Source organism: Gorilla gorilla, chromosome 7 (genome assembly GCF_029281585.2).
Source record: "Gorilla gorilla gorilla isolate KB3781 chromosome 7, NHGRI_mGorGor1-v2.1_pri, whole genome shotgun sequence".
Taxonomy (NCBI): Eukaryota; Metazoa; Chordata; class Mammalia; order Primates; family Hominidae; genus Gorilla; species Gorilla gorilla.
Genome location: NC_073231.2, coordinates 72,812,948 through 73,075,940, shown reverse-complemented (window position 1 = coordinate 73,075,940; position 262,993 = coordinate 72,812,948). Strand labels below are relative to the sequence as shown.

The following is a 262,993-nucleotide window of genomic DNA, read 5'->3' as shown; positions in this document are numbered from 1 at the left end:
TCAGGAGATTGAGACCAGGCTGACCAACTTGGTGAAACCCTGTCTCTAATAAAAATCCAAAGAAAATTAGCTGGGGATGGTGGTGCATGCCTGTAATGTCAGCTACTTGGGGGGCCAAGGCAGGAGAATCTGTTGAACCTGGGAGGCAGAGGTTGCAGTGAGCCGAGGTCGTGCCACTGCACTGCAGCCTGGGCAAAAGAGCAAGACTCCATCGAAAGAAAGAAAGAGAGAAAGAGAGGGAGGGAGGGAGGAAGGGAAAGAAAGAGAGAGAAAGAAGGAAAGAAAGAAAGAAAAGAAAGAGAAAAGAGAGAAAGAAAAAGAAAAAGAAAGAGGGAGGGAGGGAGGGAAAGGAGGGAAAGGAAGGAAAGGAAAGAAAAAGGAAAGAAAGAGAAAGAATCAGCAAACTTGTATATAGGACAATTGAAATTATGCAGCCCGGGAAGCACAAAAGAAAAGAATGAAGAAAAGTGAACCAAGCCTAAGGGACCTGTGGGATATCATCAAGTAGATCAACGTATGCATAATGAGAGTCTCAGAAAGAGGAGACAAAGAGAAAGTAGCAGAAAGACTACCTAAATAAATAATAGGCCGGGCACAGTGGATCATGCCTGTAATCCCAGCACTTTGGGAGGCCAAGGTGGATGGATCACCTGAGGTCAGGAATTCAAGACCATCTCTACTAAAAATACAAAAATTAGCCAGGCATGGTGGTGGGCACCTGTAATCTCAGCTACTCGGGAGGCTGAGGCAGGAGAATCACTTGAACCTGGGAGGCGAAGGTTGCAGTGAGCTGAGATTGTGCCACTGCACTTCAGCCTGGGGGACAGTGAGACTCCATTTCAAAAAAAAAAAAAAGAAAGAATAGCCAAAATGTCCCATATTTTGTGAAATACATGAATCTACGCATCCAAGAAGTTCAACAACACCAAGTAGAACAAACTCAAAGAGATCCATACTAAGAAACACTATAGTCAAATTATTGAACACCAAACAAAAAGAGACAATCTGGAAAGCTGCAAGAGCAAAGTGACTCATCACATACAAGAGATCCTGAATAAAATTAATAATCAGTTTTTCATCAAAACCATGGTGGTCAGGAGACAGTGGGATAAAAGGAAAAAAGTCAACCAGGAATACTATATCCAGCAAAAATTGAGACATTAAGACATTTCCAGCTAAACAAAAACTGATGTATTTCACCAATAGACCTGCTCTAGAAATCCTAAAGGAAGTCTTCCAGGCTGAAACAAAAGGACATCAAACAGTAACTCAAAAACATGCAAAAATAAAGAACAATGGTAAATGTAGCTACATAGGTAAATATAAAAACACCCTTTGGTTTATAAGTTCCTTTTTCATTTTACTAAATAGTTTAAAAGACAAACCCCTGAAACAATAATTGTAAAGCTATGTTAACGGGCACACAATATATAAAGATGCAGTTTGTGATACTACAACATAAAGTGTGGGAAGAGGGGCACAACAGAGCTGTAAAGGAACAGAGTCTTTGTATGCTATGAAACTCAGTTGGTATTTAATTAAAACTTGGTTGTTATAAAGTTAATCGTTATTCCCCAGAGTAAACGCTAACACAAAAACTAAAAATACATACGGAAATGGAAATAAGGGAATCAAAGTGGTGTACTAGAAGATGGCTTCTGGTAGGTGAATGGATAAACTGTGGTACACCCAGCTTCTAGCCGTGAAAAGACACGGAGGAAACTTAAATTCATATTAGCAAAAGAAACACATCTGAAAAGGCTACCTACATGCTGTATGATTCCAACTCTGTGATATTCAAGAAAAGGGAAAACTATGGACACAGTGAAAAGATCACTGGTTGCTGGAGGTTGAGAGGGAAGGAGGGAGGGATGAGTAGGTAGAGCATAGGGAATTTTTAGGGCACTGAAATCAGTCTGTATGATACTATAATAGTAGATACATGTCATTATACATTTGTTTAAACTCACAGGATGTACAACACCAAGAGTGAACACTAATGTAAACTATGGATACTGGTTGATAACAGTGTGTTAATGTTGGTTCATGGATTGTAGAAAATGGCTGGCTCAGATTGTTGGTGGTGAAGGAGGGGGTGTGCATTGGGATGGGAGCAAGGAGACCTATGGGCATTCTACCTTTCACTAAATTTTTCTGTGAACATAAAACTGCTCTAAACATAAAGTCTGTTTTTTTAAAGGAGCAAAATATCAAGTAAACTGGAGATTTAAATAAAAAGAAAACCTGGTCTCTCCTAATAGAATGCAAATACTGTGAGGTTAAGAGCTGCAACACTATTTTTCTCTAGTATCTCTCACTCTTTTAGGCACATATTTTGCACTCAATAAGATTTTCTGAAATGAAGGGAATTTTGTGTATGACCTTAGGCAAGTCATTTCTCCCCTCCCTTTTTTTTTTTTCTGGAGATGGAGTCTCGCTCTGTGCCCAGGATGGAGTGCAGTGGCGCGATCTCGGTTCACTGCAACCTCCGCCTTCCCGGTTCAAGCAATTCTCCTGCCTCAGCCTCCCACGTAGCTGGGACTACAGGCACAGGCCACCACGCCTGGCTAACTTTTTGTACTTTAGTAGAGACGGGGTTTCACCGTGTTGCCCAGACTGGTCTCGAACTCCTGAGCTCAGGCAATCCACCTGCCTTGGCCTCCCAAAATGCTAGGATTACAGGTGTGAGCCACCGCACCCGGCCAAGTCATTTCCCCTATCTTTTATTTATTTATTTATTTACTTATTTATTTATTTATTTATTTTGAGACGGAGTAATTCTGTCACCCAGCCTGGAGTGCAATGGCACAGTCTCAGCTCACTGCAACCTCCACCTGCCAGGCTCAAGCGATTGTCCTGCCTCAGCCTCCTGAGTAGCTGGGACTACAGGCATGCACCAACACATCTGGCTAATTTTTGTATTTTTAGTAGAGACAGGGTTTCACCACATTGGCTGGGCTGATCTTGAACTCCTGACCTCGTGATCCACCCACATCCACCTCCCAAAGTGCTAAGGGGTGAACCACCGCACCTGGCCCATTTCCCCTTTCTTTACCATATATTCTTTACATAAAAAATAAGGGTAATAAGTGGCAGGAAATGGTATGGTAGAAAAAAATCAAACAAAAGAAGGCAATATTAGTTGAATTCAGGAACAAAAATAAAATGAAGCTTACAGGGGAAAAAAGCAAAATGATAGAAGTGCTTTTTAATTAGTAGAAATGCAGATGGTAAAAAATGTGTTGAAGTGGATTATATGATATCAAACAAAATAGACTTTAAGTCAAAACTTGTTACAGGAGACAAAGACATTATATGTAGATAAAATGGTCAATCTATCAAGAAGATAAATCAGTTTTACAGATATACATATCAAAAAAAAGTCCCAAAATACATGAAGGAAAATTTGACAGAGGTGAGGGAAGAAATAGTTTTATAATAATCGTTGGAGTTTAAATACCTCATTTTCAATATGAATAACAAAATAGAGTCCTTAAAGAACACTATACACCAACTAGACTTAATGGACATACATTGACTGTTTCACTCAGCAACAGCAGAATACACATTCTTCTGAATTGCAAATGGGACATTCTCTAGGACAGATAACATGTTAGGTCACAAACAAGTCTGACAGATTTAAAGGACTGAAATAAGACAAAGCATCTTCTCTGACTACAATCTTTCTCTGGCTAGAAATCAAAAATAGAAGGAAAACTCAGTTTTCACAAATAATGTGGAACTTACACAACATACAATGGGCAAAAGAAAAAATTACAGCTGAAATTAGAAAATGCTTTTTTGGGATAAATCAACACAAAAATAGAACATATCCAAACTTATGAGACATAGTGAAAATGGTGTTCGGAGGGAGATTTATAGCAATATATGCCTACATTTTAAAAAGAGAAAAAGGAACCTCCCAGATCAATCATTTTACACATTAGGGAACCAGAAAAAAAAAGAACAAGCTAAGTCCAAAGTTAGCAGAAGAAAGGATTAATAAAGATTACAGACAGAAAAAAAAAGACAGAAAACAGAAAAATAATACAATCAATAAAACCAAAATTTGGCTCTTTTAACAAGATTAACAAAAAATGACAAACATTCAACTAGATTTAACTAGACTGAGCAGAGAAAAAGAAGAGTCAGATTATGAAAACCAATAATAAACTAGGCCATTACTATAAACCTTATATAAATAAAAAATCATGAGAATAATATGATAAATTATACACCAACAAATTAAATAACCTAGATGAACAAATTCCTAGAAACAAACTACTAAAACTAACTCAAGAAGAAATGGAAAATCTGAGCAAATTTATAACGTTTTTGAATTAGTAATCAAACATTATTTCAACAAAAATAAGCTCAGGGCAAGATGGCTTCACTGGTGAATTATAACAAACATTTAAAGAAAAATTGGCTGGGCATGGTGGCTCACACCTGTAATCCCAGCACTTTGGGAGGCCAAGGCGGGCAGATCATTTGAGATCAGGAGTTCGAGACTAGCCTGACCAACATGGTGAAATCCCGTCTCTACTAAAAATACAAAAATTAGCCAGTCGTGGTGGCATGTGCCTATAATCCCAGCTACTTAGGAGGCTGAGGCAGGAGAATCACTTGAATCCAGGAGGCGTAGGTAGTGGTGAGCGGAGATCACACCACTGCACTCCAGCCTGGGCGACAGAGTGAGACTCCAGCTCAAAAAAAAAAAAAAAAAAAGAAAAAGAAAAATTAACATCAATCCTTCTCAAAGCTTCCCAAAAAGAAGAAGAGGAGGGAACATTTTCTGACTCATTCTATAAAGCCATATAAATATTACCTGATGCCAAGGCCAAATGAAGATATCATAAGAGAAGAAAATTTGCGAACTGGCCAGGCATGGTCGCTTGAGCCCAGGAGGTTGAGGCTGCAGTGAGCCGTGATCTTGCCACTGCACTCCAGCCTGGGTGACAGAGTGAGCCCCCCACTTTTTTTTTTTTTTTTTTGAGAGGGAGTCTCACTCTGTCAGCCAGGCTGGAGTGCAGTGGCATGATCTCTCCTCACTGCAACCTCCACCTCCTGGGTTCAAGTGATTCTCTTGCCTCAGTCTCCTGAATAGCTACTACAGGCTAATTTTTTGTATTTTTAGTAGAGATGGGGTTTCTCCATGTTGGCTGGCTGGCCTTGAACTCCTGACCTCAAGTGATCCACCCACCTTGGCCTCCCAAAGTGCTGGGATTACAGGCTTGAGCCACTGCCCCAGCCCAAGACCCCATCTTTAAAAAAAAAAAGAAAGAAAGAAAAGAAAAGAAAAAAGGAAAGAAAATTTGCAGAACAACATCCCTGTGAATATACAGAATGCAGAAATCCTCAAAAAAATAAAATAAAAACTAAGAACCTACCAAAGCTTAGTCCAACTACCTTTTACACAGATTATACATATCAACCATGTAGGATTTATTCCAGAAATACACGGCAAATTCTGCATACAAAAAACAGATCAGTCAATGCTACATTAATACAATGAAGGAAAAAAACCTATATGATTATCTCAATTAATGCAGAAAAAGCATTTGACAAAATCCAACACCATTTCTTGACAAAAACACTCAACAAAATAAGAATATAAGAGAATGTCATCAACAGAATAATTAGCACTTATGAAAAAGCCACAGCTAACATCATACTCAATAGGGAGAGACAAAAACTGTTTCTCTCTAAGATAAGAACAACAAGTGTACCTGCTTTCCACACACACCATATTAGAAATTCTAGCCAGAGCAATTAGGCAAGAAAAAGAAATCAATGGCAAACAAAATGGAAATGCAGAAGTAAAATTGTATCTGTTCCAGAGGACATTAAATTTATAGAAAACATTTTTTAATTCACAAAAATCTGTTAGAGCTAAATAAATAAAATTAGCAAAGATGCTGGGTACAAGATCAACGTGCAAATATCAGTTGTATTTTGGTACACTAGCAATGAACAATCTGAAAGAGAAATTAAAAAAAACATTTTACTCATGGTAGCATTGAAAAGAATAAAATACTTAGGAATAAATTTAACCAAAGACCTGAAACATTAAGTGTCTTATACACTGAAAATTACAAAATATTGTAATGAAATGTAAATAATTGGAAAGAAATCCCATGTCATGGACTGAAAGACTTAATATTGTTATGATGACAAAATTGCCCAAAGCAATCTACAGATTCAGTGCATTTCCTATCAAACTCAAAATGGTCCTTTTTGCAAAACTAGAAAAGCTGATTCTCAGGTTCATATATAATTGTAACAGATCTGAACCTCAACACAATCTTAGGGAAAAAAATAACAAACTTTGAGGGCCCACACTTTCCAATTTCAAAACTTACTACAAAATTATAGTAAACAACACAATATGGTGCTGCATAGACATATAGATCAATATAATAGAATTATGAGTCAAGAAATAAACCCATAAGACCATCCAATGAGGAAAGAATAGTCTCTTAAACAAATGCTGGGCCAGGTGTAGTGGCTCACGCCCATAAACCCAACACTTTGGGAGGCCGAGGCAGGTGGATCACATGAGGTCAGGTGTTTGAGACCAGCCTGACCAATGTGGTGAAACCCTGTCTCTACTAAAAATACATAAAAAAAAAAAAATTAGCCAGGAGTGGTGGCTCATGCCTGTAGTCCCAGCTACTCAGGAAGCTGAGGCAGGAGAATTGCTTGAACCCAGGAAGTGGAGGTTTCAGTGAGCCAAGATTGTGCCACTGCACTCCAGCCTGGGCGACAGAGCGAGACTCAGTCTCAAAAAAAAAAAAAAAAAAAAAATGCTGAAACAACAGGGCATATACAAACAAAAGATTTAATTTTGGCTCCTACACCACACCACATAGGAAAATTAACTGAAAGTGGATCAAAGATATAAATGTAAGGGCTAAAACCATCAAACTCTGAAGAAAACATAGGAGTAAATCTTCATGACCTTCATTTTGTTGATGGATTCTTAGTAATGACATGAAAAGCACAATCAACAAAAGAAAAAAATTGATAAATTGGACGTCATCAAAATTAAAATGTTTGTGCACCAAAGGACACCATAGAGTGAAAAGTGAAGCCAGTGAATGGGAGAAAATATTTGCAGACCATTTTCTGATAAATGTCTAGTATCCAGAATATATAAAGAACTCTTAGAACTCAACAACAAAAAGACAACCCAGTTACAAGATAGGCAAAGAACTTGAATAGCCTTTTCTCCAAAGAAGACATACAAATGGCCAACCAGAAATGAAAAGCGCTCAGATAAAATTGGAGGGTGTTCCAAGATGGCCGAATAGGAACGGCAGCGTGATTGACACAGAAGACAGGTGATTTCTGCATTTCCAACAGAGGTACGTGGTTCATCTCATTGGGACTGGTTAGACAGTGGGTACAGCCCACAGAGGGCAAGCTGAAGCAGGGCGGTGCGTTGCCTTACCCGGGAAGCACGAGGGGTTGGGGGATTTCCCTTTCCTAGCCAAGGGAAGCCATGACAGACTACCTGGAAAAATGGAGCACTCCCCGCCCAAATACTGGACTTTTCCTAAGGTCTTAGCAACCGGTGGACAAGGTGATTCTCTCCCGTGCCTGACTCAGCGGGTCTCATGCGCACAGAGCCTTGCTCACTGCTAGCACAGCAGTCTGAGAGGCGGCAGCCTGGCTGGGGGAGGGGCATCCACCATTGCTGAGGCTTGAGTAGGTAAACAAAGCTCAAACTGGGTGGGGCCCACCACAGCTCAACAAGGCCTACTGCCTCTAGACTCCACCTCTGTAGGCAGGGCATATCTGAATAAAACGCAGCAGACAACTTCTGCAGACTTAAATTCCCTGTCTGACAGCTCTGAAGAGAGCAGGGTTCTTTCAGCATGGTGTTTGAACTCAGAACAGACAGACTGCCTCTTCAAGTGGGTCCCTCAGCCCCGTGTAGCCTAACTGGGAGACACCTCCCAGTAGGGGCTGACAGGCACCTCATATAGGCAGCTGCCTCTCTGGGACAAAGCTTCCAGAGGAAGGATCAGGCAGCAATATTTGCTTTTCTGCAATCTTTGCTGTTCTGCAGCCTCCGTTGGTGGTACCCAGGCAAACAGGGTCTGGAATGGAACTCCAGCAAACTCCAACAGACCTGCAACTGAGAGATCTGAGTGTTAGAAGGAAAACTAACAAACAGAAAGGAATAGCATCAACATCAACAAAACGGTCATCTACACCAAAACCCCATCTGTAGGTCACCAACATCAAAGACCAAAGGTAGATAAAACTACAAAGATGGGGAGAAACCAGAGCAGAAAAGCTGAAAATTCTAAAAATCAGAATGCCCCTTCTCCTCCAAAGGATCACGGCTCCTCACCAGCAACAGAACAAAGCTGGATGGAGAATGACTTTGACGAGTTGACAGAAGTAGGCTTCAGAAGGTCCGTAATAACAAACTTCTCTGAGCTAAAGGAGGATGTTTGAACCCATCACAAGGAAACTAAAAACCTTGAAAAAAGATTAGATGAATGGCTAACTAGAATAAACAGTGTAGAGAAGACCTCAAATGACCTGATGGAGCTGAAAACCATGGCATGAGAACTATGTGATGCACATACAAGCTTCAATAGCTGATTCAATGAAGTGGAAGAAATGGTATCAGTGATTGAAGATCAAAGTAATGAAATAAAGCTAGAAAACAAGGTTAGAGAAAGAAGAGTAAAAAGAAATGAACAAAGTCTCCAAGAAATATGGGACTATGTGAAAAGGCGAAACCTACGTTTGATTGGTGTACCTGAAAGTGATGGGGAGAATGGAACCAAGTTGGAAAACACTCTTCAGGATATTATCCAGGAGAACTTCCCCAACCTAGCAGGACAGGCCAACATTCAAATTCAGGAAATACAGAGAACACTGCAAAGATACTCCTCAAGAAGAGCAACCCCAAGACACATAATTGTCACATTCACCAAGATTGAAATGAAGGAAAAAGTGTTAAGGGCAGCCAGAGAGAAAGGTCAGGTTACCCATAAAGGGAATCCCATCAGACTAACAGTGGATCTCTCCGCAGAAACCCTACAACCCAGACGAGAGTTGAGGCAAATTTTCATCATTCTTCAAGAAAAGAATTTTCAACCCAGAACTTCACATCCAGCCAAACTAAGCTTCATAAGTGAAGTAGAAATAAAATCCTTTACAGACAAGCAAATGCTGAGAGATTTTGTAACCACCAGTCCTGCCCTACAAGAGCTCCTGAAGGAAGCAGTAAACATGGAAATAAACAACTGGTAATAGCCACTCCAAAAACATGCCAAATTGTAAAGACCATCAGTGCTATGAAGAAACTGCATCAATTAGTGGGCAAAATAACCAGCGAACATCATAATGACAAGATCAAATTCACATATAACAATATTAACCTTAAATGTAAATGGGCTAAATGCCCCAATTAAAAGACACAGACTGGCAAATTGGATTAACAAATAGACCACTAGCAAGACTAATAAAGAAGAAAAGAGAGAAGAATCAAACAGATGCAATCAAAAATGATAAAGGGGGTATCACCACCAATCCCACAGAAATACAAATTACCATCAGAGAATATTATAAACACCTCTACACAAATAAACTAGAAAATCTAGAGGAAATGGATAAATTCCTGGACACATACACCTATGACTGGTGATGATGAGCTTTTTTTCATATGTTTGTTGGCCACATGAATGTCTTCTTTTGAGAAGTGTCTGTTCATATCCTTCACCCACTTTTTGATGGGGTTGTTTTTTTTTTTCTTGTAAAGTTGTTTAAGTTCTTTGTAGATTCTGGATATTAGCCCTTTGTCAGATGAGTAGATTGCAAAAATGTTCTCCCATTCTATAGGTTGCCTGTTCACTCTGATGATAGTTTCTTTTGCTGTGCAGAAGCTCTTTAGTTTAATTAGATCCCATTTGTCCATTTTGGCTTTTCTTGCCATTGCTTTTAGTGTTTTAGTCATGAAGTCATTTGCCCATGCCTACGTCCTGAATGGTATTGCCTAGGTTTTCTTCTAGGGTTTGTTTTTTGTTTGTTTGTTTTGTTTTGCTTTTTTGAGACAGAGTCTCACCCTGTCACCCAGGCTGGAGTGCAGTGGTGCAATCTTGGCTCATTGCAACCTCCGCCTCCCGGGTTCAAGTGATTCTCCTGCCTCAGCCTCCAGAGTAGTTGGGACTACAGGCCCGTGCCACCATGCCTGGATTTTTTTTGAATATTTAGTAGAGATGGGGTTTCACCATGTTAGCCAGGGTGTCTCAATCTCCTGATCTCGTGATCAGCCTGCCTCAGCCTCCCAAAGTGCTGGGATTACAGGCATGAGCCACTGCGCCCAGCCTAGGATTTTTATGGTTTTAAGGTCTTATGTTTAAGTCTTTAATCCATCTTGAGTTAATTTTTGTATAAGGTGTAAGGAAGGGGTCCAGTTTCAGTTTTCTGCATATGGCTAGCCAGTTTTCCTAACACCTTTATTAAATAGGGAATCCTTTCCCCATTGCTTGTTTCTGGCAGGTTTGTCAAAGATCAGATGGTTGTAGATATGTGGCATTATTTCTATGGCCTCTGTTCTATTCCATTTGTCTATATATCTGTTTTGGTACCAGTACCATGCTGATTTTGTTACTATAGCCTTGTAGTATAGTTTGAAGTCAGGTGGCATGATGCCTCCAGCTTTCTTCTTTTTGCTTAGGATTGTCTTGGTTATGTGGGCTCTTTTTTGGTTCCATATGAAATTTAAAGTAATTTTTTAATTCTGTGAAGAAAGTGAATGGTAGCTTGATGGGGATGGCACTGAATCTATTAATTACTTTGGGCGGTATGGCCATTTTCACAATATTGATTCTTCCTATGCATGAACATGGAATGTTTTTCCATTTGTGTCCTGTCTTATTTCCTTGAGCAGTGGTTTGTAGTTCTCCTTGAAGAGGTCCTTCACATCCCTTGTAAGTTGTATTCCTAGGGATTTTATTCTCTTTGTAGCAATTGTGAATGGGAGTTCACCCATGATTTGGATCTCTGTTTGTTTATTGTTGGTGTATAGGAATGCTTGTGATTTTTGCATATTGATTTTGTGTCCTGAGACTTTGCTGAAGTTGCAAAATTATCAGCCTTAGGAGATTTTGCACTGAGACAATGGGATTTTACAAATATACAATTATGTCGTCTGGAAACAGAGACAATTTGAATTCCTCTCTTCCTATTTAAATACCCTTTATTTCTTTCTCTTGCCTGATAGCCCTGGCCAGAACTTCCAATACTATGTTCAATAGGAGTGGTGAGAGAAGGCATCCTTGTCTTATGCCCGTTTTCAATGAGAATGCTTCCAGCTTTTGCCCATTCAGTATGATATTGGCTGTGGGTTTGTCATAAATTGTTCTTATTATTTTGAGATACTTTCCATCAATACCTAGTTTAGTGAGAGTTTTTAGCATGAAGTGGTGTTGAATTACATCAAAGGCCTTTTCTGCATCTATCTAGATAATCATGTGGCTTTTGTGTCATTGGTTCTGTTTATGTGATGGATTACATTTATTAATTTGTGTATGTTGAAATAGCCTTGCATCCCAGGGATGAAGCAGATTTGATCATGGTGGATAAGCTTTTTGATGTGCTGCCGGATTCGGTTTGCCAGTATTTTATTGAGGATTTTCACATCGATGTTCATCAGGGATATTGGCCTGAAATTTTCTTTTTTTGTTGTGTCTCTGCCATGTTTTGGTATCAGGATGATGCTGGCCTCATAAAATGAGTTAGGAAAGAGTCTCTCTTTTTCTGTTGTTTGAATTAGTTTCAGAAGGAATGGTACCAGCTTCTCTTTGTACCTCTGGTAGAATTCAGCCGTCAATCCATCTGGTTCTGTGCTTTTTTTGGCTGGTAGGCTATTAATTACTGCCTCAATTTCAGAACTTGTTATTGGTCTATTCAGGGATTCGACTTCTTCCTGGTTTAGTCTTTGGAAGGTGTATGTGTCCAGGAATTTATCCATTTCTTCTAGATTTTCTAGTTTATTTGCATAGAGGTGTTTATAGTATTCCCTAATGGTAGTTTGTATTTCTGGAAGATCAGTGGTGATATTCCCTTTATCATTTTTTATTGGCTAGTGGTCTATCTACTTTGTTAATCTTTTCAAAAAACCAGCTCCTGGATTCATTGATTTTTTTCGTTTGTTTTTAGACGGAGTCTTGCTCTGTCGCCCAGGCTGGAGTGCAGTGGTGTGATCTCAGCTCACTGCAGCCTCTGCCTCCCGGGTTCCAGCAATTCTCCTGCCTCAGCCTCCTGGGTAGCTGGTATTACAGGTGTGCACCACCATGCCTGGCTAATTTTTGTATTTTTAGTAGAGATGGGGTTTCACCATGTTGGCCAAGCTGGTCTCGAATTCCTGACCTCAGGTGATCTGCCCGCCTTGGCCTCCCAAAGTGCTGGGATTACAGGCATCAGCCACAGTGCCCGGCTGATTCATTGAATTTTTGAAGGGTTTTTTTCTGTCTCTATCTCCTTTTTTTCTGCTCTGATCTTAGTTATTTCTTGTCTTCTGCTAGCTTTTGAATTTGTTTGTTCTTGCTTCTCTAGTTCTTTTAACCATGATGTTAGGGTGTTGATTTTAGATCTTTTCCACTTTCTCCTGTGGGCATTTAGTGCTATAAATTTCCCTCTAAACATTGCTTTAGCTGTGTCCCAGAGATTCTGTTACGTTGTGTCTTTGTTCTCTTTGGTTTCAAAGAACTTACTTATTTCTGCCTTAATATCATTATTTACCCCGTAGTCATTCAGGAGCAGGTTATTCAATTTCCATGTAGTTGTGCAGTTTTGATTTTCTTTTTTTTTCTTTTTTCTTTTTTTTTTTGAGATGGAGTCTCACTCTGTCGCCCAGGCTGGAGTGCAGTGGCGTGATCTTGGCTTACTGCAAGTTCCACCTCCTGGGTTCACGCCATTCTCCTGTCTCAGCTTCCCAAGTAGCTGGGACTACAAGTGCCCACCACCATGCCATGCCTGGCTAATTTTTTGTATTTTTAGTAGAGACAGGGTTTTACCATGTTAGCCAGGATGGTCTCGATCTCCTGACCTCATGATCTGCCCACCTCAGCCTCCCAAAGTGCTGGGATTACAGGCATGAGCCTCCATGCCGGGCCTTGAGTGAGTTTCTTAATCCTGAGTTCTAATTTGATTGCACTGTGTGGTCTGAGAGATGGTTTGTTATGATTTCCATTATTTTGCATTTGCTGAGGAGTGTTTTACTTCCAATTATGTGGTCAATTTTAGAATAAGTGTGATGTGGTGCTGAAAAAAATGTATATTCTGTTGATTTGGGGTGGAGAGTTCTGTAGATGTCTATTAGGTCCACTTGGTCCAGAATTGAGTTCAAGTCCTGAATATCCTTGTTAACCTTCTGTCTCGTTGTTCTGTCTAATATTGACAGTGGGGTGTTAAAGTCTCCCACTATTATTGTGTGGGAGTCTAAGTCTCTTTGTAGGTCTCTAAGAACTTGCTTTATGAATGTGGGTACTCCTGTATTGGGTGCATATATATTCAGGAGAGTTAGCTCTTCTGGTTGCATTGATCACTTTGCCATTATGTAATGCCCTTCTTTGTCTTTGTTGATCTTTGTTGGCTTAAAGTCTGTTTTATCAAAGACTAGGATGGCAACCCCTGCTTTTTTTTTTTTTTTTTTTTTTTTTTTGCTTTCTGTTTGCTTGGTAAATATTCCTCCATCCCTTTATTTTGAGCCGATGTGTATCTCTGCATGTGAGATGGGTCTCCTGAATACAGCACACAGATGGGTCTTGACTCTATCCAATTTGCCAGTCTGTGTCTTTTAATTGGGGGTATTAATACTGTTATGTGTGAATTTGATCCTGTCATTATGATGTTTGCTTGTTATTTTGCCCACTAATTGATGCAGCTTCTTCATAGTGTCAATGGTCTTGACAATTTGGCATGTGTTTGCTGTGTCTGGTACCAGTTTTTCCTTTCCATATTTAGTGCTTCCTTCAGGAGCTCAAGCATAGGTTTGGTCTTCTTTTCACATAGTCCCCTATTTCTTGGAGGCGTTGTTCATTCCTTTTCATTCTTTTTTCTCTAAGCTTGTCTTCATGATCTATTTCATTAAGTTGATCTTCAATCTCTGATATCTTTTCTTCCACTTGATCAATTTGGCAATTGATAACTTGTGTATGCTTCACAAAGTTCTTGTGCTGTGTTTTTCAACTCCATCAGGTCATTTATGTTCTTCTCTAAACTGGTTTTTCTAGTTAGCAATTCCTCTAACATTTTTTTCAAGGTTCTTAGCTTCCTTGCATTGGGTTAGAACATGCTCCTTTAGCTTGGAGGAGTTTGTTATCACCCACCTTCTGAAGCCTACTTCTGTCAATTCATCAAATTCATTCTCCATCCAGTTTTGTTCCCTTGCTGGCAAGGAGTTGTGATCCTTTGGAGGAGAAGAGGCATTCTGGTTTTTGGAATTTTCAGCCTTTTTGTGCTGGATTTTCCTCATCTTCGTGGATTTATCTACCTTTGGTCTTTGATGTTGGTGACCTTTGGATGGGGTTTCTGTGTGGACGTCCTTTTTGTTGATGTTGATACTATTCCTTTCTATTTGTCAGTTTTCCTTCTAACAGTCAGGCCCCTCTGCTGCAGGTCTGCTGGAGTTTGCTGGAGGTCCACTCCAGACCCCGTTTGCCTGGGTATCACCAGCGGAGGCTGCAGAACAGCAAAGATTGCAGAACAACAAAGATTGCTGCTTGTTTCTTCCTCTGGAAGCTTCATCCCAGAGGGGCACCCACCAGATGCCAGCTGGAGCCCTCCTGTATGAGGTGTCTGCCCACCCCTGATGGGAGATATCTCCCAGTCAGAAGGCACAGGGGTCAGGGACCCACTTGAGGAGGCAGTCTGTCCCTTAGCAGAGCTCGAGCACTGTGCTGGGAGATCCGCTCTTCTCTTCAGAGCCGGCAGGCAGGAATGTTTAAGTAGGCTGAAGCTGAGCCCACAGCTGCCCCTTCCCCCAGGTACTCTGTCTCAGGGAGATGGAAGTTTTATCTATAAGCCCCTCACCAAGGCTGCTGCCTTTCTTTCAGAGATGCCCTGACCACATAGGAGGAATCTAGTGAGGCAGTCTGGCTACAGTGGCTTTGCTGAGCTGAGGTGGGCTCCGCCCAATCTGAACTTCCCAGTGTCTTTGTTTACACTGTGAGGGGAGAACCGCCTACTCAAGCCTCAGTAATGGCAGACTGCCTCCCCCATCAAGCTCAAGCACCGCAGGTTGACTTCAGACTGCTGTGCTGACAGTGACAATTTGAAGCCAGTGGATCTTAGCTTGCTGGGCTCTGTGGGTGTGGTATCTGCTGAGCAAGACCATTTGGCTCCCTGGCTTCAGCCCCCTTTCCAGGGGAGTGAACAGTTCTGTCTCCCTGGCATTCCAGCTGCCACTGGGGTATGAAAAAACTCCTGCAGCTAGCTCAGTGTCTGCCCAAACGGCCACTCAGTTTTGTGCTTGAAACACAGGGCCCTGGCAGCATAGGCACCCGAAGGAATCTCCTGGTCTGTGAAGACCATGAGAAAGGCGTAGTATCTGGGCTGGAATGCACTGTTCCTCACAGCATGGTCCCTCATGGCTTCCTTTGGATAGGGGAGGGAATTCCCTGACCCCTTGCACTTCCTGTGTGAGACAATGCCCCACTCTGCTTTGGCTTGCCCTCCATGGGCTGCACCCACTGTCTAATCAATCCCAATGAGAAGAACTAGGTACCTCAGTTGGAAATGTAGAAATCACCCACCTTCTGTGTTGATCTTACTGGGAGCTGCAGACTGGAGCTGTTCCTATTTGTCTATCTTGCCAGCCACCCAATAAAAGGTGTTTTTCAAGGATGTGGAGAAACTGGAGTCCTCACACATTATTGGTGTATACTGGGAATGTAAAATGGTGCAGTTGCTGTGGATAACAGTTTGGAAGAAGTTTCTCAAAAAGTTAAACATAGAATCACCATATGACCAACAAATTCTGCTACTGGTTATGTACCTCTGAAGAACTGAAAACAGGCATTCACACACCAATTTGTATATGAATGTTCATTATTCATAGTAGCCAAAAGGTGGAAACAACCTTTTGAACCCAACTGTCCAGCAACAGATGAATAAATAAAATGTGATGTATCAATAACATGGAATCTTATTCAGTCCTGAAAAGGAACATGTACTGATACATGTTACAACATGGATGAGCCTCAAAAACATTTGCCAAATGAAAAAAGCCAGACCCTAACAGGCACATGGTGTATGATTCTGTTTGTATAAACATCCAGAAGAGGCAAATCTATACAGACAATCTGCTTCTATAGAAGCAGATTTTGGCTGCCAGGACCTGATGGTGGGGAGTGCCTGCTTAATGGGGAGGGGTTTCCTTTGGCTGTATTGAAAATTAGAACTAGATAGAAATATTGTATGCCCAACACTGTGAAAGTACTAAATGCCACTGGATTATACACTTTAAAATTATTTATTTATTTACTTACTTATTTATTTATTTATTTATTTTTTGAGACAGAGTCTTGCTCTGACGCCCAAGCTGGAGTGCAATGGCACAATCTCGGCTCATTGCGACCTCTGCTTCCCAGGTTCAAGCTATTCTCCTGCCTTAGCCTTCTGAGTAGCTGGGATTACAGGCACCCACCACCACACTTGGCTAATATATATATATTTTTTTCAGTAGAGACGGGATTTCACCATGTTGGCCAGGCTGGTCTTGAACTCCTGACCTCAAGTGATCCGCCCACTTGGCCTCCCAAAGTGCTGGAATTACAGGCATGAGCCACTGCGCCCAGCCACTAAAATGATTTAAATGGAGAGTGATATGTTGTGAATTTTATCTCAATAAAAGGATAAATATAAATAAATACGTAGGAGACTTTATAATTCACCAATTAATGTAACGACAGGGAAAAAAGTCTTTAGGCAATACACAATCTACTTTTAAAAAGATATTTGGGGCCTGGCGTGGTGGCTTATGCCTGTAATCTCAGCACTTTAGGAAGCCGAGGCGGGCAGATCACCTGAGGTCAAGATCATCCTGGCCAACAGATGAAACTCCGTCTCTACTAAAAATACAAAATTAGCCGGGTGTGGTGGTGTACGCCTGTGATCCCAGCTACTTGAGGGGCTGAGGCAGGAGAATCGCTTGACCCTGGGAGGCAGAGGTTGCAGTGAGCCTAGATCTTCCCATTGCACTCCAGCCTGGGCAACAAGAGTGGAATGAACAAATAAATAAATAAACAAATAAATAAATAAATAAATAAATAAATAGGTCGGGCACGGTGGCTCACGCCTGTAATCCCAGCACTTTGGGAGGCCAAGGAGGGCAGATCATGAAGTCAGGAGTTCAAGACCAGCCTGACTAACATGGTGAAACACGGTCTCTACTAAAAATACAAAAATTAGCCGGGCGTGGTGGTGTGCGCCTGTAGTCCCCGCTACTCAGGAGGCTGAGACAGGAGAATCGCTTGAACCCAGGAGGCAGAGGTTGCCAAGAGCCGAGATTGTGCCACTGTGCTCCAGCCTGGGCAATAGAGTGAGCCTCTGTCTCAAAAAAAAAAAAAGAAAAAATAATAATGATAATAAAAAGATAGATGGAAGCTTTGCGTCATTGCCCTTTTTTTTTTTTTTTTTTTTTTTTTTTTTTTTTTTTTTTTTTTTTTTTTTTTTAGGTGGAGTTTTGCTCTTTTTGCCCAGGCTGGAGTGCAATGGCACGATCTCTGCTCACCGCAACCCACGCCTCCCGGGTTCAAGCGATTCTCCTGCCTCAGCCTCCGGAGTAGCTGGGATTACAGGCATGTGCCACCACGCCCGGCTAGTTTTATATTTTTTAGTAGAGACGGGGTTTCACCACACTGGCCAGACTGGTAACTCCTGAATTCAGGTGATCCACCCACCTCGGCCTCTGAAAGTGCTGGGATTACAGGCGTGAGCCACGGCGCCCAGCCTGGGTCATTGTTTAAATGGAAGCATTTTTCTTTCTTCGTGGCACATAAAGTCTGGGTGCATCTTAGATTCAGGCACATCTCAAATGAGCCGAAACGCAGTGCTCAATTGTAGACTCATTTAGTTGTGTGCGCCTCTTTGCTGTATGTGACTTTTACTGTGTGAATGCTGTAGGACTGTAGCCTTGCTAAAAAGCAAGCTCCTGTGTATTCGGTTTCATTTGGGGTAACAGGCAGTCCAAAATATCTGACTTAACAGGTCTAAAGGTTTTCTCTCTCATGTAAAACAAGTCCAGGGGTGGGCGGTCAGGTCTGCGCTGCCTGAGCCAGGAAACTGCGCATGGTTGCTCCCTTCCCCTGCAGAGAAGCCTGTGCCCCGACCCCTTGGGAAGGCTTCCTCCAAGTTGCACGTGAGGCCGGGAATTAGCGTTTTAGTCTGTTCTGCTAACAATCGGTGTTTCTCAGTGCCAACCAGTCACAGCACGCGCGGCGCCCAGCCCCTGGTTTCTAAACCCCATTCTGTCGTCCCGGGACCAATGTCTTGGGATGTCTGGCTGGGTCCAGGGCAAACATCCTGCAGTGACAAAACGTGTGAAAGTGAAGTTGAGCAACAAGAGGAACAGCATAGCAGCAGATTGTAACCCAACAGATAAAGACATTGTCTGAGTCAATGCGTACAGACCCATTATTCTCCGTGAGGGAAGTGCGCGTCTTCCCTAGCCGCTACTGTCCGCTTTCTGCGCCGCCGGGCTGGGCTCAGTCCGCAGTGACCAAGTCTCGTGTAGGTGGGACCAGCATCCTTCACCGGCCGAGGAGACGCCCCTGGACCACCTGCGTGGGCAGGATCCAGGCAGGCGACAGGGCTCAGGGCTGCAGCCAAGTCCCCCGGAAACAGTCCCCCTGGGACGGTGGCTTCACGCTGGCCTGAGAGGATTCAGACTGGCACGGCCACCCCAGACCAAGTCTTCTAAGGCAGTTCCTTGCAATGAACCTCCTACTGTGTGTGTGTGTGTGTGTCTGTGTGGTGTGTGTGTGATATGAGTGTGGGGTGTGTGTGGTGTGGTTTGATGTGTGTGGGGTAATTGTGTGTGGTGTGTATGATGCTGTGTGTGATGCTGTGTGGAGCCTGTGGTGTGTGTGTGGTGTATATGTGTGTGTCATGGTGTGTGGTGTGGTTGTGTGGTGTGTGCGTGATGGTGTGTGTGGTAGTGTGATGGGGTGTGTGGTGTGGTTGTGTGGTGTGATGGGGTGTGTGGTGTGGTGATGTGTGTGTGATGGGATGTGTGTGATGTGTGTGTGGTGTGTGTGTGATGGGGTGTGTGGTGTGGTTCTGTGTGGTGTGTGTGATGTGGCTGTGTGTGTTGGTGTGATGGGGTATGCCGTGTGTGATGGGATGTGGGTGGTGTGGTTGTGTTGTAATAGGATGTGTATGGTGTGTTTTCCCCGTTGCGTGTTATGTGGTTGTGTGTGGTGTGGTGTGTGTGGTGGCGTGAGGAAATGTGTGGTGTGGTTGTGTGTGTGATGGGGTGTGTGGTGTGGTTGTGGTGTGTGTGGTGATGGGGTGTGTGTGGTGTGGTTGCGTGTTGTGGTTGCGTTGTGTGGTGGTGTGATGGGGTGTATTGTGGGTGTGTGGTGTATGATGTGTGTGTGTAGTGTGAGGGTGTGTGTGGTGTGGTTGTGTGTGTTGTGTGATGGGGTGTGTTGTGATGGTCTGGCGTGCGTGGTTGTGTGTGGTGTATGATGGGGTGTGTAGTGTGTGTGTTGTGTGATGGGATGTGTGTGGTGTGTGTTGTGGTTGTGTGTGATGGGGTGTGTGGTGTGGTTGATGGCGTCTGATGTGTGTGTGGTTGTGCGTGTGGTGTGTGATGGGGTGTATTGTGGGTGTGTGTGGTGTATGATGGTGTGTGTGGTGTATGATGGTGTGTGTGTAGTTGTGTGTGTTGTGTGTGTGATGGGATGTGTTTGGCGTGGTTGTGTGGTGTGCGATGGGGTGTGTGGTGTGGTTGTGTAGCGTTTGTGTGGTGTGTGATGGGGTGTGTGTGGTGTGGTTGTGTGTGCCCCTCTCCCTTACCGCTGCCTGCTCTGGGCCTAGCCCCTGACGCTCTGCAGCGTTGAAAACGTTGTGTCTCGCCCTCCAGGCCGGGAGCTGGACCCCAAGCGGGCTGGACCCGATGCCTCCCTTCCCCAAGCGTGGAGAGCGGCTGGATCCGCGGCGGGAGGCGGTGCTGTGAGAAGGACCGGGGACCCCGCGCACAGAGGCGCCTTCCACACCATCAAGGGCGTGGCAGACACCTGCAAGCCCGGGAGACGCAGCAGCTTCTGAAGACCGAGCGGCGCCAAGTCCGTCTGGCCGTCTCTGGGGAAACTCCGTCCCCATCAGGTCCCTGGCGCTGGGGTTTTATTCAGTTTTCCCAAAACAAGAGGGGTGTGGGTCTGGGGCTCGCAACCCAGTGCTGCACCCTCAGGCTCTGGCGTCCCAGGTCGGCCGCAGGGGCTGGGTAGCAGCCAGGAGGAAAGGGCTCGCCCCTGCCCCCAGGGGCCCCTCTGATAAGCAGGGATGCAGGCAAGGAAGGAGGCCCCGGCGACAGGGCCGCCCACGCGGACTTTCTGCCCGCAGAGGAGGGGGCACACGGGACGGCGGCTCCCACGGGTCTCCTCTCATAGCTCCGCTTCCCACCTACCCGCACCCTCCCTCGGGTCTGTTCCCCTCGGGTGCACTCCCCTTAGCGCGGCCTAGGCACCAAGGAGCTGCTCTCAGCAGTGTTCATGAGATACAATGGATTGACCAGATCTATCATAATTGATGGCCGTTCCTTCAGAAGCTCATTCCAGTCGCCCCACTTCCCAGGTCTGCCTTTGGGTTCCCTCACCACTCCACTGGAGAGCCCAGGCCACTTGATCCTTTCAGTTTCTGTGGTCTCCAGGGACTTTGTACGTAAGGTTTCATTTTCTATCAATTTCACCAATTTTTTTTTCCTCCTTTGTCTCAGGTGAGCATAAATGCATTTATCATTAACTACTTTGTGTATCAGTAGAGTTCAAAGTGTTGCAGGAAGTCAGGGACCCTGAACAGAGGGACCGGCTGAAGCCACGGCAGAACATAAATTGTGATTTCATGGACATTTATCACTTCCCCAATCAATACTCTTATAATTTCCTATGCCTGTCTTTACTTTAATCTCTTAATCTCGTCATCTTTGTAAGCTGAGGATGTATGTCGCCTCAGGACCCTGTAATGACTGTGTTAACTCCACAAATTGTAAAACGTGTGTTTGAACAATATGAAATCTGGGCACCCTGAAAAAGAACAGGATAACAGCAATGTTCAGGGAACAAGGGAGATAACCATAAGGTCTGACTGCCTGTGGGGCTGGGCAGAACAGTCATATTTTTCTTATTGCAAAAAACGAGTAGGAAAAATATCGCTGAATTCTTTCCCCAGTGAGGAATAACCCTGGGAAGGGAATGCATTCCTAGGGGAGGCCTATGGACGGCCGCTCTGGGGGTGTCTGCCTTATGCAGTTGAAGATAGGGGATGAAATATGCCCTGGTCTCCTGCAGTGCCCTCAGGCTTGCTAGGATTAGGAAATTCCAGCCTGGAGAATTCTAGTCAGACCGGTTCTCTGCTCTTGAACCCTGTTTCCTGTTAAGATGTTTACCAATGACAATGCATGCACAGCAGGACATGGAACCTCACTGGTAATTCTAATTTCACCCTGGCCTTGTGACCTTGCTCTGCCCTTCTGCCCTTGTGATCTTTTATTGCCATTTGAAGCATGTGATCTCTGTAACCCACTCCCTATTCATACCCCCCTCCCCTTTTGAAATCCCTAATAAAAACTTGCTGGTTTTGCAGCTCAGGTGGGCATCACGGAACCTGCCGACATGTGATGTCACACCGGGAGGCCGAGCTGTAAAATTTCTCTTTTGTACTCTTTATTTCTCAGACCAGCCAACACTTAGGGAAAATAGAAAAGAACATATGTTGAAATATTGGGGGTGGGTTCCCCCAATACAGAGGACTTTTGTTTATTGTTATAAAGTTAATGTGTGGGCCGGGCGCGGTGGCTCAAACCTGTAATCTCAGCACTTTGGAAGGCCAAGGTGGGCAGACTGTTTGAGTCCAGGAGTTCGAGACCAGCCTGGGCAACATGGTGAAACCCCATCTCTACTAAAAATACAAAACATTAGCCAGGCATGGTGGCGTGAGCCTGTAGTCTCAGCTACTCAGGAGGCTGAAGTGGGAGAATCACCTGAGCCCAGAAGGTCAAGGCTGCAGTGAGCCATGATAGCACCACTGCACTCCAGCCTGGGCAACAGACTGAGACCCTGTCTCAAAAACAAACAACAGAAGAGGACACAAAAAAAGTGAAAGATATTACATGCTTATGGTCTTGAAGAATGAATATTGTTAAAATGACAATTCTGCCCCAAAGCAATTTACACATTCAATGCAATCCCTATCAAAATACCAATGACATTCTTCACAGAAATAGAAAAAAAAAAATCCTAAAATTTGTATGGAACTAAAAAAGACGCCGAATAGCCAAAGTAATCCTGAGCAAAAAGAACAAAGCTGGCATCACACAACCTTTCTTCAAAATTTATTACAAAGCTATAGTAACCAAAATAGCATGGAACTGGCATAAAAACACATAGATCAATGAGACAGAATAGAAAATCCAGATATAAATCCAAGCATTTATAACCAACTCATCTTCTACAAAGGCACCCAGAACTTACAATGGGGGAAACGACAGTTTTCAATAAATGGTGCTGGGAAAACTGGATATCCACATGCAGAATGTGGAGACCCCTAACTCTCACTTTACACAAAAATCACAGAAATGGATTAAAGACTTGAATCTAAGACCTGAAACTGTGAAACTACTACAAGAAAATGTTGGCTTGGAAACTCTCCAGGACATTGGTCTGGGCAAAAATGTTTTGCATAAGGCCTCAAAAGCGCATGCAACCGAAATGGACAGTTGGGATTACATCAAGCCGAAAAGTTGCACAGCAAAATAATCAACATAGTAAAAAACAACCCGCAGAATGGGAAAAAATATTTGCAAACTACCCATTTGATAATGGATTCATAACCTGAATACATAAGGAGCTCAAACAACTCAATAGCTAAGTTGTATCAATTCAAACTATATTCTTAGAAATTTAAGCTATTAATTATAATCACCAGGATAACCACTAAGATAAAACTTTAAAACATACAGAAAAGAAAATGAGGGAATTCAAATGGAATACTAGCAAAATCAATCAAATACAAAACACTATTGGAGGAATTTAGGGGAAAAAGATTGAAATTTATAGAAAACAAACAGCGAAGTGACAGAAGTTGTTCCTAATCAGAAATCATTTTGAATGTAAATGTATTTAATCCACCAACTGAAAGAGAGATTGGCAGAATGGATTTTAAAAACATGACCTAACTACATGCTATCTACAGGTGACTTAAATCCAAAGACACAACGAGATTTACAGTGAAAGGATGGAAAAATATTTTCCATGCATTAGTAACCAACAGAAAACTGGCATGGCCGAGATTGTGCCATTGCACTCCAGTCTGGGCAACAAGAGCAAAACTCTGTCTCAAAAAAAAAAAAAAAAAAAAAAGAAAGCTGGCATGACTACTAATAACAGAAAATGAGACTTTATAAGACTTTAAGTCAAAACTTGTTACAAGAGATAAAAAAAAGGGACGTTAGATATTGATAAAAGGTCAGTCCATCAAAAACACTGTAAGAATTATAAAGACACAAACGCCAAACAGCAAATCTCCAAAACATATGAAGCAAACATTGAACTGAAGGGAGAAGAGACAGATTGAAAATAATAGTTGGAGGTTGGGCATGGTGGCTCACGCCTGTAATCCAGGCACTTTGGGAGGTTGAGGTGGGTGGATCGCTTGAGGTCAGGATTTCGGGATTGGCCTGGCCAACATGGCAAAACCCCGTCTCTACTAAAAAAAATACAAATACAAATACAAAACTCAGCTGGGCATGGTGGCAGGTGCCTGTAGTCCCAGCTACTCGGGAGGCTGAGGCAGGGGAATTGCTTGAACCCGGGAGGCGGAGGTTGCAGTGAGCTGAGACCATGCCACTGCACTCCAGTCTGGGAGATGGAATGAGACTCCATCTCAAAAAAATTAAAATAAAATAATAGTTGGAGACCTCAATACCCCAGTGTCAATAATGGAACATCTAAACATAACAATAAGGAAATAGCAGACTTGAACAACACTATCAACCATCTAAACCTAAGGGACACAAATCAAATCTCAATCACTTGGGATCAGGAATTCAAGACCAGCCTGGCCAACATGGTGAAACCCTGTCTCTGCTAATAATACAAAAATGGCCAGGCGCGGTGGCTCATACCTGTAATCCCAGCACTTTGGGAGGCCGAGGCGGGTGGATCACCTGAGGTCAGCAGTTCGCGGCCAGCCTGGCCAACACGGTGAAACCCGGTCTCCACTAAAAATACAAAAATTAGCTGGGTGTAGTGGCAGGTGCTTGTAATCTCAGCTACTCAGGAGACTGAGGTAGGAGAATTGCTGGAAGCCAGGAGGCAAAGGTGGCAGTAAGCCAAGATCGCGCCATTGCACTCCAGCCCAGGGGACAACAGCAAGACTCTGTCTCGAAAAAATAAAAATAAAAATAAAATACAAAAACTAGCTGGGTGTGATGGTGGGTACCTGTAATCCCAGCTACTTGGGAGGCCAAAGCAGGAGAATCGCTTAAAACTGGGAGGTGGAGGTTGCAGTGAGCCGAGATCACGCCACTGCACTCTAGCCTTGGCAACAGAGAGAGACCCTGTCTCAAAAAAAAAAAAAAAAAAAGAAAGAAAAAAGAAAAAAAAAAAAGGGAAAAACAAAATCAACAAAACGAAGTTGGTTCTTTGAAGAGGCTAACAAAATTGACTCACCTTTACCTATAAAGCTAAAAATGATTAAGCTATATTAAGAAAAAAAACAAATAACTATCAGAAATGAACACAGGGACACTACCACTAACCTTACCGAAATAAATGCCAGTGCATTAGATAAACTGGATGAAATGGACAAATTCCTAGAAATACACAAATTACCAAAACTGACTCAAGAAAAAATAGAAAATGTGAACAGATCTATAACAAGCAGTGATTGAATCAGCGATGAAAAACCTCCAACAAAGACAAAACTAGCACCACATGCCTTCACTGTTGAATTCCACAAAACCTTTAAATAATTAATACCAAATCTTTCTCAAACTCTTCCAGTAAATATCAGAGGAAGGAAAACTTTCTAACCCATTTTATGAAGCCAACACTACCCTGATAACAAGGTCAGACAAAGGCACCACAAGAAAACTAGAGATTAATATCTCCTCTTGATGCAAAAATCCTCGACGAAATATTAGCAAACTAAAACCAACAATTATAAAGGATTATTCACCATGGCCAGGTAGAATTCATCCCAGCAAAGAAAGTGTGGTTCAATATACAAATATAAATCGATATAATACATGACATTTATAGAGTAAAGGAGAAAAACCACAGGTTCATTTTGATGCCAAAAAAAAAACCAAAAAACCATTTGGGAAAATTCACCATTTCATAATAAAAACACTTACCAAACTTAGAAGGAAATTCTTCAACATGATAAAGGGCATTTATGAAAACCCACAGCTGGCCAGGCGCAGTGGCTCACACCTGTAATCCCAGCACTTTGGGAGGCCGAAGCGGGTGGATCACGAGATGAGGAGATCAGGACCATCCTGGCCAACACCATGAAACCCCATCTCTACTAAAAATACAAAAAGTTAGCCCGTGTGGTGGTGCACGCCTGTATCCCAGCTACTCAGGAGGCTGAGGCAGGAGAATCGCTTGAACCCGGGAGGCGGAGGTTGCAGATCACTGCACTCCAGCCTAGGTGACAGAGCAAGACTCCGTCTCAAAAAAAAAAAAAAAAAGAAAAAAAAGAAAACCCACAGCTAACATCACCCTCAATGGTAAGAGATGAAAACTTTCTCCCTAAGACTAGGAACAAGAGAAGGATGCCCACTTTTACCACTGCTGCTCAGCATTGTGCTGAATGTTCTAGCCAGAACAATTAGGTAAGAAAAAAGAAAAGGTAGTCAAATTGGAAAAGAAATAAAACTATCTCTACGCACAGAAGACATCATCCTATATATAGAAAATCCGAAATACAAAAAATAAATACTAAAGCTATTAAGTTAATTCAGCAAAGTTGCAGGAAAAAAGACCAACACACAAAATAAGTATTTGTATACACTAGCAATGAATAATCTGGAAACAAAGTTAGGAAAAACAATTCCATTTACAACAATATCCAAAAGAACAAAATAGCTAGGTATACATTTAACCAAGGAAACAAAACATTAGAAATATTTAAAACTACTGAAAATTGCAAACCATTGTTGAAAGAAATTAAATAAGATATAAACAAGTGGAAATGCATTCTGTGCTCGTGGATTGAAATACAGTATTGTTAAGATGGCAATTACCCAAAGCAATCTGCAGATTCAATGCAATTCCTATCAAAGCCCAATGGCCTTTTCACTTTTTGAAAAGCTGATCCTTAATTTCTTTTTTTGAGACACTGTCTCAAAAATAAGTGTGTCGCCCAGGCTGGAGTGCAGTGGCATGATCCCTAAATTCTTTACTTTCATAAAATATTCAAAAGCAACTTCATGCAACTCCAGAGCTGTATTTTCATTTTAATACAGACAACATTCTGAAGCTCAAAGAATTTTTGGCAGGACAGGTGCAGTGGCTCACGCCTGTAATCCCAACACTTTGGGAGGCTGAGGCAGGCAGATCACCTGTCAGGAGTTTGAGACCAACCTGGCCAACATGGTGAAACCCCATCTCTACTAAAAACACAAAATACAAAATTTAAAGTACAAAAATTAGCCAGGCGTGGTGGTGCACGCCACTAGTCCCGGCTACTCGGGAGGCTGAGGCAGGAGAATCACTTGAACCTGGGAGGTGGAAGTTGCAGTGAGCTGAGAAAGCACCAATGCACTCCAGCCTGGGCAACAGTGAATCTCAAAAAAAAAAGTTACTGGTCATTAGTTAATAAACGGTGCTTTAAAAATTCTCATCAGTCAGTGAAATAATTTTTATGTACTTATTTTTTTGAGACAGAGTCTCGCTTTGTCGCCCAGGCTGGAGTGCAGTGGCGCCATCTCAGCTCACTGCAAGCTCCGCCTCCCTGGTTCATGCCATTCTCCCGCCTCCTGAGTAGCTAGGACTACAGGTGCCTGCCACCACGCCTGGCTAATTTTTTCTATTTTTAGTAGAGACGGGGTTTCACCGTGTTAGCCAGGATGGTCTTGATCTCCTGACCTCGTGATCCACCCGCCTCGGCCTCCCAAAGTGCTGGGATTATAGGCGTGAGCCACCGCGCCCAGCCAATAATTTATATTTCTTATAGTTCTTAAAAGTTGAATTCTTTACTAAATTATTCCTATGGCTTTGTTCTGTTGACTATCATGTGCCAGACTATTAGGTGCTGACAAGATAGTGATTAGGACACAGTACTTGTCCTAAAGGAGTTTATTATATACTTGGGTTTTTAGTCTGACAAAGTACTAAAATTAATATTCATAAGCATGGGATCATTCAAGTCTTCATTAAGCTTAAATCGGAAACTTCCTGGGTTATTTTGGGGTTGAAGAACAAATGTTTCACATACAACCTGAATATCAAAATCTGTTTATAATGTAAATATTACCATTCATATCATTCATATTTCCTTGTAATCAGTGTTAAGTGTTTTTTGTTTGGTTTCCAAATCAAATATTCTTATTCAGCAAGAATCACAAGTTAAAGTTCGAGCCCCAGTGATGATTCAGATGTGCAGTTCCTTCGTTGTGTAATGACCATTTAACATCTAGTGTAACTTTATGAATGTTTTCTGAATGCTGTACACAGCATGTTTCTTCTTACTGCATTCTTGTGAGCAATGATGAACTTTTTGAGCACACAGCTTTGAGACTGGAACCACACACAACCTGTAACAATCAACTTTTTTTTTTTTGAGACTGAGTTTTGCTCTTGTTGCCCAGGCTGGAGTGCAATGGCACGATCTTGGCTCACCGCAACCTCCGCCTCCTGGGTTCAAGCGATTCTCCTGCTTCAGCCTCCCGAGTAGCTGGGATTACAGGCATGCGCCACCACGCCTGGCTAATTTTGTACTTTTAGTGCAGATGGGGTTTCTCCATGTTGGTCAGGCTGGTCTCGAACTCCCGACCTCAGGTGATCCACCCGCCTCGGCCTCCTAAAGTGCTGGAATTACAGGCGTGAGCCGCCACACCTGGCTGTAACAATAAACTTTTATTGATATGAAAAGTAGTCATTAAAAAAACGGTTTCCCACAATGTAGGTGATCCATTTAATGAATGTAGCCCGAATTATCAGGACTCAAGCAAGAATTATAGCTAATTAGTTGTTACAGAAAACAATATATTATCAACTTACTCCAAAGTGGGCTTACTTTGGTCATTTTTGTGCAAAAATATTTACTAGATCATGTGCACCAGATTTTTCACACACACGATTACTTATTTTTCTTTACAGATGAAATTTGGTTCAATAGGTGTCATTTGTTGAGAAGATAAATTTGTTATTTTTAAAAATAGACATGGGATCTCACTATGTTGCCCACGTTGGTCTTTAACTCCTGGGCTCAAGGAGTTCAAGCCTTGGCCTCCCAACATGCTTGGATCACAAGTGTATGCCATTGTGCCTGGCCATAAATGTTTATTTTAAATGCCATAATGCATTTAACCCGCATTTATCAGAACAAACTAGGCAAGTAATATAATAAACTATTTTGTAAGATGAATATTTTGCTCTTGAAACTGCATAAAAGAGATACACACTACTTTTGGAAAAAAACTTTATTAAACACTCAAGAGTATACTTCTCAAAATCACAGAAGAGCCTCCAAATACAAGTGTTAGAAGGAAAAAAAAAACAACAAAAAGCTAAAAGCCAATCAGAAAGTTTGGGTGTGCAGAGGACTGGGCGGGGGGACAGGGACTGCACATGGGAAGGAGCCACTTTTGTATTCCATAATTTCATCTTGTTGTGCTAGAATGCATGCTTTTTTTCCTCCAAATGAGGAATTCATTTCAAATAGGAATTTCTTTTATTCTCCTGGAACTGAAATGCTTAGTACTATCCCTAACATCAACCATGGGATTTTTGAAGTTATCCCAAATTTGCAATGCAAAGCACTTTTATGTATCTTCCAGTTGTAGATTGGAATAGCAAAAGTGAATGCTATGACCAAAATTTTTGCCCTCCTAAATAAAGACGTTTCCTTCTAGAGAGCAAATCTATCATAAAATGTCAAAACTAGAAGAGAATAAAATGAAAGGAAAAAACCTAGAAAAATATCCTAAAATATCAAATGCAGTCATTTCTAAATATAAGCCATAATTATAGCTTTACCTATTGTTCTTATTGTTCCTATGCTGCTTCTACAATGTTACATTAACTATACTTAGCTTTACTCTCCCAAAATCTTGGTGATGAAGCCTTCTGAGTGTGCTTTCCAATGTGCCAGAACCAGAAGGGCATTCCAAGGCTTCCCCACATTTCCTCCGTTTATGGAGACAGCTGTTTCACTAACTTGCAGCACTTGTAAATGCTTTGAAAGCTGATCACATATTATATTCTTGACTTAATACTTTGGTAAGCCTGGATATATATCTTTCTATAAACCTCACCTAATCTTTGATGTTACTATAACCTTATCTTTGATTTAACCCATACACATTTACTCATCATAATCTTGATTTAAACTCATGCTACGAAACTGTAGCACAAAAGACATTTCTCTTTAGTGTTTCAGGAAAATCAGCTCATGGAATGCTGCCAACCAAAGTATAGTAGATTCTTTAAACAATGTAATGCTTTCTATCTGCAGACTCCCACAGACCTCACATCCAGGGCTCCCATCCTTCCCAGGTTCTGCCAAGGATGTTGGGGTCTGTTGCCTGGTCCATCAGGCACTTCACTTGAGTCTCTTCTGAAAGCCCACTCTCTGGTTCTCTGGCACGAATGTTGTGATCTTTGCTTCCTCGTGCCACAGCCACATAGTCTCTGAAGGCAGGGGCCTTCTCATGACCCAGGAGTAGCTCATCACTGGAAAAAGAACAAACACAGAAAACACAAAGCATGTGTCATTGTCCTTTGCTGCCTGCATCCCTAGTGATCCTATCCAAACACATTCCCCACGTCATCACTCACAGAGTATTTTCTGTGGCTTATAACCTTGAAGTCAAAGACTGGATTTGTAGGAAAACAGAACATGAATTATGCTGCTCAAGTTTTTGTGTGAATGTATGCCTTCACTTCTCCTGAGTGAATTCCTAGGATTCACCTAGGAGTGGCATTGATGGGTCCAATGGTAACTCTTACGTTTAACTTTGTGAAGAACTGCCACTTTCCCACAGCAGCTGCACCTTTTCCCACTCCCACCAGCAGAGTATGAGGAGTCCACCTTCTCTACATCCTCAACACCTGTTAGATTCCTTTTTTTTTTTTAATTAAAAAAAGAGAAAGTTTTAAAAATTTTTGGTAGAGACAGGGTCTTGCTATGTTGCCCAGGCTAGACTTGAACTCCCGGGCTCTAGTTATCCTCCTGCCTTGGCCTCCCAAAGTGCTGGGATTACAGGTGTGAGCCACTGCATTAGCCCCATTTTAAAATTATAGCCATCTGGCAAGGTGTGGTGGCTCGCCTGAGGTCAGGAGTTCAAGACCAGCCTGGCCAACATGGAGAAACCCCATTTCTACTAAAAATACAAAAATTACCAGGCGTGGTAGCATGCACCTATAATTCCAGCTACTCAGGAGGCTCGGACAGGAGGATCGCTTGAACCCAGGAGGTGGGGGTTGCAGTGAGTCCATATCGTGCCATTGCACTCCAGCCTGGGTGACAGAGCAAGACTTTGTCTCAAAAATAAATAAATAAATAAATAAATAAATAAATTAATTAATAGCCATCCTAGCAGGTGTGAGGTAGTAGTATCTCACTTGGATTTCCCTGATGACTAGTGACGTTGAGCATTTTTTCATGCCGCTTATTGGCCATTTGTATATTTTCATTAGAGAAATGTCAGTTCAAGTCTTTTGACCATTTTTTTTTTTTTTTTTTTTTTTTTGAGACAGGGTCTTGCTCTGTCACCCAGGCCGGAGTGCAATGGCGTGATCTCGGCTCACTGCAACCTCTGCCTCCTGGGTTCAAGTGATTCTCCTGCCTCAGCCTCCCTAGTAGCTGGGATTACAGGTGTGAACCACTGCGCCCAGCCCTGACCATTTTTAATTGGGTTATCTATCTATCTATTTATTATTAGGCAATAAGAGTTTTTTTAATGTATTCTAGATACAAGTCCCGTATCAGATACATGACTTGCAAATATTTTATCCCATTTGGAAGGCTGAAACACTTTCTTGATAGCACTCTGTGAAGCACAAAATTGTTTAATTTTGATGAATTCCAATGTATATATTTGTTTCTTGCTTGTGCTTTCAGTGTCATACCTAAAAAATGGCAAGTATCACAACAAAATCCAAGGTCAGGATGATTTACTCCTATTCCTTTTTTTTTTTTTTTCCTGAGGCAGAGTCTCACTTTGTCGCCTAGGCTGGAGTACAGTGGTGCCATCTTGGCTCACTGCAACCTCCGCCTCCCCAGGTTCAAGTCATTCTCCTCCCTCAGCCTCCCTAGCAGCTGGGATTACAGGTGCGCACCACCATGCCCAGCTAATTTTTGTATTTTTAGTAGAGACGGGGTTTCACCTTGATGGCCAGGGTGGTCTCAAACTCCTGACCTCAAGTGATCCACTAGCCTCGGCCTCCCAAAGTGTTGAGGCGTGAGCCACCACACCCAGCTGATTTACTCCTATTTCTAAGTGTTTTATAGTTTTAACTCTTACATTTAGCTCTTTGATCCATTCTGAATTGATTTTTCCACATGGTGTGAAACAAGGACCTAACTTCATTCTTTTGCCAGCGCTATTTGTTGGAAAGGTCACTGAATGGTCTTGGCACCCTTGTCAAAAATAAGTTGACAATAGATTGCCACTATTACTTAATTCTAAAGTCCAACTTTTTTCATTCCTATGAATCATCTCCATAAATTTCTATTTGCTTTAGACCTCAACAAGAGAAAACCTTAAGGCTAACCTAAAAGCCAACCCAAATTGAATTCTCATCTAACAAGCCCACACTGTGCTTTTCATACCTAGGTACTATATTCATCAGGGTCAAACGCCCTAAAAAGGACAAAAGCAAATTTAAAACCTAAGTCTCCTCATGCATGTAACAATATTCTGGCAACTGTCTAAGAGTGCACCTTCTGTTTCTCCAATTGGCGCCACTATTCCAGGGACTGAGTGCAAACCTGAAGACAGCGCAGGGGTCACATACGTCAGAGTTGCAGGCCTTGCCCTGGCTTTGGGGAAGTCAGCCTCTCTAAGCCCTGCTTTTCTCCTCAATGAAAGCAGAGAAGTCATGCTAACAGAGTATCAAGAGCTCAGCACTTTGTACATATGTTGGCTCCTCGAGAAACAGTAGCATGTTGGTAGTCTGTTAGTTTTTTCCACATATAAAAATCTTACCAAGTAATGACTGCTGGATTGGCACCTGCTAACTTTCTCTTAGCATAACATATTTTCTGTCGGGGGTACCAATTTTTTTCAGCAACATTTATTTCTTGAATCCATGACCCTCCTTTTTTCAGCATTTTCTGTTCAAAATTCTAGAAGAAAAGAACATGATTTTCCCGGCTGATCATAATGGTATATACAATCATGCCCAAACAGATTAAATCTAGTAATGACCTTAAAGTAAACAAACATCTATAACCAGGAGCAGCCTTGCTTTCTACAGCTACAAAGCTGTTCATACAGACTCCATGGCACACACATCACGAGACAAGGGGCCTTAGCAGTCCCCTTATTTCTCCAAATAAAGGTTTTGCCTGTTAACTTTTTTTTTTTTTTGAGGTGGAGTTTCACTCTTGTCGCCCAGGCTGGAGTGCAGTGGCGTGATCTCAGCTCACTGCAACCTCTGCCTCCTGGTTTCAAGCCATTCTCCTGCCTCAGCCTCCCAAGGAGCTGGGATTACAGGTGTGCGTTACCACGCCCAGCTAATTTCTGTATTTTTAGTAGAGACAGGGTTTTACCATGTTGGCCAGGCTGGTCTCCAACTCCTGACCTCAGGTGATCCTCCCGTCTCTGCCTCCCAAAGTTTTGGGATTATAGGTGTGAGCCACTGGGCCCGGCCTCTTAACTGGTTTTCAAGCAGACAATCCTAAACACTAACTTTGAGAAATGCTGTACAAAATAATGTAAATATTTTCATCAACATGACTCAATGCACTTCCATCATACACGAGAGATACCAGCTTGATCACGGGGACACTGTCACAAAAGTGAAAAGTGCACATGAAACAAAACCTACTTTCCAATCAAAGGAGGGCTCCTTGACAAACACATCCATGGTGTTGGTGAGCAGGCCAGGGTCTGAGCGGAAGGCCCGGAGTGCGTGTACCATGATGCTGTACATAAGGCCCGTTTCTTTCATTGGTAACATCAGATTGATAAACTGGCGAGTTAGCCGAAAAGGCATCAACTCAGGGACTGGCAGAAACTAAACAAGAAAAAAGGCAAGGAGCAGAATATGTAAGCCAGAACTCTCAAAGTACTGAGCACAAATGGCAGCATCCTCACATAGTTACTGTTCACCTTTAGTAAAAATACAGACTCTGCTTCCCTTGAAATCAGCTACACAGATGTGAGTTCCTATGCTCGAGAGTAACCACCTCGGCTTGAGTTATCCCTCAGTGCAAAACCCACGTGCACAGGACACAGGGCCGCAGAGATTGAGAAGGATGATCCAAAACATTCAGAGGTTAACCAGAGAAAAGATCTGTATCACATTTTTGACCAGACATTTTTATTATGGGGCTTCCTAAAACTTTCTTAGTCTTCCTTTGATCTGCGAACACATTTGATTACCGGCTCTGATGATATCACTGATCACCATGACTTCTGTGACCTGACTGAATGAGGCTGAACTAAGTGATTATCCCTTTCTGCATTCAATGACCATGACAAAACGAATCTAACTAATATGTTGTTTTTCCTTAAAAACTGTCTATTTCTGGAGGGTGTTGAAAGTCCTATGATGACTCTCGCCTCGCCCAGGATCACGAGAGCACAGCAAGCGCACCTGTGTAGCGGATCCAAACGCATGCCCAAAGTCGATCCCGATCACGCCGCCAGTCTCCATGGCCACCATAAAGTTGTTCAGATGTCTGTCTCCAATCCCGAGGATCCAGTGGCTGATGCATATCAGAGCGTGAGAGCTGGCAAAGTGGGAGCGGAGCGCCAGGAAAGCCTCAGGGCTTGTACTCATCCTCACGAAGGCCCGCCTACAAGAGAGACACAGTTGTGCGGCTGCTGTGATCCCACTAAGGGTGAGGGCAGAAGGGTACTTACTTTAAGAGATCAGCAGGCACTTTACTTTCTCGTTTTCTAAAAGACGTGACTGTTTCGGTACGATTAGCGCCCCTATGATTTAATAATAGAAACATCTAATTAGAAAAAATTTCTCTGACTTAAAATTTAAATTTTAAAACTTTGTTTATGTTGAGACTCAAATATCGAATAATCTTGATGATCTCTCTGAGGCAAAGCTTTCTAAGAATCAAAAGAAAACATGCAATTTGCAGAAGAATGAACTAACTAATACAAAGAAAAATCAAAACCAAACTTACTTATACATTAGCATGTAAGCTCCAACATCATGTTTTCCTGACATTTTTGTCAGCCAGTCTTTATATTCACACGGCGGTGCCTTGGGATCACTAATGAGTGAGAAAAGGGGAATTGGAATTAGGAAGATTTTAGCATTATGTGATTTCAAAGGCAAAGATCACCAAGAATTCATTGAAAAGTAGCAAAGAGGCAGGAAAAAATAATATGACTTTTAACCATATTCAATATTAACACTGAACCCACATTACTCTGGATCTTGAATTTCAATATACCATTATTCATTCTTAATTACTCCTAAAGAAATCCAAGCTATTGCCTATGAAAAATTCAGGTACAAAACCATCAGATCCAACAAATTTCCCACTGACATAGAGAGGAGTAAGATGAACTAAACATAACTGTTTACTAACCAGGCATGCAATTCTGAAACTTTGACCTAGAAAGAACCACAGCAAGAGGGCGACAGCACCACAGGCGGTTGCTGGAAGCCTCAGGCCATGTCACTACCACAGCCAAAAAGCCACACAGTTTTGCTAAAGATGGATTATGTCTGTTTTTATCTTTATTTAGACCACTTCCACATCTTTTTCTTTTGTTTTTTTGAGATGGGAGTCTAGCTCTGTCGCCAGGCTGGAGTGCAGTGGTGCGATCTTGGCCCACTGCAACCTCTGCCTCATGGATTCAAGTGATTCTCCTGCTTCAGCTTCCTGAGTAGCTGGGATTACAGGCAAATGCCACCACGCTCAGCTAATTTCTGTATTTTTAGTAGAGACGGGGTTTCACCACGTTGGCCAGGCTGGTCTCGAACGCCTGACCTCGTGATCCGCCCGCCTCGGCCTCCCAAAGTGCTGGGATTATAGGTGTGAGCCACCACGCCCAGCCTCTTTTTCTTTCGTTTTTTTTTTTTTGTTTTTTTTTTTTTGAGACAGAGTCTTACTCTGTCGCCCAGGCTGGAGTGCATTGGTGCAATCTCAGCTTGCTACAACCTCTACCTCCTGGGTTCAAGCAATTCTCATGCCTCAGCCTCCTAAGTGGCTGGGATTACAGGCGCCTGCCACTACACCCAGCTAATTTTTCTATTTTCAGTAGAGACAGGGTTTTGCCATGTTGACCAGACTGGTCTCGAATTCCTGACCTCAGGTGATCCGCCCACCTTGGCCTCCCAAAGTGCTGGGATTACAGGCGTGAGCTGCTGCGCCCAGCCAGTGCCACATCTTTCTTCATATTTCCAATAGGTAGATATACACACAATCCATAGTTAAGTATGAGAAAATATTTTGTTTTTCTTTTTTCTTCCAATAAGCCTTCTGCACTCCTATGAGAAAGTATTTTCTTAAATGACAATGGATGCTTAAGTGAACTTGAAAAGCTGTTTTCAGTGTTTCCTAGGTAAAAGGCAGTACCTGGGCAGTGGGAAACAATGTGATACACATATGTTTAAGTACTTTTGTGTGGAAAGCTTTAACAAGTTTTCCCGATAAAATCTAAAGACAGAACAGTTTCACGTGTGACTTAGCAATTCAATCACTTCAGGTGAAATCTTTTCTGAGTTGCTATTAAAGTTAGCTTTAAAAGTAGTCCACTCCATCTTAAAATTCTCTCCTCCTAGTTTAAACTGAGATGAAAATTCTTAGATTATAAAACTGTAGGCCGGGCGCAGTGGCTCAGGCCTGTAATCCCAGTACTTTAGGAGGCCAATGGGGGCGGATCACAAGGTCAAGAGATCAAGATCATCCTGGCCAACATGGTGAAATCCCACCCCTACTAAAAATACAAAAATTAGCTGGGCATGGTGGTGCACGCCTGTAATCTCAGCTACTCGGAAGGCTGAGGCAGGAGAATTGCTGGAACCCGGGAAGCAGAGACCACAGTGAGCCGAGATCACGCCACTGCACTCCAGCCTCGTGATAGAGAGAGACTCTGTCTCAAAAAAACAAAACACTGTAACATGCTGAATTAAGAAAAAAAAACAGCAAGGATTTAAATAATGGGTATTGGAAGTGCCCTGTAAAAAGGCAGTTGGAAATTATTTTCATAATTCCATTATGTAAGGTGCTTTCAACTCTCCTGGTACCTATGTTAACCCTGTGCGGTTCCACGCTACCATTCCATCCCACAAATGCAGGCAGGTACCACGGGAAAGGCGACACCTGCTTGGCACCTGCATTGTCAGGCAGAGGCCAGGGCCAGATCTGGAATTTGTGAGACTCCAGGAAGTGTGCTCATCAGTTGCCCTGTCTTCCAGGGAAAGTAGAAACAATTCTAAGCAAAGGACTCAAATGTCTGGAACTAAAAGTTGGTGAACACTGCCCTGTAGAGTAATTATCACCTGGGAATATGAGTTTGGTAAGAATATGTTTGATATTTTCAGAAATCTTTCCTGACTGAAGGGAACACTGCTCCTATTTAAAAACTTTTAAAAAAGAATCAGAGGACATCAAAGAGAAAGAAGCCCTGAAGCTGTTCCTTTATCCTACAGCTCGTCACCCAAACCTGTCAACTTTGGTTGTCAAAATCTGTCAACCCTCAAAATGTTTCTCATGTTGTCCTTATTTTTCTTTACAAAAACAAAAAGGAAATTAAAAAAACCTTGCGGTTAAAATGTACATGTTGATTGTAGAAAACTTGGAAAATAGAGAAAAGGATACAGAAAAATAAAAAAGCATCCATATCATGACCTAGAATTACTAGTAATCCCAGCTACCCCACTTTACAGGCTAAGTGACACAGGACAGGTTACTTGACCTTTCTGGGCCTCAGCTTCCTCATCTGTATAGCAGTGATAATAATACTTACCTTGCAGGTCGTTGGTGAGAAGTAAATTGGTTCATACACGTTAAAAATTGAGAACAGTACCTAGCCCACAGAAAATGTTTTACTACATGTTATCTGATAATTTTATTATTATTTATTTCCTTCAACAATTTTTCTTCCCCCCACCCAAAGTTAATAAATATTTTGTATTACGGTAAAATATCTGCAACTACTGGTTAGCAGCCAGCACTCCATTTGGTTTATTGACCCAGCCAGCAGACTGCGGGGCAGGCAGTGTGGGCTCTCGAGCGCGCCTGTCACGGCCCCGACCTGCCACTGGAGAAGTGAGGGGAGGCGACTGCTGGGGGAGCAGGGCGTGTGGCCGCCCTTACCTCAGGTAAGCCGCCTTCTCCTCTTGGGACATGGTGTTCAAAAGAAGGTCCTTCAAGGTAACAGTATTTTCAAGCCACTCAATTAATCCTAACCTGAAAGGGAGAATAAAAGGTTAACGAGTAAACCCAAACTGCTCTTTCTTCACTAGAAAAACAGTCCCGTGGACGCCAAGCAATATGCAGCAGCCTACTGGCTGGGAGCAGCCTGGCAGTTACCTGGAGGTCATGGGCACAACGCTATAGGTCCTCAGCTGCAGGGCCCTCTGGCTGCAGGCGGAGTCTTGGGCCAGGATCCCATTCATGACCTGGAAGAGCTGCTCCACGCGCTGGTCCTGCCGCAGGTCCTCGCCACCCTTCACCAGGAAAGGGTGTTCCCTCTCGTCGTGGCCACGGATGATGATGCGCTTGGGCCTTCGCAGAGACGCCATGACTGTCACCTTTAAAAATCAGAATGTCATCTCAGGGCACAGGCTAGCCACGTGTCAAACTCAGAGGGAAAAGCCAGAGTGGCTGTGAGCATTCCTCCGCGGGGCCGCCCTCTGAAGACAGTGCCAAAGAGCAGAGCGCCCAGGCCAGCAACGAATTTCTGCTACCTGCTTGTGCCTGACTGCTGTGCCCGCAGAAATGTTGTATTCCCGATTATAAATACTTGCTTATGAATGTGGATACCTTTAGCAAGCAGCAACAGCCAACATGCAAACTTTCTACAGTAGTAAGCTAATGCTACACATATTTTATAGTGGATACTCACACACAGCTTACTCTTTGAGTTTATGATATCTTAAATAGAACTGTTGTTCAAACACTGCAGACATAATATATTAAGAAACCCAGGGCCAGGAGCGGTGGCTTACGCCTGTAATCCCAGCACTTTGGGAGGATGGGGCAGGTAGATCACTTGAGCTCAGGAGTTCGAGACCAGTCTGGCCAACATGGTCAAACCTTGTCTCTACTAAAAATACAAAAATTAGCCAGGCATGGTGGCGCACACCTGTATCCCAGCTACTAGGGAGGCTGAGACATGGAGAATCGCCTGAACCCAGGGTGTGGAGGTTGCAATGAGCTGAGAATGCGCCACTGCACTCCAGCCTGGCTGACAGAATGAGACTCTTGTCTCAAAAAAAAAAAAAAGAAAAAAAAAAGCCCGGGCATAGTGGCTCACACCTGTAATCCCAGCACTTTGCGGAGGCGGAGGTGGATGGATCATGAGGTCAGGAGTTCAAGACCAGCCTAGCCAACATGGTAAAACCCTGTCTCTACTAAAAATTCAAAAAACAGAGTTGGGCGTGATGGCGTGCGCCTGTAATCCCAGCTACTTGGGGGGCTGAGGCAGGAGAATCGTTTGAACCCGGGAGGCAGAGGTTGCAGTGAGCCGAGACCGTGCCATTGCACTCCAGCCCAAGCAACAGGGCAAGACTCCGTCTCAAAAAAAAAAAAGAGGAATTCAGTAAATATGCTAAACTTGATATATCTGCGATCAACATGGGCCGTTGTCTCATATACTAAAGGCAAACAGATCATTCTCATATCTGAAGAACGTTCATCAGGACAGGGACTGGGTCACACACCCTCACACCTACCCGCTCATCAAACCCGGCGATTCGCACGTGGTACTCTGGCAATGGCTTTCCCCTACCGTCATACTGACCTAAAACAAACCAGAACCTTGCTTAGGAACAGCTTGTTAGACAACCGCCTGTATTTTAAAACATGCCTCTTGATCTACTTTTTAAAAAGCCAATCTAACATGATAAAACCTTTTACTGAAAAGTTTTCACTTAAAGGGAACTGACTTTAAAAAAAATGTTATTTCTCGGCCGGGCACAGTGGCTCATGCCTGTAATCCCAGCACTTTGGGAGGCCAAGGCGAGCAGATCATGAGGTCAGGAGACAGAGACCATCCTGGCTTACATGGTGAAACCCCGTCTCTACTAAAAATACAAAAAACTGGCTGGGTGTGGTGGTGGGTGCCTATAGTCCCAGCTACTCGGGAGGCTGAGGCAGGAGAATGGCGTGAACTCAGGAGGCAGAGCTTGCAGTGAGCCGAGACTGCGCCACTGCACTCCAGCCTGGGTGACACAGCAAGACTCCATCGCAAAAAAAAAAAAAAAGTTATTTCTCATTTTGACTGATTATGGAAGTTAGCACTGTATTCTAATAGCATGGACAAATCCTAAATAGAAAAAATGATGCATTGACTAGAACACTGCATATTCTCAAGGCCAATCAAGCTGCACATGACAAGGCTGACATTTAAATGTTTTTCTTGAAATGAACCATATGCAACTGCATAGTCATTATTAATAACAAAGAAAAGTGTTTCTCTAAATATGTTTTTTCTTATACCCACTGAAATGAGAATATGAACAACCAGATTAAAACTTTTCTTCCTCTGGCAAATTTGGGGTGAGGAAAATGGAATGTACACAGGTTTCCTCTGAAAAAGTCACGCCTTGAAATCTGGCCAATTTGCTGTGCATCTCTATCCTTAATATTATGATCTTTTTTCCTGCAGGTCAGTGACTTATCATTAACTTGTCACTTTTTTTTTTTTTTTAAAAAAACTTGTCACTTTAAATGGAACCGTGTACACATCCCAGGAAGTAATCTTTCTCTATACCTGTATTATATTTCTGAAGAAAAGTTATTCAGGAGCATAGCATGAATACATTCAGAGGAAATCTATGATTGCTGTTTACCATTATTACCAACTGAAAATCTGAACTTTTGTCAGAATCAGAAATATAAGAACTATAATCTCATTAAACATTTAGTAATGTGCGCTCATTCATAATTATGGATTTTCCTAATGATGAAAAATCCAGTGAATTTTAAAATTCTTTAAAAAAAAGAAATAACTGTCAATATCCCAGTATCACTATTCCAGAAACCACGAGTTCTTATTACAGTGCTGTGCTCCTGACAGTACAGTTTTGTCACCCCTGGAGGTTAACTCACCGGGAATCTCCAGCTCATTTCTCAGGAACTCCACTTTGAAGTCGCTCATCCAGGGTGAACATTCTTTCAGATTCCCAGGGGGCTTTGAGTCTTTGTTCATTTTTAAAAGTAGCATGTTGGTAATGTCGTTGAAGTCACTGAGCTTCATTCTCAGTAGTTTAGAACCTCCTTTCCCAAAATGTTTATCAAATTCTTTTCCAAAAGTCTGAAATTAGTAAGAATTTACTATAAAGACTGATGTTTAGTTTGGATTTTGGAAAAGGCTCTAAGCTTATAAGTGTAATGAATGGAGTGCTCAATGGTATGTTTCTTCTCTGCTTTTAAGATGTATAGTTTTGGTTGGGCATGGTGGCTCATGCCTGTAATCCCAGCACTTTGGGAGTCCAAGGTAGTAGGATTACTTGAGCCAAGGAGTTCGAGACCAACCCAGGCAACATAGCAAGACCCCATCTCTACAAAAAATAAAAACATTAGCTGGGTGTGATGGCACATGCCTGTAGTTCCATCTACTCAGGAGGCTGAAGTGGGAGGATCGCTATTGATCCCAGGAGTCTGAAGTGACAGTGAACTATGATGATGCCACTGCACTCCAGCCTGGGTATCCGAGTGAGACCTTGTCTCTAAAAAAAAAAAAATTATAGTTTTGCTTTCCTTGAATATTTCAATACTCTAAAACATCCAGAGTCTGCCTTTTGTTTCTTGTGTTCCATTATAAGTGACATGGTTAATGCCTGTAATCCCAGCACTTTGGGAGGCCGAGGCAGGTGGATCACTTGAGCTCAGGAGTTCGAGACGAGCCTGGCCAACATTGTGAAACCCTGTACCCACTTAAAATACAAAAAATTAGTCGGGTGTGGTGGCTCATGCCTGTAATCCCAGCTACTCGGGAGGCTGAGGCAGGAGCATCACTTGAACCCGGGAGGCGGAGGTTGCAGTGAGCCGAGATCCCGCCACTGCACTCCAGCCTGGGTGATAGAGTGAGACTCCGCCTCAAATAAATAAATAAATGACATGGTTGACCAGGCGCGGTGGCTCATGCCTGTAATCCCAGCACTTTGGGAGGCTGAGGTGGGTGGATCACGAGGTCAGGAGCTCAAGACCAGCCTGGCCAATATGGTGAAACCCCATCTCCACTAAAAATAAAAAAAATTAGCCAAGCGCGGTGGCACTCGCCTGTAGTCCCAGCTACTCAGGAGGCGGAGGCAGAATAATTGCTTGAATCCGGGAGGCGGAGGTTGCAGTGAGCCGAGATCATGCCACCGCACTCCAGCCTGGGCGACAGATCGAAACTCAGTCTCAAAAACAAAAAACAAAAACATGGTTAGTAGTGACTTTTAGTTATAAATCCTAACAAGGGCTTTAAAAACTTGGCGAAGTCATTTAACCTCTGTGCACTCATTGTCTAGTTAGTGGTCTACATCATTATGATGACACAAATAACTAGGAACAAAGTTAAAAACAACAAAATAAAAGAAGTAGTTCAATAGAAATAAATGGCTCATAATTTCTGATACCAGCTGAAGAGAAAAATTTAAGAATGCTACTTTCTTTATTAAGAGTCTTTCAAGCTATTATTTTGGGTAATAAACCAGAAAAAATATTATTTAATCTTTTTTTTTTTTTTTGAGACAGAGTCTTGCTCTGTCACCCAGGCTAGAGTGCGGTGGTGCGATCTCGGCTCACTGCAACCTCTGCCTCCTGGGTTCAAGTGATTCTCTTGCCTCACCCTTCTGAGTAGCTGGGACTACAGGTGCATACCACCGTGCCTGGCTAATTTTTGTATTTTTAGTAAAGATGGGTTTCACCATGTAGGCCAGACTGGTCTCGAACTCCTGACCCAGTGATCCGCCCGCCTCGCCCTCCCAAAGTGCTGGGATTACAGGCGTGAGCCACCATGCCCAGCAGATATGTTTATTTCTAAAAGCAATTATTATAAGTACTCTACCTTAGAATATAGTAATTATCTCTTTGCATTAGCTTCTACTCAGATATTTACTTGAATTATAAATCTGATATCAAATAAAAAATAAATCTCAAGAGCATTACTAGCAGTTACTCAACAGTTGTCAAGATTTACCTGATCATCTCTAATTAGAAATGTTTTTACCAAATTTGTAACTAATGTCACAACATAAATCTGGTGTAAATGAAACGTGCTCTATTTTAAGACAATCCACTATAGGAAAATTGACATATATAAAACAGATTTCTTCTTTGATCTGTAAGTGGATGAAAAATGTAGAAACAATTTTCAATTCTTAGAAAGATTAGCTATTTCCAAACATAATCAGCATCATCCTATCTGAAAGACATAATGCCCTTAAGGATCCTCTAAAGTGATATTTGAGGCACTTTGCTTTGGTAGATTATTCTTTGAACGAATGCAAGTTATTTTTGATTTGGTACAAGGTGGAAAGTTCTGGATAGATTTTCTAAGGTACTAGAAATAAAACTCCAAACACATCTCCTGCCTGAAAGGAACAAAGGAGGCCTTTCGGCACCCTGCAGGCTTGGGCAGGATCAGGTGCTGCTGCAGGGGTAAGAACTGTGCTCCCCATGGACAGCCCTGCAGGGAAGTCTCAGGGCTTCCAGCAACAAAGTGGCCATGAATTCCAAGACAACGTGCACACTGGCTGAGGTAGCAGTGTGCTGGGGGCAGGCTAGGCTGGAGGCTATGTGGAGGCCCTGCTGCTAATGGGTATGGGTTTCTTTTTTGTGGTGATGAAAATGTACTAAAATTGATATGGTGATGATTTCATGACTGTGAATATATGTAAAACTACTGCGTTGTATGCTTTAAATGGATGACTTAAGGGCCATGTGAATTATATAGTAACAAAGCAGTTATTTAAAAAGGATAAAGCTCTTCCTTTGCCCTATACATGGTGGAACTTGAGAACTCTCGCAACAAGAGTTCCAAGACTTATCTATCCCCTTAAATTTCTTGAGGTTTAATGAATAAAAGTAATTTTGACAAAAACTAGAAAGAAAAGTCAGTATGACCCATGCTAAACAGCGAGATTGTAAAGTAAGGTGTTTTAGGTGAGAGAGGAAGAACACTCGACTCTTCTGGAGATCACTGCGTGGGGAGGCTTGGGAAAGGCTCTAAAGGAGAAATGATGCTGACGCCAAGCCCAAGGGCAAGTCTCCAGATGGAGGATGGAGAGAAGGAGCCAAGCAGGCTGCAAAGGTGTAGCAACTGGGCTGACTGCAGTCTACTTGCTCCATCATTCTCATCAAATGATGGTGTGTTTCCCTTCCAACTCCAGCACCCTCTGAAAGATCTCACACTTACCACACTTGTCCTAGGCACAGCTCTTGGTGAGCAGTTTTGTCACATAACCCCTTTGTATTTGGGGACTGGATCTGTCTTCTCCATGTATCTCCTGAGCACCCAGAACTGTGCCCCGAACTAAGTGCTTGAAAATACTTATCAGCTTATTTAACACACAAATATTTTCTTGACCCAATATTCAAGCCATTTGAAGAATTGGAAATCCCAATCTATATGTAACTTTCAGATCTAAAAATCTGAGCATGAACAACGTGTAATGAAACTCTGAGGTTTTACCTACTGACTCACCTGCTACCAGCTGACCTAAAAATGTTATCAATGTGTCACGGAAAGCATGAAATCTGAAGCATTCAACAGACATTTTAAATGCAGAACTGTTAAATTAATGATTACATTTAATACAAATATTATTACATTTAATAATGTAACTATTGAGTGTCACAACGACTCTGCTATCAAAATAGCAGGCTGTGCCAGTCCATACCTGAATAAACTTCCTTCTAAAGGCCCCCAGGCCTGGAGCCTTTGGGTCACCCAAGGCTGCATACATTCTTTCATACATTTTTTCAATGTTTTTTTTATTTACAGGGGTTTTTGCTAGTTCAGCTCTTACATCATTGCTCCAATCCTGTCAGGGGAAAAAAAAGTAAGAAAAAAATCAAGCTAGATTGCAATTAAGTTTTACCCAACTTATATGTTTTATGTGCCAGAAGCCGTTCTATCATTACCTTAAAGAGCAGTTCAGGATTAGACAGCTGATCTAAGGCATTAATAAAATCTTGAATCACTCCTCCTTGATCCAACTTACTTTTAATCCTATTTAAAAAAATTTACAAAGTTTAGGCAATCAAATATCTTCCAAAAATCAATATATATTTTATATACTATACATATATAAGTTATATATTATACATATGTAAAATAATGTATATTATATATAACTAAGTATAATTTATACATATCATATATATACAACCAACTACATAGTAATTTAAAATTCCACCCAATGTTAAATGAAGCAAGAAGCATCTATTCTATCAAGAGATGAGGTTCTTAAAAAAGAATTAATACTGATCCTACTCAAACTATTCCAAAAAACAAGGGAGGAGGGAATACGTCCTAACTCATTCTACAAGGCCAGTATTATCCTGATACCAAAACCAGACAAAGACATATAAAATAAAAGGAAAACTACAAGCCAATATCCCTGATGAACATTAATGCAAAAATCCTCAACAAAATACTTGCAAACCAAATTCAACAGCACATTAAAAAGATTATTCATCATGACCAAGTGGGACCTATTCTAGAGATGCAAGGATAGATCAAATCAATCAAGGATAGATCAAATACACAAATCAATCGTATCTACACAACAGAATAAAGGACAAAAACCACTGATCATTTTAACAGATGTTGAAAAAGCATTTGATAAAATTCAACATCCCTTCATGATAAAAAAAGTCTCAAAAAATTAGGTATAGAAGGAACATATCTCAACACAATAAAAGCCATGTACAACACACTCACAGCTAGTGTCATACTGAACACTGAAAAACTGAAAACCTTTCTCTAAGATCTTGAACATGTTAAGGATGCCCACTGTTATTCCACATACTACTGGGAGTCTTAGCTAGAGCAAGCTGACAAGAGAAAGAAATAAAGGGTATCTATATTAGAAAGGAAGAAGTCAAATTATCCTTGCTTGCAGATGATACGATCTTATATTTGGAGGCACCTAAAGACTCCACCACAAAACCATCAGAACTGATAAATTCAGTAAAGCTGCAGATACAAAAATCAGTAGCATTTCTATATGCCAACAGTGAACAATCTGAAACAGAAATCATAGAAGTAATTCTATTTACAATAGCCACAAATAAAAGAAAATACTTAGGAATAAACTTCGCCAAAGAAGTGAAAGATCTCTACAATGAAAACTGTAAAACATGGATGAAAGAAATTGAAGAGGACTCAAAGAAATGCAAAGTTACTTCATGTTCATGGATGGGAAGAATCAATACTGTTAAATCTGTCCACACTACCCAAAACAATCTACAGAGTCAACACAATCCTTATCAAAACACCAATGACATTCTTCACAGACATAGGAAAAATAATCCTAAAATTTGTATGGAACCACAAAAGACCCAGAGCAAAAAGCCACATCCACCCTGAGCAAAAAGAATAAAACTGGCACAATCACATTATCTAACTTCAAATTATATTACAGAGCTATAGTAACCCAAACAGCATGACACTGGCATAAACACAGACACATAAGCCAATAGAACAGAATAGAGAACCCAGAAATAAATTCACACACCTGCAGTGAATCCATTTTTTCACAAATGTGCCAAGAACATACATCAGGAAAAGGACAGTCTCCAATAAATGGTCCTGGGAAAACTGGGTATCCATATGCAGAATAATGAAACTAGACCCCTATCTCTCACCACATACAAAAATCAAATCCAAATGGATTAAAGACTTAAACCTAAGATCTCAACCAATAAAACTACAAAAACAAAAACAAAAACAGGAAACTCTCCAGGACACTGGTCTGGGCACAAAGATTTCTTGAGTAATACCCCACAGGCACATGCAACCAAAGCAAAAATGGACAAACAGGAGGATCACATCAAGTCAAAAAGCTTCTGCACAGCAAAGGAAACAATAAAGTGAAGGGACAACCCACAGAATGGGAGAAAACATTTGCAAACTACCCATCTGACAAGGAATTAATAAGCAAAATATGGCCGGGCGCAGTGGCTCATGTCTGTAATCCCAGCACTATGGGAGGCCAAGGTGGGCAGATCACGAGGTCAGGCGTTCAAGACCAGCCTGGCCAACATGGTGAAACCCTGTCCCTACTAAAAATACAAAAATTAGCGGGGCATGGTGGCGCTTGCCTGTAATCCCAGCTACTCAGGAGGCTGAGGCAGGAGAATCGCTTGAACCCGGGAGGCACAGGTTGCAGTGAGCAGAGATTGCGCCACTGCACTCTACCCTGGGCAACAGAGCAATACACCGCCTCAAAAACAAACAAACAAAAAACAACCAAAATACATAACAAGCTCAAACAACTCAACAGGAAAAAAAAATCCAATCTCATTTTAAAATGGGGCAAAGGATCTGAATAGACATTTCTCAAAAGAAAACATACAAATGGCAAACAGGTATATAAAAACATGCTCAACATCAATGAACATCAGAGAAATGCAAATCAAAACCACAACGAGGTATCATCTCACCCCCAGCAATAACGAATGCTGGTAAGGATGTAGAGAGAGAAACCCTTGTATACTATTGGTGGGAATGTAAACTCATACAACCACTATGAAGAACACTATGGAGATTCCTAAAAAAACTACAAACTAGAAGTACCATATAATCCAGAAATCCCACTACTGGATATATACCCAAAAGAAAGGATATCAGTATGATATCTGCACTCCCATGTTTATTGCAGCACTACTCACAACGGCCAAAATTTGGAAGCAACCTAAGTGTCCATCAACAGACAAATGAATGAAGAAAATGCAGTACATACATGCAATAGAGTACTATTTAGCCATAAAAAAGAATGAGATCCTGTCACTTGAAACAACATGGATGGAACTGAAGGACATTATGTGAAATAAGTCAGGCACAGAAAAACTTCACATGTTCTTACTCATTTGTGGAAGCTAAAAATTAAAACAATTGAACTCATGGGGAGGGGAGGTGGAAAGCGGGGATGATTAATGGGCACAAAAATATAGTTAGGAAAAACAGGATCTAGTATTTAGTGGCACAACAGGGTGACCACAGTAAAATTTTTTTTTTTTTTGAGATGGAGTTTTGCTCTGTCACCCAGGCTGGAGTGCAGTGGCTTGATCTCCGCTCACCACAAGCTCCGCCTCCCGGGTTCATGCCATTCTCGTGCCTCAGCCTCCCAAGTAGCTGGGAGTATAGGCGCCCGCCACCATGCCCGGCTAATTTTTTGTATTTTTACTAGAGGTGGGGTTTCACCGCATTAGCCAGGATGGTCTCGATCTCCTGACCTCCTGATCCGCCCACTTCAGCCTCCCAAAGTGCTGGGATTACAGGCGTGAGCCACCGCGCCCGGCCTGACTACAGTAAATTTTTATTGTACATTTAAAAATAACTAAAAGAGTATAACTGGAATGTTTATAACACAAAGAAATGATAAATGCTTGAAGTGATGGATAACTCCACTTACCCTGATGTGATTGTTACACACTGTATGCCTGTATCAAAATATCCCATGTACCCCATAAACATAGACACCTACTATGTACCCATAAAAATTAAAAATTAAAATAAAAAAAGAGCTGCTCTTAGATAAAAGCAAATCTTGCAACTGATGTTGACGTTTTGACGTATATAACGCGATATATAGTTTCTGAAGTTACATTATGAAAGAAAAGGTCACTTTTTAAAAAACAGGGTCTCACTATGATGTCCAGGTTGGACTGCAGTGGCAACTCACAAGTTCAGTCATAGCTCACTGCAGCCTTGAATTCCTGGACTCAAGCAATTCTCCCACCTCAGCCTCCAAAGTAGTTGGAAGTACAGTCACGCACCACCATGCTTAGCTTATTTTTATTTTACTATTTTAGAGATGAGATCTCACTATGTTGCCAAGGCTGGTCATGAACTCTTGGCCGCAAGCGATTCTTCCACCTCGGCCTCCCAAGTAGTTGGTATTACAGGCACAGACCATCATGCCCAGCAAGGTCACTTTCTTGACACACTGTCTCTCGCATCTTTTTCTCTTCTTTCATTTTTCAAGACAATAGCTGTCTGTTCAGAGAAACAGTATGGTGGGCAGGGCCTCAGTAGGGCAGGGGTGTGTTCACAGATAAGCCACCCATTAACTGCAACAGAAGCTGGGCCTCAGCTGGGCATGGTGGCTCACGCCTGTAATCCTAGCACTTTGGGAGGCCAAGGTGGGCGGATCACCTGAGCTCACCTGAGGTCAGGAGTTCGAGACCAGCCTGACCAAGGTGGCAAAACCCTGTCGCTACTAAAAATACAAAAATTAGCTGGGCATGGTGGCACATGCTTGTAATCCCAGCTACTCAGGAGGCTGAGGCAGGGAGAACTGCTTAAACCTGGGAGGTGGAGGTTGCAGCTGAGATTGCACTGCACTAGGTGACAGCACAATACTCTGTCTCAAAAAAAAAAATAATAAAAAATAAAGAAATAAAAATAAAAATAAATTAATTTAAAAAAACTAAAAAAAAAAAAAAAGATGCCAGCACTTTTCTTCATCTTGTTGAAATCAATACATTCAAAATAATGAGGCAGATCTGCTCATAATTAAAAACAAACAAAAAACCCCAAAACCTCATGATGGAGAACGTCACTAAAACACTACACAGTTTGTGTACAAAGCATCCTTGAAACAGTTGCGCACTATTGCTCACTCATCATCGGTCTCAACTCATAAATCCGTTTAAGAGTGGACAGGATGACACTTGAGGCCATCTACTGAGTCCTAACTAAAAGGAAGAGTCGTTCTGTGTATTTTAAATTACAAGACAATTTCAGGAGCTGATTTCAAAAATCATCTCATCTAGTCTATCCCAAGCAATCATGACCATATGAGCAGAATGTTTTGTTAGCAGTGTAAGATGAAAGTATTTAAAGGAGATACATCCTATAACAAGTAACATACCCAGAATAGATATATTCAACAAAGCGACGGCTAAGATTATTCTTCAATGACAACTCTAATTAATTTGAAAACAAATGTAAGTGTCCACGTGTGTGCTTTAACCACGTTTTTATAACCTATAGTATTTGATCAACCTATTCCTTCTGTAATATTACCTACCTTGCCACAAACTCCTTATTCTTATGACCAGTAGAAGTATCCTTGAAGGAATAGCTTTCGCTGCTTATGATGAAGGGATAAACAATAGCCTGCGGGTAGTTATCAGTGATTTCTTCCACAGAGTGCTGAACAGCAACGGCTTGGTCTTTGTCCAGTAAGGCCACCATGTGGCTGATCCAGCCGATGAACTGCCAGCAGGGAACGGAAGAGATCTAAAACAGAGAGCTGAAACTTAATGCTGAGTAAAACATCTCACATCATCTGTTATAAAAGTAACATATGTCCAAAATAAAGAAAACTCAGAAGTATAAAAACACAAGTACAAAACAAGTCTTCCATCCCTAGCTCTCTTCTGCTGCGGCAACCACTGGACTCTCCCAGGCACTTTCTGTGCAGGAGAACAGTCTTTTGTTGCAAGAATGGAATCACACGAGACAGCTGCTGCTGGTTGTTCTTAGACAGATGTATAGAAAAATCTTCTACTTCATTCCTCCTGGCGGCTGTGTAGTATTCCATGTTGTTTACTGCTCTATAATGAATATTTCAATTTTTTATCACAGGTAATGTTGCAGGAGACATCCCTGTACACATAACTTTATTTATTTATTTATTTTTTTGAGATGGGGTCTCGCTCTGTCGCCAGGCTGGAGTGCAGTGGCATGATCTTGGCTCACTGCAACCTCCGCCTCCTGGGTTCAAGTGATTCTCCTGCCTCAGCCTCCCGAGTAGCTGGGACTACAGGCATGTGCCATCATGCCCAGCTAATTTTTGTATTTTTAGTAGAGACAGGGTTCCACTGTGTTAGCCAGGATGGTCTCAATCTCCTGACCTCATGATCTGCCCACCTCGGCCTCCCAAAGTGCTGGGATTACAGGCATGAGCCACGGTAAAGAATTTTTCAAATTTTCATTTCTGAAAGTATTAGACTGACTACTTTCTAAAGTCTTTACCAACACTGCACATAATCAACTTTTAAAATCACTGTCGAGCCGAGATCACGCCACTGCACTCCAGCCTGGGTGACAGCGAGACTCCGTCACCAAAAAAATAAAAAATAAATAAATAAATAAAAATAAAAAAATCACTGTCAATCTGAGAAGTGAAAAACACCTAATTTAAATTTTCAACTTACATTATTAGTGAGGCTGCATGTTCCATGTTTATTTGCCTTACATCCTTTAATCACGCATGCATTTCCTCTCACCATTTTCTACTGGTCTATTGTGACCATTTATTTTGTAGACTGCCGAAGTCAGCTTTTTGTTTCTTATGTGTGTTGCAAACGTTTTTCTTCATTTTTTTTTTGTTGTTGTTGTTGTTGTTTTTGAGACAGAGTCTTGCTCTGTCGTCTAGGCTAGAGTGCAGTGGCGCCACCTCGGCTCACTGCAACCTCCACCTCCTGGGTTCAAGTGATTCTCCTGCCTCAGCCTCCCGAGTAGCTGGGTTTACAGGTGCTCGCCACCACGCCTGGCTAATTTTTGTTTCTTTAGTAGGGTTTCACCGTGTTGGCCAGGCTGGTCTCGAACTGCTGACCTCGTGATCCGCCCGCCTCGGCCTCCCAAAGTGGTGAGATTACAGGCGTTGAGCCACTGCACCTGGCTTTTTATTTTTTTAACTTTGTATACGGTATTTTCTTTTTCTGTATAGAAGTCAAACTATTTTCCTTCATGGATTCTGGTTTTTGTCTCTTCATTCCAAGACCATTTAAGAAAATGTGTTCACATTTTCCTCTGATACTTTTAAGGTGTCTTTCTGAAGATAAAACCTGATGTGTCTGCAATGCTAGTGTGAGGCTTGAGTATGGGCAAGCTTCCTGAGTGCACGTGTGAGCTGAGGACAGCATGGCGTGTGAGGAAGGATCAGTCCACACAGCTCATGTAAGCTCACGAGAGAGGCTACCGGCTTCACTGCACGTGTCTACTGGGTGTTTTGACAACGTGGAGTGAATACTTCATGTCCTCACAAATTCAAATGCTGTTTTCATCACGTATAAATATTATATTATATTGGAAAAAAATAAAATCATAATGAAGTTATTTGCTCACTTATCTTGAAGAAAAACACATACATGTTGCATTTCTGAATTTACCTTAACCTGTTTAATACCTACTGAGAAAGTCTACTATTCAGAATGCAGAAAAAGGTGGAGGGAGTGGTTAGGGCCCTAAAACTCAAACTGGGTCCCCGCAGCCCAGAGATCAACATTATTTAAAAACTCACCATGCAAAGCTAATAGAGAACGAACCATGTAACCCTTTTTGAACTATTACATCTTCAACTCAAAGCTTGGCCCTATCTTCCAGTTACACGTCTATAAAAGTCAACTACGAAGCCTTTCAGAGGCCCTACACTTTGCACATGAAGTCAGTGGAACCCTCCTGCACACAGACAGAGCCCAAAGGACAGGAGTGCAGCTGGCAGTGCAGCCCTTGTTGGGCCAAGGGGCAGGTCACGTGGAAGGGTGCGGGTTCCTCCCATGTCCATACACTGACCCCTCACTCATGCTCCCAGACCCCTCTGGACACCGTGCTGCTGGCAGATGCTGTGCTCCTGGGAGGTGGGATGCAAGCTGAACCTTGCTCACTCCCTCTGGGCTAAATGACAGGTGAGCACTGGGCACAGCAAATGTGACTGGCCACAGCCTCATCTGCAGGGGCAACAAGTTTCCCACACAAGATCCCGTTACCATCCCACACACCCCGTCTCCATCTCTCTGGGTCCTTGTTCAGACACTGTGTTTTTATCAACACCCACAGAGGAAAATGGGTAAATGTGAAAACTCGTTTTTGCAGCTTTAAATTACCTATGTCCTCAGAATGTAGCAGAATTCACAGCTGGCTGGGAAAAGCTATAATACATGCACTGCACACACTAACGCGTTTGAATATAAATAAGCGTATCTTTAAGTTCTGTAAAGTTCCTTACCGCCAAGTAGAATAAAGACACCAACCTCTTTTGTCATGAGGCTCAAAGTCTCCTCTGGATACCGTTCTATAATCTGAAGTAATCTAGGAAATTTCAATCTGGCTTCATTGGAATTTAATTTTAAAGCTTTCAACATTTTCTCCACCACAAGTGCTGGATACGCCTGCAGTTCTGCAGAATCAATAACTATCAAGGACACCAAGGAAGAAAGCAATGGTCAATGTATCCCATTATCCATAAACTATGATGTTAAATGCTAACACTTTCTCTTTTTGGCTTGTATTTTGTAGTGTCATTGTTCTCTTCTTAACTACCAATTTACACCAACAAACACCAGGTACAGTTTTGTATCTATCCTGGAGCCAAATCCTTCCATTAGAGTGCCCATTCTGCATGAAGTACAGTTTGAATCCTGGGCTGGGAACATAAGGGGCAACTGGTGGTTATTGAATTTATTCCAGGAGCATGAAGCAGGCCACACGAGCCAGTAATATTGAAGCTGCAAGCAAAATATCAAAGTAGAAATTAAACAAATGGAAACAGAGGACCACTTGACTCCATTTAAATGTAGGTCATGTTGCTTAGAGAGGCCATTGTCTCTCTTTTTTTTTTTTGAGATGGAGTCTCGCTCTGTCACCCAGGCTGGTGTGCAGTAGTGGATATCGGCTCACTGCAACCTCTGCCTCCTGGGTTCAAGCAATTCTCCTGCCCCAGCCTCCTGAGTAGCTGGGACTACAGGCATGGGCCACCACGCCCAGCTAATTTTTTTGTATTGTTAGTAGAGCTGGGGTTTTACCACGTTGGCCAGGCTGGTCTTGAACTCCTGGCCTCAAGTGATCCACTGCGCCCGGCTGCCATTGTCTCTTAAAAAGACAGTAGGATGTTCAAAATATTTGTAATTTGAAAACAAACAAAGAGGAGACCAAAGGTATGTACAAAATTCATAAGACTTTATCCTGACATAATGGAACACTAGCTTTTTAATTTTCAATTCACCTGATGCATTCTCTTCCTCCTTGCGCAGCTGTTGGTCACAGAAATCTGCCAGCGTCATGTAAGCATCAATCACCCCAGCTGCAGGCCCACAGCTCCAGGAGGGAGGCTGGGCCTCCTCCTCAGCCGCCTGCACAGCCTCAGAGAGGTGCTGGAATGCTCTCTGGTACAGACCCGCGATCACCTGGAATTCACAGAGACCTAAACCCATGAGCATGACTGAAGCTTTCTCAAAGAACTCTGCTTTCCATTTGTGACTCATGACACATAAATGGATCAACAGCTCCAAAATAACACTGAAGCTATGGAACTGGAAAAACAAGAGTCCACTCTGGCTGTGAAGGAGCAAGCAATTCCAGCAAGATCCTCAGCAGGTAACAACTGGCCAAACAAAAATGCAAGCCCAGCGCGGGCCAGATGGTGCACAAGCAACACAGAGCTGGGTCTGGCCAGTGGAGTGCGTGGCTGTCGGGAATATAAGAGGGAGATGGAAGTCGGCTCCTGCACTCAGTGTCCTGCACAGATGCTAGTAGCATCATGGAAGGAGAAGACAAGGTCCCACAACTGAGGTGAGGCAGGACATAGTGAATGAGACGGAAGCAGGTAACTATTGAAAAAAACAAAATAATCGGCAAGAAGCTAAGCAAAGCAGGCACTAAATAAAAATGCAGAAAAGGCTGATTTGTTCCATAAGCTGGTGGGACGTCTGAATGGTGATGGGTGGGGAAATTTAATTAACAAAAGTCATGAAAGAACTGTCTACAGTTCTTTTAATTCAAAAAAATTTAAAATTCATGATTTTTAATATTAAAAAATTTGTGTCATTCAAATAAACAGGAAGCACAGAGTATGTCAATTTTCCACATAAGAAAATTGGCTGTGCATGCCATCCCATTACTGGGTATATACCCAAAGGACTATAAATCATGCTGCTATAAAGACACATGCACACGTATGTTTATTGCGGCACTATTCACAATAGCAAAGACTTGGAACCAACCCAAATGTCCAACAATGATAGACTGGATTAAGAAAATGTGGCACATATACACCATGGAATACTATGCAGCCATAAAAAATGATGAGTTCATGTCCTTTGTAGGGACGTGGATGAAACTGGAAATCATCATTCTTAGTAAACTATCGCAAGGACAAAAAACCAAACACCACATGTTCTCACTCATAGGTGGGAATTGAACAATGAGAACACATGGACACAGGAAGGGGAACATCACACTCTGGGGACTGTTGTGGGGTGGGGGGACGGGGGAGGGATAGCATTAGGAGATATACCTAATGCTAAATGACGAGTTAATGGGTGCAGCACACCAGCATGGCACATGTATACATATGTAACTAACCTGCACATTGTGCACATGTACCCTAAAACTTAAAGTATAATAATAATTAAAAAAATACATAAATAAAAATACATAAATAAAAAGAAAATTGGCTGTGCATAACTGTCAAATATATTTTAAAAACACAAAGCAACACCCTTATTATTACTTTCCTGTAGCCTGAACACTGCACATTGAAGACATACACAGCACACTAGCGTAAAACATTCCTCCAGTATTACCTTCTCTGAATCCTCTGAACTGGATCCAGAAAGCTCTAAGATTCTTCTAGCCTTGTCCTCCTCGATTTCAGCAAGGCAGGCTGGCTCACTGCTGAGAGCATTCGCTATGATCCTGTAAGTTGTACCCAAGAGAATGTTCTGGTCACGGAAAGCCAGAATATTTTTGCTTAAGTAGCTTGACACGTTGTTCTCATCTGTTGGGTTAAAAAAACAAACAAAACAAAAAAAAACATTTTGTATGTGTGTGTGGAATTAAAAAGAAGAAATTCATTGTCTATAAAAGTTTTCTTTTCTTTTGTTTTTGGGATAGGGTCTCGCTCTGTTACCCAGGCTGGAGTGCAACGACATGATTTTGTCTCACTGCAACCCCTGCCTACCAGGCTCAAGCGATCCTCCCACCTCAACCTCCCAATTAGCTGGGACTACAGGCTTGCACCACCATGCCCGGCTATTTTTTGTATTTTTGGTAGAGATGGGGTTTCGCCATGTTGCCCACGCTGGTCTCGATCTCCTGAGCTCTAGCAATCTGCCCACCTTGGCCTCCCAAAGCGCTGAGATTACAAGTGTGAGCCAACATGCTTGGCCTAAAAGTTGTTTTCTATTAAGAAATTAATAAAAATAAATGTTGAAAGTATAAGAAACTGACTTCAAATACTGACTAGGGAATTTCTTGAACTCACATATTAATGAAAAATGTTCTTTGTTAGAAGTAACTGTATCAAAGCCCACAGAGGCTAAGCAATTGAAACTTTATGAACGAACTTTTTATTCAAGCATCATCATTCTGCAATTTTTCAAAGCACCTAATTCTGTTATAAAGAATAGGAAATGGGTACTAATGTGTTTGTACATATATTAATAATCCAGAGTAGATCTTTAAATTGGCACTGTGGCCCATAGCTAATGAAGCAACAGGCACTGCTGCATTTAAAGTTCTAGTTCTGCTCTGACTGTGTGGTTCTGGGCAAGGAGCTGAACCACTGCTGGTTAAGTCTGCAGTGTCCAGAGGTGCGATAACAGTGTTGAAACTAGGAGGCCTGATCAACCACATGCCCTCCTTGCCCATGATCTGACAGTTCTCTGCCAAAGTTATCTCACATACAGGATCACAACTACTGGCCCTGCTTATCATGCAAGGCTGTTACGAACTACAACCATACTCTGTGTAATTACTATTATATGGGTATATGGATACTAATATTAACATCAGCAAACTCCTCCTCCTCCCCTCAAAAAAGCCCATATAATTATTTAGCAATCATAAGGATAATTTTCTTCTTCTTCTTCTTTTTTTAGAAACAGGGTCTCACTACGCTGCCCAGGCCAGAATACAGTGGCTACTCACACAGGCACAATCATGGCTCATTGCAGCCTCGAACTCCTGATCTCAAGCCATCCTCCCGCCTCAGGCTCCCCAGTAGCTGGGACTACGGGTGCGTGTCACCACATCCAACTAGGATGATCTTCTGCTCTTGGGATCAGTGTACAAAGAGTGCTTCTCCTCTAGACACCTTTATTGAGGCTGATGCTTAAGAGCTGGTCTGGGAACCAGCTGGATCATGCCTGATCAGAATGCTAGCACACACCCTCAGACACAGGGCAACAGAGCGGGGGACCAAACCCAAACCTGTACAAGAAAGCTTTCTTCCTTTAATGTAGTCTTAAAGACTAAACTATTTTGGGAGGAAATGGCTTTTTTTTTTTTTGAGACGGAGTTTTGCTGTTGTCATCCAGGCTGGAGTGCAGTGGCGCGATTTTGGCTCGCTGCAACCTCTGCCTCCCAGGTTCATTCTCCTGCCTCAGCCTCCAGAGCAGCTTCGAAGACAGGCGCCTGCCACCACGCCCGGCTAGTTTTTGTAATTTTTTTTTTTCTTTTTGAGATGGAGTCTTTCTCTGTCGTCCAGGGTGGAGTGCAGTGGCGTGATCTCAGTTCACTGCAAGCTCTACCTCCCGGGTTCACGCCATTCTCCTGCCTCAGCCTCCCGAGTAGCTGGGACTACAGGCGCCCGCCACCATGCCTGGTTAATTTTTTTGTATTTTCAGTGGAGACGGGGTTTCACTGTGTTAGCCAGGATGGTCTCGATCTCCTGACCTCGTGATCTGCCTGCCTCGGCCTCCCAAAATGCTGGGATTACAGGCGTGAGCCACCATGCCCAGCCTAGTTTTTGTATTTTTAGTAGAGATGGGGTTTCATCACGTTGGCCAGGATGTTCTCGATCTCCTGACCTCGTGATCCACCCACCTCGGTCGCCCAAATTGCTCGGATTACAGGTGTGAGCCACTGCGCCCAGGCTGAAATGGCTTTTCATGTTTGTTTACATCTTATATGCAAACACAAAGTTTTCAAAATAATTAAACTATCATTCTCTGGCTCACTTTGCTATATTCCCTAAAATTACTGCAAAGATTTACCTCCCAAATGTCAGATGATGCAGCACAAAGAAGAAGAAGATACATAAGACAATATAACACAGCCCTTTAAGATATAAGTGGATAAAAGCGGTCAACTTACCCAACAAAGAGACTGTTTTCAGCACAGTGAGCACCTGCTCAGAGCAGCCCTGGGACCGGCTCCGGCAGTGGCTCAGGCGGCAGTAGCTCTGCACCCAGCTCACCAGCCAATCGTCTCTGGTTTTTGACTCTTTATGCAGCTCCTTCAGTAGTTTCATGGCAAGTGAGAAATTGTTCTGTATGAATACAATAAAAAGAGAGAAGGTGGTATGATGATACACAAGTGACAGAAGCTTCTAATTGGCCTGCTTCCCCCTTTGCATGACACAATCCACCATAGAGTAGCGAATCCATTTCTTTAGCTTCAATTATGTCTCTAAATTTATCACTGGGATATAATTCATATTTAAAGAGTACAATTCAGGCCAGGTTTAGTGGCTCAGGCCTGTAATCCCAGCATTTTGGAAGGCCAAAGAGGGAGGATTACCTGAGTCTAGGAATTTGAAACCAGACTAGGCAACATGGTGAGACCCCGTCTCTAAAAAATTTAAAAAATTAGCCAGCACCATGGCACGTGCCTATAGTCCCAGCTACTCTGGACACTGAGGTAGTAGGATCACTTGAACCTGGGAGGTTGAGGCTGCAGTGAGCTGCTCTGTACTCCAGCCTGGGCAACAGAGCAAGTCTCAAAAAAAAAAAAAAAAAAAAAAATTCCAGGGGGTGGGGGTGCAGGGTGGGTACAATTCAGTATTTTTTAGTATATTTACAAAGCTGTACAACCACCACCCCTAATTCCAGAACATTTTCATTACCCCAAAAAGAAATTCACTGTCTGTTCAGAGTCACTACCCAGCCATTGGCAACCATAAATTCCCTTCCTGTCTCTATGGATTTGCCTACACCAGACATTCTGTAACAATGGTATCAGAAAATAAGTGGTGGTTTTGTGTCTCGCATCTTTTACTTAGCATGATGTTTTCTAGGTTCATGCATGTTGCAGCACCTGTCAGCACTTCTTTCCTCCTTATGGCTGAATACTCCTCCATTGCACGGACATGCCACCTTTTTTTTTTTTTTTGAGATGGAGTTTCACTCTTACTGCCCAGGCTGGAGTGCAATGGCACAATCTCGGCTCACTGCAACCTGTGCCTCCTGGGTTCAAACAATTCTCCTGCCTCAGTCTCCCAAGTACCTGGGATTACAAGTGTGTGCTACCACATCTGGCTAATTTTTGTATGTTTAGTAGAGACGGAGTTTCGCCATGTTGGCCAGACTGATCTCAAACTCCTGACGTCAAGTGATCCACCCGCCTTGGCCTCTCAAAGTGCTGGAATTACAGGCCTGAGCCACTGCACCCGGCTGGACATGCCACATCTTATTTGGGTTGTTTCCACCTTTCCAGCTATTTTGAATAATGCTCCTGTGAACATTTGTGTATGAATTTCCATGTGAGCTTAAGCTTTTGTTTCTCATGGGTCTGGGAGTGGAACTGTCGGGTCATATGGTACCTCTGTTCAACTGTTTTGTTTTGTTTTGTTTTTGAGGCAAAGTTTTGCTCTTGTCACCAGGCTGGAGCACAGTGGCACAATCTTGGCTCTCTGCAACCTCCACCTCCCAGGTTCAAGCGATTCTCCTGCCTCAGCCTCCCGAGTAGCTGGGATTACAGGCATGTGCCACTACGTCCGGCTAATTTTTGTATTTTTAGTAGAGACGGGGTTTCACCATGTTGGTCAGGCTGGTCTCCAACCCCTGACCTCAGGTGATCCACCTGTCTCGGCCTCCCAAAGTGCTGGGATTACAAGCGTGAGCCATCGCGCCCGGCCTCAACATTTTTTTTTTAAGTATAGTCAAGTGAAGCATCAGAAGTGGAGAATCAACAAAGAAATCTTAAATGTTTGTGATCAATTAGCTGTAAAAACCACTGCACTTGGACCAGCCTCTATGTTTAACTTTTTGAGGAAATGCCAGACTGTTTTCCACAGCAGATGCACCATTTTACATTCCCACCAGCAGTGCAGAAGGGTTCCAGTTTCCCCCATCTTCTCCAAGCTTTGTTATCTGTGTATTTGCTTCCAGCCATCCCAGTGGGTGTGAAGCGGTCTCTCCTTGTGGATTTGATTTGCATTTCCCTCAAGCCTAGGGATACTGAGCATCTTTGCATGAGCTGGTTGGCCATTTACCTATCTTCTTTGGAGAAATGTCTATTCAAACACTTCATGCCCATTTCTTAATTGGGTTGTTTGACTCTTTGTTGTTCAGTTGTGAAGCATTCTTTATGAATTCTGGATACTAGACCCTTATCAGATATGTGATCAGGAAATAGTTTCTCCCATTACATGAGTTGTCTTTATACATTCTTCAGCTTCTCAGGTAAGGCACGACAGTTTTAATTCTGAATACAATTGACCCATTTTTTATTTAGTTGCTTATATGGATGTCTTTTTAAATCTACACCTCTAATTCTCTCTCAAGCTTCAAAAGACATTTTCATCAGACTTTGGTCTTCCTAATTACTGCCCTTTCAACCACCCAGGCTAGAAATCCAAGTTGTTTCCAGCCAGACACTCTCATCACTCCTGTCACCTCGGGTTCTCCTGGATCTCCTTACAGAGCACCTCTCTTGCCCTGCTCACTCCCACCCCACTCCCCTAATGTGGAGCTTCCTGGTCTTTCTCTGCCTTTGCTTTCCCCAGAGCTGTCAATCTCCCACACAGCTTACAACTAGCCAGCATACATGGAACCTTCAATGGCCTCCTGATCCCGGCAAGGATGCAGTCTCCCGCCGTCTGCAAACCTAGTGCCATCCCATGTCCAAATCCTTCCATGCCCATAAAGCCTACCCTAAATCACATCCCCCTTCCCCAGACACCTCTCTGTCCAAGGCAGAAGCTCTTCTCTTCCCTGCGCCCTCCAGGCTTTGCTGACATCTCTCTTCTTTGCCCACCAGTGCTGTTGTCATCATGTGTGCAGCCCCCACTCTCACTAGACAGTAACAATGGCAGGGAACATGTCTTTCCCCTCATCATGCCAGACAGTTTCCTAACTACACTGGGTCCTCTCCCCAAGACCCCAACTCCCTCACCACTAAGTCCTTCAGTTCAGATCGCCCCTTCTGGCCACACCCTGCTTTTCTCTCATCCAGTTCCTGCTCTGCCTGCCTCTAATTGGATTTTCTGTTATTTGCAATATAAAAATTCTTACTTGATATTACACTCGTCCAAAGAAAAATCTATAAATGAGCATTTAAAGCTACAAAAAAGAAGTATTATTTCTACTAGAATATCATCCTTTGCCTTGCAATAGCAATTGATAGAGGGTCATTAACATAGCAAGCTTCTGTAGTATGTTTAAAGATTATATACATTTAAATAGATTACATGCAATTTTTAAGCAATGTATACTTAATATCAAGAAGGGGTCCTAGTATTAAATGATAATTCCTATAAAGTAAACCTAAAAATAATTTGTAACTAACTGGTAAGGATTCATTTTGTTAATGATCAAACTTGACATTAGGTTTATCTGCTTTTCAAATAACAGCTAACAATCATTTTGAAATGATTAACAGGAATATAATAAACTCTAGAGGCTTTCTGGAGAGTTTTGAATAAGTGCTCCTTCAAGTTTCCTTTTTCTCTGAGACAGGCTCTCATTCTGTTGCCCAAGCTGGTCTCTAATTTCTGGGCTCAAGCGCCTGCCTTGGCCTCTCAAAATGCTGAGATTACAGGTGTGAGCCACTGCACCCGGCCAAGTTTACTTATAAAGAGAGAAAAAAAAATAACACCTACCAATTATTTTAAGGTTCAGACTCTAAAGAAAAGCTAAAATTAGAGAAAAGCTAATTTAGCAAAATCCTGTGACACAGCAGGGAGGACAGACACGAGTACCCACCTGCTTCCGGGCACTGTCTATCATCTTCATTTTCATGGAAAACTTGCAACTCCTGATCAGGGAGCTGATATCTTCTTCCTGCTCTTGCACTTCCATCCTGTCACTGGGGTCTCCATCTTGATCCACATTCATACTATTATCTTCTGGAAGAGGGGTAAGCTTCTCCTCTATTTTGCTGAGAAAGAAACATCTACACAAAGAAAAATGAGACAATGTCACAGACTCAGGAATAGGAAGCCGCTGGATAGCAATTACAGGCAGAATTCTAAACCTTAGTAAATGTTTGTTCTTTTTTTTTTTGAGATGGAGTCTCACTCTGTTGCCCAGGCTGGAGTGCAGTGGCACCATCTAGACTCACGGCATGCTCTGCCTCCCGGGTTCACGTCATTCTCCTGCCTCAGCCTCCTGAGTAGCTGGGACTACAGGCGCCTGCCACCACACCCGGCTAATTTTTTGTATTTTTAGTAGAGACGGGGTTTCACTGTGTTAGCCAGGATGGTCTCGATCTCCTGATCTCGTTATCTGGCCACCTCGGCCTCCCAAAGTGCTAGGATTACAGGCGTGAGCCACTGCACCCGGCCTACTTATTTTTTTTTGAGATGGAGTCTCATTCTGTCGCCCAGGCTGGAGTGCAGTGGCACGATCTCGACTTACTGCAACCTCCACCTTCCAGGTTCAAGCGATTCTCCTGCCTCAGCCTCCTGAGTAGCTGGGACTACAGGCGTGCACTACCACACCCAGATAATTTTTGTATTTTTAGTAGAGACGGGGTTTCACCATGTTGGCCAGGCTGGTCTTGAACTCCTGACCCTCAGGTGATCCTTGGGTCACCTGCCTTGGCCTCCCAAAGTGCTGGGATTACAGGAGTGAGCTATCATGTCTGGCCTAAATTTTATCTTTTGATGAATGGGTAACATACCCTGTGTTGAGCTATTTTGCTCCTTATATGTCCCAACTTAAGGTGATAAATACATAACAGTAAACAGTTTATAATCACTGAAAATTTTCTTTTTTATTTTTTTGAGACAGGGTCTTGCTCTGTTGCCCATGTTGGAGTGTAGTGGTGCAATCACAGCTCACTGCAGCCTCGACCTCCTAAGCTCACACAATCCTCTTCCCTCAGCCTCCCAAATAGCCGGGGTTGGTTACAGGTGCGTGCTACCGCATCAAGCTAAGTTTTACATTTTTTTGTAGAAACGGAGGCTTGCTATGTTGCCAGGCTGGTCTCAAACTCCTGGGCTCAAGGAATCCTTCTAAAGGCTGGGATTACAGATATGAGCCACCATGCCCAGCCATGAAAATTTAAAAGATAAGTCTAGGTTGCTATTAAATTATTATTATTTTAGAGACAGGCCTCACTATATTGCCCAGCCTGTAGTGCAGTAGTTATTCACAGATGTAATCATAGCACACTACAGCCTTGAATTCCTGGGCTCAAGCAATCCTCCTGCCTCAGCCTCCCAAGAAGCTGAAACAATAGGCGTGTGCCACCATGCCCAACTTCAAAATTCTTTTTATTTGAATCATAATTTACCTGTATGATTCTGTCCAAGTAATTTTATTTCTATTAATATTACTAACACTGACAAAGGGCCCTAATATACAAAGCTCATCCCTGATCAACCATCAAGTAAATTTCTGTTGTTTTTCCAGGAACTCATTTCCAATTTCTTAGAAACAGTATGGCCAGGGAGTTCGAGAACACCCTGGGCAACATAGTGATACCTCATCTCAACAAAAAATGTAAAAATTAGCTGGGCATGGTGGCGTGAGCCTGTATTCCCAGCTACTCAGGAAGATCGCCTGAGCTCAGGAATTTGAGGCTGCAGTGAGCTATGACTGCACCACTGCACTCCAGCCTGGGTGGCACAGCAAGACCCTGTGCATGGAAGGAAAGAAAGAAAGGAAAGAAGAAAAGGAAAGGAAAAAGAGGAAAAAAGGAGAGGAAAGGAGAGGGGAGGGGAGTGCAGGGGAGTGGAGGGGAAGGGAGGGTATGGGAGGGAGGGGGAGGGGAGGGGAGGGGAGAAGGAAACACTGCAGGAAGATAAACCATCATGCTTCACATCTCTTTTTCCTTTTTCCTCTTTTTTTGTTACTCCCAAGATACAACCCTTGCTGGACATTTCCTGTTCTCACCATACTGCTCTGGGCTCCTCATCCCCACACCAACCACAGTGCTGGCTCATTCCCTAAAGCTGCCACTGATTTTAAGCTTTCACTGTTTTTAATCATAAAAATAAATACAAGTGGGTACTGGATTACATTTCAATAAATAATGAATGACTGGATCCATAAATGTCTCCTACCAGTGTGAATAAAGTGCCTGGGATCTCAGGAAAGGGAGGTGGGAACGTCCACAGAATGAGACAGACTTCCTTGGGCTGCGAAGGGTGCATGCAATTTTAGGAGTGGAGTTGACAAGGGAGTCCCAGACAGAGGGAACAAATTAAACAAAGGCAGAGAAGAGTTACACTGCGTGACATGTTCTCACATCAAATCAGGGAGAATAAACCAAGAAGAGAACCATCTTTTCTAAAAACAAGAGTCTGGATCCGGTATGGCACTGTGAGCCCCTTGTGGCCTATCCTCTGCTGACAACAACTAGAAACTGGATAAAATACAACTCCTCAAGAACTCTGAGTGAATAAAAGATGGCAGACTGTATGTATGCGCAGGGAAATCAAAACTGGGAAGGTCTGCTATTGGGATGAGCTTCCTGTTTCCTCCCTGTCTTACTCTCTTTTGCCCCTGTGGAGTGTGGTGGCAATGTGACTGAGATCCTTAAGACAAGCCTGCTGCATTCTACCCAGGGGAACAGGAAAAGGAGTCCAGGCAGACAGGGGCTACAGGGAGAATCCTGGATGGGAGAGAACCAGAGAAAAATCCTCTAGTTCTGCACATGAACCCACCAGGCTCAGGCTGCCCTGAAGTGTGCATGTGCAGACAGACTCAAAGCAGCACAGGTTTGGACAGGAACTGAGGTTTCAACCAACAAAAGGAAAGACAGAGCCTACTATCTAAACAGATCGCCAGCTACAGAATTATAAGCCAGCATCTACACAAGAGAATCCAGTAGTCCCCCTTATCTTACCTGCAGTTTTGCTTTCCCTGGCTTCAGTTACTGGAGATATAGTGCAATAAGATATTTTGAGAGAGACCACACTCACATAACTTTTATTATAGTATACTGTTTGAATTATTCTATTTTATTATTGTTATTGCTGGGTTACTCTTACTGTGCCTAATATACAAATTAAGCTTTATCATATGTGTGTATGTATAGGAAAAAACAGTATACATAAGGTTTGGTATTATCCATGGTTTCAGGATTCCACTGGGGATCTTTGAACTCCTACAGATAAGAAGGGACTACTATATTCACAAGTTACATTCAAAAATTAACTGATAAAAAGAATCAGGAGAATGTATCCATCTCAACAGAAAACAGATGCCAACTCTATGCTGACCCATATGCTGGAATGATCATACAAGGACCTTAAAGCAGCTATGTTAACTATGCTCCAGGAGGTCAAGAAAAAAACACATGCAATAAATGAAAAGGTGCGTATCTCAGCAGAAAAAGAGAAAATATTTTTTAATAAACCAAATGGAAAGTTTACAACTGGAAAATACAATACCTAAGATAAAACAGTCACTAGACAGACTTACTAGAAGAACAGGTAAGACAAAAGAAAATAACAGTAAGATTGAAGACAAATCAACAGAAATGATCTAATCTGATGAATAAACAACAAAAAAAGACTAAATAAAAATGAACAGAGTCAGGGACCTATGGAACAATGTCAAAAGGCATGATGTATGTGTAACTGCATTCCCACAAAGAGACCAAGAGAAATTTGGACAAAAAGCATTTGAAGAAACACATTGACTGAAAACTCCCCAAATCTGGTGACAAAAAGGTACAGATTCAAGAAGGTAAGTGAACTTCAGATGGGATAAATTCAAAGAGAACCAGGCCTAGACACATCATAATCAAACTGCTGATAACCAATGATAAAGAAAAAAAATCTTGAATGCAGCCAGAAAAATATGACACATTACATGTGGGCCACAACAATGGGAATAACGAGGACATTATCTTCAGAGACACAGCAGCCAAAAGATACTACAAGGGGCAGGGAGAATCTACCCAGATTATACGTTCTGAGAAAGTGTCCTTCAGGAATGACAGAGAAATAAAGATATCTTCAGAGAAGGAAAAAACTAACAAGAGTTCATCACAAGTAGACCTGCATTACAAGAACTGCTAAACGAAGATTTTTAGGCTAAAGGAAAATGACACAAGAGAAAAACTTGGGTCTTAGGAATAAATGATGAGTACAGTGTGGTAAGTATAATAAAGAACACATACTTATGTTCTAAAGAATATGTGAGGAAAACCACATATGTTCTTTAGAATATGTATGACTGTTGAAAGTACAGTGTTATCTAGTGGTGTTTTCATTATATGTTACTTCATAGATAAACACACATGAAATCCATCCACACACACATCAACATATCATTACTTCATAATGATAAAAGGAGTATTTTGGCAGGGCATGGTGGTTCACGCCTGTAATCCCAGCACTTTGGAAGGCCGAGGTGGGTGGATCACCTAAGGTCAGGAGTTTGAGACCAGCCTGACCAACATGGCGAAACCCTGTCTCTACTAAAAATACAAAATTAGCTGGGCGTGGTGGCACATGCCTGTAAACCCGGCTACTCGGGAGGCTGAGGCAGGAGAATGGCTTGAACCTGGGTGATGCAGGTTGCAGTGAGCCAAGATCATGCCACTGCACTCCAGCCTGGGCAACTAGAGCAAAATTCCATCACAAAAAAAAGTATTTCCACCATGGCATGTGTATACCTATGTAACAAACCTGCACATTCTGCACATGTATCCCAGAACTTAATGTATAATAAAAATAATTTCATTAGGAAGACAGCAGTTATCCATATGTATGTGCCTAATAACAGAATCAAAATACAGTACGTAAAAATACACAGAAGTAAAGGGAGAAACAGACAATTCTACAATCATAGGAGATTTTGACATCCTTTTCTCAGCAGTGATGGAACTACACAAACAAGCAGTAAAGACATGGAAGATCTGAAAAGTATCCCTGACTACCTTGATCTCATTGAAATTTATAAAACCTGATACCCAGGAACTGCAGAATATACAAAAATTTTCAAGTTTACATGGGTATTTACTAAAATAGACCATATGTTGGCACATAAAAGAAGTCTCAATAAAATTTAAAAGGATCAAAATACACAGAGGGTGTTTTCTGACCACAGTGGAATTTAGAAATCACTAAGATAGCCAGAAAACCCAGGTATTTGGAAATTAAAACACTTAAATATTTAATGGATCAAGTCACACGAGAGTTAGAAAAATATGTTGAACTGAATGACATACCAAAATTTGCAGAATGCAGCTAAAGCAGTACTTTACAGGGACACAAATAACTTTAAATGCTTATATTAGAAGGAAGAAAAGGTATAAAATCAACAGTTTCCACCTAAAGAAACTAGAAAAAGAAAAGCAAATATAAGGTAAGAGGAAAAGAAAAAAATAGTAAAGACGATACTAGAAATCAATTAAATAGAAAACAGACAGATAATAAAGAAAATTAACAAAGTCAAAAACTGATCCTTTGAAAAAGCAAAACTGACACAAACCTTTACCCAGATGAATCAAGTGTTAAAAAAGAGAACACAAATAACCAATATCTGGAATGAAAAAGGGGGTTCCCTCCACAGACACTACAAATAATAAAAAGGATGAGAATAATGTGAACATTATACCAATAATTTGATGACTTTGATGAAATGGACAAATTTACTTTAAAAAACAAATAAAGGCAGAAATTTAAAAAGAAAATGGACAAAGTGATTGAAAAATACAATTTAACAAAAATGACACAAAAATAGAATTTTATATTTATTTATTTACTTACTTACTTACTTACTTATTTATTTATTTTGAAACAGAATCTTGCTCTGTCTCCCAGGCTGGAATGCAATGGCACGATCTCTGCTCACCGCAACCTCCACCTCCTGGGTTCAAGTGATTCTCCTACCTCAGCCTCCTGAGTAGCTGGGACTACAGGTGCCCACCACCACATTCAGCTAATTTTTGTATTTTTAGTAGAGGCAGGGCTTCACCATATTGGCCAGGCTGGTCTCCAACTCCTGACCTCAGATGATCCACCCACCTCGGCCTCCTAAAGTGCTGGGATTACAGGCGTAAGCCACCATGCCCAGCCAGAAATAGAAAGTTTAAATTCTCTATCAGTATCGACTAAGGAAATTATATACATTATCAAAAATCTTCCCCAAGGGAAAACCCATGCCCAAATAGGATAGGTTTCACTGGTAAATCCTACCAAATATTCAAGTATGAAATAATGAGGATCTTATATAATTTTTTTTTTTCCTTTGGAGATGGAGTTTTGCTCTTGTTGCCCAGGCTGGAGTGCAATGGTACGATCTTGCCTCACTGCAACCTCTGCCTCCCGGGTTCAAGCGATTCTCCTGCCTCGGCCTCCGAGTAGCTAGGATTACAGGCATGCGCCACCATGCTCGGCTAATTTTATATTTTTAGTAGAGACAGGTTTTGTCCACGTTTGTCAGGCTGGTCTTGAACTCGTGACCTCAGGTGATCCGCCCACCTTGGCCTCCCAAAGTGCTGGAATTAGAGGCATGAGCCACCACGCCTGGCCATAAACTTTTTTTAAAATAGAGAAGGGAACATGCCTTACTCATCTTATGAGGCCATGATAACCCTAATACCAAAACCTGATGAAGATATTACAAAAAAGAAAATTACACACCAATATCCCACTTGGATGTAGATGCTAAAATCCTTAAGGGATCATCATGACCATATTGGGTTTACCCTAAGAATGCAAGATTGGCTTCATATTTAAAAAGCATCAAAGTAATACTTCATAAACACAATAAAGGAGAAAAACAATATGATTAAGCTGTTGCAGAAAAAGTGTTTGATAAAATTCGACATTCATTCATGATAAAACAAAACTCTCAGAAAACCCGGAATAGAAGGGAATTTCCTCAATCTGATAAAAGGCATTTACAAAAAAATTATTTTTTAAAGCTGAGTGAGTGAACTATCTTCTCTAACATCAGGAATAAAACGAAGATGCCCATTTTAGCACGTATATTCAAGATTGTACTTGAGGTCCTCATGGTTTTAACAAAGCAGGAAAATGAAATAAATGGCATGAAGTTCAGAAAGAAAGAAAAGTGGCTCTACTGGCAGATGATATGATAGAAAATCCCAGAGAATCTGCAAAACAAGAACTAAAACTACCATGTTAGCAAAGATACAAAGTTAATATATAAAAAGCAATTACATTAGCAGCAAATAATTGGAAAATAATACAATTTTAAAAATAAATCCATTTATAACAGTGCCAAAAAACATAAAATACTTAGGAATAAATCACAAAAGACATCCAAGATCTCCATACTGAAAAAATACAAATCACTGAAATTAAAGATATCTAAATTAACAGATATGCCATATTAATGAACTCGATAACTCTATATTGTTAAGATAGCAACTCCCCAAATTAAACTATAGTCAATATAGTCCCAATCAAAATCTCAGCAGTTTTTCTTTATACAAATTGACAAGCAGATTCTAAAATGTAAATAGAAATGCAAATCAACTAAAATAAAGTAGTTTTCATAAAGAAAGTTGAGCCAGGTGCCATGGTTCATGCCTGTAATCCCAGCACATTGGGAGGCTGAGGTGGGCGTGTTGCTTGAGCCCAGGAGTTACATACCATCCTGGGCAACAGAGTGAAACCCTGTCTCCACAAAAAAAGACAAAAAAATTAGCCAGGCATGGTGGCGCACGCCTGTGGTCCCAGCTACTTGAGAGGCTGAAGTGGGAGGACTGCTTAAACCTGGGAGGCTGAGACTGCAATGAGCCATTATCGGGTGACAGAGTAAGACCCTGTCTCAAAAAAAAGAAAAGTTCGAGAACTCATCCTGTCTGACTTCAAAACGTACTATAAAGTGATATAAATGAAGGCAGTTTGCTATTGTGAAAAAAACACAAAGCAAGGGCTACAATAGAGCATCCAGAAATAGACCCACACATACGTGGTCAATTGAGTTTCAAAAAAATTGCCAAGGTGACTCAATTATGAAAGACTTTTGAACAAATGCGGCTAGATAGATATCTATATGGAAAAAGTAAACACCTACCCCTATCTCACGCCATTTACAAAAATTTTCTTCCAGTGCATCAGAGACCTCAATGTAAGACCTAAAACCATAACATTTCTAAAAGAAAACAGGAGAAGACAGGTAAGATGAGCCTGATTTGTCAGCTTAAAGGGGAGCCTGTTGGCCAAATCTGAGATAATTGAACACAAAATAAATAAGGACAGTATAGGTTATATCCCACTAAATAAAATTTGAATCCCTGAGTCTTTATTGATAATCTTTAAAAAGTAAATAAGTAAGTAAACAGAAGGGAGGGTGCCTTACAATAAGATGTAGACTAATATAAATGAATGGTAGAGTTGGAAATTATTATTTTGCAACCATTATTGTCAACACTGGTTTGGGCCAGGAGTCTTCCACGAACGTGAAATACAGAGGGATAAGTCTTAGGAGAAGCAGGACATTTCTATGTCTCAAAGCAGCTCCCACATTTATTTGTTAGTTGCAAAAGAAAAACAAAAAAATGGCATTATACAGTGGAGACACCAAACAATCAAAATTATTATCACCAGGCTGGGCATGGTAGGTAATGCCTGTAATCCCATTACTCTGGGAGGCCAAGGCTCACTTGAGGATCACTTGAGGTCAGGAGTTCAAGACCAGCTTGGCCAACATGGTGAAACCCCATCTCTACTAAAAATACAAAATTTAGCCGGGCATGGTAGTGCGTGCCTGTAATCCCAGCTACTTGGGGGGTTGAGGCAGGAGAATCGCTTGAACCCAGGAGGCGGAGGTTGCAGTGAGCTGAGATTGTGCCACCGCACTCCAGCCTGGGCAAAAAGACTGCATCAAAAAAAAAAAAAAAAAATTATCACCAGTAAAAGGCAGATGGACACTGTGCCCCACGTGTGATTTGCTAGCCTGAGATGTATTCTGGCCAGAGACAGATCACCTGAGTCCCACCATGAGGAAACGTAAGACAAACCCAAACAGAGGAACATTCCTCAAAAGTGGCAGTATTAGGATACACAAAGCCTTTCAGGAGACTAAAAAGACACATCAGATAAATGCAGTCCATCATTCTGTACTGATCTTGTCGTAGAGGTAGAGAAAATGCCACAAAGGACATTACTGGGACAATTGACAAAACTGAAATTGGGCTGTAGAGGAAAAATGAAAGCACCGAGGTTCATCACTGAACAGTAGTTACATAAAAAAAATTCTTTTTCTTAAGAAATGAACACTGATCTATAACGAGGCAAAGGGATGTATCCAGCTTATGCTCACAACCGGTTCAGAAAATAAATAATAGTAGGGTCTGGTAGAAAAGAAAAAAATACAAATACTAACATGGAAAAATGTTTAAAATGTTATTTAAAAAATCAGTGAATCTGGGTTAAAGCACCCAGGAGAGTACTACTTTTCTTGCAACTTTTCCACAAGAACTCATCTCAAAATAAAAAGTTACAAAAAAAAAAAAAAAGTAGTAGTGGAGGAAATAATGGGAGACCATGACACTTGGGATCAGAGTCCTTAAATCCTATTTCCTACGCACATTTGTGTGCAATAAACCTCTCTGATTTTATTACATGGTTAGTACCTGCCCTATGGATTCCACAGGGTAGTTACAGGATGGAGAAGATGAGGACATGAAAATGACCTGAGACCTGGGAAAGTGACACATGACTGTGTAATGGAGTTGGGAGGTAGGAGGCAAGAATGTCAAAAATCCTAGTTATAAAAAATAGGATAATAAAAATCATTATGTAGTCATCTTCTTTGTTGTCATCTAACTACTTAACATTCCGTTGTGAGAGAAGCAAATGCACACTGACCCTGTCTCCCTTCCTGGAGGTGCAGGTTCAGGATCAGCCACCAGCACCTCCCGACAGCAGCGTCCCCACAGGGCAAGCGGGAAAGAAGACACTGCAGACACAGAGAGCTCTATCGGAACTACTTACATGGGAAACAGGAAGGATGGAAAACAGCTGTGCTAGGCTCAAATCCCACATTTCTCTAAACCATGGTTTGGAAGAAAAACCATTCCAACAATTTCAAAAAACAATCCACATTTGACTGAAAGGGACCACGTCTTACCGATTTGTGATGATGTCATCCCAGATGTTCATTGGGTCCATTTTAGCATCTGGATATCTGTTTGTCCAGGTGTTCAGAAGTCTCTTAAGGGGAACTTGAGATGATAAATTGCCTAAAAATAGTATTAGAGGATGACTATACACACAGCTCAATTATAAGATCAAATGACAAAGGTCATTATCAGTAAATAGAAAATTCAAACTTCCTGCCCAAATTACAAAAAAGTCCTTTCTTTCACCAAAGGAACACAAAGTTACCATACTAAATTTAATATATTCTGACATTTAAACTCAATTGCTTAAGGACAGAGAATAAAGATGGAGAAATAAACATGCACAAATTCTTTTTACATTTATTACAGGTCTACAGTCCATCTGTAATATCAAAATCTAAAAAGCATTGATAACTAAAAAGATTTTCATGGGGTTGCAGCAAATTTTCTTGGCAAAAAAAATCTGATCTTCATTGGTATAGGGCTACTTAGTCTTTGTTTATGGCATCAATGTGAATATTCATAACTTAAGCTGTAGAGTTACAGAATACTGCCCTAGCCCCTGGCATGTACACAGGTAATATTTCTAGTGTCCAAAACATTCTGGCCTCAAAGGTCTCAGCAAAGAGATTCATAATAATCTTCACAAAACTTGAAAATTCACATTGTTAATGTGTTTTTCTTTGTTGGGGGAAAACAGCAGTCAGGAACACAAGCTTAGATGAGACAGTCCTGGGTTCAAAATTAAAATCTTTTACTTATTAGCTTAGGCAAGTCATTCAATCTCTATAAGCCTCTAAAAAATGAGGAGAAAAAAATCCATCTCATAAAGTTGTTATAAAGACTAGGTAATATTGGCCAGGCACGGTGGCTCATGCCTGTACCCCAGCACTTTGGGAGGCCGAGGCGGGCGGATCACGAGGTCAGGAGATCGAGACCATCCTGGCTAACATGGTGAAACCCCATCTCTACTAAAAATACAAAAAATTAGCCAGGCATGGTGGCGGGCGCCTATAGTCCCAGCTACTCGGGAGGCTGAGGCAGGAGAATGGCATGAACCCGGGAGGTGGAGCTTGCAGTGAGCCGAGATCCCACCACTGCACTCCAGCCTGCGAAACAGAGTGAGACTCCGTCTCAAAAAAAAAAAAAAAAAAAGACTAGGTAATATTGATAAAGAGATTAACACAGCTCCTGAAAGTAGAATGCACTTAATAAATGATACGTCATTAATGATTAATATGTACTTGGAAAATAATTTTCCAAAATTAAAATAGAAAATAACTAGGTAGATATAAATATCAGTTTTTATCAGTATTCTGAAAGCATCTTTTGTAATTATTTTTAATTATTTAGGACAAAAATGAAATTCAGATTAACAAAACATTTTACCTTTGCAAAGATGTACTCTTCCCCTTAGACTCTTGGGTGGCCTCCCATAGGCACTGGGATAAAACCCACTCATCAGCGATACAAAGGCCTTCCTGAAGTGGGCCCTGCTGCCCGCAGCCTTCCTGCCCTCCCTTCAAGCCAGGGCACCCAGAGCCCTCAGCGTGCACCTCAGGGGCACCACAGCTTTCTGTCTGCAAGCCCCTGCCTCTTCCCCACTGCTCAGGACCCTCCTCCAGGAGTCCTGCACCCTCTCAGGCCAGGGTGGGCCCCACCATCCTTGTGGGCAGGTATCCTCTGGAGTCACCCCGCTACTCCAAAAGCTTCATTAAGGTAAGCAACATGTTTTCTTTCACTTTGCAGCCCTGATGCCTAGAACTCTGCCTGACCATTTTAAACATTTATTTCAATGATCTGAAAATAGGTATTTGTAGAGGAAATTCGATGGAGTTTCCAACCCATACATTAAGAAACATGCACTTTCACTAAGCAGAAAATAATTTAGATGCTAAAACTCTTCCACAATTAGAAATGAAAAAAAAATGACAGATGAAAAAAATTACCTTGTTTGCTTATAAAGCCGATGAACTCCTGAATTTCTGTTAAAGCCTGTACAGACTGCAATTTGGTGAGTCTACTTTGGTGTAAGAGGACATCAATACTAGAATAATTCTAAAAACAAAGAGGGGCATTTACAAATGCCATGTTATAAATCAATCAAGCTGTGACTTTAAGTTTTTAACAGTACTCTAAATTATGAAATGTAGCAATTATTCTATAAATATGCCTCAGAATGGTTAATAATTAGATCACAGACACAGTTAACAAATAGTTTAAATTTAAAAAAAAATTTAAGGTTTCAATAACATTTTGGCTCAATGAAATCAATAAAACTGACATCACCAGGCTATCACTGCCTCGACTTGCCACCAAGTTTTAACAATCCTAACATCCTATAATGTAAAACTGCTGACGACAGAAGCCAATTCTTTTTTTGATAAACTTCCTCAAGAGTGCTAATCAATTTCAACACATTAAATAAAAATGAAAACAATGAATATGCTTCTATGCTAAATGTCACTAACCTATACTAAATGTTATTAATAAACTTTATACAAGACATTCACTTACAAACAAACAACTGTCAGGAAAAGATTCGCAGAAAAGCAAAAAGGAAAGAAAGAGTGGCAGCAAATAATCAGGAAAGATCAACCCCTGCTCTTCTCTACAAAGCAACCAAACTTCCATTCCACTACCCCAAATAGAAAAGTCTACTCTTGGCCAGGAGCGTTGGCTCATGTCTGTAATCCCAGCACTTTGGGAGACTGAGGCAGGTGAATCACCTGACGTCAGGAGTTCAAGACCAGCCTGGCCAACATGGTTAAACCTCGTCTCTACTAAAAATGCTAAAATTAGCCGAGGGCCTGTAATCCCAGCTACCCGGGAGGCTGAGGCAGGAGAATCCCTTGAACCAGATTGCGCCATTGCACTCCACTGTCTAGGCGACAAAAGAGAAACTTGGTCTCAAAAAACAAACAAACAAACAAACAAAAAAACACCCTACTCTCAAGTGTTCTTTAAGAGTATGAGAAAGGTAACAAAAAGGAAAAAAAATGAAATCTTTCTAAAATAGAAAACAAAGATTTAAAAAGGCATTAAGATAAAGGACAGAATGAACAGCATTATTGGAAGAACAGAAAGAAGGAAATAGGTGGTATGAAAATAGTACTTGAAAATTTTTGTTGATTTTTTTCATGAGTTTACTGTTTTAAAAATATCCTAAAAATAGTATATTTCAGATAGATCCACATTATAATATATATATACACTATATATATACAAGCATATATATATAATATATAGTATTACCTGCATAAAACTCTGAATGCCATTTTGAATATAATATTTGGCTCTGTCAACATCATCTTGCAGGAGGTAAAGCAGACTCAGCTCTTGACTGTAATGAAGCTCTAGAATCGCCTTCTGGAGCTCCCCGTGCATAGCTCTGTCAATAAATGTCAGCAGGGACTGGTCAGCCTCTCCCTGGAGCAGCAGCTTCAGCTTGCTGCGGATCATGTAAGGTAGATATGTTTCCTAAGGAACATAAAAATATACTTGTAACTACAGAAAGCCAATTTGAGTATGTCTAATTATTTTATTTCTATTATATTCTTTGCTATACTTTCACAGGTCAAGATTTAAAAGTCAAAGCGATGAATGTTTGATGTCTGAAACAGTAACCTCCAATTTTTAAAACAAATTCATCTAAAATAGCTTGTTTTGTAACCACAAAATATATAGGAACACCTTCTACAAAAAATGGGAAATACTTTTGGCTGGAAGATGATTTGGATGTTACGTACAAACTGAGGAATTTACAAGCACAGTCAGGATAGGTATGGTGTGGAGAAAAGGAAGAGCCTCTTGTCACAGGAGCTGGCAGGCCTGTGTTTAGCCAGTGATCCGGGGCGACTTCTTGTAATATAAGAGACAACAGGAAATATGCTCCTATGTAGTCATACTAGGAATGTTAATATTTATTTTAAAATGCATTGCATTCATTTTGAAAAGATGATTAGCTAAAAGTGATAAGAGATTTAACAATACTATGGGGTTTGTAGTGGACTCAGGTCATGCAATTCCCTAGTGCTTCACAAGTACTACCTGTTTTTGAAACGTTTTAAACAATTTTGTTAAGTAGAAAACACCTATCTAAAATAATTATTTCAATCACTTAAAAATAATTTTACCCACCTGATAAAATGGTTCACTCCAGATTTTATTTAGGTCTGGGGGGTTCTCACTGTCTACACTGGCTGTAGAACAGTATTCAAGTGATTTCCACTCAGCAAGGTGGTTGTAACAGTCAAGGGATGCAAGTTCCCAAAAATCCTTCTCGGCTTCTGTGGGCTCACCATCTACCCAGTCTTGTTTATTGAGAGCCTAGTGGAGAAAAGTTAATAAAATTATTTTACAAAGTTGGAAAGAATACCAATGAGAACACGTAAAAAGGAGGAATGTAACAATCACACTAAAAACAATCCTTTTCAGATTTACGGAAAGGAGAGAGAAAAGAGAAGCTATTCAGAGTAACACTGAATGGAAGAAAAACCAAAAGGAATCCTACAGTACTAAATGAATAGAAAAACCCAGCTGGGCACGCTGGCTCACGCCTGTGATCCCACCACTGTGGGAAGCTAACGCACATGGATCACCTGAGCCCAGGAGTTTGAGACCAGCCTAGGCAACATGGCCTACAAAAAACACAAAAACTCTCTACAAAAAACACAAAAACTCTCTACAAAAAACACAAAAACTAGCTAGGTACGATGGCAAGCACCTGCAGTCCCAGCTACTTGGGAGGCTGAGGTGAGAAGATCACTTGGGCCCAGGAGGTTGAGGCTGCAGTAAGCTGAGATTGTGTCACTGCACTGCAGCCTGGGTGACCCTGTTTTAAGAGAGAAAAAAAAAAAAAAGCCACAAAAATCCTAACTAGGAGGAAGCCATTTCTCTGAGAAACTTACCAATGAAACCAATTACTAAGACTGAAGACTTTTAATCACAATAACTTGATTTACATCTCTACTGGGGGTTATTTACCACGTAACAAGTTCTTAGAGTAAAATTAGAATACAGGACATTTGTAGAAAATTGCAGAGGATTTAAAAACCTGGGCTGCTCGGCTGGGAGCGGTGGCTCAAGCCTGTAATCCCAGCACTTTGGGAGGCCGAGGCGGGCGGATCACGAGGTCAGGAGATCGAGACCATCCTGGCTAACACGGTGAAACCCCATCTCTACTAAAAATACAAAAAATTAGCCGGGCGTGGTGGCGGGCACCTGTAGTCCCAGCTACTCGGGAGGTTGAGGCAGGAGAATGGCGTGAACCTGGAAGGTGGAGCTTGCAGTGAGCCGAGACTGCGCCACTGCACTCCAGCGTGGGCGACAGAGTGAGACTCTCAAAAACAAACAAACAAACAAAACCTGGACTGCTCATTGAAGAGTCTCACAGGTCACAGACCCTGAATTTCAACACCTACACTTGAATAGCCACTGACAAAATGTACAAAACTGAACTTATATTCATCTTCCCAAATTCTTCTTTACCTCTGATGTAATTTGAATATGTGTCCCCACCTAAACCTCATGTTGAAATGTAATCCTCAATGTCAGAGGTGGGGCCTGGTGAGAGGTGTTTGGATCAATGGGGGGCAGATCCCTCATGAATGAAGTGGGCCATTCCCTTGGTGATGAGTGATCCTAGCACTTTGGGAGGCCCAGGCATGATGGCTTGAGCTCAGGAGTTCCCAACCAGCCTGGGCAACATAGTGACACCTCATCTCTACAAAAAAATTTCAAAAATTAGCCAGGCATGTTGGTGCATGCCTGAAGTCCCAGCTACTCAGGTGGCTGAGGTGGGAGGACCACCGGAGCCTGGGAGCCATGATAGTGCCACTGCACTCCAGCCTGGGTGACAGAATGAGACTCTGTCTCTAAATAAATAAAAGTATATGGCACCCCCTCCCCAACTGTCTCTCTTTTGCTACTGCCTTTCACCATGTGAAATGCCTACTCCTGCTTCGCCTTCTACCAATGCATAAAAGCTTCCCAAGGCCCCCCCTGAAGCCAAGCAGAAGGCAGCACCATACTTCCTGTGCAGCCCGTGGAACCGTGAACCAATTAAACCTCTTTTCTTTATAAATTACCCAGTGTCAGGTATTTCTCTACAGAAATGCAAGAACAGCCTAATACAACTTCTTTATAATTTTTTTTTTTAACTAACTGAAAGAAAACAACCTATTCAAATAGAAACTGTGTAAGAGCAGACAGAGAAATAATATACAGTTTCACAGTATGGTAGGCCCTAACTTAAGTGAACAACCTATAAGGAAACCAATTTTCTTCCTCATCAACATTGTAACGAAAAGACATTGAACCAACAAGGATCTGCTGTACCTCGTTTTGCTTAAAGTCATAGTTCAGCAGAAAACAAAAGTGTTGAAGCAAATGTCATATTTTGCCAGAGATCAATTTTACCTCATCATACTGCTTAGCAGCTTCAGAATAATCACTTCTGGCTTCTGCTAATAATGCACTCTGAGTGATTTGCTTTGTTCCTATCTCACTGGTAAAAATCCCACGGAGGACGTCGTATTCTCCAATTGATCTATACAGCCTACAAAACAAATCAAAAAGGCCAAATCAATGAACACTCCAGTATTTTAAAAGTATTTATTCTAATGAAATGATAGTAAATCAAGTTGCCACACATTATATTAACAAAAGAAGAGACATAAAGTGTTACTTTAATTTTGCTAAAAATATAAAATTTAAGAAACTATGAAGTTACCCTTATGTTTTATAACTTTAATCATACATAAGGCAGAAATTATTCAGATGTGCATTTAAAGTGGAATCTGGGATGGGCGTGGTGGCTCACCTGAGGTCAGGGGTTCAGATCAGCCTGGCCAACATGGTGAAATCCCATCTCTACTAAAAATACAAAAAATTAGCTGGGCATGGTGGCGCGTGCCTGTAGTCCCAGCTACTTGGGAGGCTGAGGCAGAGAACTGCTTGAACCCAGGAGGTGGAGGTTGCAGTGAACCAATCGCCCTACTGCACTCCAGCCTGGGAAACAGAGCAAGACTCCGCCTCAAAAAAAAAAAAAAAAAAAGGTGGAATCTGAAAATATCAAAGGTTCACAGTGTATAAGATGTGTCATTACATAAGGTTCTCCAGTATTAATCCATTATAATATCTACAGGCGAACCATTTGGAATCCTTGTCTAGCCCCAAAAAACCCAGAAGCAAAAGAAAAAATAATCCTGACTACTGATGCCATGTTTAATCCATGTTCTATGGACCATCTCAGTTTGTTGGAGCATTCATTCATCTCTTTACCTTAACAAAATTCTGGCTTGACCCTTTCAATCAAGCTTCCCAGTCCATGATATTCTCAAAGTGTTTATGGGGTTTGTTCCCTTCCTCCAGCAAATTTCTTTCCACCTTGCAGTCTCAACCCAAATGTTATTTCTTCCTAAACCAGCCAGCCAAGGACTGCTCCCTCCTTAGTTCTCCTGCTGTTCAGTTCCCTTCTGGGTACTAAGCCTCTTGCATTTACATCAAAAGAGCCCTACAGGTTCTCTCTTAGAGCTTATGAATTCTGAATTCAATAAAATCTAGTAGATGCGGCTCTCTTATTGCCCTGATTACACAATGTTAGGGGTAATAAATCAGCAGTAAAGGTGGGTGGGTAGGTAGGTGATGGAGCAGCAGCTCATGGCCCCAGAGTCAGGGAAGAGGGAGAGCTACATTCTGCACAGACTCAGGAAAGAGATCACCTACATACCCCTATACTGGTTCCATGGTCCCTGGATTATGTTCACTATAACATGGTTAGAACAATGGCCATGACATATCAAAAAAAAAGGCTAAGCTCGGGTGTGGTGGCTCACGGCTGCAATCCCAGCACTTTGGGAGGCTGGGGCGGGCGGATCACGAGGTCAGGAAATCAAGACCATCCTGGCTAACACGGTGAAACCCCATCTCTACTAAAAATACAAAAATTAGCCGGGCGTGGTGGCAGGTGCCTGTAATCCCAGCTACTTGGGAGGCTGAGGCAGGAGAATCGCTTGAACCCAGGAGGTGGAGGTTGCAGTGAGCCAAGATTGTGCCACTGCACTCCAACTGGAGACAGAGCAAGACTGTCTCAAAAAAAAAAAAAAAAAAAGCTAAACTATGTTCACAATGCTCTGCAAGGAATGCAAAAATATCACAAAAGTATGAGAATGTACTTAATACAGTTAGAAAAAAATGTTTAAAGTTTAGGCCCTTAAAAGTTGTTTGCTTCACTTACTTCGCAAATACACATTATGTATGTTTACCACTCCTGGAAATAGTAAACATACAAGGTGTCACTTCCTGTTCACTTACACATCTGAAGCAACAGGAGAAAATGGTTCCTAGGTAAAATCAGCATAGCTCAGAGGCCCTCTCTGAATGGCCCTGGCATTTTATCTTGTCTCTCTCAGTGCTCACCACCTCCTACTTCAATTATGATTTATTTATGTGTAAAGTATATACATTTCCTACTAGATTGCTAGTTTTGTGAGTCTGTGATCAATGTCTAATCCAATTTCATGTCTCTTTGGTGCCTGGCACAGCACTTGTACACTCAGTGCTCAATCAGGACAGACATGAATTAACTACAAAACAGCATGAAGCACAAGGATCCCCTCCCTTACTTTTACTATCTTTTCTCTTAAAACCTAAAGCTCTAAAAATCTGCACTACAAAATGAAGTTCAAGTTAAATTTCAATCTTAACCTAACAACCTCCTCAGAATGAGGCTTTCATATGATGAGATCACAGAGAAGGGAAGAATCAGACATAATGGAAAATGGTATAACTAGAAAATGGAATCTGTTTATCCCAAATAAACTAACCGATTTAACCTCTTTCTAAAATCTTGAGTCCTGCTGAAAATACTAAATATTCCTCCATTCAGTGTAGTGAAGCAGGAAATAACATAAAATATTAGGAACTATGATTCACAGCTACACTTTACAAGAAACTAAACTTGGTGAATAATACTGAGTCCAAAAAATCATATACTGAAAGAAATCAGCAGGTTTAAATAACATTCTCTTTCCTTGAGCAAGACATTACTTGTTGTGGCAACTGTTCTTGCCTTTGAGAATGGTACTCAGCCTGAAAGACTTTTCTTTTAAATTTCACATTAGTGTTACTATCAACTTTATTAGCTCATTTTCTGCCAAATGAAGCCAAGTGTTTTGCGTATTGCTTTGGTCAAATCCAGTGTGCTCCCAAGAGCACCTGACCTCACACTTACTTAGCAAGCTCCACCCATCTGAGGACATCAGGAGGGAGGCGGGCCTTCCCACGGACTCGCTTGGCAGGCAGCTCGGCAGGCAGCAGGCGGAGCAGAGCCTCCTCTAGCAGGCGGATGCCCACGGGCTGCTGTAGGCTGGCCAGGCAACCAGCGCTAACAGCCGCTGGGTCGAGGCTCAGCAGGGCTGCGTGCTGACAGCTAATGTCCTGTGAAACCACACATACAACCAGCTGTTTAGCTTGTGGTACTTGGACCATGTCTTCACAAGGAGTAACATACTTTACTAAACATAAAAGGTACCCATGTGGGTAGTGATATCACCAGAAGTTTCTCTGTGTAATGCTATTAACACATTTTCCAACAATATTCAATTTGCTCAAAGGAGGAAATGACCTTTTAATTTTACGCTTCCATTCCAGGGATCAATTTAAAGCAAGAAAAGCACTATCAAAATATGAAGATCTCTCTCATACACACACACACGCACACACACACACGTAAATTAGAAACCAATAAAAAACGGAGCTAATGTATAAAGAAATTTATACTGACAGTTTCTCATTCCATCAAAAAGAATAAAACAAAAAAACTAAGTATTTCATTTCAGAAAAGTATTACCCAATTCGTTTGTAAACCAATACTACCGATAAACAATATTGAAGAACATAAATTAGTAATTATTTCAGAAAAGGTCACTAGATACAAAAATACTAAAATGAATCAAAAAGATTTTCTACTAGGGAATTTTATATAATCCATACTTTGAATGGCACAGAAAACATTTCTTACATGAAAAATAATCTTCTGACAAACATATTTAAGTAGTAACTGAATATTAAATTAGATTTTCTGCTTAGGCTGTGTTGCCTTGGAAAGGACTTCTCTGACCACTGCATCTAGGCAAACACACCCTACCCCATCAAGAGGCACCTGCTTACCTGCTTCATTACTATCTTACACTGCTTTAATACTTCCCTATTACTCAAGTACTATGACACTTAACTACTACCTAATGTCCCTTTCTACATCTCCCTGTGGGTTGCCTATTACCCATCTATTAATGGGAATGTAAGGTCGGGAGGAAAGGAATTTTTGCCTCTTCATCAATGTGGCCCAGCCACCTAGAATAAAGCCAGGCGGGTACTCAGTCAACATCTTTTGACAGTAGTCAGGAAGCAGAAAGAATGTGGTGAAATACTACATAAGGAAAGACAACTAAATAAATGAAGGGTTTCATCAAAAACACTGAAGGGACTGGCTTACTACAAAATAAAACATAACATGTTTGATTTCTGGTTATTCTGTCACATATCGGTTTTTCTGGGGGGAAAAAATAAATTACATCTACTCATTTGGGAAGTGGTAACCCAAATAGTACATCTTACTCTGTTAAACACCAGGTTATCAAGAGTCTCAACACGGGAAACATAGTGATGATGGAAAGGCCATGTGAAGCCACAGCAAACAATGTATATTTGATGAAGTGTGTGCAGACTTTACCTGAATACAAGAGACAAAAGGTGGAAAGAAAGAGAAGGTGGTATTAAGAAAATGATTGAAGTCTTGAAGCAACTTTTGAGTGATGTTATTTTTTTCAGACAGTGTCTTAAATTTATCCATCTCTTTCAAAATTCCAGAAAACAAGCTGCTAAAGAGCTGTTTTGCAATTATTGGGTCTCTCTGTAAAAAATTCAAAACAAAGACAAATTAGGATCTGAAGCAAAAATGCTATAAATCACCAATACTATCAGAGCTTGGAAAATACAAACTGTTGCAAACATATCTATTGTACCTCTCAATTCTATTTGGAAAGATTTAGCAGGCATTGACAAGGGGAGCATTTGGAATTTAACCAAATATATTTGTTTGATATATGTTATGGAAACATGGACTTTTGGCCCAGAGAGATAAATTTAAAAGCTGGCTTAATCAATACATAATGACATAGCTTCTCTCCTGAGTTGAGTCTGGGTCTCCAATCTTTAAATGGGGGCTACCAGAACACTTCACATTGGGCTGCGGGGAAGATTAGCCCAGATGATGTGCGGCCAGTGCTTAGTGCAGCACTTCATAAAATCTCAGAGAAAGATTAAATGTTTAGGTATTTTCCTCCTATCAGCACCATGGTAAAGCTTAAAATAACTGATGAGCTTAAATAAAATGCCAGTGTTAATTTTCAAGGTCCCACCACCTGACCACTTTAAACTATTGAAACCATCAAAGGCTTCTTCTGAGCATCAGCTCCCGCAAACAGCACACTACCTAATCATTTACAGCCCTAACCCTCGCACACTTCATAGCCACAGTATACTCCCTTTATTTATTCATGCTGTGACATCAGTACCAACAACAGTTCCTGGCATATAGTGTCTATTTTTGCTAAATGGAGGCATGAAAGCATGATAAATAAAGTTTAAAAATTACTTTGTGTAATCTTCTAGGGATCTTCCCTGTTAATAAGTTTTCTATCATATTATAATTGACAGGTCAATTCTGTTAATATCTTTTTGTTAATTTTGCTACACGTTTGCCTCTGAAGGAGGTGAGACTTGTGCTGCTTTTTGGGATCATGTTCTTTTTTCATGTCTAAGACCTATTTTAATTATGTTTACAATATAATGATAATCCATTTTTGATGTTTTATGGACAAATTACATGATTAAATGAATGTTCTTAAATCAAGTGTGATTTTTGCATATTGTTGAAAAGAACATTAAAAGCAATGGTTTACACTTAAGTTACTATAGCCAAAAATTAAATACTTGAAAAGTTTACTGTGAAATTCTACTGATTTAAGATTATACTTAATATTTAAAAAATAGATCTAATTATCAAATGCAAAAAATTACTTTGATAAAACTATGTATGACTAAAACATACAAATTTGATTTATTCCTTACTGTTTAAGTAATATATTTATCTTGTTATAAGAAGTTCTAGTGATTACTATATAAAATTTTAGAAAATATGGCTAAATCAAAAGCACAATCCCGTTTACAACAGCCACAGAAAGAATAAAATACCTAGGAATACACTTAACCAAGAAGGTGAAAGATCTTTACAAGGAGAACTAAAACACACTGCTGAAAGAAATCATAAAAGAATGACACAAATAAAGGGAAACACATTCCATATTCACGGATTAGAAGCATCCATATCGTTAAAATGGCCATTCTGCTCAAGGCAATCTACAGAATCAATGCTAATTCTATCAAACTACCAACATCATTTATCACAGAACTAGAAAAAACTATTCTAAAATTCATATGGAACCAAAAAAGAGCCCGTATAGCCAAAGCAATCCTAAGCAAAAAGAACAAAACTAGAGCACCGCACTACCCAACTTCAAACAATACTATAAGGCTGCAGTAACCAAAAAGCATGGTACTGGTACAAAAACAGACACACAGACCAATGGAACAGAATAGAGCACCCAGAAAATGTGGTTTAGGAAAAAAGAAAATAAGTATCGCCCATAATTATACCATAAAGAGATAAGTCACTGGCACGTGTCTTTTACTGGTGTGTACACTTTTACACCTGTTTGGTAACCTGCTGTTTTTATGTAACGTGGTAGACAGGTTTCCATGTCTACAATCCACTGATTCCTGAGTGCTAGGTACAAATTCCTTCATTTATGTTCCCTTTGTTCAGACAAATGCAGTGGTAATCCTGATAAATAACGATAAATAACGCCTTCAGCACTGATGATCTCAGAGTCTCCGCATGTGTAAAGAAGTCATGGAACTAGGAAATGGCAGAGCCAGGACTTGGAGCAAGGTCTTTATACCAAGTCCACTGTTGAGGACAAACCAACACCTCATCTATGTTGCAGGACAGCCTCAGCCATGTTTCCTCACATAGGCAAACCCCTAAACTGGAAACAGATTTTAACCTGTCAACAGAAAACGCAGCGGCAAAAACTGACCTGGGCCACGGCCTGTAACGGGGTGATGAGGCTGCTGTGCTTGATCTGAATGTCAGGAAGGTCTCCGTGCCGGTAGCTTCTGTACAGAACGACCTGGGCATCCTGCTTCATTTTTAACTCACTCTTGATTTCCTATAAGCACCAGAACCAAAGAAGAAGATGAGCATTCTCACTGAAGGAAACTAGTCGTGCATGAGCTATGAGGCTGCCAGGATCCCCTGAACCATAAGGGCGAAGCGGTGGGAACTGATGCTCGCAGAGGCTCAGTCGCTGTACTTTACCGTCTAGGGCAAACACTGCATCCAAAATAAAATCACTACACAACAAGCAGTGGAAAGGCTTTAAACATTCCCTATAATCAGAATATTTATAAAATCGGAAAATTTGATTTAGAAGTATTTAAAAACCGGCTGGAGGGCTGTATCTCTGGAAAGTCTCACTGAGAACGAGGCCGGCAGCCGGTCCCCACTTCCGCCCCAAGGTCCTGCCCTCCGGCTGCCTCTGCTCCCAGGCAGCTGCAGAGCCCAAAGCTCCCCTCCGAGGGGGCAAAACAGTGCCCCAGGGGCGCAGCCCGGGAGGCCTCAGGCTCCACAAGCATGGCTGGGCGGCAGGGCTTGGGGAGGGGGCCGGCACAGCGCCCCACTTCCAGGGATTCACACCCAGATGTGGATGGAGCCGCTCCCGTGGCGGCGGCGGCTGGCGCTGAACTGGAGCACCGCGAGGGATTTTTCTTAATGATCCGTCCTACTCCCTTCTTACAAATGCATCCTAATGACCCATTTCTAGGCGGAATGGACGCCGCGGCTACGGAGTCTCCACGCCACGGGAAGGCCCTCCTGGCCACCTGTCCTCGGGGCCCCGTGGGTCCCAGCCCCCAGCTGCCCTCCAGCCGCATTGGTCCCTGAAGCGAGGGCCAGTGAAGTCCTGCCAGGGCGCGGGCCTTGAGGCAGGCCTGGGATCAGCCGGCTGATCCCAGGCCGGCCACACTTCCACCCGCGGAGAGAACTGGGCGCACTCCTGGACCCCCACCAGAGCGCCATGGGGGCTGCATCCCTGTGGGGGAGCCCCAGGAGGCTGGTTTGGAGCAGTCCCGCCACCTGGTTTGCAGGTGACATTGGAGGCAGTGTCTGGCAGGAAGCTTCTTCACTTCGTCTGTATCCTGTGACAGAAACTGCATCGTTCTGATCAAATTCTTGACAAGATACAAACCTTCTCTCGTTTTTGCTCAGCAATGCCTTTTCTGGCATACATCAAACTGAGCTTCTCCTGGTCCCTCATAAACCGTCTGCGCAGTCGCAGTAGGTCCGTCCGTCCGGCCGCACCTGGAGAGGGAAAGCAGGCCCAGTTACTCCCCGCCGCCCAGACACTTGGCTCTGCTGGTTCATTTTCACCTCGGGTTTCCTCAAAGACAAAACCTACAGGTGCCGCAGAGGCAGCGACCGGGAGCAGGAGTGCAGGGGCCACAGCTGCAACTGGAACTGCTCAGCAGTGGATTCAGCAGGCATGAGCGCTGAACGGGCCAGGCCCCTACAGAGGGAGGCCCAGGGAGGGCACGCAGCCACCTTCTGAACCCCCGCCCAACTCGCCTGGCAGTGCTTTGCCTCTGGCTAACTGAACAAGAGAGGAGCTGCCTCGGAGGCTTCAACACCTGGTGCAGACCAGCCTCCCTCGGGACTGTGGCAACCTGACCAGGGACAGGTGACTGCAACACTCCTAACCCGTATGATTCCAAACGCCTGTTTAGTACCCCGCCAGGAGACACCAGCCTTAACCTCCAAATCATGACAGGTTCCAAGGAAAGCTTCAAATATGAACAACAGAAGCCAAAGTAAGCAACAAGGAAAGAGCAACTGTTAAAAGCAGATCATGCAGGAAAAAATTTCAAAACATGATCATTTATCAGAAAGAGAAGAGTAGGAACTGAAGAAATGTTCAGAGCATGAAAAAAAGCTCATGGAAACTGAAACGTGTCATAACTTAAAAGCACAGGTTGAAAGATAAGGTTGAAGGGATTTCCCAGAAAAGAGGAAAAGGAAAAAATATGACACCTCAGAAGGACACTCACGCAGGTGTGATATCTAAGCACTAGGACTCCAAAAAGAGAAAACAGCAAACTGAGATGAAGAACTCAACAAAATCACCTGTGATGATGCTCCAGAACTGGAAGGTGAGAGTCAGCGGCCTGGAAGCTCCCGCCATATGCCCAGAAAAACAGACTGAAACGGATCTACGCCCAAGGACACTTGTGTGCAATGTCAGAACGCTGGTTTAAAAGAGAAGATCCCGAGAGCATCCACAGAGAAAAGACCCACGTTCTCACAAAGCATCCCCAAGGAGGATGGCACCAGGCCTGGCGCCCGCAGCCCTGCAAAGCAGGGAGTCCGGGGGCCCCACATATGGAGCTCCACAGCAGCACTCCCGCCAGACCACCAAGCCATCAGATCCCAGAGAAAGCTCCCTGCTGCTGACCCCATTCTCAGCACCCAGGTGGCTCCACCTGAACAACCGCCACCAGCACTCCTTCAACTCACAGCACATGCCAAAAGGTGGGCCACACTGACCTCTCCAGGTTCCATTTAGAGAACTGTGTGTGGGCCACAGGTTTGTGACTGAAAAGTACGAGAGAGTGGTGGAGTAAAGCAAGTTTTGTTGCCTGTGTTTCAGTTCCTACGATTAGATAAGAAGGCAGGGAGCTTTGCTTCTAAGTTCTTCTAAGTTTACTTCCACAGAGCTGAGCTTCCCTGCTGGCGCTCCCCCAGGGTTCTGTCATGGGCCCTTTCCTCTCTGCACATGTCCTTCCTCTGGGCCCTTGTTCCCTCCCAGAGCCACACTTCTTTCTCACAAAAAGCTGCTTCCAGCCTCTCGGCACCCGTCTAGCTCTGGTCATCTGTTAGCCAAGACCAGGTCCTGGTGCCTGTGGCCCCTGCCTCCAGTCCCCATCACTCCACTTCTGCCCCACACAAACCTCAGAGAAGGGCATTCAGTCCCCGTGCCTTCCTCTGCTCGGTGTGTTACAAGGCTACTTCCTAAAGCTGAAGCTCGACACACAACCCCACACCCACAAGCCTGTCCTCACAGCACCCTTTGCCGTTACTCTAGCATGCCCCGAAGCGTCCCTTCACCTGGACTGCGGAATCGATCTGAGCCTACCCACCCTGACACTTCTCCATCCCTGTCCTTTTCATCCTCTCCCTTCCCGCACCCCCAGCTCCAAGGCTCCTCTCAAATGCTCTTCCTCCACCCAGTCTTTTTGGACGCTCTCCCCATTCTCCACCTGTATTAAGCCCTCTAGCCCTAGACCATGCTTGCTAATTCCACCTCTTGTTACAATCACCCCTTTATAAATGCCTCACCCACTCCTACTGCTCCAGAAGATCACTCAACAATCGATCGAGTATAACTTACTGAAGGATTCTTCTGGAACTCCCAGAAAACAATTTCTTCAGCATGGTGAGTGCCTAGGCAACATTAACTGAATTTTAAGGGGCTTGATTACGAATGAGAAGGAAACATGGATACAGTCAGAAATGTCCCCAGACCTGAGCTCTGCAGTAATTTAGTGAGGAAGCTATTTTAAGCACAGTCAGCAACCCAGCTTACCTTTCACTTTGTTATCCACCTCGTCCCCTGGAAGGCCCAGCCTTTTTTTCCCAAAATCAGGCCCCACTGACTTCAAGGGTGCTCTCTGTAACCTTTCACTCCTCTTGTGGGCAAACAGCAAGGAGTCAGATGAGGGACTGGTGTGGTCGACCAGTGGGTCAGTGCTGCTCCCGGTCAGCCAATCAAATGAGCTTCTTCCATCTGCGACATGCAATCAGAGAGGTCAGGCACTCAGCATCACCCAGCTCTGTGCACGGGGCAGGACCACCTGCCAGGACACACCTGGTGGCACCCTAGGCCTCCGTGCTCAACTCCAACCCTGGGCAGAGGCTCTGTCAGGTCCCAGGGTATGCCCCAAGGAAAACCAGGTACGTGGGCCTCAGTGCCCCTGGACCGCAGTGTCCCCATTTGTAAAGTAAGAAACACGCCACTTGCTCCCACCACAGGAATAACACTTTGTTATCTACTGAAAGGTGCTAAGAGCCCCTGACTTCTAATATTAGTGTCACAGAATTTCAATTGTGATTATTCATATTAGTCCCACTTCCAGAACCAACAAAATGTGCAAAAAAATTACACAAAGGAGAAACGTTAAAGAGTTTATATAAAAGGATTAAGATATGTTACTCTACAATTTGTACTTTGCTCATCAAAGGAAGCAGTTAAACCATCTGAGAAAGAACAGTTTAATAACTATAAATCTAGTAAATGAATTTGGTTTACCTCTACTCTGCTTTGGTGATAAGATGTCTTAAATTTGCTACACTATGTTTTTCTGTACCAAACCAAAACCAAAACATACATATACTGAAACTTTCCCTGATCTTTCCGGTCAGAAATAATCCATTTCTTTTTTAGAAAAATTGTAGCAAAACAGGCTGGGTGTGGTGGCTCACAAGGTCAGGATATCAAGACCATCTGGCCAATGTGGTGAAATCCCATCTCTACTAAAATACAAAAATTTAGCCAGGCGAGGTGGTGCGCGCCTGTAGTTCCAGCTACTCAGGAGGCTGAGACAGAGGAATCGCTTGAACCCAGGAGGCAGAGGTTGCAGTGAGCCAAGATCATGCCACTGCACTCCAGCTCCAGCCTGGTGACAGAGCAAGACTCCGTCTTGAAAAAAAAAAAAAAAAAAGGAAAATATACATAAAATTTACCATTTAAATCATTCTTAGGTGCACAGTTCAATGGCATTAAGGACATTTACGCTGCTGTACTACCATCAACATCTTCCATGTCCAGAGTTGCTTTTTGGCTTTTTTTTTTGAGACAGGGCCTTGCTCTTTTGCCCAAGGTAGGGTGCAGTGGCGTGATCACAGATCACTGCAGCCTTGAACTTCTGGGCTCGAGCCATTCCCCGCCTCAGCTTCCCCAGTAGCTGGGACTAACTACAGGCGTGCGCCACCATGCCCAGCTAATTTGTAAAATTGTTTTGTAGAGATGGAGTCTTTCCATGTTGCCCAGGCTGGTGCGGAACTCCTGGGCTCAACTGATCCTCCTGCCCCAGCTGGAATAACAGGAATGAGTCACTGCACCCTGCCTCCACAGCACTTTTCCTCTTGCAAAACTGAAATTCTGTACCCATTAAACTATAAATCCCCATCCCTCCTCCCCAGACCCTGGCACCTGGCACTCTACTTTCTGTTTCCATGAGTTTGACTGTTATAGGAACCCCCTCTTTTGAATGACATCTTCCTTGGGTTCTTAACGCTTTTTGCTATTATCCCTTACTTCTCTCACAAAAGCCCAACACTGTTGTGACAGAAGCTGCCCACAGAGGTCAGGGTGCTGTATACATGGCCAGCGGGCAGGGTCACTGTTACCTGCAGTCTGTGTCAGTGTGAAGTCATGCTGCTGCTGGGTGGCCCTTATCTGCCCTGCCACTGGCCAGCGAGCTGAGAGGGACCCTTCCTGGGTACGGGTCTGGAGAGTGCCCTGGGAGGCCTGGGTCTCCACAAACATCGGAGTGAGAACAGTACTTCGGAAACGCCAATCAGAATCAATGGTATATTCCTGTACATAAGAAAGTTTCAAATGAAATAAAGTTTCAAATGAAATAATGCTCCTTTTTTAGGAACACTGATATATTTCTATTTAAAATCTAATGGTACCATCAGCATATTTGTACCATAACTTCATATGCAGCTGAAGAAGAACCTTCTCTAATTTAAAAGTTTTAACTAAGTGATTTGCCAACTAGAAAAACTAGTTAACTATCAAGCGAGAAAACCCAGCTTTCTTAATGTTTGCATAAAAAGGTTTGATATCATGCTCAGCACCACAACCCAAATGCAATGAGTCAAGCGACCCAGCTTGTCCACATACACACGTGCCACTGGGACAGATCCTGAGCTTGTGAGCGGGACAGGAGAGGCCCTACCCCAGGAGCTCCCTGCAACTTGCCCATCATCCCCACTGTTTAGGCTGCTGCGAGACAGGACAAGCTCAGCATCCACTGTGCACTGGGAGGAATGAGGGGAGGGAAAGCAATGGCGATCCTGACAAGGGAAATCTAGTGGAGGCCAAGAGGGTGAGGCCAGTGGACCTCCAGGTAGCTGAAGCAGAGGCACGAGCCTTCCCTTTCCTTTTCAGAAAGGAATGTGTGAGTATTCTGAGAAGGCAAAGAGCCAATCAAACCTATTAAAAATGTTCATGAACAGGAAAAGCCTATAATATTCACTACTATGAGAGAGAAGACCACATTACCTGAAATTCGCATTCTGACAGAGGATGCTCGAACATGGGGTTTGGATAATCTGGGCTCATGCTGGTCATTTCGAGCAGAAAATTTGTGGCTAAACTTAAAAAGTGCACTTCTATCTTAGGAGAATATAAGGAATTTAGTGCCAGCAACCGGTCCAAGGTATTTGAAGGTAACCTAGTTTCATGGCTCCAGAAATTTCGAATAATTAATCTGAAAAGCAAAGAGAAAAAAGTATATTGCTTAGACAATGGCAAATGGGAAAGAATGTGCTGTACAGGGTGTCCTGTGGAGAAGGCACAGCTCTTCACCCACATGAAGCTTAACACAGAGGGAAACCACCTTCAACTATATCAAAAATATAGTCTGAGTTACGAAACATATCCACTGAAGGAAGAGAATATTACAAAAAATGTAGCATATTTTTTATGCCACAGAGGGGAGGGGAGAAACTGGGTGATTTTATTCTCTTATCTCTATTCTCTGGGAAGTTTTCAACGATGAGTACATAATATTAACTATTTGAAACAAAAAAAAAAATTTTAAGAAATTACACAAAATCCTTCACTGCCTTGCCAAAACAATCCATTATAAAAATTACTGCCATAAAATACTCAAAACATATATTAATTAAATACCAAATTAGGGGTCAGGTGCAGTGGCTCAGGTGTGTAATCCCAGCACTTTGGGAGGCTGAGGTGGGTGGATCACCTGACTTCAGGAGTTCAAGACCAGCCTGACCAACATGGTGAAACCCCGTCTCTACTAAAAATACAAAAATTAGCTGGGCGTGGTGGTGCCCACCTGTAGTCCCAGCTACTCGGGAGGCTGAGGCAGGAGAATCGCTTGAACCTAGGAGGCGGAGGTTGCAATGAGCTGAAATCGTGCTACTGCACTCCAGCCTGGGTGACAGAGTGAGACTCCATCTCAAAAAAATAAAATAAAATAAATGTATGTATGTAGTTGGTGCACATACATACATACATACCAAATTAGGTCTTATAATTTATGAATGCATATGAAATCCAAATACAATTTTAAGAAGCTCAATGAATTTAAAATTATAGCAGAATGGAAAAATAAGTAATATACAGAAACATATAAAGAGTATATGGCTTCTTATATTGAGGCTGGGTGCAGTGCTCACACTTAAAATCCCAGCACTTTGGCAAACCAAGTCAGGAGGATTGAGGCCAGGCATTGAAGCCTAACTTGGGTAACACAGCAAGACCCTATCTTTACAAAAAAATAAAAAATCAGCCAAGCCTGTTGGCGTTATGCCTGTAGTCCCAGCTACTCAGGAGGCTGAGGGAGGAGGATCATCTGAACCCAGGAGTCAGAGGCTACAGTGAGCTACAGGTACACTACTGCACTCCAGCCTGGGTGCCAGAGCAAGACCTCATCTCTAAAAAACATAATAATAATAAAAAGTTTACCCCTCTTCTTATATAATCAGTATTTGGTAAGAAACACATATAACTGACTTACTCAGGACAGGCATTTTAGAGGGTAACAATCATCATTCACACTTTCATATATAACTAGTATTACAGTTTCCTCTCATTTCTAAAGTTTCAAACACTTTATTTTCAACAGTAATACTTACAGCATGATCTCAACTATGTGTGTTAAATGGGAAACAGAAGAATTGTCATTACAGACTTTCTTTTCATTTTGAAACACTTTAACTCACTGCCCTAGCATACAGCATTTGGTCCATACGACTTTTTCAAGAGTGTTATTTTTAAGTTGTCAGGATTGTAAAGCCTTACTCTTCATAATGTGCTTTAAAATACTCTTACTAAATATTGTGAAATGCAGAAAGCAGAGAAAATGCTAATACTGCAAATACATTTCTAAAACTCCTGAAAAATACTCTATGCTACCTTTGAAAGCAATACCCTTAACATTTAATTGTCCCAGCCCAGTTATTCACGTACTGAAGTCCAGGGTTCTCATCGATCAATCCTTGAATCAGCACATCTTTTGCCAACTTAAATATTTCCTGGGAGTCATTATCTGTCTCACTTTCTGGATCTCTGCTTGAGAAAACAGCAAAATGTCACAACATTAATGCTCTCTTCTGGACCTTTTGTTCAACTACAGTAACACCATCTAGAATTCAATTTTAAAAGGCTGGTTTTCCCATTAGACTTTAGATCTCCAAATCACAGCTTGCCCCACTCATGGGTGTGTGCACAAGCCTTGAGAACCCATCCTTGCTCCCAGCAGGAGCTGAGTGGAACAGGAGGATGGGCCCACAGGAGGCCCAGCGGTCCTGTGACGCTCAGCTGTGGTGGTGTGGTAGTGTCCGGTGGTCCTGGCAGAGTTCATCTCCTTAGTCTTTGCAAGATCTTAAAAGGACAACTATGAAAATAGGTTTTATAAGCACAACACCACACTTTTTCACTCTGATTTTTTCACACACATATGTGAAATGAGTTTTTAAAAGGATACAGTTAGATATACCAAAATACATGTTTTAATTATTAATCATATGGTAAAAAAAAAATGTGTTATTATGTTCCAGATTGCTAAGGGGACCCAAATGATCCCTAAAATGTTAATGTTGCCCAGGCAACAAGGCGAAACCCCGTCTCCACAAAAAATAAACAAAATTAGCCAGGTATGGTGGTGCACACCCATAGACCCAGCTACGCAGGAGGCTGAGATGGAAGGATCAACTGACCCCAGGAGGTTGAGACTGCAGTGACCTGTGTTTGTGCCCCTGTACTCCAGCCTCGTCGACAGAGCAAGACCTTATCTCAAAAAAATAACAAAATAAAATAGTCAATGTATAGCTTACCTGTAATTATCATGAATCCACATGAGAATATTATACATTTGTTCCCTACATGTTGTAGAAGGATGGGAAACGAATTCCACAACGGGGTTCAGAAGTTCTCGGAGTTCTACTGGTTTTAACTTTGGCATCATCTTATAAATTATGTCCAAACATACTTTTTGTCTTTCATCATCTCTATGGGAGAGATTTTAAAAACACACACATTTAGCTATTTTTATTATTGTACTTTCAAAGTATGACAGGCAACTTTTTCTTCTTTGTTTCAAAATTAGTTATAATAGATAACGCTACACTTATATAAAACTTATATTCTTAAAATGATCATGGACTAGATTATTAAATATAAGACAAATTACTTCATGTGCTACCCTACACTGGATCCTGAAATAGAAAAAGGATATTAGAAGGAAATTGGTGAAATGGAAGTAAAGTCTAGTTTGGTAAATAGTAATGTTCTAATGTTAATTTCTTACTTTTGACAAACGTACCAAGATTATGTAAGAGGGGAAAGTTGGGTAAAGGGTGTATATGGAAATTATGTGTACTATCTTTCAACTTTTCTGTAAATACAAAATTACTTCAATATAAAAAGTTTATTTTTAGAAAAACCTAATAATGGCAAAGTATTTTTTAAAAGGACTTCAAGAGCTACCTGGCATGGTGTATAGTGAAGTGCAGTCTGAGCTCTAAATGAGGCAAATATCTATTTCCTTATTTTGACTCCTTATAGCACCCAGCTGAATGCTTCATACAATAGATACTGAGTGAATGTAAGGATATTAGGACAGTGACATACATTTTTTGTTACTGACACAATGCATGTTTATTGCTGTGTAAAAATATTTACATAGGAGGGGGACAAGATGGCTGAATAGACATAGCCAGGAGGGCCTCTCCCACCAAAACAGAGCAAAATGGGTAAACCAACATGCTTCGAAGACATCTTTGGAAAGAAAGCACAGAGCATCAATAGAGAGGAAACACAGACACTGAGGCTGAAGAGGGAGGAAGCTGGGAAGCCTGCACAGAGTCTCCGGGTGCCAGGACCTGCTTCTGGCCCTAATCAGGTCCTAAGGAAGGGGTGAGTGGAGTGACTATGGGGCAAATCCACGCTCGCCGTGGAGCTCTGGGATACTAGCCACAATAGATCCCACAACCCCAAAGACATCTGAATTGGTAGGGAACTGTCAGAGAGAAGGCACAGGCAGAGCACCAGCCTATGTGGAGCCCAGCAGGTCTCACTCAGTGTGGAGTAGCTCCAGCAAAATGCAACCCCAGGCACCCATGCCCCCAGGTTCTCACCTTGCTCTGAGGCACTCTATCCCCTGCTGAATGCTGGGCTGGGAAAGAGCAGGGCTGTCCTTCCTGTGGGTCTGGGGAGAGGCTGATCTACATGCCTATCTGTCAACTTCCCAGGCACTCCCAACCCCAGCTGCTCCCACAAGAGCATACACACAGCATAGCCTCCATTACCCAGCCTGAGTGCTTTGCCAGTGGCCTTGGAGCACTTCGGCAACCCCAGCACAGTGCTTGATTCCAAGGGGACAGAGGACAAAGCTGTGGGCCTGGTCTCAGCCCCCCAGGGTCTAAGCACATCGTTCAGGAATACAGAGCTGAGATCTGTGGCCAGAACTTAAGCTCTGCTTAGAACACTGAGTAGAGTGAGACGTGGGTTTGTGTTCCAGCATGAGTGCTGGGTAAGTCCCCTTCCACAAGGCTGGTCTGGGAAGGGTGAGGCCTGTTTGCCAGCTTTGCATCTGCCTGAGGGACCCTGTGGCCTGAAACACCTAACAGCCCAGTGATCTGGGCGCAGAAAGCATGGCATAAAACTGGCTGGTCAGGCTAGCTACAAGGGCAGACACCAGCAGACTTGGTCAAGGGAACGTGAACTGGGCAGTCCCCACAACTGTCTGCTGGGCAAAAAACCCCAGGCTGTGGGCACCTCACCAGCTGCACAACCACGACAACATCACCCTGCCCTGAGATCCCCCACCCTTGACCTACTATACCAACAGACCACCCAGAGACATACTCCACAACCCTCTCTGACTTTGCCAAGCACAGAGGACCAGTGGGCCTCTGGAATGCTGCAGGTCTCCTGGTGACCTAACCTTCAGCTCAGGCTACTGCTAAGGGATGGGGAGCGCAGCCCACCAGGGCCCCCCTTGGGGTTCAGGAAATGTGAGTATGGTGCCAGTGATTGGAAGGGGCTCCTCTAAGGCCTGGGAATGAACTTGGTGAGGGGGTCATATCCCTTCCCCTACCCCCAGCACAGAGCACTGTGCTGAACGCACTGTAATCTAAGAGTCTATCTGCTAGCCCTTATCCTTAAGCACCATATACTGGATCATAGTCTGAATTATATCACTAAAAAAAATTCTTCTAGTATCCATCACCTGTGAAACCCAATGCAGGAACCTAGAGAGATCCTATACAGAGCCTCAGGAGAGCCTATACAGAGCCTCAGCCCGCTGAGAACACCCAGAAAGGGAGCCAGTTGACTATACTCAGCATACACCACAGTCAAACCCTCAAGGAAAATGATGAATAAGAAAACAAAAGGTCCCATCCAAGCAGAAGCAACTCCAAAAAGATAAAGGAACACCAGCCCTCTCAGATGAGAAAGAATTTGTGCAAACACTCTGGCAATTCAAAGTATCTTCTCACCTCCAAACAACTGTCCTAACCTCTCAGCAATGGTTTTCAGACAGATTGAAATGGCTGAAATGACAGAAATAGAATTCAGAATCCGGATGGCGAGAAAGCTCAAGATCCAGGAGAAGGCTGAAATTCAATCCAAGAAATCCAGTAAAATGATTCAAGAGTCAAAAGGCAACATAGCCATTTTAAGAATGAACAAGCCAGGCGTGGTGGATCACACCTGTAATCCCCACCACTTTGGGAAGCTGAGGCAGGTAGATTGCTTCAGTTGGGGAGTTTGAGACCAGCCTGGGCAACATGATGAAACCCCATCTCTGCAAAAATATAAATCATTAGCTGGGCATGGTGGTGCATGCCTGTGGTCCCAGCTCCTCAGGAGACTGAGATGGGAGGATCACCTGAGCTTGAGAGGTCGAGGCTGCAGCAGTAAGTCATGGCCACAACCACTGCACTTCGGCCTGGGTTACACAGCAAGACCCTGTCGAAAACAAAACAAAACAAAGGAAAAGAAAAGAAAAGGAACCAAACTGAACTTCTGGATTTGAAAGATTCACTACAGGAATTTCAAATACAGTTGGAAACATTAACAAAAGAATAGACCAAGCTAAGGAAAGAATCTCAGAGCTTGAAGACCAGTCCTTCAAATCAACCCAGTCAGAAAAAAATAAAGAAAAAAGAATTTTTAAATAAAATCTCTAAAAAATAATGGATTATGTAAAAATCCATTATATGTAAAAAAGAACCAAACCTATGACTTATTGGAATTCCTGAAAGAGACAACTTGGAAAATATATTTGAGGATATAGTCCATGAAAATGTTCCCTATCTCACTAGAGATAGGTGGGCATGCAAATTCAAGAAATTCAGAGAACCCCTGTGACATACTATACAAGACCATCCCCAAGACACATAGTCATCAGATTTTCCAAGGTCGATGTGAAAGAAAAAATTTTAAAGGCAGCTAGAAATAAGGGTCAGCTCACGTACTGAGAGAACCCCATCAGGCTACCAGCGGGCCTCTCAGCAGAAACCTTAAAAACCAGAAGAGACTGGGGCCTATTTTCAGCATCCTTGAAGAAAACAAATTCCAACCAAGAATTTAATATCCTGCCAAACTAAGTTTCATAAGGAAAGAAAAAATAAAGTCCTTTTCAGACAAGGAAACATTAAGGGAATTTGTTACTATTAGACCTGTCTTGTAAGAGGTCCTTAAGGGAGTGCTAAACATGAAACAGAAGAACAATACCTGCTACCACAAAAACATACTTAAGTACATAGCCCACAGATACTATAAAGCAACTACACAGTTAAGTCTACAAAACAACCAGGTAACAACACGACAGCAGGATCAAAACCTCACATATCAATATAAACCTTGAATGTAAATGGTCTAAAGGCCCCTCTTAAAAGCCACGCAGTGGCAAGTTGGATTTAAAAAAATAAAACTCAACTATCTTCTCTCTTCAAGAGACCCATCTCACATGTAACAACACCCACAGGCTCAAAGTAAAAGGATGGAGAAAGATCTATCACAAAAACAGAAAATGAAAAAGTGCAGCAGTCACTATTCTTTTATCAGATAAAATAACTTTAAACCAACAATAGTTAAAAAGGACAAAAAAGGGCATTACATAATGCCAAAGGGTTCAATTCAATAAGAAGACTTAACGATACTACATATATAAGTACCTAACTTTGGAGCACCCAGATTCATAAAATAAGTTCTTTTAGATCTATGAAGAGACTTACACAGGCACTCAATAATAGTGGGAAACTAACACTCTACTGACAGTGTTAGACAGATCGGGAAGGCAGAAAACTAACAAATTCTGGACTTAAACTCAACACTTGAACAATCGGACCCAATACATCTACAGCATACTCCACCTAATATACCAGAATATACATTCTTCTCATCTGCACATGGAACATACTCTAAGATCAACCACATGCTCAGCCATAAAGCAAGCCTCAATAAATTAAAAAAAAAAATTCAAAATCATGCCAAGCACACACTCAGACCACAGTACAATAAAAATAGAAATCAATACCAAGACCTCTCAAAACCATACAATTACATAAAAATTAAACAACCTACTCCTAAATGACTATTGAGAAAACAACAAAATTAAGGCAAGAATCAAAAAATTTTTTTCAATTAAGGAATACAGGGACACTAAATGCCTACATCAAAATGCTAGAAAGACCTCAAATCAATAATCAAACATCGCATATAAACTAGAAAAATAAGAACAAACCAAGTCCGGGTGCAGAGGCTGACGCCTGTACCCACTTTGGGAGGTTGAGGCAGGAGGATCATTTGAGGTCAGGAGTTTGAGACCAGCCTGACCAACATAGTGAAACCCTGTCTCTACTAAAAATACAAAAAAATTAGCCAGGCGTGGTGGTGTGCACCTCTAGTCCCAGCTACTCAGGAAAGAGGCTGAGGCAAAAGAATAGCTTGAACCCGGGAGGTGGAGGTTGCAGTGAGCCGAGATTGCTACCACTGCACTCCAGCCTGGGCAACACGGTGAGACTCCACCTTAAAACCAACCAAAACAAAACAAACCAACCCTAAAGACAGCAGAAGAAAAGAAATAACCAAAATCCAGAGTGCAATTGAATGAAAATTGTGATCCAAAAATCTACACAAAGATTCAACAAAACCAAAAGTTGATTATTTGAAAGAATAAACGAGATAGACCACAAGCTAGATCAATAGAGGGAGACAGAGACAGACAGAAGATCTAAATAAGCACAATAAGAAATGACAAAGATAACATCATACCTGATCCCACAGCAATACAAAAGATCCTCAGAGACTACTGTGAACACCTCTACGTAAGCAAATTAGGAAATCTAGAGGAAATAGATACATTCCTGGAAACATACAACCTCCCAAGATTGAACCAGAAATTAAAACAACAACAACAACAACAAAAAAAAAACCTGAACAGACCAATCAGGAGCTCCTAAATTAAATCAATAACGAAAAAAACTTACCAAGCAAAAACAAAAAAGCAGAAAACAAAAAACCCAGGGCAGATGGATTCACAGCTGAATTCTACCAGACATACAAAGAACTGGTACGAATCCTACTGAAACTATTTCACAAAACCAAGGAGGAAGGACTCCCTGACTCATTCTACGAAGCCAGCATCATCCTGATACCAAAATCTGGCAGGACACAATGAAAAAAGAAAACGTCAGGCCAAATCCCTGATGAACACAGATGAAAAAATCCTCAACGAAATACTAGCAAATTGAATCCAACAACACAACTAAAAGTCAATGCGTGACAATCAAGTGTGCTTTATTCCTAGAATGCGAGGTTGGTTCAACATACACAAATCAATAATGTGATTCACCACATAAACAGAATTAAAAACAAAAGCCATATTATCATTTCAATAAATGGAGAAAAAGCTTTCAATAAAATCCGACATTCTGGGCCAGGCGCAGTGGCTCACGCCTATAATCCTAGCACTTTGGGAAGCCAAGACGGATGGATCATTTGAGGTCAGGAGTTCGAGACCAGCCTGGTCAACATGATAAAACCCTGTCTCTACTAAAAATACAAAAATTAGCCAGGCATGGTGGCATGTGCCTGTAATCTCACTTACTCAGGAGGCTGAGGCAGGAGAATCGCTTAAACCTGGGAGGCAGAGGTTGCAGTGAGCTGAGGTCACGCCACTGCACTCCAGCCTGGGTAACAGAGGGAGACTCTGCCTCAAAAAAAAAAAAAAAAAAAAGAAAAAGAAAAAGAAAAAAATCCAACATCCTTGCATGATAAAAACCCTCAACAAACCAGGCATCAAAGGAATATTCCTCAAAATAATAACAATCATCTATGACAAACCCACAGCCCACATGATACTGAATGATGGTAAAAACTGGAAGCATTCCCCTTGAAAACTGGAAAAGACAAGGATGCCCACTCTCATCACTCCTATTCAACACAGTACTCAAAGTCCTACACAGAACAATCAAGCAAGAGAAAGAAATAAAACATATTCAAATAGGAAAAGAATAAATCAAACTATTCCTCTTCTCTGATGGTATGATTCTAAACCCAGAAAACCCTAAAGACTCTGACAAAACGTTCCTAGAACTGATAAATGACTTGAGTAAAGTTCTAGGATACAAAATCAATGTACAAAAATCAGTAACATTTCTATACACCAATAACATTACAGCTGAGATCCAAATCAAGAATGTAAGCCTATTTACAATAGCAAAGAAAAGAATAAAATACCTAAGAATACAGCTAACCAAGGAGGTGAAAGATCTCTACAAGGAGGACTATAAAACACTGCTGAAAGAAATCAGAGATGATACAAATAAATGAAAAAACGGATTAGAAGAATCAATATTGTTAGAATAGCCATTCTGCCCAAAGCAATCTACAGATTCAATGCTATTCCTATCAAACTACCTATGTCACTTTTCACAGAATTGGAAAAAGCTATTCTAAAATTCATATGAAACCAAAAAAGAGCCCGAATAGCCAAAACAATTCTAAGCAAAAAGAACAAAGCCAGAACATCATATTACCCAACTTCACTATACTACAGGGATACAATAATCAAAACAGCATGGTACTGGTCGGGGGAAAAAACAAAATACAAAAAAACACAGACACACAGACCAATAGAACAGAATGGAGAACCCAGAAATAAAGCCGAACCATCTGATCTTTGACAAAGTCAACAAAAATAAGCTGTGGGGAAAAGATGCCTCATTCAGTAAATGGTGCTAACTGGCTAACCATATGCAAAAGAATGAAACTAGAGCCCTGCCTATCACCACATAAAAAAATTAAGATGGATTACAGACTTCAATGTAAGACCTCAAATTACAAAAATACTAGAAGAAAATCTAGGAAATACCCTTCTCAATATCAGCCTTAGCAAAGAATTTATGACTAAGTTCTAAAAAGAAACTGCAACAAAAACAAAAATTGACCAGCAGGACCTAGTTAAATTAAAGAGATTCTGTGCAGCAAGAGATACTATCAAGAGGGTAAACAGACAACCTATAGAATGGGAGAAAATATTCAAAATATTCACAAACTATGCACCTAACGAAGGTCTAATATCCAGAATCCATAAAAAACTTAATTCAACAAGTAAAAAGTGACCCCATTAAAAAATGAGCAAAAGACATGGATACTTCTCAAAAGACATAAAAGCGGCCAACAAATATATATATATAAAAGTCATCATCACAAATCATCAGAGAAATGCAAATGAGATACCATCTCACACCAGTCAGAATGGTTTTCTTAAAAAGTTAAAAATCTGGCAGATATTGGCAAGGCTGCAGAGAAAAAGGAACACTTATACATGGTTGGTGGGAATGTAAATTAGTTCAGCCACTGTGGAAAGCAGTTTGGAGACTTCTCAAGGAAGTGAGAGTTGAACTATCATTTGACCCAGCAATCCCATTACTGGGTATATACGCAAAGGAAAATAAATCTTTCTACCAAAAAGACACATGCACCCATATGTTCACTACAGCACCATTTACAACAGCAAAGACATGGAATCAACCCAGGTGCTCATCAATGGTGGACTGGATAAAGAAAATGGTACATATATACCATGGAATATTAGGCAGCCATAAAAAAAATGAAATGTCCTTTGCAGCAACATGGATGCAGCTGGAGGCCACTGTCCTAAGTGAACTAGTGCAGAAACAGAAAAGCAAATACTGCATGTACTTACTCATATGTGGGAGCTAAACACTGAGTACACATAGCCATAAAGTCAGGAACAACAGACACTGGGGAACAGAAGAAGGGGAAGGGAGGATATGAGGCAAGAGTTGAAAAACTAACTACTAGGTGCTATGGTCACTACCTGAGTGACAGATTCATCTGTACACCAAACCTCAGCATTACGCAATATACCTTCGTAACAAACCTGCACTTGTACCTCCTTATTCAAAAATAAAAGTTGAAAAAAATGAAAAAAAAAAAAGGTATATGGACTAATAGACTAAGACTGGAAAAGAGTACAGGGACAGGGAAATAATATAATGTAAGTGATCAGCAGCTTTCTCTTTTAACATATACTTTTATGTTATGTTGCAATTTTGAAAATAAATGAACAATTTAAACACATTAACAGAAGCGTCTCACCTGGCAAATAGGTACAGAACTCAAAAGCATACATTTTAAATCTGAAGAGAGCCAAGGTAACCCCATAGGCCACCTCCTTCATTTATGGATGAAAAACACGCCCTGGGATGTGGCTCCCCAAGATGCCAGGCCAAGGGAGCAGAGAGCAGGCCCACCTCAGCAGATATCCTATTCTTATGGTGCCTTCACCTTTTCTTCAGAGATTCCAACTTCACAAATGTGCATATCATGGAAACGCACAGGTTCTTCTTGAGTTGGAGACGTCTTAACAAATTAACACTTTATGAGCCAGTGGGACCCAAGAGCAGGGCTAGTGTTCACTCACCTATGTCTCATGACTTGAACGAAGTCCTTGCTCTTTAACTGGAAGTACAGCTCTGTCATTCCCTCCACACGACAAAGTACCACCTCCAGACAGAGTGTTTTCAACACTCCATGAAATTTTGGCAGCAGAAAGAACACAGCATTCATAAACCTGGCGGGGAAGGGAACTGGTGAGAGGAGGGCCGAGGACCCTCCTGCCCCGACAGGATCCCTGGACAGCCCATACCTGTCTGCAAGAGGAGGGAAGCTCTTGGTCACTTTGTTCAAGCACACAATAAACTTGTCCTCCATAGTATTCTGATGTTGCTTCAATTGTTTTGCAACCAGTTCACACAGAGACTCCTCCAGTATCTGCAAAATTAAGTTTATTTTCAAATACACAAAAGTGGAAATGTAGGTTAAGCACTGAAAGCAAAGTTTATCTTGAGTATTTAAGTGAGCCCAACAAAGGTGCTCAATGTTGTCACCTACAAGGTAGATGATGGGACAGTAGGTGCTGGGGATGTCTGCTGGTCTACACTGACCATCGCACACCCTTAGGCTCTGGATCCTTGAGTTCCTACACCTCGGTGAGCCAGTCCACATCACTGTGCTCTGTGCTGAGCACCCAGGTGTCTGGCTCGTGTAGATGTCAGATCAATGAAGATCAGTGTTTCCTACTGACACCAAAACACTTGGTAGGACCAGTAAGTCCTTTGAGAAGCTAAGGTAAATGGCTAAATATTGTTTCAGACATATTTTATGGTGTTCAGATTTCTGATAAAAAATATTCACATGGACTAGAATTTTCAAGCAATTCTATTCACACAGCAGTCCCCATCACTGTACTGTCTGCTCACGTCCTGCCTCTTTTCACCAAGTGTTGCTACCCGTTATATATTCATCTGTGTACCATCTGTCTCCCCTCCCCACATGCCAGCTCCCCAAGGGCAGGGACATGACCTGTCCTGTTCCCTACTGCATCCCTAGAACCAGAAAGTCCTCAAATGTCCTCCACACAGAGAAGCACTCAGTAGAGTCCACTGGAAGGAAGCAACGGAAAACACTCCTGTCCTTCCTGGCTCACCTCCTTCCTCACAAACATCAGAAAGAGGGGTAGGCAACGTTTCAAAGGCACAAAGACAGAACAGTTTTTCAATGCAAACTCAACACAGACTGAGCGCCTCAAATCTGAAAATCCAGAATCCTCCAAAATGCAAAACGTTTTGAGCCTCAGCATGACACTCAACAAAACGTTCACTGGAGCATTTGAATTTTGAATTTTTGAATTAGGGATGCTCAAACAGAAACTATCATGAAAATATTGCAAAACCAGAAAATGGAAACACTCCTGGTCCCAAGCATTTTGGAATAGAGATACCAAATCTGTAGTATGAGGCTATTTTTAAATTATCTTAAGGAAAACCCTTAACACAAAACCACAAATTTCAACGGCATGAACCCCATATAGAATACACATAGTATTACACTACCAATTAATCAGATGTCTTTTTATTAAAAGTATTTAATACGACAACACAATGAAATGATCACAATCTAGCAAGTAAAGAAAGCAAGTTATAAAACAGTATGAATAACAGAGACCAAGGACAGTGGAGCTGTGTGCCACAGGTGCTGAGGGACATTGCGTGGGAAGAGTGCGAGCCTCTCTTACTGACTTCTTTTTATTTTTTTTGAGATGGAGTCTCACTCTGTCGCCCAGGCTGGAGTGCAGTGGTGTGATCTCAGCTCACTCCAACCTCTGCCTCTCAGGTTCAAGGGATTCTCCTGCTTCAGCCTCCCGAGTAGCTGGCATTATGGGCGTGTGCCACCATGCCCAGCTAATTTTTGTATTTTTTGTGGAGGCAGGGTTACACTATGTTGGCCAGGCTGGTCTTGAACTCCTGACCTCAAGTGATCCGCCTGCCTTGGCCTCCCAAAGTGCTGGGATTATAGGCATAAGCCACAGCACCTGGCCTCTTACCAACTTCTTTATGTTTACTCTGCTTTCCAAATTTCTACAATAAATCTGTATCACTTTTATATTCAGAAAAAAATACGTAAAACAGAAGTGCTTTTTATTCTTAAGTTGAAATTTAAGTCATGAGAGATTAAACCTGGGGATCTGCTGTAACCTGCTCCATTTATGGTGGAAATGAAGCATATTATGTAGATTTAAACCTCATATTTAGGGATGTTAGAATCATCTTGTAAAAAAGTCGTACTGAATTTTAAAAATCTGTTTATTTACAAAAATAGCTGATAATCCCTAAAATGAATTACAAGTAATATTTGATCTTCCCAAAGGGGTCATCTTAATTTTATTTTAAATCCAAACAAATCCTTACTTGGTGACATGGACAAGGGTCCAATCACAGCACTGGGCCCACTGGTGCCTGCTCAGGACCACCTGGCTTCTCCTGAGCCTCTCTTCATCCAGCCTGACAGTGACTATAGCCTGGACTCTACTCTGTCCTTTCTTTCAGGAGAGTAACTGAGCTGGGGGTGCAAACTTGAGAATCATGAACATAAAGGCAGTCTACATAAAGCCATGAGGCTGGACGAGGCAGGCAGGGGAGCAGTGAGTGAGGCCAAAGCCGAGCTGTGGAGGTGTTCAGGGAAATGCAGCTGAGGAAAGGGAGAGGGGGCTGACACAGGAGGAGGACGGGAGCCAAGAGTGTCCTCAGGGTGTGACCAGCTGGGCCACCCAGACAGGTTCTGCAGCAGCAAGATCCCCAGGGATCCACAGAGCACCTTATCCCAGTGATGACCCTGAAACCCACCACCCTGCTTGGGCAACATGGCGAAACCTTGTTTCTACAAAAAATACAAAAATTAGCCAAGCATGGTGGCATACGCCTGTAGTCCCAGCTACTCGGGAGGCTAAGGTGGGAGGATGGCTTGAGCCCAGGAGTGCAAGGCTGCGGTGAACTATGATTATACCACTGCACTCCAGCCCAGGTGACAGAGCAAGACCCCAGCTCTAAAAAGACTTTAAAACAATAAAGAACATGTTACTTCTTCATTCAGTCCTCTTATCTGAACAGCGCACTGCACTTAAACGTTCAGTTAGGCTCATCTCACAGTCCTGTCCAGTGGGCAAGGCAGCAGTACTGAGAGGGTCGCCTGGGAGGTCCCTGCCCCTGTTCAACAGCTACACCAAAAACTGCAAGGGGAGGAATGGACTGGGAGAGGACAGCAGCTATCTACCAGGACAATTTCCTCCACAAGGAAATCCTGAGACCAAGTTCATAGTAATAAAAGCTGGTTAAATACTCTCATCCTGATTTTACATTACCAAGTCGGTTGCTGATCTCTCCACGTTCACCAAGTTTCCAAGGTGTTTAAAAATCATGTGCCCTCTCTAAAAAACTGAGTATTATATTTGCTATATTATAGTAAGAAACAGTAAAATTTTAATAAATGCAGATGCCCATTTTGTTTCTAACACCATACAAGAAATAAACATATAAGTATCAAGGGTCATAACAAATCAAAATAGAGTAAGAGGTATTTATTGAAAATTGTGTAGCACACTCACGTTTTTTCTCTCCATAACATATCGAAGTATAAGTCCTAGAACTTCTGCTGCAGCGGCATACACTTCTTTATATCTTACAAAGGACATATTATTCACCAAAGCCTGGAAGTATCTACAATAAACCCAGAAAAGACATATGCATCAAATAAACCATTCTGTTGTTCCACAAATATAAATGACAATTTTCCTTCTCATGTCATATTGACAGCCTAAGTTGAGGAAATCTAAATATAGAATGTGATGCAAATTCCATGCACAAATGCACACATCAGCATGTACATAAGGGTGCCCGAGGTCATAACCAGAAAAGCATAGGGCAGTCTGCTGTCCCATCATGCAGAACCGCTGCAGCTGGACCACCCCACAAGGCTGAACAGACAGAAAGGTGCAGTGACAGAAAGAGCTACTATCCAAGATCACGGGACACTGACTCCCTTTCAAAACCCACCTACTATAGCAGGACAAGGACAATAAAATGAGAAAGAGCATACTCCCAGTGCCGTCTGTGTGAGGAGGCTTCCCAGGGAGCCACCCATTCACTGTCAGCACTTAGGGGACTCTGCAAGGTTATCCTAGTGTAGAAGCCAAAGCCCCAGCCAGTGACTGTCTAAAAGGAGCCGAGTTCCCACTGAGGCTGCTGCGAAGCTGGCTGCCTCAGCCCTGAGGTCATGTGTCATCTCTGGCAACAGTAACTGGTCCGACGGTGCTGGGGGGCCAACACGGAGGACCAAACAGAGAGAGTGATTTGGCAGGGCAGGTGAAAACCCAGGGAGTGACCAGGAATCAACACTGACTTCACAACCCTCAGGAGCAGGACAAAGATGTCCTGCTCCTTTTATGATGTCCCGGAACCATCTTTCTGAGGCCTCTTGTCTTGACATGTCACACCCAGCTGCCCTAGCTCCCAGGCGGGATGGTGCAGCCCAGCGTCTACCAGCCCTCACCGTCAGAGAGCCCAGAACAAAGCCTTCCGAGGGGCCTGCATTACTTTTGGGGATAAATGTTCAGAATATCAGTTTAGAAAATAAGAAACACTTAACACCTCTCACCTGCCAGCATGGATATGAAAAAATTACACTGTTTTAAACACCTACATTTCTCATTTGCCCCAAACATTTCTTCCAAAAAAATCTAAATCCATCTTCCTAAATTTAGGTAGACAAGAATTTTTTTGGTATAGATGCGGTCTTGCTATGCTGTCCAGGCTGGTCTCGAACTCCTGGACTCAAGCAATCCTCCTGCCTTGGCCTCTCAAACGTGTTAGAATTACAGGCATGAGCCACCGTGCCTGGCCCAGAAACATTTGTAGCATGGGTCTGGTCCTTAAAATGATCAAAACTGCACCATACTGAAGTCTGTCAATCCAGTTTGGGTAGACGTGACCTAAAAAATAATCAAGCAAACACGTACTCGCTACTCTGGATGCCACACTGTGGGTCATAGGGAGGCAGGTCATTGGCCATCACGATGCCTAGCAATTGAATCCCTACTGAGTTGTCTTTAGAATTAGGATCTTTACCGGAAAACTTTTCAAATATTAACCTGAAACATAAGCACAAAGGAGAAAATTGAGACTGTTGCATAATCAAATAAGAAGCAGGAAGACAAACACAGAATTTTATTTTTTTGAGACAGAGTCTCACTCTCGCCCAGGCTGGAGTGCAGTGGCGTGACTGAGACGGAGTCTTGGAGTCTCGCTTTGTCGCCCAGGCTGGAGTGCAGTTGGCGTGATCTCGGCTTGCTGCAAGCTCTGCCCCCTGGGTTCACGCCATTCTCCTGCCTCAGCCTCCCAAGCAGCTGGGACTACAGGCGCCCGCCACCACACCTGGCTAATTTTTTGTATTTTTTTAGTAGAGACGGGGTTTCACTGTGTTAGCCAGGATGGTCTCGATCTCCTGACCTCGTAATCCGCCCGCCTCGGCCTCCCAAAGAGCTGGGATTACAGGCGTGAGCCACCGTGCCCGGCCAAATACAGAATGTTCTAAAGCTAATCTTCAGGGTAAGAAATGCTTTTTCTTTATTTCTGTTTCTTCCCCAGGTCTAGCTTTGACTTTACAGAAATGCTTTCTTTTTCTTTTCCCATATCCAATATCCCTGCTTGCTAACACCTCCTGTTCACATCCAGGTTCCTCCAGCTTTGTAACACTGGCAATTTTATCACCCTCATATTTTAATTATTTGCCTAAATTCTCCCTTAGTTGATAGCAAAACTTTTTGAAAGTTTTAGCTTGCCTCAGGCTACAAAAAAAGGAATTACACACAAATCCTACCTACCTCCCACCACCCTCTACCCCATGGGCCAATGGAAGGTAGTACCTGCCCCTCCCCAGCGTGGGGACATCAGAGGCAAGCCGAGGCGGAGGGCAGGGCCACTGGAGGGTGCGAGACACGCATCTGGTGCCACACTCTGGAGGCTGTGGTTTTATTAGTAACAATAAATTATTTTCTTCCTCCTATCATTTCATGTAATTAAATTTCACTCTAATCATCATTTACGACACACTACATTTTAACCTAAATTTCTGAACAATACTGCAAAAACCAGTAAACATACCTATAAGGGATGGATAAACAATCCTTCCAGCACTCGACAAGGGTCTTTATAATTTCAAGGTTGTGTCTAAACACAGCTCTTTTTGGATGAAAGACATGTTTCATTAGGAAATTAAGCAATCGATTTGCTAACACTTCATCTTTAGGGACCCCCTGAAAAGGTACAGAAATTCTGTATTAATATGCGGCATTCCATTCTGGAAAGCATTTTTTAACTCAAGTTCATTTATAAAAGAAATCTGGCATTTTACAGGAGTCCGGCTCCTGTTGAAAGCCCTGTGATTTTTCAGAAACAGGTAACAACAAAGGCTGACCTGGCAAGAGGACCAGGCACCGCCGGCGCTGCAATCTCAGAGTTGCCGTCCAGGGTGCAGGCTGCTAGCCGCCATGCCCCATGCATGCACCTCTGCCTTCCTCCCTGGAGCCTCCATGCCTAGGACCCTTTATCTGAGGCCCTGGACAGGGGTCGCCTGCAGGGCAGGGGAGCAGCATGAAGGCGCTTTCCCCACTCCGACGCAGTATCCAGTGCTTTCTGACTCAGCTCTTCCCCATAAAACTACAGAGCCTCCTGTTCAGGGCCTCTCAATGGTGAGACGGACCTTGTCTGTGCTAATCCATCTGGCTGCTGAGCAGTGCACCACTCTAGGGGCAAACAGAACAAGGGGAGTCTCCCTCCAGTGTTAGCCTCTCACTCCCATGACTCCAGAGTGAGTAAAAGCTTCATGGCAACCTTTCTGTTGCTTTATTCAGCTACCCCGAGCCCGGCAGTTCCACTCTCTTGAGTTCAGCTGAGCCGCTGACAGCTACATCAATCTCTTTCAATGGACCCTTGTTAAACTGAACCCCTCTTAATTTTTTCATTTTATTAAGCAGAAAACAAAGTATTTCATTAACACTAAGACAAAGAAATCTAAATTTGGTTAACTGTGAAACAAATGAGATAGGTACATCCAGAGACAAGTGTATGAGAAAGCTCCATGTATTTTTTTGTGGGGGGGGGGGGGGGGGGGTGGTGGTGGAGCTGGGGGAACGTAGTCTCACTCTGTCGCCCAGGCTGGAGCACAGTAGTGCCATTTCAGCTCACCACAACCTCCGCCTCCCGGGTTTAAGCAATTCTCCTGCCTCAGCCTCCCGAATAGCTAGGATTATAGACATGCGGCACCACGTCCAGTTAATTTTTGCATTTTTTTAGTACAGATAAGGTTTCACCATGTTGGCCAGGCTGGTCTCAAACTCCTGACCTTAAGTGATCTGCCTGCCTTGGTCTCCCGAAGTGCTGGGATTACAGGTGTGAGCCATCATGCCTGGCCCCGCATGTGTATATTATATTTAATACAGACTGTTCTTACCATCTCCTCACATGAAAACGTTTGTATGCTGTCAGTGTCCACAGTTTTAAATGAGTAGGCAAAGCACCAACACACACACGCACGTCTACACTGGTGGGTACTGCATTTGCCTCAACATAACATGGTGTTATCATCTGGCAGCTACTGCTTTAGCCCTAATCTTGCCATTACTGGTATTAGTCAATACTCTGGGAGTAGAGAAGCTGGCACAAATGCCAAAATCCAGGGACTTCAGGGCAGAAGTCCTCAGAGCCTCCCATTCAGGGTTGGTTGACATTCAGTTTACACATAGTTTTAATAAATTTGCAATCTCATTTCTAAGGCAAGTAAAGGCAGCAAACAAAACAAAACAAACACCTGACAGCTTCATAATAAAAGCAAGGTCAGACGAATTACCAAAGGCAAAGGAAACAAAACAAAACCAAAGCAGGCTGAGGCCACTTGGTTTAGGAGCACACCAGCAATGTAGCAACAAATGCTGAAAACCATAGCACAGTCAGTGAGAGGGACCTGAATTATGTGTCATAGGCTCTATAGGCTATTGGCAAAGGATAATATATTAACATAAAAGATGCATCAATCCTTACTGTTGGAGTGGCCAAGCCTGTCCATGAAAGAATAGTGGCCACTATCTCAACCACCATGTAGTGAATTCCTTCTCCTCCATTGTTTTCAGAAGCAGCCAGCTGCAGCAAGGGGCTAAGCCAGTGCTTCGCGTAAGGGCGAAAGACCTACAAGAGGATGTAAAAGTCAAACATCAAAGAATGGTCTTAAATTGCCAAAATATTAATACAAGACTGTATCTTCCATCAGCTAAAATTTTATACTATGACTGGACCTAAAGCCAAAAGCGAGGTAAGCACGTTAAAGTCAACGCATTAGTGTGGGCCCTAATCAAATATGACTGGTGTCCTTATTAAAAGAGGAAATCAGGACACAGAGACAGATACAAGGGGGAAGATGAGGTGAAGACACAGGGAGAATGCCTCTGACACACCACATAGTGCTTGAGGCTGCCGGATGCTGGGAGTAGCCTGGACCAGGCTCTCTCATAGCTCTCGAAGGAACCAACCCTGCCAGCAGCTTGATCTCAGGCCACGGCTGTCTGAGTCCCCCCAGTATGGCACCCTGAGACCATGTGCCCAGGGTGTGAAGAATCAAGTGAGCCCCGAGGAAAGAAGGTGCTGCTGCAGCCCTAGAGCAGCCTGTCAGGGACCTCCTGACAGACTCGCCATGTCTGCAGAGCTGCCCAGAATGACCTCCTACGGAGCCAAGTGGATGGTGTCACCCCACCACTTAGTGCCCTTAGTGGTTCCCTGGTGCTCAATGAATGAGCCCAACCCTCTGCATAGCTCTGGATGGCCTGGCCTGGCTCTGGTCCAGACCACACTCCCACAGCCCAGGCAGTCAGTGCAGACCTGCTTGGCTCACCCAGGGACCACCCATGCTATGCTACTCCTTCCCTGCCTAGTGCAAACTCTCACTGCACTTCACCACGTCTAGCTCAAAGGCCTTTCCAAAATGGACTCCAAGATGCTCCTACCTCACAAACTCAGCAATTGCCTAAGAGTCAGCTGTTTTTCATATAGAGTTAACAGGAATATTTTCTCCCCCGCTCCACCCCCCGCTTTTTTTTTTCTACTATAAGGAAAGAACGTTGGCAGCCGTAAGAAAGCAGCTACATGTACTTTATACAAAGACCACTTCCAACTCACGAGAGGTGAATTTACATATGTTAAAAACGATAAAAGAATGGTGATGAACAAGTAGATAAATATTGGGTGGCTAATCAGAGAACAAAAATGTCATGCTCTGCCCCTTTATAGTTTCCTTTTTTGTGTGTGTTTTTAAGTATATTCATAGAATTGCAATTGATTCATTCATAGAATTGAATAAACAGACTTACAGAATCTATTCAAAGAATAAAGAAATAATCAATTACTTACCTCTTCTGTATTAATAACAAGCTTGGCTAAGAAGAGACGGATATTTAATGGTACTATTGGATTTCCCAGTTTGCCATGGAGGAATTTCATCCAAGAAGGAAGATCTCTTGGCACTGAATCCTAAAATAAAACATTCAAAATTACCTTAAAACGTGGAATAAAATAATGATACATTTTGATATTATGGGAAAACAAGGACAAAGTAAGACATGAACAAAAAAAAAAAATCACATTTATTTGATAAGCAGTTTGGTTTTGTTTTCAATATTAAATGTTCATTCTCAATATGACACCAATGAATATAGTATTAACAGGTAAGATGAGTGGGAAAAGCACCTCTTCTCCTTGAGGCAGGCCCAGGCTTCTGTGCATGTGCTTCACCAGGGCCGTCAGGGGCGCCATGCACTCATGCCGATTGAGCTCGTCCATCTCCAGCTCCAGCACATCATCATGCACCGTGGGGTCCCGCTGCTCCTGAAAAAGGGAGGGCCCAGGAGAGCAGAGGGTACAGTTAACATTCAGTGGACAAGGCAGTGGATGTGGGAGGCTCTTTCTGGGGCAACAGCATATAACAAACACTTAGGTAATACTGATAATCTGGTACTAATATCAAATACACTCACTGTACAATTAACAGATAAGAAGGATTTCATGTCTTCCTTGCATCCCAAGTACATAGTCCCCCTGTCCCGTCTGCCCAGTCATTCCACAGGGTGGCTCCTGAGGTCAGATGTCTCTGTTACACTGACCCCTGACCCCCATCTATGGTCACTCCTCAGGGTGGCTCCTCAGGTCAGATGTCTCTGCTATGTGACCCCCTGAACCGTCTGTATGGTGACTCCCCGGGAGTGCACCTCAGGTCAGAGCATCTTTGCTATGTTGACCCCTGACCTCCTACTGTGCTGATGATATCTGACTGCTGAGTCTACAGAATAAAAGGCTAGGAATTAGATCTTGGAAAATTCTCCAAATTAACTCTATACTCCGAGGGTTGTCAATGGACAGAGAACTGGCTTCCTGTAGTAACAGCAAGGCATAGCTGTGACCCCCTTTCTTCACAAACATTGACAATATTCTTTTAGTATGTGAAATGTGATCACCCGTCTCCGAAAACGACCAGTGGCAGGTCTAGGGTCTTGGGAGCTGTATGAATAGCTCTGAACTCCGGTTGAGAAATCAAATTGACTCATTTCCTCACTCAGGGTACTGTCTGCCAAATATGACAGGGAAGACATATAGGAAGGACCATCTGAAATATAAAAAAGGAGAAAATTACATGTATTCAAACATAATTAGTAAGAAATGTATTTCTCTAAATTCAAATGATATGAAAATTAAAGCATATTTTAATCTAAGGTTTTCATCAAGCCAGTGATTATTAACATATTATCCAGATTAAGAAAGCAAAAAAGAAATGGGGAAAAGACCTCATTTTCTTTTTGTTGTTATCAAGCAGTTATTCTGTCATAGACAAGGAAATTGTTACACTGGTCCAATTTTGCATATGATTAACAAATTTTCTTTGCATTTAAAATTTTGATGATGTACATTTTGCCCATTAAGTCTAACAAAAATGTGGGAAGAAATACCACTGAAAAGTAGCTAATCCAAAACACCTAAGAGATTTAGAAAACTGGTCCAAATTTTATTCTCATATCAAGAAATGATGATAAAGCTATCAGGAAAAATTAAGCAAAAAACAAAAACAAGGAGCATATAGAGGGATAGTGGACTAATTTTAAATAGGGAGGCCAGGAAGAGTCTACTTCAGGGGTTGACATTAAACAAAATGTCATGAGGTATGCTGATACCTGGGGTTGAGGGTATTAGAGGAAACTGCAAGTGCACACGACCTAGGGCAAAAGCAGGCCTGGCGCCTACAAGGCACAGGCAAGAGCCATATGCTGGAGTGAGCAGTAAGAAGGGCTGCAGGGGAGGGAGTCGGCAGGTCAGGGGCCTTGAGCAGCTCTGTCCTGCCGGAGATGGGAACCCACAGTGAGGTTGGGCACAGAAGAGTGGCTGGAAAGGACTTGTATTCTAATGTAGACTTCTGAATGTATCTAAACAACATACAAACACAATCCATATGCAAACAATAAGACACCAAGCTAATTTTGTATTTTTAAAAAAGTGTAACATATCTGAGCCCTGTCTGGCCACTCTGAGACCTTTCTATGCAGCTAAGTTTAGCTAAGTACATTTCTTTCAAAATATAATTCCATTTGCCACTTAAAATACTTTTTCAAAGTCAATTTCAATGTTTTAGGGTACTTAAAGTATTTTCTATTTACATAAAAAATACTTTACTCCTCTATTTGTCTTAGAACAAAACAAAACAAAATAACCCATCGATTTGAATCCTTTCTCATGATTTTGAAAACATCCTACCTGAATCCCCATTTGCTGCTTCTCTGGCTTCTTTCCTAATTTCAATGTACTTTTTCTTTCTTTCCATAGGAACCTATTGGGAAGAACAAATAAACAATGTAAAACATTTTATAATAACAGTGATACTTTTTCTGTTTTAGTAGCAATCTGGCAAAATAAAAATTATAAATTTTTAAACAAAACAAAACAAATTTAAAAGCACTCAAAAATAACCTCAAAAAGAGACTAGTGAGTGTCCCTTAAGGAAAGCCCTTCCTGCAGATTCCCACAGAACTCGGCCCAGGCACTTAACCTCCATCTCAGCTCTGGTACAGCTCACTGCGTACAGTGTGTACCAAGCTCTTATGCCTGGACTGCCGATAAATTCTATTTATCTCTGAACCTCAATTTATTCAAATCTAGTTATGATATATCATAGTGCCTGTAATTGTTGTAAAATATAGAAGTAACATACAGCATGTGTCTACACGCTTAATACACTGGTGCTAATTTTGTTGTTTTTTAGTTCTTTGAACATACGCCTAGAAAACAATCCTAGTCTTGTTCAGAAGAAGTACAAGGCAGGATCAGCATTCACATGTAGTGGTGAAGCACTAAGACATGGTGGAGGTCAGCAGCTGTGTGGGGAAAGTGCACGCCATGGTGGATGAGCTCAGCTCTCTGCCCACCTTCCCATTTCCAATGGGTGCTGAAGGCAGCAACCACCACATTCTCACCAACTGCCCAACTGCTGAGGCTGGCATGTCAATCTGAGCTTGGCTAAAACAAACCTTGTCCCATCTGCCAGGGCAAGTCTTCCAGTTAACCCATGACTTTTCCATGATCCTGCCACGTTGCCCAAGCAAGGCCACAGTAAGGATCTCAACTTCTTTGACTGGAGCAATTCACTCAGAAAACAACTTCTGGGATATGTCCTAACACTTCCTTTTACTGGCACCGTCTTTCCTACACATGTCAAGAGATGAAATCAAGTTCTGACAAATTTTGTAGTTGCCTGAGATTGTATCTGAAGCTACAATTGCCAGATTTTATAGAAACCACATGAAACCACCAGTTTTTGTTGAAAGCCGACTTGAATATTGGCAACTTAACGTGTTTGACATAATATGGTTTTCTTTGTGAGCACTTGATAAGTTTTTTTTTAACTTAGAACATTGAAAATTTCACTCACCTCAACTTCTACAGGAAAATTATAGCGGCGCTTCAGGTCGATCAGATTTTCAAAAATAAGCAAGTTCTGTGAATACAAAGAATCATATAAAAATAGCTGAATGGTGAAGATCCTCATAATCGATGTTACTTTAGAATTAATGCTATGTAATAGCTCATGGAAAAGCACTCCAGCTTTAAATATACCTATGCAGAATTAAACGAACCACATCTTTACTATAAGATGGTACAAATTATAAGTTTAACTGATATAATCTAACTTTTGAACTCCTACAATAACAATAGTGCACACCTTAGGAGTGGCCTACCTTTTCTGGTTTTTCACTAAACAGAAAACCTTGGTAAAATTTTAACTCATTGAAGACACAGCAGATGACAGATATGGCGCAGTTGTATGCTGCACAATGGTAAAGTCTTCTCCTCTCCAGCAGCTGATTCTCTCCTGCCATGTTCTCTGTAAATGCATCGTAGCACAATCTGCAGGGAGATCCATGTGACAAATCAATTCACACAACATGGCAATCACTGCTCAAGCCCAACAATGCCAGACAACAGGACCTAATGCCATTCAGCCTTTCTCGAGGGTCAGGCTTGTGCCAGGCAGAGTATTGGGCACTGGGAATATGAAAAGGAACATGTCACCCATCTCACAGCAAGGGCAGCATATATACATGGATCTTGCAACACAGTGGTCAGTGACGCAACGGCATCAAGTGCAATAAGAGAGGGAAGGAAGCAAGGAGGACAGACAACAGCCTAGTCATGACTGAACGGTGACATCATTCACTGATGAGGTAAGACAGCACCAAGTAAGAGGAGGATAATAATGAATTTGTTTGGTGATGCAAAATGTGATACGGCAAAAGTCTGTGTTCAATATTTACTAGGAGGAGAACTCCATTAAAAGACGTTTTAGAGAAAATACATTTGATTACTTTTGTATTGTTTAGAATGCCTGTTAAAAAATATTTACTATGCCTTTAATTTCAAATCTCAGAAAAAATAAAATACTCTAAATCTTTTGTTACTGAAAATCACAGCACTAAAAATATATCAAGCTATTCAAGGGGAAAAACAGTAGGAAAAGAACAGTAAGAGGAAAAGGTTTTATTATTTGTAAAATATTAGTACAAGATAAAACAACTGTTATCCAATACACCCTAAATTAACACCCTAATTAAAGTTCACCTAAGTGGTTTATAAGAAGAAAACTATAAAAGCTCAGTATCTAAATAAAATATTTATTCACACTATATACATACATAAAAATGTATGTACCCAAAGCATTGATAAACAAAATAGAATCCAAAATTAAGTAAAATCTTACTTAATCAGTGTCTTTGTAAGTTCATTTCCTTCTGTAATACACGAGCCATGGAAAACTTGATTAATTTTTGATTCCTTGGCATGAACATCATCTTTGGGAAGGCGAGAATACATCACGTCTAGAATCTTATAGTAGCCCATCTTCTTGGTGATTTGAGTATCAAAGGTAGATTCATTTAGCTTCAAAAAGGTAACAAATAATTATCTTTGGTCTTATTAAACATGAAATATATCTTATAGAATATATCAAATTTAATACTTAATATCCTTTAGACAGACAGAATTTTAACAGTCAAAAATGCTAAATCACTTCAATAAGAAAGCATGCAATTGTCCAGGTCTAGAACACGAATATAAGCATTGATATGTTACACTGGTGAAGCAGGAAATAATGTGTGACATCCAAATAGTGAGCCAAGGGTAGAAAATGTTTGCACAAAATCTTACTGAAGACATGGGAACAACAGGTGAAAATCCAAAATTCTCAGCTATTTTGAAGTCTGCATTAACAATGCGGCATCTGGGTATTCATAGTATTTCCCAACAGGATTCTGAGGGAGGCTGAGTGATACATCCTGCCCTCGCCCCACAAAAAGTATCCAAAAGATGCCCTCATCCCTGAAACCTACCTCCTCATGTGGCAAAAAAGGACTTTGTAGACAAAATTTAGTTAAGGGCCTTGTGATGAGGAGATTATTTTGGATTGTACAGGTGGGTAGGCCATAAATGAAATCACAGGCAACCTTGTAAGAAGGATGCATAGGGAGATTAGATAGACAGGAAATGGAAATGTGACCAGGGAGGAAGAGACCAGGGTGAAACCAGCACAAGCCAAGCAATGCTGGCAGCCCCCAGGACTGCCAGGAACAGCTCTTCCCTGAGTTCCCAGAGTGAGCGTGGCCCTGACAACACTGTGATGTCAGCCCAGTGAAACTGATTCTGGACTTCTGGCCTCCAGAAGTGTAAGAGAATATTCAAATTTGCGTTAAGTTGTTACAGAAGCCACAGGAAATAAAGGCAGATCCCATGTAGCCACAGACTGTTATGTGGCACACTCCTTGAACAGCAGAGGCCATGTGACTGAGCACACAGCAGTGTCTAAGCACACCAGTCAAGTAGGCTGCTCACTTCTTATTACTGATTTAAGGCGTAGGATACCTTTGTAAATCTGGACTTCAACACATCAATGGCATCCACCACAATTGTGCTGAAGAATTCTCTCAAAGCATCCAGGCTACAGTGCCACAGCAGAGTGAGGAGGGAGCGGTCCACAAAGGACTGGCGTGTGAAACTTAGGCGGGGGTCATCCTTCCTGAACATTTCATACACGCTTTCCAGAAGGCCTACTTGTGTGACACATGAACCCCTAAGAAAACAAGATAAAATTATATGAACATCCCTGCTTTGAAGAGGAACTTTATGAGTGCCTACTACATAACAGGCAAAGTAAACACCAGTGATTACAAATTACAAAAATAACTTTAAGGACTATATATAAGCAAAATCCACAAAACACAAAAAGCATTTGCACATGAACCATACTACTTTTATCCACTCCCCAAAATCTTCAAATCAAACATGGGCATTAAAAAGAAGAATGTTTCATTTACTTTCAAATCTGGTCTTGCTTAAAGAACATCTGGAAGGCTCTGGAAGAATCTCAAGCCTAAAAATAGACACATTTCTAGGATATAAAACTCAGAAGTTGGCTGGGCGTGGTGGCTCACGCCTGTAATCCCAGCACTTTGGGAGGCCGAGGCTGGCAGATCACGAGGTCAGGAGATCGAGACCACCCTGGCCAGTATGGTGAAACCCTGTATGGTGAATACAAAAATTAGCTGGGCGTGGTGGTGTGCGCCTCTAGTCCCAGCTACTCTGGAGGCTGAGGCAGGAGAAACGCTTGAACACGGGAGGCGGAGGGTGCAGTGAGCCGTCGCACCACTGCACTCCAGCCTGGCAACAGAGTGAGACTCCGTCTCAAAAAAAAAAAAAAAAAAAATTCAGAAGTTATGATTTTAAAATTCTAGTTTCTCCCTACCAGTGAACCACCATTGCTATTTCCCAAACAGAAATATACCTGTCTATCTGGTCCTTTATTTTCTCACCTGAAAATAATATATTTGAATAATCATCTATAAAGTTTTGTCTATAAATCTATAAATTAAGAATGCAGAGTTAGTATCTTCATCTGTAAAAATAAGAGGGTTAAGACTAAATGGCCATTAAAATTCTGATGCCATGAAGTTAGATAACCAGGTCAAAAATACTAGATTCAGAAAGTAACTCAGTCATAAAAAGACTATAGGACACTACTAGATGCCACACAGGATTTGCAAAGTTTATTTGGGTACTATAATGGACTGAATGTTTAAGACTCCCCAAATTCCTATGTTGAAATCCTGATCCCCAGTGTGATTGTATTAGGAGGTAAGGCTGTTGGGAGGTGATCAGTGCCCTTATATAAGAGGTCCCAGAGGCCGGGTGCAGTGGCTCATGCCTGTAATCCCAGCACTTTGGGAGGCCGAGGCGGGTGGATCACCTGAGATCAGGAGTCGGAGCGTGTGGATCACCTGAGGTCAGGAGTTTGAGACCAGCCTGGCCAACATGGCGAAACCCCGTCTCTACTAAAAATACAAAAATTAGCCAGGCATGGTGGCAAATGCCTGTAAACCCAGCTACTCAGGAGGCTGAGGCAGGAGAATTGCTTGAACTCAGGAGGCAGAGGTTGCAGTGAGCTGAGATCGCACCATTGTACTCCTGCCTGGGCAACAATAGAGAAACTCCGTCACCAAAAAAAAAAAAAAAAAGAGGCCCTAGAGAGTTCTTTGCCTCTTCTACCATGGATGACTCAGAGAGAAGGTGCTGCCTATAAAGCAGGCAAGCAGGCTATCATTAGACACTCCATCAACTGGCAGCACGTTCTTGGACTTCCCAGCCTCCAGAACCATGAGAAATACATTTCTGTTGTTTTATAGGCCACCCACTCTGTGCTATTCTGCTATAGCAGCCTGAAAGGAATAACACAGGCACCATCCTAGGCTCATTTTCTCTTGAGGAGCTTTCCACTAGCAAGCACAGTAGAGATGCACATAAAACATCTGACTCTTACCTAAAAAGCTAAGACAGTAAGGAGAAGCAAAATAAAAAGAGCAAAGACCTAATGTTAAAAATGGGCCCACAGATGATTCACTGAAAAATGCAAATTAAATATATAAAAATATGCCTGACTTTACTCATAATAAAAGAAAAATTAAGGTAACAAAGGGAAACCCTTTCTCACCTATAAATTGGAAAAAATCTGAATGTTTCACAATGTTGGCCAGACAGTGGTGAAACAGATACACTAGTATATTACAAATAAGGGAGGAATGCAAATAATACAGCCCCAAAAGAAGCAATACAGAGATACCTGGCAAAATTACAAATGTACTTACCTTTTCATCTGCATTTAGGAATCTACCCCAAAGATACACAGGCAAATACAAGATGATATAAACACAAGGCTATTCACAACAGCATTATTATTATTATTTTAAAATATTTTTTGTAATGATGGGGTTCTGCTACATTGCTCAGGCTGGTCTCAAACTCCTGGGCTCAAGTGATCCTCCTGCCTCAGCCTCCCAAAGCACTGGGATTACAGGTGTAAGCCACTGCATCTGGCTTCCCTGTGGCATTATGTTTAACAGCAAAAGACTGAACCCAGAAGTCTATTGGCAAAGGGCTACTTTAAAATACTATGATACTTCTTTGCAATGAAGAATTAAACACTAATTTTTTAAGACAAAGAATGAGGAAGATTTCTATATGCTGATAGGGCGAGATCTGTACAAGACACAAGTGGAAGAGATAGGAAGGTGATGGGGCAAAAGAGGAACAAGAGAAGGGCCCGAGATGGAAGGAAGATCCTCTGAATTGCAGCTCATTATATAGCTTTGATTTTAGTCATGTAAATATCGTACATGTTCAAAATGAAAATTGAGTCAAAAGAAAAAACAAAATTTCTAAAATTTGAAAATTAAATAAGCACTACTAATTGGTGTAATAACCACACATCAAGAAAAAACTACATCAAATGATTTTGGAACACAAAATTTGACTGTATATCCTTAGATGGCATGTACTAAGAAAATTATAGCTAAAATGAAAAATTTAAACTTCATCTAGCTGTCATTATTCTATGTAATAATACTGGTATTGTTATTTTTGAAAGTATTTTGTGCATATTGTAAAGCCATTGAGTAATTATAGACTATCACTGGAAACATTAGAAAGGAAAAGAGAACAAGATGCACAGCGTAAAGGAATAAGAAGTTACATTAAAATCCTGTAAAACAGAAAAAAGAATAAGAAAAAAATTTTAATAGTAAAAAATTTAGTTGCCTTTTATTTATTTTTGTTTATTTTTTCAGGCTCTCTGGCCTTGTTCCCAATCTCAGGAGGAAGCATGCACTCCTTCACTATTACATATTTTGTTGGCTATTGGTTTTTCATAGACAGCCTTTGTCAGTTTTATCACAAATGGATGTTGTAGTTTGTCAAAAGTCTTCCTGCATCTACTGAAATTATAATGAGTTTTCTTCCTTTATTCTATTATATGGTATCTAAGACTAACTGATTCCCAGATAGAAAAGCAACCTTTCATTCTTACAATAAACACCAATAGGTTATGGCGTATAATGTTTTGTGGGTGTTGCTGAATAGCTTAATGTATCTTTAAAAATTTTTGTGTTTATATTCATGAAGGATACTTACTGGTCTATAGTTTTCTTGTGCTGTCTTTCTCTTATGTTGGTCTTGTTACTCGCCTCACAAAAGGAGTTGGGAAGTATTCCTTCCTCCTCTATAGCCTGAAGGGTTTATGAACTACTGGTACAATTTCTTTTTAAATATTTTAATTCCGGGTACGGCGGCTCACACTTGTAATCCCAGCAATTTGGAGGCTGAGAAAGAAGGATCATCTGAGCTTAGGAGCTCAAGATCAGCCCAGGCAATTTAGGAAGAACCTCTCTACGTTTAAAAAAAAAAAAAAGAAAGAAAGAAAAAAAAAGGCTGGGCGTGATAGCATGCCTGTAGTTCCAGCTACTAGGCAGGCTGAAGGAAGACCACTTGAGCCCAGAAGTCAAGGCTGCAGTGAGCCATGATCATGCCACTGCCCTCCAGTATGGGCAATAGAGCAAGACCCTATCTCAAAAATAATAAATGAATGAATGAATGATAAAATTCAATGGAAGGGAATAGGAACAGCTCCGGTCTACAGCTCCCAGCGTGAGCGACGCAGAAGACGGGTGATTTCTGCATTTCCATCTGAGGTACCGGGTTCATCTCACTAGGGAGTGCCAGACAGTGGGCTCAAGCCAGTGGGTGCGCGCACCGTGCGCGAGCCGAAGCAGGGCGAGGCATTGCCTCACCTGGGAAGCGCAAGGGGTCAGGGAGTTCCCTTTCCTAGTCAAAGAAAGGGGTGACGGACGCATCTGCAAAATCGGGTCACTCCCACCCGAATATTGCGCTTTTCAGACCGGCTTAAAAAACGGCGCACCACGAGACTATATCCCACACCTGGCTCGGAGGGTCCTACGCCCACGGAATCTCGCTGATTGCTAGCGCAGCAGTCTGAGATCAAACTGCAAGGCGGCAGCGAGGCTGGGGGAGGGGCACCCGCCATTGCCCAGGCTTGCTTAGGTAAACAAAGCAGCCCGGAAGCTCGAACTGGGTGGAGCCCACCACAGCTCAAGGAGGCTTGCCTGCCTCTGTAGGCTCCACCTCTGGGGGCAGGGCACAGACAAACAAAAAGACAGCAGTAACCTCTGCAGACTTAAATGTCCCTGTCTGACAGCTTTGAAGAGAGCAGTGGTTCTCCCAGCACGCAGCTGGAGATCTGAGAACGGGCAGACTGCCTCCTCAAGTGGGTCCCTGACCCCTGACCCCCGAGCAGCCTAACTGGGAGGCACCCCCCAGCAGGGGCACACTGACACCTCACACCGCAGGGTATTCCAACAGACCTGCAGCTGAGGGTCCTGTCTGTTAGAAGGAAAACTAACAAACAGAAAGGACATCCACACCGAAAACCCATCTGTACATCACCATCATCAAAGACCAAAAGTAGATAAAACCACAAAGATGGGGAAAAAACAGAACAGAAAAACTGGAAACTCTAAAACGCAGAGCACCTCTCCTCCTCCAAAGGAACGCAGTTCCTCACCAGCAACGGAACAAAGCTGGATGGAGAATGATTTTGACGAGCTGAGAGAAGAAGGCTTCAGACGATCAAATTACTCTGAGCTACGGGAGGACATTCAAACCAAAGGCAAAGAAGTTGAAAACTTTGAAAAAAATTTAGAAGAATGTATAACTACAATAACCAATACAGAGAAGTGCTTAAAGGATCTGATGGAGCTGAAAACCAAGGCTCGAGAACTACGTGAAGAATGCAGAAGCCTCAGGAGCCGATGCAATCAACTGGAAGAAAGGGTATCAGCAATGGAAGATGAAATGAATGAAATGAAGCGAGAAGGGAAGTCTAGAGAAAAAAGAATAAAAAGAAATGAGCAAAGCCTCCAAGAAATATGGGACTATGTGAAAAGACCAAATCTACGTCTGATTGGTGTACCTGAAAGTGATGCGGAGAATGGAACCAAGTTGGAAAACACTCTGCAGGACATTATCCAGGAGAACTTCCCCAATCTAGCAAGGCAGGCCAACATTCAGATTCAGGAAATACAGAGAACGCCACAAAGATACTCCTCGAGAAGAGCAACTCCAAGACACATAATTGTCAGATTCACCAAAGTTGAAATGAAGGAAAAAATGTTAAGGGCAGCCAGAGAGAAAGGTCGGGTTACCCTCAAAGGGAAGCCCATCAGACTAACAGCGGATTTCTCGGCAGAAACCCTACAAGCCAGAAGAGAGGGGGGGCCAATATTCAACATTCTTAAAGAAAAGTATTTTCAACCCAGAATTTCATATCCAGCCAAACTAAGCTTCATAAGTGAAGGAGGAATAAAATACTTTACAGACAAGCAAATGCTGAGAGATTTTGTCACCACCAGGCCTGCCTTACAAGAGCTCCTGAAGGAAGCGCTAAACATGGAAAGGAACAACCGGTACCAGCCACTGCAAAATCATGCCAAAATGTAAAGACCATCGAGACTAGGAAGAAACTGCATCAACTAATGAGCAAAATCACCAGCTAACATCATAATGACAGGATCAAATTCACACATAACAATATTAACTTTAAATGTAAATGGACTAAATTCTCCAATTAAAAGACACAGCCTGGCAAGTTGGATAAAGAGTCAAGACCCATCAGTGTGCTGTATTCAGGAAACCCATCTCATGTGCAGAGACACACATAGGCTCAAAATAAAAGGATGGAGGAAGATCTACCAAGCAAATGGAAAACAAAAAAAGGCAGGGGTTGTAATCCTAGTCTCTGATAAAACAGACTTTAAACCAACAAAGATCAAAAGAGACAAAGAAGGCCATTACATAATGGTAAAGGGATCAATTCAACAAGAGGAGCTAACTATCCTAAATATATATGCACCCAATACAGGAGCACCCAGATTCATAAAGCAAGTCCTGAGTGACCTACAAAGAGACTTAGACTCCCACACATTAATAATGGGAGACTTTAACACCCCACTGTCAACATTAGACAGATCAACGAGACAGAAAGTCAACAAGGATACCCAGGAATTGAACTCAGCTCTGCACCAAGCAGACCTAATAGACATCTACAGAACTCTCCACCCCAAATCAACAGAATATACATTCTTTTCAGCACCACACCACACCTATTCCAAAATTGACCACATAGTTGGAAGTAAAGCTCTCCTCAGCAAATGTAAAAGAACAGAAATTATAACAAACTATCTCTCAGACCACAGTGCAATCAAACTAGAACTCAGGATTAAAAATCTCACTCAAAGACGCTCAACTACATGGAAACTGAACAACCTGCTCCTGAATGACTACTGGGTACATAATGAAATGAAGGCAGAAATAAAGATGTTCTTTGAAACCAATGAGAACAAAGACACAACATACCAGAATCTCTGGGATGCATTCAAAGCAGTGTGTAGAGGGAAATTTATAGCACTAAATGCCCACAAGAGAAAGCAGGAAAGATCTAAAATTGACACCCTAACATCACAATTAAAAGAACTAGAAAAGCAAGAGCAAACACATTCAAAAGCTAGCAGAAGGCAAGAAATAACTAAAATCAGAGCAGAACTGAAGGAAATAGAGACACAAAAAACCCTTCAAAAAATCAATGAATCCAGGAGCTGGTTTTTTGAAAGGATCAACAAAATTGATAGACCGCTAGCAAGACTAATAAAGAAAAAAAGAGAGAAGAATCAAATAGACACAATAAAAAATGATAAAGGGGATATCACCACCGATCCCACAGAAATACAAACTACCATCAGAGAATACTACAAACACCTCTACGCAAATAAACTAGAAAATCTAGAAGAAATGGATACATTCCTCGACACATACACTCTCCCAAGACTAAACCAGGAAGAAGTTGAATCTCTGAATAGACCAATAACAGGAGCTGAAATTGTGGCAATAATCAATAGTTTACCAACCAAAAAGAGTCCAGGACCAGATGGATTCACAGCCGAATTCTACCAGAGGTACAAGGAGGAACTGGTACCATTCCTTCTGAAACTATTCCAGTCAATAGAAAAAGAGGGAATCCTCCCTAACTCATTTTATGAGGCCAGCATCATTCTGATACCAAAGCCGGGCAGAGACACAACAAAAAAAGAGAATTTTAGACCAATATCCTTGATGAACATTGATGCAAAAATCCTCAATAAAATACTGGCAAACAGAATCCAGCAGCACATCAAAAAGCTTATCCACCATGATCAAGTGGGCTTCATCCCTGGGATGCAAGGCTGGTTCAATATACGCAAATCAATAAATGTAATCCAGCATATAAACAGAGCCAAAGACAAAAACCACATGATTATCTCAATAGATGCAGAAAAAGCCTTTGACAAAATTCAACAACCCTTCATGCTAAAAACTCTCAATAAATTAGGTATTGATGGGACGTATTTCAAAATAATAAGAGCTATCTATGACAAACCCACAGCCAATATCATACTGAATGGGCAAAAACTGGAAGCATTCCCTTTGAAAACTGGCACAAGACAGGGATGCCCTCTCTCACCGCTCCTATTCAACATAGTGTTGGAAGTTCTGGCCAGGGCAATCAGGCAGGAGATGGAAATAAAGGGTATTCAATTAGGAAAAGAGGAAGTCAAATTGTCCCTGTTTGCAGATGACATGATTGTTTATCTAGAAAACCCCATTGTCTCAGCCCAAAATCTCCTTAAGCTGATAAGCAACTTCAGCAAAGTCTCAGGATACAAAATCAATGTACAAAAATCACAAGCATTCTTATACACCAACAACAGACAAACAGAGAGCCAAATCATGAGTGAACTCCCATTCACAATTGTTTCAAAGAAAATAAAATACCTAGGAATCCAACTTACAAGGGATGTGAAGGACCTCTTCAAGGAGAACTACAAACCACTGCTCAAGGAAATAAAAGAGGATACAAACAAATGGAAGAACATTCCATGCTCATGGGTAGGAAGAATCACTATCGTGAAAATGGCCATACTGCCCAAGGTCATTTACAGATTCAATGCCATCCCCATCAAGCTACCAATGACTTTCTTCACAGAATTGGAAAAAACTACTTTAAAGTTCATATGGAACCAAAAAAGAGTCCGCATCGCCAAGTCAATCCTAAGCCAAAAGAACAAAGCTGGAGGCATCACACTACCTGACTTCAAACTATACTACAAGGCTACAGTAACCAAAACAGCATGGTACTGGTACCAAAACAGAGATATAGATCAATGGAACAGAACAGAGCCCTCAGAAATAACGCCGCATACCTACAACTATCTGATCTTTGACAAACCTGAGAAAAACAAGCAATGGGGAAAGGATTCCCTATTTAATAAATGGTGTTGGGAAAACTGGCTAGCCATATATAGAAAGCTGAAACTGGATGCCTTCCTTACACCTTATACAAAAATCAATTCAAGATGGATTAAAGATTTAAACGTTAGACCTAAAACCATAAAAACCCTAGAAGAAAACCTAGGCATTACCATTCAGGACATAGGCATGGGCAAGGACTTCATGTCCAAAACACCAAAAGCAATGGCAACAAAAGCCAAAATTGACAAATGGGATCTAATTAAACTAAAGAGCTTCTGCACAGCAAAAGAAACTACCATCAGAGTGAACAGGCAACCTACAACATGGGAGAAAATTTTCGCAACCTACTCATCTGACAAAGGGCTAATATCCAGAATCTACAACGAACTCAAACAAATTTACAAGAAAAAAACAAACAACCCCATCAAAAAGTGGGCGAAGGACATGAACAGACACTTCTCAAAAGAAGACATTTATGCCGCCAAAAAACACATGAAAAAATGCTCATCATCACTGGCCATCAGAGAAATGCAAATCAAAACCACTATGAGATATCATCTCACACCAGTTAGAATGGCAATCATTAAAAAGTCAGGAAACAACAGGTGCTGGAGAAGATGTGGAGAAATAGGAACACTTTTACACTGTTGGTGGGACTGTAAACTAGTTCAACCATTGTGGAAGTCAGTGTGGCGATTCCTCAGGGATCTAGAACTAGAAATACCATTTGACCCAGCCATCCCATTACTGGGTATATACCCAAAGGACTATAAATCATGCTGCTATAAAGACACATGCACACGTATGTTTATTGCGGCATTATTCACAATAGCAAAGACTTGGAACCAACCCAAATGTCCAACAATGATACACTGGATTAAGAAAATGTGGCACATATACACCATGGAATACTATGCAGCCATAAAAAATGATGAGTTCATGTCCTTTGTAGGGACATGGATGAAATTGGAAACCGTCATTCTCAGTAAACTATCGCAAGAACAAAAAACCAAACACCGCATATTCTCACTCATAGGTGGGAATTGAACAACGAGATCACATGGACACAGGAAGGGGAATATCACACTCTGGGGACTGTTGTGGGGTGGGGGGAGGGGGGAGGGATAGCATTGGGAGATATACCTAATGCTAGATGACGAGTTAGTGGGTGCAGCGCACCAGAATGGCACATGTATACATATGTAACTAACCTGCACAATGTGCACATGTACCCTAAAACTTAAAGTATAATAAAAAAGAAAAAAAAGAAAAAAAAAAGAAAAAAAAAAATTCAATGGAAGGAGTGGACCAAGAAGGCTAAATAGAAGCCTCCAGTGAGTGTCTCCCCTGCAGAATGCCAAAATGAACAACTATCTGTATAAAAAAGCACTTTCATAAGAACCAAAAATCAGGTGAGTGATCACTGTACCTGGTTTTAACTTCATATTAAGGAAAGAGGCACTGAAGAAACTAAGAAAGATAGTCTTCAATCAGCTACACCACTCCTTCCTCATCCCCCAGCAGCAGTTGCACGCAGGACACAGAAGCTGTGCACTTGGGGGAGGAAAAGCACAGTGACGGCACACTTTGCATTGGAACTCAGTGATGTCCTGTCACAGCAGAAACCAACCCAGGGCAGAATTTAGCCAGCACTCACTGGGAGAACATTTAGACCAGCCCTAATCAGAAGCAAACAGTCCATCCCAGTGGTCAGAAACTACATTCTGGCAAGCCCTGCCACCATGGGCTAAAGTGCCTTGGGGTCCCAAACAAACTTGAAAGGCAACTAAGATGACAACAATTGCAATTCTTGGGCAAGTCCTCGTGCTGGGCTGGGCTCAGAACAAGTGGACTTGGGGGGCACATGACCTGAGATACCAGCTGTGGCCACTATGGGAGTGCTTGGCCATGCCTTCCCAAACCCAAGTAGTACAGCTTGCAGTAATAAAAGTGATTCCTTTCTTCTGCTTGAGGACAGGAGGGGGAGAGTAAAGAGGACTTTGTCTTGCAACTGGGATACCAGCTCAGCCACAGCAGAACAGGGCACCAGGGAGAATCCTGAGTCCCTCACTCCAGGTCCTGGCTCCCAGACGACATTTTTAGACACACTCTGGGCCAGAAGGGAACCTGCTGCCTTGAAGGGAAGGGCTCAGTCTGATGGGATTCATCATCTACTGACTAAAGAGCCTTTGGGTGACGAATTATCAGTGCTAACCAGGTAGTACTTGCCGTGGGCCTTGGTTAAGACCCAGGGCCACGCTGGCTTCGAGTGTGACCCAGCACATTCCCAGTTGTGGTGGCCACAGGGAGAAACCATTTCTGCTTGAGAGATGGAGAAGGAAGAGTAAAGGAGACTTGCATTACGTTTCATGCCTTGCAACATGGGCACCAGCTTGGCCACAGAGGAGCAACATCCCAAGCAGGCTTCTGAGGTCCCCAGTTCTAGGCCTTGGCTCTTAGGATTTCTGGACCTGCCCTGGGCCAGAGGGGAGCCCACTACCCTGAAGGGAGAAACTCAGGACTGGCAGCATTCACCACAAGCTGACTACAGAGCCCTTGAGCCTTGAGTGAAAATCAGCAGTAGCCAGGCAGTCCTCACTGCAGGCCTGGGGCAACGGTGACCACAGGCAGAGACTTCTTTATTTTAGGAAAGGAGACGGAAGAATGAAAAGGACTTTGTTTTGCAGCTTGGCTGCCAGCTCAACTGCAGTGGAATAGAGCACCAGGTAAATTCCTACAGTTCCCAACTCTAGGCCTGGCTCATAAATGGCATCTCTTGACCCACCTGGAGCCAGGGAGAAATCACTGTCTTGAAGGAAAGAACACAAGACTGGCCAGATTTGCCTCCTGCTGATTGTACAGCCACTGGGCCTTGAATGAACACAGGCAGTAGCCAGGCAGTGGTCACTGAAGGCCTTCAGTGAGACCCAGTGCTGTGCTGTGCTGTGCTTCAGGTCTGACCCCATGCAGTCCCAATGGTGGTGGCTACAGAGGTGCTCATATTACCGTTCCCCCAGCTACAGGTAATCAGCACAGACAGAGAGACTCCATTTGTTTGAGAAAAGTAAGTAAAGGAAACAAGAGTCTCTGCCTGGTAATCCAGGGAATTTTCCAAGATTGTACCAAGACCACTAAGGTGGTACCTCTATAAGTCTGTAAGAACCACAGTGCTACTGGGTTTGGGGTGCCTCCTACAGCAGATTAGGACTTAGGGTGGCCCCTAAAGCAGACATGGCTTCAGTGACCAAAGACTTAGATCATACCCCCAAGTACCTACAAATACCTGGAAAGTCTTCCCAAGAAGGATGTATATAAACAAGCCCAGAAGACTACAATAAATACCTAAAATCTTTAATGCCCTGATATCAATGAACATCCACAACCATCAAAACCAGCCAAGAAAACATGACTTCACCAAATCAACTAAATAACGCACCAACACCAATCCAAGAGAGACAGAGATATGTCACCTTTCAGACAGAGAATTCAAAATAGCTGTTTTGAGGAAGGCCAACAAAATTCAAGATAATACAGAAAAGGAATCCAGAATCTTATCAGATAAATTAAACAAAGAGATTGAAAAAATTAAAAAGAATCAAGCAGAAATTATCAATCTGAAAAATGCAGATGACATACTGAAGAATGCACTGGAGTCTCTTAAAAGCAGGACTGATTAAGCAGAAGAAAGAATTAATGAACATGAAGGCAGGCTATTTGAAAATACACACAGGGGACAAAAGAAAACAGAATAAAAAACAATGAAGCATACCTACAAGATCTAGAAAAGAGCCTCAAAAGGGCAAATCAAAGACTTACTGGTCTTAAAGAAAAGGTAGCGGGAGACAGGGGTAGAAAGTTTTTTCAAAGGGATAATAACAGAGAACTTTCCAAACCTATTGAGAAAGATAGCAATATTCAAGTATAAGAAGGTTACAGAGCACCAAGCAGATTTAACCCAAATAAAACTACCTCAAGGCATTTAACAAGCAATCACCCAGATGTCAAGAATAAAGAAAGGATCCCAAGAGAAGCAAGGGGAAAGAAACAAGTAACATACAAAGCAGTGCCAATACATCTGGCAGCAGACTTATGGGTGGAAACTTTACAGGCGAAGACAGAGTGGTATGACATATTGAAGATGTTGAAGGAAAAACATTTTTTCCTACAACTGTATATCCAATAAAAACATCCTTCAAGCATGAAGACTTTCCCAGAAAACATAAGCTAAAGGATTTTATTAATACCACAAGATAAATGCTACAAGAAACGATAAAAGGAGTTTTTTGTTTTGTTTTGTTTTTTTTGTTTTTTTAAGACGGAGTTTCGCTCTTCTTGCCCAGGCTGGAGTGCAGTGGCACGATCTTAGCTCACTGCGACCTCCACCTCCAGGGTTCAAGCGATTCTCCTGCCTCAGCCTTCTGAGTAGCTGAGATTACAGGCACCCACCACCACGCCTGGCTTATTTTTAGTAGAGACAGGGTTTCATCATGTTGACCAGGTTGGTCTCAAACTCCTGACCTCAGGAGATCCACCAGCCTCGGCCTCCCAAAGTGCTGGGATTACAGGCGTGAGCCACCACGCCTGGCCAGGAGTTCTTTAATATGAAAGAAAAGGACATTAATGAGCAATAAGAAATCACCTGAAGTATAAAACTCACTAATAAGTACAAAGAAAACCATAGAATATTGTAACACTGTAATTGTGGTATGTAAACTACTTATATTTTGAGTAGAAAGACTAAAAAGATAAATTTATCAAAAATAATAACTTTTCCAGATATAGACAGTGTAATAAGGTATAACTTGAAACAGCAAAACGTTTAAAAAGCGGAAGATGAGATTAAAGTGTATAATTTTTATTAGTTTTTTCTCTTGCTCATGTGTTTGTTTATCCAATCAGTGTTCAGCTGTCAGCAGTTTAAAATAATGAGTTATAAGATATCATTTGCAAGCCTCATGGTAACCTCAAGTCAAAAATAACATACAACAAACACACAAAAATAAAAAGCAAGAAATTAAAACATATGACCCGAGAAAGTCACCTTCACTAAAAGGAAGACAGGAAGGGAAGCAAGGAGGAAAGACCACAAAATGACCAGAAAACAAATAACAAATGGTAGAAGTCCACACTTATCAACAACATTCAATGTAAATGGATTAAACTGTCCAATAAAAATAAAGTGGCTAAATTGATTTAAAAAAGTAAAAAAAAAAAAAAATGATCTGTTGCCTGCAAGAAACACACTTCACCTATAAAGATCCACACAGATTGAAAATAAAGGGATGAAAAAAGATATTTCATGCCAATGGAAACCAAAACAGAGCAGGAGTAGCTGTACTTACATCAGACAAAATAGATTTCAACACAAAAAGTATAAAAAGGGATTTTTGAAGTCATTATATAATGATTAAGGGGTCAATTCAGCAAGAGGATATAACAATTGTAAATACATATGCACCGGTCACTGCAGCACTCAGATATATAAATCAAATATTAGAGCTAAAGGGATGAGACAGACCATAATGCAACAACAGCTGAAGACTTCAACACCCCGCCTTCAGGATTGGACAGATCTTCCAAACAGAAAATCAGTCAACAAAGAAACATCACACTCAATCAGCACTACAGACTAAATGAACCTTATAGATGTTTACAGAACATCTGACTCAATGGCTGCAGAAAACACATTACCCTTATAGGCACATGGATCATTCTCAAGGATAGAGCATATGTTAGGCCACAAAACAAGTCTTAATACATTCCAAAAAACTGAAATAATGTGGACAAAGGATATAAATTGTACAGCCAGTATGGAGAACAGCATGGAGGTTGCTGAAAAAACTAAAAATAGAACTTCCATATGATCCAGCAATCTCACTGTTAGGTATACACACAGCCTGGGTGACACAGCAAGACTCCATCTCAAAAAAAATAAAAAAAAAATAGGCCAAGCGAGTTGGCTCAAGCCTGTAATCCCAGCACTTTGGGAGGCCAAAGCGGGTGGATCACCTGAGGTCTGGAGTTCAAGATAAGCCTGGCCAACATGGTGAAAACCCATCTCTACTGAAAATACAAAAAAAATGAGCTGGGCAAGGTGGCGCTCGTCTGTAACCCCAGCTACTCGGGAGGGAAGCTGAGACAGAAGAATTACTTGCACCTGGGAGGCAGAGGTTGCAGTGAGCCGAGATCATGCCACTGCACTCCAGCCTGGGTGAAGAAAGGAAATCAGTATATCGAAGAGGTACTTGCACTCCCATGTTTACTGCAGCACTGTTCACAACAGCCAAAACTTGGAAGCAACGTATGTGTCCATCAACAGACAAATGGATAAAGAAAATATACACAGTGGAGTACTATTCAGCCATCAAAAAGGAATGAGATACTGTCATTTGGAAAAACGTGAATGGAACTGGAAATCAGTATGTTATGTGAAATAAGTAAGGCACAGAAAGACAATCTTTGCGCGTTCTCACTTACTTGTGGGATCTAAAAATCATTAAAACAATTGAACTCATGGAGATAGAGAATAGAAAGATGGTTACCAGAGGCTGGAAAGGGTAAGAGGGAGGGGGAAATGGGGATAGTTAGTGGGTACAAAAACATGGTTAGATAGAATAAATAAGATCTAGTATTCGATGGCAGAATAGGGTGATTACAGTCAATGGTATTTTCCTTTTTTTTTTTTTTTTTTTGAGACAGAGTCTCGCTCAGTCACCTGCCTCCTGGGTTCACGCCATTCTCCTGCCTCAGCCTCCCGGGTAGCTGGGACTACAGGCGCCCACCACCACGCCCGGCTAATTTTTTTTTTTGTATTTTTAGTAGAGACAGGGTTTCACCTTGTTAGCCAGGATGGTCTCGATCTCCTGACCTTATGATCTGCCCGCCTTGGCCTCCCAAAGTGCTGGGATTACAGGCATGAGCCACTGCGCCTAGCCAATATTTTACATTTTTAAATAATTAAGAGTATAACTGGATTATTTCTAATGCAAAGAAGGGATAAATGAGGTGATGAATACTTCAGTCACCCTGACCTGATCACACATTATACACCTGTATCGAAGTGTAATTATTACACACTATACACCTGTATCAAAATATCTCATGTACCCCATAAATATATGCACCTATGTACCAACAAAAACAAAAATATATTATATATCTGGGCCGAGCACTGTGGCTCACGCCTGTAATCCTAACACTTTGGGCGGCTGAGGCGGGAGGATTGCCTGAGCTCAGGACTTTGAGCCCAGCCTGGGCAACATGGCGAAACCCTGTGTCTACTAAAAATACAAAGAATTACCCAAGTGTGGTGGTGTGTGCCTGTAGTCTCAGCTACTCAGCAGGCTGAGGCACAAGAATCACTTGAACTCGGGAGGCAGAGACTGCTGTGAGCCACTGCACTACAGCCTGGGAGACAAAGTGAGACTCTTTTGACAAAATTCACTAGTAGCTATCTGGAGGCCAGGCACAGTGGCTCATGACTGTAATCCCAGCACTTTGGAAGGCCGAGGCAGGCAGATCGCTTGAGCCCAGGAGTTCAAGACCAGCCTGGGCAATATGGCAAAACCCTGTGTGTATATAAAAAATACAAAACTAGCCGGGTGTGGTGGTACATGCCTGTAGTCCCAGCTACTCACGAGGCTGAAGTGGGAGGATTGCCTGAACCCAGGAGGAGGTCAAGGCTGCAGAGCCTTGACCACTGCACTCCAGCCTGGATAACAGAGTGTGACCTTGCATCCAAAAAAACAAAACAAAAAAGCTATGTAGGTCTGGGATTTCCTTCACAGAAAGATTTTTAATTATTAATTCAATTTAATTACTTATTGGGGGTGTATTCATACATTTTATTTCTTCTTGAGTCAGTTTTGGTAATTTACGACTTTCTATGAATTTGCCCATTTTGCTTAAGTTGCTGAATTTGCTGGCCTAATATTTTTCGTAATATTCGCTTATAATCTTCTTACAGTTTCTGAGAGGTCAGTGGTAACATCCACCTCTTTTCATTCTTAGTTTTGACAAACTGTGGTTCTTCCTTTATTTTTGGCTAGCCTAGCTAATGGTCTGTCAACTCCTTTAGCTTTGATTGTGAAAACAAATACTGATTTTTCTCCACCATTTTTCTGTTTCCTATTCCCTTCCTTTGTATTACCTTGGTTTAGTTTTTTTCTTTTTCTAGATTTTAAGGTAGAAAGTTCAGATTACCAATTTAAATCTTTCCTATTTTCAAACACAGGAATTAAAAGATACAAATTTCCCTCTGAGCACCTATTTAGTTGCATCACATTTGGATAAGCTTTATTCTTATTTTATTCAGATCAAAATGCTATCTGACTTCCTTTGTAATTTCTTATTTCACCCAAGGGCTATTTAGAAATATATTATTTACAAACATTTTCAGATTCCCAAAATTTCCTTGTGTTGTTGAATTCTAATTTAACTTCGCTTTGGACAGAGAACATGCTTTGTATGATTTCAATCTTTTAAAATTTATCAAGACTTGTTTTTATGGTCTAGTATATAGTCTGTCCTAAAGAATGCTGCAGGTATGCTCCAAAAGAATGTGTTCTGCTGCCGTGCAGAATTCTGTTTTATAGTTGGTTAATTATGATATTTTTAAAAATATCAGTAGAAAGGAATGAACTATGTCATGGATGAACATCAAAAATATTACGCTGAACAAAGAAGCCAGGAATAAGAGATCACATATTGTATGATTCCACTTATGTAAAATGTCCAGAGAAGGCAGATTTATAAAGACAGAAAGTAGATTAGTGTTTGCGTGCAGCTAGGATCAGCAATGGCAGTCAACTGTAAATGGTCCTGTGGGGTCTTACTGGGGAATAAAAATGTTATATGGTGCTGGTTGCATACTCAATAAACTACCTAAAAATCATGGAACTATATACTTACAGTGGGTGAAGTTTATGATCTGTAAAATACAACTCAAGACAAATTTACATGGATATTTACAAATTCAATATAGATAAATGCCAATTTAAAAAATTCATTGGAAGTTTACTATGAGGAGTAGCCATGGCATCAAACCCTTACTTCAAAAATCAATAATCGGGGCCAGGCGGGATGGCTCACATCTGTAATCCCAGCACTTAGGGAGGCCGAGGCAAGCAGATCATTTGAGGTCAGGAGTTCGGGACCAGCCTGGCCAACATGGTGAGACCCCGTCTCTACTAAAAATACAAAAATTAGCCAGTGTGTTGGCGTGTGCCTGTAATCCCAGCTACTCGGGAGGCTGACGCAGGAGAATCATTTGAACCCAGAAGACAGAGGCTGCAATGAGCCAAGATCATGCCACCGCACTCCAGCCTGGGTTACAGAACCAGACTCTGTCTCAAAAAAAAAAAAAAAAAAATCAACAATCAAATATGTCCTATCTTTCCCACTGTATTTTTGCTAAAATACTAAATTGCATTTTTGGTAACCAAACAATCCGAGTGATGAGACCTTCATTACACTGTAATTCCAGGCACTAAATTTAGAAGGAATAAAAGAATCAGAAAAATGGCCATTTGCAACTCTTAATGAAATAAGTGATTCAGGGCAATCATCATAAATAGAGCTAAACCATGAGGAAAATAGAATCATGCACATGGCTAGTCAATCCTAGCATCACTAAAAGCAGGATCACCAGACATTATGCACCTCCTAATGCCGTGAATAAGAAGTATAAAGTATCAACTATTAGTCTTGCCAAAATTTCAACCTGAATCTAACTGTGCTTTTAGACATAACTTTCCATTTACAGAAAATCCAAGGGCTAGAGGAAGAAGTTAAATGAAAGCAAAAGAATCAGATAAATCCAGAATATAAGACATTATACAGGACAAGTGTCCAAGTATCTCCAAAAAACAAAATAAATAATAGAGGAGACTGTTTTAAATGCAGACTGAAGAGACATAACAGTGAAATGCCATGTATGAACCTTGTTTGGACCAAATTTCAAATAAGCCAACACTGTCAGCTTGTTTGAGACTACTGAGGAAATCTGACTATGGAATTACTGATAATTTCGTTCAGTTGATAATGGTACTATGGCTATTCAAGAAAACTGCTTTAAGAGACATATACAGAAGGATTTAAGAGGTGAAACGACATGGTGTCACAGATTTGCTTTAAATTACAATAGCAGTAGCAAAAAAGAAAAATGATAAAAGGCCAAGATGAAGCTTGGAAAATGCTGAACTTTGTTCAATCTGGGGCCTTATTTATACTCTTCCTCTAGCTTTGTGTATGTTTGAAAAATATAATAATAAAAGTTTTATTTTAAAGACAAAAAACTAAAATAAAGTTTAGTAGCAAGAATGTAATTGCCACTCAGCTTTTTTTTGGAACAGAGAGGATAATTTCCCACAAAACTGAAATGCGTATGGTTCCTGAGATCCCAGGCCAGAATGACTTACCTTCTGGCAATCCTCTTGAAACTAGATTGAAATAATTCTTCCATGACATGCTGCTGTTCCCGACAAAGAACTTCTGTCATCAATTCCAACAACATAGGGCTTTGAGATAATTCCAATGCATCTAGAAACTAGAAAAAATACATCAACATCATTAAAATTTTGTTGGGTTTTACTTTTGCTTCAATAGTTAAATTATATACTAAAAATATAAAAAGTTTCTTATATAATAAAAAATATAACATACAGAAAAATACACCAGAATTTCACAGACTTAACAAATACCAGTATTTCTGTCATTTTTACAGATATTGTTGAGTGGCTGGTATATATCAATGTTCACTATATACTGAGCCTAGATTCTTTCTAGGCTTTTTTTTTTTTTTTGGAGACACAGTCTCGCTCTGTTGCCCAGGCTGGAGTGCAGTGACACGATCTCGGCTCACTGCAAGCTCCGCCTCCCAGGTTTCACGCCATTATCCTGCCTCAGCCTCCCGAGTAGCTGGGACTACAGGCGCCCGCCACCACGCCTGGCTGATTGTTTGTATTTTTAGTAGAGACGGGGTTTCACCGTGTTAGCCAGGATGGTCTCGATCTCCTGACCTGGTGATCTGCCCTCCTCGGCCACCCAAAGTGCTGGGATTACAGGCGTGAGCCACTGTACCTGGCCCCTATTCTTTTTAGGTTTTGCAGATGCTACTCTTCTCTGCATCTCAGGTTCTGAGAGTACATGGAGACGTGCCTTCAACAGGCCCCCCTCCTTCACCATGCCAGGGACTCTCGCCCTTACTCTGATTCTGGTAATGTGCATCTTTTCCACACCGTCCTCGCTACAGAGGGGATATCCCAGGCCGCTCCCGCGATGTTCTCATCTTGACTCTCCCCTTCTCCATCTCAGTTTCTGTTCTACTTTCTAGGAGATACCCTTAATTTTATCTTCAGAATAGAACAAGTATGTTTCATTTAAATTTTGCTTCTGCATATTTAATTTCCAAGGATCATTATCCTATCTCATGGACATAATACCTTCTTTCATCTCTGAAACTGTTGTGTGCAGTTTCCACTGCACTTCAGCCTAGACGACAGAGCAAGACTCTATCTCAAAACAAAAGAAAACAAAACAAAAAACACCAATGTATTTCATGTCTATGTCCAGACTTGAGTCCTATCCCCGGGATATCTCATGTATACACAAACATTCCAAAATCCGAAACACTTCTGGTTCCAAGCATTTCAGATAAGGGATGCTCAACCTATCATATTAGGGATAATCACAAAATGCTTCTCAAATAATCGCTACTCTATTAAATTTTAGAAACTGGAAATTATTGGTAATATTCTATTTCTTAGCTTCTTTTGGTATTACTGTTCATAACTTACATATACTTTATACATTCCATTTTACGCATAAAATATTTCACAATTAAAAATGGGAGAAAAAAACAAATTCCAGTGGATTCACATATACTCCTGTCACTGCTTTCCAAGTGAATTAAATGAATTCTCAGGCCACACACACATAAATAAATGGGACATGGTGCTGATTCAGTATGTGCTTCCTCTTCTACAAATAATGACCCTAGTAAAAATGTACTGTACAAGCTTTGTGTAGAAAGAACATTTTGAATAACCTATTGGGTGGTTTACAACTTCTCTGATTGTGGATATTTCACTCACCTCTTTTCATCAAGATATGTAACAAGAAAAAAAATCAGTGTTTTAATTTTACTTGATACTACTAGAAACTAACCTTTTTCATGCAGTCCACATAATTATTGAACCGCGGAGTTCCTGGGGGAAATTCCCTGGACTGCATGGGGAAGTGAGCAACGATGAGCTGCTCCAGAACACGTCTAAGTTCCTCCAGACTGCCTCCAGTGAGGCTGGTGAAGAATGGAAGAAGAGTGACAGCTTGGCCCTGTGGAGCAAGACAGACATAAGAAACTGCACGAATTATGGCTTATATATCCTATAGAATAAATAAAATTACTGTAAGACATTGCAAATAAAGCACTATGTGGAATCAATGAATGACTTCACCATAATTTCTAAATTATATTAAAAACCAACATGAATACAATTCTATACCTCAGGTTTTTTTTTTTTTTTTTTTTTTTTTGAGACAGAGTCTCACTCTGTCACCCAGGCTGGAGAGCAGTGGCATGATCTTAGTAGGCTTACTGCAACCTCCGCCTCCTGGGTTCAAGTGATTCTCCCTGCCTCAGCCTCCAGAGTAGCTGGGATTACAGGCGCCTGCCACTATGCCTGGCTAATTCTTTTCATATTTTTCATAGAGATGGGGTTTTGCCATGTTGGCCAGGCTGGTCTCAAACTCCTGACCTCAGAAGATTCACCCGCCTTGGCCTCCCAAAATGTTGCGATTACAGGCGTGAGCCACCGCACCCAGCCTATACCTCAGCTTTGACTCTTACCCAGGCTAGTTGGTTGACGCCAGCTATGGACACATAAATAAATGGGACATGGTGCTGATTTGGTATGTGCTTCCTCTTCTACAAATAATGAACCTAGTAAAAATGTACTGTACAAGCTTTGTGTAGAAAGAACATTTTGAATAACCTAAGGAGGAGTTTACAACTACACATTGCAGAACTACAGAAGAACTTCATACTGAGCTTAACAAGAACTAGGAGTTGACTCCTGTTCTCCCTCGCATGGCAGAAAATTCCAAGACTGTCTATGGAGAAATGGGAAACCTGATTAATCACACAGCAGAAAATTCCAAAGAATTATCCCCTTTATCCAGTAAAAAGGTCCCTTGAATTAAGGCCACTTTTCAATAGGGTTTAAAATCTAATTGTTCTAGGACTTTAAAATTAGTAACCCTTAAAATGACAGTATTTATTAATTTTTGACCCTAAAAATCACCAAAAATTTTTATATTATTTTAATAGAAAAATGACTGAGTAATAAAGTCATTATAGCACAAAAAGCCAATTTAAATAATATGTATGCAAACACAAATGTTAATTCATCCAAATATGATAATCTTATACTTTAAAAGAAATGTTCTAGGCCAGGTGTGGTGGCTCACACCTGTAACCCCAGCACTTTGGGAGGCCGAGGCAGGCAGATCACTTGAAGTCAGGAGTTTGAGACCAGCCTGGCCACTATGGTGAAATATACTAAAAATAAAAACATTAGCCAGGCCTGGTGGCGCACACCTGTGATTCCAGCTACTCGGGAGGCTGAGGCACAAGAATCACTTGAACCCAAGAGGCGGAGGTTGCAGTGAGCCATGATTGCGCCACTGTACTTCAGCCTGGGCGACAGAGCGAGACTGTCTAAAAAAAAAAAAAAAAAAAGCAAGCAAGCAAGCAAGCAAGAAATGTTCTTATGTCTTGGAGAGGCACACTGAACTGAAGCAGATACAGGTCAGATAACACGCCCAGCCTGCTTGGCCTTCCTTGCCTGCTGACGGGTGGGTTGACCACACAGGTGAAACAAACACACCCACACAGGATGGTTATCGAGACTGGCTAATAAGTATGGGGGATTACTGTGCCAGTCTCCCTACATTTGAACACGTTTGAAATTTTCCATAATAAAAAATAAAAAACATCACAAATAAAAAATACGAAAACAGAAGAGAATGTAATCCAAAAAAATAAATATTTCACTGTTTACCTTTAAATGTAGATCCAGCTTTGTGTCAGCAAGTAGACTAATATATGTTGTAAAGACTTCAGGGAATGAACCATGACTTGTATTAAAAGATACAGATGAATCAATCTAAAGGAAGGAAAAGAAAAACAGGACACATTTGTATATTACATCTCTATTTCCTTTAGCCCATTGCTCAAATGTTTAAATTCCAGAAATGAACTGTAAATTTAATTTTGGGCTTCAATAATATTTTCACAATCTTATTGTAAAACACTGTAATACTATCTGTTAGGACAATATATGCAAAGGTACTTTAAAAAGATATAGCATAAGAAATATTAAGTCTAATAAATAATGGAAAAAGTTTAAAAAGGTAAATATAAGCAACCATCCTGTCAAAATATTTTCTTATTTGTCAAACCAATGAGCTTTTGGAGCAACCTCCACCAAATTTTAAAGACACAAGTTACAGAGTTCAGAAGAATAAACATGACTGCTTTCTAAAGGAATATCAAAATACCTGTAAAATTTTTGCCAGTAAGGCCAGCACTGCCATTTTAGTTTCGAGAGGGGAATCTTTGGCCCACCATGAATCACACTTCTTCCAGTGTTGCAGAATTGTAGTCGCAAGTTTCAGTCCTTGGTGTTTCTGGCTTGCTCGCTCCCTGAAGCTCTGGTCTAACATGCCGTTCAAAACGGCACTCACCTGAGACAATTTCGTTGTGAGTGAAGAAAAATTCTTAATTTTGAGAATGACAGAAAACAAAATTTACCTTTATTTCAAAGCTATTCTTGGAAAATAAATAAGCTATTTCTATAATAGATGTTTATCTACTTCAAAACTCCTCGAGTTTGATTTGAGGTACACTTTAACCATAGTTTTTCCACAGAAAGTACAGGGTGGCCTTAGCTATGTCATCAGGCTCATCCAGCTTCTCCTGGCTTTCCTAGTCTGTGCAGTCTAGGAAAAAGGAGTCAGCTATCTTCTGTCACCACCACCACCACTGTACATACATGCACAAGCACACACAGGTGTACACACACAAGCACACAAATATGCACATATGCACACTTCCTGTCCCACCACCACTGTACATGCATGCACAAGCACATAGATGTACACACATAAGCAAACATGCACCCAAGCACATACTTCCGGTCCCACCACCACCATACAGGCACACACTAGCACACACAGGTGTACACACTCAAGCAAACATGCACACATGCAAACACACACTTCTTGTTCAACTACCATCATACATGCACACCCACATTTCCTGTCTCACCACCACTCCTGCAACAGAGTGACAGGCTAATTTTGGTCAGATTAACATTCACTATTCTTGTCATTCTGACTATGCAAACATTTTTCACAGATGTTCCAAGTAGAAACAATGCTTTTCCCTTTTTGCACATTTTGTACTCTCTGAAGCTAACCTTGTTTGCTTTCATTGCTCTTTTCAATGTGTCTGTCATTAATTCGTCATCAAACTCTCCCAAGTTATGAAATTGCTGCAAGTCCTCTAAGCCTATCAGGTCTATCTGCCCCATTTCTGTGGCAACTCAGCTCTTGATCTGCAATGCTGGTGCTGGACCTGGTGCTGGGCCATCCACGCCTCTGTGCGGGGCCAACATACTGTATCCAGCACCTTCCCCTGTCTTGGCTCACTGCCTGATCACTCTCTACCCAGCAGCATCGTGATGAGAGTGCACAGGGACCTCTTGGGGATCTGGCATGTCTAAAACATCTGTATTCCACTGTCACATAATGGATAATCCAGCTGGATTCAGAACTCTAGGCTGAAGATTTCTCTTATGAACTATGGAAGAAATCTGGTTCAAGTCTTGCAATGTCCACACTGCCGCTGAGAAGACATATGTCATTCAATTTCTAGATCCTTTCACACATAACTGCTTTTTCTCCAGTGGAAACCTGAGAATCTTTTATTGTAGTGAAACCCCACGGTTCTGAATTCTCAAGAAATGTGCTCCACGTGGAGCTGTTTCTGTGCACCATGCTGGACACTCCATGGCCCTCTTCTACCTGGAAACTCAAAGCCTTTGCTTCTGGGCTCCTCTGGAGCTGTGTCCTCAGCAAATGTCACTCCTGACCCCTGCCCTCCGGAGCCAAGGCCCTGCTGCTCAACCTCATGCATGAATCCCTAGTCTCCTCCTCTTTTCTCTCGTGTTTTCTGTTTTGTCTTTCACTCTACTCTCTGTGAGAGTTACTCAAGTTTACCTTCCAAACTCATTTCATTTTTAATTTCTGATGCCTATGCTTAATTCCCAAGAGACCTTTTTTGTTCTCTGATGTTCATTCTCCATAGCAATTCTTATTTCACAGTTTTGTCTCTCATCTTTCAGTTTTTCTCCACCTTACATTTCCATCTCACTGAACAGGCCTTGCCACAGTTGCCTGTGTCCTGCTACGCCCTCTGGCGTCCCTTTCCTCAGGTGCCTGGGCCCCTGGGCTGCCGGCTCACAGGTATCACCCGCCTGGAAGCGCTGTGCAGCGTGCAGGGCTCGCTGGTGGGGAGGATCACTGTCGCTGACCCAGCTGGCTATGATGCCTGCATCTTTATTTTCTCTTAGGGCTTGTCAGGATATTCTGGTGCCCTGCCAAGGGCAGACGCTGAACTGAAAGTATTCAGAGGGAAAGGGCAGACAGCCTGAAAGTCTAGAATTTAGGTAGGTTAGTACTTAACTTTCCTCTTTTCCTGATGGTATCCACATATTCAGCCATGCCAGAGCCCCCCAGTCTGGAGGTCTCTATCCTCTCCAGGGAGTCACTGCCTCCTGCCTTCTCCTCAAGTGGGGAGGATCAGACCCCCAGCAGCAGAGACAGGAGGCTGCCCTGCAGGGGAGAGCTGGCCTTTGCCCAACCCTCTCTTCTCAGCCTCTGCTCACCCCTGCTCCCATGTCTGCCCTGCTGGGGCTCAGCACGTGTGGACCCCAACTTCCGAAGGCTGCATCACCTCGCAGCTATCTCAAACTCTGCATGCAGTCTGCCACACCTGTCCTTTTGATTTACAACTCTTGTCGCTCTTGGAAGTCCTTTTCTCTGTGTCCTTTGAGATTGTAGAGGTGTTTTAAAAATCTCATTCTGTTACTTTAGAGGAATTTAGGGAAGGAATAGGGGTCAAAGGCGTATGTTTTTTCTATCATTTCCATCAGAGGTCATAGTTTACGAAATCAGAATGTTAAATCTGAGTGTCATCTACTACCATTTTATTTCTAATTTTAAAGAATACAAATTCCTACTGCAATCTACCACAAAAGATTCCCCTACAACAGACAAGCACTGTTTGCAATAAAAGCTCAACTTAGGAAATCATGTACTCTCCCTTAAAATGGTCGTATCAACAGTTAACAGTTTCTGTCCACAGAACAAGTTAAATTTCAAAATCCCAGAGGTTTAGCAAACGAAAGTCAACTATATATTAAATACTGATCTCCAGAGAGTCAATGTGAGGGAGAAAGGGGGACACAGCAGGAACATGCCAGAAATGATAACTCAGCATCGAGGCCACGAGAGAACTCTGAGAACAGAGAGGTCTACCGGGGTGCAGAGACCTGCCTGCAGCTGGTATGAATGCAAAGCCAGCTCTGGGCCCCAGGACGGGTTTGTAAGCTCCAAAGCCACATCTTGGCAAATGTCAATATCCTGCATAGCTGTGCCTTATAATATTTAGGCTTAGAAATTTGCAAAGCATAAGGGAATAGAAAAAACAATCAATGTTTTAACATCCAATAACACTCATTAGCTATTTCTTACTTTTTTGAGACAGAGTCTCGCTTCATTACTCAGGCTGCGGTACAGTGGGCATGATCTCAGCTCACTGCAACCTCTGCCTCTCAGGTTCAAGCAATTCTCCTGCCTCAGCCTCCTGAGTAGCTGGGATTACAGGCGCACACCACCATGCCTGGCTAATTTTTTGTATTTTTAGTAGAGACAAGGTTTTGCCATGTTCGCCAGGCTGGGCTCGAATTCCTGACCTCTGGTGATCCGCTCACCTTCACCTCCCAAAGTGCTGGGATTACAGGCATGAGCCACCATGCCTGGCCCAACATTCATTAACTATTGATAAGGGGTATGTTTTGGGTTTTTCTGAGTTTGTTAAAAGCAAGAGCTTTCAACCTTATAGGAAAAAGTCTTGTCATACTTTAATGAAATATTTCAGGAATATGGCAACCCTTTTATAAGGATTATATAAGAAAATATTGACCGGGTGCAGTGGCTCACGCCTGTAATCCCAGCACTTCGGGAGGCCAAAGTGGGCGGATCACGAGGTCAGGAGTTCAAGACCAGCCTGGCCAACATAGTGAAACTCCGTCTCTACTAAAAATACAAAAAATTAGCTAGGTGTGGTGGCGGGTGCCTGTAATCCCAGCTACTCGGGAGGCTGAGGCAGGAGAATCGCTTCAATCTGGCATGCAGAGGTTGCAGTCAGCAGAGATCGTGCCACTGCACTCCAGCCTGGGCGACAGTGCAAGACTCTGTCTCAAACAAAAAAAAAAAAAAACAAAAAAAAAACAACAAAAAAAAAACCAGTTTATTTAAAGGGAAATTTTGTTACCATTTTGGGATTATCCACTGATGACTGCATGAGCTCCAATACAGCAAGATCCAGATTTTTCAATAATTCCGTGTTGATCGTTTCTGAGAACAAGCTATAGAAATACTCCCCATGGGAGAAGCGGATGACGCTGCCCTGTGAGCTGCCCAAAGACGCTGTGGACAGCACCGCTGGGTTCAGGAGAAGACTCACAAGGCGCTCACACTGGGAAAAAGAAAGGAGAAGTACCATAACTGAGGCACATCTTTGCATGGCACAGAAAGACCCTTGGGCAACTGATAACTTTGAAATTGGAAAATGACACAGGTCTAAAAAGAGCCTGATATGTGAAGCCTGGATTCAAGCTGAAATTGTATATATTTCAACTAGCCTCCATTTTCCAGGTTTCATTTTGGGAAAGAAATCTTCCTTGACCCATATTTCTTCCAAATGTCCAAAAGTCTTGTTGTTGTGTTTTATTTTTTGAGACAGGGTCTCGCTCTGTTGCCCAGGCTGGAGTACAGTGGCGCGATCTCGGCTCACTGCAAACCTCCACCTCCTAGGTTCAAGCAATTCTCCGGCCTCAGCACCCCCGAGTATCTGGAATTACAAGTGCGTTCTACCACACCTGGCTAATTTTTGTATTTTTAGTAGAGACAGCATTTCACCATGTAGTTCAGGCTGGTCTCGAACTCCTGACCTCAAGCAATTCACCCACCTTGGCCTCTCAAAGTGCTAGGATTACAGGCAATAAATAAGCCACCCTGCCCGGCCTTGTTGTTTTTTTAAAGACAGGGTGTCACTCTGTTGCCCAGGCTGGAGTGCAGTGGCATGATCATGACTCACTACAGCCTTGACTTCCTGGGCTCAAGCGATCTTCCCACCTCAGCCTCCTGAGTAGCTGGGACTACAAGCATGTGCCACCACACCTGGCTAATTTTTAAAATTTTTTTGTAGAAACAGGGTCTCGCTATGTTATCCAGGATGGTCTCAAACTCCTGGGCTCAAGCCATCTGCCTACCCTAGTGTTGCTGCTTTGAGAATAGTCTATTAAGGGTGAGTATTTTTAGACAATTTAAATATGTAATTGTTTACATTAATTGGACAAAGGGGTGAAAAAGGGGTTTCTGCTACAAAAGAAAGAAAGTTGGGATGGAGTGAACAGAGAGGGCTGGCTGCAGATTTCAGCTACAGCAGGGACTATTTAAGGCCAGCCCTGCATGGTTCAAAGAGCCACGAGAAGATTTTTTTGGAGACTCTGGTTCCTCTGGGAGTATCCTTCAGAGGCCCTCCCAATCATCCATGTGAAGGACCACCAAGGAGAGGAGAAGAGGCCACATGTCAACATGACTCAGCTTCATAGTCACAAAACGTTCTCTAGCTAATTCCTTTTGGAAACAAAGTGGGATAGACAAAACCTCTATTTAAAAAGAATGTTGCTCTATTCTGTTTTTTTTTTTTTAAACTATTGAGAAAATAATCTTTTAGAAAGTTGGCTTATGCAAATCATACAATACTTGTCCAGCTAAAACCTTACTACCCAAATTCCACAGTTTCTAGAGACACCTGCAAGTGACATATGTATTTCTATTATTAGGGGAGTGCAGCATGCAGAGGCTTTTTTCCTACCAGTCCTCCAAAAGCAAAGGCTAACTCCAGAAGTCCGCTGGCCAGCTGCTTACAACTGAGGTCTAGAGAAGGCAGACACTGTCTCTCATCTCCAGGGGCAATGCCTTTATAAACCAGGGAAAGAAGTTCTGTGCCAACAGAATGATGCAAATCTGTGGACTAAAAGGAAGCCAACACTGAAATGCCTAGCAAAAAGATATTTCTTAGAAAAAAACTTCACTCCTCTCATTAAATAAAAAACCCACTTCAGATAGCACTGACAATTACCTTCCAATATTCAGAAAAATTTTAATTCAACTTTGCTTTTGTTGTTCTTGCTATTGTGAGACAGGGTCTTGCTCTGTCGCCCAGGCTGGAGTGCAGTGACACAATCGTGGCTCACTGCAGTCTCAAGCTTCCAAGCTCAAGCAATCCTCCCACCTCAGCCTCCTGAGTAGCTGGGACTACGGGTTCGCGGCACCCACTCCTGGACAATGTTTTTTTTTTGTTGTTGTTGTTTTTTAATTGTTTGTAGAGATGAATTCCTGCCATGTTGCCTGGGTCGGTCTCAAACTTCTGGCCTCAAGCAATCCTCCTATCTGAGCCTCCCAAAGTGCTGGGATTACAAGTATGAGCCACTGTATCTGGCTCAACCTTGCTTTCTATGCTAGATTCTTCATTTGTGTTGTCTTGCCACAAAGGCACAACAGCAGTTCCTAAAGTTTTTCAGAAAGCTGCTCTGTAAATACCTAAATGTCCTTTATTTTACTTTCATTTTATATTTATAAATTTTTACATTTGCTTTCATATTTATATTGATATATCATAGATATACAGACACATAATATCTACATGTCTAGAGCAAGTATTTCTATAATTCCCATTTCAGCATGCTCAATACATAAAGGACTTTTAAGAAATAATGTAAATAAATACACTAATTATCATACTAAAGCTAAAATAAATGTAAAAACAATAAGTTATAGTTACCTGAGACGGTAATATACTATGCAGAAGCCCAGCTCTGTGAAGCTGTTTACAGGCAGACACAACAGCAGCCAGCCTGCTCCTGTCCACTTGCGCATCAGGGCCATACAAGTTGACGGCACAAAGCTCCTCAATGCTGGCCATGTGACAAAACAGTAAATTAGGCGAGCTCTGATCTCGTTAAATTATCAAGATACACTGAAAAAAATGTTTGCACTGTTATGAAGCAAACAGAGGCAACATCTAACAGGATCCACATGCACTAAGCCAGCATGGAGATCAAACATGGCGCTAACCATGTCTGAAGTTTGCTTAAGTTTGGTACAGGGAAGGCACTGATTAAATGTGATTTCTAAACAACTATTGAGGTCACTGGCAGCAAACATCCCACTGATATAAGCCTTCCCTGGGGAAGCAGGAGCAGCTGCAGGAGCACGGCAACATACTAGGGCCTGAAATTCCAGGACAACATGTCCCCGATTGTGACCCAAGTACCCACCTCTGTGCTGTTATTTTCTCTCTCAGATGGGTCTCTAGGATATCTTTGTATGGGGACATCTTTAGAGCTTTCATCAGATTCACACAAACATCAGGAAGATGAGCCATAACCTGGACGTCTCCGATGTTGAAACCTATGCTTGCGGGCTCACACAGCGTCTGCACCAGGACTCTCATCAGGTGTGTATTACACAAGTCCTTCTTCAGGAGCTATAACAGATTGTTTGATAAAAACACTTCGTCAGCCAGCATTTCTATTTTCACCAAAGTGCAGGGCCCATGAGGTTGGGAACTTCTGCCTGACTAAGGGAGAGGTGGGCAGAGTTTCTCTGTAAAACGGGGGCACAGTAAACACTTGAGGTTTGTGGGCTAGACGGTCTCTGCTGCAACTCCTTACGCGTCTGATAAGAAAGCAGCACAGACAACAGGTGGACAGAGGCGCACAGCCATGCTCCTATGTAGCTTTATCTACGGAGCAGGCAGCAGGTGAAGTTGTGTCCATGGACAGGGTTTCCCCGCCCCTGACTCAGGACACTGCTGCATCCCAGGGCCTGGCGTGCCACAGGCACCTGGCAGAGATTCCCTGAATGAACTGACTGGAGTTTGTTTACACAATAAGCCTCATGGATACATCTATAAATATTTGCGAGTGTGTGTTTCCTAAGGTAGATGTTTGATCATAGCATAAAATACAGCATCCAATAAAACAATTAGAAAAAACTATTTTGTATTTTATTCACACAGTGAAACTCTGAAGGACATGCAGTTTCTTGATTTTCAATAGATCATTCATCATGATGACTGCAGTTAATAACGATGCATTGTAATTTTGCAAATTGCTAAGAAAATAGATTGAAAAGTTCCCATCACAAAAAATGTTACATATATGAGGTAACAGATACGTTAATTAGCTTGATTTAGCCATACCACAAGGCAGAGCATATCAAAACATCATGCTGTATACCATAAATACAGTTTTTGTCAACTAAAATAAACTGACAAATTGATTTTGACATATAACTCTTCTGACAATGCAAAGTTTTAGAAAAGCCAAAACCTAGCCTTCTCTTCCTGGTTCTTCCCGAAGTCAGGAAAAGCTGGGTTGAGAGGATGAAATATAATAATAATAATAATGATAAATTTTTATTAAAAGCCAAAACCCCTTCTAACAGAAACCTTTGAAGTAGTTTTCCAGTACCAAAAACTGACCTCAAATTAACAGAGCAGCCTACCTTCCATCCTTCTGGGGAGGTGTTTAGCAGAGTCGTGGTAAACTCCATAATCCGGACCACAACGGTGCATTTGCTGTAGTTGTACCTTTCTCCCTCTTGTGGGCTTGTTCTGTTACCTGCTGCCCCAGTGCCAAAGCACTTTTCTGCTGCTATAATGTCATGCATGGCAATGCTTTCTAAAAAGAAAGCCACTGCTTTCAAAAGTGAAGACTGGGCTTCAGTACCTAGAAGCAATTATATTAAAGTATTAATATATGCTTCCTTTCAACTCCACTAAGATTAACATAAAATTGCTTCTCTAAGTATAGGCATGATATACATTCAGCAAAAATTCAAAATTTTTCAAAAGAAACAAACAGCTTAATAATAGCTGAATAAAGTGGCATTTATTTTTTCTCATATCAAAAGGACACATTGATGGAAGGTCGGGTCTTTATTCCCAAACATTACATGTGAGAAGATAAATTAATATGCTCATTTTAAAGGGCAATTTGGCAATTCGTACCAAGTTTCTAAAAATATGCATGCCAATTTCTACCAAATGTTTAAAAACTCATTATGCTTTGATCCAGCACTGAAATTTTAACCTAATGAAATGACTGCAGAATTGCAGAGATGTGGTTGTAAGAATGTTCTTTTTAGCACTGTTATCAATAATGAATGTTATTAATAATGAAAAAATAAAAAATCCTGTCCTTCAAAGGACAGAGACAAATTATGGAGCAGTCTTCAAGCAGGTGTGGACAGGCACCAGTCATCTTATGGAATCAACTTTCAGATCAATCCTCAAACAGGCTTTGTCACAAAACTCGTTTGTCTGAAAACACCCTGGAGCTGGTTCTCCTTTCCCATCTCAGGCTGTTCATCAGGACTCTCCTGCTTAATGAAAGACAGACCCACCCTCACCTCTCTCCAGTCTAACTGTAGTTTATTACTCCAAGGTGCACAGCCCTTTAGAGTGCCAAGGGACAATTTAAAATACTGGTACACTGTTGAAAGAGTAAAGGCAACAATTGAGTAGGAAAGCCTTTTTGTAAGTCTCATGGTTTCCAATTCTTTGTTTCCAACATAATTTAAGGAAAGTCAATCCACACTGTCAACTGATCTCATTAAAAATAATTTTGATATATTCCAAGAACTGAGACAACTTATATTAAGAATTATTCTCAGCCGGGCGCAGTGGCTCACACCTGTAATCCCAGCACTTTGGGAGGCCAAGGCGGGTGGATCACGAGGTCAGGAGATCGAGACCATCCTGGCTAACACAGTGAAACCCCGTCTCTACTAAAAATACAAAAAATTAGCTGGGCGTGGTGGCGGGCACCTGTAGTCCCAGCTACTAGAGAGGCTGAGGCGGGAGAATGGCATGATCCCGGGAGGATGAGCTTGCAGTGAGCCAAGATCACGCCACTGCACTCCAGCCTGGGCGACGGAGACTCCATTTCAAAAAAGAAAAAAACTAATTATTCTCAAAAACCAAATATCCTTGAATCCAATAGAATATTGGATTGTAAGACACACTGCAACCATGGATCTGTTAAATATGGGAAAATGTACATTTTAGAATAAACCAAATATGGCACTTATTTATGTGAACAAGTTTCTTTTGTTTTGGTTTTATTTTCTGAGACGGTGTCACCCAGGCTGGAGTGCTCTGGTGCGATCTCAGCTCACTGCAACCTCCGCCTCCGGGGTTCAAACGATTCTTGTGCCTCAGCCTCCCAAGTAGCTGGGATTAACAGGGACCTGCCACCATGCCTGACTAATTTTTGTATTTTTGGTAGATACGGGATTTCGCCATGTTGGCCAGACTGGTTTCGAACTCCTCACCTCAGGTGATGTGCCCACCTCGGCCTCCCAAAGTGCTGGGATTACAGGTGTGAGCCACCGCGTCCAGCCATGAACAAGTTTTTTTAATACTAAAATCTATACGTACAAAAAATAAAATTCCAACCGCATAATTTTACATTTTATGTGTAATAATTACCAAAATTTTTATTATATTTGTTGTTGTGGCAGTAAAAAATGTAATGTGCACTAATAACAAATGTAATAGTAACACAGAAGAAAATTTTTTTTGAGACAGGGTCTCACTCTATCGCCCAGGCTAGAGTACAGTGGCACAATCATGGCTCACTGTAGCCTCAACCTTCCAGGCTCAAGCGACCCTCCCACCTCAGACTCCCCAGTAGCTGGGATCACAGGTGTGCATCACCACGCCTGACAAACTTTAGTATTTTTTGTACAGATAGTATCTCGCCGTGTTGCCCAGGCTGGTCTCAACCTCCTGGGCTCAAGTGATCCTCCTGCCTCGGCTTCCCAAAGTGCTGGGATTACAGGAGAGAGCCACTGCGCCCAGCCAAGGAATCTTTAAATATGTACATCTTTTCATTAAAAAGACGTAGATAGGGATATAGTAAAATCTTAAGCAAAAAAAACTTAATACTTTAGGATAAAATCATTTGAAGGGTAGGAAATGAGAATATGAATTCAGGGACTCTGCAAAATTTCCAATAAAGCAGCTATATTTTAAAGCCAATGATGCTGTACATAAAACTGCTACAGTATTCATTGTTCATGGAATACTTTTTTTTAAGTAATATTAACAGTTTCGTGTATTTAAAATGTCAACATTTACAATACACCAGAAAGTGTAACTTTTTCAATTATATAAAGCTATGAGAACACTGTATTTGTCAACTTTGAAGTGTGAAGAAAGGAACCCTTGCAGAGAAGTGACATGAAAGCACGGGCAAGGTGGTGCACAGCACCTACCATCATGTCGCTGGGATTCTGATCTGGCAGAGCCACTGCCCAGGGTGACTCTGGCAGCATGACACACACCAGAATAAGGCAAGGGTGACCTACCTAGGACCTGGAGCGCTCCTACAGTTCTCTCGCCAATGAACGTGTTGTAGCACTCCAGCGCGGCCAGGAGCAGGTCCAGCCAGCATAGCGTGGCCTGCAGGCTGAATGGCCCCCGAAGGTACAAGAGCGTGGGCTGGGCCAGGATGCCCGAGGGCTGGCCACAGCCACCCCCTTCAAAGGTGTTGATGAGAAAAGAGACACCTTCTTCCTTGAGAACATCTTTCAGCCACAAATTAGGGGATCTGTTGCCTTTAAAAAGAAACAAAATTAAAATGCACACATATACCTACATTTCTTTAATCTAATCTTTGTACCTAAAATTTCAAAATGTTATGGGACAATCTTCTTTCATTTTACTATGCATTCAACTTGTTTCACTGTAATTACTTCCAAGAAGGTATTTCCACCACAGCCATTCTCTTCAGGTTCCTCAAACATTATAAAAATAGTTGGACACTATTTGGAGTAGCTGCATACTAATACTCTTTCCCCTGCCTTTTTATTTAAAAATTATTATTCCTTTAAGTCACAAAACAGCATTTGCAAATGAGAACAATAATATCTACCTCTGGGTCTGTTACAAAAATTAGCTGAATTAAAGTAGTTAATATTTGAACATGTGCTTAGAATAACGTCTACCACACAGTAAGTGCAGTGTTTGTTAAATAAGAGAATCGAATGAGCCGTTTTTTCCAGGAAATTTTCTTTTAAATATTAAACTTCTTCTAAATTAAAAAGATAAATACATAAAACTGCATTTTGTATGCTCTGAAATCAGTAGCACTGAAAATAAAATGTCAAATCATTCTGACTCTAATGAAGAATTCAAAACATGTATCTCTGATGTATTAAAAACAGAACATTCAGCCGGGGGTGGTGGCTCAGGTCTGTAATCCCAGCACTTTGGGGGGCTGAGATGGGCGGATCACTTGAGGTCAAGAGTTCATGACCAGCCTGGCCAACATGGTGAAACCCCATCTCTACTAAAAATACAAAAATCAGCCAGGCGTGGTGGTGCGCGCCTGTGGTCTCAGCTACTCAGGAGGCTGAGGCAGGAGAATCACTTAAACGAGGGGGAGGTTGCAGTGAGCCAAGATCACGCCACTGCATTACATCCTCAGCTACAGAGTGAGACTCGGTATAAAAAAAAAAAAAGAGAGAACATTTTGTGTATTAAGAGGAGGAATATTCTGTAATGTTCTGTTACTTTCACTAAGAAGAGACAAAGAAATGTATAATAATGAGCAAAAAATAAATAGTAAGATATTTAAATTCTACATCAAGAGTGACAGAAGAAAAATGATAGAAAGAAAGGACACAAAAAGGCAGATCGAGAGAGAGCAGACAAGGGTACATCACAAGAAGACAGAGAAGCTGAAGACGCAGACAAGCACGCTTGGGGTTGGGGAGCCTGCCCAGCCCTACTTCTTCCTTGGTCTCCACCGAGGACCTGCTGTCTGTTTCTGGGCCTGGACCACGCTGAGTCTCAGTATTCAGAAGCCGCCAGGAGCTGTCTCTCTTGGACACATGTCAGAGGGACAACCCTGCACCTGTCGTCAAGTCCTACTGATCTGGGTGTTCCTGTACCCAGGACTGCTGCTACACAGTGAGCTAAAGAGACACCTGACACAGACACTTAAAAACCACTGAAGGAAGCTAGATGCAATGGCTCGTACCTGTAATTCCAGCACTTTGGGAAGCCAAGGCAGGAGGACTGCTTGGGGTCAGGACTCAAGACTAGCCTGGGCAACATATTAATACCAAGACCCTATCTCTACAAAAAAACTTAAAAATGAACCAGGTCTGGTAGCACATGCCTGTGTTCCCACCTACTCATGAGGCTGGGGCAGGAGGATCACTTAAGCTCAGTTTATGGCTGCAGTGAACTGTAATCATGTCACTGCAACCTACCTAGCCTGGGCAACAGAGTGAGAACCTGTCTCTTAAAAACAAACAGGTGCTGCACACCTGCAGTCCCAGCTACTAAGGAGGTTGAGGCAAGAGGATCACATGAGCCTAGGAGTTCGTGTCCAGCCTGGACAACATAGTGAGACTTTGTCTCTAAAACTGAAAAGGAAAAAAATAAAAGAAAACAAAAATACCCACTGGGGGATAAAGATACCAAAGGAGAAAGGTGGCTACACCCTGCAAGGCCACAGAAGAGATAAATCAAGGAAGGTTCCTTAATGTTAAACAAATTACCTGTTGGAAGAAGGGCAAGGCTCACCTACTACCTAGCAGCCTTTGTCCAACAAAACACAATGCTGAGAGGTGGAACTCTATTTAGTTCAGAATACATGAGGTCCGTATCATAGGCAACTGAGAAGAGAATAGCGCTAGAAATGCCTGAGATCAGTACAGCTGAGGTCACAAGAAATCCTATGTGCTACCAGAGTCACAGACTCAATGTGAGATAGTGGTCTGCCCATAAGCAGCTCTACCAACATGCTATCAGGGTCTCGGTTTCTACTAAATATAGGAAAAATGCTGCCCACTGCCCTCCAGCTCTTCCTCAGCCACTGGTCCACTCTTCAATGACTAATTTCACAAGGTTGCTGTGAGAATGACTTAACATATAAAAAAAAAAGTTGTTAGCTAAACACATTAAGCAAACTGAAAATGCTAGGCCAGGCGTGGTAGCTCACACCTGCAATCCCAGCACTTTGGGAGGCAGAGGCTGGCAGATTACGAGGTCAGGAGTTTGAGACCAGACTGGCCAACATGGTGAAACCCCGTCTCTACTAAAAATACAAAAATTAGCCGGGCTTGGTAGCACATGCCTGTAATCCCAGCTACTCTGGAGGATGAGGCAGGAGAACTGCTTGAACCCAGGGCGCAGAGGCTGCAGTGAGCCAAGATCGTGCCATTGCACTCTAGCCCAGGCGACAGAGCAAGACTCTGTCTCGGGGGAAAAAAATTTTTTTTAAATGCTAATGTTTTTTAAACAATTATCTAAATTAAAACAGATATACATTTCTATTATACATGTAAAATGATACAGTACAGTAAATTTATACTTTATTATTTATATAGCATATATAAAATAATCGAATTCAGTTAGAGTATGTATTTATACATACTCTATCGCATATAATATGTAGTATATAACATTATAATATATCCTATAGTATAACAAAATGTAAAGTCCTTTTTAGTTTTAGAAGCCTGGAAATATATAATGTAACTTTTTTCCTCTTGTTCCATGAAGAAAAAGCCCAGACAGAACTCCACCCCAGGCCAGGTGCAGTGGCTGACGCCTGTAATCCCAGCACTTTGGGAGGCCAAGGCGGGTGGATCACGAGGTCAGCAGATCGAGACCATCCTGGCTAACACGGTGAAACCCCGTCTCTACTAAAAATACAAAAAATTAGCCGGACGCGGTGGCAGGTGCCTGTAGTCCCAGCTACTTGGGAGGATGAGGCAAGAGAACGGCGTGAACCCAGGAGGTGGAGCTTGCAGTGAGCTGAGATAGCGCCACTGCAGTCCAGCCTGGGAAAAAGAGCGAGACTCCGTCTCAAAAAAAAAAAAAAAAAACAAAAAAAACTCCACCCCAACTTTTGCCAAGGAACCAGCACACCCATCTCACCTGAGGCGCTCTCCACACATGGCACAGGGCTGTGACAGCCCACAATCGGGGAAGGCAGGGCTTGATCTGTCCTGAGCACAGCTTCCCCACTCCCAAGCTATCAAACCTAGGTTTGGACTTAATGGACAAAACTGAGCAATACATTTATTCCTGAGAAACTTGTCATTATTTCAGTCCATAAGCAGTTTAATGGTTTAGTAATTACTGAAAAGCACAGGTTCACTGCTTTCCTTTAATATGATTTGAGATCATTCAGACTTAGGATGCTGGCAATTTCTTATTAATCACATGCTGAAACAGAACTGCATTACCTCATCAACTGTTAATATTCTGAATCTTAACTGAATACCATGTTAACTGCAATGATCACCCAATTACTCAATTCTTCTTTACTTCTTTTAAATGGGATAATAAAGCAAACCGTGGTGAAATTAAAGATATACAGATTACCATACCTGGCAATAAAGGAACGAATTTATAAAAGAGTTCAATGGATTTGTGTCGACATTCTGTCTGGGGCCTCCCACAATGAGCTAAAAGCCACTTGACCAGATCCGATAAACACAATGACGCGGAAGGTGGAAATCCTCTGCACAGAGACAGCATACTGTCATTAGTCCCTCTCCAACATGCAACATTCAGCTACCAAGTCTCTAGAAATCATAAACTCATCTTTATCACACAGATATATGTAGAAATCTCACTAAAAGGCATTCGACTTATTTTTAATGTATTATAATTAGATGCAATCAAAATAACATAAGTGAAATGGGTCCTAAATGCTGCTCATGTTCATTTTTTCACGTGGGGAAAAATTTAAAAGTTCTCCTTAAAAGAACAGCACTAAGTATTTTCATGTTTCCTTTGCAATATACCTTGTAAAGCAGTGCTTCTCAAAGTGTGGTCCCTGGACAGCTGTTCCAACATTACCTGTGCACTTGTTATAAATCCAAATTATCTGGCCCTACCCCAGGCGTACACAGAAATTGAGGGTGGGGCCAGCCCAGCAATCTGTGTTTTAACTAGATCTCCAGGCAATTCTAATGTATGCTAAAGTTAGAACCAATGAACTAAACTGATATCGTAAGTTAATAGTAGAATCTGGAAGAATCAACTTTTAAAACAACTGAGAAAATATTAATAATCCAGTCCACAGGGGACTGTGCTTCTCCAGAGTGGCGGTCACTAGCATGGATAACAGATGTCCCCAGATACCCTGCAGAGATCTGGAGGGGCTTATGGAGGGCACTCACCCTACTGGAGAAGGCAACACCACTAGGATGGAATAAGGGCAAAAACTGGAAACCACTGGCCAACATCCCAGCCTTGGTTGGCTCTAAGCAGTTTCATTTCCTAATTTTATAATTCCATGTCTGTCAAAATGTTACTATTTGAACATTCAGTTCATACACTTCAAAATTTACGGAATAATAGTTCATGCATATTCTAGTCAAATCATCCACATCAAAACATGTTCAAAATTAGTGCATATTAAATAAAACGTCTGTTACAAAACTAATTTTCAATTTGTATGTACTATCTCAACCCAGATCAAATACCTTATACCTTATCCCTTAAACCAAGTATTTTCAAACACAAAGCTTTTTAACGTTTTTGGAAAACGAACTCTTCATACTTCCACACATTCCTTGTTTAGGAAGTAATTCCTTATACTTCCACAGATCCATCCCAGGTTGTCCTTCATTAGCTGTGAATTAGTTTTATGTTGTGGGAAAAGACAGAAAAGGAAGCAAGATCACCTACCGCGGCAAACGTCGTTTCTTTGCTTTATTTAAAGAAACATGCTTCTTTTCAATGATGCGGCATAGGTGATCAATGGCATCACAACACTGTTGAATTGTACCTGTTCTCAAGTACAGAGACATATTTCCAAAGAAGGCATATATAGCTGATTATTATTAAATTTGTATTATAAATGTGTTGGCCTAATTTTTAACTGAAAAGGTAATTTTACTATAGATTTAATATGTTTTCATCCCTAAGAATAATAAAATTAGACAAATGATTCACACTGCATATTCAAAAATGAACACAAAACCCATATTTAAGACTGCAGGATAGCATGGTGCGTGCACGCACAAACACACGCACACACTCAGAGCAATGCCATACCTAACTAGAAACTGTACCACCAACACCTCGGCCACCCAAAGTACAGCCTCTCCTAATGGACCTGAGATGGAAGAGACTTTGCAGGTATTACAAAACCCACATACCAGGCCAGAGCCTGTGGACTTCAATGTGGCTATTTTAAAGGGGTGTAAATCCCTTGACCTCCCTTCCTATGCAGGATAAACTATGGTATCATTTGGTAATACAGCCTCTGGAGAAGTACAACAGAGGTAAGATGGTGAAGTCACTCACAGAAGTCTGGAATTATTTAGGAAAGGAGCCTTATACATCTTATTTTGACCTGTGTCACCAAGAAAAAGTTTTCTATGTTTTTTAAATATGTCCGTGATCACAAAAAAAGTTTCACTCGTTGAAAAAATTCACCCATATGGGAAATCAAGATAAACAAAGCAAATTTAAGCTATTTGACAATGAGGACTAAATTTTACACATTTTTGCCCACAGTAGACTATCAACATGAAGGATAACAGAGCTCAGTCTGTCTTTTTAAAAAATAAACAAAGTTGCCGGGCGCAGTGGGCTCATGCCTGTAATCCCAGCATTTTGGGAGGCTGAGGCAGGTGGATCACGTAAGGTCAGGAGTTATAGACCAGCCAGGCTAACATGGAGAAACATCTCTACTAAAAATACAAAAATTAGCCGGGCATGGTGGCAGGTCCCTGTAGTCTCAGCTACTCGGGAGGCTGAGGCAGGAGAATTGCTTGAACCCAGGAGGCGGAGGCTGCAGTGAGCCGAGATCGCGCCACTGCACTCCAGCCTGGGTGACAAGAGCAAAACCCCACCACAAAAAATAAACAAATAAAATAAAATAAGTCAAGACCCGTATCAGTGATAAAGTCCTGCCACAGCTGTGTGGCCGTCTCAGTCAATGACACGCCTCAGCCTCTGTGCCCCAACTACATCATGTGCTGGGACCAACGGGGAGTTAAGAAGTCTTCTAGCTCAACAACTCTATGTAGTTCCTAATAGCTTCTTGCATAGAATTTAATTGTAATCATTTATTACTCTCTTAGCTATTTTAGCCTACTTCTGACTTAATATCTTTATAATATTCCTTCATCATGGATGAAACAACTTTATCACAGTCCTGTAATGAGACCCACTTTCTACTTTCTAAATGATCACGAGTGAGTGCAGAGGCACTGACCACATCTCAGTGGTTACTACATCCAGTTTCTTCAGCACCATATCTGCACATTTTCATGTTCTGTCATCATAGCATCATAGTGTCTGACTGGCTTCGTTGTCGCCCCTGCCCTGGGCAGGATCTGCAACCAACCAGGGTCAACCTCAATGGCCACCAGGAGTACATGGTGAGTCAAAGAGAATGAGGGCATGAAAAAATTATTAACAAGCTGGATTTGAGGCACTGAAGGGGCTTCTCTTCTCTTCACATTTATTAATTTATAGAACTCTTGGGAAAAAAAAAAACCTTATAAGAGAATCACATGAGCCTTAACTCCTCATTGGGGAAACTCTTCAGACCTGTAACGCACACAGAACACTGAAGCAAAACGTACCTAAGGACTTCTCATCTGCATGTGCTAAGGCCAGACTCTCCATGTATGTCACCAAGGCTTCAAACACAAACTGTTCCACCAGAGACTCTTCTTCCCTGTAAAATAAAGAATAGGAAACCTCACCTAAGAAAACAATAAAGCAGAAAGGACAAAGAAAAGAAGGAATGGAATTAAAGAAGGCACACGTTAATTAAATTTGTTTTTTGTGGCCGGGTGCGGTGGCTCACGCCTGTAATCCCAGCACTTTGGGAGGCCGAGGCGGGTGGATCACGAGGGTCAGGAGATCGAGACCACAGTGAAACCCCGTCTCTACTAAAAATACAAAAATTAGCCATGCGTAGTGGCGGGCGCCTGTAATCCCACCTACTTGGAAGACTGAGGCAGGCAAATCACTTGAACCTGGGAAGCAGAGGTTGCAGTGAGCCAAGATCGCGCCACTGCACTCCAGCCTGGGTGACAGAGCAAGACTCCGTCTCCAAAAACAAAAACAAAAAAAAAATAAAAAAGAAAAACCATGAAACAACCTAAAACACTTCTCAAAGATACTTCCTCAAGAGCAGACTAGAGGAAAGCTACATGAACCAAAGAGGCAGCACACGCTCTGTTTCCACACAAGTGCCTCTGTCCCTTGCGTCTGCAGAACTGCTCATTTGTCTATGTGGCTGATTATTATCTATGTGTCCTTCTGAAATGTAACCCTCACGAAGGGCTGTATCGTTATACCTCCAACATAGACACAGGTCTGGCACATCATTTTTTTTTTCTTCATCTTTTAAGTTCAGGGGTACATGTGCAGGATGTGAGGTTACACAGGTAAATGTGGTACACAATATTCCTAATAAGGAATGCTGGATGAATGAATGAACACCACTACCTTAGGTCAGTGACCACTTGTCTTTTACCTTGGACCTCTGAAATGGCCTGTTCACTGGTGTCCCAGTCTTCAGTCTACTCAGACCCACTCTCTACACAGCTACCAGCAAGTGGATTTTAGGAGGAAATCTAAATGCATCTCTCCCTGCACCCACTACTCCACAGATCCTCTGTCACTAGCGGCGACCTACGCTCCTTACTACAGCAAGCAGAGCCCTCCTCGCCAGCCTCACGACACCTGCCTCCAAACCTCAAAGGACTTTATCGCCTCAGACACCTTCCTATTTCTTATCTCTACCCCCCCACCACCCACTAACTTTGATCTAAAATGCCTTGGCTGACTTCCATTTACCCTTCAAGTCTCATCTCCAATATAAACCCTAGCAAGAGGCCACAGCAAACCTGCTCACCCTGGATCAGCTACTCCTCCTCTGTGCACCCAAAGCCCCTGTATATGTGTCTTTTGTTGCATTTCCAAAATGGCTGAGACAGTGTTTACATGCATTTCTCAGCAGTTTCCAAGCTTCTGGAGTGCAAACTGAATTTTAATTCACTTTTTAATTTCCAGAAGACAGCACAGCATCCAGCACATAATTACTTACTAAATGCAGGAAATATGACACACAGATACACAGAGTGAAACTCCAAGTCACTTTTCAAAACCACAAGTTTCTCTTCTCTGTTGTGTAGCTTACAAACCTGAATTCCCTGTAGATATTATTAAAGGCAAGTGATGCTCCCAGCCTCTTGAAAGCATTGGGGTGAAGTGCAAGGCTATAAAGTCGCTTGAAAAGCGATTTGGTGTTTACTGGACTCTTCTCCTGCTGCTGTGGTGTTATTTGCTTAATGGACCATTTAAGGAATTCTCGAATACACCGACCACAAAAATCTCTTAAAGTACTGTCAACAGGGTCCACAATTCCATCCTGAAACAAAACAAAGAGACCTTGATTGTACTAATTTTTATAACCACTGACAACTGAATACCCTTGGTCTATCTCTGAGCATAACTAAAGTATGTTAAAAATTAATTTATAGCACTAGTCAAGAAAAAAATAAACATTAGTAAAACCAATCTCCATAGTGTATCCAGAATCTAGGCTTGAATAACTATTTCCTTCTGATATAATGAAAACATTTTCTTTTAAACAAATTAATAAACTGAAAAGCCATGAAGAGGGGAGAGAAAACTTTAATTATAACAAAACAATCTTTCCCTTCCCTGAAAAAAAAGAAAATGGCTATATCCTAAGAATTCCAGAGGAATTCTGATTGTTGATTTTACCCCATAACAGCTTTTGAGACACTTTGCATATTGAAGTCAAAGAGAATAAGACCCTTGGAAGTTCCAAAGAAACTGTACTGCTCCATAAAGGAAAATCCTATGGAGGCATGAAGAGCAGACCCCATAAAGGCCCTGCCGAAAACAGCTATGGACATTTGACCAATGACCACACAGAGATGTATTCTACTTTATGCTTTGTTGCCTTCTAGTCATGACGCTGTCTCAGATCTACAAAGGAAAAGTTTAACTTGAAAACGTACACTCAACAATGAATTAAGAGAGTTCTGCCTAACACTTCCAGTTATCTGCTACATATAAAATCCTTTCTTGCAGAGGTAATTAGAATCCAAAAAGGTAACACAAGCCATGGTAATGGGAGGAGAGGGTGCTTCCTGCTTTTCAGAGCAGAGGTCACCAGCGCCATGTGGTGATGCAGGGAACAGCAGCTCTCACCAGGAAACCCACGGCCCTCCTTCACTTGAGTGCTGTGCTACCGAGTTCATGCTGCTTCTTTACCTTTTCTTTCCTCAACTATCTCGTTTTACTTATCAGATTTCTTTCTGAAGCTCTTACTTAATCTACCTTCAAGGATCAAAAGGGAGAAAAGAAACAGAAAACAACTAAAATAAAAACTTTTTAACAGAAACATTATAATGAAAACATCTGAATGTAAATAAGCCATAAATTAACTTTAACTGTATTTATTATAGGTAGGATTCACTGGTAGACACTGCAGGGAATTAAACTACAGGTTTAATTATGTCACCACCCTAACGAATGTTCAGTCACTCTCCCCTACCCGTAACATGACTAAGAAAGATCACACTCAGAGTACACTGCCAGCAGCATAACCAGGGCTGTGCAGGAGACATAAACTTATTTGCACAGGTTCAAAATTTATAGTAAAATAAGCATCAAAAAAAACTACAATTTAGCTGGCCTCACTGCCTCTGCCCTCAGTGAGCTGGCGACCAAATTCTAAGACGCTGCTTCTCCGTGTCAGGAGAGTTCTGTGTAAAAGGTGAACTGCTGTTTCCAGGGCCCTTTAGTTATTGAATCTGAGTATAGGAGAAAATTGGATATACTCAGAAATTCTTCTTATTCTTTGTTTTTGAGACAGAGTCTCACTCTGTCGCCCAGACTGGAGTGCAGTAGCGCAATCTCAGCTCACTGCAACCTTTGTCTCCCAGGTTGAAGCAATTCTCATGCCTAAGCCACCTGGCGAGCTGGCACTACAGGTGTGTAACACCACGCCAGCTAATTTTTCTATTTTTAGTAGAGACAGGGTTTCTCCATGTTGGCCTGGTTGGTTTCCAACTCCTGGGCTCATGCAATCTGCATGCCTCGGCCTCCCAAAGTGTTGGATTACAGGCGTGAGCCACTGTGCCTGGCTCACCGCCAAGGTGGGCGGATCACTTGAGGTCAGCCAACCAAAGTGACCAGCCTGGCCAACAAAGTGAAACGCTGTCTCTGCTTGAAATACAAAAAATTAGGCAGGCATGGTGGTGTGCACCTGTAGTCCCAGCTATTCAGGAGGCTGAGACAGGAGAATTGCTTGATCCTGGGAGGCGCAGGTTGCAGTGAGCCAAGATCATGCCACTGCATTCCAGCCTGGGCGACGGAGCAAGACTCTGTCTCGAAAACATAAATAAATAAACAAACATCAAATACAACTAATCGATGGGAGTAAGAGGAAAAGAATCAACTATTACTTACCAATATAGCTTCTAGTAAGGCGACAGTATCCTGACTTTCAAATTTCTTGTTGTTAGTGAACCAGTGAATCAGCTGCATAACTAGTGGCTCATACAGTTGCCTTGTCACCTGAAGAAAGAATATTATTAAAGTTAATTCCCTTCATGTTAAAGAAATGTTACGCTGTAAAGGGTTCCATTTAAATGCCATTTGCAGTATAAAATTAAGTAATACTACTACCATGGTTGTATTAGTTTCCTTTTTTAGTTCAGGCTCAAGTGGTCCCCTCCCACCTCAGCCTCCAGAATAGCTAGGACTACAGGCATGTACCACCACACCCAGTTAACTTAAAATTTTTTTTTGTAGAGACAGGGTTCCACTATGTTGCCTAGGTTGGCCTTGAACTCCTGGCCTCAAGTGATCCTCCTGCCTCAGCCTCCCAACGTGCAGGGATTACAGGTATGAGCCACCATCCCCAGCCCCATTAGTTTCCTTTTCCAGTTAAATTCCATGATGAAGAGTCCAGCAAAGAAAAATATGCAACGAAAGCTCATTGCTCCTCTGATTGGGAGGGCAATTTAGGATACATATTGTTGGCTTTGTAATACTCATCTTTATTCATTTGATCTTGAACGTGCACACAAGATATCCTGGATTACAGACAATCTAGTCGCTATTCAACTATTGTACAAAGCAAATAACAACCCTGTGGTTCCCCACAGCCTAACTGTCTCCCCTTGTGGTGACAAAATGAAACCCAATCAATGTCCTATATACACAAATTCAAAGCCTGTACCACAGGGGAGGAACATAGAAAAACAGATTTAATCTGTTTATATACAGGACAAAGAGGAAGCTGCCTCTCCCACTGCTGCCAAAAGGAGGGAGGAAAACCTCTATGGAGATGGGATGAAAAGGATCCTAGGTCTAATCTTCTGGAACATAAATAAAGCCTCTCCAGGGGCCAGGTAGCCCCGTGCTCCCTGGCTTTGTAAAATCCAAGATGTCTCCAGGTCTGGGCTCCTCCCTTATGACAAGTAAATCCATACCCAAGAAGGCAGAGCTCCTGTCTTCCTGGAGGCTTGGAAGTGTAACCTAGTGGCCTGGTGGAGGTGTGACCATGTGGCCATCTTGGAGCAACAAGAGAAGTGGAATCAGAGCAATTAGCTAGACAAACTGCTACAGATCTAACCCTCATTATACATGAGAGTAAAATGCTGGCCAGGCGCAGTGGTTCATGCCCATAATCCCAGCATTTTGAGAGGCCAAGTCGGGAGGGTCTTTTGAAGCCAGTTCAAGACCATCCTGGGCAACATAGGAAGACCTTGTCTCTTAAAAAATTATTTTTTAACTAGCTAGGCACAGTGGTGCATGCCTGTAGTCCCAGCTACTCAGGAAGCTGAGATGGGTGGATGGCTTGGGCCCAGGAGGTGGAGGCTTTAGGGAACTATGACTGAACTACTGCACTCCAGCATGAGTGACAGAGGGACACCGTGTCTAAAAAAAATTAAAATGGCCAGGCACGATGTAATCCCAGCACTTTGGGAGGCTGAGGAGGGCGGATCACTTGAGATCAGGAGTTTGTGACCACTCCAGCCAAAACAGTGAAACCTCTTCACTAATAAAAATCCAAAAATTAGCCGGGTGTGGTGGTGGTCGCCTGTAACCCCAGCTACTTGGGAGGCTAAAGCAGGAAAATCGCTTGAACTGGGAGGTGGAGGTTGCAGTGAGCCGAGATCGTGCCACTGCACTCCAGACACAGTGAGATTCCGTCAAAAAAAAAAAAAGTAAAATGCTTGTGGTGGAAGTTAAGGTGAACACTCCCTACACTGATATCCTGTACATTTCTGCCTCAGAGGCCAGGGCTTTTATAGGAGTACTGAGCCATCCAGGAGATCTTTATTCCCCACAGTTATTCAGCTCAACAATTAAGTACTTTGATATTAGAGGTCCATACTGTAGTTAATATCACCTCAAAAATGATGCAAAATGTCCCAGGGCTCAGACTAAACAACACAGAGACTCTTCCAAACAGTCTTCCCAGTCTTTGAAGCTATTTTTTTCCCCTAATACCTTCACTGGCCTCTATGAAGCAATTTTTAAAATTAATCAGTATAAAAGGGTCTTAACTTTCAGTTTGAAAGTTTAACCTGGTCTTAAAGCATCACTTTTTTTTCCACAAAAGAATCATACTGGTGTTTTTTTTTTTGAGACGGAGTCTCGCTCTGTCGCCCAGGCTGGAGTGCAGTGGCGCGCGGTCTCTGCTCACTGCAAGCTCTGCCTTCCAGGTCCACGCCATTCTCCTGCCTCAGCCTCCCGAGTAGCTGGGACTACAGGCGCCCGCCACCACGCCCGGCTAATTTTCTGTACCTTTAGTAGAGACAGGGTTTCACCGTGTTAGCCAGGATGGTCTTGATCTCCTGACCTTGTGATCCACCCACCTCGGCCTCCCAAAGTGCTCGGATTACAGGCGTGAGCCACCGCGCCTGGCCAAGAATCATATTGTTTTATTCTTAGTACATAAGTTTTTTAATACATGTATACATAGCTAGATATATATATATACACACACACACATACACAATATAGACATACCCCTTTATAGAAAACCGTCCCTCTACAATCCTACATCCCAAAGGTAGCCACTGTCAACTTTCAAAATATTTTATTTATATACCTTTTTTTTTTTTTTTTTTTTTTGAGACAGAGTCTTACTCTGTCACCCAGGCTAGAGCGCAGTGGTGAAATCTGGGCTCACTGCGACCTCTGACTCCCGGGTTCAAGTGATTCTCCTGTCTCAGCCTCCCAAGTAGCTGGGATTACAGGCGTCCACCACCACGCCCAGCTAATTTTTGTATTTTTAGTAGCAACAGGGTTTCACCGTGTTGGCCGGGCTGGTCTCAAACTCCTGACCCCCGGCCAATTTATATACATTTAAATATGTGTATATACACGTGTAAAAATAAAAATAAATCTGCCAAGGAGGCAGAGCTCCTGTCTTCCTGGAAGAAACCAGTAACTGGTTTCTTCTTAGAGTACTTTCCACGTAAACATATGCACTCTACCAGTGTTTTCAGTAGCCGCCCAGTACCTCAACTATGGACCACAACCAAGCTACCAGAACCCTACGGCTAGAAATGCAAGTATTTCTAAATTATGACTACCATACAGAGTGGAGAGTCCTGAGCACACTGTTTAAGCAGCTCTCTTGTAAGGAAGCTGCTAGGCCAGGACTGTGGTCACTCAATCCGAGCCCAGCTGCAGAGCACTGTGCCTGTGTCGCCCCACCAACCATGACGCGCAGGGTCCTTTCCTTGTGCCCTTGGCAACACCAAACATTGTTCATCTTTTAAATATTTGACAGTAGCCAATATCATTTTAATTTGAAGTTCCTTGTTTACAAAACGGTTGACTATTTTAAGATACATTCCATCGGCCATTTACATTTCTTCTTTTATGAGCTGCCTATTTTTTTCTTTATACATTTGTCCATTTTAAAATCTGATTTCTTCAGTAGTATGTTGCACATTATGCATATGTTACAATGTTGGTTTTGTGCCATTCAGTAGTCTTAAACATTTATAAGGTCAAAACTATCAATACATTAACACTTTTATGTGTCTCCCTATCTGTACAAACTGTATAGAAAGACACAGAAGGATGCCGATTATAGAAAAGTAATGAAATCCATCCAAGGAGCAGAAATCACACTGCACACAGAAGAAAACGTTTTGAAATGCTACGAGTATACTTTTTGTTAACAAAACATCTATGCACATGTCAAGATGTGTTATTATAAAGACATTCTCCAGACTTTACAGAGGATCTAACATCTTTTCCCAGGGAACAAGCATGTGAAAGAGGTGACGTGAAGGTTCATTTTTATCTTTGAACATTTTTATATTATAAACTGATGTGTTATCAACAAAAAAGACCTAAAGATATACACAGACAGATATGCTATGTGGTCATTACATTTTTCTGTAATTTATTTATAGTTCGTTTTTCCTTCTAAATCTTATTGATTTACAGTTAGTTTCTTCACTTGTGACAAAGCCCCTCTTCCTTACCCTAACTCTAGTCAGGCTCCTCTGAACTCTTCTCAACTAGGCCTTGACTTCTGGGCTTCCATGTTCATCTCTATTAGTCCAGTTTCACCAAGAACTCCGCTGAGTCAGTTCAGTGAAAACTCCTCCCCTTGATATATAATCTAATTCCTCATCTCCCCCCAGCCTCCAGGCAGTGTCTGGTCACCCTGGCCCATCTTCAGCCGTAACACTCTTAGGATTGGTTTAGCCACAATCCTCTTTATGCCTGATGTTTCTTCTGTTGTGGGAAGTCAGGGACCCCACACGGAGGGACCGGCTGGAGCCGAGGCAGAAGAACGTAAATTGTGAAGATTTCATGGACATTTATCAGTTCCCAAAATTAATACTTTTATAATTTCTTACACCTCTCTTTACTGCAGTCTCTGAACATAAATTGTGAAGATTTCATGGACATTCATCACTTCCCCAATCAATACTCTTATAATTTCTTATGCCTGTCTTTAATCTCTTAATCCTGTTATCTTCGTAAGCTGAGAATGTACATCACCTCAGGACCACTACCGTACAAATTGATTGTAAAATATGTGTGCTTGAACAATATGAAATCAGTGCACACTGAAGAAGAACAGAATAACAGCGATTTTCAGGGAACAAGCGAGTGAAGATAACCATAAGGTCTGACTGCCTACAGGGTCAGGCAGAACACAGCCACAGTTTTCTTCTCATAGAAAGCCTATAGACGGATGTGCAAGTAGGAGAAATATCGCTGGATTCTTTTCCCAGCAAGGAATGACCCTGGGGAAGGAAAGCATTCCTAGGGGTAGGTCTATAGACAGCTGCTCTGGGAGTGTCTGTCTTATGCAGTTGAGATAAGGACTGAAATACGGCCTGGTCTCCTGCAGTACCCTCAGGCTTACCAGGATTGGGAAATTCCAGCCTGGTAAATTCTAGTCAGATTGGTTGTCTGCCCTCGAACCCTGTTTCCTGTTAAGATGTTTATCAAGACAATCCACAGTGGGACATAGGCCCTCATCAGTAATTCTAATTTTGCCTTGCCTTGTGACCTTTATTGCCCTCTGAAGCACGTGATCTTTGTGACCTACTCCCAGTTCATATACCCCCTCCTCTTTTAAAATCCCTAATAAAAATCTGCTGGTTTTGCGGCTCGGGGTTGTCATCACGGTCCCGGGTGTAACATTTCTCTTTGTACTCTTTCTCTTTATTTCTCAGACTGGCCGACACTTAGGGAAAATAGAAAAGAACCTACGTTGAAATACTGCGGGCTGGTTCCCCCAATATTCCTCTTAGTTATTTTCCATCCACTGACCCTGACCCTGCTCCTTGGCTATCAATCCCCCTGGTCAATAAGTATTTGGAGTAGAGCCCAATCCCTCTACAGCAGTGTAAAAGCCCACTGTAGTAGCCTCCCCTTTAATAGTTTTCCTTAACATCTTAACAAATGTCATGAATAACTTTTTCTTTAACATGTTAGTCATTTGACCTAACACCATTTATTAAATGACCCATTTCCCACTTAAATGACCCCCTACCATAGACACAATTTTCATATACACACAAGGGGCCACTTCCCAGCACCTAGCTCTCCCACTGAGCCATCTGTGCGCTGGTTCAGCCTCTTATACTCCATAAGGCCACTTTTCAACATCTACTACACAAGACTCCCTCCAGCGTGCAACCCTTTCAAAATGTGTCTTGCTTATTAGGCTCAAGCAATTACTCCTTCAGATTATTCTTTTAAGTTCAAAAATAAAATTAATTCTGGATTTTTTACTGGAATTACACCAGAGTTATCAATTGATTTGGGGAATCTTGACTTTTTTTTCAATAATGACTTCTACCTCAGGTACATAAGCTATTCATCTTCTATAGTCATAAAATATGTTTGCCTGGCACATTGAAGTTTATTCCTAGACATTTTTTTTTTATGCTGTTATGAATAAGATGTTTATAGACATATTTTCCAAGTGGTCAATACTAATATATGAAATATATGAGAATAATATATGAAAAAAGATATATTGAGAATTATGTGTTTATAATTCATCAGCTTTTTCCTTTATTAATTCTTAGAGTGTATCAGCTGATATGCTTACTCTTGGGCCTTCCAGATTTTGAAAACAATTATAATCTTTTCTCCTTCTTAATAGTCCTTCTATGATTTTCTTATCTTACAGTATTGAATAGAATCTCCCAAATAGTTAGTGGGGCTGATATCCTAGCCTTACTGGCCCGCTGACAAGTGTCTTTTGATTGCCAAGTGCCAAGTGCTGGGGTAGATGCTGGAGAGGGAGCAAGGAACACGAGGCTCTGTCCATGCAGAGTTTAACTAACTCCAAGTAAAGCACTGACCACTCCCAGAAACAGGCCATGCTCCCATGCTGGGTGGAAGCACAAGGGAGTGTCAGTGCTTCACACAGAGGATGACCTGGCTGCAAGATTCAGGCAGACATTCTATCACATTAAACATCATGTGAAACTACTCCTAGTTTATTAGGAGCTGCCAAATGCCTTCCAGGCTTCCATGGAGAGGTTCGTTGCTACGTTAAATCTACTTCTGTGGTAAGTTTCCAGTTTTCACTATGAGCTCTATTTAATCACAGTGCATCTGAACATACTGCTGGACTATATCCACTCATGTATACTGCAGAATTTTCCAGCTGCATTATGAATGAGTTTTGCATTTCATTCTTTTTTAAGTGTGTACCCTGATATTCAGGTCATGCTAGATTCATAAAATGAACTGAGAAGATTTCTTACCTTTTTCTGCTTCATGGCAGCAGTGAAGGATTTGTCCATAAAGTCATAGTATAGGCCACTTGCCAGCCATAGTTATTTTTTATTTATTTATTTATTTATTTTTTTGAGAATGAGTCTCACTCTGTCTCCCAAACTAGAGTGCAGTGGCGTGATCTTAGAGCACTGCAATCTCCACCTCCTGGGTTCAAGTGATTCTCATGCCTCAGCCTCTCGAGTAGCTGGGATTACAGATGCGCACCACCACGCCTAGGTAAGTTTTGTATTTTTAGTAGAGACGGGGGTTTTATCATGTTGGCCAGGCTGGTCTTCAACTCCTGACCTCAGGTGATCCGCCTACCTCAGCCTCCCAAAGTGCTGGGATTACAGATGTGAGCCACCACGCCCGGCCCATGGTTATTTCTCTCTTCTTCCCTCTGTGAAAGACTATGTTTGTCCATGAGAGGGGTGACAGCTAATTCACCTTTAGATGCCTGGACTCTCAGTAACTTTTAACTACAACAGCAATTCCCAAACTCCGAGACACACTGAAAGTGGAGGGGAGAGCTTTCAGAAGTCCTGGTGCCCAGGTCATGCCCATGACCAATTAAACCAGAGCACCTGGGGTAGCAGTCAGGGAGCAGTATCGTTCCTAACCATCTCCAGGTAATTCCACTGCTCTGCTGACCACTGAATTAGACAAACCAAACTTTTAGAAGTTTTACAACTATTTCAGATTCAAAGCCCTTACCTGATCAACATCACACGCAAGTCGAAGCAGCACAGGAAACGTCCGCTTATAGAGCTGGTACATGGGTGGGGCTCCCTGTCCCCCTTCTGGCATCTGCGTGGCTTTGCCCAACATAAACATAACCATGCTATGTAAAAGTTCACAGGCTGCAACCTAAAACAGACCAGGAGGTCAGCAATGTTTAAGTTATCACGTTGATGACAAGAGAATATTTGAAACGTCACTCAATTTAGCCTTTAAGAAGAAAAATTTCATTGCACCTATCATGTAACCCAAATATAAATTAACTGGAATTAACATTTCTTGTTGTATAAAACTAATGATTCTGTTCACTTTGTTTTTTTTACCCAAGAACAAAGAATTAAAATGTAAAAGCTTTAGAAACTGGGAAGTATATTTCACTGTTGCCATATTAAAGAACTATATAACTTTGCTTCATCTGTTAGCACATTTTCAACTATCACTTTAAGTAAAAATATTTTTTGAAGCACTATAGAAAATTTACAAATTAATACACGCATACCTCATTTTATGGAGCTTTGGACACAATGTGTTTTTTAACAAATTGAAGGTCTGTGGCAACCCTGCATTGAGAAATTCTATTGGCTCAATTCTTCCAACAGCATGTGCTCACTTTGTTAGCATTTTTAAGCAATAAAGCATTTTAAAGTATGTATATAAAGTTGTAATGCTATTGCACACTAAATAGACCACAGTATAGTGTAAACATAACTTTTACATGTGCTGAAAAACCAAAAAACTAGTGTGATTTGCTACACTGAGATATTAACTTTATTGCTTTGGTCTGGAGCTGAACCTGCAGTATCACCAAGGTATGCTATGCCTGTATGAAAATTTGAGATTGTCTGTTTCTAATCTCCCAGAGTTAAGGGGATAACCAAGCATAGCCCGAATATCACTCTCAAATGCCCTTTATGTTCCATTTTATATAATGAAGAGCTTTTGGTAAATTAACGTTTTGAAAGGCATTTTTTTTTTTTTTTTTTTGAGACGGAGTCTCGCTCTGTCTCCCAGGCTGGAATGCAGTGGCATAATCTCAGCTTGCCGCAACCACTGCCTCCCAGGTTCAAACGATTCTCCTGCCTCAGCCTACCGAGTAGCTGAGACTACACTCGCATGCCAGCACACCTAATTTTTGTATTTTTAGTAAAGATCAGGTTTTACCATGTTGGCCAGGCTGGTCTCAAACTCCTGACCTCAAGTGATCTGCCTGCCTCGGCCTCCCAAAGTGCTGGGATTACAGGCACGAGCCACCATGCCCAGCCCAATTACCTATTAAGATGATTTATACTTAACTTACATTTATCAATGACACTGACTCCTAATAAGTAAGTAGTTTTCTAATTACTATATTACAGAAAATACAAAATTACTAATATTGGAATGGCTGAAACGTGTTCTCTATATCCTAAGCAATATGTATTTTTAAAGCAATAGGCTCTAAATAATGGGTGAAATGAAAAATAGAAGTACTTTAGTTTGTCTGTCACTGGCTGTGAGCGCTAACTCTGTGACTCGAGGCAGGAACACGTCCAGGAAAATGACAGGTTTCATCTCTCTAAAGGGCACTGCAAAGCTCAGCCGCTTCTCTCTGTCCCAGGCCACATAGCTCTTCATCATCTCATCTGAGGACGTGACTATTAGAAAAGATTTAAGAAGAATGAAACACTTTTTTTCTTTTTATTAGTATCAGAATTATTCACAAATCAAAACATTTCTAATGCCAGCTGTTCTACATTCTATTAAAGTGAAGCACTTCATTCATCTTTCCCTTTTCTTTTGCCTCAGATATGTAATTACAACATCAGAAATCACTCGATTTAATTTAAAGTAAAATTACTTTTAAACAAGCCTAATAGTCTCAAATGTTTAATATCCAAATTCAGTAAGAGTTACTTAAAGTATTTTGTAGAAGAAAGTCAATGAACAAAATTTTTACTTAAAAAAAAAATCTCTTTAAAACACTTTCCAAATACAGGCTCTAACTCCCTAAATAACCAAAAGTCACTGGTATATTTAACACCAAATTTCAAAAGTAAAAATACAGAGGAATTTTTACTAATCAAAAATGTAGACTTTTGGCCAGGCACAGTGGGGCATGGTAGCTCACACCAGTGATCCCAGCACTTTGGGAGGCCGAGGCTGGTGGATCACCTGAGGTCAGGAGTTGAAGACCAGCCTGGCCAACATGGTGAAACCCCATCTCTACTAAAAATACAAAAAATTAGCCAGGCACGGTGGCGTCTGTCTGTAATCCCAGCTATTCAGGAGCCTGGGGCAGGAGAATCGCTTGAACCTGGGAGGCGGAGGTTGCAGTGAGCCAAGATTGTGCCACTGCATTCCAGCTTGGGCAACAGAGCGAGGGGAAAAAAAAAAAAGCGGATTCTTTTAAATTAAAATAATAGAGACAGCTTCTTGCCATGTTGTTGCCCAAGCTAGTCTCAAACTCCTGAGCACAGGCAATCTTCCCACCTCAGCCTCCCAAAGTGCTGGAATTACAGGCGTGAGCCACCACACGCAGCCTACTAATCAAAAATGGTAATTCTCATTTGGAAAAATTTCTAAAAATATCAAAATATTAACAATATTGGATCTCAAAGAGATTAACTTGGAATTCCCGACACTAATATGGAAAAGAGTATCAAATTACATTGTTTCAAACTGGATAACATGCTTAACAAGTCAAGCTAGAACATATGTTCTACCAGTATACTGAATTATTCCAATTTTACGGATACAGTCAAACCATTAGGCAAGATATTATTCTTTATAATCTTATTTAGAAATATATAAATCACATTTAGGAGCAAATATTCAGAATATATTATTACCTGGATACATCCAAATAAAAGCACAAATGTATCTACAGAGGTTATTTATTTTAAAAGAAGTTTACCTGTCAGAAGATTTTTGTTTATTTGTCCTCCTAGAGATCCAAGCATTTGTACTACTCTAATTCTTATTTCTTCTAAGGATATTGCTTCGTTCTGTAAATTTGAACAATTGTATATATGTGATTACAAATGGGTTAAAGATTAAATAGAAGACATAGGAAAAAACTCTTTGCCACCCACGTGGATGTCCATTTCCTAGAACTGCAGTTCCAAACTTTTTGGCAGGATCCTTTCCACTCTTAAGAAATATCAAGGACCCCCAAAGAGCTGTTTTATGTAGGTCCTGTTTATCAGTATTAATGACATTAGAAATTGAAACACAGAAACTATGTAAATAGTTAAACTACTAAACCCATTACATGTTATAAAAAGTAACTATATTTTTCAAACAAATGAAAACTCTGGGCAAAGTGGCCATTCCACAGTAGTGCAGATCCGTTTACAGTGCAGCTCACTGGGAGACAGTTTGGTCCTCACACCGATATTGCAGTTGGAAAACCAGGCAAGAAATTTTAAATAGTCTTTTTAGCTAACTGTAGTTATTCTTCTTTGATATTACACCAAAACTGAACCAGCGGTAGTTTCTTAAAGGTTGGTTACAATGTCCAATCTGAATTCTTATCATGAACTCTACGTACTCTACTATGTTAAAATCCAGTGGCTGATCTTGCACTTTGAGTGGATTTTTCATCCATGTATAATTTGGAAACATCATGTATTCCTCATCTGAAAATACTGGTTCATTGGATTGTGCAGATATTCCAAATGTTGACACATTTCATTATATATGCAAAAAATCACATAAGCAAATATCACCACCAATCTTATTAGAAAAAAATCTTAGGCTGGGCACAGTGGCTCACACCTGTATCCCAGCATTTTAGGAGGCCAAGGTGGGCAGATCACGAGGTCAGGAGTTCGAGACCAGCCTTTCACCAACATGGTGAAAGCCCGTCTCTACTAAAAATAAAACAATTAGCCAGGCGTGGTGGCACGCACCTGTAATCCCAGCTCCTCAGAAGGCTGAGGCAGGAGAATCGCTTGAACCCAGGAGGTGGAGGTTGCAGTGAGCACTCCAGCCTGGGCAACGTAGCGAGACTCCATCTCAAAATAAAAAAAAAAAATCTTTAAGTAATGAGAAGCTATCAAACTTACTGCAATAGTTACAAGTTCTCCAAAATTTTACAGTTCACTTAAAAGCTTAAATTTTATCATTGGCAACAGATTTTCAGAAGTTTTCCTCAAAGTGGCAGGCTTGGTTCATTTTAGAGAAAATGTCTACATATATCCACCTATGAATAACCTCAGTGTGCCTTTCAGTTGTCATTTCAATAAAAATTGTGTCCACAAAGCAGTGGCTACTTCAGCTCCCAGTTCAAAGCACCACACAGTGCTTTTTCTCCAGATAGCTGTCACACTTTTCTACGCAGGCCTGCTTCAGGTGCACCTCCTGCCTCACACACAGAGTATTTTTAAAAATCTGTGCTCAGAGTCAACGCTAGAGAATCAACAGTGTTCTCCATCATAATACCGTGGTGCAAATTAACGGAGTAAAAATAGCTTTGGCCTTGCACCCTGGATCCCCCAGGGGTCACAGTTAGAGAACCATAGTGCTAAGGAACAGGCATTGTGTATCTGTACAAAAATTTTGGCAAAGCACAGTGGCACACGTCTGTAATCCCAGCATTTGAGAGGCTGAGGTGGGCGGATTGCTTAACCCCAGGAGTTCAAGACCAGCCTGGGCAACAATGCAAAACCCATCTCTACGAAAAATACAAAAATTAGCTGGGCATAGTGGCACATGCCTGTGGTCCCAGCTACTCGGGTGGCTGAGGCGGGAGGATCACTTGAGCCTGGGAGGTTGAAGCTGCAGTGAGCTGAGATCACACCAATGCACTCCACCCTGGGTGACAACATGAGATCCTGCCTCAAAAATAAATTAAATCGATAAGAAAAAAAGAAATTTTATTTGTAAAACCAGAGATATATTTATTTTATCCTGCTGTGCCATAAAATTATAAAAACTTTTATGCCGCCATTTCTAGTTTCATTCTAGTCTCTCAATCAAAAGATGCCCAAAATAATGAGGTGAGAAGAACTGACCCTAGAGTTTGCATTATCAGTTTTAGATGTTAAAAGTTTTTCAAATGTTAATTCTTACTTCATTCCAAAAATAGCTATTTTCCCTATTCTAACTCAATTTTCTCTATTTACGTCATATTTTACTATCACATCATATGGCTCATCTCGAGAAAACTTGCCCCAAGGAATTATCACCAAAAAGCCATAAAAGAACAAAAAAGAAAACTGGAACAAACTGAACCCGATAATATGACATATTTAAGATCTAAGCATAAATGAAAGTCTTACATATCCCTGGTATCAGTATTCTGACTTATTTAATATGAACCAGTTTACCTTTTATTATCCACTAAATACATTTGAGGGCAGGGATGAACAGAAAAACAAGACCAAAAAAATAAACAAAACAGTTAATATAGTTTATATTTTCATAGCTAAAAATATATTAATTTTTTTTTAGTCAGGCCACTCCCATTGCCCAGGCTGGAGTGCAGTGGTGTGATCTTGCTCACTACAGCCTCAACTTCCTGGGCACAGGTGATTCTCCCACCTCAGCCTCCCAAGTAGCTGGGGCCACAGGCATGCGCCACCACACCCAGCTAATTTTTTGTATTTTCAAATAGAGACAGGGTCTTCCTATGTTGCCCAGGCTGAGCTCAAGCGATCCACCCACCTCACCCTCCTAAAGTGCTGGGATTACAGGTGTGCGCCACCATGCCTGGCCAATATATTAAAATTATTTTTATATTGTACTCTACTTTGTATACAAAAACAACTAACATTTTAAATGAAGATTTTTACTTTTCACAAGTGTTAGAATCTGATCTCTGCATTATGTAAGGTACAGAAAATACAAAGGACTTCTTACTGATGAAAGGTTCTTTGTCTTCTTCAGATGCTTTAACACCACTTTATTAAATCCTTTCTGGGCAGCCCGAGAAAGAGCTGACACTTCCCAGTTATTCTTGGTCTCATCTATCAATAGTAAACGAAAATAAATTTAAAATAGCATTCATTCATTCAATGTACATTAGAGACAACAAACTATATTGTCAAATAGAAACATTAAAATCCTAAATTACAATCTAAAAAAATTAAGTTTCTAAAACAAAAAATATAAATGGTGGTTGCTTTTAAACATCACTGTCTGCCAAAAGGAACATGGCTCCTTGGGAAGTGTCTGACTCCAGGGTCGAGAAGAGCATGAATCATCTCGTGGAGCAGGAGTGGCTCCCACGCATCACACTCGGGCCAAATCTGGGACAATGTGGGCTTCAAAACCAATCATGATGGCAAAAGATTAGACCCACTGAAAAAATAAGAATCCACAAATCTTACTAATACAGATAAATAAATAACGGGGAAAATTGTTTCTTGCAGTAGAACATCAACTAGGATGACAGAAATGATGGGGGTAGAAAAATCACCATTTTGCAACCATCAAAGTAATACCTGATTCAGAAGAATAGTCAGTGGATACTAAAACTATTATGGTGAGCTTGATGAGGAACAAGACTATTTACAGTGTTGAAGTACCCCGAATAAATTCCTTTTTTTTTTTAAGCAATCATAAACTTACAGAGGATGGAGAGTATATAACTTCTTTCCTGAAGCACTGAGTGTAAGTGACCGACTCAACACACCACTGCCCTGAATGCTTCAATGTGTGTTTTCCACAAGGACAGTCTCCCACACAACTGCCACACAAAAACCAGATTACCAACATTCACTCCTCAGCACCACTCTGAGTTCAGCATTCACCTAAGAATGTTTTTAATTCAGGACAGCATATTGCACTTAGTTGACCTATCTCTTTAGTCTCTTTTAGACTGAAGCTGTTCTTCAGTATTACCTTGCATTTCATAATTTAGACATTTAAAAAATCATATGCCAGTAATTTCATACGTGGTCTCTCCATATGCATTTATCTAATGTTTTCTCATGATTAGACTCAGGTTATGGGAACCAGTTGTAACATTTTACTATTTCCTTTATTAACTGCTGAATTAAACTTTGACACATGTTCATTTTCTCTCTGCAGAGTCATAGTTCTACAACTATAAAGTCATTTCCAAAAGTTCTGAGATGTCCAGTGCATTCACTGACACGGCCAGGTGAGCTGCGCCGCGGGAGGCCACCTCCTGGTGGTTTAACTCCAGCAAGTCTTCTCTTGGTTCCAGAATGAATCCCTGGCAGTGGGATCTTAGCTCTGCTCTCTCTAGCTAGTTCTTTTCCTTTCTATAAGATGTTAAAGAGTTCTACTCTCTGATGGGCCAGAGATGATAAGAGAATCCAGTTTTTAGTGGTTTTTTTTTTTTGAGCTCCAATAAGTTAAGAATTTTTAGTTCACTGGAAAAAACAGATCTTTGATATCTGGACTATTCAGCATTTTCTATGTCTGTTGGGAACAGGCCCCCAAATCTGGCCATTAACAAAATCTCTGCAGCACTGTGACATGTTCGTGATGGCCATGATGTCCACGCTGAAAGTTGTGGGTTTATTAGAATGAGGGCAAGGAACACCTGACCCACCCAGGGCAGAAAATAACTTAAGGTGTTCCTGAACCACAAACAATAGCATGAGCCATCTGTGCCTTAAGGACATGCTCCTGCTACAGATAACTAGCCAGAGCCCATCCCTTTGTTTCAGCCCATCCCTTTGTTTCCCGTTTTAGTTAATCTATAATCTATAGAAACGACGCTTATCACTGGCTTGCTGTCAATAAATATGTGGGTAAATCTCTGTTCCTGGCTCTCAGCTCTGAAGGCTGTCAGCCCCCTGATTCACCACTCCACACTCTATATTTCTGTGTGTGTGTCTTTAATTCCTCTAGCGCTGCTGGGTTAGGGACTCCATGACCGAGCTGGTCTCGGCAATGTCTGTATCTCCTGGTTTTTGGCTCAAATTACAGAACTGAAACTATTTACTAAGCTCTCTATGTGTCTTTGCAAGTATGTGTCTATAATTAACAAAGGCCTATATCTAATTTTGTGTATAATGTTCTCCTGTATTTGGGGGCTATTGATAAATTAGATTATAAAGTCTCTTAAAGGAGCTCTGTCCTGATTTATACAGATATGTAAATTGAGTATTCCTAAAATTCTCCAAAAATAAGGAAGTTGAACTAACAGTGTTTTAAATGTGCTAGATTTTAAAAATCGTACAGAAAACAATTTGGGATCATTTAGGAATATTCACATAATTAAGGCACATCTGTGGTAAAGAGACAAGTTTAATATTTTGGTTTAAATAAATGTATTTTATCTATCAGTATTAAATATAATACGAACATGCACTTTATTCTACTTGTGTTTGTTTTCCCTATAGTTATTCCAGCTAATAAGCTAACATTACTTCTCATAACGTTTTTTAAAACTGTGGTGTAATATACATAACATGAAATGTACTGTTTTAACCATTTTTAGGTATATAATTGAGTGGCATTAATTACATTCACAATGTTGTGCAACCATCACCACATCCACCTCCATCTCCAGAAATTTTTCAACATCTGAAACAGTCCCATACAACTTTTAAGATTATGAAAAATGTGGCTGGGCACGGGTGGCTCACGCCTGTAATCCCAGCACTTTGGGAGGCCAAGGGGGGCGGATCACGAGGTCAGGAGATCTAGACCATCCTGGATAGCATGGTGAAACCCCCATCTCTACTAAAAATACAAAAAAATTAGCCAGGCATGGTGGTGGGCACCTGTATTCCCAGCTACTCGGGAGGCTGCGGCAGGAGAATGGCGTGAACCCAGGAGGTGGAGCTTGCAGTGAGCCAAGATCACGCCACTGCGCTCCAGCCTGGGCGACAGAGCGAGACTCCATCTCAAAAAAAAAAAGAAAAATGTAATAAGTTTATGTCCAACTAAACTGAATCATTATCTGGGTAAACTTTTTATTTCCCAAGTAATTACGTTGTGCAGCATGCCAACTGGAAGATAATCTCTATTATCTTTAGGCAATTTGCAACCTTGGACTGACTGAGTTAATGGATACTTTGGATGGTTGGGTACTTTGATAATTTCTAAGGAAAATATTAATAGAATACTGAAATACTGATGAAAAGGCACAATTTTTGTGTTTATGTGCTTTTCCTTTTTGCTTTTATAGGCCGTTGAAGGTAGGAGCCTTGGGTCATGCTAACAGGCACGTGCATGCTGTCTCTTGGGGGGCTGCAGACAGTGGTATCTGTGAGCTCCATGAGTCTGACATACTGCTAGTGTGTAAGGCAATTCTCAATTTTCCACTCCAGTTTTCTACGTGAAACATGAGTTTAGTAATTATATAATTAACAAGTGGTTGTGTGGCTATATTAGAAGAATAGTACAGAAATACAATTGCATGCATGCTTTTGATTTTCTTTTTGAGACAGAGTCTTGCTCTGTCACCCAGGCTGGAGTGCAGTGGCACAATCTCCACTCACTGCAACCTCCACCTCCTGGGTTCAAACAATTCTGCCTCAGCCTCCCGAGTAGCTGGGATTACAGGTGTGTGCCACCACACCCAGATAATTTTTGTATTTTTAGTAGAGCCAGGGTTTTGCCATGTTGGCCAGGTTGGTCTCGAACTCATGACTTCACGTGATCTGCCTACCTCGGCCTCCCTAAGTGCTGGGATTACAGGTGTAAGCCACTGCACCCAGCCTGATTTTTCATTTTTCTTGGATTACAGGTGTGAGCCACAGCACCCAGCCTGATTTTTCTTTTTTCTTTCTTCAGAAGGGTCTCACTCTGTCACCCAGGCTATGGTGCAGTGGTGCAATCATGACTTATTGCAGCCTTGACCTCCCAGGCTTGAGTAATCCTCCCACCTCAGCCTCCCAAGTAGCTGAAACCACAGGCGTATACCACCACATCCAGCTAATTTTTAAAATTTTTGTAACGAAATTAGCCAGGTGCAGTGGTGCGCACCTGTAATCCCAGCCACTTGGGAAGCTGAGGCAGGAGAACTGCTTGAACCCGGGAGGCAGAGGTTGCAGTGAGCCAAGATCACGCAACTGCACTCCAGCCTGGGTAACAGAGCGATATTTCGTCTCAAAAAAAAAAAAAAATTGTAAAGATAAGGTCTCCTTATGTTGCCCAGACTGGTCTCGAACTCCTGGCCTTAAGTGATCCTCATCCCTCGGTCAGTCAAAATGGTACGTGGGATTACAGGTGTGAGCCACTGCACCCAGCCTGCTTTTCATTTTTAAGTAAGGAGGGTAGTTCCTCATAAAACAGCGAATCTCAGACATTTTCATGTCTGGATCTCTTTCCAGAATTAGGACTGACCCCATAAATCTTTGTTTTGTGGGTTAGAACTAGTGGCAGTTACTATATTGGAAACAGAAATAATGTTTTAAAGACTTATTGATTAATTTGGAGGTCATGTTAACATGCATAACATCTCTGTATTTCAATGAGAAGAGTTCTGATCTCCCAGACACCCTGGGAACTGGTGTTTGAAAGTTGTGTCAATTGGTTTCAGAATATGAAAGGACATTAACACAGGACAAATCTCGGAAAGCGACTATCTGAGCCTAAAAAGATAGTATGAGATGAGTTAAATTTTTAGCAAAGGTCACTTAATCTTGAAAAGTTTGCTTCTTTGGTTTACTGATCAAGGACTTTGCCTATACCATGAGAAGTCATTCTTTTTTTTTTTTTTTTGAGATGAAGTCTCGCTCTGTCGCCCAGGCTGGAGTGCAATGGCGCGATCTCGGCTCACTGCAACCTCTGCCTCCCGGGTTCAAGTGATTCTCTGGTCTCAGCCTCCCAAGTAGCTGGGATTACAGGTGTGCGCCATCATGCCCGGCTAATTTTTTTTCTTTTTAGTAGAGACACGGTTTCACCATGTTTGCCAGGCTGGTCTCAAACTCCTGACCTCAGGTGATCCACCCAAGTTATGGGATTACAGGCGCGAGCCACTGTGCACAGCCAAGAAATCATTCTATGTAATCTGCCAAGACAGCAAAGATTCACTGTCTTACCAGAAAAATTTTCTGAGCTTTACACTGACTTCACTGTCTGAAAAAGGAGATTCAGGCCATGTGTCTTTGACAGAAGAGGCCCAGAGTGGCACTGAGTTCCCCTCAGCAAGTCACATCAGGATGCACGTGTGGCCCACAAGTCCTACTGCTAGTCAGTGGGCAAAGAAGGGCTCTACCAGGTGTCTATGCTGTAAAATCACTATTTTCACTCTCAATCATTAGTACGTGTTTGGGTGAGGTACTTTAAAACCATGGTACTTCAAAAAGTGCCATGCTGGCTGTGAAGGTGTAGGGGCCACCTAGGAGGACACTCAGAGGCCTCCAGGAATTGAGAATCATGCTCCAGCCGTCAGTCAGCAAGGAGACAGCAACCTTGGTCCTCCAATCACATGGAACTGAATCCTGCCAACAACCTAGATGGGCAGTGAACAAGCCTGGACTAGCCAACACCTTGAATTCAGTCATATGACTTAACAGAGAACCCAGCTGAGCCCATTTGGACTTGTGTCCTACAAATCTATGAAATAATCAATGGGTGCTAATTTAAGCTAAGTTTATAAGAACTTATTACACACCAAACAATCAAACAAAAAAAAACCACTAGGAAACTTTAACTTACTCATTTTACTTATTTACATCTGTACATGCTCACTGCTTCCTATTTGATTACCTGGGTTATAACGTTTCTAAAGTTATTTTGATGCTCAAGTCATCACTACTTTTGCCTGTGACATTTCCCCCATCATGCTTTGAACAGGTCCTTACTTTCTGGATGTTCTATAAAATACAGTATTCTAAGTTCATAATATATTTTCCCGGCCCCAGGTTGGAACCAAGGAGTCCTGGTTCCATTAATGGAAAATGAGGTGTGGGTCTGGGCATGGTAGCTCATGCCTGTAACCCCAGCACTTTGGAAGGCCGAGGTGGGCAGATGACTTGAGGTCAGGAGTTCGAGACCAGTCTGGTCAACATAGTGAGACCCCCATCTCTACTAAAAATACAAAAATTAGCTGGGCATGGTGGTGCATGCCTGTAGTCTCAACTACTTGGGAGGCTGAGGTGGAAGGACCACTTGAACCCAGCAGGCAGAGGTTTCAGTGAGCCAAGATTGCACCACTGCTCTCCCGCCTGGGAAACAGAGTGAGACTCTGTCTCAAAATAATAATAATAATAAAAATATAAAAAGAAAATGAGATTTGGAGGCCACGACCTGGGTGCCAGGTTTGCTTGTTACTATTCAGATACCACACTCCTAGAGGTCCCTTCAGTGGCCAGAGTACATGTAACACACAAACACACACTCTCTCTCTCTCAGTTCTGTTTTCACATTTATTTAGATGCATCCATAAGTGAATGCACATATATAACTGGGGAGAGGCAGAGGGAGACGGAGGACCATGGGTTCACACTGATATACCCACTTCCAATGCAACTCCACAGTGTCCATTCCAGTTTCCTGTCTTTCTGTATTTGTAGCTCACTTCAACATGAGAAACCTAGTTTCCCTTATTCTCAATGAATTTATGTATTTGTTCAATCTCCTGTATGTAACCAAACTACTACCTCCATCGCCCTTCTCACCCTGCCTGCACCCCAACATCCCAGACAGCTGTCCCAACACTTGGGTGCCTCATCTGGCTTGGGTAAACCCCATGCCAGGCCACCCCATGGGGGATGACCTCCTCACACCCTTGGGAGCACCTGGGACCTCCCCCTGCCCAGCATCTACCTTCCTCTGTACCACCTAAAGGCCTCAGGACTGATCACTCCAGGAAGTGGAGCATGGAATGCCTCAAATTACTAACTCACACAGAGAGAAAAACAGTAACCTGACAACCACAAAAAGATGATGCAAACACTGACCAAATGGTTAGAGTGGAAACAACCAGCAAAGGCACCAAGTGTCCTGAAGAGAACCCAGCGTCTGTTAAAAAGGCACAGCCTAAAACTCATCAAGAGGAAACATCAGACAAACCCACACAGAAGGACACTGTACAAAATAACTGGCCTGCAGCCTTCAAAATGTCAAGTCATGAGAACTAAGAAAGGTTGAAGAACTATCCCACATTAAAGAAAGCTAAAGAGTTACAACTAAAAGTAACACATGATCCTACACTGAATTCTAAACCAGGAAAAATGCAGCTAAAAAAAGAAATTAATAGGGCAAGTGAAAAATGTGCCTATTGACTATTACTTGGAAGAATATGTCTCCATGTTATTTTTCCGGATTTTGATAATAATACTGTAGTTACGTAAAAGAATGCCCTCACTCTTAAGAAATATACAATGAAGTCTTCAAGATCTATGACACCTTCGGCTTATTCACAAACGGTTCCAAAAAAAATGTCCCATGTAAATATAAAAACATGCACAAACACACAATAGAGAAAGTACATGCAACAACATAAATGGTACAAAATCTTAATAACTGGTGAATCTAGATAAAACACATGGAGTTCTTTTTACTGTTCCTGCAATTGTTCTGGAAGTTTGATACATCAAAAAAAGTTATTAAAACACTAACTTCTGTCTCTAACATGATAGATTTTGTTTTGTCACCTAATTTTGCTTACTTTCTGCTTTTCTCAATTATCGAATCATCTAGATAGGGTACATGTTTAACAGGCAAATCCTTTAAAACAATCACAGTAACTTCCTTTACTAATCTAAAACTTTTCAATGAGTTAACAGAACTCAAAAAAGAAAATTAAATACTATAAAGATATATGCTATCAGATATATTCATTTTACTAAGTGATGTATTTGTCATGAATACTCAAATAATGGCACTCCTTATATAAATGTGAATTTTAAAAGCTATAAAGGTTAACTAGTTTGTAATTTTGGTCTCTAAAATATGCTTGTTATTACAATCTGTAAAAAAATTGTGACTCTTTCTTCATGAACTCTGCATATGTACTGAGGATGTCAGAAAAAGCAGACACAGTGCATGAAATCTGTCACACAACTTTCACTTAATGTTTCCAAGCCAATAAGATTTAACAATAAAATAATGATTTACACAGGTAAAACCTCACAATTTTTTTTCTGTATTTCTTTTTTTGGCCTCATGAAGAAAAAAACCTTATAAATTAATACTTGACTTCTACTTTGAAGATAGTAAAGCTTAAATTCTTACAAATACTTCAGTCTTTCTCCCAACAGAATCTTTTTGCTTGCATTGGATGACAATGTCTCTTTTCATTCCAGTTTAATTAAGTCTGTGCCCCACCCCAACTCTGAAGTCCTACTTTTTCTTTTCTTGACTAGTAATATTTTGACCTGGGCAGATAATTTTTTTTCTTTGACTCTTTTCCCAAACCTATTTTTTCTATGATGACATTTTTTTCGCAATTCTTAGCTACCATTAGTGTGCTTCACCAGTTATGTTTTAAAAAGCAATAAAAATCTAGTGGAAGTAAAAATACAAAATTACTGTTGAATTTTCTGAAGTTTTTAATTCCTGACTGATTTATTCAACAAGTTTTTTTTGCAAAGCAGTGTATTAGGAGCCATAAAAATTTCAAGGTATTGAAGACAGACTTGTCTTTGAAGATTTTATAAATCTTAGTAAGCTATAAGTGAGTAAATGAAAAATATTTTTAATACCTCAACTATATTTCTTTATCACAATTAGAGTCAGATAAATTAGGGAAATTACAAAAATAGCAATCAAACATATTTTGAACACGCTGGGTTTAAATTTCAGAAGTTACAAAAATACAGTCCTACCTATTATAGTTACTCCATTTCCATTTTAATTACAATACACATCACAATTCTTCTAAACCTTACCTGACAAGGCTGAAGTCTTCAGGTATCCATCCAGGCAGGGGAGAATGTCTTTGTAATAAGGCTGCATCACATGTCTATCAATATAAATTGACCATTCTTCTAGAGCATTCAGGCCTACTTCTGCCAAGGGGGTATAGCTCAGGCCCAGTTTGAAAGCCATCTGTATGTTAATACAAACAAGTTAAACTGAAACGCAGGAAATATAAGATTTAAAAGAAAAAAACATCAAGTAATTGTGGTTTCTAATTAATACTCCTTTTAATTGCTGGATGCCCGACACCGCTGGAGAGTGCAGTCCAGGTAATTAGGAGGAAAGCAAGCAGCTGTCTCTGTGGCTGTGGTACACCGCAGCCTTTCAAGGCACACAGGTTTAACTCTCACATCGACCTCCAAGTGCAGTTCAGAGTCACCAAGGGTCTAAGTCCCAAAGCCAGCAAGTGGCAGAAGCAGACCCTGACCCGGGCACGCCTGTGAGGAAATGCCTGCTGGGACTGCCAGGGCAAGAGGATGGTGTTTCCATGTGCTCTGGGACTCACAACAACGATGAAGAGATGGCTCTGTTCAAGACAATGCCTACCTGCAGTGCAGGAACGTAGGCTCTAACATCGAGTTCAATGATGTTGTGTGGCAAGGACAGAAGAAAGGTCAAACAAGAGGCCAAAAGTTCATCTTTGTACTGCTTCATTTTAACTGCCACCTTAACAAGAAAGAAGACAGTAATGTATATCTGAATAGAGCCTACATTTGAAAATCAACTAAAAAGTATTTGCCCTATTCTCAAATACAAAAATTGGCACGTAGCCTTTATTGACATGACCACATTCACTTACAAATTACACACTAACCTCCAGGAAAGTTAATTTGTTGAAATGCTTAATACCTACTACATGGAAAAACAAGAATCTATTTCATCTTGAGTTGTCATCACTCGACTGAATTATGTTAAGAGAGCTCGAGGGACTTTTTTTTTTTTTTTTGTAAGATAGAGTCGTGCTGTCAGCCAGGCTGGAGTGCATGGTGCAATCTTGGCTCACTGCAACCTCTGCCATCCTTCAAGCGATTCTCCTGCCTCGGCATCCCAAGTAGCTGGGATTACAGGCACACACAACCACACCTGGCTAATTTTTTGTATTTTTAGTACAGATGGGATTTCGCCATGTTGGCCATGCTGGTCTTGAACTCCTGCCCTCAAGTGATCCACCCACCTTGGCCTCCCAAAGTGCTAGGATTACAGGCATGAACCAAAGTGCCTGGCTGAGGGACTTCTGAAGCACAATAACTTCCTCTATTCGTTTTTTTAGGACCTTACTCCCGCTCTAGATTTAGCAAACACATTTTTATTTTTATTTATTTATTTATTTATTTATTTTTTTTTTTTTTTGAGACACAGTCTTGCTCTGTTCCCCAGGCTGGAGTGCAGTGGCACTATCTCAGCTCACTGCAACCTCCATCTCCCAGGTTCAAGCGATTCTCCTCCCCCAGCATCCTGACCTGACACAATTCTTTTTTTTTGAGACAGAGTCTCGCTGTGTCACCCAGGCTGGAGTACAGTAGTGCAATCTCAGCTCACTGCAACCTCTGCCTCCAGGGTTCAAGCAGTTCTCCTGCCTCAGCCTCACAGCCTACTGAGGAGCTGGGATTACAGGCGTGCACCACCACGCCTGGCTAATTTTTGTATTTTTAGTAGAGACGCGGTTTCACTACATTGGTCAGGCTGGTCTCGAACTCCTGACCTTGTGATCCTCCCACCTCGGCCTCCCAAAGTGCTGGGATTAAGGGCATGAGCCACCGCACCCAGCCCCAATTCTTAAAATAATTATTTATGATCACTAGGATTTTTTCAATAGATATTCATTTAAAAACAGTTCATGATAACACTAAGATAAATCATTTAAAAATTACCTCTTTGCCAAATTTCACAAATAAAGCAAAGCAAGAATACTTTTCTGGGTCTTCAGGAGAGTGTTTCAGACTCTCTGGACTAACTCCCTGTCAAATAAAACAGCAAGTTAGTACACTGAACAAGAATCGGGAGACTGTATCCCAATCCAGTAGTTCCTAGCCTGTCTTCAGAGGGGTGAATCCATTTCAAGTTACCAACATCTAATGAAGACAGGAGGCAGAATCAGCTCTGCAGACATTTCAAGGCACAGGCCAGTCAGAACAAGAGGAGGGAAGGTGGCAGCTAGTGAGAAGCCATGCACACAGCTAAGTCCATTCCCTCTTCCTCATCTCACCCTGTAATTACCCAGGTGGGCTCCTCATGTGACTGACTGGAGCGTCGAGAATGCTAATCCAGTTGTTCTCAAACTTCACTGGGTGCCAGAATCACCTGGTGGCTCGTAGCACAGGCAGCAGAGCCCTACCCCCCAAGGTTTGTGATGTAGAAAGCAATGCTCAAGGCTGCTGGTCCTGGGACCATACTTTGAGAGGCCTTGTTAATCTTACATAATTAGCCAGGTGTTTGAGCATCAGGGCAAAAAATGCTGCTAGCTTTTTAGAGTGCTATCCAACTGCCATTCACATATCAATTTTTTTAAACACATAGAATAAAATTAGTAGACTTTAAAACTGCATAGGCCACAATCACATATTTTATGATACATTTATATATACTCATGACCTAAAAAACGCAAGATTCAACGTCCTGCAAGAAAGACTCACCTCGAAATATTTTATTTTCTTGGCATTTCTTACTGTAATAGAAAGCAATTTGTAGAAACCACTGATGAGGGGCAACCTTGTAGATTGCAAAATTAATTCATACGAAAATGAGTACACCCATGGTTCAAAAAATTCTGCTTGTTTCTCAGGGAGAATCTCTCTGTAAAAACAAATTAGAAATTGAAGGTAGAAATTTGTATCATTCTGATCTTAAAATTGTAAGGGACATAATCGAACAACTAAGCTACAAACCCATCACGTAACATTTTGAGGTATCCTAAAATGTTTAGTTATATCTATAATCCATTTTTCTCTACCTGAGGATCTTTTAAATATAAAAAATAATGAAAACTGTAACCTAGTACACTTAGATATATTTTAAAGACCTATATAATCGATTATAGATTTTGTCTTTCATTATTTTTTATTTATTTATTTTTTGAGACGGAGTCTCGCTCCGTTGCTCAGGCTGGAGTGCAGTGGCGCAGTCTCGGCTCACTGCAAGCTCCACCTCCCGGGTTCATGCCATTCTCCTGCCTCAGCCTCCTGAGTAGCTGGGACTACAGGCACCTGACACTATGCCCGGCGAATTTTTTGTATCTTTAGTAGAGATGGGGTTTCACCATGTTAGCCAGGATGGTCTTGATCTCCTGACCTCGTGATCCACCTGCCTCGGCCTCCCAAAGTGCTGGGATTACAGGCGTGAGCCACCGAACCCGGCCTATTATTTCATTTCTTACATCTATATAAGGAATTTCCTATATTACAGCCAATAACTAACAATCATTTTCATTCTTAAATAATTAGAATTTTACAAAATACCTGCAAAATTCCACCAGGTTAATGAAAGCCGAAAAATCTTTAGGTTTAGCTGGATGCAAGTTAGCCGCTGGATCTGAAGTCGGGATCATCCAAACACCAGGCGCCTCATCTCCATTCTTAAAGAGTAATTGTAGCAAAGAAACATTGTACCATTCAATCACGAATCACTCAACAAATAACTTTCCAACTGACTTCATGGTCAAGGCCTGATGCTATGAAGAAAGATTGCAACAGCGAGAAAGACCAAGATGGGTGCTCAAGACCTATGGTCTGATAAGAAGGGCAGGACTTGCAGAAAGCGTTAACCAAAAGGACTCACAGGAAGTGATGAGAGAACGGGACAAATAGGAAAATGCCAGAGGTGGGCAGCACTTCTTGAGGGAGCTAGCAATAATGCCTTGACAGAGATAGAATTTTAATAGGTGACCTAGAGATTTCAAGTGAAGAAAAAGAGAAATAGAGAAATTATTAACAGTAGTAAGAAAGATAAATGAAAAATGTGGTATTTTGGAAGTGCATGAAGATCAGTTTTAAACACCCTAAGTTTGTGTCACCAAATTTGTGTTACCAAACACAACTGTGTATTCAAATTAAAATGTTGCACAAGTAGTTAGAAATACAGAGCAGGAACCAACAAGGGAGGAGGAGGCTGGAGACCAAGTATATCTGGGAAGTGCTACCAGGTGGTCATTGATCTGTTGGAATGAAGCTGGAAGGGCAGGGAACAGAGGAGAAAGGGAAGCCACTGAAGACAGCAATGAACACATGTGTTCTAAAATGCAGGTCTGTCAGCTGACACAGTTCCAGGAAGTCCCTTTGGGCAAGTTTTTTTTTTTTTTTTAAATAAAATTATTTTAGACATTTGCAAAGCACAGAGAGCAATAAAGCACACATCAGTGTTGCTACCTATCATCCCGCATGAAAAACAGAATACTCCAAGTGCAATAAAGCTGATGTGACCACGGGCTTGTACTGTTTCCCTTCATGTTTCCTCTGCACATCCTCCCCATTGCCTCTTGTCTAACTTCTCAGGACTGCAGTGGAGGTACTGATGCATGAACTCGAATCAGCACCATCTGGTCTGAAACAATCACTGCAGTCGAAAGCAAGCGAGACACCTTCCCAGGATCTCAGTTCTTTCTCACCAGCCAAATTACCATGGAGTCCAGTTACCACCAATGCCTCGGACCAGAGCAGGGCAGCTCCAGACTTAAGCCATGACTTATCCTTTTGTTTTTTTGAGATGGAGTCTCACTCTGTCACCCAGGCTGGAGTGCAGTGGCGCAATCTCAGCTCACTGCAAGCTCCGCCTCCCGGGTTCACGCCATTCTCCTGCCTCTGCCTCCTGAGTAGCTGGGGTTACAGGTGCCCGCCACCACGCCCGGCTCATTTTTTTTGTATTTTGCTTGTTTGTTTGTTTGTTTGTTTGTTTGTTTGTTTTGAGACAGAGTCTCACTCTGTCGCCCAGGCTGGAGTGCAGTGGCGCAATCTCGGCTCACTGCAACCTCCGCCTCCCAGGTTCATGCCATTCTCCTGCCTCAGCCTCCCGAGCAGCTGGGACTACAGGCGCCCGCCACCATGCCTGGCTAATTTTTTGTATTTTTAGTAGAGACGGGGTTTCACCGTGTTAGCCAGGATGGTCTCGATCTCCTGACCTTGTGATCCGCCTGCCTCGGCCTCCCAAAGTGCTGGGATTACAGGCATGAGCCACCGCGCCCGGCCTTTTTTTGTATTTTTTAGTAGAGACGGGGTTTCACCATGTTAGCCAGGATGGTCTCAATCTCCTGACCTCGTGATCTGCCTGCCTTGGCCTCCCAAAGTTCTGGAATTACAGGTTTCAGCTACCGCGCCAGGCCTAAGCCATGACTTATCTTTAACTCAGGCTAGGAAAATTGGGTGCGAAAAAAAGGGAGGGCATTTTCTTATTTCTCTTCCTATTATCTATATTTTCCTATATCAGGAACACATTTAACACCTTGTACCACAATTTGGAGTTTCCTTAACTATAAACAAGAGCAACCCCAGGTTTCCCTATCCCACACAAAGTCATTTCTACATAAAATAAGATTTCTGTCACTCTTTACTATTGCTAAGGAATAAGAAACAAATGAACCTAGTAAATAATTTTTTCAAAAAAAAATTAACATATATAAATTACTTTTTGAACCATCTAGTAACAACATTTTCTATACAATAGGTTACATCCAACAGAAATGCATCAGTGGCACATAATAATCCTGAAGAACCAAATTTTCTCCAGTTCTCCTCTACAAATGTGCTATTATCCCCTAAATATTTATATGCAAAGACAGCTGATACAAAAATAATGAAAAATTACTACTGATAAAAATTTCTAACCTCTTGTTCCCCAACAGTCTGTATTTCAAGTGTAAGATCCAATTTCTCAACAATCTTCAAAACGGATTTTACAAATTCATCATAAAGTAAATGATTCAGACTTTCACTGGAGGAATTCACAGAGAAAAATGCTTCATCCGCTAAAATAGAATCCTTTAAATAAAGAAAAACAATAAACTTCAAAATCTTGTGCAAAAAAGTGTTAGTATTTTATAAGCATTAAGACACATATACAGATGTACGTGCCGGTTTGGGTATTATGGAAACAGTGATGATAAACTGTAGCAGATTTACCTGGAAGTTTTCAAGTTGCAAGATACCTTCCTAAATTATTATAACAGCATCATTTCAGTCAGATGTCATTTATCCAGTCATGTAACAAATACTTACTCTGTATACAGCAGTAAGTGAGAAGATTTAGGCCAATCCTTGTCAAAGCATTTACCCCAATTAATCTGTGGATGTGTATGTATAAACACAAATATGTGTAATATGCATATATAGACACTATATCTTTTATGTCTGTGTACATGTAAGTACATGCACATATACTTATGTGCATACATAACTAAATATGCACATGTATATAAACATACACATATATACATACGTACAAATACATATATATCCATCCCCAGGCTGGACCTGTTAGGAAGAACAGCTTAGCATGAGCTATACCATCCTGCTATTTAAAGCTAAAATGAGGACTCAGCTACAGTAACTAATGTTAAAGGAGTTCTATGTCTGTGTTTCTTTCAATTCATTTATTTCCACTCTCATTCTAACTTCCTGATTCATATGGTTTTAATTTTTTATTTTTGAAGTACACTGTTTTAAACTTTTGAAAGTTAGTAAAATATAATTCTGAAATAAGTCTTATGTCTAAACTATGGAGACTAATAGAGGAAGTAAGGTACATTTATGGCTTTCAATGGTAAACGTTACCATCATCTGGTCAGAGCTCAGGAGATGTCTGAAGAGATCCACGTAGTCTTTGTAAGTGGGCACCTTCCATTTGCCAGTTCTGACTTCCCCTGAAGCACGGTGGTCTTCAGATTCAGACTCAGGGCCCTGGCCAGAAAGACAGCATGACAATATGTAGTGATGGATTCTCAGAAGCAGCACTGCTGCCAGAACATGCTGGTTTTCAGAATTTTCTAAATTAAACTGCCACCCACAGGAGACCATATGATTAAGGAAGACATCGTATTAAAAAAGCATAATTTAAAAAGCTGAGGCCAGGTGCGGTGGCTCACACCTGTAATCCCAGCACTCTGGGAGGCCAAGGTGGGCGGATCACCTGAGGTCAAGAGTTCGAAACCAGCCTGGCCAACATGGCAAAATGTCTCTACTCTAAACACAAAAATTGGCTGGGCAAGGTGGCGGTCGCCTGTAATACCAGCTACTTAGGAGGCTAAGACAGGAGAATTGCTTGAACCTTGGAGGGGAAGGTTGCAGTGAGCCAAGATCGCACCACTGCACTCCAGCCTGGGTGACAGAGCGAGACTCTGTCTCAAAAAATAAATAAATAAATAGATAACGGAAAAATATGTGATTCTTCTGTGACTAAAACTGTGATACACCAACAAGTATTTCAATACAATATCCACTGAATGTGCTATCATCATTTATCTTGCTTTCGTACATAGTTCAATCTTTCATCTCATCATATGTCCTGTAATTTCTGGGAACTAAGATATGCCTCCCTTAGCAATTTGTCCTACAGTTTCAAGAGAGAAAACGTTTCTGATTTACAAAAATGTATAAAACCTAAAGTTATGCTTCAAGATGTTTCATACCTTAGAAGTGTATTCACCTAACAAAATATAGAGGTATTATGTCCTACACTTTTTAAAATGTAAGGCATTGCTAATAACTAAGAAAAGAACGGCCACTTTTGCAAAATTATATTCGAAAACCTCAGCAACATTCCTAGCTTTCAGTGATAACAGATTAATTTTCTAAACATTAAATTCAGAATTTACCTTCGGAAGGACCACTGGTTTAGAACATATTCTGATTAAACCCTGATGCACTGAAAAAAGAAAAAGAAAACAAAGATGAAGGAAACACTGAAAAACAGAATCAAAACAAAACAAAAAAAAAAACAAACAGTCATTATATTTTGGAACCCAACTTTACCTCTCAATTTATTTTCTAAGTTCATTCACGGCTTTAATTTTAAAACTTAAAACTATTGGCCAGGCGCGGTGGCTCATGCCTGTAACCCCAGCACTTTGGGAGGCTGAGGCAGGTGGATCAAAAAGTCAGGAGTTCGAGACCAGCCTAGCCAATACGGTGAAACCCTGTCTCTACTAAAACTACAAAAATTAGCCAGGCATGGTGGCGGGCGCCTGTAGTCCCAGCTACTCTGGAAGCTGAGGCAAGAGAATCGCTTGAACCCAGGAGGCAGCGGTTGCAGTGAGCCAAGATCGTGCCACTGCACTCCAGCCTGGGGGACAGAGCGAGACTCTTGTCACCAAAAAAAAAAAAGAAAAAAAACTATTAAAATTAATAGTTCTATTAATAGAACTATTAAAATTCAGAGGTAATAGGATGAAAAAAGGAAAAGATTTTGGTCTACCAAAATTTAGGAGTTCAAAAGTTGTGTCAAAGATACAAAAGAATTTGGTAACCAGATTCTCTTTACCTATATCAAATAATGTGTTAATTATCCATCATTACTCATAAATACAATGAATTGCAAACTTACCCACAGTACTAATGCAATTCCTGAGAACTGGCCCTTTTGCTGCCAAAGCTAGGAACACCTTCACTATGGCTCTGCAACACACCAACTGCATTTTTGGACTGTACTGTGGGAAACTGTCTATCTGCATCACCACGAGGTGCTCCAGAACTGGAGTATACACCTCAGGAACCTACCGGAAATAATCAGCAAACCGTGAGTTAGAGGAGGTAATCAATGAATACAGGAATAATACAAATATTCAAAGTAATTACAACTGAATTAGATACTTATTAAAAGAAAAACATGGTTTGTCATCTAACCTGCTGCTTAACATGTATTACTGTGATTGCCTTAAAAAAAACACACACACACAGAGTAAAAATTGTCTTGAGGTGCAATTCTATCCCAAGCAACAATTCCAAATCTTTCAGAAAGATGGAAAGAGAAACAAATATTTTTTTCCTGTTCTGGATAACAAAAAATCAAGTTTCATGACAATAATTCTATTGCCACAAAATACTAACTAAAACTGTCACGTTGTTCCCAACAGTGCCTACACTAAATGTATTGTATGACTCCATCAAATTATTTGAAGAAATGAAGATTAAATACTTAAAATTGTGCTCAGTTTAGTTCACTTACTGTGTCAAGGTACAGCAAGACGCTTGCAACAGACTGGAGGAAGCTTGGCATCTGATAAACACGGTCGTCACCAGTGTCTGTCTGGGTGAGGAACATCTGCTTGCAGCGCTGAATGAGCTCAACGTACATGAAGTCAACATCTTTTGCGTTTATAACCTTGCAGGGCTTTAGAAAAGGTAAAACAGAAGTCTTCATCAATCTTATCAAGATCAAAATAATATTTAAGGTGTCATGTTAAGCCATGTGATTATAAAGACAAGTTTAACAAGGCTTTTTTTTTTTTTTTTGAGACGAAGTTTCGCTCTTGTCCAGGCTAGAGTGCAATGGCGTGATCTCAGCTCACCACAACCTCCAACTCCCAGGTTCAAGTGATTCTCCCGCTTCAGCCTCCCGAGTAGCTGGGATTACAGGCATGTGCCACCACGCCTGGCTATTTTTTTTTTTTTTTTGTATTAAGCAGAGACAGGGTTTCTCCGTGTTGGTCAGGCTGGTCTCAAACTCCCGACCTCAGGTGATCTGCCCACCTCAGCCTCCCAAAGTGCTGGGATTACAGGCGGGAGCCACTGTGCCCAGCCACAAGCTTTTTAATTAAGAAGAAATACAGATATAAAATACAGTATCTGGCCGGGTGCGGCGGCCCATGCCTGTAATGCCAGCACTTTGGGAGGCCGAGGCAGGCAGATCACTTGAGGTCACGAGTTTGAGACCAGCCTGACCACCATGGTGAAACCCCGTCTCTACTTAAAAAAAAAAAAAAAATTGGCCAGGCATGGTGACACACAACTGTAATCCCAGCTACTCAAGAGGCTGAGGCAGGAGAATCGCTTGAATCCAGGAAGCGGAGGTTGCGGTGAGCTGAGATCGCGCCACTGCACTCCAGCCTGGGCAACAGTGAGGTTCCGCCTCAAAAAATAAATAAATAAATAAAATATATCTCATTATAAAAATGCTTTGTATAATAATCTGTAACCACATTTTAAATATTTATTCACACAGGAAGCATTTATTGGTTGTCAGCTATGTTCTAGGCACTGTTTAGACAGTGGGTACTGAGGACAAATGAGAGGCAGTCCCTGCCCCAAGGCTGTCCACCTACAGGAGAGGCCAGGAGTCCATACATGACTGGAAGATGCTCCATGTCACACACCCTACCACACCAGAGCCATTTTTTCAGACTCACAAATGTGCTAATGTAATTGCTCAATTTCAGACTTTTCCAAGGCTTCTTTTCTAGGACTTCTGAATCCAGTCCAGACTCCCTGAGGATCTGATGGTGCACCTCTTCAGATCCATTTCCCCTCTCCTGCCTATCATGCTCTAGCCACAGGGACAAGCTCAAGTGGGTGGGGATAGATCACTGTGTAAAGGGAAAATCTCATGCAATCTTTTAGCTCAGAGCCTTCTGCCATTCTGTTTCTTCTGCCCTAAGCATATTTAAAGTAGCCAACAGAGACAAATGGAGATGAAGATTAAGAAAAAGGGAAAGGCCGGGCACTGTGGCTTACAGCTATAAGTCCAGTGCTTTGGGGACTGAGGCGGGAGGTTTGCTTGAAGCCAGGAGTTCATGAGCAGTCTGTGTAACGAAATGAGATATCGTCTCTATGAAAGATTAAAAAATTTGCTGGGCATGGTGGCTCATGCCTGTGGTCCCAGTTACTCGGGAAGTTAAGGCAGCAGGATTGCTTAGCCCTAGAGGTCAGGGCTGCAGTGAGTTATGATTGTACCACTACACTCCAGCCTGAGAGGCAAAAAAGAAAAAGAAAGGAAAAAGGGAGAGGCCAGGAGAGGTGGCTCACGCCTGTAATCCCAGCATTTTGGGAGGCCAAGGTGGGCGGATCACCTGAGGTCGGGAGTTCGGGACCAGCCTGACCAACATGGAGAAACCCCGTCTCTACTAAAAATACAAAAAAAAAAAAAAATACCCAGGCGTGGTGGAGCATGCCTGTAATCCCAGCACTTGGGAGGCTGAGGCAGGAGAATTGCTTGAACCCGGGAGGTGGAGGTTGTGGTGAGCCGAGGTCATGCCATCGCACTCCAGCCTGGGCAACAAAAGCGAAACTCCAACTCAAAAATTAAAAAAAAAATAAAAAAGAAAGAAGAAAAAAAGGAAGAGATTGTAGGAAGAAAAAAGAAATCAGTTGTTTTTTCTACAAAGCAGAAGTCACAGAATTCCACTAAGAGGAAATAACTAGGGTTATTCTTAATATTTTTTCTTTAAAAAAATTTTTTTAAGAGATAGTGTCTCTGTTGCCCAGATTAGAGTGCAGTGGCTCGATCACAGCTCACTGCCACCTCTGCCTCCTGAGTTTAAGAGATTCTCCTGCCTCAGCCTCCCAAGCAGTTGGGATTACAGGTATGTGCTACCATGCCCAGCTAATTTTTGTATTTTTAGTAGAGACAGGGTTTTACCACCTTGGCCAGGCTGGTCTCAAACCCCTGACCTCAGGCAATCTGCCCGCCTCGGCCTCCCAAAGCGGTGAGATGGTGAGATTACAGGTGTGGGCCACCACACCTAGCTAATATTCTTAAATATATCTCTTTCTGTCATATAAACTTTTTTTTTAACTTCTCTTCCTAAAACTGTGAAATCAACTACAATTTTACTTTAGGAATAAGGAGCAGCATAGCACAGAGGGGAAACATGGTGTTTCTATTCTTCACACTTGGACTTATGCCTTGGTTCTGTCAATTCTGAGTCTCTTGAAAGTTTCCTAATTTCTCTGCATCTCAGTTTGCTAATTGCAAAACAGAGTAATACTGAGCTCCTAAGGGTTAGGAGAATTTGAGATACCACATGTAAAGAATTCTAGTAGCAGACACTGAAGAAATCTTAACTGTTAATAAACAATACTAATACAGTGACCCTCAGTATATGCGGGAGGGATTGGTTCCAGGCCTCCTCAGTATACCTAAATCCATGCATACTCAAGTCCCACAGTCACCCTGTGGAAGCCTCATATACAAAAGGTCAGCCCTCTATATAAGTTTCACATCCAGCACACACTGTATTTTTGATCCGTATGGTAGAAAAACATCTGCATGTAAGTGAGCCTGTGCAGTTCACGCCCATGTTATTCAAGGGTCTACTGTATTGTTACAAGTATTAGACACTATTCAAAATGCAATGAATTAGATTCCTTTAAACAATCACGTGAAACCAAGACAAAATAGAGTAAGTTAATGAGACATACTCCTGCAAAAAGTCCATATCCACGGATAGCAATAGATAACTCCTTGTTGTTCGAATCCACATTTCTGATGATTCCATAAAACTGCTCCATAAAGTACTGCAGTTTATTTTTATGCATTTCTGCATTTTTCGCCACCATATTAGAAACCTGCAAATACATAATATTTATTTTTTTGGAAATCTTTAATAGCAATGGAATCTATACAAACATGGAAAAACTAGAACTGTTTAGATGCTACTAATGTACTGTTATAGTTACACGCAATTGCTTTTAATCATAAAGACCCTTTGCTTCCATTTTGCTTAGTCTCTATCAGGTTCAGAAAAGTGTCTTAAATAAGGCTATGTGATACATTTTTCCTAGAGAAGGGACTAAGAGACCAAGGATACGCATAAGTCTGAAAAAAAAAAAAAAAACCAAAAACAGGTTTTGAATTAAGGCTCTCTGAGGAAGCAAAGAGCAGTCTTTAGAGCTCACCTGTCACCCACAGGGTGAAAGAGAGCTGTCAGGGGACCAGTGACTTCAGACATCGTCAATAAACAGAGTTCAGAACAATCTCACCTGTCACCCACAGGGTGAAAGAGAGCTGTCAGGGGACCAGTGACTTCAGACGTCATCAATAAATAGAGTTCAGAACAATCAGAAAGACAAGGCATCTCAGTTTTCAAAAAAATAAGCTACAAACTATAAAGCTTAAATTAAGTGATGCAAGGGGAAAATGTCTGAGAAGCAAATAGATCATTATTTACCAAACCAAGAGACAAGAGCCTAAATGCAAGAACTAATACAGGTATTCAAAGAGCATTCCCCATTTCAGCACAAAGACTGCCCAGAATAAGAATGGAAGAAACCTATCTAGACAATTATCAAAGGCAGAAAAAAAAATCCACCTTCAATTGCCAACTTATCCATACACTTCCCAATCCCCCTAAAACCACTAGGTCTTAGCGCCTGACCTTCGGGGAACTTTGCTCCTTATTTGTTTTAGAAGAATGAAACATTGTATATACTGTTTCATAATTTCCTTCTTCACAAAACATATCATAAATGTTTCTCAAGAAGTAAACAAACAACAGCATTTTACTTAATTACAGAATAGCAAATATTATATACTATAATGCTAATTTTCTATTATTGTATTCCCAGTAAGCATGTTTTTAACGCATCTTTATTCAACTATTTCCTGGATATAGTATTAAAGACTTGAAAATAATTATTCAACAGTAGCAGACAGAGGACAGATTAAAACACTATGACTCATAAATATCATATATTACACTGCCACTGAAAATTAATCACACAGATATTGGCCGGGCACAGTAGCTCACGCCTGTCATCCCAGCCCTTTGGGAGGCCAAGAAGGGTGGATGACCTGAGGTCAGCCTGGCCAACATGGTGAAACCCTGTCTCTAACAAAAATACAAAAATTATCCAGGCACGGTGGGAGGTGCCTATAATCCCAACTATTTGGGAGGCTGAGGCACGAGAATTGCTTAAACGCAGGAGGCAGAGGTTGCAGTAACCCAAGCTCGCACTACTGCACTCCAGCCTGGGTGACAGAGCAAAACTCCATCTCAAAAAAAAACAAAAACAAAAAAACAGCAACAAAAAAAACACGTCATATAGATGTCACTGTGAGGAAAATATATTCAACATAGTGGAAAAATGGCCAAAAAATTATGTATCCTTTATGTAAAGTCCTCTTTCCCTCTTTCTTCCTCTCTCCTCACTCCCTATTCTGAAGAAGGAGGGAAAGAGGGTGCCTCTCCTTGCCTGGGGCCTCAGGTCACAAGGGATGATCTAATAATGGGACTCAGGGTGGAGCTGACCACACCTGGTAACAATGTGACTCGGAATGGGAGCTTTGGGTCACACAGCATCCCTGGAAGCCGAGACCCAACAACCCACTATGCCTACAGGGTGGGGCCCCAAGGGAAACCCCAAACACAGAGGTTTGGGGGAGCACCCAGTCAATGCTCCACACATGGATGCTGGGAAAGGAATGCTGCCCTGACTCTGTGGGGAGAGGACCGGGGAAGATCCACATTTGGTACTTTCTTCATCTCTGCACTGTGTGCCGCTTCCTTTGATTGATTTTTATCTGGGCCCTTTAGCTATAATAAACCATAGATGTGAGTATCAAATTTGAGGGTATATTGGAAACTCCCAAACTTGCAACAGGCATCAGCCCTGAGGGCAGCATTGACGATAGTTCTCTTGAACTTCTCCCCTGACTAAGCTCAAATAACTTTCTCACGAGGTAGAGATTAGCAGGTAGAATATATTTCCTCAATGAAACTCTAAAATCTATTCAATGTAGTTTTCGTTAAGAATTGGAGTGAGGGACTGAAAAGTCTCTGGCAAGGATGTGAAACAGAGATGTCTGCGTGGCTCATTAAAGACAACCAGCGCAGTGGAGGGAGGGCTGGCGGGCTTCCCTGCAGGCCCACGCCCCACCCAGCCCTGCGCTAGGAAAGGCAGGCATCGCTAGGGAACAAGGCACCCGGGGTGCCACCAGGGATGATCCCTCTGCACACATTCCGGACACTCCTCCTTGCTAACAAAGCATGAAATTCTCTCTGTCAAGATGTTTATTACAGTAAATGTTTACTGAGATCCAAACATATTCATATGAATCAGTAAAAAATAATTCCTCTGATTTTTATTTCCCTTAGCAAGTGAGGCCAGCCAAGTTCAGCGGAACAGGAGTTTTATGAGGAGGACCAAGGTAACCTCAAGCCAAGAGTGACTTCAGGGAGAACACAAGTCTGACGGGAAGGCCAAGTACAGCAGGGAGACTAAGGAGGCGAGAGGGACAGGCGGCAGAGGCAGAGGCCAAAGATGAGGCCCATCGGCTCAGTTTTTTGGAAGGCAGGCCCAGACATGAAAAAAGGATGCCAGTGCTCTCTCTTCTCCTTCCACACATCCCGGCTGTGACTCTCAGGCTAACACAACTGCCACACTGTTCACACAGGTTTGCATGGATACCCTGTGAATGCAGCTACTGTTTACCCATGTACAGCAGGGCCCCTAAGAAAACATTTGTCGTGAATCTCCAGTCCTTTCCCTCAGAGCAACCCCAGAAGTCCACTTCCTTAGTGGCCAGGCCCCTGCAGCCACCTCTGGACACCCAGGACATCCTGGAGACCAGTGCTCAGAATGACAAGCACGGTCTCCTCAGCCGACCAGACAAGCTTCCACATACGCAGGTGCAGATTCTGTAACCACCTCCTATCCAGGTGGAAAATCCACAATGGCAAAGAGGCACCCCTTGTTTTCAAGTTGACACACAAGCATCTATCCCCTGGAGACAGCTAGCCCTCCTCTTCCAGGAGAGATGGGGCTCCCCTCAGCCCTCCACCCACTCTCCAGCCCTGACCTCCCAGCCCTTCCGGCCACCTCCTCACCACGTCTTTGCTCCATTACACTTGTCTCAATCTAGGCTCTGAGGCCCTAATCAAATCTGGCATCTCCCTAGCTCTCTTTCAGTCTGGCTGCCTCCCATATGGCTGGCTGATCAACATCTTTCTGCTTTAAATACTACAGAAGCTACAGATCAACTTGTATTTATTTTCAAACATGCATGCATGCAATGGGAATTTAATTCTGTGTGTGAAAGAAATATTGTTAAATGACAGTTGAATTTGTGGTACCTGTTTCAGAAAGGATTCCAGGGCTGAAAGTGCAGCTTTTTTCAATTCTACATTTGTGTGGGCACACCACTTTAACAAGACTTCAAATAGAGACACGTAGTTGTCCAGAAGGCAGGTGCTAAACTGAGATGCATGCAGGGCAAATAGGCGCAAGCCAGCTGCAAATGCAAATGCCATTATATTTAAAATCAGACGACATAACACAGAACAGAAAACCAACAAACCTGCAGGGATATGTCAAAGTCAAGACTGTGCTCAGGAAGATCTAGTACCATTACACTACAGTAACCCAGGGATTCCTGTCAGAGCTCTAACACTGCCAATCAACAGGCCCATAACTTGGCTGACAAATCCCAAAACAAGGGTCAGAAGTGGAATCAGGATTCATTGAGGCAAAGTCAGAATCAAACAGCCTGGATCCCCTGAAAGACACCCTAAAATAAAGTGCTTTCAACCATGTAACCTGAGTATCAGCATTTCAACCAGAGCTTACTAAGTCACTGAAAGCCTCCCTGTAAATAACTGTGTGTGAAACATCACAGATGTTATCACATTTGCTCTCATTCAAAGTTTAAGCAAAAGCTTACTTGAGATGTTAATTTAGTAATCTAAAATATTATACCTCATTATAAACAGAATCCTACCTGAGGGCACAGCATATCTCTTCAGATCAATCTATTTTAGAAAAGAAAAATTCACCATCAGTATTTGAAAGTCTGCACTGTAAAGGCATTAGAATAATATTAATAGTAATATTAATCCTACCTGAGGACGAATTGCCTTTAGTACAAAATTAAAAATCTCCCTTGAAGTCTGGGGATCTAGGGAAACACCAAGAAGCCTCTGTTACAAATCGTAATAACAGTATCACATAACACACTTTACAGACAGCTTGACACCTATATTAACCCCATTAATCTCTTGTGAATTCAGGAGAAACATCTTTCATCATTCCATCCAGCTAAAGTTGCAAGTTATTACTGCTGCACGGTTATGACTGCGAGAAAACAGAAAGAAAATCTGGAATAACAAAGACATGGTTTAAGCACCAACCTATCACTTATAAGCTCTGAGAGATTTAAACACCAACTCATCACTTAAAAGCTCTGTTAGATAATCTCTCAGAGCCTCAATTTTCTTATTTGCAATAGGGACAGTATATACCTTTTAGGATAGTTTGGAGGATTAAATAAAATAACTTACTCATGGCCAAACATACCATTCTCCCCAATACACCCAGGCATTTATTCAACACCTAGTACATGTAAGAAAAAAATTAAAAAAAAAAAAAACAGAAAAAAAAACATAGTACATGCCAAGATATTATGACAATTACAAATACAAATAAATTATGATCTTTGACCTCAGCATACTTATTAACTAAAACGGAAAATAAAACAGGCACACAACTATAACATGAGGCTCTAATCCTGGCCTGACTGACATCACAATTATTTGCATAACTGTCGCCCACCACATTATTCATTGTAGCTATAGAGTCATGCTTTATTCATCACTAATTTCTCTACCCTTCTAACAGTGACTTGTAATCAGCAGAGACTCAAGAACTGTTTGCTTTTCATTGCAAGGACTGACATATTTGAGACAGAGCCCTGACGATGATGTGATAGGAGCTGGAGAGAGAATGTGGTCAGAGAGGCCTTAAAGCAGAGAAACATCTGTATGGTTGCAGGATGGTGGCATAAATGAGATACAAAAAAAGCTACTTTGGAATTCATGACAAGCAGATTTCTTCTGACTATGAGTATTCTATAAAGGCTTTCCAGATATGGTAGCATTTGTTCTAAGACTGAAAAAATAGGTACTAGTTGGGGAAAAGGTCATTCAAATAGAAAATAGTCATGTTAATAAACGTAAGTGTGCAGACACAAGGACACCCACAGTACACAGTGGGTTTAGGGTGGGGACTTAGCAAGGACAGACTTCTCCAGGCTCTGCCCTCCACAGTCCACTCTCCTGCAGCCCCTCCCTCTAGTGGCCCACTCCCTGTAGAAGCATGGTCTTGTATCTGTTTTTTTTCAATGTGGTAAAACAGACATATTTATCATTTAAACAATGTGTACAGATACAATTCATTGGCACTAAATATATTCACACTGTTGTGTAACCATCACTATTGTCTATAGCCAAAATGTTTTCACCATCAATAACAGAAGGGTGCCCATCAAACACTAACTCCCATTTCCCCTCCCCCAGCCCCAGTAACCTCTATTTTACTTTGTCTCTGTGAATCTGACTACTCTAAGTACCTCGTGTGAGTGAAACCACACATTGTTTGCCTTTCGTGGCTGGCTTATTCCACTTAGCATCCTGTCTGCAAGGTTCATCCATGCTGCAGCATGTGTCAGACTTTCCTGCCTTTTTAAGTCTAAGTAATGTTCCATTGTGTCTACGTGCCATATTTTGTTTATCCATTCATCCCTGGATGAACACTTGGGTGGTTCTGGCCCTTTGGCTCACTATGGATTTGCTGCTAGGAACATAGGTGTGAAAATTCTATCCTTTTTTTTTGAGACCAAGTTTCACTCTATCACCCAGGCTGGAGTGCAGTGGCACGATCTCAGCTCACCACAACCTCCACTTCCTGGGTTCAAGCTATTCTCCTGTCTCAGCATCCCGAGTAGCTGGGATTACAGGCGCCTGCCACCACGCCCGGCTAATTGTTTTGTATTTTTAGTACAGATGGGGTTTCACTATCTTGGCCAAGCTGGTCTTGAACTCCTGACCTCGTGATACACCTGCCTCAGCCTCCCAAAGTGCCGGGATTACAGGTGTGAGCCACCACGCCCGGCCTACTTCTACTTTTTAAACCCTCTCTTGGCCAGGTGCGGTGGCTCACACCTGTAATCCCAGCACTTTGGGAGGCCGAGGTGGGCAGATCACCTGAGGTCAGGAGTTCGAGACCAGCCTGGCCAACACAGTGAAACCCCGTCTCTACTAAAAATAGGAAAAATTAGCTGGGTGTGGTGGCGCACACCTGTAATCCCAGCTACTTGGTAGGCTGAGGCATGAGAATTGCTTGAACTCGGGAGGCAGAGGCTGCAGTGAGCCAAGATCGTGCCACTGCACTCCAACAAGACTCTGCCTCAAAAAAAAACCCCTCTTACCCCCACATCTCCCATCAGCCACAGCCCATTTCTTTGCTCTCTTCCATTACAAGATTTGTCTAGCGTGTTTTCTACAAATGGCCTCCACTTCCTCCCGCTCTTCACTCTAGAGGTCCCATTTCTCCAATGTTCAATGGATGTGGTTCTCGTGGAGCTGAACCCACCACTTACTGCCAGTTCCTCCTCCTCCCCAAACTCCACCGGATGCGAGGCAGCCCTGCACTGCCTCCTCAGCACTCTCCTGAGACCCTCCGCCTGGTCTCTGCACTCTCACCCCCTCCTCATCTTGCTTACACTCCTAACTTTAAATACTACCTACGTGATGAAGACCTCCAAATGTACAGCCTGAAGTCTGATTTCTGCTGCAAGATCCCATGTTACACGCACAACTGCACACCTGATATCTAAGCCTGGATGCTTCCTAAGTGTCTCTAGTTAAACACATCCAACACAAAAGGCCAGGTTTCTACAAAAAACCCGGTCTCTCCCATCCCATTCAGCTTAGGAGTCACTGCACAGCCCTCAGTCCCTCACTCACAGTCTCTCAATCCTACACTAACTCACATCCCACACCCAACAGCAGTCAGGCAGACCCCTGTGAAATATCTCTTGGCCCACATCCACTCCTTTTTGAAAAGCTCTGGCTCCCATTCCATCTGGAATGAGACCCCAGCTCAGAAAACCATCAAACACCAACCCTGTGTCCTTCCCATCTCACCCTGGCCCACTTTGTGTACCTCCACACTCTTGACACACCAGCTTTTGTGGACCCTCGGACCACTGCACGCAGGCTAAGCACAGGGCTAGAGACTGGCCGAGCATGGGGCCAGGTGCTGGGCAGCTGCTGCCTGGAATGACTGCTCTTCCCAGCACTTCCCCAGCTGTCTCCCTCTCCTCCTTCTGATCACGACTTCTGCGTTACATCCTCAGAAAGTACCCGTGGGTCGTGTGCTCCACCTCTCCAAATTCTGGCATTCCTCTTCACTACACCCCACCTCTGGGCACTGCTGAACCCCAAAATCAGCAGAGCTGCTTTATTTGTTCATCTGTCTCCTCCACTAGACTGAGCTCATGATGGTAGGAACTTGGTGATTTCAATCACTGGTTTAACACCAAGTTCATCACTCTTTAGATAGATGGCACCCATGGCCAGGCACAGTGCCTCAAGCCTGTAATCTGAGCACCTTTGGGAGGGTAAGGCGGGTGGATTGCTTCAGCTCAGGAGTTCAAGACAAGCCTGACCGACATGGTGAAACCCCATCTCTACAAAAAATACAAAAATTAGTTGGGGCCAGGTACAGTGGCTTACGCCTGTAATCCCGGCACTTTGGAGGCCAAGGCAGGTGGATTGCTTGAGCCCAGGAGTTCAAGACCAGCCTGGGCAACATGCTGAAACCCCGTCTCTACTAAAAACACAAAAATTAGCTGGACATGGCATTGCGCACCTATAATCCCAGCTACTTGGGAGGCTCAGGCACAAGAATCACTTGAACGTGGGAGGCAGAGGTTACAGTGAGCCAAGATCGCGCCACTGCACTCCAGTCTAGGTGACAGGGTAAAACTCAAGTCTCAAAAAGAAAAATAAAATAAAAATTAGCAGGACATGGTGATATGCACCTATAGTCCCCAGCTACTTGGGGAGGACCACGGTGGGAGCATCATTTGAGCCCAGGAGGTTGAGGATGCAGTGAGCCCGTATCACGCACTGCACTACAGCCTGGATAACAAAGTGAGACCCTGTCTCAAAAAATATATATTTACATACACACACGCGCGCGTGTTTTTATATATATATATATAAATTTTTTTTGAGATGGAGTCTTGCTCTGTTGCCAGGCTGGAGGGCAGTGGCGCGATCTCAGGTCACTGCAGCCTCTGCCTCCTGGGTTCAAGATTACAGGCATGTGCCACCATGCCCAGCTAATTTTTGTATTTTTAGTAGAGACGGGATTTCACCACGTTGGCCAGGATGGTCTTGATCTCTTGACCTTGTGATCTGCCCACCTCAGCCTCCCAAAGTGCTGGGATTACAGGCGGGAGCCACCTTGCCTGGCCTTACAATTATTTTTATAAGTCATTCATACGGTCTGTATTTCCTGGGTGCCTTGTTTTTTTTTTTTTTGAGACAGAGTTTCGTTCTTGTCGCCCAGGCTGGAGTGCAATGGCGTGATCTCAGCTCACTGCAACCTCCGCCTCCCGGGTTCAAGTGATTCTCCTGCCTCAGCCTCCTGAGTAGCTGGGATTACAGGCATGCGCCACCACGCCCAGCTAATTTTTTGTATTTTTTAGTAGAGACGGGGTTTCTCCATGTTGGTCAGGCTGGTCTCGAACTCCCAGCCTCAGGTGATCCGCCCACCTCAGCCTCCCAAACTGCTGGGATTACAGGCGTGAGCCACCGCGCCCGGCCCTGGGTGCCTTATATATATGTACGCATGAATTAGTATTTAGTGCTTGAAGTCACATGATCATGGCATCACAAAAAAAGTATAAATTTTAGCCTCAGACCAAGGCTTAAATCCCAGACTTGCCATTTGTTAGCTATATTAGTTTCCTAGTGTTGCCATAACAACCTGCCACAAACTTAATAGTTTAAAACAATACAGATTTATTACCTATAGTTCTAAAGGTGCGAAGTCTGAAATGATTCTCATATTGAGCTAAATTTAAGGCATCAGCAGGGCTGTGCTCCTTCCAAGAGGCTCTAGGGTAGAACCCTTTTCTCACTTCTCCAACCTCCAGAGGCACCCCCATGCCTTGGCTCCTGCCGCCTTCCAGATCCCCTTCCTCTGACCTCCTCTGTGCCTCCCTCTTCCACATTTAAGGACCCTGTGATCACACCGAGCCCATGGGGATGATCCAGGATCACCTCTTCAGTTCAAGGTCAGCTGATTAGCAACCTTAATTCCGCTATGCCATGCAGCATAACAGGGATTAGGATGGGACACCCTGGTGGCCATTATTCTCCTAACCACGCAAGTCACTGTGTAACTTGGGGCAAGTTACTTAACCTGTCTGAGTGGCAGTTTACTAATCTATACAACAGAGACATTTTACCTGCCATGAAGAGTCATTACAGGAACTTGCCTTGCAACACGTCTAGAATAGTCCTTAACACACAATAAATGAGCACTAAGTGCTACCATTTTCCTTCCACTATATATGTTCACTGAGTGCCGATTTATAAGCCAAGTAAACATAAAGACAAATAAGCAACATCACCTGCCAACAGGGTCAAAGGAGAGAATTAAACATATGACCTAACAAACTTAAAATATGACCGTAAGTGCTGTCACAGAGGGGAGTACAGAGGCCAGAGGAAGTGCACACCTCAGGGGAATCATAAATGCTTCCTAAGAGGGGTGACAGTTGAAAAGAAGCTGAGAAAGTGGGAGCCACAAGATACAGGAGAGAGGAGAGAGAAGACACGAAGGAAAATTACACAGGGCTACTCTAACAATCTTGATAAGCAAGGAAGAAGGCATGGGTAGAAACATTAGCTTAAAATGAAACTGCTGCCTACATAGGTTAAAAAAAATCATTGGATATAAGTAATTTTGTAAGTTTCAACCTAATGGAAGAAAAACAAAGTAGGTCCAAACATTTGGTAATTACTTGAAGATAAAGTGATAAGGAGGCCAGGGGTGGTGGCTCATGCCTTGTAATCCCAGCACTTTGGGAGGCCGAGGCAGGTGGATCACCTGAGGTCAGGAGTTGGAGACCAGCCTGGCCAACATGGTGAAACCCCATCTCTACTAAAAACACAAAAATCAGCTGAGCATGGTGGCACACGCCTGTAATCCCAGCTACTCGGGAGGCTGAGGCAGGAGAAAGGCTTGAACCCAGGAGGCAGAGGTTGCAGTGAGCCAAGATCGCGCCATTGCACTCCAGGCTGGGTGACAAGAGTGAAACTCTGTCTCAAAAAAAAAAAAAAAAAAAAGTGATAAGGAAGAGCAAAGGAGCTTTTTCCCTCCCCTTAAGATTATTTTAGGATCGGCCAGGCGCAGTGGTTCACACCTGTAATCCCAGCACTTTGGGAGGCCGAGGCGGGCAGATCACGAGGTGAGGAGAATGAGACCATCCTGGCTAACACGGTGAAACCCCGTCTCTACTAAAAATACAAAAAACAAAATTAGCTGGGCGTGGTGGCGGGTGCCTGTAGTCCCAGCTACTCAGGAGGCTTAGGCGGGAGAATGGCGTGAACCCGGAAGGGGGAGCTTGCAGTGAGCCAAGATCACGCCACTGCACTCCAGCCTGGGCGACAGAGCAAGACTCCGGAAAAAAAAAAAAAAAAAAAAATTATTTCAGGATAAAAAGTTATATTTGTCTTTTCAAAAAAAGAAAAGAATTTCATTGGCCAGGCGTGGTAGGTCATGCCTATAATCCCAATGCTTTGGAGACTGAGGTGGGAGGATCACTTGATGGGAGGAGTTCAATACCAGCCTGGGCAACACAGCGAGACTCCATCTCTGCAAAATATAAAAGGAGCCAGGCATGGTGGTGCCTATAGTCTCAGCTATTTTTGATGCTGAGGTGGGAGAACTGCTTGAGTCAGGAGTTCAAGACTGCAGTGAGCCATGACTGCATCTGTGAGTAGCCACTGTACTTTTGCCTGGGGAGACCCCATCTCTTAAAAAAATAAAAAAAATAAAAAAACTGAACTTCAGCAAAATAAGGGATTTTTGTGTACCAAAGGACATAATCAACACAGTGAAAAGGCAACTCAAAAAAATGAGAGAAGGGCCAGGTGCAGCGGCTCACACCTGTAATCCCAGCACTGTGGGAGGCCAAGGTGGGCAGATCTCTTGGTTGGAGACCAGCCTGGGCAACATGGGGAAACCATGTCTCTTCAAAAAGTTCAAAAATTACCCATCTGTGGTGGCACATGCCTGTGGTCCCAGCTACTTGGGAGGCGGAGGTAGGAGGATCACTTGAGCCCAGGAGGTGGAGGCAGGCAGAGAGCCATGCTAGCATCACTGCACTCCAGCCTGGGCAACAGAGTGAGACCCTGTCTCAGAAAAAAAAAAGAAAAGAAAAAGGGAGACAGAAAATATTTGCAACTCATGTATCATGTATCTGTTAAGAAACTGGTATCTGGCTAGGCACAGTGGCTCACACCTGCAACCCTAGTACTCTGGGGAGCCAAGGCAGGAGGATCACTTGAGCCCAAGAGCTAGAAACCAGCCTGGGCAACAAGGCAAGACCCTGTCTCTACAAAACATTTTTTAATATCAGGTATACACCTGTGGTCCTAGCTACTTGGGAGGCTAATGTGGGAGGTTCCCTTGAGCCCAAGAAGTTGAGGGTGCAGTGAGCCATGTTTGAGCCACTGCACTCCAGCCTGGGTGACAGAGCAAGACCCTGTCTCCAAAAAAAAAAAAAAGGAAAGAAAGAAAGAAAAGAAAGAAAGAAAATGATATCTACAACTCAACAAAAAGTCAAACAAACCAATTAACCTAAAAAATGGGCAAAAGATCTGAATAGACATTTCTCTAAAGGCACACAAATGGTGAGTACATGAAAAGATGCACAACCAACATCACTCATCATCAGGGAAACGCAAATCAAAACCACGAGATATCCCTTCGCAACCATTAGGCATTAGGATGTCTGCTACCAAAAACACAGAAAATGACAAGTTAGTAAGGATGTGGAGAAGCTGCAACCCTTGTGCACTGTTGGTGGGAATGTAAAATGCTGCAGCTACTGTGAAAAACAGTATGACGATTCCTCAGAAAATTAAAACTAAGGTTACCATACAACCCAACAATCACAATTCTAAGTATATATCCAAAAGAATCAACAGCAGGGACTGCCAACAGATTTCTGTACAACAAAGATCATGGCAATACTACTGAGAATAACCAGTAAGTAGAGGCAAACCAAGTGCCCATACATGGATGAATGAATCAACAAAATGCAGAAAATACACACAGGAATATGATTCAGCCTTCAAAAAAAAAGACAATGCTGACATATCAGGATATGGACGAACCTGAAAGACACTATGCTAAGTGAAATAAGCCACACAGGAAAAGCTACATACCATGAGTTCATCTGTGTAACTTTTTGAAATGACGAAACCACAGATGGAGACAGATGAACGGTTATTAGGTGGCCAAGACGGGGGAAGAGATTAACTATGGCTCTAAGTCAGTAGCACATTGGGACCCTTGTGCTAATCAATCTGTTCAATACCTTGATTACAATGGTACATACACGTGACAGAATTACACAAAACTCGCTGCGTGTGGTGTCTCATGCCTATAATCCCAGCACTTTGGGAGATCAAGGTGGACAGATTACTTGAGCCCAGGAGTTCAAGACCAGCCTGGGCAACATAATGATACCCTGTCTCAATTATAAAAAGAAAAAAAAAGAATTAAAAAGGGCCAGGTGCAATGGCTCACGCCTGTAATCCCAGAACTTTCGGAAGCTGAGGCAGGCGGATCACCAGAGCCCATGAGTTTGAGAACAGCCTGGCCAACATGGTGAAACCCCATCTCTACTAAAAATACAAAAATTAGGCCAGGTGCGGTGGCTCACGCCTGTAATCCTAGAACTTTGGGAGGCCAAGGCAGGCAGATCACTTGAGGTTAGGAGTTCGAAACCAGCCTGGCCAACATGGTGAAACCCCATCTCTACTAAAAATACAAAAAAAATTTGCCATTTAGTGGCGAGTGCCTGTAATCCCAGGTACTCGGGAGGCTGAGGCAGGAAAATCACTTGAACCAGGGAGGCAGAGGCTGCAGTGACCTGAGATCAAGCCACTGCACTCCACCCTGGGCTATGGAGCGAGACTCCGTTTCAAAAAAAAAAAGGAAGAAATTTGCCAGGTGTGGTGGTGCGTGCCTATAGTCCCAGCTATTCAGGAGGCTGAAGTGAAGAACTGCTTGAACCTGGGAAGCAGAGGTTGCAGTGAGCCAAGAAAGTACCACTGCACTCCAGCCTGGGCGACAGAGCAAGATTCTGTCTCAAAAAAAATAAAATTTTAAACAACTGCACAGAACAAAATACACATACACAAATGTGTGCACGTTAAACTGGTGAGATCTGACAAAGCTCAGTGGACAACATCAATGTTAATGCCCACCTTGCTGTTGTGCTGTAGTTGGGAAAGATGTCATCATCAGGGGAACTCGGGAGGGCCCACAGGTCCCTCTAGATTATTTCTCACTACTGTATGTAAATTCAGGATTGGTTAAGAGTTCAAAGAAATAATCAGGCATTGCTGGTTAGACTTACAGTTTTTGAATAAAGAAAATCAAGTGAAGCCAAGCAATACCTTCTTCCATGGACTTAGTGAAGTTGCACAGAAGTGAGGACAACCCCTTCAGACATCCTGCCAGAACAGGTAGTTTGGGCTCTCTTACTGCTGATGTCATCTAAAAGAAAAGATTTAAGATGTCATTACAAGAGAAAAACACAACCACATCTATGGAAGCAGAATGTCATAAAGTTCATCATACCTGGGTCTTAAGTTCACCCAGAAAAGCGCGGAACAGGTTTTCTGCATTATTTATCATCTCACTAGGATGAACTTCACCCAATAATCCTAGGAGCTCATATACTTTTTCTAAAACTGAAAAGAAAATTTTAGACAAGTGAAGGCCTCAAACTACATTTAAATAAGTTAAACTAACCAAAATGTATGAAGAAAATAAAATAAAATAAAGTTCAAAATTGATTTTACAGTAAGAGATATAAAATATAAAGCTTTTAGGACTGCATTCTTTCCTAAGTTTTATGCAACTGTATTAATCATATTTGTCATATCTTGTGAGTTTTCTATTTACAGGAATAATTTTGTAAAAATTAACATTTTTATGAAGGGAAGTCTTCACATGTTGTTTTTGTTTGGTTCCATTTCGGTTTATTTTCAGCAAAAAGGATTCGACTGTAAAATAAGACCTTGGTAGAGAAAACCTAAGTCTTACGCTAATAATTTGTTAATATTAATTTGCTAAACTATTTGAAAATACATGTAAATGCATCTCACCTGTATCTGGTATTTTTTTCTTCAATGCAAGTTCTCCATAGAATTTACTAAATAATTCTCCAATTTTAAATTCATCCATGAGTCTAGAACTTCTAAAAGTCTGAAGTAACTAAAAGAATACAAATTAGTACATCAATGTAGTGCGGGAATCAAGAAAAAAAAAACAATACAAATTAGCATTCTCTCTAAAGAGGGAAATAACGGGATTCCTCTATCTCAGTGCATCTGTCCACAGCAAAGGTTCAGAATTAAGTGTGTCTCAAGGATTTACACTTGGTCTCACAGGATTCACATCCACCCAGCTTATCTGGGAATTAGAGGTTGAGATGGGTATGGTGGAAGAACATCAGGGGAAGAATGCTCTAGGTGTGTTACCTTCCCAAGAAACCAACAACATGACTAGAACCTTTCTCCCAGAAGCCTACAAAACCAAGGACCAACCAGAAACAAAGGAATTCTAAAATACAAATACAAAAAAAACAGAACCAGGTCACAGTGACCCCAACAACCACTTAACTGCAACGTATCAACTGATTCCCGCCAGACACAGTGGCTCACGCCTGTAATCCCAGCACTTTAGGAGGCCCAAGCAGGCGGATTACGAGGTCAGGAGTTCGAGACCAGCGTGACCAACATAGTGAAACCCCGTCTCTACTAAAAATACAAAAATTAGCCAGGCATGGTGGCACATGCCTGTAATCCCAGCTACTCAGGAGGCTGAGGCAGGAGAATCGCTTGAACCTGGGAGACAGAAGTTGCAGTGAGCCGAGATTGCGCCACTGCACTCCAGCCTGAATGACAGAACAAGACTCTGTCTCAAAAAAAGAAAGAAAAGAAAACATATGAACTCTTTCCCATTGCTAAGGTTTTAGGAAAAACCTCAAGAGATACAAGGTGATCTTTCAGCAATTCCTAATAGCATTAGGTTTTGCCAAAGCCAGTAAGGGTGATAAATAAAAGAGCAATAAATTCCTTAGTCATTTTCCTCCTTCATTCTCCTCACAACTCAGAATTCTTCTTTTACTACCCAGAAGAGTCTGAAAACAAAAAGCCAATGGTTGGAAAATGTGCATCTTACCCATACATCAATGTGATTAGATCCTATCCTTCCCCAAACACATCACCCAAAACACAACTCAAAACTCTGACTTTCTTTTAAAAGTTATATGTTTAATGTAAATACGTGTACTTAGAAACATAATTACCTTAATAAGAAGGTCCAGGGCTGGAATTTTACATTTAGCAGCTCTATCTTTTGTATAAACACTGGTACAAGTATTCTAGGTTTAAAAAAAAAAATAACCAAAATCATCAATAAGATATAAAAACTAAGACTCAGCAATACCTGAAACTACTTCTCCAAGAGGAGCAATACCAAAATTCAGTATTTAGCTGTGGAAAATATAACATTAGGCCGGGCGTAGTGGCTCATGCCTATAATCCCAACACTTTGGGAGGCGGAGGTAGGCGATCACCTGAGGTCAGGAGTTCGAGACCAGCCTGGCCAGCATGGTGAAACCCTATCTCTACTAAAAATATAAAAATTAGCCAGGTACGGTGGTGCACGCCTGTAATCCCAGCTACTCAGGAGGCTGAGGGAGGAGAATCGCTTGAACCCGGGAGACGGAGGTTGCAGTGAGCCAAGACTGTGCCACTGCACTCCAACCTGAAAGTATTCACGGGACTCTGTGGTTCACGCCTGTAATGCCTTTGAGGATTACAGTGTGGTTCATGCCTGTAATCCCTTTGAGGATTACAGTGTGGTTCATGCCTGTAAGCAATTTGGGAGGCGGAGACGGGAAGATCACTTAAGCCCAGGAGTTCAAGACCAGCCTAGGCAACAAGGCGAAACCCTGTCTCTACAAAAAAAAAAAAATACAAAAATTAGCTGGACATAGTGGCACATCCTGTGGTCCCAGCAACTTGGGAGGCTGAGGTGTGAGAATCACCTGAGCCCACGAGATGGAGGCTGCAGTGAGCCATGATCGCACCACTGCACTCCAGCCTGGATGACAGAGCAAAACCCTGTCTCACAAAATAAAAACAAATAAACAATAAAAATAAAAAAATACAAAATAAAAATTATTATTATTATTTTTTGAGATGGAGTTTTGCTCTTGTCGCCCAGGCTGCAGTGAAGTTATCAAGAGGCCATCATGGCCCCAGGGAGCCCAGGGTGCCACTGCCACCTCCTCAGGAAAAAAAAGTATTAAGATAGTTATTAAAAAAAATTATCAAAGTAGTTTCTCTGACAAAGGCCTTAGCTTACTAAATCTAAATAACTAACGGGCAACATGAGCAAAACTCCATTTCAAAAAAAAAAAAAAAAAAACAACTAATGAAGAGCCCACTTCATTTGTAACACAATGAAGCAGAAATAAGCAAATTCCCCAATGAGAAACGAAAATGTTTTATCTTTAAAATAAAAATCCAAGTTCCTCACACCATAAGTTAAAACAGATGTTGATATATAATGTAATAAGGTATGTTTTTTAATTCTTACCTTAATTTCAACAGAGTAAGGTGCGATCTTCTGGCCCATTTTTTCTAAGAAAATACATAAAAACTTTAGGATTTCTTCTCTACATTCACGAAACTGTAATGAAAGAGATACATATTGTAAATATGGGTAAGAGGAGTCACTCCAGGAATATACAAGAAAAGCAAAACCAAAATTGTCAACTTACTTCAATACTGTTGAGTGACTTCCGGACAAATACAAGCAAACCGAAATCTCTGGAAAAAACTAAAGATGTCTGTAACGCTGTTCAAAAACATAAGTAAACAAGTTAAGAGAGTGCCAAGAGCATCATGTAAACCACTCCTAAAGGGGTTGCAATGATTTTCTTATTATTTTTTTTGAGATGGAGTCTTGCTCTGTCGCCCAGGCTGGAGTGCAGCGGCGGGATCTCAGCTCACTGCAACCTCCGCCTCCCGGGTTCACGCCATTCTCCTATCTCAGCCTCCCAAGTAGCTGGGACTAAAGGTGCCCACCACCATGCCTGGCTAATTTTTTTTTGTGTATTTTTAGTAGAGACGGGGTTTCACCGTGTTAGCCAGGATGGTCTCGATCTCCTGACCTCATGATCTGCCCGCCTCGGCCTCCCAAAGTGCTGGGATTACAGGCGTGAGCCACCGCGCCTGGCCAAGGTTGCAACGGTTTTCAAGGCAGCCTTATGCTGTATTAAAACAAAGCAGAAAATTCTAGACAATGTTCCACAGGGATGCAGTACGCAAAATAATGGCCCCAAAGATGCCTGCATCCCAATCCCTGGGGTCACATCTTGTGAATATGTTAAATGTATATAGCAAAAGGAAATTGAGCTTGCAGATGGAATTAAGGTAGCTAATCAGCTGACCTTAAAATGGGAAGATCATACTGGATTATCCAGAGAGCCCAATGTAATCACACAGGCCCTTAAAGTAAGGAGATGAAGAAGAGTGGGTCAGAGAGACAGGAAGTTGGGAAAGCGGGAGATTCCAAACCTCTAGTTAGGGGGACTTGACATGCTGTTGCTGGCCTTGAAGACCGAGGGAAGGGAGCTGTGATCCAAGGAAAGGGGACAGCTTCAAGAAGTATGGAAAGTCACGGACCTCAATCCTATATAACCTGAATGAGTAAGGCAATGGATCCTCCCCAAGAGCCTTCAGAAAGAAAGCAGCCCTGCCTGGTACTTTGGTTCTAGCTTGGTGAGACCTGTGTGGGATTCTGACTCACAGAATCCCCCTTACAGTTGGAACTGTAAGAGTAACAGACCTGTGCTGTTTTAAACCACTAAGCTTGTGGTAATTGTTACAGCAGCAATAAGGAACTAATACACTTCCCCTGGAATCTCTCAAGTGAAAGGAGATATGGCATAAATGGAAGGTAAACTTGGAAGTGCTTTAGAAACAAGTTACTAAACGAACAAAAATGAATTCTAAATTTGAAACACTGAGAAGAGAAAGTAATCACGCAATGTTAGTTTTTTGTTTGATATTTCCCCATTGTTAATATATTCTTGACAACAGATAGAGTACATATAGGATACATGTATATAGCATCTTTTTTTTTTTTTTTTTGAGACGGAGTCTTGCTCTGTCGCCCAGGCTGGAGTGCAGTGGCACAATCTCGGCTCACTGCAATCTCCTTCTCCTGGGTTCAAGACATTCTCCTGTCTCAGCCTCCCGAATAGCTGGGACTACAGGTGCTCGCCACCATGCCCAGTTAATTTTTGCATTTTTAGTAGAGATAAGGTTTCACCATACTGGTCAGGTTGGTCTCCATCTCCTGACCTCAGGTGATTCACCTGCCACAGCCTCCCAAAGTGCTGGGATTACAGGCATGAGCCACCGCACCGTGCCACATATAGCATCTAGTTTAAACTGTTTAAGTTATTCCTACACCATATTCACTACTAGACCCTCCGGAAGAAAATCTCACCTTTTAATAGGGCACAATATCAAGGTCTGCATACTCGTGTTTTAAAGAAGGAATACACAAGTATCCACATAATTAAGTATTTGAATATTTAAAATGCTAAAAAGAGGCACTTTTACTACAAAGGGGAAAAAGTTCCCACCCAGGCATTGCTAAAGAGTTAAAAGAACATGACTTCAATTACATTTCTTCAATTTTTCTCAAAGTAGGAACGGCAAATAGAGGGGTTTGGAAAAGGTACTGGTGGGATTAGGCGAGATTCAGGTGAAAGAAAATACTTTCTCTTGGCCGGGCCCGGTGGCTCACGTCTGTTAATCCCAGCACTTTGGGAGACCGAGGCGGGGGGATCACGAGGTCAGGAGTTCGAGACCAGCCTGACCAACATGGTGAAACCCCATCTCTACTAAAAATACAAAAAAATTAGCCGGGCGTGGTGGCGCGCGCCTGTAATCCCAGCTACTCGAGGGGCTGAGGCAGGAGAATAGCTTGAACCCGGGAGGCGGAGGTTGCAGTGAGCCGAGATCGCGCCACTTCACTCCAGCCTGGGCGACAGAGCGAGACTCCGTCTCAAAAAAAAAAAAAAATTATTTATCTTGCCCTGCCCCCCACTCCGCATAGCAATGATTGCCATATTAGAGGTCGTTTTCACCAACTTTGGCTTTAAAATATCTTTCCTCTAATACTAGGGGGTAAAAAGCAATATGACAAATCCCTTTATACACCTGCACAGAAATTCCCCCAAGAATCTAATTGCTGTACTTCAAAATACCGTCATCTAAACACAGAGAAGCGCCGGGCTGCCCGGCTCCAGAACGACTCGGGAAGCCAGGACCCACTCGCGGCCCAGCTCGGGCCGGTACCCACCCAGCACCGCGGGGCTGCTGCTCAGGACGCATTCCTGCCCCAGGCCGCGGATCAGTTGATGACCGGCCAGGGCAGCACCGCAGCGGTCCGCGGCGGACAAGGTCTCCTGCAGCCGCAGCAGGGAGCAACGCACACCGGCTCCGGAGCCCGCCATGCCGCCGAGTCCCGCTCCCGCGCGTGCGCCCGCTCGGCCCGGACCCGGAAATGCCCCTACGCGCGGAGGCGGGGCTGCGGGGCGCGGCGGCAGGAACTTTCCCGGGGACCCCTGCGGGAAGGCCTGGCCTGTAAGCGCGCCTCTTTGGCCCGAATCAACATGGAAACCTAAGGAAAAACGTCTGACCTGCGGAAGTAGTTTGGGTGGCTACTTGGTGTTGGACTTGGCTAAATAAATACCAGAGGCAGATAAAACAAGCGAGGGGCCTAGGTCAAGAGCTCCAAGTTTGTTTCTCGATAAAAAACGACAAACGCGGTCGGGGGCGGTGATGCCCGCCTGCAGTCCCAACACTTTAGGAAGCTGAGGCGGGGGGATCGCAGGAGTTCGAGACCAGTCTGGGCAACATAATGAGACCATTCCCACTACCTCCCGTCCTTAATTTTTTTTAATAAAAAAACTTTAAGTGACAAATGCATCTGTAATGTCCTTATTAACCAAAAACGCCTAAGGGATAAAGAAGCACACGCTCCCCAGCCCACGCTAGAGGAACACACCCCGAGAGCTGGTGCTGTCGGACCCAGTTTTCCCGCGAAAACGCTGCCGCGCAGGGGGTCAGACCATCTGGACCAAGGGGGGCCGAGCGAGGCCTACTTCTGGTTTACGCACGGGGGCTGAAGGAAGCGGCCCTGTCCCCCCCTGCCGGTGCGCAGTGGCGCCTCCCGGAGGCGGAGCCACGTACGAGCGCGGCTGTGATTGGTGAGGCCCCGCCAGCGGCGGAGACGACCTTGCCGCCGGCGGGAACTCTGGGTCTCGCGGTTTGGGAGCGCTACTCGCCAGGTGGACCCGGAGTCCGCGAGCGTCGTCGGCAAGCGGCCGCCTTTCCACGGTAACCGCGCGCCGGCGGGGAGGGCGTGGCGCGGAGCCGACGGGAACGTCCGCGCTGCGGAGCAGGGCAGGGAAGCCGGGAGGCGGGCCCGGCCCGAGCTTGTCCTTGTCGCGCAGGTACTCCGAGCACTATGTCGTCCCCGGCGTCGACCCCGAGCCGCCGCGGCAGCCGGCGTGGAAGGGCCACCCCCGCCCAGACGCGTGAGTCCCCCGAGCCGGGCCCACTACAGCCCCCGGCGCCGCCCCGTCTGCCCTCTCTTGCCGCAGCTGGCAGCGCTGGGTGGGTGCGCGGGACCCGGGCGCTCAGCCTCGGGCTGGGTGCTGCCGCTTGGTGCGCACAGACACCCACAGCAGGCTGTGGCCTGGGTGCTGCTTAATTCGATTGCCATTTGCCTCTGTTTGGTTTGGTTCAGTGGTGAGTCATAATGCCCCAAGGAAAAGACAAATCCAGGAAGGCCGGCCCTAAAAGTTAATGGCTGTCTTTTCTGTTTTGTGTGACACAAGCTCGAAGTGAGGATGCCAGATCATCTCCCTCTCAGAGACGTAGAGGCGAGGATTCCACCTCCACGGGGGAGTTGCAGCCGATGCCAACCTCGCCTGGAGTGGACCTGCAGAGCCCTGCTGCGCAGGACGTGCTGTTTTCCAGCCCTCCCCAAATGCATTCTTCAGGTGCGTGTCTGAAGATCTTGGTTTTGCTGTGCTTGATACACAGCTGATGCTTTATCTGCTCAGGTTTACTGGCTTTATAACAGTTGGCATAACGCCTAAAGCATTCCCTCTGCACGTGAGTGAGCATGTTCTTAACCAGAGAAGCTGAACGGAGTGCAGAAAATAGTAGTTTTAGGGCTTAGTGAGCAGAGGAAGCAGCTTCTCTGGTGCTTTTTTTTAATGGAACATTTAAGAGTGCTCAGAATCTCAGCCACCGCAGGTTGCAATAAATATTCAGTTTGCTGTTGCGATTAGATTGTATAGATCAACAGACAACATGCTGTAATTTCAGGTTTGATATGCCACCAGAATTTCCTAATTTTGTTTTTATAGCTATCCCTCTTGACTTTGATGTTAGTTCACCACTGACATACGGCACTCCCAGCTCTCGGGTGGAGGGAACCCCAAGAAGTGGTGTTAGGGGCACACCTGTGAGACAGAGGCCTGACCTGGGCTCTGCACAGAAGGGCCTGCAAGTGGATCTGCAGTCTGACGGGGTGAGTATGCAGTCTCCTGAAACCATCTTATGGCGGGTATCATGTGGGTAACTCCATTTTCATGATTCTGTCATGTTTTTCTATGTAGGCAGCAGCAGAAGATATAGTGGCAAGTGAGCAGTCTCTAGGCCAAAAACTTGTGATCTGGGGAACAGATGTAAATGTGGCAGCATGCAAAGAAAACTTTCAGGTGAGCTACATGTATTAAAATTCTTACTTTGGGCTCTGAAAGTGTTGGGAGACCGTGTTTATAATCTATATCTAAGTAGCCATAATGACTAGAAGGGCCACCTGTGCTGGCTCACACCTATAATCCCAGTACTTTGGGAGGCCAAGGTGGGAGGATCACTTGAGGCCAGGAGTTTGATGGCAGCCTGACCAATATAGTGAGACTCCATCTCCAAATTAAATTTTAGAAAAGAAAAAGGAAGAAAAATATTATTTATTTCTGTCTCCTGATAGTGACATACTCGTAACTTTGTGTTTTTAGTAGTTGCCTGTTCCCAAATGCTATATGCCTAATACAGTTTTCTCTCCACTTAAAGAGATTTCTTCAGCGTTTTATTGACCCTCTGGCTAAAGAAGAAGAAAATGTTGGCATAGATATTACTGAACCTCTATACATGCAACGACTTGGGGAGGTAATCAAATACTCTTTAAATTCAAGTTACATGTTTTAAAATAGTTAAATTAGCAAAATATAACTTGTTCATTTTTATTTTCTAGATTAATGTTATTGGTGAGCCATTTTTAAATGTGAACTGTGAACACATCAAATCATTTGACAAAAATTTGTACAGACAACTCGTCTCTTACCCACAGGTAAGAATTTAGCTTTGACCTTGATGAATTTTAGTAACTGTCTAGAAAGAATGTTTCCAGATAACAGAAATTCTTCAGTAATGAAGATAGTATGCGCAAACACTTTAAGAAACCGAGTATCATCTCCTTTGGCCGGGTGTGGTGGCTCACACCTATAATCCCAGCACTTTAGGACGCCGAGGCAAATGGATCACTTGAGGTCGGGAGTTCGAGACCAGCCTGGGCAACAAAGTGAAACCCCATCTGTACTAAAAAATACAAAAATTAGCCAGACGTGGTTGTGCATGCCTGTAGTCCCAGCTACTCGGGAGTCTGAAGCGATAGAATCACTTGAACCCCGGAGGCAGAGGTGCAGTGAGCCGAGATGGCACCACTGCTCTCCAGCCTGGGCAACAGTGAGATTCCATCTCAAACAAACAAAAAAAAACTATGTATCATCTCCTTTAAGATGAACATTTTTTTTTCACATTTTAATGTTCCTGAAAGTGGGACTTGTATTACTATCAATGACAGGTTATGGTTTACTTGGCAGTGTTTCTCATGTAGAAAAATGATGAATCTTAAAACTGATAGCTTCTTGGGTTTCATGAAGTAAGTTATCTTAAATGGAAATACTTTAAATGAATTACATACTTCCTGCTGCTTTGAAAGAATATATTGTACTGTAGACTTTTACTACTAAGCCTCAGGTCAGTTTTTATTAATGAAGCATCAGCTCTGTTGACTCTGGGTGTAGTCTTTGGAGGCAAGCAGACTTGGTTTTTGAATCTTGGTTTTGCTGATTACTGGCTGCATAACCTTGGTCAAGTTCCTTAGCCAACCAAAAGCTGTTTCCTCATCTGTAAAATGGGAACCATATGTTAAGAAATTTGAATAAATATGATTTAACTTACTTTGGTATCGCCAGGCACGGTGGCTCATGCCTGTGATCCCAGCACTTTGGGAGGCCAAGGCAGGCAGATCACCTGAGGTTGGGGGTTCAAGACCAGCCTGACCAACGTGGAGAAACCCTGTCTCTATTAAAAATACAAAATTAGCCAGGCGTGGTGGCAAATGCCTGTAATCCCAGCTACCCGGGAGGCTGAGGCAGGAGAATTACTTGAATCCCAGAGGCGGAGGTTGCAGTGAGCCAAGATCATGCTGTTGCACTCCAGCCTGGGCAACGAGTGAAACTCTGCCTCAAAAATTAAAAATAAATAAATAAAAAACTTACTTTGGTATCGTTTCATTATAGAAGGAAAATAAAGTGTGAGGTCAAAATCTTTTTCCCTTCTAATAGAAAGCATAAAATATGCCGGTATACATCAAGAAGACACTTTCGTATAAATTATGAAATTTAACCCAATTGAAAATATGCAGAGATAGATAGTTCAGCATACCTAAATTTGAAAACAGCACGTGTATGATTCTGTAGGGTAATACTTTGGGGGCGTGACATGTTGTCTTTTTATACTTTGCTAATCTGACATGCCTTTATTATATTTAACATTGAGATATGAATACAAATACATCTTCATATTTGTTTTTACAGGAAGTTATTCCAACTTTTGACATGGCTGTCAATGAAATCTTCTTTGACCGTTACCCTGACTCAATCTTAGAACATCAGATTCAAGTAAGACCATTCAACGCATTGAAGACTAAGAATATGAGAAACCTGAATCCAGAAGGTAATGTATTTTTCATAGGATTACTTTTGTTGAAGGAAAATGCCTTACATGAAAATAGCCTTGTTTTCATTGAGAAATTATGAAAGAAGTAATTGGCGGTGGTAGTCAAGGTGACGGATTATAAATTGACAATAATACAGATTCGGTTATCCTATATACTTATGAACCCCCTATACTTTTTAAATTTAATTGAAGTTTCTGATATAAGAGATGTGACTATTGGCCGGGCACAGTGGCTCACGCCTATAATCCCAGCACTTCAGGAGGCCGAGGCAGGCGGATCACCTGAGGTCAGGAGTTTGAGACCAGCCTGGCCAACATGGTAAAACTCCTTTACTAAAAACAGAAAAATTACCAGGGCGTGGTGGCACACGCCTGTAGTCCCGGCTACTCTTGGGAGGCTGAGGCAGGAGAAACGCTTGAACCCGGGAGGCGGAGGTTGCACTGAGCAGAGGTTGTGCCATTGCACTCCAGCCTGGGTGACAGAATGAGACCCTGCCTCAAAAAAAAAAAAAAAAAAAATTAGATTTTAAAGACTTGAGGATCACTTGAGGCCAGGAGTTTGAGACCAGCTTGAGTGACATAAGAGACTCCATCTCTTTTTAAGAAGAAATTAGCAAGGCACAGTGGCTCATGCATGTAATCCTAGCACTCTGGGAGGCTGAGGTGACGGGCTTACTTGAGCCTGGCAGGTTGAGGCTTCAGTGAGCCGTGATTGCACCACTGTACTCCAGTCTGGGCAACAGGTTAAGACCCCATCTCAACAACAACAAAATTGTAGAGGTCTCATGAATCAGTGGCAGGATAGGGTGATCTTCACGGCTAGCAGTGGCTAAATACAGGCCAGAACAGGGTAGCTTGTCTGAAACCAGCAGGGGAAATTAGTTGGGGGCAGTGGGACCTTCAAAGGGAAAAAGTTGTCTGTCAGGAAAGGTTCAAATAATAGAGGAAACGAGCAAGAGTGAAAGATCAGAGCATCTAAGGGGTTCTCCTGTGTGGATAGTAATGACTAAAGTATAGAGGACTTTTTCTCTACGAGGTGCTCTTACTAGGCTTGAAGTACATTGGCACGTTCAGTCCTTGGCTCTGGGATAGGTGCTGATACCACCCCATTCTATAGAGGACACAAAATGTACACAGAAAGGCTAGGGTCAGGACTCAGTCCAGGCTGTCTGGCTTTTTTCCTGACACAGCAGGGTGTCATACAGGAGGCCAGGTGAGTGAGGCAGGAGGCAGGGAGCAGAGTAGGCAGACAAGAAGGGAACGAGGGATGCCTGCTGGACAGGGGCCCTGAGGAAGAAGGGCCAGAGGTTCGCTGGGCTTGAGAGTCCCCTGAAGACATAGCCTGCAGATGACTGGACACAGAAAGGTCACCCTAGGCAGAGTCTTGGGCACCTAGCTCCTGTCTGTGATCCCAGCTATTCCTGGACCTCCGCACCTCAGGTCAGGTGTGCTGACCTCTCTTCTCCCCTCACAGACATTGACCAGCTCATCACCATCAGCGGCATGGTGATCAGGACATCCCAGCTGATTCCCGAGATGCAGGAGGCCTTCTTCCAGTGCCAAGTGTGTGCCCACACGACCCGGGTGGAGATGGACCGCGGCCGCATTGCAGAGCCCAGTGTGTGCGGGCGCTGCCACACCACCCACAGCATGGCACTCATCCACAACCGCTCCCTCTTCTCTGACAAGCAGATGGTGCGCAGCCACCCTGGCCCCCCAGGCTATGCTTTGCCTGTCTGTATCCTCAAAAGGCCAACTATAACTTGTCCCTCGGACCCTGAGCCTCACTTCCCGAATGGCATCCATCCCTCTCTGGTCTTGTGGGTTTCGTTAGTGGCCTATGGGCTAAATATGCAGAGCACGCAAAGCCCCTGCTTCAGGGCACTGTCCCTGTGCTGTTGCCAGTGGCACTGTCTGTTGTTAGAGACACTGTATTTTCATGGCCTAAAATGCTTCAAACGTTTGAGATGAGAATACTTGGTTAAATGTCATTCTGCTTTTTCCATTGGTAAAGGATTGAGGAATTTTTCTGAAATTTTTTCACAAATTTTACTGTCTAAGAAGTTTGGTCTTTTTTCTCTCTATTCATGAAATTTTAAGATGAAGTTATTAAAATGACAGAAAAAAGTGAGGGGAAGGTAGAAAATTGCTTATTTACCGTGATTGTGACTGTAAAGATGTGGGAGGACAGGATTTGAGCTTTTCTGTGACTGCGTGTGCATGGTTTCTTTAATGTTGCATGGGATGGAGAGCTGGAGACAGAAAGGCAGGCACCCTGCTCCGCAGGAGCACATGGCCTCCTATTCTCAGAATCATGCAGGTCCCCAAAGTGGCTTAGAGAAAAGCCCAGCATCCTTAGGCCTCTCAGAGGGTACCTGGTTTGGAAAGGCCTTCCTCGACCCTGCTTTATGAAAAGCATCTCAGCTTCCCCCACCGCAGCTCCCTACATTCCTTCCCCTGTTTTGTTGCTGTCTGCTGCAGCAACTTCTTTAGAAGAAGTAACTTCTAAAGAAATAATGAGAAACATGGACAATCATTTATGTGGGGATATGCACTGCAGCCTTATATGGCAAAAGCAGTACAAAGACATGCAGATTTTGTCCCCCTGCCCTCTCTTTGTGGCCCACATGTTCTCTGTTTGCTGCCCTTCAGATCAAGCTTCAGGAGTCTCCGGAAGACATGCCTGCAGGGCAGACACCACACACAGTCATCCTGTTTGCTCACAATGATCTTGTTGACAAGGTCCAGCCTGGGGACAGAGTGAATGTTACAGGTAAGAGTGTAGGTTTGCACCGGCACTTGAGCATGTCTGGCTTGCTTTCAATGCTGTGCTTTAGTGAGTCATTGGACTTGGTCACAGGTCCAGTTCTGCCTCCAGTTGTCACTGCTTGTCTTTGAGACTGTGGGGTATATCCTGCTTTATCTGCCACGTTTTTAACTGAGTACCACGGCCCAGCAGTATGAAATTGTTCAGTTCTTCCCAAACTTGAATGTTGGAGCTCATGGTTCGTGTGGTCACTCGCCTCTTGATACCTCAGTATCCTGGAGCTGTGTGTGTCTCAAGTCAGTACTGTTGGCATCATGAGAGAGCAGCCTCAGACAGGCTTGTATGGGTAAAGTTTGAGTTATGCCATCAGCTCAGAGAAGTATTACTCACCAATGCTGGAGTTTTAAGTAATTTTTACTTAATTTCCCAAATGTATAGCCAAGGGTTAACATTTGTTTGTTACAGAGAAAAACGGGTCAGAGTGACTTGTTTCCATGTGTAGAAGCTGAGGTTCAGGGATGCATAGACAGCAGTAGCTCAGATGCCACGGTAAATCAGGACCCAGGACCCAGGTCTCCTTCTCTTGCTGCCACAAGAGTGCTCTTTGCACAGCACCATATGAGTGTGGCAGTCTTCCTTTTGATGCTGTAGAGTCACAGTGGATTTTGGTTGGGGGCAAGGGAGTGTTGATGGCAGCACGGTTCTTCATTGATGGGCAAGGTGGCGACGGTCGCGGATTGCCTGAATCTGCTCCTGAGCGGAGGGCCTGGGGCACACCACGCATCGGCTCTTGTCTTCAGTGAGGCAGTGCTCACCCTGTTTCTTCCCCAGTGTGAAGTCCCGCAGTTATCACTGGCAATCTTCCGTCGTAAAAGTACTTGAAGTCATGGAGAATTTGAAAGAATGCGTAGTTTTTAGTGAGTGACGTGCGCATTTCCAGTCCTACCCTGAAACCTTTGATAAAGTATTTAGTCCAATATTTTAATTTCCTCACCTACAAAGTGGAGTTAATGTGATGATACATGTGTGAGAGTATTTGGGGCCAAGGGGCTGTGGAAAGTGCTGTGTAAATGTGAAATAAGTATCAATGCTGCTCTGTGAGTTAAATCATCCCGGGCCACTTTAAACATAATCGTCCATCCCTAGCCTATATTGGAGTGAAGAATAGTGTGTATTCTAAGAATGTGTGTAAACTGGTTTGTTGTGTTAAACAAGAATTACTGACCCACTGAATAAACAAGGACAGTGCTCTGTGCCATTGCGTTGAGATAGCTGTAACGGGGAAAGGCCGGGCTTTCTCCAAAAGCTGCAGGAATCAGCCTGGAGTTAAAGCCTTCTGGTTTAAAATCCAGAAAAGACGAACATCAGATCAGACCTCTGTATGTGAGGAGCCTGGCTTCCAGAAGAATGCATGATTTGCATGCTTTTGTCGGGGGTGGTGGGCGGGTTGGGGGGACCTAGTCTAGTTTTAATGACTGGAGGATTTTAGCATTTTGTTGCAGTCAAGTAAGTGCTAGGCAGATTCTGTACACTCAACTTAGGGAAGTAAAAATACTGCTTATTAAAAACAACCACGAACCCAGCATTGAGCTAGAAGCACAGCAGCTCCATTTCACCCTCAGGGTGACTGTGCCCGTGGGCATGCTCACGTAGCTACAGTTGCCCTGGAGCACTGCTGACTAGTGGGCCCAGGTGAACACGTCCTTGGGTCTATCATTTGCAGAAACCTGGGTTCTTTCTCTTTTGTTTTGTTTTGTTTTGTTTTGTTTTGTTTTTGAGACGGAGTTTTGCTCTGGTCACCCAGGCTGGAGTCCAATGGCACGATCTTGGCTCACCACAACCTCCGCCTCCCAGGTTCAAGCCATTCTCCTGCCTCAGCCTCCCGAGTAGCTGGGATTACAGGCATGTGCCACCACGCCCGGCTAATTTTTGTATTTTTAGTAGAGACAGGGTTCTCCTTGTTGATTAGGGTGGTCTCGAACTCCAGACCTCAGGTGATCCGCCTGCCTCAGCCTCCCAAAGTGCTAGGATTACAGACATGAGCCACCTTGGTTCTTTCGAGCTTGTCCGTTTCCTGCAGCTATTTCCCTGCTTGCTCATAGCAAGCGGGAGCTTTGCAATGTGGGTCTGAGTCCTGGGCTTGGGAGGGTCATTTAAGAGACGGTGGAGCTCACCCTTTCCAGGGCCAGCCCGGCATGGTGCCTCGCTCTGAAGTGCACCTGTTGCCTACGCTGGTTGCTGAGCCACTCGGAGGAAGATATGGGAAGGTAAAAGTGCATCTCCTGGTTGTGCCCTCAGGCATCTATCGAGCTGTGCCTATTCGAGTCAATCCAAGAGTGAGTAATGTGAAGTCTGTCTACAAAACCCACATTGATGTCATTCATTATCGGAAAACGGATGCAAAACGTCTGCATGGCCTTGATGAAGAAGCAGAACAGAAACTTTTTTCAGAGAAACGTGTGGAATTGCTTAAGGAACTTTCCAGGAAACCAGACATTTATGAGAGGCTTGCTTCAGCCTTGGCTCCAAGCATTTATGAACATGAAGATATAAAGAAGGTAACAGTGGATTTTAAACTAGGAGTTGGGATTTACAATTCTTTGGGATCAAATAGTATAAACATCCACTCCGCCACTTGAGCCATCCGCCATAAAGGACAGAGTTGTGGCCTGTTAGAGCAAGTGCTGGCAACCTGACTTGCCATTGGTTAAGAAGAATCATAGCATTGTCTATCCTCATCTCTGGTCTAAACTTAGGTTTCTAAACAGAAGAGGCCACACAGTGTCAGAATAGGGACTTGCATGGCCACCATTCTGGTGTAATGATAGGTGCTGATGAATTGGTCAGTGATAACTTAAAGCATATCAAGCACTTTCACGAGCCTTTTTATACCTTCCTGTGATTTCTTAATTGTAGTTCTTTATAAGAGAGAAAAGTACCTCTAAAGTTTAAACTACATCTCAGTTACTGTGCAGAAAATGAATGTTTAGACATGTCTGTTTGATTATTTAGGGAATTTTGCTTCAGCTCTTTGGCGGGACAAGGAAGGATTTTAGTCACACTGGAAGGGGCAAATTTCGGGCTGAGATCAACATCTTGCTGTGTGGCGACCCTGGTACCAGCAAGTCCCAGCTGCTGCAGTACGTGTACAACCTCGTCCCCAGGGGCCAGTACACGTCTGGGAAGGGCTCCAGTGCAGTTGGCCTCACTGCGTACGTAATGAAAGACCCTGAGACAAGGCAGCTGGTCCTGCAGACAGGTGCTCTTGTCCTGAGTGACAACGGCATCTGCTGTATCGATGAGTTCGACAAGATGAATGAAAGTACAAGATCAGTATTGCATGAAGTCATGGAACAGCAGACTCTGTCCATTGCAAAGGTGAGTCGCCTTCTCCACCGTGAACGTGGACGTGTTTAAAATATGTGGACCCTTGAAAGACAGGATCTGTGGAACTGTGCTGTGCTACCTTGGTTCTAACTTGGGGAGATTGATAAGTGCTTTTCACATCATATTTCAGCTAAATCTCAACATGTCTTCTACAGGGTGTCATGTTTTGTCTTTATTGCTGTACTAGCCTTGAATTTGTCCTAAAGCTCTTGCAAGGTGCCTGCTTCCTGAGAAAGATGTGGTTATAGCACACATTCATCTAAACTCAGTCCTTGGCATGAATCTGAGGACAGGGCTTATCCAGGTGAACTGCTGAAGTCAGTAAAGGCAACATGGCTCAGGCAATAGAAACTCAGTAGAGGGAATATGGGTTTAGTAGGTGGCCAGGCGAAGACGGTGCTTGTTAATTGCCAGCGTCAGGGAGAGGCTTCTAACTGCACTCTTTTCTCTGATAGGCTGGGATCATCTGTCAGCTCAATGCGCGCACCTCTGTCCTGGCAGCAGCAAATCCCATTGAGTCTCAGTGGAATCCTAAAAAAACAACCATTGAAAACATCCAGCTGCCTCATACTTTATTATCAAGGTATTAAAACAGATTTTTATTTTGTTCATTTGTAGAATATTCAGGGTGAGATTGAAAAGGAGCTACTAAGATTTCAGCAACTGCTAATGGAAACTCTTCACTCTTATCAAGATGTTTCAAATTTGGTTGGTCAAGAGTTTTCACGACAAGGATGATGTGTGTTCTCATTTGTTTTTTAAGCAGTTGGGATGTTTCCCTCCCACGCCGTTTTCACATGGCTGTCACTCACTACTCTTAGTCCTAAAGCCACTGCTGAGAATCAACAGAGAACAACTCCGTACAGTAGATGAGGCTCTGAAAAGTTAGATTTATTAAAGTGCAATCACATAATCTTCACTCTTGGCCCCACTACAAATATTGGACATTTTTCATAAATGGATTTTAGGTTTTAATTACTTGCTTTTTTTTCTTTTTTTTGACAGAAGTTTTTTTTCCCAAAAAAACAGTTGAATGTGTTTTCATTCAAATCTTTCCATTGTCAGCCAGGTACAGTGACTCACACCTGTAATTCCAGCACTTTGGGAGGCTGAGGTGGGTGGATCGCCTGAGCTCAGGAGTTTGAGGCCACCCTGGGCAACTTGATGAAACCCCATCTCTACTAAAATACAAAAAATTAGCCCGGCGTGGTGGCGCATGCCTGTAATCCCAGCTACTCGAGAGGCTGAGGAGGCACAAGAATTGATTGAGCCTGGGGGAGTGGAGATTGCAGTGAGCTGAGATCATACCACTTCACTCTAGCTTGGGCTACAGAGTGAGACTCTGTCTCAAAAAAAAAAAAAAAACAACTTTCCATCGTCAAAATTATAGTAACATTTCCCTAAGGGAAGACTTCCTTTGACTCAGCTGATTGGTCCCCAGCCATTCCCTGGGCCGACCTAAGGGCTAGGGACAGCACAGGGTGAGTGGGGTGAGTGGATGGACACGAAGGCCCTTTCCACACCAGGCAAAGATGCTTCTCCCTGGTGGCGTTCACAGGGTGCACATTGACTGCACATCTGTGGTGCTCAAGCAGTCTTTAGTACGTCATTTGTAGGTGTATTGGTGTCTCAACTAGGAAAACAGTTTTTTTGTTGTTGTTTTGGGTTTTTTTGTTTGTTTTTTTGAGACAGAGTCTCCCTCTGTCGGCCAGGCTGGAGTGCAGTGGCGCGAACTTGGCTCACCGCAACCTTCGCCTTCCAGGTTCAAGCGATTCTCCTGCTTCAGCCTCCCAAGTAGCTGGGATTACAGGCAGGCGCCACCACTCCTGGCTAATTGTTGCATTTTTAGTAGAGACAAGGTTTCACCATGTTGGCCAGGCTGGTCTCAAACTACCAACCTCAGGTGATCCACCTGCCTCGGCCTCACAAGGTGCTGGAAAAACAGTATTTTTACTTTGTTTTCTTAGGTTTGATTTGATCTTCCTCATGCTGGACCCTCAGGACGAAGCCTATGACAGGCGTCTGGCTCACCACCTGGTCGCACTGTACTACCAGAGCGAGGAGCAGGCAGAGGAGGAGCTCCTGGACATGGCGGTGCTAAAGGACTACATTGCCTACGCGCACAGCACCATCATGCCGCGGCTAAGTGAGGAAGCCAGCCAGGCTCTCATCGAGGTAACCCTGCTGAAAAAAGGCTTACTGTGCCTGTAGCCCACAGCATTAATGTAACTGACCAATCATCTCCTTTAAAATATTAATTATTTTGTTACGAATAACATGCTGTTCTCTTCCTTGTTTTGGGACAGAGCCTGGCTCTCTTGCCCAGGCTGGAGTGCAGTGGCTTGATCTCGGCTTACTGCAGCCTGTGGCCTGTGCTTCTGGGTTCAAGTGATTCTCCTGCTTCAGCCTCCCTATTAGCTGGGATTACAGGTGCCCACAACCACTCCGGCTAATTTTTGTATTTTTAGTAGAGACAGAGTTTCACCGTGTTGGCCAGGCTGGTCTTGAAATCCTGACCTCAAGTGATGCGCCAGCCTCTGCCTCCCAAAGTGTTAGGATTTCAGGTGCAAGCCACCATGCCGGGCCTAAGAATAATATACTTTTTTTTTTTTTTTTTTTTTTTTTTTGGTGAGACGGAGTCTCGCTGTGTCCCCCAGGCTGGACTGCAGTGGCGCAATCTCGGCTCACTGCAAGCTCCACCTCCCGGATTCACGCCATTCTCCTGCCTCAGCCTCCTGAGTAGCTGGGATTACAGGCACCCACCACCACGCCTGGCTAATTTTTTTTGTATTTTTAGTAGAGACGGGGTTTCACTGTGTTAGGATGGTCTCGATCTCCTGACCTCGTGATCCGTCTGCCTCGGCCTCCCAAAGTGCTGGGATTACAGGCGTGAGCCACCGCGCCCAGCAATATACTATTTTTTATAACTGTTTATTACTTCCTCCCATATTGCAAAATTGACCTTTCCAAATGTTGCAAAAGGGGGAAATAGTTCATTTATGTAGGTAGTACACACGCTTTATATGTTTAAATACTTACAAGCATAGTGAATTTAAGATCAAAGACCTGGTTTCAAATAGAGGCAACACTACACAGTAATTTGGAAACTGAAAAAGTCATCCAGTTTCTGTAAGCTTCCTTTTGCTTGTAAAAAACAGAATGAGCTGTCTTTTAGGTTCACTTTTCAGCATCCTGGTACATGAGCTGAAGTGCATGATGGCACATTTAGGTTATTCAAGCATTGTGATATTAAGAAGGTTCCTGGTGCTTTGATGAGCTTTGCATCCTAACTGAGCTCCCAAATATTCTAAGATGAAAGTTACAGACATTATGTAATTTTTTTGTGTGTCATAGTCTTGGGGGTTGTTAATGAAGAAATAAGACTGTGTCATCTGTATGTGAAATTGATACAACTTACCTTTGCAGCATTCTCCCAGCAATCCTTATGAGCCCCATTGTGCCCCATGTGAGCACTTTTCCCAGACAGGCCTGATTCTCCCTATGAGTGCTCACAGCCTTCTCCTCTCCCCACATGCCACATTCCTTCCCTCTGCCACGCCATGCCCGTCTCTGTTCTTCAGAGCTACGTTAGATGCCACCCTCTCCAAGAATTCTTCCCAAGCATCTCCCAGTTGGAATATGTTCACCCACCACTGCACGCTGCACGTTGATGTCTTCACCTGCGATTTCTGTGGTCTGTCTGTGTAGTCTCTACCACTTGATGCGCTCCGGGGCCCAGGACCATATCTGAGTTCCGTTTACTTAATGGAAGCCTAAGTGTTCAAAATTCAACCACAAAACTAAAGTTGTCACCAAGGAGGTTTGCTTTTGTTTTTCTACCTACAATAGGCTTATGTAGACATGAGGAAGATTGGCAGTAGCCGGGGAATGGTTTCTGCATACCCTCGACAGCTAGAGTCATTAATCCGCTTAGCAGAAGCCCATGCTAAAGTAAGATTGTCTAACAAAGTTGAAGCCATTGATGTGGAAGAGGCCAAACGCCTCCATCGGGAAGCTCTGAAGCAGTCTGCAACTGATCCCCGGACTGGCATCGTGGACATATCTATTCTTACTACGGGTTCGTTATTTTCAGTGAACAGAAAAGCTTTTGAAAATTATTTCAATATGCATGTAGTTTATATGTCAGATTTAAGCTAACAGTTAAATCATTTGAAACAGAAGTTCTTAACCTTTTTTGGATTAGGACCCCTTTGAGAATCTGATGAAAGTTGCCCTTTAATCTTATCTTGATAAAAATATTGATTAACACACACAGTTTTGTGTATAGTTTTTTTTTGGTTTTTTTTTATACTTTAAGTTTTAGGGTACATGTGCACAACATGCAGTTTAGTTACATATGTATACGTGTGCCATGTTGGTGTGCTGTACCCAGTAACTCATCATTTAACATTACGTGTATCTCCAAATGCGATCCCTCCCCCCTCCCCCCACCCCACAACAGGCCCTGGTGTGTGATGTTCCCCTTCCTGTGTCCATGTGTTCTCATTGTTCAATTCCAGTTTTGTGTATAGTTTTAAGGAGATTCTGTCTCCTTGACTGTCTGGGAAGTTTTGTTAACCCATTTTAGAGAAGTTGTTTGTTTCTTAGCAGCAGCTAGTGGCTTACAGAAATTTCCAAATAATTAAAAACTCATTCCCTTCAAATGTACTCAGCCCCTGTTGCCTTATCTTTCTAGGTGATACTACTAAAGGAATATTTTTGAGAATTTGAAACATTTCATTTCATAATAGCAAAAATGTTTTCATTGATTTCTTTTTAAATCAGGGATGAGTGCCACCTCTCGTAAACGGAAAGAAGAATTAGCTGAAGCATTGAAAAAGCTTATTTTATCTAAGGGCAAAACACCAGCTCTAAAATACCAGCAACTTTTTGAAGATATTCGGGGACAATCTGACATAGTAAGTGTTTATATGTATTTTTTGTTTGATAGAGCTTTCTCTTTTTCCTTAATATTGCTTTTGGGTTTTTTTCCTTTATTTATTAAATAATAAATATAGAGAAGAATGAAGAAAAGGAAGATGAACCATAAGCCATCATCAAGAAATAATCACAATTAAAATTTTTGGCTGGGTGCAGTAGCTCACACCTGTAATCTCATTTGGGACGCTGAGGTGGGCAGATCACTTGCAGCCAGGAGTTTGAAACCAGCCTGACCAATATGGTGAAACCCTGTCTCTATTAAAAATACAAAAATTAGCTGGGTGTGGTGATAAGCACCTGAAATCCTAGCTACTCAGGAGCCTGAGGCAGGAGAATTGCTTGAACCTGGGAGGCAGAGGTTGCAGTAAGCTGAGATCCCACCATTGCACTCCAGCCTGGGCACCAGAGCGGAACTCCATCTCAAAAAAAAAAAAAAGAAAAAATTGTTATGCCCCTTTCATAGTTGTTATAAGTTTGCTATATAATTAGGTATGAAATATTTGGGTGTCCTTTTGTAAATAAGTAAGGTAGTTGTTTAGTGAAAAGAACTATGCAGTCTTTCAGTGCTGGTCCACTTTCCATCGCTGTGTTGTCACTGAGAGGGCAGAGTTGATAGTTACAACGTGGACTATACAGATGCCAAGTCTACCACATGGACCATCTGGCTACTCCACTCCTGATTTAGAGCATAAGGCATGTGTACAGCCACCAAAAAGAGAAAGATTCTGGGTGGTACTTTAACATTATAATTATTGTGTTTCTAACAGGTAAAGGAGGGACTTGACGTGTACAATATTTATTTTCTTTCTCTTCCCCACAGGCAATTACTAAAGATATGTTTGAAGAAGCACTGCGTGCCCTGGCAGATGATGATTTCCTGACAGTGACTGGGAAGACCGTGCGCTTGCTCTGAAGCCTTGTGAGCAAGGAAGGCTCCCTGCATGTCCTGCTTGCTGCACGCCGCATGGGTGTGGTCTGCATCTCAGTTGGCCGCCATCAGTGTAAATAGAGCTTAAAGTCATGGTTTGGCTGCATAAATTTTTCTAACTTGGGTTCAATATTTGTAGTGAAGTATCTGTTTTCATTTTTTTCACGTTATAAATAAAAATACTATGCTGGCCGGGCGTGGTGGCTCACACCTGTAATCCCAGCACTTTGGGAGGCCAATGTGGGTGGATCATGAGGTCAGGAGTTCAGGACCAGCCTAGTCAAGATGGTGAAACCCCGTCTCTACTAAAGATAACAAAAAATTAGCTGGGCTTGATGGCACGCACCTGTAATCCCAGCTACTCGGGAGGTTGAGGCAGGAGAATCGCTTGAACCCAGGCGGCAGAGGTTGCAGTGAGCCAAGATCGCGCCACTGCACTCCAGCCTCAGCAATAGAGTGAGACTGTCTCAAAAAAAAAAAAAAAAAAAAACTGCCAATTTTCAAACATACCCTAGAGATTATTTTCAGGTGCCATTTTATAGTATAGCAGCAGGGCTTTTACTCTGTATGCACAGATGCAGTCTGGGGCATGGTTTGTGTGCTGGACTTTCTCATGGCCATCATCAATATGCTTATGGATTTGATGACAGGCATAGCCTGGGCATATCACCTCAGTGGTAAAGGGCTAGAGCCTTTCTTTTTTATGGCACTTTTTTTTTTGAGATAGGGTCTTACTCTGTCACGCTGGCTAGAGTACACTGGCACAATCACGGCTCAATGTAGGCTTAACCTCCTGGGCTCAGGTGTATGTCACTATGCCTGGCTACTTTTTGTATTTTTTGGTAGAGACAGGGCTTCGCCACATTGCCCAGGCTGCAAGCGATATGCCTAGGCTCAAGCAATCTGCCCACCTCAACTTCCGGAAGTGCTGAGATTACAGGTGTGAGCCACTGCACCCAGCCTTTGTTTTATTTTTTATTTTTTGAGAGGTATGATTCTTTCTAGAGATTTTTTCTCATGGCTACTATTAGATCAGGAATGGGTGATTGGAGATTATTAGATTCTAGGTTAACTTCTACCCCTTTACCCTAATACATAAAACTTTTTCCTAAATAAATGATGGAAGGAATAATACTTGGTTACCTGGCATTATTTTTCAGTAAGAAAAAAGCTTTACTAACCACTACATTTATGGAAATTTGTAGGGGTAAGTATTTTATAGGTCATAAAAAACACCATAATATAACGAATCTCATTTTCTTTAAATGTGAATTAAATCCTAACAGTCATCTTTATAAAATGACCATAGGCTAAAATCTTACGTGTAAGTACTACTATAATAAATAATTTCTGAAACCTTTAAATCATATGAGTTGGGCCTTTTTTATAACTTGGAATCAACATTTTTTAATAAAGTATCCATAGAAAATGATAGATCTGGCCGGCCGCGGTGGCTCACGCCTGTAATCCCAGCACTTTGGGAGGCCGAGATGGCTGGATCACAAGGTCAGGAGATCGAGACCATCCTGGCTAACACCATGAAACCCCATCTCTACTAAAAATACAAAAAAAATTAGCCGGGCCTGGTGGCGGGCACCTGTAGTCCCAGCTACTCTGGAGGCTGAGGCAGGAGAATGACATGAGCCTAGGAGGCGGAGCTTGCAGTGAGCCGAGATCATGCCACTGCACTCCAGGCTGGGCAACAGAGTGAGACTCCATCTCAAAAAAAAAAAAAGAGATCTAATTGAATATTTAAATAGCATTAAAATGTTAGCAGTAGAATGCTGTATTAAATATCCTAAGTTGAAAATGTTTTTAATACACCTAATCTACCAAACATACCTTAGCCTAGCCTACCTTAAAAAGGCTGAGCATACTTAAATCAGCCTATGGTTGAGTAAAATCATGCAAAACAAAGCCTATTTTACAATAAAGTGTTACGGTTGGGTGCAGTGGCTCATGCCTGTAATCCCAACCACTTTGGGAGGCCAAGGCAGGTGGATCCTGAAGTGAGGAGTTCAAGACCAGTCTGGCCAACATGGCCAAACCCTGTCTCTACTAAAAATAAAAAAAAAATTAGCTCAGTGTGGTGGTGAGTGCCTATAATCTCAGCTACTCAGGAGGCTGAGGCAGGAGAATTGCTTGAACCCCGGAGGTGGAGGTTACAGTGAGCCGAAATCATGCCACTGCACTCCAGCCTGGCAATGGTGTGAGACTGTCTCAAATAAAGTGTTAAATGTCTTGTGTACCACATTGGTAACACAAGAAAAGGTCAGTCAAAATTCAAAATTTGAAGAACATTGAAATTGTAACAGCTTTATACCATGTAAAGTTGAAAAATCATAAGTCGAACAATAATTAAATAATCTGTACTTATTGACTAAGATGATTTCCCCCTGAAGTTTATGTACTAATAATATTTTTCTAAACCTAGTATTTGAATACCAAGTTGAAGGTATATTCAACTGTAGATGAAGTGTGTGTATAGTTTCATTTTAAGGGGATTTTAGTAGAATGAAAATAATGGGGTTGTCCTGTTGCTGTCAGGTTCCATCATAGTGAATCTCAGTTTAATTCAGTAAACTTTGTTTTCTCCAGAGTCTAAAATAATTCAGTGCTTGCTTCAGCCACACATATGTGAGAATTGGAATGATACACAAAAGATTATCATGGCCCCTGCACAAGTTTGACACACAAATCCATGAAGCATTCTATACTTTCAATAAAAAACTCTAAAATTTGGCCGGGCGCAATGGCTCACGCCTGTAATCCCAACACTTTGGGATGCCGAGGCAGGCGGATCACAAGGTCAGGAGTTCGAGACCAGCCTGACCAACATGGTGAGACTCCATCTCTACCAAAAATACAGAAATTAGCTGTGCATGGTGGCAGGTGCCTGTAATCCCACCTACTCAGGAGGCTGAATCACTTGAACCCAGGAGGCGGAGGTTGCGGTGAGACGAGATCATGCCCTTGCACTCGCCTGGGTGACAGAGTGAGACTCCATCTCAAAAAAAAAAAAAAAATTGTAGTTATTTAGCAAACTTGTTTATGTCTATAACCTGCCTACTGGTCATAAGTTTCTTGAGAGAAGGAATGGTCGTATCCTTCAGTGTAGTACCTGGTGCTTGGCACTAGATGCTTGTTACATGTTAGTAGAGATAACTCCTATGAAAGGAGGATGAAGGTGTAAAAGTCAGAAGGCATTCTTGAAAACAGCGAAGTATTAGGCTGTAGAGTGGAGGAATAAGAGGAATTACAGTCCTGCCCCATAAATTCTTATAAGTATTCCCTTAGAGGGTATGCCTCATAATCTCATGGAACCCAGGAGATATCTAGTATTGCTAATTAAAGCGGCTTGCTTTATTTGATTGGAGAATGCATGTGCCATTCTCCTTCAGCATCCATCATAGATAAAACCAACTCCATCTAAAGGAGTACACAACTAACAAGAGGAATGAGGAAACCCAGAATTTAATGACTCAGCACATCAGTTAGGAAATACTTTTAAAAACTGCTGTTGCTTACTAAATCTAAGAAACTCTTAAAATTCTTCTGTAATTCAGTTTTTTAAACTTTTATTTTGACTAATTTCATGACTGGGCACTGTGGCTCACACCTGTAATCCCAGCACTTTGGGAGGCTGAGGCGGATGGATCACCTGAGGTCAGGAGTTCAAGACCAGCCTGGCCGACATTGTGAAACCCCATCTCTACTAAAAATACAAAAAAATTAGCCGGGCATGGTAGTGCGTGCCTGTAGTCCCAGCTATTCAGGAGGCTGAGGCAGGAGAATCGCTTGAACCCGGGAGTCAGAGGTTGTGGTGAGCCCAGATCGTACCACTGCATCCCAGCCTGGGCAACAGAGCAAGACTCCCATCTCAAAAAAAAAAAAAAAATAGAAATAATTTCAAACTTACACAAAAGTTGCAAGAACAGTATAGTTTCCATATACCCTTCACTCTGACATTCCTTTAATGATACTATTTTATCAAGTTTACTTTTGTTCTTTTTTTTTTTTTTTTTTTTTGAGACAGAGCCTCTCTCTGTCACCCAGGCTGCAGTGCAGTGGTGTGATCTCAGCTCACTGCAACCCCCACCTCCCGGGTTCAAGCGATTCTCCTGCCTCAGCCTCCCCAGTAGCTGGGATTACAGGCGCCCACCACCAGGCCTACCTAATTTTTTTTTATTTTTAGTAGAGACGGGGTTGCACCATGTTGGCCAGGCTGGTCTTGAACTCCTGGCCTCTGATGATCCGCCCACCTCGGCCTCCCAAAGTGCTGGGATTACAGGTGTGAGCCACCATGCCCGGGAGTGAAATTATTTCAAAATACAAGTTTAAAAAATTGAATTATAGTGGCATTTTAAGAGTTTCTTAGATTTAGTAAGCAACGGCAGTTTTTAATAGTATTCCCTAGGCTGGGCGTGGTGGTTCACGCCTGTAATCCCAGCACTTTGGGAGGCTGAGGCGGGCAGATCACGAGGTCAGGAGATTGAGACCATCCTGGCTAACGTGGTGAAACCCCATCTCTACTAAAAATACAAAAAGTTAGCCGGGCGTGGTGGCGGGCGCCTATAGTCCCAGCTACTCGGGAGGCTGAGGCAGGAGAATGGCGTGAACCCAGGAGGTGGAGGTTGCAGTGAGCTGAGATCACGCCACTGCACTCCAGCCTGGGCGACAGAGCGAGATTACGTCTCAAAAAAAAATTATTTCCTAACTGATGTCATAGTAGAGATGGGGTTGCACTATGTTGACCAGGCTGGTCTTGACCTCAAGTGATCTGCCTGCCCTGGCCTCCCAAAGTGCTGGGATTATAGATGTGAGCCATCGTGCCCAGACTTTTTTTTTTTTTTTTTTTTTTTTTAAAGACAGAGGGTATCCCTCTGTCACCGAGGCTGGAGTGCAGTGGTGTGATCGTAGCTCACTGCAGCCTCAAACTCCTGGGCTCAAGTGATCCTCCTACCTCAGCCTGCTGAATAGCTGGGACTACAGGCACACACCATGATGCCTAGCTAATTTTTAGAGACGGGGTCTTGCTACCTTGCCCAGGCTGCTCTCAAACTCCTGGCCTCAGCAATCATCCTGCCTCTGCCTCCCAAAATACTAAGATTACAAGTATGTGCCACTGCACCCAGCCTTTAATGGATGCTTTTTTTTTTTTTTTTTCCTGTCGCCCAGGCTGACCAGAAGGAATCTTGGCTCACTGCAACCTCCACCTCATGGGTTCAAGTGGTTCTCCTGTCTTAGTCTCCTGAGTAGCTGGGATTACAGACGTGTGCCACCATGCCTGGCTAATTTTTTTTTTTTTTGTAATCATGCCTGGGATTACAGGCATGAACCACTGTTCCTGGCCTCGTTTTAGTAATTTCTATCTCTTTATTGATATTCTCATTTTGTTCATATGTTCCCTCGATTTCCTTTTTTTTTTTTTGTAGTTGTTGTTGTTGTTGTTGTTGTTGTTTTTGAGACAGTCTCACTCTGTTACCCAGACTGGAGTGCAATGGTGTGGTCTCAGCTCACTGCAGCCTCCAACTCCCAGGTTCAAGCAATTCTTCTGCCTCAGCCTCCCGAGTAGCTGGTACAACAGGCGCGTGCCACCACACCTGGCTGATTTTTGTATTTTTAGTAGTGACAGCGTTTCACCATGTTGGCCAGGCTGGTCTCGAACTCCAGGTGATCCGCCCACCTCGGCCTCCCCAAGTGCTGGGATTACAGGTGTGAGCCACCGTGCCCAGCCCCTGCATTCAATGTATTTTATAGCCGGGCTTGGTGGCTTACGCCTGTAATCCCAGCTATTCAGGGATTAAATATAAATATATAAATAAATAAATACATATATATATATATATTTTAAACTTGTCTTGCTTCCATGAACACCTTACGAAGGTTTTCTTATGGTCTGGTGCTGCCTTGTCTGCTCAAATAAACTTTAAAATTTGAATATATATGCCTAAGTTTATCTCATAGTAGCCCTGTCAGAAGTGAGGATCTGAAGGAGGGCACTGAGGGTGGCCCCTGCAGCAATGAGCCACCTGTGGGGGCACTGGTGAAGCCATTGTGCTTGTTTTTCTACCTGCATCGATAAACCCCCTTGATAGATACAAGTTTTCACAACTTGTGGCAACTTAGGAGTTTATTTGAGCATTTTTCCTTCAGACTAGGGCCAGACATCAGATTGGATTCAACCTGGGTTCTGCGGGAAGTCTCAGGTAGGTAATGTTTCAAGAAGTCAGAAAATAATAGGTTCATCTGAATCCAAGGAGTCTGGGACTCCTGCTCAGAACCTGTGCATTTCTAGAGATATGGGTACATATGATAAAAAATAATGCCTAGTTGCGGTGGCTCACACCTGTAATCCCAGCACTTTGGGAGGCCGAGGCAGGTAGACCACCTCTGGTCAGGAGTTCGAGACAAGCCTGACTAAAATGTTGAAACTCCATCTCTACTAAAAATACAAAATTAGCTGGGCATGGTGGTACATGCCTGTAATTTCAGCTACTCAGGAGGCTGAGGCAGAATTGCTTGAACCCGGGAGGCGAGGTTGCAGTGAGCCAAGATCGTGCTGTTGCACTCCAGCCTGGGCAACAAGAGTGATATGCAGTCTCAAAAAAAAAAAAAAATTAGAATTATAGTGGCCCCAGTTGGAAAGTTTGTGGGTTTAGGGGAGGTGTTTTGTTTTGTTTTGTTTGAGATAGGATCTTAACGTATCTCACCCAGACTGGAGTGCAGTGGTGCAATCACAGCTCACTGCAGCCTTGACCTCCAGGACCCAATTGATCCTCCCACCTCAGTCTCCTGGCTAGCTGGCTGGGACTACAGGCGTGTGCCACTGTGCCAAGCTAATTTTTTTTTTTTTGAGACAGAGTCTCACTCTGTTGCCCAGGCTGGAGTGCGGTGGCATGATCTCAGCTCACTGCAACCTCCACATCCCGGGTTCAAGCAGTTCTCCTGCCTCAGCCTCCCGAGTAGCTGGGATTACAGGCATGCGCCACCACGCCAGGCTAATTTTTTATATCTTTAGTAGAGATGGGGTTTCACCATGTTGGCCAGGCTGGTCTCGAACTCCTGACCTCAGGTGATACACCGCCTCAGCTTCCCAGAGTGCTAGGATTAGAGACGTGAGCCACCGAGCCCAGCCAACACCCCATCTTTAAAAAAATATTGGCCAGGCGCAGTGGCTCACGCCCATAATCCCAGCACTTTGGGAGGCCAAGGTGGGCAGATGACAAGGTCAGGAGATCGAGACCATCCCGGCTAACATGGTGAAACCCTGTCTCTACTAAAAATACAAAAAATTAGCCGGATGTGGTGGCAGGCTCCTGTAGTCCTAGCTAATCGGGATGCTGAGGCAGGAGAATGGCGTGAACCTGGGAGGCAGAGCTTGCAGTGAGCCGAGATCACGCCACTGCACTCCAGCCTGGGCGAGAGAGACTCTGTCTCAAAATAACAATAATAATAATAATAATAATAATAATAAAATATAATAAAATAAATAAATATTGGCTGGGCACAGTGGCTCATGCCTGTAATCCCAGCACTTCGGGAGCCAAGGCGGGCGGATCACGAGGTCAGGAGTACTAAAAACAAAAATTATCCGGGCGTGGTGGTGCACGTCGGTAATTCCAGCTACTTTGGAGGCTAAAGCAGGAGAATCACTGGAATTTGGGAGGCGGAGTTTACAGTGAGCCAAGGTGGCATCATTGCACTCCAACCTGGGCAACAGAATCAATCAATCAATCAATGATGGAGTGTTGTTCTGTCACCCAGGCTGGAGTGCAGTGGTGCAATCATAGGTCACTGTAACCTCAAACTTCTGGTTCAAGCAATCCTCCTGTCTTAGTCTCCCAAGTAATTATGACTATAGGCATATGCCACCATTCTCGAATAATTTTTTTTTATTTTTTTATTTTTTGAGATGGAGTCTCACCCTGTCGCCCAGGCTGGAGTGCAATGGCGTGATCTCAGCTCACTGCAACCTCCGCCTCCTGGGTTCACGCCATTCTCCTGCCTCAGCCTCCCGAGTAGCTGGGACTACAGGCGCCCGCCACCACGCCCGGATAATTTTTTGTATTTTTAGTAGAGACGGGGTTTCACCGTGTTAGCCAGGATGTTCTCGATCTCCTGACCTCGTGATCTGCCCGCCTCAGCCTCCCAAAGTGCTGGGATTACAGGCGTGAGCCACCACACCCAGCCAATTTATTTTTTGTAGATACAGGGTCTTGCTATGCTTCCCAGGCTGGTTAGCATGTTGTGAGCCACCATGCCTAGCGTTTAGAATTCTGAAGTAAGAAGAAATTGTGGCTGAGTGCAGTGGATCATGCTTATAACCCTAGCACTTTGGGAGGCCCAGGCGGGCAGATCACTTGAGGTCAGGAGTTCGAGACAAGCCTGGCCAATATGGTGAAACCCCATCTCTACTATACGTACAAAAATTAGCTGGGTGTGGTGGCACACACCTGTAGTCCCAGCTACTAGGGAGGCTGAGGCAGAAGAATCACTTGAATCCGGAGGCAGAGGTTGCAGTGAGCCAAGATCGTGCCACTGCACTGTAGCCTGAGCGATAGAGTGAGACTCTGTCAAAAAAAAAAAAAGGAAAGAAAGAGAAAGAGAGGGAAAGGAAAGGAAAGGAAAAAGGAAAGGAAAGGAAGAGAGGGAGGGAGCGGGAAGGAGGAGGAGGGAAGGAAGGAAGGAAGGAAAAAATTATAAGAGGTTTTTCTTCACCTTTTAAGTAATCTGCCAAAGAAAGATTTTGTGTTTTATCAAAATAGTTTCCTGTACTTGATCTTGTATTTTATCAGGTCTTTCATTACTTAAGAAAACTGAGTCCTCTCTATTAAAAGAGTGGATGTTTTCCCGACAACTCTGTAACTTTCTGTCTTTGTCTTTAAAATCTTTTGACTCTTTGTATGACTGAGTGTCATTCTGTTGCCCAGGCTGGAGTTCAGTGGCGCGATCTCAGCTCACTGCAACCTTCGCCTCCTGGGTTCAAGTGATTGTTCTGCCTCAGCCTCCTGAGTAGCTGGGATTACAGGCTCGTGCCCCCATGCCCGGCTAATTTTTGTATTTTTCGTAGAGACAGGGTTTTCACCATGTTGGTCAGGCTGGTCTCGAACTCCTGACTTCAGGGGATCCTCCCACCTCAGCGTCCCAAAGTGCGGAGATTACAGGGGTGAGCCACCGCACCCAGCCTCTTTGTGTAACTAAATATTTCACAGTGACCAGTGGTACTATTTGAGTATTTTAAACCTTTTGACATTTTTTACAACTTCCCAAAATCAACTTCTAAATTAAGTTCTTTTGACCTTGAAATTACTTTGGAATGTTCCAAGGGCCCCTACATTATCTCAAAGAATTTTTTTCCCTCCTTAGGGAAGATATTAAAATAATTAAGCTTATTTGATATGTTAAATTTGCATAGGAAGTATTATCAAATGAAAAGTGATGTTTTACCTTCTTTAAGTCATACATTTTTGGGTATATTTAGTACTAGTGTTCAAGAAATTACATAAAGTTCCTAGAAATCTGATAGTCCTGATACCATAGTATTAGTCATAATTCTAGTTATTATCTTAAAATATTGTATGTCTTGAAATAACAAAATTTCCTTATCAGTATCATTATAATGTGAATACCATTTTCTTTTCTCCTAAGCTATCTATTGCTTACAGCAATTTGGTAAGTTATAATTTTGTACAAAGAATGTAAACATTTATCTTTTCTTCCTACTTTATCCCTGCAGAATTCAGAAACTATTAGTATTTTCATTTTCATGGCAATATAATTATTTGCATAAGTTCAGTAAGAATCTGCTCTCTTTGTACCAAGACACAATTGGAAACATTAGTCATGTTACCAAAGCTTTGACTGAAATGTCATATTTTCAGATATAATCACACAACTTTTAGGAACTAAGATTGACTCCATGGAGCCAATACGGCCCCTTGAAGGAAAAAGCTGGCTTTGTATCTTGTACACAAGATTCCCTCACATGTTTCCCTTGCAATGTGTAAGGGACGGTCACTTCGCACAGGCCCAGGAACCTCAGGACATTTTGGGGATCGCAAGAAGAGAGAAAGTCACTGAAACCTATAGGATAGCAGGACCTTGGCTAGGCTTCCTAGGATGGAGAGGCATTTAAAAAAAATAATTAATTACTTTTTTATTATTTGTGCTGCTATAATAAAATATCTGAGACTGGGTAGTTTATAAAGAACAGAATTTATTCCTCCCAGTTCTGGAGGCTGGGAAGTCCAAGAGCAAAGTGCCAATAGGTGTGTTGTCTGGTAAGGGCTCAGTCTCTGCTTCCCAGATGGCTACTGGAATGCTGCATCCTCTGGAGGGCAGGAACACATGTGTCCTCACATGGTGTAAGAGATGGAAAGGGAGCTAGCTAGTTCCCCTGAGCCATTTTATAAGGGCTATCATCCATTCATTACAGCAGAACCCTAATGACCTCATCACCTCTCAAACGTCCCACTTTTTTTTTTTTTTTTTTTTTTGAGATGGAGTCTCCCTCTGTCACCCAGGCTGGAGTGCAGTGGCGTGATCTTGGCTCACTGTAACCTCCACCTCCTGGGTTCAAGCGATTCTCCTGCCTCAGCCTCCAGAGTAGCTGGGATTACAGGCACACGCCACCACACCAGCTAATTTTTGTATTTTTAGTAGAGATGGGGCTTCGCCATGTTGGCCAGTCTGGTTCTTGAACTCCTGACCTCAGGTGATCCACCTGCTTCAGCCTCCCAAAGTGCTGGGACTACAGGTGTGAGCCACCGTGTCTGGCCCAGAGTTTTATTATTACTCCAATCGGTCTCCCCGAGAATTCAAGAATTGGAGTTTTTAAGAATAATTTGCTGCCTGGCGTGGTGGCTCACGCCTGTAATCCTAGCACTTTGGGAGGCCAAGGCGGGCGGATTGCCTGAGTTCAGGAGTTCGAGAACAGCCTGCGCAACACGGTGAAACCACGTCTCTACTAAAATACAAAAAATTAGCTGGGCATGGCAGCATGCGCCTGTAGTCCCAGCTACTCGGGAGGCTGAGGCAGGAGAATTGCTTGAACCCAGGGGGTAGAGGTTGTAGTGAGCCGACATCATGCCACTGTACTCCACCGTGGGCGACAGAGTGAAACTCTGTCTCCAAAAAAAAAAAAAAAAAAAAATTTGCTGAGTAGGGGGCCAGTGAGTTGGGAGTTCTGATTGGTCGGGTCAGAGATGGGAGTCAAAGCTGTCCTCTTGTCACTGCTAAGTCAGTTCCTGGGTGGGGGCCACAAGACCAGATGAGCCAGTTTATCGATCTGATTGGTGCCAGCTGATGAATCAAGTGCAGTGTCTGCAAAATATCTCAAGCACTGATCTTAGGTTTTGCGATAGTGATGTTATCCCTAGGAGCAATTTGGAGAGGTTTAGAATCTTGCAGCCTCCAGCAGTATGGCTCCTAAACCGTAATTTCTAATCCTGTTGCTAATTTGTTAGTCCTGCAAAGGCAGTCTAGTCTCCAGGAAGGAAGGAGGCTTGTTTTGGGAAAGGGTTGTTGTCTTTGTTTCAAAGCTAAACTATAAACTAAGTTCCTCCCAAAGTTAGTTCAACCTAGGCCCAGGAATGAACAATGACAGCCTGAGGGTTAGAAGCAAGATGGATCTCTTTCATTGTAATATTTTTCTCAGTTATGATTTTTGCAAAGGCAGTTTCAGTATTTTGTTTTAAATTTCAGATTCTACTTGATGATTGCTGGTATATGGGAAAGCAATTAAAATCAGATGACTCCAAGGATTTTGGCCTCAGCAAGAATGGATTTGTTGTTTACTAAGAAAGAAAAGGTTTCTGGCCGAGCACAGCGGCTCACACCTGTAATCCCAGGACTTTAGGAGGCTGAGGCAGGCGGATCACGAGGTCAGGAGTTTGAGATCAGCCTGACCAACATAGTGAAACCCCATCTCTACTAAAAATACAAAAAATTAGCTGGGTGTGGTGGCGGGACCTGTAATACCAACTACTTGGGAGGCTGAGGCAGGAGAATCGCTTGAACCTGAGAGGCGGAGGTTGCAGGGAGCTGAGATCGCACCACTGCACTCAGCTGGGGCGACAGTGCAAGACTCTGTCTCAAAAAAAAAGAAAAAAAGAAAAAGAAAAGGCTTCCAGTAGAACTCTGTTGGGGAAGAATATAGGAGTTGAATTAAATTTGAGACATCTAATACACAGCATTTTAGATGCTAACCTGAGTAGGCAGTTAGATATTAGAGCATAGAATTTATGGGAGGGGTTCAGGCTTCAGATAAGAAATTGGTAGTGGAAATATACGGATGCTGCCCAGGCGCAGTGGCTCACGCCTGTAATCCCTGCACTTTGGGAGGCCGAAGCGGGCAGATCACCTGAGGTCTGGAGTTCGAGACCAGCCTGGCCAACATGGTGAAAACCCGTCTGTACTAAAAATACAAAAATTAGCGGGGCATAGTCGTGCATGCCTGTAATCCCAGCTACTTGGGAGGCTGAGGCGGGAGAATCGCTTGAACCTGGGAGGCAGAGGCTGCAGTGAGCCAAGATCGTGCCACTGCGCTCCAGCTTGGGCGACGAGCGAAACTCCATCTCAAACCAAACAAACAATAAAAAAAAAAATGGATGCCACTTAAAGTGATGAGCCTAATTGTGTGATCACCAAGTGAATGTAGAGAGAGATAAAAAGATATCTGTAAGATCAGCCGAGAGAAAGGAAAAATAGACCCAAAGTCAGGTGAGCAAGTTTTTATTAACCTGTCTGCTGCCCCCTTAATAGTCAAGGGAAGCAGCACCATGCTTACAGAATGAGGGGTTTATATTGGGGAGGGAAGTTTGAGGGAGTTTTTTGGTATGGTTGCATCCCAGGGTTGTTTGCTGGTTAATTTTGCCACATATCACCTTGTGACATTTATTACAGGAGGGTGTAGTAAAGTTTGTTTTTGCTTCCCACAACCTCCCCCTGTGCGATCTGGATGGTTTGTAATTGGGGTTTGCTTATTGCAGCAAGGTCTGATAAGTGAAGTCTGTTGGCTTCACCGCAGCGACTACATAAGGGCTTAGAAATGTAAAGAGGCTTGGGGAAGGGTGGGCGGCATGGAGAAGAATTGCAGAGCATTGGGGGAGGGGTGGGCAGCACAAAGAAGCTTTCTCGGGGCAGTTGTCCCTAACATGCCAGACTTTTAATAGGTAATGGAAGAGGGGTGCTGTTATCATCTGGCTGCTTCTTACTGGGAGAGGGCGACAGTTGTGGGGGAAGGCTGGACGGTAGGGACTGCTGTTCTTGGAGCCTCTGGTATTCCTGGAGCAGCATCATATTTTGTATTGTCCCGTGGGTGAAAGCGCTGATAGGGTCCTGTAAAAACTGGGTGAGAAGGCATAGGAGACAAGGGCTGAATGCTAGAAAAAGATGAATGGTTATGGCTGGGCCTAGGACAGGCATTAGCCATGGAAACCAGCTACTAAAGGACTGGGAGGGCCACGCTGGCCATCGCAGGATGTTGTCTTTAATTTTTTGTGCTCGGTCCTTTATATTTTTACAGCATCTTACACTAAGCCAGATTGGTTAAGATAAAAGCAACACTGTTCATCTAGAAAAAGGCATAGCCCTTCTTTTTCGGCTGTGAGTAGGTGTAAGCCTCTGCGGTTTTGAAGAACCACCACCGCTAAAGAATCTATTTGTGATTGGAGAGTATTTGGCTATCTCTTCCAAGCTATCTGTGAGGTCTTTGGAGAGGGACTGGCAATAGGAAATGGAGGTGGTTAATCCCATAATCCCAGTTCCAACTCCTGTAGTTATTCCAAGGGCTACTAATAGAGGTATGAATTGTATAGCACGGCGGTGTCGGATAGGGGTATTGGTAGGGGTTGGTCTCCTGGGCAACATTGATTTTTGGACTGAGGAAAACCAGGGTGCAGGTGCCCATCCAGTTAGAAGGGAGGCAAATATAAGTTGAGGTACCACATAGGAAAAGTATACCTTAGCTTGGTAGACAGAACTGATTGTGTGTGCTAAAAAGATGTATTATTTTGTTATTCTCATGCATCCATACTCCTAGGGTCCTGGCTAGGGCTGCTGCTGTAAGTGGTTGTAAAGGGGTGTTTGGTTTAGTCCGGGAGGCTTTTGGGTTCTTTTTCCTTGTGTAAAAGGAAGCATTTTGTGTCCACTAAGATCCATGTGGGAGTGTTGTTGAATGTTGGGATAAGGAGACAGTCGCAGGTGATGGGTGCAGGGATGGTGCATGGAGAGGGCAGCCAAGGGAAGAGGGATAAACAGGGGAAGTGTCGGCCGTTACAGTACTCTGAATTTTTATTAAGGAGGTGGGAGGTGTCAAGGGCCAGGGGGGCTAGAGAAATGAAGCCTGTCTTTATTGTTGGCAGCTTTGAGAGTAGTATGTTCAGTGGAAGGTTTGAGTTGTAGGGTATAGTTGCACAGTTTGGAATTCAGGTTGCCGAGGGGAATGCCAGAGGGTAGATGTCATTGGACGCACAGTGGTGCTGCATAGGATAAGATTGTGTGGGTTGTTATGGCTCCTAATATGGGTTTATCATGGCTGTGGTAGGGGGATACGTTGCGTAAGTAGGGATGTAAGTTTGTAACAGCCAGAACTCTCTAGCTAAGTGGGGGGAGATTTCTGTTAATGCCGGCATGTCGAGTTCGAGGCGGCTGTTAATGAGGATTTCGGGATGGTAGGTTACTTGGGTGGAAGTCCAGTTATAGGCTGAGGCAGGGATTGCATTGTATGTTGTGGAGAGGAGGGATACGCAGAGCCAGCAGTCTCTTGCCAGGGAGGAATTGGAGTTTTTTAGTAAGGAGTGTGTGAGATTAAGTGTTCTGTATAGGTGTTCAGGGGTTATAGGTATTGGTTGGGCTGAAAGAAGGGTTGGGGTATTGATTCTGAGATGGGTTAGAAAGGGAGAGAGTGAGCAGAAAAGTAAATAGTTCGGTTTCACCAGAGTGAAGCCATAGAGAGCCTTGGAAGAAAAGGTCGGTTATCCACTCAAAAAAGGCTTCCAGGGTGTTGTTCCATGGGTGGAACCAGGAAATATCTTGTGAGAGGGAGTGAGGAAGAGAGTGAAGCAGCAGGATAGACAAAAGCAGGGCATCTAGGGAGGATGTGGGAATGTTTGTTTGTTAGTGATTGTGATTCCTGCTATACGGATAACAATTAGGCAGAAGGCTAAAGTGAGGGAGGGTTTTTGGCTGGTATTCCAATCGAAAGGAATTACACTATACAGGGTAAGTACTATAATGCCTGCAATTAAGGTGTAATAGAGTGTTTCCATTAAAGGAGGCTAGTTGTAATAGTAGTTTAAACCTGTTTGAGATGGATGGATTTACTGATGTGAAGTTTCTTCTGGGATGGATGTGAGGCAGACTCAGTTTGGCCCGAGGAATGTGCTGGAATACCGATTAGAAGTTGGTGAAGTGCAGGTCAGTAGATTGGAGGTGGGAGCTCTCTTTAACCTGGAAAGGTGATACCAGGAGGTATGTCCTGAGAGTTTGGCTGCAGTAGGGGTTGTAAGGATGACCTGGAAAGGGCCTTCCCCTTTTGGTTAAAGGCTGGTTGGGTTAAGGGCTTTTAGGAAAACATGTTCTCCTGGTAGGAGGCTGTGGTCAGTGGGGACTTTATTCAGTTTTGGGAGGGCCTGGTCTGCCTGTTTGCGGAGGAGATGGCAGATGAGGGAGAGTGTTGGGAGGTATTCTCCTAACTGAAAATCAGAAGGAGGCCTGTTTTGTAAGAGGAAAGGGCATCCATACATTAATTCAAATGGGCTGAGGAAGGAGGGTGCTTTTGGGCTGGCTCTGATGCGGGCTAGAACTATGGGTAGGAGGGAAGTCCAGGGCCTCTGGACTTCTCAAGTGAGTTTGGTCAACTGAGTTTTAAGGATTCCATTTGCCCTTTCGACTTTTCCTAATGACTGGGGTCAATATGGGATATGGAGGCACCAGTGGACGCCAAGGGGCTGGGAGACCTGTTGGGTAATTTGGGAAATGAAGGCAGGGCCATTGTCTGATTGAATGGAGCAAGGGAGACTAAACCTAGGGATGATTTCTGTGATGAGGATCTGGGAGACTACTGCGGCTTTTTCTGAAGAGGTAGGAAATGCCTCCACCCACCCAGAGAAGGTGTCTATAAGAGTGAGAAGGAATCTTGTGTTTTTGACAGGAGGCATGTGGGTGAAGTCTATTTGCCAGTGTTCCCCTGGGAGTATTCCTCTTAGCTGGTGTGCAGGAATAGATGGGGAATGGAGGGCTCCTTGAGAGGAGGTGACAGAGCATATACGACAATTTGAAGTTATGTTTTTTAGTGAGGTGAATAGGTGAGGGAAGAAGAAATATGGGTGGAGGAGGAGATACAGGGGACATGCACCAATATGGAAGGATTGGTGGAGGGATGTCAGGATTTTGTCAGTTTGTCCCTGGGGAAGAACTAGCTTCTGGTCCTTAACTAGGCAGTCCCCCTGGAGGAAGGTTCCTTGTTGCAGTAATAAGGCCTTCTCAGTAGGGGAGTATTGAGGTTGGATTGCAGGGGTAATGAGGAGGAGGGAGGCAGGAGCGGAAGAAAGGGAGGCTTCTTTTGCTGCCTCATCAGCCTTTATGTTCCCTCCTGAGATTTTATCTGTCCCATTTGATGTCCCTGACAGTGTATAACTCCTGCCTCAGTTGGGAGATGTAAGCCTAGTAAGTCTGAGTAATCCTAGTGGCCTGAAGGAGTTGGTAAATAAGGGAGCCGTTAGTGATAGGGGTCCCTTTGGCAGTGAGAAATCCCATCTCTTGCCAGATGGTGGCATGGGAATGAAGAATGTGATAGGCATATTTGGAGTCTGTGTAAATGTTGACTCGTCTGCCTTTGGAAACGGTTAGGGCTCTGGTGAGAGCTATGAGTTCAGCTTTTTGAGAGGAGGTTCCTGGAGGTAGGGGCTTAGCTTCAGTTACTTGGTCAAGGGAAACAACTGCATACCCAGCAATTTTGGGGGAGCAAGTGGGACAGGAAGAGGAGCCATCTATAAATAGCTGGTCATCAGGGTTGGTGAGAGGCTTGGAGGAAATGTTGGGAAAGTATGGCTGCAGGTGATCTCAGATGTCAGTGCAAGAATGAGTAGGAGGGGAAGAAGATACAGGGAGTAAGGATGCTGGGTGAGGTGAGCACTTTTGGCAAGACTGAATTTGGGATTTTTGATAAAGAGTATCGGGGGAACCAGCTCCCGATATTTCAATGTAGGTTCTTTCCATTTTCCCTAAGTGTCGGCCGGTCTGAGAAATAAAGTGAAAGAATACAAAGAGAGAAATTTTACAGCTGGGCCTCCGGGGGTGTCATCACATATTGGTAGGACACAGTGATGGCAACCCTGAGCCACAAAACCAGCAAGTTTTTATTAGGGATTTTAAAAGGGGAGGGGGTATATGAACAGGGAGTAAGTCACAAAGATCACATGCTTCAAAGGGCAATAAAGGTCACAAGGCAAGGCAAAATTAGAATTACTGATGAGGGCCTATGTCCCGCTGTTCATACATTGTCTTGATAAACATCTTAACAGGAAACAGGGTTTGAGTGCAGACAACCGGTCTGACTAGAATTTACCAGGCTGGAATTTCCCAATCCTAGTAAGCCTGAGGGTACTGCAGGAGACCAGGGTGTATTTCAGTCCTTATCTCAACCGCATAAGACAGACACTCCCAGAGCAGCCATCTATAGACCTACCCCCAGGAATGCATTCTTTCCCCAGGGTCTCAATTATTAATATTTCTTGCTGGGAAAAGAATTCGGCAATAATTCTCCTACTCATATGTCTGTCTAGAGGCTCTCTGCAAGAAGAAAAATATGGCTCTGTTCTGCCCGACCCCACAGGCAGTTAGACCTTATGGTTATCTTTCCTTGTTCCCTGAAAATCACTGTTATTCTGTTCTTTTTCAGGGTGCGCTGATTTCATATTATTCAAACACACATATTTTACAATCAATTTGTACAATAGTGGTCCTGAGGTGACATACATTCTCAGCTTATGAAGATAACAGGAATAAGAGATTAAAGTAAAGACAGGCATAAGAAATTATGAGTATTGATTGGGGAGGTGATAAATGTCCATGAAATCTTCACAATTTATGTTCAGAGACTGCAGTAAAGACAGGCATAAGAAATTATAAAAGTATTAATTTTGGGAACTGATAAATGTCCATGAAATCTTCACAATTTATGTTCAGAGACTGCAGTAAAGACAGGCATAAGAAATTATAAAAGTATTAATTTTAGGAACTGATAAATGTCCACGAAATCTTCACAATTTATGTTCTTCTGCCTCGGCTCCAGCCAGTCCCTCCATTCAGGGTCCCTGACTTCCCGTAACAAAGGAGGGCATGAAGTAACTGAATCTGGGAAGGAGGAAGGGAGCCTAATGCTCAGGAGGAGAGGAGATCCTGTAGATTATGAGGACTATAGATGGTGGTATTTTGACTAAATGTTAGTTTCCTGCTTTCTAGAGCTAAAGCGGCTGCTGCTGCTAGCGCTCTAAGACAGGTTGGCCATCCTCCGACTGTGTTGTCTAATTGTTTAGAGAGGTAGGCTACAGGGGCAAAGGAAGGAGGGTCTCCTTTCTGTTGCCCTAAGACACCAAGGGCTATTCCTCAGCTTTCAGCAGTATAGAGAGTGAAAGGTTGGGCCGGGCGCGGCAGCTCACACCTGTAATCCCAGCACTTTGGGAGGCCGAGGCGGGTGGATCATGAGGTCAGGAGATCAAGACCATCCTGGCTAACACAGTGAAACCCCATCTCTACTAAAAATATAAAAAATTAGCCGGGCATGGTGGCGGGTGCCTGTAGTCCCAGCCATTTGGGAGGCTGAGGCAGGAGAATGGCTTGAACCTGGGAGGCAGAGTTTGCAGTGAGCCAAGATTGCGCCACCGCACTCCAGCCTGGGCGACAGAGCAAGACTCCTTCTCAAAAAAAAAAAAAAAAGGAGAGAGTGAAAGGTTGGGAGATATCAGGTAAGGACAGAGCTGGTGCAGTGACAAGAGCAGTTTGAAGTTTGCAAAAGATGGGGAATATGTTATGCGAGGGATTTAGGGGCTCATTGAGGGGGCCTTTGGCTGCTTCATACAGGGGGTGAGCTAGGAGGGCAAAGTTGGGAATCCATATTCTAAAAAAACCTGCTAGTCCTAGGAAGGAAAGGAGTTTCCTTTTGGTGGGGCGGGGGCAGATTATCTATTAGTGCCTCTTGGGCAGGGTCATAGCCTGGTCCCCAGAGTAAAGTTGAACTCTTAGGTAAGTTACTATGGAGCTGGAAAATTGAGCTTTGGAGGGGGAGACTCTATACCCTTTGGTGGCAAGAAAGTTTAAGAGAGAGACTGTGTGGGTTTGAGAGTCTTCTAGAGAGGGGCTGCAAAGGAGAAGTTTGTCCACGTAATGAAGAAGACAGCTGGGGGAAAGGTTTAAGGAGGTGAGATTTCAAGCTAAAACTTGTCTAAAGAAATGAGGGCTATCTCTGAAGACTTGAGGGAGGACAGTCCAGGTGAGTTGTTGTGACTGGAGGGTGTCAGGGTCAGTCCAGGTAAAAGCAAAGAGGTTTTGGGAATCAGGGTGAAGGGGAATAGTTAAAAAGGCATCTTTCAGGTCAATAGCAGTGTAGTGGGTGGTGTTGGAGGGAATGAGAGAGAGAAGTGTATAGGGGTTAGGGACTATGGGATGAATAGGAAGGATGGCCTGATTGATGGCTTGGAGGTCTTGGATGAGTTGGTATGAGCCATCTGATATTTTAACCAAGAGGATGGGGGTGTTATATGGAAAATGTGTTGGCCTAAGAAGACTGCGTGAGCAGAGCTTGTGACTGGCTGTGAGCCTTTTTGGTGGGTTAGGGAGATGGGATATTGGGGCACATTGAGAAATTTAGAGGGGTCTTTTAACTGGATTTTGATGGGGTCACGGTGAGCAGCTAGGGAAGGGGTGGTGGTGTCCCATACTATTGGGTTTACAAGAGAGGTGGGAAGTGGGTACTGGGGAGAGGGCTCAGGGGCCAGACTAGCGCAAAGGAGTAGGAGGGACTCTGGTTGAGGAAGGCAGAAAAAGGTGATAGAATCTTTGAATTTGGCTAAAAGGTCTTGGCCTAGGATGGGGGGTAGGGCAATGAGGCATGATAAGGAAAGAGTGTGAGAAAACAGTATCAAACAGAGAGCAAGTAAGGGGTCTGGTGGCGTGTGGGCTAACGTGAGATGAGTCCGTCAAGCCCCACAACTGAGATCTGGGAGGCATGAGTGGGTCCTGAAAATTCAGGCAAAGCCCAGTAGGTGGCCCCGCTATTGATTAAAAAAGAGATCGGCTTACCTGCTACCAGTAGAGTTACACTGGGCTCCGTGCAGTGATGGCAGTGGGGGCCAGGGGCCCTGGGCCTTGTCAGTCTTCAGTGGCTAGGCCGAGGAGCTGTGGGAGTGCAAGCAATTCTTCACTTTTTGTCTTGCTGAAGGGGTGGTGGCTCTGAGGAGCAGGCTTGTCTGTCCGTTAGCTGAGAGGACAGAGGGACTTCCAGTGGCCTGTCTGCTGGCAGACTGGGCAAGGGCTCTTTGGTACTCGAGGGTTAGGACACGCCCATGCCCAGTGGCCTTCTTTGCCACACTTAAAACAAGGCCCAGGAGGGTTGCTGCTATCAGGTCTTTGTGCCCTTGGGTAATATGGCTGGGTTGATGGATAGCCGCTGCTAGAAGTTGGTATTTAGCACGATCTCTTTGGGCTTTCTCTAATTTATTTTGCTCATCCCTGCTATTAAAGACTTTGAAAGCCAGGTTAAGGAGGTCTTGTTGTGGGGTTTGAGGGCCATCTTCAGCCTTTTAAAATATGCGCTGGATGTCGGGGGCAGATTGGGAAAAAAATGGGTGTTAAGAACAATAGTTCCTTCCTGGGAGGCAGGATTGACATGGGTATATTTTTGGAGAGCCTCTGTAAGGTGAGAAAGGAATTGGGCAGGGTTTTCATCGGCCTTTTGGGAGGTTTCTTTGAGTTTTTCGAAATGTACAGCCTTATGGGCAGTTTTGTTAAGGCCTGCAATAAGGCAAGTAATCATATGATTACGGGAGGCCCGGCTGGGGTCTGGGGGTTAATATTCCCAGGTAGGCTCTTCCTAGGGGGACTGCAGCGGCCCCTACTGGCCAGTAAAATCTTGCCAATGGAAGTCATCCGCATGGGCCTGGGCTGCAAGTCACATTGTTTCCTTCTCTTCCAGAAGGAGGGTAGAATACAGAATAATATAGAGATCATGCCAAGTAAGTTCATAAGTCTGGGTGAGATATTTAAATTCTTTCATATAAGTGTCGGGATGGGAGGACAAGGACCCCAGACGTTCCTCAGTTTGGGAGAAATCAGAGAGGGAAAAGGGGACGTGGACACGGACAATCCCTTTGGCCCCTGCCACTTCCCGGAGAGGAAGCAAGGGAGCGGGCTGCTGGGCACGTTGGGCTTGAGGACGAGTAAGGGGTGGAGACGGGGAGGACTCAGAGTAGGAGGCGGGATGGTTGGAGAGACGGAGGTAGAGCCGGAGTGGAGGCATACGGTGGGGGGGTAATGCTGTTCTGGTGGAGGATTAGGATGTTTTCAAGGAGGGGAAAAATCAGTGGGATCAAAGGAGGCAAAGTCATCGGCTGGGGTTATTGGGGTGAGGGGAGCAGGAGGCGAGTGGAGTTTGGAGCGGGCGAGGATAATTTGAAAAGTAGAGCAAGACTGGCAGAGGGAAGGATGACTACGGAGAGTAAAGAAAGCCAGAACATAAGGAATCTCAGACCACTTCCCATTGCGGTGGCAAAAGTTGTCTAAGTCTCTGAGCACGTTGGAATCGAAAGTGCCATTTTCGGACCATTGGGAGTCATGGTCTAATTTGTATTGAGGTCACGCGGTATTACAGTAAAAGATAAGCCTTTCAGGGCAGATTTCTGAACGGAGGCCAAGAGTATTGAGATTGCATAGGAGGCACCCAAGGCAGGTAGTTTTAGAAGGAGCAGACTGAAAGGCTCCTATAATGAATGGAAGTAGGGGGGCACGTAGAAGAAGAAGAGACTGCCGGTGACAAGGACGTGGAAGAGGGCGTTCCCTTTCCCGGGGAACTTGTCTGGAATAGAGAAGGTAACCGCGTGTCAGGCATCCCTGAAACAGAGGAACCAGAGGCCTGGAGGCCGGAGGAAGCCCTTGACCCAGCGCTGGGTCTTTTGGAAACTGAGAGACAGGCGGTCAAGGGTTTCGGGGAACAGCAACAGTCTCTTTTTACTCACCCTGGCGGAGGCTTTGATGGTGGATGAAGTCATCAGCAGTGGGAGACTCTAGGAGATTCTCTGGGACTTCGGCAGGTTCAGGGAAGGGGAGAGACTGGCCAGGAGATAGGTGATAGGGGAGGGAGGGGGAGAGAGAGAGAGAAAGAGAGAGTGAGAGAGAGACAGAGAGCGAGAGCCGGCCAGAGTCTATCCCCTTCCCGGTTTCGGCACCAGAATGTAAGGTCAGCCAAGAGAAAGGAAAAATAGACCCGAAGTCAGGCGAGCAAGTTTTTATTAACCTGCCGGCTGCCCCCTTAACAGTCAAGGGAAGCAGCACCAAGCTTACAGAATGAGGGGTTTATATTGGGGAAAGGAGCTTGAGGGAGTTCTTTGGTATGGCCGCATCCTTGGGTTGTTTGCTGGTTAATTTTGCCACATATCACCTTGTGACGTTTATTACAGGAGGGTGTAGGTTAAGTTTGTTTATGCTTCCCACAACCTTCCCCTATGCGGTCTGAGTGGTTTGTAATTGGGGTTTGCTTATCGCAGCAAAGTCTGATAAGTGAAAGTCGGCTGGCTTCACCATGGCCCTTGATAAGGGCTTAGAAGTGTAAAGAGACTTGGGGAAGGGTGGGTGGCACAGAGAAGAGTTGCAGAGCATTAGGGGGAGGGGTGGGCAGCACCAAAGAAGTTTTCTTTGGGCAGTTTGTCCCTAACAATATCCAAGGACTGAGAACTGAGGAGAGCAAAGATCACCTGGTGGCTATCAAGTGGACCATCCAGAGGCAATACTCCTTATCTGAGGAATTCATAAGTAATTAGACTTTCCTTTTTTTTTTTTTTTTTTTGAGATGGAGTCTTGCTCTGTCGCCAGGCTGGAGTGCAGTGGCACAATATTGGCTCACTGCAACCTCTGCCTCCCAGGTTCAAGTGATTCTCCTGCCTCAGCCTCCCGAGTAGCTGAGATTACAGGCATGTTCCACCATGCCCAGCTAATTTTTTTTTTTTGTATTTTTAGTAGAGATGGGGTTTCACCATGTTAGCCAGGATGGTCTTGATCTCCTGACCTTGTGATCTGCATGCCTCGGCCTCCCAAAGTGCTGTGATTACAGGCATGAGCCACTGCGCCCAGCCCAGACTTCCCTATTATCTAAAGGCAGCATCTGGTACCAAGCTTCTTTACAAAAAACTTATAAGCAACTATGTAGCAGGATGAGCCACAGACAAAACTCCTCAGACACTGGGTTAAAGAAGGAAGGGCTTTATACGGTCGGGAGCATCGGCAGACTCACGTCTCAAAAACCGAGCTCCCTGATTGAGCAATTCCTGTCCCTTTTAAGGGCTGACAACTCTAAGGGGGTCCACGTGAGAGGGTTGTGATCGATTGAGCAAGCAGGGGGCTTGCATGCACCAGTAATCAGAATGGAACAGAACAGGACAGGGATTTTCACAATGCTTTTCCATACAATGTTTGGAATCTATAGATAACATAACTGGTTAGGTCAGGGGTTGATCTTTAACTATCAGGCCCAGGCCATGGCGCCAGGCTGTCTGCCTGTGGATTTCATTTCTGCCTTTTAGTTTTTACATCTTCTTTCTATGGAGGCAGAAATTGGGCATAAGACAATATGAGGGGTGGTCTCCTCCCTTAACTAGAATTTCTATACGTCTCTGGAATGTATGCATGTTGAAACTCATTGTGCAACCCTTGCTGACATCATGGCACCAAAATGTCTACAGATGTAATCACTTATCATGACATGTGTGGCTAAGATGGTCCAAATTATCCTTAGGCTCCCACTTTAAGGTCCATAAATACTCCTAAGTAAAATCCACTGTGCAGCTCAGTCCTCTCTTGCCGAAGCGCCCTGTTGCAGTCTGCTGCAATGTGTTATCTAATATAACTTTCCTTTTCAAACCTAAACTGTTGTTGGTAAATTCTTTTACCACCTGCAAGCCAACCACTCTCTGCTGCTGGGGCTCTGATAAGGCCACTAAGAACTAGTCCTCAATGGCTGGGCGCAGTGGCTCATGCCTGTAATCCCAGCACTTTGGGAGGCCGAGGTGGGCAGATCACGAGGTCAGGAGATAGAGACCATCGTGGCTAACATGGTGAAACCCTGTCTCTACTAAAAATACAAAAAAATTAGCTGGGTATGGAGGCGGGCACCTGTAGTCCCAGCTACTTGGGAGGCTGAGGCAGGAGAATGGCATGAACCCGGGAGGCGGAGCCTGCAGTGAGTGGAGATCACATCACTGCACTCCAGCCTGGGCAACAGTGGGAGACTTTGCCTCAAAAAAAAAAAAAAAAAAAAAAAAAAAGAACTAGTCCTCAATACTATGAATTCATGTAGAAGAGGAAGACTCAGAATAAATGGCAAGTGAAGTAGCAGAAGGACCAGGTGTTTCTCTGTATTTTGATGCATTGACGACTTGGGGCCTTGTGGACCCTTGAAGGATGGCCCCTCTCAGTGTTAGCTAATTCCTAGAGATAGTAAACAGCACTTTGTGGATTGAGCCTTTCAAATACAAACCAACCGAGTGCGCTCCCTCACCACCTTCATTATTGAGCTCTCACACTCTGGACACTATTTTCCCAACTTAATCATTCAAGGACAAAGTAACCGACAATTAGGGACAGCCCTTATGCCTCAGAGCCCACTTAGCATTGGTTTAGCAGCCAATGCTAAGCCTGCTTGTCATTCCTTTCCTATTCCTTCCCACGGAAAATACAATTAAGGCTGTTACCCACATTTTCCTCTTGCTCCTGCCTCCTGACCAAACCTACTACCTTTAAAACACTAGGACATGCCTGTAATCCTAGCACTTTGGGAGACCGAGGTGGGCGGATCACTTGAGCTCAAGAGCTTGAGGTGAGCCTGGGCAACATGGTGAAACCCGTCTCTACAAAAAATACAACAAATTAGCCAGGCATTGTGGCATGTATCTGTAGTCCCAGCTACTCAAGAGGCTGAAGTGAAGGATCACTTGAGCCTGGGAGGTTAGGGCTGCAGTGAGCTGTGATGGTGCCACTGCACTCCAGGCTGGGCAACAGAGTAAGACCCTGTCTCAAAAACAAAACAAAACAAAAAAACACTATGAAAGTGTGGTAGCTTTGAAGCCAAGTGAAAAATTGGTCCTCCAGAAGAAACAACCCACAGAATGGGAGAAAATATTTGCAAACCATACATCTGAAAAGAGCTTAATATCAAAAATATATAAGGAACTCAAACAACTCAAAAGCAAGAAAGCAAATAACCTGATTTAAAAATGGGCAACAGGCTCAGCACAGTGGCTCATGCCTGTAATCCCAGCACTGTGGGAGGCCAAGGCAGGTGGATCACTTGAGGTCAGGAGTTTGAGACCAGCCTGACCAACACAGTGAAACCCCATCTCTACTAAAAATACAAAATGAGCCAGACGTGGTGGCGCATGCCTGTAATCCCAGCTGCTTGGAAGGCTGAGGCAGGAGAATCGCTTGAACCCAGGAGGTGGAGGTTGCAGTGAGCTGAGATTGCGCCATTGCATGCCAGCCTGGGAAACAAGAGTGAAACTCCGACTCAGAAAAAAAAAAGGGCAACAGATCCAAAAAGACATTCCGAAAAGAAGCAGAGGCTTATGATCTAATAATTAATTAAAGGTTGTACCTCTTAACATTGTTGCATTGGGGATTGTTTCCCACACTTGATCTTTGGGGGACACATTCAAACCACTGCAAACATTATTCACAATAGCCTCAAGATACAGAATTGACTTGTGTCCATCAGTGGATTAATGGATAAAGATAATGTGGCATATATGTACACAGTAGAATACTACTCAGTCTTAAAAAGAAAGAAACACTGTCATTTGTTACAATGTGGGTGAACCTGGAGGACCTTATATTAAAGTGAAATAAGCCAGGCACAGAAAGATAAATATTACATTATCTCACTTACTTGTGGAATATAAAATAATTTCAACTCAAAAGTAAGGAATGGAGGCCAGGCATGGTGGCTCACACCTGTAATCCCAGCACTTTGGGAAGCCGAGGTGGGCAGATTGCTTGACCTCAGGAGTTGGAAACTAGCCTGGGCAATATAGTGAAACTGAGAGGAGAGGAGAAGGGAGGAGAGGGGAGGGGAGGGGAGGGGAAAGGAAAAAGGAAAGGAAAGGAAAAACAGTGGTTACCAGGGTGTGGGGGGATTGGGGAGATGTTGGTCAAAGCATACAAAATTTCAGTTAGATAGGAGGAATAAATTCAGATCTATAGTTAATAACAACGTACTGTATTCTTGCAAATGGCTGAGAATAGATTTTAAGTGTTCTTACCAGAATATGATATGTATGGTAATGCATATGTTAATTAGCTTGATTTAGCCATTCCGTAATGTATACGTATTTCAAAATATCTTGTCGTTAAAAAAGAAAGAGAGAATTGGCCAGGTGCAGTGGCTGACGCCTGTAATCCCAGCACTTTGGGAGGCCGAGGAAGGCGAATCATGAGGTCAAAAGATTGAGACCATCCTGGCCAACATGGTGAAACACCGTCTCTGCTAAAAATACAAAAATTAGCT

At 42.6% G+C, this 262,993-nt stretch overlaps 2 protein-coding genes, 1 long non-coding RNA gene and 1 other non-coding gene across 8 annotated transcripts; 3 read left to right on the top strand and 1 right to left on the bottom strand.

The window, feature by feature from the left end:
- Positions 1-28,885: 28,885 nt before the first annotated feature.
- PRKDC (protein kinase, DNA-activated, catalytic subunit) lies at positions 28,886-219,668 on the bottom strand. 4 transcript variants are annotated; one of them, XM_055349529.2, is made up of 86 exons: positions 219,462-219,668; positions 216,865-216,941; positions 216,681-216,773; positions 215,383-215,457; positions 214,178-214,286; positions 213,648-213,760; positions 213,464-213,563; positions 203,819-203,874; positions 203,698-203,728; positions 203,054-203,211; positions 199,401-199,547; positions 196,210-196,374; positions 195,589-195,757; positions 194,861-194,910; positions 193,821-193,946; positions 192,876-193,028; positions 190,518-190,633; positions 189,696-189,855; positions 188,934-189,020; positions 187,609-187,728; positions 187,032-187,191; positions 178,129-178,235; positions 175,181-175,271; positions 173,758-173,921; positions 172,264-172,416; positions 164,731-164,838; positions 162,429-162,655; positions 160,857-160,951; positions 158,947-159,046; positions 157,638-157,771; positions 153,597-153,845; positions 150,729-150,952; positions 149,498-149,706; positions 149,002-149,134; positions 148,033-148,191; positions 146,425-146,628; positions 142,365-142,550; positions 141,866-141,970; positions 139,971-140,138; positions 138,224-138,351; positions 118,983-119,190; positions 117,826-118,004; positions 116,807-116,975; positions 116,500-116,565; positions 115,329-115,401; positions 114,041-114,189; positions 113,277-113,414; positions 112,941-113,060; positions 111,582-111,725; positions 109,647-109,798; positions 108,503-108,634; positions 107,093-107,204; positions 103,799-103,923; positions 103,574-103,723; positions 94,446-94,619; positions 93,580-93,681; positions 91,645-91,852; positions 90,762-90,951; positions 88,939-89,139; positions 86,548-86,660; positions 85,339-85,470; positions 82,911-83,090; positions 81,411-81,616; positions 78,596-78,734; positions 76,316-76,504; positions 75,431-75,655; positions 74,125-74,233; positions 72,184-72,295; positions 61,879-62,068; positions 58,049-58,223; positions 55,537-55,730; positions 53,958-54,138; positions 52,987-53,147; positions 50,037-50,248; positions 44,920-45,007; positions 44,676-44,819; positions 40,897-41,101; positions 39,519-39,586; positions 38,155-38,375; positions 37,939-38,031; positions 34,792-34,881; positions 34,514-34,585; positions 34,245-34,446; positions 33,474-33,662; positions 32,630-32,769; positions 28,886-30,152 (listed from the first exon to the last, which is right to left on the bottom strand). In XM_055349529.2, exons 1-86 carry the CDS (start codon positions 219,613-219,615, stop codon positions 29,948-29,950), a joined length of 12,390 nt encoding a protein of 4,129 aa, XP_055205504.2. In that variant the 5' UTR covers positions 219,616-219,668; the 3' UTR covers positions 28,886-29,947. The 4 variants fall into 4 exon arrangements, with proteins under 4 accessions (XP_055205504.2, XP_055205505.2, XP_055205506.2 ...); XM_055349530.2 differs by having other exon boundaries at positions 93,580-93,678; XM_055349531.2 differs by lacking the exon at positions 37,939-38,031.
- Positions 201,283-203,515, top strand: LOC129524304 (uncharacterized). Of its 2 annotated transcripts, none has more exons than XR_008668075.1 (2): positions 201,283-201,450; positions 202,076-203,515. It is a non-coding gene; the product is annotated as an uncharacterized lncRNA (long non-coding RNA). The 2 variants fall into 2 exon arrangements; XR_008668076.1 differs by having other exon boundaries at positions 201,283-201,532.
- Positions 219,669-220,374: 706 nt separating the features above from the next.
- MCM4 (minichromosome maintenance complex component 4) lies at positions 220,375-237,587 on the top strand. Its single transcript, XM_031013650.3, has 17 exons — positions 220,375-220,501; positions 220,618-220,701; positions 221,005-221,169; positions 221,542-221,705; positions 221,794-221,895; positions 222,251-222,346; positions 222,432-222,527; positions 224,059-224,197; positions 225,675-225,895; positions 226,853-226,973; positions 229,266-229,525; positions 229,980-230,345; positions 230,810-230,937; positions 232,322-232,529; positions 234,204-234,432; positions 235,140-235,273; positions 236,116-237,587. Exons 2-17 carry the CDS (start codon positions 220,632-220,634, stop codon positions 236,206-236,208), a joined length of 2,592 nt encoding a protein of 863 aa, XP_030869510.2. The 5' UTR covers positions 220,375-220,501; positions 220,618-220,631; the 3' UTR covers positions 236,209-237,587.
- A 1,252-nt stretch (positions 237,588-238,839) lies between these two features.
- Positions 238,840-238,944, top strand: LOC115935651 (U6 spliceosomal RNA). The gene has a single exon (XR_004071275.1). It is a non-coding gene; the product is annotated as a U6 spliceosomal RNA (small nuclear RNA).
- Positions 238,945-262,993: the final 24,049 nt, after the last annotated feature.

Coding starts and splice junctions, on each gene's coding strand:
- PRKDC (XM_055349529.2), bottom strand. CDS start 219,615: ATGGCGGGCTCCGGAGCCGGTGTGCGTTGCTCCCTGCTGCGGCTGCAG. Junction 203,212..203,697: donor GAGATATGCTGTGCCCTCAG/GTAGGATTCTGT, acceptor TTGCATTTGCAG/CTGGCTTGCGCCTATTTGCC. Junction 173,922..175,180: donor AAACAAAAATCTTCTGACAG/GTAAACTTCTTT, acceptor CTTTTCTAATAG/TCACGTCCTCAGATGAGATG.
- MCM4 (XM_031013650.3), top strand. CDS start 220,632: ATGTCGTCCCCGGCGTCGACCCCGAGCCGCCGCGGCAGCCGGCGTGGA. Junction 230,346..230,809: donor AGACTCTGTCCATTGCAAAG/GTGAGTCGCCTT, acceptor TTTCTCTGATAG/GCTGGGATCATCTGTCAGCT. Junction 230,938..232,321: donor CCTCATACTTTATTATCAAG/GTATTAAAACAG, acceptor TTGTTTTCTTAG/GTTTGATTTGATCTTCCTCA.